The 288,358-nt window shown below is 47.2% G+C and overlaps 4 protein-coding genes, 1 long non-coding RNA gene and 1 other non-coding gene across 11 annotated transcripts in view; 2 read left to right on the forward strand and 4 right to left on the reverse strand.

The window, feature by feature from the left end:
• Nucleotides 1–7,427: 7,427 nt before the first annotated feature.
• On the reverse strand, nucleotides 7,428–16,244 carry LOC128333326 (interferon alpha-inducible protein 27-like protein 2A). Its single transcript, XM_053268729.1, has 4 exons — nucleotides 15,972–16,244; nucleotides 13,446–13,499; nucleotides 11,818–11,979; nucleotides 7,428–8,607 (listed from the first exon to the last, which is right to left on the reverse strand). The coding sequence occupies exons 1-4, from the start codon at nucleotides 15,979–15,981 to the stop codon at nucleotides 8,480–8,482; spliced, it is 354 nt and encodes a 117-aa protein (XP_053124704.1). The 5' UTR covers nucleotides 15,982–16,244; the 3' UTR covers nucleotides 7,428–8,479.
• A 7,570-nt stretch (nucleotides 16,245–23,814) lies between these two features.
• Nucleotides 23,815–49,074, reverse strand: LOC128332479 (uncharacterized). Of its 2 annotated transcripts, XR_008310666.1 has the most exons (3): nucleotides 48,865–49,074; nucleotides 47,642–47,771; nucleotides 46,388–46,886 (listed from the first exon to the last, which is right to left on the reverse strand). It is a non-coding gene; the product is annotated as an uncharacterized LOC128332479 (long non-coding RNA). The 2 variants fall into 2 exon arrangements; XR_008310665.1 differs by lacking the exons at nucleotides 46,388–46,886; nucleotides 47,642–47,771 and adding an exon at nucleotides 23,815–24,863.
• A 19,133-nt stretch (nucleotides 49,075–68,207) lies between these two features.
• Nucleotides 68,208–149,393, reverse strand: KIAA0319L (KIAA0319 like). 2 transcript variants are annotated; one of them, XM_053267195.1, is made up of 21 exons: nucleotides 149,163–149,393; nucleotides 139,684–139,850; nucleotides 118,758–119,452; nucleotides 109,241–109,523; nucleotides 105,201–105,302; nucleotides 104,444–104,541; nucleotides 102,175–102,262; nucleotides 98,735–98,827; nucleotides 97,683–97,815; nucleotides 93,195–93,423; nucleotides 90,834–90,957; nucleotides 88,545–88,677; nucleotides 86,629–86,777; nucleotides 84,761–84,912; nucleotides 83,392–83,530; nucleotides 81,522–81,681; nucleotides 78,884–79,026; nucleotides 75,436–75,558; nucleotides 73,319–73,409; nucleotides 73,093–73,184; nucleotides 68,208–71,265 (listed from the first exon to the last, which is right to left on the reverse strand). In XM_053267195.1, exons 2-21 carry the CDS (start codon nucleotides 139,823–139,825, stop codon nucleotides 71,078–71,080), a joined length of 3,357 nt encoding a protein of 1,118 aa, XP_053123170.1. In that variant the 5' UTR covers nucleotides 139,826–139,850; nucleotides 149,163–149,393; the 3' UTR covers nucleotides 68,208–71,077. The 2 variants fall into 2 exon arrangements, with proteins under 2 accessions (XP_053123170.1, XP_053123169.1); XM_053267194.1 differs by having other exon boundaries at nucleotides 148,940–149,392.
• TRNAA-AGC (transfer RNA alanine (anticodon AGC)) lies at nucleotides 142,161–142,234 on the reverse strand. The gene has a single exon. It is a non-coding gene; the product is annotated as a tRNA-Ala (tRNA).
• A 92-nt stretch (nucleotides 149,394–149,485) lies between the features above and the next one.
• NCDN (neurochondrin) lies at nucleotides 149,486–162,966 on the forward strand. Of its 3 annotated transcripts, none has more exons than XM_053267197.1 (7): nucleotides 149,486–149,643; nucleotides 151,399–151,539; nucleotides 154,079–155,056; nucleotides 155,920–156,161; nucleotides 158,556–158,780; nucleotides 160,351–160,493; nucleotides 161,420–162,966. In XM_053267197.1, exons 2-7 carry the CDS (start codon nucleotides 151,411–151,413, stop codon nucleotides 161,854–161,856), a joined length of 2,154 nt encoding a protein of 717 aa, XP_053123172.1. In that variant the 5' UTR covers nucleotides 149,486–149,643; nucleotides 151,399–151,410; the 3' UTR covers nucleotides 161,857–162,966. The 3 variants fall into 3 exon arrangements, with proteins under 3 accessions (XP_053123172.1, XP_053123174.1, XP_053123171.1); XM_053267199.1 differs by having other exon boundaries at nucleotides 149,508–149,638; XM_053267196.1 differs by having other exon boundaries at nucleotides 149,604–149,880.
• Nucleotides 162,967–195,823: 32,857 nt separating this feature from the next.
• Nucleotides 195,824–288,358, forward strand: part of TFAP2E (transcription factor AP-2 epsilon) — a 109,762-nt gene continuing 17,227 nt past the window's right edge. Inside the window, exons 1-3 of one of the 2 annotated variants that reach the window (XM_053266804.1) lie at nucleotides 195,824–195,957; nucleotides 205,874–206,335; nucleotides 211,215–211,266. In XM_053266804.1, the coding sequence (XP_053122779.1) occupies nucleotides 195,910–195,957; nucleotides 205,874–206,335; nucleotides 211,215–211,266 (562 nt within the window). In that variant the 5' untranslated portion in view covers nucleotides 195,824–195,909. Of the gene's footprint in view, nucleotides 195,958–204,290; nucleotides 204,555–205,873; nucleotides 206,336–211,214; nucleotides 211,267–288,358 lie in introns of those variants that run through there. The other variant, XM_053266805.1, reaches the window with a different exon arrangement.

Here is a 288,358-nt window from a genome sequence, read left to right on the forward strand (position 1 = left end):
CCTTACCACCCCATAACAATTGTGGCATAAAGCAATGAATTGCATATAATTATACTTCTAGATCGCTTATGAACAAATTAAAGAGCACTGGTCCCAGTACCGATCCCTGGGGGGCCCCACTTCCTCCCTCCCTCCATTGTGAAAACTGTCCATTTATTCCCACTCTCTGTTTCCTGTCCTTCAACCAGTTACCGATCCACATATGAACCTGTCCCCATATTCCATGACTGCTAAGTTTACTCAAGAGCCTTGGGTAGGGAACTTTATCAAAAGCTTTTTGGAAGTCTAAATATACGATGTCAACCAGATCCCCTTAATCCACATGCCTGTTGACACTCTCAAAGAACTCCAAAAGGTTAGTGAGGCAAGACTTGCAGAATCCATGCTGGTTCTCCTTCAATAAGTCCTTTTCTTCTATATGCTTAATGATTTTGTCCTTAAGTATGCTTTCCATCAATTTACATCAATTCACTGGTTAAGCTGACTGGCCCGTAACTTCCTAGATCCCCCCTGGATCCCTTTTTGAAAACTGGAGTCACATTGGCTACTTTCCAGCCCTCTGGTACAGAGCCTGATTGTAGGGACAAGTTATATGAAAGAGGAAGCTGGTTTCAGACCAGGTTGATCTACTATTGATCACTGCATTTTACTGCAACATCTTAGTTGAAAAATATGTAATTAATCCCCAAGGATTGCTTTATGCCACAATTGTTTATTTTAAGGTGGTTTTTGACTTGATATCATGTATTTCTCTATGGTCCAAGCTTAGGAAATCGATAATTAATAAACTGCTGCTGCTAATATTCAAAATTTACAAGGGATCTACTTTGAGGGTCAGATGCAATCATTCAGGACTCCTTTCTAATTCAATATCCACCTTCAGAGGTGTCCACCAGGGATGCATACTGGCCTCGACCATGTTTAATACCTATATCTATAATTCTCTTAAACATACCCATCACTAATCCCATGTGTGGCAACTCTTGCGAGAGTTCACGAGTGAGCTGCTGGGGAAAAAGCGAATGGGCAGGCTAATGGATGGTTGAGAGAAAGTGGTGCTGGGGAAAGTGGCCGCTGGGGAGGCGGGAAAGTGGTGGCAGGGGAAAGCAGTGGCAGGGGGAAGTGGGAAAGCGGTGGCCAAAATGGGCTGAGAATGAGGGAAGGGGGCTGAGAAAGGTGGGGGGAGCCAAGAGGGATGGGTGTGTGTGAGAATGAGCAGGGAGGGGGGAGAACTAGAGGCACAGATGCCCTGTGCCCAGGCCAGCTAGTTTATATTAATTTGCTTATTCTTTGACTACAAGATTTAGATCTACATGCTCCTAAACTGGCAGATAGGCAACTTCCAGTCCTCTAATACATAGATGATGCAGTCATCCTATCTCAAACACAGGTAGGTTTGAAGCAAGCTGTTTCGTTTCAACACTGCCAAGAGGAATGCCTGGTGATCCGTTATCAGAAAACCAAGATAATGGTCTTTCCCCATAGACCTAAAGTTTATAAGGAGACAGTAGCAGCCAGTGCGGGCGCCACCGGTGGAGGGGAGGGGCAAGAGGCATCTTTAAGCACAAATTAGAAGGTGCTCACCTCTGCTCCGGCCGCACCTGCAAACTGCTCTGAGCAGCAGCACGCTGCCCAGCACTCCCAGCGGCGGGGGGATCAGCTCCGCCACTTACCTAGCCACCGGTGGGGGATCGGCTCTGCAGAAGCCAGGTGAGTGGCAGAGCCAATCCCTGCTGCAGGGAGTGTTGGGTGGCGCACTGCTGCTTGCAGGTGCAGCTGGAGTGGAGGTCAGCACCTACTAATTTATGCTTCAAGGTGCCTCTCACCCCCCCCCCCAGGCAGCGCCCACACCGGCTGCTACTGTAAATGGACCATTGGTAACCATGAAATTGAACAGGTCAACACCTTTACATGTCTTGGTGGTGTATTCCAGGCCGATGGGAAGAGGGCCACCCATGCCAACGATGTTTCTGACCTTGCCCAAAGGAGTGCGACAGCAGTTGTCTGGTGCCATCATACACAAGGAAATAGCTTTCTGCCTGCCTCTATTAAACTATTTCAGACAAAGCCATTGGCGCAACTTCTATATGGGGTGCTATTGGGCCAATACACCAATTTTGGGCCACTTAAGCATGTACAATCTAGGTTTCTTAGATCCCTCTTTAATACTCCTATGTGTGTTTGTTGGTTTGTTTGTTTGTTTATTTATTTATTTATTTATTGTTGAATTTCTATATCGCCTTTCATTAAAAACAACCCCAAGGCAGTTTACAAAAGTTAAAAACATACAATAAAAATGACAATTAAAATATTAAGCTAAAAATATAAAACAAATCTAATTTAAAAACTATAAAATACAAGCATAAAAACACATAGACACAAGAATAAAAACACATAGAAGCAGCATAGAAATGGTCATGTAAAAGCCTGGGTAAAAAGCCAAGATTTAAGAAGCTTTCTAAAAACTGTGATGGAGTCTAAGGAGTGAATGGCCACTGGGAGAGCATTCCAAAGTCTGGGGGCAACAACAGAGAAGGCCCTGTCCCAAGTGCATGACAGACGAGCCTCCTTCATTGTAGGCACCCAGAGCAGAGCCCCCTCAGATGACCTTGTCAAGCGGGCAGCAACCCTTGGGAGCAGGCGGTCCCTCAGACACCCCAGGCCCAAACCGTTAAGGGCTTTAAAGGTCAAAACCAGCACCTTGAATTGGACCCGGAAACGAACTGGCAGCCAGTGAAGCTCTTTCAGGATGGGTGTGATGTGCTCCCACTGGGCAGCTCTGGACAAAACCCTAGCTGCCAGTTTTGCACTAGCTGCAGTTTCTGAATATTCTTCAAGGGCAGCCCCATGTAGAGTGCGTTACAGTAATCCAGCCATGACATGACTAAGGCATGGGTAACTGTGGCCAGATCTGCCTTCTTGAGAAAGGGATGCAGCTGGCGCACTAGCCGAAGCCGTGCAAAGGCACCTCTGGCCACTGCCTCCACCTGAGCTTCCAAAAGCAGAGCTGGGTCCAGTAGTACCCCCAAGCTGCATACTTGCTCCTTCAAGGGGAGCGCAACCCCATCCAGAACTGGTAAAATCTCCTCATCCCGATTGGCTCTCCTACTGACCAACAGTACCTCCGTCTTGTCTGGATTCAATTTCAGTTTATTAGCCCACATCCAACCCATCACGGCCTCCAGCCCCCGATTCAGGACATCCACCGCCTCCCTGGGATCAGATGACAAGGAGAGATAGAGCTGAGTGTCACCCGCATATTGCTGACAACTCAGTCCAAGTCCCCGGATGACCTCTCCCAGCGGCTTCATGTAGATGTTAAACAGCATGGGGGACAAGACCAAACCCTGCGGGACCCCACAGGCCAGAGGCTACGGAGCTGAGCAGTATTCCCCCAGCACCACCTTCTGGACCCTCCCCCCAAGAAAGGACCGGAACCACTGCAATGCAGTACCTCCGATTCCCATACTCAAGAGGTGGCCCAGAAGGAAAACATGGTCGATGGTATCAAAAGCCGCCAAGAGGTCCAGCAGAACCAACAGGGACGCACTCCCCCTGTCTAGTTCCCGGCGTAGGTCATCCACTAGAGTGACCAAGGCAGTCTCAGTCCTATACCTGGGGTGGAAGCCAGATTGAAAAGGGTCCAGATAATCCATATCATCCAAGACCCTCTGCAGCTGGGACGCCACCACACGCTCTATCACCTTGCCCAAGAAGGGCAGGTTAGAGACCGGTCTATAGTTGTCCAGGTTGGAGGGATCAAGGGAGGGCTTTTTTAGTAGTGGTCTTACCACCACCTCCTTGAGGCACAGTGGCATCCTGCCCTCCCTTAATGAGGCATTAATAGTCACCTCCAACCGTCTACCTGTACCCTCCCTGGCAGCTTTTATTATCCATGAAGGGCAAGGGTCAAGAGCACACGATGTTGGCCGCACACTGCCCAGGATCTTGTCCACATCCTCAGGCCGCACCGACTGAAAAGAATCCAACACAACGGGACCAGATGGTACCAAAGGCACATCTGCCGGAACTGCCAAAACTCTGGAGTCCAACTCGGCACGGATGCGAGCGACTTTATCTGCAAAGTGACAAGCAAACGGATTGCAGCGAGCTGTAGATGGTTCCTCCCCCCTTACCTGGGGGGATGTGTGGAGCGTATGTGTTGCTAATGTGGCATTGTGGCTGGAAGCTGGGCTTGTCAGAGCAGAGACCAGACTATGGATTGCTGCAATCAATTATTGGTACAGACTGAACTGCACTCCTATGGGGCCGGCCCCTCTTACCCTGAGTGAAAATGTTCACTCTAGCTGGCGGAAATGTATCATCCACAAAATACTTACTTGTGGGCTATCTTCGGATATTAAATAGGGAGCATGCTAAATAGGGAGGCCAAAGAATTAATTGCACAATAATTCTTAGATTTAGAGCTCCAGTTTAATTTGAGCTGGATACCCACTTTTTGTGGGACACCAAGTGAGACCAGTGGGAGATCCAGGGCTGCTTAACTTTTCACACTCACATATTCCAATTATCACGGGGCTTTTACAAGAGCACAACTTAATGCCCTCCCTTCAGCACTCCTGGAGGGCACTATCCCCACTATAAAGTGTGTCCTTGTGGTGTGGGAGAAATTGAATCGATAACACATATGCTTTTATATTGTAGATTTCATTTGGATGTGCTATCGTCTGATTTCTCCTTTTTAAAGTTGGAATTTCCGGGTCTTTCTGATGATTTTTTATGTATCATTTCTTTGAGCAGACCATAAGTTTCAGGTTACTTATAATGCTGCCAAGTTGTTTCTCAGTGTCAATGGTCAACCATTTGATTTCAGCTTGGTTTATTAGTTACTGTCAATTGTATTATTTTTCTTCTGCTGGACTCTGGCCTTCATGAAGAAATTCATTCAGCCCTGTCCTACATGGATTTATCTAAGAACCTTTTAAAATTATCTAGATTGGTGGCCATCATCACATCCAGTGGTAGCGAATTCCTTAGTTTAACTACACATTTTGTAAAGAAGTAATTCCTTTCATCTGTCCTGTTCTTCAGTCCCAAATAAAACAAGAATATGTGTTTCTTTTCGGACCTCATTTTTTCCTGACTTCTCTGAATTTGCACCATGAGTCTCATACACTTTAAAGGTCTCATACACTTAAAAAAAAATTAAATGAACGGCCTTGGCTGCTGAATCATTTCCAAGCAAATCACAAAGTTCTGGTTATTGCCTATAAAGCCCTTAACGGCTTGGGTCCAGAGTATTTAAGAGGGCACCTTCCGCCTATTGAGATCTCATGCAGAGGTTTGATTACAGCTGCTGCCAGCTTCTCTGGTGGCGACTTGGGGCCGGGCCTTCTCTATGGCTGCCCCAGGGCTTTGGAATGTGTTCCTTGTCAATATAGGAGCCTCTCCACCTGACTTCAAAAAAATCACTTAAGACACACCTGTTTTCTCAAGCCTTTTGCTAAACTATTTTTAAAAAATGCTTCTGTTAAAACTATTTTTTTAAAATTGATTTTTTAAAATCATTGAAATTTTAAAAAATTGTTTTAAGTGTTTTTACTGATTTTTATTTATTGTTTTAAGTTGTGTATACTGCCTTGAGATTCAGGGTAGTTTATACATGTAATACATATATACATAAAATATCCACATCTGCACTTTTGCACATATTTTTACCTCCACTGAGCATGAGTGCCAATTAAACATATCATTTCCCCAAGCAAAATACAAAGTGCTGGTTATTGCCTATAAAGCCCTTAATGGCCTAGGTCCAGAGTATTTAAGAGAGTGCCTTCTTTGTTGTGTGCTCTGTCGCCCATCAGCTGCCCAATTAAACATACTGGTGTGTTTTTAAAATTAAAAATAAGGACATGGTGGTGCATACTATGTACTATGGGGCTTACTCCCAGGAAAATGTGCACGGGGCTGCAGCCACATGGGGGGTGGGGGCAGTGGAAGGTACTGACAACATTCCCCTCCTGGCGTGGATGGAAAATAGCAGCAGGAGGGTGAAAGATGGCCCATGAGAATTGCTGTGTGTGGACGTTTCTTTACCCTTCCACATGTGGTTCAGTGAGGAAGCCCATGGAAGCAAGTATAACAAAGCCATCCTTCCTTTTTTTGGAAGGCAAACAGAAAGGGAAATTTCTCTTGACCTACATGCAATTCTGTTCACCAGACTACATGCAATCATGGTTTACACAAGGGAAATTACTCCAAGTGGTTTCATTGAAATGAAAGGAACAAGTCAGGCATTTCAGTGGGAATACTTTGAGTAATTTTTGTCATCATGTCAGCCAATTAGTAGTTGTGTATAGTTTTAACCCTTCCTTCCTTCCTTCCTTCCTTCCTTCCTGTTCCCTCTAAGGCATGCATGTGTGTGTGCGTTCACAAGTTTTCTGATGTCCGCTCAGTTAATTTTAGATCCTGCTCAGGTTGAATTAGGAAGGTCCCACTCTGAATGCAGGTGCTCACACAGTGCCTTGATACTGCCTCCCAGAACAAAACTCATTCCAGACAGAGATGAAAAAAATTAGAGGGCCCACTCCTTCCTTCCTTCCTTCCTAATACAGCCATGGAGGCTACAATTTGCGGTACAATATTGCAACAGGGCAGTGGGAAACGGAGGGGTGGCGGGTAGCTGAGGCTTCAATCTTAACCCTTCCTCCTCCAGTAGTTTTTCTGCTTTAAAACATTCTCCAGTTACTTTCCCCCTCTATGCGGGGTGGAGGGAGATATTAATTTATTATGAAGATTTAGATTTCTGTATTAGAGCAGCGGTTCTCAAACTTGGCTCCCTAGATGTTGTTGAAGTGCAGCTCCCATCATCCCCAGCCAAAAGGACATTGCAGCTGGGGATAATGGGAGTTGTAGTCCAACAACATCTGAGGACCCAGGTGTGAGCGCCTCTGCCTGACACGGCTTCCCTGAAAGGTGATGCCTTTAAAGGTGAACCAGCATCTTGCAATTCACAGAGAAATAGACAACCAACCTGCACAGCACAGCGATGGTGGAACTGTGCTCCCCCAGTCGGGCACTGCTTGAAATTTTATTTATTTATTTATTTATTTATTTATTTATTTAACATATTTTCATACTGCCCCAAACTGTACGTCTCTGGGCGGTTGGCAACAAAAACAGAAAAGTTAAAACATTAGTTAAAACAGATAAAAGACAACAAAGAAATTAAAACATTGGTTAAAATAAATGACAGCAAAAAGATAAAACATTGCAACAATTTAAAACAATATTTTAAAATGAAGTTAAAATTATTAAAATGGTATTTAATTAAAAACCTGGGTGAACAAATGTGTCTTCAAAGATTTGTTTAAAATTGTCAGAGATGGGGAAGCTCTTATCTCAGCAAGGAGTGCATTCCAAAGCCATATTGGCTCAAGAGACTTTAAACAAAAAAAAAGAAGATAAACTTTTTAGTTTTGTTTTTATTACCAACATTTTACTGAGCACTTTTGATAAGGAAGCTCAGAAATCTAGTTGTGGCCCGTACGAATACAACAAATGTTTATATACCACTTTTCAACAAAAGTTCCCAAAGCTGTTTACACAGAATTAAATCAATAAGATGGGCTGCCTGTCCCCAAAGAGCTCACAATCTAAAAAAGAAACATAAGACAGCCACCAGCAACAGCCACTGGAGGGATGCTGTGCTGGGGACGGATAGGGCCAGTTGCTTTCCCCCTGCTAAGTATCTATTTATATTTATATAAATCTGCAGATTGCAGTCCATTTGTAACAAAAATTACAAGTAAATTACTAAATTTGGACTAATGGTCTGAATAAACTATACTTCTAAATGTAATATACCATACATGATCAATGTTATGAGCAAAGCAAGTTATACATAATAAATGCTCCTACAGAAACAACGAGACTTTAGAACTGTAAAGGGTGCTTTAAGAATGAATTGCCTATACTTCAATTTCCCCCAACATTTCATTTTCTTCCAAAACAAAAAATGGGATTGTTTTCATACAAATATGACAAATATTGATACACCACTTTTCAGCAAGAAGTTTCCCAAAGTGGTTTACAGAGAAATAAAGTAGATAAATTAAGTGGCTAAAATGGTTCCCTGTCCCCAAAGGGCTCACAATCTAAAAGATACATAAGGCAGACACCAGCAGCAGCCACTGGAGGGATGCTGTGCTGGGGATGGACAGGGCCAGTTGCTCTCCCCCTGCTAAAAAAAAGAGAATCACCACTTTTAAAAGCTGCCTCTTTTACTCAGCAGGAGTAAAATCATGTGGCAATGGGTGGGAATAGTGCTGCTGTATGGAAGAGAGGACAGTTCACCTGGACTGAGACACACGGAAGAGGGAATTTCAGCAAGTGCAGCCTGTTATGCAGGGGGCAGTCATTGATCAGGAGAATGCTAGTCTGTGTAGACAATACTGAGTTAGAGGGACCAATGGAGCTAGATGACTCAGTATAAAGCAGCTTCCCATGTTCCTATGTTTCACTTCTTCACAGGAAGGGGAGGATCTGCTGGGCTTAAGTCCTTCTTGAAAGCACCAATAATTGTCCCTCCACTCGCTGTCATAGCTGTCACCCCAAGTTTGGTGGCCAAGGAGAGGCCTGCAGCCCCTGCAAAGAAAAAGGAGAGGTTTGAGGCCATCACTGTGTGTCCGTTCTCCATCATTTCTCGGAGCAGTGCCACAGACACAGACTTGACTCCTGCCCCGTGGGGTTCACAGACGGTAGAAAGGAAATGGGTACCTGCTGAAACAGACACCATGTGGCACTGGGTGAGGCTAGGGCTGCTGAGTGGAAGAGAGGGCAGGTCACCGGGACCGAGAGGCACGGAAGAGGGAACTTCAGCATGTGCAGCCTGTTATGCAGGGGGCAGAAAGACGGTACCCACTGGAATCCCCTCTTCTGTGCATCTCCTAAGGCAGGGGCACACAACTGGTAGCAAGCATGCATTGTCCCCTTTGCTAAGCAGGGTCTGCCCTGGTTTGCCTTTAGCAATAGCACTTACATTTATATACCACTCTATAGCTGGAAGCTCTCTAAGCGGTTTACAATGATTTAGCATATTGCCCCCAACATTCTGGGTACTCATTTTACCGACCTCGGAAGGATGGAAGGCTGAGTCAACCTTGAGCCCCTGGTCAGGATCGAACTTGTAACCTTCTGGTTACAGGGCGGCAGTTTTACCACTGCGCCACCAGGGGCTTCATTTGAATGGGAGACTTCATGTGTGAGCACTGTAAGAGATTCTTCTGCAGGGATGGGGCTTCTCTGGGAAAGCCACCTACATGCTTGCGTGCAGAAGGTTCCCAGTTCCCTCTCTGGCAGCATCTCCAAGATAGGGCTGAGAGAGACTCCTGCCTGCAGCTCGGGAGAAGCCGCTGCCAGTCTGGGTAGACAACACTGAGCTAGATGGACCGAGGGTCTGACTCGGTAGAAGGCAGCTTCCTATGTTCCTAACGCAAATACCCCGGTGGGCTGGAAGCAACCACCCCACTTGGCGTGCAGGGGCTGAGGTCAGAGTTTAGCACATTAATTGTGACATTAAAATGAATCATTAGGAATATTATTGAAAGTGAGGGGGCAGAGGATTGGAGTCAGCGGAAAAGGCAAGGGGGAAAGAGGATGGTCTCTGTGGGGCCGAGGACTTCAGCAGCATATTGCACTGATCACTGCTCAAGAGCTCTTCCTGGATTCTGCTGCGCTCCTGTTTTGCAATTATGAGAAGTAAGAAGCAAGGCAGGAGGCGGGGAAAGTGATCATGTGCAGGAGGCTCCTGCTGGGCAGGAGGGCTCCCGTCCTACCCAGCAGCTCTGCCCAGCTGCTGAATGGGGGAGGAGGAAAAGCTGACCAACTCAGTGCGCGCCTCGTACACGATCACTTCTCCCCCCGCTCCCACTTTTCTTTTTATTCTCACACCATTGCCAAACAGGCGTGGGGCTGGGCACAGCTCTTGAACTTGGGTAGGGTGCTTGTCCTACCTAAGTAATGATCATGTGAACAGCTGTACCATGTGACATGGGGTGAAAGTAGGGCTACACTATGGAAAAGAGGGCGGGTGTCCTGCAACCTTAAGAGATGCACAGATGAGGGAATTTCAGCAGGTGCAGCTTGTCATGAGGGGAAAGAAAGGCTGAATCTGCTGAAATTTCCTCTTTTGTGCATCTCTTAAAGGTGCAGGACACCTGCCCTATTTTTCCATATAGCAGTCTTAGGCAACGCCCAATGATGTTTCCCTTGACAGCTTTTATTTCCTACGTCTAACTTGCTCCAAAGGGTCAGGGGCTCTAACCACTGTTCCCTCCAACAGGGATTCCCAGATGTTGTTGACTACAACTCCCAGCACCCTCAGCGGCAATGCCTTTGGCTGGGGATTATGGGAGCTGTAGTCAACAGCATCTGGGAATCCCTGTTAGAGGGAACACTGGCTCTAGCCCAGTTCTGTCTTTATTTCTCCCTCCCTGTACAGCAACTGTGTGGGACGAAACTCAGAATGCACCAGCCAACCACACACTCTGTACTAATGTGCTCACTGGCTGTGTTCCAAGTCTCTGAAATCTGGCCCATGCCCACAGAGGGCAGTGTTGAATGCAGGAAAGGTTCCTCCAGATTTTGTCCTGTCCCATCCCATGGCAAGAGTCCACAAGATCCAGAAGGCAAGGCGCGTTTCAGCACCACGGACAGCTCCCTGGGACACATTCCAACACCAATCAGAAATAGACCGAAGTCCTTGGAGTCCTGGTGCCCCCCAGTGGGGCAACTGTCCTATCCCTAGAAGATCCTCCATTGTCCCCCAGGAGCAGAGGCAATGCCATGCCAAGTCCAAGTTCCAGTTGCAGAGTTGGAGTGCTTGTTTGGCTGTTCAGGGCCTTCCTCCCAATAGGTTTACTCGGGAGGCAGGGGAGGCCAGCTCTGGCACTGGTTTTGGATGGGGGCTGGCCTGAGATCCAGGAAGGCAGTGGGACTCCTGGCTAGTATGTAACCCCTCTATTTGGGGCTAGGTTTTGCTGGGTCATCAGCTCCTTCATTGTCTTGGTGGACACATACCACTCTGTAGAATCTATGGCCATTACTGCAGTACTGTTTAGCCACTATAATGAGCATGGGTGGGGGGCAGTTGCCCCTGGACTGAGCCAGTCCCATTCAGTGTTCCCTCTAACAGGGATTCCCAGATGTTGTTGACTACAGCTCCCAGAATCCCGAAGCAAAAGCCATTGCAGCTGGGGATTCTGGGAGTTGTAGTCAACAACATCTGGGAATCCCTGTCAGAGGGAACACTGGTCCCATTGAATGGAACACATGACTTCCAGGTGAGTAAGTAGTCAGTCAATCTTTATTACGGTCCAATAACTTCCAGGCAGGGCCGGTGCTACCATTGGGCCAACTAGGCAGCCACCTAGGGCGCAGACCTCAGAGGGGCGCAGAGTGCAGAACTCAGAGGGGTGCAGAGTGTCAATGTGTTTGCCTAGGGCACAAAATAGTCTGGCTTCCAGGTAAGTAGGTATACGATTCCATTCCCCCGGAAAAGGTCCTGTGGACACCCAGGGCCATAGCCAGCTTAGATGTTTTGGGGTGTCCCCAAAATAGGGAGGGGGCAGCTTATCTGGCCCTCATCAGTCTGAAGTGCAAGCAGCATCCAGTTACTTAAAACTTATTTGTTTAAAAAAAAATTAAGGGAGGGGAGGAAAAGATTTGGCGGGGGGAGGCCTGTCCTAGTCCCTCCTACTACAGGCGCCACTATGTGCCTAGCTTCAGAGACCCAACGGAATTTCAGCCCAGCCTCCAAACAGAAAGGGTTTGGACCTTGCTGTCTTGCAGACTCACCGACCGACTGGAGTGTTGCCACCAGACCGCCGGCGGCAACGCCTCCACCATTGGCAACGGCCGAGGCAGCCATCATCTTGGAACCCAAAGATGCACTTGCGATTCCTCCAGCGGTGAATCCCACGGCTTTAAGCACCACTGGGACCACCAAGCACGTGCCCCCTAAATGAAAGAAGCAGGAAAGACCATAGCTCAGTACCTAAGACCATAAGCTCTGCTGGGTCAGGACCAAGGTCTATCTAGTCCGGCATCCTGTTTCTCACCAGACGCCTCTGAGAAGCCCCCATCAACCCTAAGTGAAGTTCCCTTATTGGGCCTGGGTGAAGCTTCAGCTGAAGCTATGCACAGTCCCCTGGGCACCATGTGGAGATGGCCTTTCCCATTGTGCAGTGCTGCACTTTGCCCAGTGCCCGGGTGTGTGTGTGTGTCCCTTTAAGGGAAACGGAACCCCCTTGAGCCCCTGCACCATCTTGGAAGGCATGCCACAGCATGATGGGAAGTGCAGCCCTTCTCAGCCTTTCCTCCTAGAGCTCTGAAGAGAGGGCTCCGTCTTTCCCAAAGGGCCCTCCCAGCACTGAGAACTGAACTCATTTATTTACGGTCAACGACCAGATAAACACCACAGCAAAGAGCAATACAGTACAATACAATAACGTAAGTAAAAAATTTAAAAACCAGTTTGCAGACACCTTATTTGACATGCCTCCGAGCAAACGCAAGCCATCCTATGAGTAACTCAGCACTGAGGATAGCACACTTCTGTGCAGAGGTCAGCCCAGCTCTCACACTGAAGATTATTAGTATTATTATTATTTCGCCAAAGTGGCCTCCACGCGAAAAAGAGCGAAGATCGCTGGCCTAGCGGGGATGAGAGGAGGGGAGGAGAATCCCAGAACCCTTTTGGACCGTGGAAGCAGAGATACAGCTTCTGTTGAAACTCACAAAGAGCGACTCCACTCCTCTGGGGCAGAACACTCTGCCTTCATTCTTCATGTGTTGTGAGCTGCCCAGAGAACAATGTGTTATAGGCCGGCTCACAAGGAACGTTTAGCATCATCCACGGCAGCTGCCACCGCCCGTTTATCATTTGGGGAGAGAGCCAGGTTGTACTTTAATTAACTAACTAACTAACTAACTAACTAACTAACTAACTTTGTTTCTATACTGTCCAAAACTCGCGTCTCTGGGCGCTTAATTAAAATCATTTAAAACAGTAAATCAATTAACAATTAAAATAATGAAAAAGATTAAACTCATTTAAAACCCAGTGTTAAAATTATTTAAAACTATAGATCTAATTAAAAGCAGCCTGGGTGGATAAGTGTGTCTTCAGTGCCTTTTTAGAAGTTGCCAGAGATGGGGAGGCTCTTATTTCAACAGGGAGCGCGTTCCAAAGTCCAGGGGCAACAATGGAGAAGGCCCATTCCCGATCCTGAGTAGCCACCAGATGAGTTGGTGGCAGCTGCAGGCGAACCTCTCCAGATGATCTTAGCAGGCGGTGCGGCTCATGGCAAAGAAGCCCATTAGAGGGCTGCAACTGGGCATCTGGAAGGCAGCACCACTGAACTCAGCACCACATACCTCCAAGTAAACATTCCAAGGATCGGGCGGCAGCTGCCTCTGCTTACCTAGTCCGAGACCTGCTCCGATTGCAGCTCCTGCTCCCATTTTCATCAGGAGTCCTGGGTGAGGAAAATGGCGAATGCAGTTCAATGTCTGCAAGTGTAAAGTGATGCATATTGGAGTAACCCTCCCCAACTTCTCATCTACACTGATGGGGTCTGATCTATTGATGACTGATCTTGGGGTCACTGTGCTAACTTGGCAAACTTGGCACCTTTTAATGTGGCGATTCTGTTTATTGAGCAGGGGGAGAGTAACTGGCCCTCTCCACCCCCAGCACAGTATCCCTCCAGTGACTGTTGCTGGTGCCTATCTCATGTTTCTTTTTAGATTGTGAGCCCTTTGGGGACAGGGATCCATCTTATTTATTTCTTATTTCTCTGTGTAAACCACCCTGAGCCATTTTTGGAAGGGCGGTATAGAAAATAGATTAAATAAACAAATAAATAAATAATTGTGGACAGTGCATTGAAAGTGTTAGCTCAGAGCACGGCAGCTGTGAAAAAGGCAAATTCCATGCTCGGGATCATTAGGAAGGAGACTGAAAATAAGCATGCTAGTTTTATAATGCCCTTATACAAATCTACGGTGCGGCCACATTTGGAGTACTGCGTACAGTTCTGGACAATGCATCCTAAGAGGGATGTTGTAGAACTGGAAAAATTGCAGAAGAGGGCAACCAAGATAATCAGGGGACAGGAGATCACCTTCCCTATGAAGCAAGGCTACAGCATCTGGGGCTTTTTAGTCTGGAAAAGAGGGCAACTATGGGGAGACGTGATAGAGATGTATGCAATTATGAATGGAGTAGAGCATGGACAGAAAGAAATTTTTCTCCCTCTCTCACAACACTAGAATCGGGGTCATCCCATGATACGGAAGGCCAGGAAATTTAGGACCAACAAAAGGAAATACTTTCCCACACAGCGCATAATTAATATACGGAATTCTCTGCCAACAGCCTGGATGGCTTTAAGAGGGGCTTAGACTAATTCATGGAGGACAGGTCTATCAATGGCTACTAGCCTGGTGGCTGTGGGCCACCTCCAGCCTCAGAGACAAGATGCCTTTCAATACCAGTTGCAGGGGAGCAACAGCAGGAGAGAGGGCATGCCCTCAGCTCTTGCCTGGGGGCTTCTCAGAGGCATCTGGTGGGCCACTGTGGGAAACAGGATGCTGGACTAGATAGGCCTCCTCAGGACTGATCCAGCAGGGCTGTCCTTATGTTCTCGCAGCTCCACTCCTGTGGGCCGGATTCCATAGGAACCTGCCATATACTGAGTCAGACCATTGGTCTATCAAGTTCAGTGTTGTCTTCACAGACTGGCAGCGGCTTCTCCAAGGTTGCAGGTTGGAATCTCTCTCAGCCCTATCTTGGAGATGCTTCCAGGGAGGGAACTTGGAACCTCCTGCTCTTCCCAGAGCAGCTCCCTCTCCTGAGGGGAATATCTTACAGTGCTCACTCTTCTAGTCTCCCATTCAAATGCAATCAGGAAGAACCCTGCTTAGCTAAGGGGACAAGTCATGCTTGCTACCACAAGACCAGCCCTCCTCCAGGGCGCCTTCCAGACTAGCTGCTCATTAGAAGCAAAATGCCTCTGTTCAGGCAAGTTGCATTTGGAACGGAAACAGCAGGGAGAGCAGTCTCGCAGCAACGAACAACCCGACAAAACAGCAACTTCTCTGTGCCGGATGTACAACATCTTAGCTCCATTTTGCAGCGATTAGATTCGAAACAAGGCATTGGAAATGTGAACGGCACCCTGCTCTCCGCGTAGGGACTGCGGTGTCATGACGCAGGAAGTGTGGAAGCACACTTCCGAGATCCGCCGTGACCCCGTTGCAGGGTCTAGTCTGGAAAGCTCCCAGACTAAGTTGTTGTGGTTTAGCAGACTTATGTCATTCATGACTAGCTTTACATCCCACTCATCATTTCTGTCCTTAAGATCTAAGGCAGACCCTGCTTAGCAAAAGGGACGAGTCATGCTCGCTGCTGCAAGACCGGCTCTCCTCCCTGAACGCAACCATCCATCCAGGGCCTATGATAGGGGGGTGTAGGGAGTACATCGTACCCGGGCCTGGGGTCCAAAAGGGGTCCCGGGAGCCAAAGCATTAACTGTAACCTATATTACCGGTTATTGCAACACATCTTTGGCCTGTGTGTTAATGTCAGCTGCCGGGTGCTACAAAAGATTAGCTGGCATAGCCATTTGCAACAAGGTCATCCAAGCTAGAGATGCCACACTGGATGTTGAAGTGGCAAACACACAGAAACTCTCCTCACAGAGCTGACACAACTCCGAAACAACTGGAAATGCATGTGGAATGAAGCCAAATTGGTTGCGTCAAACCTAGAGATAGGGGGAAAATAAAAAATAAAAACACCCCACGAAACTAATGAAGAAGGGAAGAGGGACCCAAGGAAACTTTGTACCCCCTGATACAATCCCTCTCTCAGAGGCCCTGCATCCGCCCACCCGGCGGACTGCTCCAAAATATCCAGTCCAAACGCTCTTCTAAGGGTTACTCACTTCCTCCCATCTTGGCAACGGGCAGAGAACGAGCGATGCGGAGGGAGGCTGCGGGAGGAGAGAGAAGGAGCTGCAAAGCCTGGTGGTGATGATGAAAAGACGCAAAAGAAGGAAACTGGGAAGCCACTCCAGGAAGGGTGGAGGCTGGACTGTACCATTGCAAACGGCAAGGTGGGGAATAGCTGGTGTCAGGCCGGACCCCTCTCTAGGCACACTGTTCTTTTCACACCCCCACCCGACAATCAGCTGTCCGGTGGGTGGGCGGGGCTTCCAGAGACCTCTCTGCCGGCCTCTCTGAAGCTCTCCAGGGAGTGGGGATCTAGCGGGCTACTCCAGAGAAGAGAAGACTCCGAGCACTGAGCACACCCCTGCCCTACCCTCCTGTGCTGAGCCTGAGCCTGCCTCCTTCTTCTCGGAGCCAGCCATGGAAGGAATGGGATTTCCCTTTTGTGGTTATCCCCCCCCCCCCCGCCCCGCAACATGGAGCAGCTTGCTATAGGGCTTTGATATCGGGCACAGGGGTAGGCAGGGTGGGAGGACTCTGCATATTTAATTTGAAGTGGATTGGACAATCTGATTTAATAATTTTTCTGATCCCACCCACCCCTAAAAGCATCCCCAAAAAGGTCTTATACAGGGCTTGTTTTATGGCAGAAAATTACAAACATTTCTGGAACGGAAGTCTCCCCATGGACCATCATTCCCACCCCCATGCGGCGGAATCTGTCCTTTGCCTTCATAAAAAAGGACAAAGCACCCCCCTTTTGCCCCCCACCCTTTAGATCTCCTGGAATGGCTTGACAGAAGTCTTTGATATTGAGCACAGGTGTAGGGCAGGGTCGGGGGCTCTTTTAATATGAAGCAGGCTGGTCCATCCATTGATTTTTAATCATTTTCCTCCACTTCAATAAAGCTGCCAGAAAGAGTTCTCTCTATCCATTGAGTACTTCACACCAAGTGAAAGTGGAGATAATGGTAAACAGCAGAAAAAACAAACATGATGTGTGTGTGTGTGTGTGTGTGTGTGTGTGTGTGTGTGTAAATCAGGGCTGCACAACTCAAATGCCTTGGTGGGCCAGAACCACCCACAACTTAGTGTGCAGGGGCAGAGGTCAATTTTTAGCACATGATTACATTCAGATTATAAATATTATTAGTTACTTGCGGCTCTATTTCCCCTGTCAATGGACCCATAGTTTTTAATAAGGATAGTAGCTAGAGAATAGGTCATGTCCCTGCTCAATCAGTGGGTCCCCTAGAGTGCATGCCGGCCCCAAACAAATGCCAGGTCCTCTCCTCTCCCTAAGTTGTTGTTGCTTTCAGGCTGCAATGCTAGGCATGCTTGCATGGGAGTCAGCCTCACTGGGCAGACCATTCTGAGAAATCATGCACAAGTTGGTGCTATAAGGCAGTTTTCCAGCTCCTGTGTTACTACAGGATACTTGAGGGCCAGCAAAATAGTCACTGTGGGCCAAATCTGGCCCCAGGGTCTTATGTTGTGCAGGCCTGGGTAAATTCACTAGGCTTAAGTTGGTTTGCAATCCAGAAAGTCTGAGTGAGAACTGTGAAGCCAGCAGAATGTGTTGTGCTTTAAATTTTCCGCTTACAAATGCACTATATGTCCAAACTGGTTGGGCATGTCCAAACAAACAAACTCACTCACACTATTTACACGGTATGTCATCAGTTAGTATGATTCTGTAATCATATAAAATGTTAAGGAGGCCCTGTACATTCTGATTCGCACCTCCCTAGGGACAGCCCTGCTGAAAGACTGTTTCTTTAAAGCCCTTCTCCCCTGAGTACTAGTTTTCTCTGTGCAGGGATTTTTATTTTTTATTTTTTTGCAAGAAGGCGGAGGAGAAGGAGACTTCTGCCAGGGGATGGAGTGGAGAGTGGAAGAACACCTGCTTTGAATGCACAACTTACATTCCGGGTTCGCTCCCTGGCAGCATCTCCAAATCAGGCTGAGAGAGACTCCTGCCTGTAAGCTTGGAGAAGCTGCTGCCAGTCTGTGTAGACAAGACTGAGCTGGATGGACCAAGGGTCTGACTCAGCATAAGGCAGCTCCCTATGTCCTAAGCAAGCAAGGAGGGCAGGAACCAACTGTCCGACGTGGTATTGACAGCTTCCTACGTTGCTATAATGTCAGCCCCTACGTTTCTGGTTTGAAGTGGCACAGGTATACTTCCCCCCTCCCCGGGTAAGGATGCACTCAAGGTGGCACAGAGTTGCTACTTCCATCCATTTGGAATTCTTTCTGAGACTGAAAAGGCTCAATTTGGGTTCAAAGCCCAACATTTAAGGCCTCCTTTTGTGCCTTCCCACAACAGCCACATAAACAGCTTCTCTCCGGAAGCCACAGTAGGATGAGGCCTTTATTAGGACCAACAAAAATGCCAGAAAGTCGTGAGAAAGCTTCCAGATGCCGCAGAACTCTTCTTTAGGCTGGAGAGTAAGAGAAACAGTAAAAGGGGGTGGCAGCAGGGGCGGAAAAACTGAGTGTGATGGAAAAGCCTCCCAAGCTTGCAGTTTGTAACTATATGTGGGATTTGGGACCCACCCTTTCCTCCCCAAATACTCCAGCCAGATCTGTTTCTCCTCTCCCCCACCCCGCTTCCTCCACCTCCTCCTCCTTCAGGGTGACCACTGTCCATCTTTCGCATTAGGGCACTGCCAAGCTATATATGGCAAGCAGCTTGAACATTGGCTTCCTGGGAACTACACTGTATGGTAACAGAGGACAAGTATTATTATTACAATTGCTGATTATGTATTAGGACAACAGGCTCAACCCCACTTCCCTTTGTGTCTATATTCATCATAGCGTGCAAAGAAAGAATAATAGAATCACAGAATTTTAGAGTTGGAAGGGACCATGGAGGTCTTCTAGACCACCCCCTACTCCATGCAGGAAACTTCTAGAACACGGCTGGACAACCTCAGACCTCCAGCTGCTTTACAACTCCCATAATCTGCAGCCACAGTGGCCAATAGCCAGGGATTATGGGGGTTGTAGTCCAACATCTGCAGGAGGGCTGACATTGTGCAGTCCGGAGCGAAAGAATCCTTATGCAAAAGCATCACAGAAGAGCAAACTGCTTTGATTTCTGACCTCTCTTTGCTCGGAAGAGCACACTCAGTCCAGCGGGAGGTGCACCAAAGGGGCCACCCGCAAGGAGGTGTGAAAGCTTGCTTCCAATTTTTTCCAAGACGGGACAAATACTGGATGATCTTCTTCTTCTTCTTCTTCTTCTTCTTCTTCTTCTTCTTCTTCTTCTTCTTCTTCTTCTTCTTCTTCTTCTTCTTCTTCTTCTTCTTCTTCCCCCACTACGGATATTTATATGCTGTTCTTCAACCAAAGTTCGCAAAGCGGTTTACATAGAAAAATAAATAATACATCAAGAAGATGGTCCCCTGTCCCCAAAGGGCTCACAATCTACAAGATACATAAGGCAGATACCAGCAACAGCCACTGGAGGGATGCTGTGCTGGGGATGGATAGGGCCAGTTGCTCTCCCCTGCTAAATATAAGAGAATCACCACTTTAAAAAGTGTCTCTTTGCTCAGTTAGCAGGGGTTTTCTGCAGACATGCCCTCTCGAAATCCAGATGGAGCACATTCACTTGAGTTGCAGTTCTGTCCCTGGCATGAAGAAGGTTTCCCAGGTTGTGGGAGCCAGTGAGGAGTTCTCTGGACAGGTTAATGTGCCGTCATGGGGCAGAGAAAGATATTTGCTCTTCAACCTAACATGGATTGGGTGTGGTGGTGGGAAGGGGATGGCATTGGGGAATGTCCCGAACAGGATGTCAATTCCAGATAACATCTATTTACGCACCAAAGCAGGTGCTCTACTGCTGAGCACCATTTACGTGCACTTCTTTTAAAATCAACTTTTTAATTAAATAATTCTAACATAACTAATCATACACAATTTCCCAATAAGCAAAAGAAAAAACAAACAAAAACAAATCCCAAAGCAGGAAAATGCCAAAAAATAAAGATCAATCCAGTTATACATTGACATTACACATGCATTTAGCAAGCAACCGAATTCCTAGGTTAAAAATAAAATCACTGCCTGTAAGTAAATAATAACGAAGATGGGATTTAATTTTATTTCCAGTGTTTCCTAAAAGTGTAAAATGTTGCATATTATCTTCATTTTTATCATTCTAATAAGAAATAAATATACTCCATTGATAAATGAAATTATCTTCTGGCTGACAACCTTCTCTCCAGGAGAGGAGGGATTACTGGCGTTTTTGTTTTAAATATACTAACAGATCTTATACCTTGTAGGATGCTTTGGCTAATGTCAGATTCTTTGAGAACAGTCTGTGTGCTGGGGGTTTACTTCACAGGATTTTAACATTGTTCCCCACTCACATTTTAAAAAGGACCTTTCCTTTATTCTCCCCTTCCCCAATACCATTTTTCAAGGATTGTTTAACTGTTCCCTCATTAGATGGAAGCAAGACCCACTGACTTTATTGGAGTTTACTTCTTTCTAATAGAAGCCACCTAGTGGTGCAGCAGGGAAATGACTTGACTAGCATTATTTCTGATTTCTCTGTATAAACCGCCCTGAGTCATTTTTGGAAGGGCGGTATAGAAATTGAATTCATCATCATCTTCATCATCATCATCATCGGGTTTAATATTGGCTGCAAAAGAACAGGCACTAAGAACAAATGCAATAAGAGCAAAAGTAGACAAATCAACAACAAACAGCAAATGCCACCTTTGTAAAGAAGCAGATGAAACAGTGGACCATCTAATCAGATCACACAGACTGACTACAAACAGGAGGAATGGAAAAACAGAGAACCCATATTTTGCCTAGGATCGATTCTGGTCCTGATTCTTATGTGTGTTTACTCAGAAGTAAGCTCCAGTGGAATCAATGTACTTACTTTCTAGTAATTTATTCCAAGCTTTGCTGAGGACCTCTGCTTCCCCCCTTTGGTGGGGATGAGTGAAAGGGGACAGAGGGAGAAAACAAATGCCCATGAAAGGAAAAGGAAGGGAGGACTGGTTGTTCAACTATACAAGAGCCAGGGTGCTCATAGACTGTCCTTATCAAGTATCTATGTTCAGAACCAGGACGTCACTTACTAGAAATTGCCAGGACTTGCCCCTCCCAACTTTGGCTTCAGAATTCTCAGTGGGCAAACTCAGTTATGTTCTTAGCTAACTTTCCCTTAATTATTTTTCCCGTTATTGTGGGGATTTTGAAAAGTAAGGTAAAGTGTACTGTCAAGTCAGTTTCGACTCCTGGCACCCACAGAGCCCTGTGGTTTTCTTTGGTAGAATACAGGAGGAGTTTCCCATTGCCATCTCCCGCTCAGTATGAGATGATGCCTTTCAGCATCTTCCTATATCGCTGCTGCCCGATATAGTACCAGTGGGGATTTGAACCGGCAGTAATTACTCAAATATCACTAGACTGATGTTTTTCAAACCAGCCAAAGGCACTAGTCCCATATAGACCTGAATGTTTGGGGGATGCTAAAAAGACATAAAACATTTAAATATATATATTATCTGTTGTGGTGAAAAAACATTGCCAACACTTTGAAACCATTTTTTAGGAGTTAAACAACTTAAACTGCTGTATCTCAGCCGTTGTGTGACGGATTAGCACTTAATTTGGAAGAGTGGTGTTTCTTGTCCCCTAGCTGATATATGCATGATTTCAGGTGGTGTTTCTTGGGTGGAGAACCTTTGACTTTCTAAGCAATAGAATGTTCAGGACTGATAATGGCAGAATGTTGACAACACTCATCGTAACTATACTAGCATGACTGTGCCAATATAATATTGGGCCCATTCACACAATCAAAAGCTAGGTAGGAGGATCATCTATCCAGGATCCCAGACCTGTGCCTGCTCCGAGAACTAGTCATGGGTTGGCAAAAATTGAGGTAATCACAGGCTGCCCATTGGAGAAGGGAGAGGGAGCCACACAGCACCACAGCGGCTCATTTGCCTGCCCACCTGTCTTTTCCCTTGTTGCTAGTGGCAACAAAGGACCAGTGCACAGGCTAATGATGCTGTCATTAAACAGCATGCCAGGTGAGAGGAAGACAGGGAGAGAGGCAGGCAGGCTGTGGTGGCTGTGGAGGGAGAGAGAGAGGAGGGCGGGCAGGCAGGCAAGTAGGCGGAATTTAGTGGCGGTGGGATACGCCCAAAAAATCTAGCCAGAGGCCACCACATATATCACTATGCTAGTGATTTGCATGCCTTTTGGGGAGCATGTTTACTACTTTGCATTAGCAGGGAGAAGCAAAAAAAGCTTCACTGAAGCACCATCCTTAGACTATCCAAAAACTGCATTTAACGTCTCCAGGGTGCTTTCCAGATTAGCCGCTCAACAGCAGAAAATACCTCTGTTCAGGCAAATCGCTTTCAAAACGTAAACAGCAGGGGGAGCAGTCTCGCGGAAACTAACAACCCCAAAAAACATGATGTCATAGCACTAAATCGCAGCGATTCAATTCGAAACAAGGCATTGGCAATGTGAACGGCACCCTGCTGTCCCCATAGGCACTGCGTTGTCACAACACAGGAAGTGTGGAAGCACACTTCCGAGATCCGCATTGCAGGGTGTAATCTGGAAAGCACCCAGGTCCTGAAAGCTCATCAGACATCGCCCTCGTGGCACATCTCTTGGCAAGCATGAGGGCTAGAAAGTTATACAGGTGAAACTCGGAAAATTAGAATATCGTGCAAAAGTCCATTAATTTCAGTAATGCAAATTAAAAGGTGAAACTGATATATGAGACAGACGCATTACATGCAAAGCGAGATAAGTCAAGCCTTAATTTGTTATAATTGTGATGATCATGGCATACAGCTCATGAAAACCCCAAATCCACAGTCTCAGAAAATTAGAATATTACATGGAACCAAGAAGACAAGGATTGAAGAATAGAACAATATCGGACCTCTGAAAAGTATAAGCATGCATATGCATTCAGTACTTGGTTTGGGCCCCTTTTGCAGCAATTACTGCCTCAATGCGGCGTGGCATGGATGCTATCAGCCTGTGGCACTGATGAGGTGTTATGGAAGACCAGGATGCTTCATTAGCGGCCTTCAGCAATTCTGCATTGTTTGGTCTCATGTCTCTCATCCTTCTCTCGGCAATGCCCCATAGATTCTCTATGGGATCAGGTCAGGCGAGTTTGCTGGCCAATCAAGCACAGTACACTGTATACTTTTCAGAGGTCCGATATTGTAAGCTACTGCTTACAGCCTCACACTGTGGGCTTCTGAATCAAAATAAATAAATGACTAAATTTCAAGTTCTTTATAATGCATTTTCATTTAAAGGTATTTGTAATGCAAATGAACTTATTGTAAAGGTAAAGTGTGCCGTGGAGTGAGTCGGTGTCGAGTCCTAAGATCAATGTTTTTGTTGGAGTGTTAGTATCTCACTGAGTTTTTGCCAAGTAAAAATAAAGCTGCATCCATTATATATGTTGAAGAGTTTGTGGGTGTGTTTGTCTGACAGAATTCCTGATTATCTACAGATAACAAATTTTGCATACACAATCTTGCCACTGAAATTAGCCAAATGAACTACTTCTGACACTGGAATATGCTGGGGGAAATGTTTAAAAAGGGGTGGTTTTTGTATATTTAAAAGAAGAAATTCTGAATATGATCATCAGATTTTAACTTATTTGTTCTCAACAGATTTTTAACGCTCAATAATCAGATCAATAGTTCAAAAATGACATTATGCCCAAGCAGAAGATCTTTCCAGATTCAAATGTACTGTGATTCAGATTTATCATATATGGTAATTATTCAATAAAACAAATCATGCTTGAAGTTGACATCCTACAAATTTCAAATTGTTCTTTTATTTCCCTTTTGCAAGCACATTAATTTTAAAAAGTCTTACATACTGTATATAAAAATTGTATCTATTCTATATTTTGAAGGGTTTGTTTGTGCAAAATAAAGCCACACTTCCCAATTACTTACAGACACCAAATTTTGCATAGACAATCCTGCTGCTTAAAGTAGCTGAATGCACTACTTTTTACACTGGCATATGCTAAGAGAAAGCTGTAAAAAACTTTTTTAAAAAAACAACCGCAAAATGACTTCCCTTGATCAACGACAGCCCTCACCTACTAGTTATTTCCATTTTCATTGTCCTTCTTGTTAGAATAATTTTGGGGGCTAATGCTATGGGGCCTTTCAGGATTTCAGCAGATAATAATCTGGCCTGGGTTGGGATTTTTCTGCACTTAAGTAATATTTATTGGAGACTTTGTTAAGCCGGACGGATATGCAGACGGCTACATGTGCTACTACAGCTGGTTGAAGGGGACCAAATCCAGTTGCCAGTCGATCTGGTTCCTTTTGACCAGCCCCAGGGGCACAAAAAGCATCCTTTGTCTCCCTTGAAGAGCTGCGGCCCTTTTTATCTCATCAGCTGGAGTAGTTCCTTCTTCTTGAAGCACAGATGGAAGGCCGACGTTTCCATTCCAGGCAGGGATTCCGTCCCAACAATACATACTTCTTAACATTCCATAACGCCGGCCGACTCCATATGGGCATATGAAGAAGTATGTAGGCTCAGGAGGGAAGGAGAAGGCGAGAGGGAGAAAACTGCAGGACCTCGTGCCTTGTGCCGTTCAGTGGAGCCCAAGAAATCGGAGAAGGAAGGCGGTGCTCAGTGGCGGAGCTGCACCAGTCTGGCAAGCTGAAAGGCCCAGGTTCAGTCCCCGGCGTCTCCACCAGCTGGGAAAGACCCGTCTCTGAAATCTGGAGAGCGGCTGCCAGTCAGTGTGTGTGGACGATACTGAGCTAGAGGGACTCAGAGTCTGACTCAGCAGGCGGCAGCTTTGTCCGTCTTTATGTTGAAGATCCCTAGAAAACATAATTTAAAAGCCTGTTAGCAGAGATTAGAGGAACAAAGAGATGAGGGAGTTTAGATTAGAGAACCTCAAAGATAAATGGAAATAGATTTATTAGCAGCAATGGCAAAATGCGGCTTCCATGATCAGAGGCAGTATACCTGTGAATACTATTTATTTATTTTACATTTTATATCCCGCTCTTCTTCCAAGGAGCCCAGAGTGGTACATACTTACGTTTCTCCTCACAACAACCCTGTGAAGTAGGTTAGGCTGAGAGAGAAGTGACTGGCCCAGAGTCACCCAACAAGTATCATGGGTGAATGGGGATTTGAACTCGGGTCTCCCCGGTCCTAGTCCAGCACTCTAACCACTACACCACGCTGGCTCTAAACATTGCAGCAAACAACCACCACCACCAGGATGTGGATGTCATTTTTATAATCTGTTTGTGAACTTCTTTGGAATGATCTGACTCCCTAAAGCGCTGCCTTTATGTATGCATATTATTACTGTTGTTGTTTACACAGTCAGACAGGTGTTGCTGACTGGTTTGTTTTATCCAGACATCAAGACCTTCCCAAGGACCTGGGATGGCTGAATTTTATTATCAGTGTTGTTGCTGTTGTTATTATAGATATCGTCGCAGAATATAGGCTGTCCCCAGTAAAGTTGATTTTTGCAATTGGCTGATGGTGATTTCTGTGGCCCCTATGGTGTTGAGGTGCTCTTCAAGGTCTTTTGGGATTGCACCCAGGGCGCGAATGATCTGGCTCTCTAAAGTGCTGCTTTTATGTACAGTGGTCCCTCGACTTACGTAGTTAATTGTATACTTCTTCTTCTTCTTCTTCTTATTCTTATTCTTATTATTATTTTACATTTTATATCCCGTTCTTCCTCCAAGGAGCCCAGAGCGGTGTACTACATACTTATGTTTCTCTTCACAACAACCCTGTGAAGTAGGTTAGGCTGAGAGAGAAGTGACTGGCCCAGAGTCACCCAGCAAGTATCATGGCTGAATGGGGATTTGAACTCGGGTCTCCCTGATCCTAGTCCAGCATTCTAACCACTACACCACGCTGGCTCTCATGTGCCATCATCTACTACTACCACCACCACCACTACCACCACTACTACCACTATGACGATGACAACAACTACTACTATTACTTATATACCACTCTTTATATACTTTGTATATACCACTCTCAAAGCAGTTTACAAACAAACAAATGGATGGTTCCCTCTCCCCAAAGAACTCATAGTCTAAAAAGAAACAGAAGGCATTTACTTAATTAGATGTAATGGGATTGTTAAGATATTGTAAAAACCAATAAGATTTTAAAAAGCAAAAAAAAATAAATAAAAAGAAACAGAAGGCTTCATAATGCAATAAATAAATAATAAATAAATAAGGTTGAGACTAGCAACAACTGCTGGAGAGATACTCTGCTGGGGTTGGACAGGGCCAGTTGCTCTCCCCCTACTAAATACAAGAGAACCACCACTTTGAAACGTGTCTCTTTGTCTAATTAGCAGGGGACTATTTTATAAGCCCTCCCTTACATTTTCTGTTATCTAAATAATCTATATATATATCATTCTCTAAGTCGTACCCGTGGCTAATCCTATGTGTGGCAGCTTTCGCAAGAGTTTGCAAGCGAGCTGCTGGGAGTGGGAGAGGAAAGCAGCAGCGGTGGCGGGGGGTGGGGGGAAAGTGGTGTGTGTGTGGGAGAAAGTGGTGGCGGGGGGAGAGAAAGCGGGGGGGGAGAGAAAGTGGCAGGCAGCCACAAAAAAAGGTGAATGGGTGGGCGGGCGGTGGGGGCACAAAAAGGAAGCCGGAAAGAGGAAGCAGCAGGCACTAGCAGGCTGGCAGTGGCTGGCCAGGCGACTGGGTGGAGAGAGAAAACAGCAGGCAGCCTGACCATGGTCATCCCTCTCACGAGGAGACTGGCTGAGCAGGCAGCAGCAAGGGCGGTGCAGCCTTCTTCTCCGGGCCCGCCTGCTGGCCAAATGACAGGTCGGCCTGCACTGGGGCTGAATGAGGCCTCTCTGTGAGGCAAAGAGACCAGCTGAGACCATGAGGAGGAACGCGGTGGTGGTGGGGAATGATGAATGGACAAGTGGTGAGTGGGTGGGGGAAAAGAACGGGCAAGCACTGAGCAAGGGGGGGGAGCGCGAATGGGCACAGCTGCCAGGTGAGTGGGCAGGGGACAAACGGGCGAGCTCAGCGAGCGGCAGTGGGGAGGAATAGGCGAGTGGCGAGTAGGTGGGGGGAGGAACAGGTGAGTGTGGGGGGACAGGTAAGCAAAGTCTCTGGAGGGGAGGCCAAAGGCTGAGTGCAGTAGTGCACAGGTGCTCTGTGCGGATTCAGTTAGTTTTATCTAATTAACTATCTCTTGATTTTAAACCATTTGCAACCCACCTAGGACCACATCCAGCTTTTCTTATAGATAAGGCTTTTACATTTCCATGTGGGACTTCAAAGGAATGGCTGGAACATCAGTGTTTTCCTCAGAACCAGCAGAAACTTCCAGAAGACTATCGCTAAGCCACAGGATAACAGGATTTGCCCATTCCCACTTGTGCAGTTACTTCCCTGGAGAGATATACCAGGTCCAACACACACTTTTCTTCTCCAGGCTTTTAACAGATTTATTGTTTCCTTTGCTGGTTTTATAATAGCAGATTGAGGGGCACCCCTTTCATGAGGTGAAATGAGGCAGTCACCTCAGGTGGGAGGCACCGGCAGGGCAACAAGATGTACTCCATTGCTGCCATTGGAGGTGCCTCACTTCACATGCTGCCTCGGGTGGATTTTATGTTGCTTATAATGATTGTAACGCTGCCATCTATATACTGTATATAATTTTCTAAGGTGTACCTATAGCTAATCCCGTGTGTGGCAACTCTTGTGAGAGTTTGCGAACAGAAGCACCTGATTGGGCCGTGGGGATTCCATATGCAGATAGGGAGGAGGAGCCTGTTGCACCATGGTGATTGGGCAGTGGGGATTCCATATGCAGATAGGGAGGAGGAGCCTATGATGGTTAAGGACAGTTGGAACGCAACTGTTACTGGTTGAAATATGTTCTTGATTGTAGAGGAGAGGAATTTATATATATAAAGGATAGTAGGCAGGGGTCTGCAAAGAGAGGGGTCGTGAGGGAGGAAAGAGCCCCTTCAGGAGAAGGAGGATGTCATTGTGTGAATTAGATGAGGAAACAAGATGAACAAGATCTGTTAACTCAGGAAGGGAGAGAGAGAGAGATAAAAAGAAAGAAAGAAAAGAAAGAAAGAAAGAAAGAGTTGAGGAACAAGAAAAAGATGGGAGGGGTTAGGGTTAGGGTACTCCCATAATCGGGCGCTTCCGTAATTGATCCAGTCTTGCAATCCCTAGAGTGCCCGCTACCATGCATTGAGCGTTCCCCTCTTCAGACAAGCCCTGCTGTAAGCATGAGTGGCAGAGCGTGATTGACACAGCATGGTGATTGACACAACAGGGGCAGGACTTCCTCCCCCGGGCCCCCCTGTAACGCCTGTATTAGACTACAGTTTCACCTGGAAGCAGGACCAGGGATGCCCCAGAACCCTGGACAGCTCCCGGGGAAGAGGTCAGGACCACGTTCAGAGCTGAGCAGGAGAATTCAGAGGTGGGCATCACATCCCAAGCGGAAGTTGCTCCAGCAGGGTCTCTTCCTCAACTACTCCTGCTCTCCTCAGGCAGGGTGACTTGGCTCCACCGCTTCCAGGAGCAACCTGTGGTCCTTAAAGGGGCCATGCCTGGATGCATAGGCACCTGCTCTGATAGCGATGGGGAGCTTCCATCATAGCATCTTCCTCCAAACTGGAGCAGATTGGCAGGGCCTTGACCTCAGGGTTTGCTGGGAGTACTGACTGGGCTTCTTCCAGTTCATCTGGTGTGAAAGTCCCCAATAGCAGGAGGCCACCAGGTGCCTAGGTCAGTGGGGCCTCTCAGTCCAGCGCCTCTCCCAGGCTCTCTGCCCCATTCCTTACTCAGGATGTGAAAGGCTCTGGGGTCACGACAGATGGCCAGGACGTCAACCCCCAAACCATGAAGGGGGCCCACAAGGTATTGGCCAAAGCCCTCCACCAACCCGACGCCAAGACCACCAAGGTCCATCTAGTCCAGTCGCCTGTGGTCGCCAGCATGAATTGTCCACTTTTGCGAAGCAGGGCTAGCCTTGGTCTGCATTTGGATGGAGCCCTGTCTGCTGCAAGGCATTCCCTTTAGGGGATGGCGTCATGGCAGAGCACCTGCTTGCATGCAAAAGGCCCCGGTTCATTCCCTGGCAACATCTCCAGGTAGGGCTGGGAAAGAGGCTTCTCCATCTGAAACCCGAGAGAGCTGCTGCCTGTCAGTGTGGCAGTGGAGCTGGGGCCCCCTCAGGAGCTGGGGCCCCCGGGTTCTTTGAACTCTCAACCATGACAGGGGAGGAGAGCTGGTCTTGTGGTAAAGTAAAGTTGTGCCTTCGAGTCGGTGGCGACTCCTGGCGCCCACAAAGCCCTGTGGTTCTCTTTGGTAGAATACAGGAGGGGTTGACCATTGCCTCCTCCTGCGCAGTATGAGATGATGCCTTTCAGCATCTCCCTATATCGCTGCTGCCCGATAGAGGTATTTCCCATAATTCAAGTGTGAATTATCACCTTTGCTAAGCAGGGTCTGCCCTGGTTGCATTTGAATGGGAAACAACATGTGAGCGCTGAAAGATATCCCCCTTAGGGGATGGGGCTGCTCTGGGAAGAGCATCTGTATGCAGAAGGTCCCAGATTCCTTCAGTGGCATCTCCAAGATCAGGCCGAGAAAGACTCCTGCCTGCCTGCAACCTCGGAGAAGTCGCTGCCAGTCTGTGTAGACAATACTGACCTAGATGGACCTATGCTCTGACTCCGTATAAGGCAGCTTCCTATGTCCATATGGTGACACGTGCCTTTGGCCCTGGTGCCGCTGACAGGTGTTATTGACTGGTTTGTTTTATCCAGACATCGAGTCCTTCCCAAGGACCTGGGATGCCAGAATTTTATTGTCAATTGTTATAGATATCGTCACAGAATATAGGCTGTTCCCAGTAAAGCTGCTTTTTGTAATTGGCTGATGGTGATTTCTGTGGCCCCTATGGTGTTGAGGTGCTCTTCAAGGTCTTTTGGAATTGCACTTAGGGAGCCAATTACCACTGGGATTATTTGGGTCTTTTTCTGCCACAGCCTTTCAATTTCAGTTTGTAGATCTTTGTATTTTATTATTTTTTCTATTTCTTTTTCTTCTATTCTTCTATCCCCTGGTATTGCTATGTCGATTATTTTGACTTGTTTTTCTTTCTTCTCAACTACAGTTATATCTGGTGTATTGTTATTATTATTATTTCTTGTTCACACAGTCAGACAGGTGTTATTGACTGGTTTGTTTTATCCAGACATCGAGTCCTTCCCAAGGACCTGGGATGCCAGAATTTTATTGTCAATTGTTATAGATATCGTCTTTATTTATTTATTTACACAGTCAGACAGGTGTTATTGACTGGTTGTTTTATTGTTGTTGTTGTTGTTATTTTACATTTCTATCCTGCTCTTCCTCCAAGGAACCCAGAGTGGTGTACTACATACTTGAGTTTCTCTTCCACAACAACCCTGTGAAGTAGGTGAGGCTGAGAGAGAAGCGACTGGCCCAGAGTCACCCAGCTAGTTTCATGGCTGAATGGGGATTTGAACTCGGGTCTCCCCGGTCCTAGTTCAGCACTCTAACCACTATGCCATGCTGGGTCTCTATGCCTTTGGGAGGGACCCGTTGTCTGCTGTAACCTGACCTACGACCTCCTGCAGAGCTCCAGTAACCGCTTGCTGAGCAGGTGAAGCAGCCGGCCAAGTAGCCAAGGCAAGCATTTCCCACTCATCTGCCTGCCTGCCTGCCTGCCACCTCACCAGTGTCCCCTGTAAGAGGGAATCCCCAATGTGGTTGACTACAACTCCCAGCATTCCCAGCCAAAGGCCACTGCAGCTGAGGATCCTGGGAGTTGTAGTCAACAACATCGGGGATTCCCTCTGACAGGAAACACTGCATCTCACACCCAGACCCCTCCCTGTAAAGCAGCACCCAAAGATTCAGTCCAAGCCATCTTAGGCAGGCAGACCAAGGGCCAAATGCAAGACACTAAAGCTCTTCTCGCGATCAGTGAGAAGAGCTGTAAGGGGGCTCCTCTCCCTGCAGACGATTGGAACGAAGCCCTGGGCAGCTGGATCGTTCGCCCACACGACTGCCGGTCCCGTCATGGAGCTGGTGGGGTCTGCAGGGATCGGGGGCCGAGCAGCCCCTAGAAGTTCCAGGATGCCCCGCGCAAATCCTGGAGAGACCCCTGATCCCGGGAGGCTGCTTGAAGCCTCCCGGTTGGGGGTCTACTCTTGTGTCGCCACGCCCCACGGCGACACATGAGCCCCTCGGCTAAGGGGAGGGGTATTTTGGGCAGCTGTGCAGCTCCTGTTGCAGCAGACGATCACCCAAAAGCGGGCTAGGCTCCCTTAGCCCGCTTTTGGGCGATCCTGAGAATCCCCTCACCCAGTTCCACACAGCCAGATGCTCTCCAGGCCGCTGAGGCAACGTTCCCTTCAGAAAGCAAAGGCATTCTACACACGGCCTCAGAGACAAGGCTTCCCCATTTTGTAAAGAGAGACACAGGAAGTTGCTTTAGAGCTGGTCCGGTGGTAGCAAGCATGAATTGTCCCCTTTGCTAAGCAGGGTCCACCCTGGTTTGCATTTGAATGGGTGACTAGATGTGTGAGCTCTGTACAAGATTCCCCTGAGGGGAGGGGGGCCATATTAGCTCAGTGGAAGACCCTGGCATCTTCAGATAGGACTGGGAAAGACTCCTGCCTGTAACCTCGGAAAGCTGCTGCCAGTCAGTGTAGATAGTACTGAGCTAGATGGACCAAAGGAGTATACTCAGTATAAGGCAGCTTCCTAGGTTCCTATGTACCGAGACAGAGCCTTGACCCATCAAGCTCAGGATTGTCTACTCTGACTGGCAGCAGCTTCTCCAAGGTTCCAGGCAGGAATCTCTCCCAGCCCAACCTGGAGATGCTGCCAGGGACCGAACTTCCTGCATTCACGCAGATGCTCTACCACTGAGGTCCAGCCCCACCCGCTAAGGGGAATAACTTACAGCAGACAGTGCAGTCACCCATCAAAATGCAAAGCCAGGCAACTCCTCCTTAGCAAAGGGAACAACTCATTCTCACTTCTGCAAGACCAGCTCTCCACCTGACGCACTAAAAGTGGAGTAAGGGTGGCCGAGACTAGAGTCAGCCGAAGGCAGCCCCCAAAGGCCCAGTGAAAAAGCTGGGGGCGCTCCTGGTGCCTGCCCTGGACCCCTGGGGAGGATCAGGCCTAGCTAGTAACCAGCAGCTGCTGACTCAGTGGGTCCCCTCCCTTTGCTGTGGCCGACGACATGGGCTTCTTTCCACATTAGCACCGGAAAGATTCACTGAGGCCATTCACACAATCAAAAACTGTGTTCTACCCAGGTTTGGGAGCTGTGTGTGCTGCCAGTTTTTGGTTGCATGGAAGTCAGGGAGGAGGGAAACCTGAGTAGAAGTGATTGTGGGGAAGCAAGGCAGGAGGATACGCTACCCAGCTTTTCCTCCTCCCTTGCTTCCACACAATCACTTCTACCCAGGTTTCCCTCCTCCCTTGCTTCCACGCAACCAAAAACTGGCAGCACACACAGCTCCCAAAACTGGGTAGAACACAACTGTTGATTGTGGGGATTTATTTATTTTACATCATATTTTGAATGATCTCATTGTTTTAAATAGCTAGTTTCACCCCCCCCATCAAACGTCTAAAACTGGGGTCAGCCGCTTTTCAGAAGTGGTGTGTCAAGTATTCATTTATTCACTTGTTTTATAGTGGATCCCCTCATAAACACAAAGAAATCTTATGTAGATTTAGGTAAAGGTAAAGTGTGCCGTCAAGTCGATTTCAAGTCCCGGCGCCCACAGAGCCCTGTGGTTGTCTTTGGCAGAATACAGGAGGGGTTGACCATTGCCTCCTCCCGCGCAGTATGAGATGATGCCTTTCAGCACCTTCCCATAGTGCTGCTGCCCAATATAGGTGTTTCCCATAGTCTGGGAAATATACCAGTGGGGATTCGAACTGGCAACCTCTGGCTTGCTAGTCAAGTCATTTCCCCGCTGCACAACTTAAGGTGGCTTATGTAAATTTAACTAAGTGCTTATTGAGAAACAACTCCATTTTCTTCTTCTCCTTTCCCTCCCTTTCCCTTTCTGACTCCACACCCCACACGCTCAACAGGATCCCCACTGGGACAAACTTCTCAACAACACAATGTAAAAGAATCTGGATAGAATACCACATCACTCTAAGGTTTCGTGTGCAAGAAATACGTTTTAATGTGGGTCTCTCTCCCCCTCCCCCCGCTCTATAATTAAACAGTTGTCCTTGTATCTAAAGTAAATAATTTTCTTAAAATACTTAATAAACTTAATTTAGAATAAATTGAAAAATAAATCTCACCAGTTTAGTGTGATCCAATGTGATTCACTGGTAAGGTTCAGTGGTCTCTCTGTTTTGTATCTAGTGGGAATTTGCAGTTCGGAAATGCAATAAAATTTGTGCCCAGTCTAGGCTTTTGCCCTGGACCAGTAGTGGCATGTCCTAAGGAGCCAGGGGGGTGCAGCAGGAGATGCAGCTGCCTCTGCTTCCTGGCAGCTCAGGCTATTCCCTTCTCTCCTGCCCGACCCATGCTGCCTGCAGGCTGGCCATTCATCAGGTAGAGCTGCATGGTTAACTGTGCAGCTCTACCTGATGAATGGACAGCCTGCAGGCAGTGTGGGAGAGTGCTTCTTGGGTGGGGCAGGAGAGAGAGGAACAACTTTTGGTCGTCCCCCCCCGGCTCATTAGGATGAGCTGCTACTGTCTTGGACAAACAGAATTTCTGAGAAGCTCCCACCAATAATGTATTTTACTAGATACAGACAATGAGAAATTTCAGCATCCCTTTCTGGAAACTGGGGATGATCTACCACAGAAGAACTGGCGTCGGCTAAATTCAGCACTGCAGACTCATTTCAGGAGTCCACGTACGTGCGGTTGAAAATCATTCTGCACATCACTTTTGGCACCCATGCCATAGGTTGCCTATCCCTGGCCGAAAACTTTGTGTGTGGGACAGAACTAAGAAGTAGGGTTGTAGAATTGTCACTGTGCTGAAAAAACCAAAGCGGCAGTGTGTGTGTGTGTGTGACGCAGATTTTGAAGTATGCCCAGAAATGTCCAGTTCCAGCCCTGCTGGATGCACACGACTGCCCAAGCCACGGGCCTGCACCTTCCCAGATGGCTTACAAAGAGACTACAAGCCTTGCCAGGCTGGGCTGGGAAACCAGTTTGTTCCGCGACCTTGCAGAGGCTGGGAAATTCTTGGCAGAGTCACCTCTGCAGAGAACTGGCATCAACAAAGAAACACCAACATTCTGAAAGAATGGAGATGCCCAAAGGGAAATGGCTAGGCCTCTTCCCACAACACACAAACACACACACACCCCTCCAAAACATCATTCCATGTGCAAAATCTAGAACTGGTTGCTGGAAGATGTTTCCTGCAGCATCCGCGTGTTTTTGAGCTGATTAATTTGCCGAGGGCAGGGGTTCTCAAACTCGGGTCCCCCAGATACTGCTGGACTACAACTCCCATCACCCCTTGCCAGAATGGCCTTTTACTCTTGATTGCAACATCATGTGATGATCTACGTGTGCGAATGGACCACTGCAGATAGAAGTCCCTTTGGCAGAAGAGCTCTATCCGTTCCTCTGCGGTAGGCTGGTTCTCACAATTCTAATCAGGATCAGAGGTGCACCCAGCCAGCTAGGAGAGCTGGGTGTGCTCCCGATCAATGGTCATGAAAACCCAAACAGCAAGGTAAGAGCCTAGAGGAGGGAGGAGTGATTGTGTGGGAGGCAGGTGCTGGCAGGAGCTGGGTCCCTATCCAGCCCTTTGGGGACAGAGAGTCGTTTTAGCCATTTTATTTATGTATTTACCTTCTTTCTATGTAAACCGCTTTGGGAAACATTTGTTGAAAAGCGGTATATAAATATTTGTTGTGTCGTATCGTATCGTGTCGTATCGGACAGGCAGGCCCTACCCAGATTCTCTCTCCAGCATTTTGGTCCTGCTAACTGAGCAAAGAGGCACCTTCTAAAGTGGTGGATCTCTTATATCGAGCAGGGGGAGAGGACGCAGGGAGAGCGCCACTCGGCTCTGCTGGCGTATTCATAACAAACAAACAAACAAACAAACCCACCCAAAACAGAGTATCGCAAAGAAGCCATAAGCCTCCAATGCTTCTTTATCCAAGAAGAAAGAAGACCTTGTGGCATTAACCACGTGGGGAAGTGGGGAGCATATTACCCCACATCTGTTGACAGTCACCAAATGTAAGGAAAGGAAGTGATGACCGTGCAAAGGCAGCCCTTCCATGAGGCAAGGCGAGACAGTCACTTCAGGCAGCAGATCATTGGGGTGTCAGCAGAGCAGTAAGATGACCCCGGACACCCCCCTCAGAGCAGTACTTTGGGATCGAGCTGACCTTTGCAGACTTTGCAAGCAGTGCCTCTCCTCACGGTCTTTGCAAAGCCCGCAGAAGCCCAAGGAGAGGAGCTGCTGGCAGCCTTCTCTCCTGTCTCTTCCCCAAGCACTTCCAAAACTTGCAAGGCTTCATTTTGAAAGGGGGCTGCCCCCCCCGCCCGGGTGCACACCCCCATAACCCCCAGGCAAAGGCCATTGCAGCTGAGGATGCTGGGAGTTGTAGTCAACAGCATCTGGGAATCCATGTGACAACAAGCATGGGTGTACATGGTTATGTTTATCCCCCAACAATCCTGTGAGGGAGACGAGGCTGAGAGATAAGTGACTCAGAGAGATAAGGCCCAGAATCACCCAGTACGTTTTATGCATGGATGGGGATTTCAACTCAGGTCTCCCCAGTCCTGGTCTAGCACTCTAACCACTATACCACGCTGGCTCTCTGGGTCCGACAAATTTAGGACCGACAAGAGGAAGTACTTTTTCACACGGCACATAATCTATGGAATTCTTTGCCAGGGGATGTGGTGATGGCCACCAGCTTGGATGGCTTGAAAAGGGGCTTAAACAAATTCATGGAGGACAGGTCTTTCAGTGGCTACTAGTCCGGTGGCTGTGGGCCACCTCCAGCCTCAGAGGCACGATGCCTCTCAATACCAGTTGCAGGGGAACAACAGCAGGAGAGGGGACATGCCTTCACCTCTTGCCTGTGGGCTTTCCGGAAGCATCTGGTGAGGGGCCACTATGTGAAACAGGATGCTGGACTAGATGGGCCTTGGGCTTGATCCAGCAGGTATGTTCCTATGTTCTTATGTCCCCAGATCAGCGTGTGGATGGACACCTCTTGATTTTTTCTGTGCTTGAGAACTGTTACATTTGTACTTGCTTCACACCAATGTTCCCTGTAACAGGGATTCCCAGATGTTGATTACAATGCCCATAATCCATTGCAGCTGGGGATCCTGGGAATTGTAGTCAACAACATCTGGTAATCGCTGCTATAGGGAACACTGCTGTGACGCAGGTCCAAACGTAAACGCAGGTCCAAGAGGTGTCCATCCACACGTGTGTGAACCAGCCCTGTGGCGCCACATTCCAAGGTCTGCACCTTTGAAATGATCTGTTGACTAACTACGGAGCTGGAATGTTTCTGAGCAGAAGAAGGGGTGGATGACACCAGAAATCCTAATATTAATTTGGGAAGATCCTGAGGAAGGAGAGCTTGTTGATTCTGCCCAGCTCAGGATTGAATGCCAGAATACTTGGACTGGGGTTCAGCAGCGTATGGAGCAATCCAGCCAAGTCACAGCACTGATGACGTGTTCCTTGGAGAAACTGCCAAAGGAGGATTGGATAAAGGGAAGCACAAATGCGTACGTACACACACACACACACACACACACACACACACACACACACACACACGCTCCTTTTGCTGCTCGGCATTTGCTATAAAAGGAAGTCTCTCACTGCTTAATCTGCTCGCTTCCAGCTCTGGCCCATGGCTTCTGCAGCCTCTCACTTAACAGAGATGTTCCAGGTTCCACTACTCACTGCCATGGCTTGGCCTCGTTCCCGCTTCTGCCCCCTTCCTCCGCCAGCTCAATCGATCCCATTATAAAGTGACTGCATTAGCCACTTTATCAGATGAACACATTAAAAAAAAAAGAAAAAGAAAAGAAAGAAAGACCAAAAAGAAAAAAGAAAAAAAGAACAGAGTGGCTCCAAGAAAATAAGTCTGGAACTTCTTCAAATCCACACCCTGTTTTACATCAACAAGGTTTGCTGGTTAGGGAGCGGAAACCCTAAACCACTCATCCCCCTGTCTCACCCAAAGCAATTCGAGCTGGAATGTGTACGACTGGTCCAGCAAAAGGGATCACCTTGGCTACTGGAGCAGCCAAGGTGGAAAACACACGACACCAAAATTCAGTCCCCCAGTCAATCGAAATGGCTGGTCTCCCAACTTGGTGGCAGCCACCTTTTGCCCACAAATGACAACGCCGGCTGGGGAAAAAAAATATTTCAAAGATCGAGGAACCTGCATGAAATGTTTAGGAGCCCCAAGCAAGCTGATGCCTTGATTTCACCCCCCAGGGCTGCTATTCAATTTACACTTTCCAAATTAGGGGAGAGAGAATCCTTTAATAGAGGTGGGTGGGCCCACTCTTAGAAAGGCTCTTCCATTCAGATTTCTTTGAGGGGAAAGCTGCCAGTCAAGAGAACAGCAATGCGATAAATTCCCTGGTGATATTTCCATTTTAAAAAAATAAAATATTGATTTTATAGTACAGACGCAAGATATTTCTAGCGGTGAACATCTACATAGGACTGCTCCCCACCACCTCCAGGATTTGAGGCCTAGGGCCCCTGAGAGTAAATCAACGCACCCTTGCCAGCGACTGGAAGCTTCTGCACTTTGGGTGCCCGGGGAGGGTTGAAGTGGGAGAAGGATTGTCATCATGCATCCCCCAACCCCTCTGCATAGGGATCTGTGTGGTTGTGCTCAGAGCTTCAAGCAGGCGCTGATGAATCCTGCTCTTTGAATTGAATCCAAGACCAAGAAGTCCCCCAAAGTTGCAGACCTCAGTGGGACTGGACACTTGATCGGTGCTTCACTTTGCACAAAACTCCCGGGGGCAGAGAAAAAGAAGGTGCAAGCACGAAGCACCTTGCGGCCATCCCTTTCGGAGCCCCCACCCTTGGATGCCACATCCTGCCCATCTCTCCCATCCCTGGCGGTGCCCTTAAGGAGGGGGTCTTCGTCCCGGACCCCCTGGAAAGGAGACCATGGCAGCCCTCAGTCCCACTTGGGAGCCAACCCCTTTGCTCTCAGGAGGAGGAAGACCCCCTGGCCTCCCCAGAGAAGGCCACCCCTTGCAAAGCGGTGAGGCCAGGACCCAAAATGCAGGAGGGGTGTGTGGTGGTGGTGGTGGTGGGGCGTCCCGTTCTCCATGTGCCGGCTGGCCAAAAAGGTGTCTCTAGGGAGAAGGCTGCCTGCCCACCACCAGCACCACCAGCAGCAGCAGCAGTTCTGTACTGGTGAAGGTTAAACACGCCCAACTCTTCTGCAGTGTGCCCAGAGATCCGCCCCCCCCACCTCTTCTGCTCTGCCCCCTCTCCCCACCCCATCACTTACAGTCCTGGAGGCGATCTGCCATCCTCGCGGGGGGGCTCGGGGCCCTGCGGGATGGTGCCCTGCGCCGCCTGCCAGCATCTCTCCCCCGCGCCTCCCAAGCGCTTCTCTGCTGCTGCTCCTCTTGACTTTGCCACAGCAAACTCCCAGCGCATCGCGCCCGCATTCTCTTCCCTGGAAGCCGGCAGCGGCGGCAGCGGCAGTTCAGCTTGAGAAGTTCCTTCCTCGCAACGGAGGAGGGGAGGGATCTCGCCACAGCAGCAGCAGCGGCAGCAGCGGCACGGAAGGCGAGCTGAGCGTTGCAGGGGTTTCCAGGTGCAGAGGAGGTGAGGCGGCTGCCTGCCTGGGCCCCCCCGAGCAGCGACCGAGCGACGCTTCTTGGGGCAGAGTTCGGGGGCTCCCCCCGCCCGCCCGCATCAGATTCTCCAAGCCCCCTCCCCCTTAAGAGACAGCCCCTCCAAATAAGAATGAGTGCCACCCTGGGCAGAGGCGCGTCCATGTGCGTGCACTACACACACATGCGTGCACATGCACGCACACACACACACACACGTGCGTGCACACACAGAGTTTACTTTCCAACTGTCCGGGGATGAGAGTTTGCAGACTTCTGCTCATGAAATCCCTCCTAATATTGCCAGGGGTGTGTGCACATTGCAGAGAAGGCGCCCTTGCCTTCTGCTGTACACGGACCCCCGGCATGTGAATACATCTGGAGTTTGTTTGCCTTCTCTCCTGGGCAGGTCTGTGGAGCCTTCAGAAATGAAATGTTGAACTGGTGTGTGCACAGGTAAACCCGCCCGCCCCCACGAATGCATTGCACACACACATGCAGGTATACGCACACACGTATACACACATATCCACTTTCAGATCGTGTTTAATAATTCCTTTCCTTTCCATTCTTGATAGAACAGAAAAGAAAGTTTAATTTCTACTCTTCGAGTCTTTACAGATCGCAAAGCTCTGGGCGTGGCCCGTGGCAGAGTCAGTCCATGGCCTCAGAGCAGACCCACAGCCAGGGAAACTGGCGAAGGCAGAGGGAATACTTCCAGGTCCATAAAAACAGGGCACTTTCCAGATTACCTGCTCCGACAGTGTCACTACATGTCTGCTGTGTGTGCTTCTGTACTGCCTGTTTTGTGACACCGAAGTCCCTGTGCTGTCAGCCAGGTGCCGTTCACCTTTCCAATGACTCCTTTCGGATTCTACCCTGGCATTTTAGTCCTACGACGTTGCATGCGCGTCGCAGGGGGGAAAAGCAGCTGTATTTCCCCGCAAGCTATTTACGTTTTCAAAACGATCCTGCCACGCTGAAGGATTTTACTGCTGAACAGCGTGTCATCAGGAAAGCGCCCAGGTGGCCAGCTCTGTTTAATTAAACCTGTTTCATTGGGATGACTTCTTCGGGCACAATAATGGGAGTAGAATTCTACCTACAAGCTCCAGGTTTCTGGAGGTCTTCAGCAGGCCCCCTCCTACCTCCCCCCACCCCCGGCAGGTCCGGGACCAGACTATTTTGCATCCTAGGCAAGGCTAAGTACTTGCACCCCACCCCCCAAAAAAGGTTTCAACTTCGATTTTCAAAAGCAGATGTTTTGTAGGGGGGGAAATGAAAAGTACAAAACTTGAGACTGCTAAATTTATTTTATATTGCAAGAATAGGAAATACATCAATTTTTGATTATCTTTCTCAAATACAAAAGATTGAGATATTTTGGCACACAAATTGTTTTGATTGATTTGATACACTCTGCGCCCCTCTGAGGTCTGCGCCCTAGGCGGCTGCCTTGTTTGGCCTAATGGTAGCACTGGCCCTGCCCCCCAGAGAGTTGCTCTGCCTCTCCCCGCTACACACATGAAGGCTGTGTGGGCACACAGGTGGTCTCAGGCATCAACGGTGGCCTTTGCTAGCTGCTCGACTACAGCAGCAGCTGCTGCTGGCCCTGATGCCTACATACTATTCCTTACTGCGGCATAAGTATTCATTAAAAAATTAAAATTAAAATTAACATTCAGTGAGGGAGGCCAAGACTATCCCTCCACCACCTCTTTAAGACTGCCCTTGCCAAATGCTACATACACTGTCTTGGCTTTCACTTGGTCCCAATCTGCCGCTTCCGACTTACTCAGGGTAGAACATAGCAAGATGCATTATACTGAGTCAGGCCATTGGTCCCTCTAGTTCAGTATCGTCTGCACTGACTGGCAGCAGCTTTTCAAGGTTTCAGGCAGGAGTCTTTCCCAGGCGTACCTGGTGATGCTGCCTTGAATTTGGGACCTTCTGCATACAAGCAGACATTTGACCTCTGATCTACGGCCCCATCCCCTAAAGCAGGGGTGTCAAACTGCGGCCCTCTAGCTGTTGTTGGCCTACAACGACCATCATCCCTGGCTACTGGCCACAGTGGCTGGGAATGATGGGAGTTGTAGGCCAGAAACAGATGGAGGGCCGCAGTTTGACACCTCTGCCCTAAAGGGAAGATCTTACAGCAGACAGTGCTCCCATGTAGTCACCCATCCCAATGCAAACCCAAGGGGACCCTGCTTAGCAAAGGGGACAATTTGTGCACACTACTGTCAGATCAGCTCTCCTCCCTGGATCTGGGCCACAAAGAGCATGTCCTCCTGACTGTGCTCCAGGATCATGTGCACCACCCCAGGGCAGGGTTTTTGTTGGCCCTGCAGGAGAACCCTGGTGGGTTTCCCTAATATGGCTGGTTGCCCTGGCCCTGCCCACATGCTCTTAGCTCCTCCCCCTCACTGCCACTGGTCCAGTGGGGGTGGAGGAGGAGCAGCTGCTGTGGAAGGCCCAGAAGGGCAGCCAGGCAAGCAGCTTCCCCCTCCCCTCCCTCCTCTCCCCTTCCTTCCTTTCTTCCTTCCTTCCCACCACAGCCTGATCTCCACTGCACTGCAGCGCCACCCTTATAATGGCCACAGATGGTAGTGCAGTTCTTCACCCCAAGTTCTTGGCCAAAAATAGCACAAAAATGAGAGATACGCAGCACGAGGGGATGAGGGGAGGGGTGGATAGCCATGAGAAACCACCAGCGGCTGCTGCATTGGGGGGGAGGGAGGGAGGGAGGCACCTGACCGCAACTCCTGGGGTGCCAAGGGGCTAGGGAAGGCCGTGCCTGAAACCCTTGAGACAGTGCTGTAGAGTAGGGATTCCCAACCAGTGGTACTCCAGATGTTGATGAACCACAACTCCTGTCATCTCCAGCCACAATTTATTGTAGCAGGGGATGATGAGAGTTGTAGTGCATCAACATCTGGAGTGCAACCAGCGGGGAACCCCTGCTGTAGAGGATCTCTGGGGCATTAATGAGCCATTTGGAAGGGCAGTATACAAATCAAATAAATAAATAGATAAATAAATAAATAAAATAAAATAATGTGCACACTCACATTCCTCTTCACTGACTGCAAATTATGTTTACCTCTCCCCCAAGGAAAATTAGGGGGCCCTTTGAGATCAGATTGTCACTGCCCCCCTCAACAAATGCCAGTACCCGCCAACCCTGGCTTTGGGCAAGATCTCCATGCTCCAAGCCAAGTCGAATCCAGCCCCTGATGGAAGTTGTATTATATTGGGATTACATCCTCCCTCAGAGGAAGCCTGGGCAGCTCCTTTTATCCTCGCAAGAACCCTGTGAGGTAGGTTCAGTGGTGATGCAGCCAACGTCGCTCAGCAAACTGCACGGCTGAGCCAGGATTTCAGCTGCGGTCTCCTTCCAGTTCCAAATCCAAAATCACTGCGCTATGAATTCCCAGCCTGGGTTCCCCAGATGTTGTTGGACTACAACTCCCATCATCCTGAGCCACAACGGCTGAAGGTGATTGTGGCTGGGGATGATGGGAGTTGTAGTCCAACAACATTTAGGGCAGGGGCACCCATTTTGGGGAACCTGTTCAATCAACCAGGCAGACCCATCCTCTAGTGGCATTTCTGGTTTCAGCATGGCTCTGTCGCTATTCCCATGCTGCCTAGATGTTTAAGTGCTATAATTTGTTTGTTTGTTTGTTTGAAACATTTCATATACCGCCCACTCCGAAGACTCTGGGCAGTGTACAAAAACATGCAAAACAAGACAGCATTAAAATTACATTCTAAATAAAACTAAAGTAACTAACAGAGGGGGGGAAATAGATAAACTACAGGGTAAAAGCATGGCGAAAAAGAAAAGTCTTCAATAGGGATTTAAAAATCAACAAAGAAGGAGCTAAACGAATCTGCAGGGGAAGGGAGTTCCAGAGAAGTGGGGCAGCAACTGAGAAGGCCCTTTCACGGGTCCTAGCACACCAAACCTCTCGGAAATCAGGTACCGACAAAAGGGCCATCTGAGCAGATCTGACCGGACGGGATGTAATTGGATGGGAGAGGCGAGTCTGTAGGTAGACAGGTGCCAAACTCCACAAGGCTTTGAAGGTCAAAACCAGGACCTTAAATTGAACTCGGTAACGAATAGGCAACCAGTGCAGTGACTGCAGGAGAGGTGTTACCCTGTCATATTTTCTGGCACCCGTAAGTAAATGAGCCGCTGCATTCTGGACCCGTTGTAGCTTTCCGATCGTCCTCAAAGGTAACCCTAGATAAAGAGCGTTACAATAATCTAGGCGGGAGATGACAATGGCATGGGTCACTGTCATTAATGCTTGCTGATCAAGGTAAGGGCATAATTAATGAATCAGATGGAGCTGGGCAAAGGGACTTCTGGCCGCAGCCTCCACCTGCTGTTCAAGCAGGAGGTGCGAGTCCAAAAGGACCCCCAAGTCATGTACAAGCTCCTTCGGGGACAGCACCACCCCATCTAAAACAAAGTTCACATCCAGCTGTTGGCCAGTACGAGGGCTGAGTAAGAGTAGTTCAGTCTTGGTGGGATTCAGTCTGAGCTTATTTTGATTCATCCAGACCTTAACCAGGGCCGGATTAAGCTAGTGCAGGGCCTGTAGCATATGTTATAAAGGGGCCCTAAATTTTTTAAAAAATCCACATAAATATTAAAACATAAATTATTTACTTGCATAGTAAAGTGATTCATTTTTTTCATTTGCTATATTTTGGAGTATGGGAGACCAAGCCACAAACTCACCCTTACTACAACATCAGTGAACATGTGTATACAGTTTTTCAATTCAAAATTCTCAAAGTGGTTTACATAGAAAAATGAAGAGTGGATCGATGATTCTCTGTCTCCAAAGGGCTCACTCGCTAAAAATAAAAATGTGGAAGGCACCAGCAACAGCCACTGGACAAATGCTGTGTTGGGCCTTCTCTTAAAAGGGACATTTAGCAGAAAAGGGATATTTTATCTAACATGCACCAAATAAAACAGGTAAAGTTTTAACTTTAATTCCCAGTTGGAAGCTGGACGTGTGGGGCCCTCAAAAACGCGGGGCCCGTAGCAAATGCTACTTTTGCTACTATGTTAATCCGCCTCTGACCTTAACAGCTTCCAGGCATCGAGTAAGCACAGAAACAGCATCCCCAGAATGGTCTGGGGTGGCAAAGTGCAGCTGAGTATCATCAGCATATTGATGAAATCTCACCCCAAACTGGGAAATGACCTGACCCAGCAGCCCACTGGATCATGTGGATTAAGGTGGCCAGATCCAAACCCAGAAGACCCCTTGCTCTGAAAGTTTCCTAGAAGAGAGAGATTCTCCTGGTGCTGCTTTTGTCATCACAGAGAGGCAATGAACAGAGAAGCTGCACCGGCTAGAATTCTCCTCTCTGTGCAGCTTCTAAAGGTGCAGGAGCCATTGCGGGGGCTGCAGTTGGCAAGTCGAATGTATATAGCAAGACACAAACCACCCTGTGGTACAACAAGTGTTGTGTACAGTGGTGCTTTTTGGACAGACACACACATGAGCAATATTCAGGGTAAGATTAGGGGCGTCGCTGCCACAGTGCGGGGGAGAGGAATAAAGGAGTCAGCCGTGGCCCTGTGTTAGCTTGCTGCCTCTCTTTCCTGGCTGAGGTCGTGTGTCTTTAGGCTAACAGGCAGAAATGCAACTGGTGTAGCTTTTCTTGGCAGGGAGATGCCACAGTGGGGGGAAAATGTCCCCTGTTCTGTTTGTCATACAGCTGTTATAATACCAGCTCAGGAACCTTTAAAAGGCAGAGCCCCAAATTCCAGTGTGGCTCTTGCGGAGAGGGCTGTCAACTGCCCTGATTGTGTCAAGATCATCTAGAAAAATGGCGCTGGCGTCCTGAATAAAAATAAGTTGCTTTCGGGACAGGAGAACAACTGCCCCACATTTTAAATACACAGACATGAAACCTACAGTGATCAGTCTCTTCCAGAAACATAACACTACTGCACACCCTACTACAGGATTATGCCGTCTTGTTATTTAAGAGCAGCGCATCCTCTTAAAGAAGCAGTTGCTAGATTCAGCAATAGGCATCCGCACAGAGGAGGCCAGCAGCCATTTTGTGGGCCCTACTCGGGAGTAAGGTTGATGACTCAGGCACTGCTTTGGAGCCGGATCCAGGTTTGAGGGGGCCCTCGGTAAAATGACTGAGGTGGGCCTCTTTGCATGGTGGTAGAGAGGGGTTATTTTCATTTTCTATTTTAGGATGACACGTCCACCAGTAGCAACTAGTTGAGAAGGATAACCTCTGAATACCTTCCTTATGGCCAGACCATTTTAGTTTGGAAAAGAGGTGACTACAGGGAGACATGATCAAGGTGCATAAGATTATGCATGCAGTAGAGAGAGAGGGACATTTTTCTCCCCCTCTGACAACACTAGAACCAGGGGTCATCCCATGAAACTGAAGACCAGGAAATTTAGGACTGACAGGAAAAGGACAGAAGGACTGAAAAGGAAGTATTTTTCCCCACGTGGCACATAATTAATCTGTGGAATTCTTTGCCACAGGATGTGGTGATGGCCACTAGCTTGGATTACTTTAAAATAGGGTTCCCATATTCAAGCTTCTCAAATCCATATATTTGGAATATATGGATTTAGGCCATATATGTGGCCTAATATGCAAATTATGCAAATTATGCGGCACCTGATTTGCATTTTATCTATCTATTTGACAGATTTGTATACTTTCCCCTCCTTCTCTGCCCTCCCATGTGATTGGATCCTGAGTAAAATCTGGGCAATCTGGGCAGCGCATTTGAAATCTGTGTAAATCTGGGTGGAATTTAGCAGTTGGGTGGAGGAGCCAAAATCTGGGGGCTACCCTAAATTCTGGGGGACATAGCAAGGCTACTTTAAAAGGGGCTTAGAAAATGGCTCTATCAATGGCTATAGGCCACCACCAGCCTCAGTGGCAAGTTGCCTCTCAATACCAGTTGCAGGGGGGCAACAGCAGGAGAGAGGGCATGGCCTCACCTCTTTCCTGTGGGCTTCTTGGGGGCATCTGGTGGGCCACTGTGGGGTACAGGATGCTGGACAAGATAGGCCTTGGGCCTGATCCAGCCGGGCTGTCCTTATGTCCTTAATACCAGCTACAGGGGAGGAATGGGAGAAGAGGGGCTTGCTGGTGGGCCACTGTGGGAAACACTGAGGCCTGATCCAACAAGGCTCTCCTTATGTTCGTAGGAAGCTGCTGTCTACTGAGTCAGACCTTTGGCCATCTAGCTCAGTACTGTCTACACTGACTGGCAGCAGCTCTGAGTCTCTCCCAGGCCTACCTGGAGATGGACCGCAGATGCTCTTCCATGGACCCATCCCCTAAGGGGAGCGCTGTATCTTATAGGGCTCACACATGTAGTCTGCCATCCAAATGCAAAGCAAGTCAGCTCCTGCTAATCAAAGGGGCAATTCATACCAATGCGACGATGGATATGGCGCATATTTATATACCGCTTTTCAACAAAGGTTCTCAAAGAGGTTTACATAGAAAAATAAACAATACATAAATAAGATGGTCCCCTGCCCCCAAAGGGCTCACAATCTAATTCATGCTTGCTCCCACAAGACCTAGCAAGCTCTAATAATGAAAGTCAAGGAGCACAGTGAAAAAACGGGACTACAGCTAAATGTAAAGAAGACAAAACTAATGACAACGGGTACAGCAACCAGCCTCAGAACTGACAATGAAGACATTGAAGTGGTGGGTAGCCTCTGCCTTTTAGGATCGACCATCAACAGTCAAGGATCCAGCAGTCAAGAAATACGCCGCAGACCAGCACTTGGTAGGGTTGCCATGAAGGCCTTGGAAAGGATATTTAGATGCTGTGACGTGTCTATACCTACAAAGATTAGAATCGTTCGGACAATGGTTTTCCCCGTGACAGTCTATGGATGTGAAAGCTGGACTCTGAAGAAGCAAGATAGAAAAAGCATTGATGTTTTTGAACTTTGGTGCTGGAGAAGACTTTTGAGGAGACCATGGACAGCCAGGAAAGCAAACAAAAGTTCCCAGAACAAATTGAACCAGAATTTTCACTGGAGGCATAAATGACCAGGCTCAAACTATCATACTTTGGACACATTATGCAAGAACCCAGCTCCTTTGAGAAGTCCATTAAGCTGCGGAAAGTTGGAGGAAAGAGAAGAAGAGGACAACCAGCAGCAAGGTGGATGGACTCGATTACGACAGCAATGAACGCACCACTGAGAGACCTTAGAGGCCAAGAGGAAGACAGATCATCCTGGAGAGAATCTATCTATGTGGTTGCTAAGAGTCGACACCGACCTGAAAGCACTTAATCAACCAACCAATCAATCAATCAATCAACCAATCACCACAAGACCAGCTCTCCTCCTCAAGGGTTGTCAAACAACATTCCCACCAGTGGCTACCGCCTGCCATGTTTTATGCCCTATGTAGCATCACTGGCTTGTTGAGAATGAAAGATTCTCAGGTCCACCATTGTAAGGAGGTTTGCACATCAGGCATCAATCACTTGTTGCTGGTTGGGCCCAAGCCACGCCACCCCACGGGTAGGGATGTGCCTGAACCAGTTTGATACCTCCTTAGGGAAGCACCGAACTGTTTAGGGCACTGGCATTTGAACTGGTTTGGCGGGGTGGGGATCAGTTCCTTTTAAAAGCAGTTGAGCGGGACCTTACCTGCTCCTCCCCACTGCTTTTCTGGGCGAGGCGCTTGCTGTTCAAAAGGCTGTGCACAGCTGCAGTGCTGCTCATCGATACACATGTCTGAGCATCAGCAGTTCTGTCTCGGGAGGAAATGAAATACATCCTAGGGACGACAGTTTGTGGAACACTCATTGACCAGTGTCAGAAAGCAGCAGGGATCATTTTTCCCCACAAATGACAGGGGACACTGGTGGGGACAGGCACTTGGTGTGAGGGCCAAACCAGTTAAAGGAGTCCACCAAGCAAGAACCAGTGCCGCCATCTTGGTTCTCCGTCCGGTGTCTAGCCAGGTCAGAGGTCATGGCATAGTCTCTGTGCTGACCAGGTTGGGTGGACACCAAGTAAACACAAACCCCAGAGAGTGCTCTCTGATGCTGCGGAGGACCTGGAGGCATGCCCAGTCTGTAGATCATGTTCCTCTCTGCCCTTCAAAGGCTGCATTTCCATGTCCCCCTGCCAGGGGGGACATGGAAATGCAATGGGATGCTTCTTAGACTGCACTTCCCAGGCACACACACACCCCTGCCCCCCGCCCAACACCAAGCATAACTGAGTCAATCCTGGAGTTATTCACAAAAAGATTCTTCCCACCACATCTCTTACAAAACCACCTGCTCAGTTGAAATTAGCAACTGCTTTCCGGCGTTTTGGCTAAGATCAAGTGTAGCAGGGGTGGTCATACTGTGTGTGTGTGTTTTTTTTTTTCAAAAGGAGAGAGCAGAATTTCTCTGTGCCCCAACCACCAAATCTATGACTTTGTGGTGGTAATAATACTTTTTTTTCCTTTTAAAGAGAGAAGCAGAAGTTTTCCATGCACCAAATCTATGGGTTTTGGGGGGTAATAAATATTGTTTTTCTTTTAAAGAGAGAGCAGACATTTCCCGTGCCCCAAACACCGAATCTATGGCTTTTGGGGGCCTCCCAGTTTTTCTCCCTTTATCGCTTTAAAAAACAACAACAACCCTCACATAAATAGCCAGCTGAGGGCAAAGCCTAGCTAGCCCCCTCTGGGTTCAGACGCTTGAGTGACCTCAGTCAAATCGCTTCTCTCTGAGCCCCAATTTGTAAACCGCAATTGGGACCTCCTCACAGGATCGCTGCAAGCACAAATACGCAAAAGAGGGTGTTTTTTTTAACAAAACAAAAAACCTCTAATACACTCAACGAGGAGGCTATGCCAGAAGTTACATTCCTACCTCTGAGTTTATCGTCTTCGCCACATGTCACGAAAAGAACGCCATCAGAGCTGAAGCTCGCTGTCCTTCCCCATAGTCCAAAATATTAAAATATATAACCCCGATTCAAAGGCCCTGGCAGGACCTTACACCAGGACAGAGGAATACTCTGTTGAAACCGAGCGAGGCTGGGACATCTCTCTGCCCCCCCCCTCCCCACATCGTACAACGTTTGCTTGCTATTTTTGGCCGGAGCCTCAAAACTCCGCTCCGCCTATTAATAAGGAGAGTGAGAAATCCTTTTGGCCTCTGCTATATAAGGAAAGGTAGAAGGTTCCACACAGCTAAATATACTGGGAGCAGGCGAGGGGGGGGCGGGGAGGCAGGGGGGAGTCACACTTTTGGCACAGTGTGTGGAAAAGAGATTGTGTCAGGACAATTCAGAGGAGGCAGGCGCCTTTGCTCACGTACACTGTCTCTGCACGTGTAAGGGGAGAGAGTTCACAGCTCCAGCGTCAACTCAGCACTGCATCATGCGAAGACCTTCGACTGCTCGCCCTGCACAGTTTCCGACAGGGCTGCGTTCCAAAGCCTCCAATCTTTTGCAGAAGAAAAGAGAGAATTTCTTGTGCGTTTGGAAGACCCCCTTTTCTCATGCCATGATCACTATCCGGTTCCTTCCATGTACCCACCAGGACCTCATTCAAGCAATCTTTATTTCGGTCAGTGACCATTACTGAAGGCAGGTCTTGCAGCAGTGAGCATTAATGATAATAAATAATTATTACGAATAAACAACTTTATTTGTTAGCCGCCCCATAACAAATTGTTCTCTGGGCGGCTTACAACACAACATTAAAACACGAGATAAAAACACATAACACATTAAATCATAACAGATTTTAAAAGGGGGGGGGAGAGAAAATATAATATAAAATAATTAAAAAAACATTTTTAAAAAAATCAGTCGCAATCAGATCAAAATTTAAAAAAAATTAAAAGGCCTGAGTGAACACAAAGGTCTTTACCTGGAGTCTAAAAGAACAAAGCGATGAAGTCTGGTGAACCTCGCTGGGGAGGCTATTCCATAAACGGGGTGCCACCACTGAAAAGGCCCTCTCACCTTGTTTGGCAGGGGCACCTCCAAAGAAGATCTTAAAGACCAAGGCACTCCCTCAGGCAACCTGGTCCCAAGCCATTGTGGGCTTTCAAGGTTAAAACCAGCACCTTGAATCGGGCCAGGAAACAGACTGACATGAACTGTCCTCTTTGCTAAGCAGGGTCTGCCCTGGTTTGAATTTGGATGGGCAATGGCATGGGAGCGCTCGCTGCTGTAAGCTATTCCCCTTAGGGCAGAGGCTCCTAGTTGAATCAGTGATACTCCAGATGTTGATGAACTACAGCTTGCATCAATAAATGGTAGTTGGGGGTGATGGGAGTTGTAGTTCAGCAACATCTGGAGTACCACAGATTGGAAACCCCTGCCTTGGGGGATGGGACCATAAGCTCAGTGAAAGGGCATCTGTTAGCATGTAGAAGGGCCCAGGTTCAACCCCTGGCAGCATCTCCAGGTAGGACTAGGAAAGGCTCCTGCCTGAAACCCTGGAGAGCTGCTGCCAGTCAGTGCAGACAGGAGTGAGCTAGACGGAGCAAGGGTCTGACTCGGTAGGCAGCAGCTTCCTATATTCTATGGTGATGATTTCATTTACTCTGCAGCATCCGGCCAGAGCGGATTTGAAAGAACTGTTGGTGTTTGTGGGGTTTCTTGTGTTTTTGTCCTCCTGGTTACAGCAGGGGTTCCCAAACGTGAGATCCCCAGACGTTGCAGGACTACAACTCCCATCACTCACTGCCACGGTGGCTGAAGGCAGGGGATGATGGCAGTTGTAGTCCAACAAACTTCTGGGGGCCCAAGGCTTGGGATGATGACAGTTGTCGCCCAACAGCAGCTGAGAACCCATGTTTGTGAACCCCTAGATACATGTATGCTCACAAAGCATAACTTCCTTTTGAACCTACATGCTGCTGTTGGTTCAAGTGGAACCTTGCCACACCGCAGTGACTGTGCGCCAGAGGGTGCTTTAGTGCTCATGCGCATGTCTTTCTGAGCATGGGCACTACGGACAACGATGCATTCCTCTCCCTCACCAAGTACCCCCATTCAAGAGTCTTGCATTCAGATGAACACACAATGCTTCCTTAATCAGAGGCAAGACCACTGGCTCACCGAGCTCAGTTTTATCCACAAACACTGACTGGCAGCAGCATTCAGACAGAGAAGAGTCTTTTGTAGCCCTACCTGCTGGGGCGTGCCAGGGATTGACCTGGGACCTTTTGCATGCAAAACAGAAGTTCTTCCACTGACTTGTGGCTGCACCGTCTCTTGTATTTAGCAGGAGGAGAGCACTCTCTGGTGTATCCCTTGTGTTTCTTTTCCGATTGAAGCTAGGGATGCCATATTCAAACTCCCCAAATCTAGGTGACCTATTTTGCATATTATGCAAATCATGCAGCCACTGATTTGCATTTTATTTATTTACTTAACAGATTTTTATGCTTCCCCCTCCTCTGCCCTCCCATGTGTTCAGATCCAGAGTAAAATCTGGGCAATCCGGGCAGCACATGTTAAATCTGTGTAAATCTGGGTGAAATTTAGCAGTTGGGTGGAAGAGCCAAAATCCGGGGGCTACCCTAAATTCCGGGGGACATGGCAACCCTAGATTGAACACCCCTTTGGGACAAGGAACCATTTTCTTATACCTCTTGCTATGTAAGGTGCTTTGAGATTTTATTATTTTTATTTTTATTTGGGGGGGATAAAAATTGGTTTATCATAACAATTTTTATGGCAGAGACTGGTACAAAAAGCAAAAATAAAAATAAAAATGAATTCATTCTAATACCCAAGGTAATACGATTCCTCCACCTTCCATCCAGTCTCCTAAAACAAATTATTAATTTTCCTTCAAAGGCATCACTACCTGTTAATGAGCAGGCCATTAACTTCAACAGGATCATTGCAAACCCGTTAGCAACACTGGCTCATTAGGGGCCAAGGATAAAGAAAAGGCACACAGGACACTTGGGAACTTGATTTGCAGAAAGAAAGAAAGTTGGCCTGGGAGGACATTTCCCCAATGAAATGCAAACCAACGTTTCAGGAGGACCAACACAGTTCCGCAGTATTAACAACAATTTCTCTGGTGTGAAGAGACTACGTTTGGGCCTTTAGAGTTTAGAAAGAAGGTGGATAAGGAAAGACATCATGATAGAGGTGTGTAAAATCATGCATGGTGTGGTGGATCAAACGGGGGGAGAGAGATAGAGAGAGATGTTTTTCTTCCTCTCTCATCACATTAGGTCATCCAGCATTGGAGCGAAATGCTGGGAGATTCAGGAGAGACAAAAGGAAGTACTTCTTTACACAACAGCTGGCTAAACTTTGGAACTAGCTGCTCCACTGGATGTGGTGATGATGGCCATCAATTTAAAGTAAAATGTGCCGTTGATTTAGATTCCTGGTGCCCACAGAGCCCTGTGGTTGTCTTGGGTAGAATACAGGAGGGGTTGACCATTGCCATCTCCTGCACAATCTGAGATGTAGATGATGCCTTTCAGCACCTTCCTATATCGCTGCTGCCCAATAAAGGTGTTTCCCATAGTCTGGGAAACATACCAGCGGGGATTTGAACCGACAACCTTCTGCTTGTTAGTCTGCTGCTCCACTTAAGGTGACTGGCCACCAATTTAGGTGGGTTTAATGCTTGACTAACAAGCAGAAGGTTGCCAGTTTGAATCCCCGCTGCTACTATATCAGGCAGCAGCGATATAGGAAGATGCTGAAAGGCATCATTTCATACTGCGTGGGAGGAGGCAATGGTCAACCCCTCCTGTATTCTACCAAAGAAAACCACAGGGCTCTGTGGGCACCAGGAGTTGAAATCAACTTGATGGGACACTTTACGTAAAAGGAGATTAGACAAATTCATGGAGGATAGGGTGGTCAATGGCCACTAGCCTTGGTATATTATATTTCCATCAAGATCAGAGGAGACATATCCCCGAACACCAGGTTCTAGGGAGCCCCATGGGAAGGGTGGATTCCCTCTTTCCCCTATTTGTGGGTTTCCCAAGAGCAAATGGTTGTGTGTGAAGCAGGATGGGGGACTAGATGGACCTTTGGACTGATCCAGCAGGACCTTTCTTATGTTGTTCTTTTACTTATTAATAAACAATATTATTATTGCAACTGGGGCGCTGGGTACCTTGGGAGACCATCTGCTCCCAGCTGACTAGATCGGCCGGGAGGGTTCTGATCCATGTGCGGACACCTGCCTGAGGCCTGTTTGTCAAGCACACGGGATGGGGCCTTCTCAGTGGCTGCACCCAGGATGTGGAACTCACTCGCAGCTGAGATCCACATGGCTGCCTTTTTCCCAGCCTTCAGGAGGAAAATGAAGACTGCATTTTTTTATCCAGGCTTTTGCCGAATGAGCTCTCCCTGGCTCTTTTTAAACTTTTGGCCGAATTTCTTCTGTTTTGATGTGTTTACCAATTAAAAAAAAAAATCTTGTTAACCACCCTGGGGACTTAGGACATACATACATACATACATACATACATACATAAATGAGTAAATGAATGAATGAATGAATGAATGAATGAATAATAGGGGCCACAGAAATCACCATCAGCCAATTACAAAAAGCAACTTTACTGGGAACAGCCTATATTCTGCGACAATATCTATAACAACAGCAACAACACTGACAATAAAATTCAGCCATCCCAGGTCCTTGGGAAGGACTCGATGTCTGGATAAAACAAACCAGTCAATAGCACCTGTCTGACTGTGTAAACAATCATCATCATCATCAGCAGCAGCAGCAGCAGCAGCAGCATCAAGGATATTTTTGCCACATTAAGAAGAGCCCTGCTGGTTCAGGCCCAAGGCCTATCTAGTCCAGCATCCTTTCCCCCCACAGTGGCTGTCTCTGAGAAGCCCACAGCCAAGAGGTGAGGGCATGCCCTCGCTCCTGCTGTTGCTCCCCGGTGACTGGTATTGAGAGGCGTCATGCCTCTGTGGCTGGAGGTGGCCTATAGCCACCAGACTAGTAGCCATTGATAGCCCTGTGCTCCATGAATTTGTCTAAAATTAAAAGGCTCTCCCTTTTAAAGCCATCCAAGCTAGTGGCCATCACCACATCCCGTGGCAGAGAATTCCATAGATTAATTATGAACTGTGTGGGAAAAGTACTTCCTTTTATCAGTCTTCCTAGCCTTCAGTTTCATGGTATGGCCTCTAGTTCTAGTGTTGTATGAGAGGGAGAAAGATTTCTCTGTCCATTCTCTACTCCATGCATAATTTTATACACCTCTATTATGTCTTCCCACAGTCATCTTTTTTTCTAAACTATATAGCCCCAGATGTTGTAGCCTTGCCTCATAAGAAAGGTGCTCTAGGCCCCTAATCATCTTGGTTGTTGCCTTCTTCTGCACCTTTTCCAGTTCTACAGTGTCCTTAACACATGGTGACCAGAACTTCACACTGTACTCCAAATGTGGCTGCACCATAGATTTGTATAAAGGCATTATAACACAAGCATTTTTAATATCAGTCCCCTTCCTAATGACCTCTAATATGGAATTGGCCTTTTCCACAGCTGCTATGCACCGAGTCAACACTTTCAGCAAGCTGTGTCCACCACAACCCCAAATTCCTCTCCTGGAGGTTTTTCACACGGGGCTTTTAAAGCCCTTTAACTCGCATCTCCCCCGAAGTCCATGCAAGTTATCAGGGAGCAGTTCACACACAATTCAGGGTTTTCACTGTGCGTTAGAGTGTAGCCCAGGGTAATTTATATCTGGGGTAAAAAAAATCCACTATTTGTGTCGTTTTGGGGGGACAACTTCGAGTTTGCAGAAAAGCCTCCCAGTAAACTCATGGTAAAGCTTGCTGTGTGTAAAAGTCCCTGGACAGTCACCAACAGCTTAGACCCCATCAGTTATATGTGAAGGGGTTTTTTTGCCCCAATATCTATCATTTTACAATTGCTTACATTGAACTGTATTTGCCATTTTGTCACCCACTCACCCAGTTTGGAGAGATTCTTTTGCAGCTCTTCACAATCTGTTTTGGATTTCACTACTGTAAAGAGGAACATAGAAACATAGGAAGCTGCCATATATTGAGTCAGACCAACTCTAGTTCAGTATTGTCTACACAGATGGGCAGCGACTTCTCCAAGGTTGCAGGCAGGAATCTCTCTCAGCCCAATCTTGGAGATGCTGCCAGGGAGGGAACTTGAAACCTTCTGCTCTTCCCAGAGCGGCTCCATCCCCTCAGGGGAATATCTTACAGTGCTCACACTTCTAGTCTCCCATTCAAATGCAACCAGGGTGGACCCTGCTTAGCTAAGGGGATAAGTCATGATGCTTGCCACCACAAGACCAGCTCTCCTCTCAGTTTGGTGTCATCTGCAAATTTGGCCACTTTGCTGGTTATCCCAACTTCTAGATCATTTATGAACAAGAGCACTGGTCCTAGTACAGAGCCCTGGAAGACCCCACTTTTTACGTCCCTCCCTCCATTGTGAAAATTGTCCATTTATTCCTACCCTCTGTTTTCTGTCACTCAACCAGTTACCAGTCCACACATTAACTTGTCCCCTTATCCCATGACTGCTAAGTTTACTCAAAAGCCTTCGGTGAGAAACTTTGTTAAAAGCTTTTTGGAAGTCCAAGTAAACTAAGTCAACCGGATCACCTTTATCCTCATGCCTGTTGACACTCTCAAAAACTCCAAAAGGTTAGTGAGGCAAGACTTGCCCTTGCAAAAGCCATGCTGGTTCTCTGTTCTTCTATATGCTTAATGATTTTGTCCTTAAGTAGGCTTTGCATCAATTTACCCGGCCCAGAAGTTATCCTGTAGTTCCCCAAATCCCCCTCACCCTGGATTCCTTTTTGAAAATGGGAGTTATATTACCTACTTTCCAGTCCTCTGGTACAGAGCCTGATTGTCGGGGACAAGTGACATATTTTTGCTAGGAGATCAGCAATTTCACATTTGCCTTCCTTCAGAACTCTTGGGTGGATGCCATCTGGCCCTGGTGATTTGTTAATTTTTAGTTTTTCAAGCCAGTTTCGAACATCCTCTCTCATCACCTCAAATTGGTCCAGTTCTTCAGTCTCCAAGTCCGAGAAGCTTTCCTCCAGTGACTGCTGCTGGTGTCTATCTTATGTTTCTTTTTAGATGGTGAGCCCTTTGGGGACAGGGAGCCATCTTATTTGTTTGTTATTTCTCTGTGTAAATTGCCCTGAGCCATTTTTGGAAGGGCGGTATAGAAATGGAATGAATGAATGAATAGTGAAGCTGACAGTGGCCCTGTTTAAGTGCCCTGCTGCAGCACCCCCCACCCCGTACCCTAGCCACGCCCCTGCTGTGTCTGACATAAAATGCAGGGGGGGTGGCCAAATGTGGAACAGGGCCACGCGGCCCCATCCGCACACCGCTTCAGCAGCCAGCACTGCGCTTCCAGCATGCCCAGGAGCACCTTTCCCTACTTGGAAAGGCAGAGAGACGCACTCCTGGCCAGGCTGGGAACCCAGCGCTGGCTGAAGCTTCTCACAAATGGAGCCCTGGCTGATGTCAGGCACAGTGGGCGTGGCTAGGGTACCAGAGGGGCGTGGCGGCCCGGATTCTTCAGATCCGTTCGGTCAATGGTTGCTAAGCCCCCAGCCGTGAAGACAGATGCAAAGGACTCATTCAGCTTCTCTGCAATCTCCTTCTCCTCCTTAATAATCCTTTTCGCACCTTCATCATCTAACCTTTCTCCTGGGCAGGTTTTCAGCTTCTGATATAGAACTTTTTATTATTCCCTTTGACGCTTCTAGCTATATACGACTCAAACTCTCTTTTTACATCCCTTATTGTCTCCTTGCATTTCTTTTGCCAGAGTTTATGTTCCTTTTTCTGTTCTCCTAATTTGGGCAGGGCTTCCATTTTCGGAAGGAAGTCTTCTTCCCTTGTATAGCATCCTCGACTCTACTAGTTCACCACCCTGGCATCCTCAGGGACTTGGTGGTACCTTTTCTCCTTCTTGGTATACATTCCAACTGAGCTTCTATTATTGTGATTTTGAATACGGTCCATGCTTTCTGGAGTGATTTGACCCTTCTGACTTCCCTTTTGAGCTTCCTTTTTATTTTTACATTTATATCCCGCTCTTCCTCCAAGGAGCCCAGAGCGGTGCACTACATACTTGAGTTTCTCTTTCACAACAACCCTGTGAGGTAGGTTAGGCTGAGAGAGAAGTGACTGGCCCAGAGTCACCCAGCTAGTATCATGGCTGAATGGGGATTTGAACTCGGGTCTCCCCGGTCCTAGTCCAGCACTTTAACCACTATACCACACTGGCTCTCCAGCCCCCTTGTTTTTGAGAAGTTTCCTCTTCTGAAACCCAACACATCCATGTTGGACTTCCATCCTTGGCAGTGCTCCACTCGCATATAAGCTGAATGAGATCATCACACTGTGGTCTCCAATGGTTCTTCAGCTCTGACATCTCGCACCAGAAGTGCATCACAGTTCTCATCACTGAGCTCATGGAAGGAGGATCAAGACGTTATGTGGAGCAGGGATTCTCAACGCTGGGTCTCCAGATGTTATTGGACTTCAACTCCCATAATCCCCAACCAAAGCCCACTGGGGCTGGGGATTATGGGAGTTGAAGTTCAATAACATCTAGGGACCCAACGTTGAGAATCTCATCTCAGTTCTGACATACAATGCAACATCCGAGGCTGTGGAGGAAACCTGGGAACCATTGGTTCATCTAGCTCAGTATTGTCTACACCAGGGCTTGTTAAACTTGGCTCCCCATTGTGTTCAGGGATGATGTTGTAGTCCAGAGACATCTGGGACCCAAGGTTGAGAACCCCTGATGTGCACAGTGACTAGCAGTGGCTTCTCCAAGGTTCCAGGAAGGAGTCTTTCCCAGTCCTACCTAGAGATGCTGCCAGGGACGGAACCTGGGACCTTCTGCATGCAATCAAATGCCCTATCACTGACCTACAGCCCCACCCCCCAAGGGGGAACATCTTACAGTAGACAGTGCTCACGTGTAGTCACTCATTCAAATGCAAATCAAGGCAAAACCTGCTTAGCACAGTGGATGATTCATGCCCGCTACTGCAAGACCAGCTCTCATCCCCAATCTTGGGGCCCTTCTTCTGCATCTCCCCAAATGCTGTCAACATAAACCAGAACATTGGGGGCCTCAGCCTTGGGAACCCCTAGGGTACCTTACCCCCCCTTGGCCCTCCACTATACCCCTGGCTGGATTATCTCCCTCGCTGTTGTGTTTTAAAATCACTCTCCCTAGCCCTACTTGCACTTCTGTATCTGCCCACTGCAGTGCTGAAGCGCGTTCACTGAACTGGCAGACTGGGTAGCCGTTCGTTAATTTTCTTCAAGGACTCTGCTAATTAATCAAGGTTCTTTGGCTTCGTTTCGAGGCGGTGACATCCTGCGCTCCGTTGCAGTTTGTTGAAGGTTGATCCCTGAAGCTTCAGCATTTTTTGTTTCCTCCCCCTGAAATCAATAGCTTTCATCTGCATCTCAACTGGCTTTCTGGGCGCAGACCAAGGTAAAAGGGACGCTGCTGCCGGTGCGCCTTCTCAGCCCAATTTCCGCTCAGAGATCTTCGTGGTTTAGGGTGTGGTTTTGGCAGAGAGGATGAGGGCTGAGTTCTTTTCACCAGCCACAAGGAGATAACCGGCTGTGACTTTGGACATGGCTGTACTGTTGCCCTACTCCAGGCACTACCACAGTCTTTTCCAAGATAAGGACCAGGGATGCCCCAGACCTTGGACAGCTCCCAGGATACCAGGTCAGGACCAGTCAGAGCTGAGCAGGTAGCACAGCAAAAGGGAATGTTGCTCCAGCAGTGAGCTGGTCTTGTGGTAGCAAGCAGGACTTGTCCCTTTAGTTAAGCAGGGTTTGCCCTGGCTGCATATGAATGGGATACTAGAAGTCTGAGCACTGTAAGATATTCCCCTTAGAGGATGGAGCCACTCTGGGACGAGCATCTAGGCTCCAAGTTCCCTCTCTGGCTTCTCCAATTAAGATAGGGCTGAGAGAGATTCCTGCCTGCCACCTTGGAGAAGCCGCTGCCAGTCTGTGAGGACAATACTGAGCTAGATAGACCAATGGCCTGACTCTGTATATGGCAGCTTCCCATGTTCCTATGTTCCAGTGTCTCATGGTGAACTGCTGGATTTTGTAGCCTACTACTCAGGCTGGGTGACTGGGCCTTGCCCCTTCTAGGAGCATCCTTTGGCCTTTAAAGGGGCTTTGTCAAATTTTGCATGCACCTGCTCCTGCAGTGAGGGTGGGGTTTCCATCCTGGCCAGAATATTCCTCTACGTTGGAGGACTTTGGCAGGGTTGTGTCTTGGTGGAGGTATCAACTGGGGTTCTTCTGCTTCTGTGTCTGCATTCCTAATGGCAGGGGCTACCAGTTGCCTGCCAGTGCTGCCTCCCAATCTGACTCCTCTCCCATACTCTGCCCCACCCCCTACTCAGGAGGCTCTAGGATTTGGGGTTTTGCCAACTCTGGGACTTGTGAGAATGGGCACATGGATCTTCTGTGCACCCGTACAGCACAATCCATTGCTGCAAGCCATACAGGACCGGAACTGGTCCTCGTGAAATTCACAGGAGAGATCAGGGGACCTGAAGACAGACAGCTTGGGCTGAACATATCTCAGAGCCCATCTCCTTTTTTTGGTCTTATTAAAGTACAAAGGTAAAAAAAGGTGCCATTGAGTCAGTGTCGATGCCTGGCGCCCACAGAGCCCTGCGGTTGTCTTTGGTAGAACACAGGAGGGGTTTCCCATTGCCTCCTCCTGCGCAGTGTGAGATGATGCCTTTCAGCATCTTCCTAGATCGCTGCTGCCCGATATAGGAGTTTCCCATAGTCTGGGAAACATACCAGCAGGGATTCAAACCAGCAAGCTTCTGCTTGTTAGTCAAGCATTTCCCCGCTGCACCACTTAAAGTGGTCTTATTAGAATACTAGTAAATGGGCTTGCAGTTTGCAAACTTTCCTTCAGGTGTGTCTGTGACTGTAGACTTGATGTAGCTCGAGGAGGTCTCATTCCCCATGCTTTCCAATGGGAGAGTTACCCCATATTTTCTGGGAACTTAACACTTCTTTTCCAGGGTTTTCATTTTTTATTTATTTCTTGGTAGTTTGGGTGAGGTCTGGAAACTACCTGCAAAAATGGTATGTTCCTGTCTTTCGTGGTTTGGTCTGGGAGTTGTATGTCAGTGAGTGAGTGAGCGAGTGAGTGAGGCCCGGTTTATGTCAGTGAGTGGTTTATGATGAGTGGGATGAGTGGTTTATGACGTTATGATTATGTTATATTATAATTATGTTATGATTCTGTGATGTGATGTGTTATGTGACGCAATATGTGATGTGATGTTATAATTAAAACGTCCGATTATGATTATGTTATGAACATAGGGATGAGTGGTTTATGATGTTATGAGTGGTTTATGTCATAAGAACAGCCCTGCTGGATCAGGCCCAAAGCCCATCTAGTCCAGCAGCCTGTTTCGCACAGTGGCCCACCAGATGCTGCTGGAAGCCACAGGCAGGAGTTGAGGGCATGCCCTCTCTCCTGCAACTGGTATTCAGAGGCATCCTCCCTTTGTCAGTGAGTGAGTGAGTGAGTGAGGCCCAATCAGCTTTATAATATAGATTTAAAGGATATTGAAGGGCTAGGTGTTACATTGAGCCCACCACGAGCTCAAACTGGCTTATCTTTTCTTCCAAAAATAGCAGTTGCTGGGGCGGGGGGAGGCTCTAGATTGGAACAACTGCAGCAGGGGTAGCTGTATCACACTGCACCCACCACGGTCCCGATTCAGAGTCTGTCTAGAGGTTAAATAGCCATCTGTCAGAGATGCTCTATAGTACACAAGCCAGTAGGGATGGTTGTTGGTACCATCAGGGAGGACAAAAGCTCATTGTGGTTGTTGATATGCCCCTAGAGATGGAGGTGATAACACTGCAGTAGGTTCAGCTGTCATTTTGTTGACCGGCTTTTATGGTCAGTGTCCTGACCAACAGGCTTCAGCGTCCCAGTCTGCAAGGGTGTTTTGAAGGCTTTAACAAGTTTTAAAAACACGAAATGGAAACAGGCAGGGATGTTTTCCGAAGATTACTCCAGGGAGAGAGGATAACAGTCGGTTCACTGTTACCCTGATGACCCTCTGTGCTAAAGTGACTGCAATTTTACCCTAATCATTTGGTGGGCAGGGATAAAAAAAGAGGTGATAATACACAGAGACCCATTCTCCACATTGGGAAATGTGTGTGTGTGCCAAAAATCACTACGAGCATTCATCCCTTAAGATGGTACTGTTGGTCAGAATTTGTGGGCCTGGCTCATGGATGAGTAGCACTTTCCTGCACTGGGTTGGGTGGGGGTGGACTAGAAGGCCTCTAAGGGCCATTCCAACTCTAAAATTCTATAGTGGGATGACCCCGCCCCTCTGTAGCTGCTATTTGACATGGTAGGGGGAGGCTTCTGTTGTGTCCCTGGTGGATCCATCTCTATGTAAAAGCAACATTTTTGATGTCTGCTTCCTCCAATAGAGTCAGTGTGGTGTAGTGGTTAGAGCATTGGACTAGGACTGGAGGAGACCAGAGTTCGAATCCCCATTCAGCCATGAAACTCACTGGGTGACTCTGGGCCAGTCACTTCTCTCTCAACCTAATCTACCTCACAGGGTGGTTGTGAGGAGAAACATAACAATTTATACTCCTCTGGGCTTCATGGAGGAAGAGTGGGATATAAATGTAAAATTTTAAAAATGCATAAATCATGGAGTTTTCTCTTCCTGCAGACTCACTTGGGTACAATCCTGAGCACCTTCTGGAAGTGCTGGAAAGCCTTTCCTCTTGGAAGTTTCCAGGCTCAGAATTTGGGGAAAGGGTGCAGAACAGTGCTCCCTCTAACAGGGATTCCCAGATGTTGTTGACTACAGCTCCCAGAACCCCCAGCTGCAATGCTTGGGGATTATGGGAGTTGTCGCCAACAACATCTGGGAATCTCTGTGAGAGGGAACATTGGTGCAGAAGTCTGTAGGGGGTTTCCTTGCATTTTCCCTCCTGCTGTGAGGGCTGGGGTTTCTGTTTATTAGATGTATTTATTATCTGCCCCATAGAGGGGAGCTAGGAATCTAAACCAATCAGTCGGTCTGCCAGTCAAAGCGATGTGTTGGCTTCCTACACGACACGGTGCCTCTCCTCACCTCTTGTGGGAATGCTCCTGTGCTGCCATTGGCTACGCTATGCAGTAAGCGGAGGAGCACACAGATGGAGAAAGGCAGAGCCCTCACATGAGTTATTAAGGAATTCTGGCAAAACATTTTGTTCACATTAATCACGGAGCTCAGCGAGTTCTGGAACACCCATGGAGTCGGCTTGGTATCCAGCGTCGGTATTATATGCGACAGCAGCAGACACCCCCCATGTCTTTCAACCAGAGGTTGACCCCATGGCACTAGCAGAAAGGGGGCACAAACTGCCCCCTCAATTGCTGGCGCCCTTCTGGAATCATTCACTCAGAATCACAATAAGGCTGCAATCCTAAGCATGCTTCCACAAAAAGCGAATGCCATGAAAAACCCAGTAAGACTTACTCCATATATTCCAGATGGGATTGTTAATGCAAAATATACAGAAATATACGCAGCTTTTCAGAGTTTTTTTTCAGAAACCCAGCATATGAGATAGAGCTCACCCCTCTCGCCGAAATGCATCCTGTTCTTTCTGTGGGCTCAATATTTGTTTCCACTTCTAACCCCAGTCACATATAAAGAAAGGTGGGCATAGAATATGCCTTAGGACCATATGAAGCTATACTGAGTCAGATTATTTAGCTGAGCACTCTTCACACTGACTGGCAGCCGTTCTCCAGGGTTTCAGTGGGGCATTTCCCCATCCTACCCAGGATCGAACCTGGGACCTTCTGCATATAAAGCAGATGCTCTGCCACTGAGCTACAGCCCCACCCCCTTAGAAGTGGCAGTATACTGAGTCAGACCCTTGGCCCATCTAGCTCAGAATTGTCTACACTGACTGGCAGCAGTTCAAAGTTTCAGGCTGCAGTCTTTCCCAGGCCTAGATGGAGTTGCTGCCAGGGAGTAAACCGAGGACCTCCTTCATGCAAAGCAGTTGCTCTGCCATCAAGCTATGAGCCCAGCCTCTAAAACACCCAAACACAAAGCAGCTCTTTATTTTAGAAAGAAGATAACTAAGGGGAGACATGATAGACGCTTATAAAATTCTGCATGGTGTGAACAGAATGCATAGAGAGTAGTTTTTCTCCCTACATAGAACCAGGGGTCATCCCATGAAACTGATTGCCAATAAATTTGGGACTCGTACCAGGAAGTGCTTTTTCACACAGCACAGAATTAACCTATGGAATTCTCTGCCACAGGATGTGGTGATAGCCACCAGCTTGGATGGCTTTAAGTGGGGCTTAGACAAATTCATGGAGGACAGGTCTATCAATGGCTACTTGTCTTGATGGCTATAGAATTAACCTATGGAATTAGGAAGAATTGACCTAGAATTAACCTATGGAATTCTCTGCCACAGGATGTAGTGATAAGCCATCAGCTTGGATGGCTTTAAGCAGGGCTTAGACAAATTCATGGAGAACAGGTCTATCTATGGCTACTAGTCTTGAGGGCTATCGGCTACCAGGCCTCCGGCTACCAGCTGTAGGGGAGCAGTGGTAGGAGAGGGGGCATGCCTCCATCTCCTACTGAGGGCTTTCTAAATGCATCTGGTGGGCTACTGTGGGAAACGGGATGCTGGACTAGATGGGCCTTGGGCCTGATCCAGCAGGGCTCTTCTTATGTTCTTAAAATTTGCCCCAACCCCAATGCATTTTGCCCCTTTTGTGCCTCCCGCGTTTTCTAGCACTGCTCCTGCCTTGCTCATGGAATCAGTCCTATCAGCCCAACACAAAATGACGGACATCTTGTGGAAGGGAAGAGATGGTGCTGCTACTAACGGAGACAGGAAGAGATCGTAGAACCTCCCATCTCTGTAGAACATTAGGATGTGTGGGTGAGTCGGCAATTCCTTGACACCATTGCTTGCTCATAGCTGAAAATCACAATTCTATGGCGCAGTCTAGAAGAGAACAGACCCGAGAGAAAAGACAGGACAAACAACAAAACTTCCCTTGTTTGCACATATTTGAAGAGAGCAGGGAGGGAAGAGATTGTTTTTCTCATTCCCTCTTTGCAAAGCTCTGCAATCCAACACAATTAAGCCAAGAGGTTCAGATTAGTTTGGTGGCCCCAGCAGATACAAGGAAAGGAGAAAGCTCAACATCAACTGTTTAAAATTGAATTGTAACAAAGGGGTCCCCCCACCACCACTTTCTACCTTTTTAATGGTCCTGACACCTTTATTAATACATTTTAAAAACAAGGACTGTGTCTGATTGTTGGGGAGTGGAGTGGGGGTGATCGAGGAGAGAAAACAAGAACATGATTTGGGGTGGAGGATGGCACAGAGTTGACCAAAGCAGAGCTCTCTGGAGTTTTAGCTTCCATGTGTGGGAAATTGTAACTACTGTGTCTCTAATTGGGAAATCATAATGCATAGTCATGCAGAACCATTCTCAAGGTCAACATAGGCTCAGGATGCTTATGTATCAGTGAATAAGGATATCAAATGGTGGATTGTGAGATCTCACACTAGCCTTTTTGGCTAGCAATCAGGGTTTGGTAGTATATTGAGGCTTCTTTTTAAAGTCTTGCAGCACCTTAAAGCTTAGCCCATTTATTGTGGCTTAAAGGGTGAAAAAGTCAGGCGACCTCATCAAGCATCACCTGGAGGTTATTCACACTTGGCTTCAGGCTTCGGGGTAAATGTTGAGTGAAGCCACTTTGAAGGACACTCGTGGCACTGAAGGAAGTAGCTCCTCCCCTCTGCTCTCGGGTTCTGTTTTTGCAAGTACACACGGCAGGTGTCAGTATTTTCCTTCCTAGCCAATGGGAGTGGAGGGTGAGAGAGAGCTCCCTGCAGAGATAGATCTGCATTTCTGAAAAGAGCATGCCTCTTATCATGCTAATGATTCTACGTCAGCACCTCTCCCTGTTTGCAGGGCACTTTCAGAAAAAGTAGCTTAAAATCAGCATTTTTAAAAATCCGGAAATTCCTTGAGATAAGCTAGAATTTGCATCACAAAGCCCGACGTGTGTGTGTGTGGAGTGGGTCCAAGGATCTCGTCAGGAGTTCACGGTAAGTTTGGTGTGTGAACACACACACACTCTCTCCCGAAGGAGATTCGGGGCAGAAGCCCTGTGTGAAAAGCCTCCTGGTGTCACATCTTTTGGCCCTGTGCTGAAAATGTGCGGGGAGGGGGACTTAAGAAGCGGATTTAGAGCGAGTCAGACCATCAGTGCCTCTAGCTCAGTATTGCCTGCACAACTCCCGGACTACGACTCCCAATATTGGAGTACAACTGGACTACAACTCCCATTGACTCTTAGCCACTGTGGCTGGGGAAGATGGAAAGCATAATCGAAAAACAGTGGAAGGGCTGGAGTTGTGTAGCCCTATGCTGACTGGGGGTGGCAGCTCTGCCTGGTGGATTCCTGCCTTTTCACCCCTTATTTTCCACACACCCCATCTCCCTCTGTTCACCTTTCAGTTGTAAGTTCCTTGGGCAGAGGCCTCTTTTTAACTTGAGCAACTCTTGAAATGCTATGTCAATAGCAACCCCGATTTTTTTGGCAATCAGTTTCATGGGATGACATCTGGTTCTAATGTTATGCGAGAGGGAGAAAAATTTCTATCCATTCTCGCCACACCATGCATAATTTTACAGACCTCTATCATGTCACCCCTCAGTTGTCATCTTTCTAAACTTAAGAAGCCTTCATTTAAACTAAGAAGCCGTAGCCTTAGAAGCCCTCTCATGACACAGTGGGAAGTAACTTGCCTAAGGAGCAAGGGGTTGCTGGTTCGAATCCCCGATGGTCTGTTTCCCAGACAATGGGAAACTCCTATATCGGGCAGCAGCAATATAGGAAGGTGCTGAAAGGCATCATCTCATACTGCGTGGGAGAAGGCAAAGGCAAACCCCTCCTGTATACTACCAAAGACAACCACAGGCCTCTGTGGTGGCCAGGAGTCAACATCAACTCGACCACACACTTTTCCTTTACTTTATTTAGCTGCATAAACAAATACTACTAATAAAACTGGGATTCATACCATTTAATACGGTGGTGCTTTCTGAGGGAGGATGCGATGTGATGTGTAATGTGTGGGTTTTTTGTTTTTTTTTAACGAGGGTTTAGCAAATTTTTATTGGGTGGATTTTGTGGTTGCTGGTTTGATAGGATGATTACTCCAAGTCCTGTTCAATATTGGTAGCTACTGCTACACATTCTCTCAAGACCACAGCTCTCAACCTTAGTCTCCATTGGTTGTTGGACTACAACTCCCATCATCCCCCAGCCACAATGGTCAAGGATGGAACGAGAGTTGTAGTCCAACAATATCTGGGGAGCCAAGTTGGACACCCCTTAACTTCAAGGGACAATTCACCATTCATTCACTAGGCCTGAATATAGCAGTGTGTTGTATCCTTTGGGACATGGGTCTGTTTTCCAGCCCTGCTGTCTTTAATGGTGCCCAGCCTTCACAACTTTGAGCACCAGCTATCTGACATGACCATTGTGGCTGCTGGGGATGATGGGAATTGTAGTCCAACTATATCTGGGGACTAGGGATTTGCACGAATTGATTTTTTAAATTCCCTTTGTACCCAAATCAAATCACCCCCAATTTGTTTTGGGTCTGAATCTGGCCAGCTAACACAGGGGCAATTTGTTTTGTCCACAAACCGCCCATAACAGGTAGATTTGGGTACTAATCGTTTTGTCCCCAAATCAATTCGCACATCCCTACTGGGGACCCAAGTTGGAAAACCCCTTTCTTAAAATCTTAGCTACCTGTGGTATTGCTGGTGGGTTTCACACTGTGTTTTGGGAGACTGTGTATGAGCAGATGAGAACATCCACAATGGCAAGTAAGTTCCCCTGTAGGGAACACCTTCCTTAGGGGGCAAGGCTACAACACCTGAGGCTTTTTAGTTTAGAAAGAAAGACAACTGAGGGGAGAGATGATCGAGGCAAGCTGTAAAATCATGCATGGTGTGGAGGGTTGTTAAGAGATTTTTCTTCCTCTCACATAACTCTAGAACCAGGGGTCAGCCCATGAAATGGATTGCAAAGCAATTTAGGACCAATAAAAGTACTTTTTCACAATACACATAATCCACTTGTGGAATTCTATGCCACAAGATGTGGGGACAACCAACAACCTGGATGGCTTTAAGAGGGGTTTGGATAACTTCATGGAGGAGAGGTCTATCAAGGGCTACTAGTCGGAGGGCTATATAGACCACCTCCAGCCTCAAAGGCAGGATGCCTCCGCGTACCAGTTGCAGGGGAGCAACAGCGGGAGAGGGGGCAGGCCCTCAACTTCTGCCTGTGGGCTTCCCAGGGGCATCTGGTGGGCAACTTTGTGAAACAGGATGCTGGACTAGATGGGCCTTGGGCCTGATCCAGCAGTGCTGTTCTTACGTTTCAGGAAGGTGTCTTTCACAGCCCTAGCTGGAGGTGTTGCCATAGATGGAGCCTGGGACCTTCTGCATCCAAAGTGGATGCTCTACCACTGAGCCATGCTCCCCAGCCTCAGCCAGGTGCCATTTGGTGCATCATTTATTTTATATGGTGCCACCACATCTGAAATACTGCATATAGTTCTGATCACCAGAAAGATGGAGGAATGATGGTGCAAAAGGTGTGGGAAAGGGACCTAGAGGTCAGAGCATTCCCTGTACAAGGAAAGGTTAGGAAAAAGGCAACTAAGGTTTATAAAATTATGCATGGCCTGGAGAAAGTGGACAGAGTTAAAAGGTTCTCTTTCCTAAGCTAAACACAGGTTTCCTAGTCAGACATTACATTGTATCTGAGTTCAGGATTCTCCACACATTAGTGTGCTTTTGTGTGACTGATTGTACATTTTAAAAGCAGACTTGGGTCCAGGCCTCCCGAAATGCAAGATCTAGACAGGAATCACATTGCTGTGACCTGCATTCAACATAACATATGAAGAATTTTACTTACATACGATCTGCACCTGTGTACACTATTCACAGACAGCATATGGTATGTTGAATATAACACGTGAAAAGGGCTGGGGTCATCCAAGGAGACTGATTGGTAGTAAATTCAGGACAAACAAAAGGTTCTTCACAAAACATGTGGTTTATTTACCAAACTGAGTGCCACAAGATGATAGCCATGGGCTTAGATGGCTTTAAAAGGGGATTAGATGGACTAGGAAGGATATAGGTCTATCAATGGCTATTCATTAGGAAGGCTATATGGAACCAACTGCTTCTGACCCTCATGGGACATTTCAGGAGGTAGCATGCTTGTTTTTCAAATATTCACTTGTTGGGCAAGAACCCTGTGAGAGAGGCTCAGCTGAGAGGGAAAGAAATGACTGGCCCAGAGTCACCCAGTGAGTCTCATGGCTGAACGGGGATCTGAACTCGGGTCTCCCCGCTCCTAGTCCAACACTCTAACCACTATGCCTTGGCTCTCCCACAGAGTGGACACAGGCTTCCAAGCTGGCCACAGCTTATAGCAGCAGCTGACCAGTGCCCCCGCAGGTCAGGGTGACCCGACACCCAGCCCTGGCTACCAGGTTTCCTTATGGCAGCCTACATATGCAGGACCCATAAGAAAACACAGCAGCTGGGAGGAGGGTGTGGATAGACACAGATATAAACTGCCGAAAAGGTGTGTGGCATAGAGGGCATTTATTAAGGATCCTACATAATACAATCTCCCGGAGGAGACACACCCAAGCTCACCCCAAGCTCCACCATGAGTTGTTCATCCCCGGGGCCATTTTTGACAGCCTTCCCCAGCCCAGCAAGCGGCTCCTCCATTCACCTTGCCCTGGGACATTCACATTCAGAGGCCCCGCCTTTTCTAGCACAAACGCTGGATGCCATGGAGTTAGGAGGTGGGGCTTTTCAAAGGGGTGTGTGTGTGTTTAAAAAAAGCCCCATCCCGATTACAGTCACTGTTATACCACATGATAGCATTCCAGTTCTCACTGAGAAGTACAGTGTACCCCCACCCAAGTGACCCTTAAAATGACGCAATTCCAGGCAAGGAGACAGCTAGATTCCTTCCAGAGAGCCCATGCAGGAAAACCACCTACCCCTACGCTGGGAGCAGGAGGCTCCCTCCCTGGAAACCATTAGCATCCAAGCAATAAGGAGCTGCTGTCTGACATTCAAATGTATGGGGCAGGGGGAGAGAAAGTGAAAGAAGACAACAGCCTTGACTACAATTCAAGGGGGAGAAAGGCCCCCACAAGTAAAGCAGCATATTTAATCTTCATCATCTTCAACACTTCAGTAGTGCAGCAATGTAAACACAACCCAGGAGAATGTGAAAACTTTTTCTTTAAAACCTCAAGCAAAGATGACCAACTTCTGCATTCTCTGGGGCTGCTTTATTTTCCAGACAGTGGTTTTGGGGCAAGTGCATAATGTTCTCGTCCCCAAGACTGCCCCAACTGCATGAATGAAAGGACTAAAACTTCTTTTTTGATATCTCTGGAGGGCCACATGAAATTGCTTCAGGAGCCAGATCTGGCTTGCAGGCCACCCCACTGACTTTGAGAAAATTTGAAAATTCAGGATATTTTCCTATCAACTCCTATCATCCCCATCTGCCAATAAGTTAGGGTTGATGGGAGTTGTAGTCCAACATCTGCAGGCGGGCCCAAGTTGTGCAGCCCCACCTTAGAAGCAGGAAAGTTGCCCTTTGGTGTTAAGGTGGTGGAATTGGGGGGAGTCTGCTGTAGGTGCATTCATCATCTTTGCAGAGAGGCAGAATGCTTGCCAGGTGAGAAGCAGGTGAAGGTGGAAATAAGCAAGTACTGAAAGCAGGGGCATAAGAGAAAGATGAGGGAGCGTGTACACACCCACACCCACCTTCCGATGTCTCCAAAAAAAAGAAAAGAGGGGGACTTGACTTCTACAGTCTGGAAGTACTTCACATTAATCATATGAGGAGCTCAATGAGATTCCTCTAGGTTTGCTTTAGGAAAAGCGAAAGGTTTTCCAGTGACACAGAAAGACCAACGTTTTCGGTGCAAAGTAGGCAATGCACATGTAACAAACAGCAACGAACAGAGAAGTGCAAAGGGGTGTGTGTGTGTGCATTGAGCTATTAGGAATTGAAGGAATCAACCCTCCCTCCTTTACTGTTTTCAACTTGTGCAAAGGTTTTTCTGAGGCAGCATGTCAACAGGTGTCTGTCAACTGGAAGAGGAACTTCCTACCCTACAGTGTTATGGACTTTAAGGACGGGGGCATTGGGTACATTGTGGAAGAAGGGGTCACAGACGTGGCAGCATGCCCTCTGTCCACACCAGTGGCATGACTGACAATAATTTAAAACAAAAAGGGAAAAAAAATAACCCTTCACAACCGTAAAACGTGACTAAAAGGTTGTCTCCAGAGCGAGGTGGGAAACCAACAATGCTCTGGGTTCTGCAAACTTGGCCTCTTTCCCCCCTTTCTGGAAAGAGAGTGACGAAGAGGGGTTTCCAAAGCTGCCTTGCTGCAGCCGAGGGTGCGTTTCCCAGAACACACCGTCAAGTATTTTGGCTTTCGAAAGAGGCGAGTGCTGAGTTGTGAGTCTTGCAGACTAACCACCCCACTCTGCGAGAGAGAGTGTGTGGAAATTTGAGGGTGTATGTTGCAGAGCTGGGGTGGGTGGGTGGGGGGCAGGCTGGCACTCTCCACCATCTCACGGGTGTGGCTTGCAGGCCTGCGGCAATGCCCTTCACAGTCTCGGTTTCACAGCTTCTTTTGCCAGAATTTCCCTTGACGTCCAAATTCAAGTAGAGGGAGCTTTGCTTCCCTTTCTCCCCCCACTTAAAAGATCAGCAGTAAACAAAAGGTGGCCCTCCAAGTCCACGGTAGCAGCGGCATCCTCAGCAACGCAGTGGGGCTCCAGAGGGTCCTTGTATAGGAGTGCTTCATCCTTTTGCATCCTTTGCTGTCCCTTAGCAAAGGCTGGCCGGCGGCTATAGGATCTCCTCTCGTGGGGTCTTCGCTTTGGGGGCCACTTGCCCATTGCGCAGGAAGCCATTCTGGCTACGCAGCAACTTCCCCTTTTCCCGGTCTGGCCACGTAAAGATGGCTTCGTCACTGTCCAGCTCGGATTCGGAGTGCATCAGGCTGGTGTTCTGCACCTGAGCTTTCTGTTTGCTGCCTTTAAGAAAAACAAAAGAATACACCGAAAGGAAGCTGGATGTTAAGAGAGATCTCTGGTAAAGAGTCATGATTCTTAATTTTTCTATACCATATTTAGGAACATAGGAAGCTGCCTTATACAGAGTCAGACCACTGGTCCATCTAACTCGGTATACCCCAGTGATTCTCCAAGGTTACAGCAGAAGTCTCTCGCAGACCAATCTTGGAGATGCTGCCAGAGAGGGAACTTGGAACCTTCTGCATGCAAGCAGGCAGGCGATCTTCCCAGAGCAGCCCCATCCCCTGAGGGGAATCTCGTACACAGTGCTCACAATTCATGCTTGCTAACACAAGAGCAGCTCTCCTTCCCATTTACCTGAACGGAAGGCAACTCAGTGTAAGACGATGCCTTAAAAGACAAGGGTTAAATGCAGGTTATATACCTCTATTTACCCCAAAGGAGGGAGACTCTGAATCTATGACTCCCATATTTAAGAGGCAAGAACTAGGAGAAAACCTCATCTTAGAGTTGGATAAATATAGTACACATAGCTTACACTCTAAACTTCAACAGAGGGAGGCTACAGAGAGAGGAAAGAAGATGGAAGTGTGCGTGTGTGTGTGTGTGTGTGTGTGTGTGTGTGTATGGGGTGGGAGAACGGGAGCCAATGGAGGAAGAAGAGGCATTCAAGTAGACAAACTTCAGGCTTCATATCAATAAGGGATGAGAACTAAGGGGTCAAGCTGAGGCCTTCCCAGAAAAAGGTGGGGCTGCTACAGGATGACTCCGTCAAAGCAACTACAGAAGCCAGCAAAGCTCTCCTGAAAGAGGCTCAATGCTTGGGGCTCAGGAGAGCTTTTCTCAAGGACAGGTGAGCTTTTTTTCTCCAGTATGACCTTCATTTAATGTGCAATTTTATGCTGGTCTCTGACCATAATAAAGCTTGATTCTGATTCTGACAGGTGAGCTTTACAAGCCTCCAAATCCTCCATCCCTGGGGCGGGATTGCCTTGCCCGGCCCTGAAGACTGCTGGCAGCGGTTTCTGAAGCTGGGCTGGATTTGGAGAACACAGCTGCCGGCCACATGACATGACACCCCGCCCCACGCGGCTACCCAAAGCGGCCAGACCAGCCTTGGGCTGCTGGTGCAACAACGGAGGGTGGGCGAAGGATGCCCTTCATGAAATGTAACTCAAGGTAATTTGGCCCCTACTGGATGGAAAGGAGCTTGCTGTGCTTCTAGGGGCATCTCAAGGCACAAAAGCCTCGTCTCCCTCTTGGCAAAAGAGAACATCTAATCCCTCCTGCTGCCAGGCTGGACCAACACCCTGCTCCTGGGGTGGGCAAGCCTCTTTCAAAGGCCCTAGTGGCCAGCCAGATGCCCGCAGGCCACCCACCCTCTGCCACTGCTGTTCAGGGGCAGGCAGGCTGAGCCGGATCCCGGATCACCAGGCAAACCTCTCTCGGGGAGAGGGAAGTGATCCAAAGTGCTGCCGCAGTGCCCTCTAGGGCTGTCATTAAGGGACTGCTCACTTGGCTGGAACATCATTAGATGAGATAAGATGACAATAAGCAATTACTTTCAGTGAGCAAACAAGGATGAAAGGCTCGCTTTTTGTCCTGAGCTGCTGAAATCAACCCTCTCTTTAGAGACCAAGGCGGGTCACTCTGGTCTGGGGAGCGCATGAATCGAGAAGCGATTCAACCGAAGATTCAGCTTCCAAACAAACACCCACATGAGCAGCCAGCTTCGCTGTGCCACACAGCGATTTCAAAACCCTTGTGAAGAGAAACTGGCCCATGGCAGCATTCTGCCAGGGCTAACCTCTTTTTTGCATGACTTACCTGCTTTGGGATTTGGTTTTAACTCCAGGCTCTCTTGGTCTGTGGCGTCCAAGATCTTGTACTTGCTCTTCCTTTTCGGCTTCCCTTTGCGTCTTAAAGGAGGAAGGGGGGGAAAAAAAGGCTGAGGCTTCAATGGGGCTTGAGGAGCATTAGCATCTAGCTACAGAGGAAAGCCAGGGAGTTAGCAAAAAAGAGGAGCATTTAAAGGGCTCGGATTCTTACTCACCTCTTGCAGCAGCAAACCACAGTCCAGGAGAAGATCCCAACGGATACCACAATGACAAACGATGCAATGACGACATACAGCACACTCCATTCTGTAAGAGACATGGAAGTCAGAGACTCTGGCGTTTGGGACCTCACCCAGGGAGCTATCAGGGGCTTTGTGCACTGAGCCCTTTTGACTGCACAGCCCTCTATAGACACAGAGGAAAAGAGTTGTGTGCAACATCAGCTCCTGCAATTGGTTCACAATACAAGGCCCTGGGATTGGCCAAGCCCATATAAACAGCAGGAGCCTGGCCTTCTGCCCTTGCGTTGCCAACAGGCTCATGCCTAATCCCCAAGCACTGCCTGGATGGACTCTTGGGGCAGCCCCCTGTCCACCTTCCCAGGAGTACTGAAAGACCCCTGTGCCCTGAGAGGAAGGCTGGAGAGGAAGTCAGGGCGTTCTTGTCCTCGGCTCCTGAAAAGACCATCAGTGGCCTGAGATAACAATACTTTGCAAATCTTAGGCAATTTGTTCATTTCGAATATTTTGTGTGTGTGTGTTTTTAATTTTATATCCCGCTTTTCCTCCAAGGAGCCCAGAGTGGTGTATTACATACTTAGGTTTCTCCTCACAACAACCCTGTGAAGTAGGTTAGGCTGAGAGAGAAGGGACTGGCCCAGAGTCACCCAGCAAGTCTCACGGCTGAATGGGGATTTCAACTCGGTCTCCCCGGTCCAGCACTCTAACTAGGGTCCAGCACTCTAACCACTACACTACTTTGGGTGCCTTGGTCAAGGCAGAAAGGCAGCATAAAAATGCAACCCCCCCCCCCCAAAAAAAACCAAAAAACAAAAAAACCCACCAACCCAAAACCAAACAACATAATGTGGCTTCAGTTTCAGCCCCCAGAAACTGACCACAGGGACCTTGAGTTGGAGAACACACACTTCAGGTGTGGATTTGAGTATGGCTGCTCATAGTCTGGCCGACACTCCGAATCAGCAGCTTCGTGAGATGTCAGGGAAGACTGGCGAGATGGGAACACAGGAGGCTGGCCAGACCCTTGGTCCATCTAGCTCAAGATTGTCTCCTCTGACTGGCAGCGGCTCTCCAAGGTTTCATGCAGGAGCCTTTCCTAGCAGTGGCTGGAGATGCTGCCAGGGAGTGAGCCTGGGGCCTGCTGCATGCAAAGCAGATGCTCTCCCACTGAGCTGCAGGTCCATCCTAGCGAACTGGAGTGGCATCAACCCATTATGATCATGTGCCACATAGGAGATCTGGAAGTCCTTATTCCCATTACGTTTCATGCCTCGTTAAGAAAACCTGCCAGGAGGGCAGCGGAGGCCGGCGAGCAACCTGTAGCAGGGCGGAGAGGATGCTCGCTGTGCCACGGGAGGACTCCTGCAGGGCAGGGCAGTGGCAGGCCCAGAGGGACTGGGCAAGAGTCTCCTGCACCACCGTACACTGGCCCAGGCAACAGCCAGGCTGGCTTTTAATGCCTGCATGGACTAGAAACAGGGAGACCGCTGGGAACGTTGCATGGTGGCGCTGCTTTTGATGCCTCCACTGGCTCTGATGTGGGACTGAGCCCCACGGAGGCCCTCCCCACTGATCAAAGACAAGGCCAGCAGCTGCTCAGTATTTAAGTGGCTGGGGATCGCTTTGCCATTTATTCCTGATACTTCAGAAGCCAGAAAGATTCCCTGAGAAAAGACTGTTAGCATCCCCACATATGGACACACTTCTCTGGCTCCTTGCCACCACTTTCCACTCAGTGCTCTTCCCCCCTGATGGCTCCTTTAGACAGTGGGGTGGAAACAAGGAGCATAAGTCAGCTGCTGCCTACTGAGTCAGGCCACTGGTCCACCTCGCTCAGCACTGTCGACTGACTGGCAGCAGCTCTCCAGGGATTCAGGCAGGAGTCTTCCCCAGCCCTACCTGGAGGTGCCACCAGGGATTGAACTGGGACCTTCTGCATGCTAAGCCGATGCTCTACCACTGAGCTACAGCCCCATCCCTCAATGGGACATACAACCCTCGAGGAATCTGAACCCTTGTGCCTGGGAGAGAGTGCTCTGCAGCCTCTGTGGCACTCCTTCACAGGGAAGGATGGAGATACATCGCATACGTACCACAGTTGCTCTCGCCGTCACCCATCTGCACTTTGATGAAGTTCTCCATCCAGAAAGGGTCGCAGATGCAGCGCTTGGTGAACGAGTCACAGTGCCCGTGCTCGGAGCAATTCAGCTGGCATGCTGGGGAGAGGACAGACCAGTCAGCACAGACACAGCCACGGTCAGGGTTCAGCCAAGGAGCACACTTTCAACCCCCACTTGGCTTTTTGGTCTCGGGCCCGACTGTAGGTGTCGACACAAGATCCCACCCAGGTCTGCCGTTTCCTAGCTCAACCCACCTGCCCATCACTGCAGGGTACAGAGCTTACTAGAGAAGACCACAAGTCTCTCTTTAATATTTATTTATTTGATTTATTTGATTTATTTGATTTGAACCTTTCCAAAAATGGCTCAGGGCAATTGACATCAAAATAAAAACAAAACAAAGTCAAAACTAAAAAATCATTTAAAACCAACATTAAAAATTTTAAATTTTTAAATTTGCAAGAATCCCAACCCTTCCGGCTGTACCCCTGTGCTTATTTTATTTCATTTTATTTTATATTTTATGTATGTACCATCTGACTCCAAAGGCTCTAGTTGGTTCACAAAAATCAACACAACAGAATAAAACCAACTATTAAACAACAATTAAAAAATCCAAAACGTTCAAAGATTACAGCAATTAAATATTTTTAAACGGCAATTAAAAATTTAAAAACAAGCATCCAGAGATTACTAAAAACCTGGCTTAAAAGTGTGTCTTAAGGGCTCTTTTAAAAGCTGGCAAAGATGTTCAGCCACGGAGGTCTACCGGGAGCGCATTCCACAGCCCAGGAGTGGCTACAGAGAAGGCCCACTCCCAAGTCACCACCAGACCAGCTGGCGGCATACGGAGACAGTCCTCTCTTGATGATCCCAATGTGCGGTGGGGATCATGCAGAAGAAGGCACTCTCCCAGGTAACCCGGTCCTAAACCTGTTGTTGAGAACTGGTATAAATGTGGTGGCTAAGAGAAAACATTCACTAGGTGGCTTTAGGTCAGTGTTTCCCAATGTTTTTAAGATGACTGCACATAAAGCCCCCACATCCCACTCACTGCAGCAGGTTGGAGCCCCAACTGTCCCTGCCCCCCCTCCCCGGCCATGCAGTTTATTTATTTAGGAGCTGGGTAGTTCAGTCATACACCAGGAGGGCCTTGCCCTTCCTGGAGCATTATGGGGGTGAGTCCGCGCCAAAAGTGGGGAGCTTAAATACCCTGCTTCTGAAGCCCATCCACTTCCTTATGCACCAGGACAGGTATGTCCCTCCTGGTGCCTAAGGGAGCAAGCCAGCTCCAAAGCAGAGCTAAGCTGCCTCACTCCAGAACGCACCGGGAAAGGCACAGGAGCGAGTCAGCTCCGAATGCAGGGTGCATCCTCTTTTGGAGCTGAGTTAGCTGGCAGACTGGGGAAAGGCTAATTTAGGCCATCCACCAATCCAAGGATAGGCAACTTTGGCTCTCCAGCCGCTGCTGAACTACGACCCGAGCGACAACTTATGCAAACATCTTGGGTGGATACTGATTCTGATTGGAAGGCATCTGGGAAGGAGAAGTCAGCCTGGAAAGCTTTTGCCAGCAAGCCTTCCAAAAGGGAGAGAGAAACAGATTATTCTGAAGCTTGCTTTGGGGGATCTTATGATTTTTGCTATTGCTACGGCAGTTTGCTTTTTAAAACGGAAAACCTCTAATGAAGTTTTGTACCTTGACATAATGTCAATGCTTTAGTTTTCTATTTTATGTGCAACTTTTTCTTTAAGAAATCTGCCTTGGCCTAGTGGCAATGTTTATTTTGTTTGTTAACAGACAAATTTATTTTATTTAATACATTTATATACCGCCTAAAATTCAAGTTCTCTGGGTGGTTTACAGGACAATAAAAACAGCCAATAAAAGATTAAAACATTTTAACAATTAAAATTAAAAAATTAAAACTATTAACACACCAATTAAAACAGTATCTAATTAAAAGCCTGGGTGAACAAATGCGTCTTGACTGCCCTTTTAAAAGTTGTAAAAGATGGGGAGGCTCTTATTTCAGCAGGAAGAGTGTTCCAAAGCCTCGGGGCAGATGAGCTGGTGGCAACTGCAGATGAACCTCTCCAGATGATCTCAATGGGTGGTGGGGTTCATAATGTCTCAAATAAAGAGACATTAAAGAAAAAACCAATCCCACTTCTTCTTTTTTACTTGCCCGGACTATCCTTGGATTAGCCTAGCCGAGTTTATTGCAGCTGGGGATGATGGGAGTTGTAGTTCAGCAACAACTGGAGTGCCAAGGTTTCCTGCCTCTGCACAACTTCCTCACCCCCCTGCCCTGCTCCTACCTGCAACATGGGAATAATAATACTAGTCTTCCTCACAGGGCTGTTGTCCAGAATGCTTATTGAGATAACCTACCATATTTTTGCAGATATACGCTGCACAAGAGTATAACTAAATCTGATCATGGGTCCTCTTTTTAAAAAAAACCCTCTTTATTGCCAGCACTTGTACATTACCCATGGGTACCTATGCAGAAATACAGTATTGCTATCCTGTTAGTGTCTCTCCCCCCCCCCCCCCCCGCAGCCTCCAGGGAGGGAGCTGATCCAGTTGCAGAGGAAAAGGAGCTGGAGAGGCACTCGGGCAAGCAGCAGGGGACAGCACAGGACGGGGCCAGTGGCTCCCAGAGGACCTGAGGCAGAGGGAAGTGCACCAGCTCTGGCATCTTGGGACTGGGAGGTTGCAGGGGAGAGGCAAGTGGGGAGGGTCATGGTTGCCGTTCTCTGGAGGAAAGGCTGTGAGGCCCAGGAGGGCCAGCCAAGCGCTTCTCCTCCCACGCCAAGGAAAAATAAATGTAAAAATACTTCTGTGTAACCCACACTCTCTTCATCCTCCACCCCCCTCCATGAGAAACAAAAAAGGGTTCTATGCATAAAAACACAGGACACAAAATGCTCTCAAAACACCTGAAATGCCCTGCATAACGTTGGAGGCAGACACTATTATTGAAAGAGAGGCGGCCATCACGGCCTGTTCGGGGTGTGTCGACGCTCGTTTATTTGTTTCACTGCCAGCTTTAGAACAACAGGTGTCTGAAGCACCACAAAAGTGTGCAGAAATGAGATGGCGGCAGCAGGATTATATCGGCGGTGGGTAATGATGCCTCTACAAGATCACCTTCAACTCTCTGGAAAAAATCACCATCTGTTCCCGGCCCAAGTCTTATTGTTAGGATGACTGACAAGCGGGAGGCACATGAGCGCCTCTTCGGAGCTTCTCTAAGGAGAGAAACAGACTCCCCTCCCCACCTTATGGCGCACCTGCAGATGCCATGGGGTTGGGGACAGCTGGGGCAGGGGAGCGGGGGAGAAAAACCTCCGACTGGAAGGAGGCATCAGGTGTAGAGGAACAGGCAGCCATGACCCCAGCTGTTTGACTTACTGACTGTGTTGATCTCCAGCGCTCGGAAGATGAGGAAGTCTGACCGCTGCTTCCGCAGCTCGCTCTTGAGAATCCATGCGACATCGTAGCCTTTGAAGATCTGGTGTGGAGGCTGATTCTGCACATAGAACTCCATTTTTGTACTGCAGTGAAGAAGAAGAAGAAGAAGAAAATTGCAGTTGCAGGGAACGAAAACAGGCAGTGGCTGTCAGAATTACAACTCCTGGGGTGGAGAAAGGGGAAGGAGGATAAGGAAGGAGCTCTCAACCTGGGGTCTGCAGCTGACGCTGGACTGCAACTCCGATCCAGGACTACAGCTCCCATCACCCCCAGCCACAACATCCAGAGACCACCATTTCATTGTGGCTGGGAATGATGGGAGTTGTAATTCAACACCATCTGGGGAACTAAGGTTGAGATCCCCTGAGGGGAGGAGATGTCTGTCATACAAACTCTTCCATGACCTGCAAAGCATCCCTTGTCCCCCAATACTCCAGTATTGTCCTCCAGTTTTTGCCAGGAGATCCAGGTGTTTCCAAGACATTAAATCTTGGAAGCACAATCATGATGCAAACACAGGGAACTGCATGTGTGCACACATCTGCTCTGCCTGTGTGATTTATTTACACTGCAGACTTCAGATTCTTTTGTCCAGAGGGGGAAACACAAAAAGACGCAGAGCTCCACTTATGGGCGGAAGCCCTTGCCCTTGGCCACAGGGACAAGCTTTGCAAAACCCCACCCTGTCCACCTGGCACAGATGAAATTGCTCCTTAAGAAGAAAAAGGGGAAGAAGAAGAAAAAACACTGGAAAGAAAAAGAAGAAGAAGAGGTGGCCATGTTCCATTTACTTAATGCTCTCCTTTGCAGCCAAACACATATTGATCAGAAGCAACCCTCTTCCTCTCCTGCTTGGAAGAAGAATGTTAAGTGACTGCCTCTGAGACAGGGAGAGAGAGAGAGAGAGAGAGAGAGAGCGCATTAGAACAGAACATTCAAAGTTCCTCTTTTCTCAGCTCAAGTCATTAAGGGGGAAAAGTTCATCAAAGTCAAGGAAAGACAAGAACTTCTGCACGCCAAGTTTGGGAAATCCGGCAGGAAGCAGATTTTGGAAGAGATTGGTTATTGCAGCATTAAGCATGAGGGGGCAAACGTGGGAGGGAGCTCCCGTCTCCAGGGCCGGAAGCTCAGGCAAGAGAATCATGCTGCTTTGATTCCCGAACAATGGATTTTGCCCTCCTCCACAATGCAGCTTGTAGTTCCAGGCCTGGGTTTCCCCCACCTGCCACAGAATACATTCCTTATCCTCGTCAAGGGTTTAAGCTTGCATGCAAGGTGAGGCTTACAAACTAGTCTTCTAAAGAAGTCAGCAAAAAAAGAGAAAAGTTTGAGAACTGGTGTGGGCAGTTTTGCCACGGGGAAGTGCTGCTTCCGCTTTGCTCCTCAAAGAACATCTATACCTGGCTCCAACGTTCTCTCTACTTTTTCCAATCTGTCTGCGGAATGAGTTTTGTTCTGGGCGGCAGTATCAAGGCAGTGTGCGCGCACATGCATTCAGAGTGGGGCCTTCCTGATTCAACCTGAGCAGGATCTAAAATGAACTGAGTGGACATCAAAAAGCTTGTGAGCTCACGCACATGCGCATGCCTTAGGGAACGCTGCCTGGCTCCAAATTTAATATGGATTCTTCCCTCCCTACCCCAAGGGATGATATGGGGAGAAAGGACAGCAGCTCAGTAAAAAAGCATGTGTCTTGCATGCAAGAAGGTCTCAGGTTCAATCCCAAGCATCTCTGGGTAGGGCTAGGAAAGAGTCCTCCCTGAAACAGCTGCCAGCACTGCCGTTCTGCCGGCTCCCAGAAGCCTCTCTGCTTACGTCCGGGACAACTGGCTTGCAGTTCCCACTCTTAACATGCTCAGAGTCTCAGGGGATCAGGGGCTGGCCGTTTGTTGGCACATGAGGATGTAACAAAACCATGGAGAGCTGCTCCCAGTCAGTGTTGACAATACTGAGCTAGATGGACCCAGAGTCTGACTCAGGATGAGGCAGCTACACATACTTATATGTAACCAGAGATTCAAGCAGACTCTCTGTTTTGTTTTTAAGGCACATGCCTATTTGTCTGCTCAAATATTTGTTTGGCACTTTCCTTTCCCCCGCACTTAGCAATTTGCTCAAAAGTTGGAGGCGGAGCAGCCTCCTGACTGACACAAGTGCTGACCAATCAGTGCAGTTGAAGCAGCATTTGCACAGCAAATTCGAAAAACAAGCTTCCCTCTGCAAGCTCGATCTTTGGAGAAGACAGCAGATGCAACTCAAACACAGGAAAGGTGCTTTCACAGTGGGCTCCCCCTGTCTTGCACACACCCTGAAAATTTCATTAACCCACAACTCACAAGAGACCTTTTGTCAAACACAGACACGACTGCACTGGGTTCACACGCAGCTGCTCAAATAGTCCATTCTTTTAAAAACAATGCTGTCCTGGCACAGTATCCTGGACGGCACACATGTCAAAGGGGACTCTCACTTTTCCAGCAATGTTTTCAAAACCAGCTGGTCCCTCTTGAGGCACAACTCCATGTTCCTGGTCTCAGAAACTCACTGGAGGGGAAAGATCCTCTCCAGGGCCTCCTACCTCTTCTCAGTGTAAGGCTGGATCTTCTGCACAGTGATGTCTGAATCCAGGACCCCCAGCAGAACAGCTATCTGACGGATGAACATGCCCTTCTGCCGCTCGATCAGCTGACTGACACCCACATCCAGTATCATCTCCACAAGGTTATTCTTCCTTGGATCTGGAAAGAATGCCGAGAAAGGGTTTGGACTGGCGGGAAATGGGGTAACATCGCAACTCTGTATTTTGATTTTCAACTTGGAATTTTAGCTTGCCCCCTTCCGAGGTCTGGGGATGGGCTGCAATTGACAAACACTCCAACCAAAATATCCAAACATACATAAGAACAGCCTTGGTGGATCAGACCCGAGGCCTATCTAGCCCAGTACCTTGTTCCCCACAGTGGCCCACCAGATGCCTTCAGAAGCCACACAAGCAGGAGATGAGAAAATGAAAGTACTGTGAAAATCCTTGCATTGGCTTGGTCCAGACCAAACAGGTAGCGCAGAACCACCAAGAAAGGCTCAAAGCCCGTTCACACAATTACTCACTAGGGTAGGACAAGTGTCATACCCTTTTGTGGAAGCTGTGTGCACTCCAATTCTGTGATCGTGTGCACGGGAAGAAAGCCAGGTCAGAGGGGGAGGAAGGGATCGTCTGGGAGAGAGGAGCTGGGTTGGATGGTGCTGTCCTACTCAGCTCTCATAGCCAGCACTTTACTGAGGTAGGTGCAATTGTCTGACCCAGCTCCAGTCTCTGGCAATCATTTCTTCCCCTCACACAAGATCATAAGACGGCAGCACATGCAACTCCCAAACTAGGGTAAGGACACTCGTCCTACCCTAATAGTAACTGTGTGAATGGGCCTTCAGTGTTTGGAAAATCTCAAAGTTTCAAGCAGTCTGCCAAATCCTCACAAGTCAAAGCTAATAGTCTTTCCTCATAGGGAAGTTGCCCTCCTCGCCCCATCATTTTGGCTACCCTTCTCTGCACTTTTTTTAGCTCTTTAATATCCTTTTAAAGGTGCGTTGACCAGAATTGTGCACAGTATTCCAAGTGCTGTTGCACCACAGATCTATAAAAGGGAATTACTATATTAGCAGTTTTATTTTCAGTCCCTCTCCTTTACAGCTGCCACATAACGGGTTGGCATTTCCAGTGCTCTGTCCACCATGACCCCAAGATCCTTTTCCTCATCATTCACTGCCAGCCCAGACTCCATCAGTGTAGACATGGCTTGGATCTTTTGCCCCAGTGTGCATCATTTTACACTTACTTACACTGAGAGCTGCATTTGCCATTTTAAAACCCATTCACTTAGGCAGGAGAGATCCTTTCGGAGCTCTTTGCAATCCTTTCTGTTTTTACCCCCCTGAATAATTTGGTGTCATCAGCAAACTTGGCCACTTCACTGCTCAGTCACAACTCCAGATAATTTATGAACAGGTTAAAAAGCACTGGTCAATGACTGAAATAAAAATTTATCTATCTATCTATCTATCAAGTTAAAAAGCACTGATCTGAATACAGATCCTGGTGGGTGGGGGAACCCCTCTTCTGAGAATATTGCCCACTTGTTCCTACCTGATACTTTCTGTTCTTTAACCAGTTACCAATCCATAAGAGGACCTGTCCTCTTATCCCATGGCTGCCAAGTTTGTTCAGGAGCCTTTGGCGAGGGACCTTGTCAACACCTTTTTGAAAATCCAAGAATACAGAATCTAACTGTTTTATTGTAGCTATTTTTCAGCAGATTTTGTGAGTTGCCTTGAAAATCCTGTATTGAAAGGAATGCTAAAATATTTTAAACGTAACAACAAGCAGTAATCGGGTTTCTCCAAAAGATAAGCCTCTAGAGAGCTGAGGCAGGGGTGAGGAATGAGCAACTCACCTGGTTTTACTTCCACAGTGGCTCGGTCTGTATTGCTCTCCCCTTTGGCATCAGTCACCTTCAGATGAAATGTATAGGTCCCCTCCACCAAGTTGGAGAGGAAAAGCACTGGGTGGTGGTGCGAATTATTTAATACCTCCTGTATTTAGACAAAATATACAATAGTGATCCACCTTTCGCCCTTATGCAACACAATGGAACATATCAGAAGGGAGACAGGTCAGGTCTAGGGTGACCCCCATTACAGACACATCTCCAGGGCTGCAATTCCTTGGAGCATTTCATGTATGCCCTTGTCTTACAGGTACTGGACTCTTTGGAACAGAGGAGAATTGAAAGCAGACTTGGGCTGCATTCTCACAATCTCAGCAATCCTGGTTAAAGAGTTAACCAGGATTGCTGAATTCTGCAGAGCTGTTTGTGAGAATACAATCTTGGTCAAATCACTGTGGTTAACCTGCATTTAACCAGGATAGATAACCAGGATCAGATCAAATCAGATCCTGGTTATCTATCATGATTTAACCACAGCAGCTTGATCAGAATTGCCCAGGAAATCTGCGTTCTCACAACCAGCTCTGCAAGGCTCAGCAATCCTGGTTAACTCTTTAACCAGGATTGCCATGATGACTAAGGTTGGGATTCTCAAACTGGGGTCCCCAGATGTGGATGGACTACAAATATTGATGGCCAAAGGCCACTGAGGCTGGGGATAATGAGAATTGTAGTCCATCAAGATCTGGGGACCCAGGTTTGAGGACCCGGGGACTAAGGTGTTTTTCCAAGACCAGCCAACAATCTAGAGGCAGGGCTCTAGGAAGCTTTGAAAAGTCTGCTTCTTCTGGGTGCTTTTTTGTAACCAGTGATTTTGGAGGATACCACAGCTCTCATCATACCTCTGTGGCAGACTTCAGCTTCTGATGTGGCAGAATTTGGGTAATTTTCATGCAGAATTCAGATTTTTAAAAAACTTAAGTACAGAGTACAAATAAGTAGTTGCAGCAGGCATGAAACATTTCAAAAGGCCATGAGCAATAAGGAACAGCTTTATGCTCAAAGCAGGTGTATTTCAGAAGCACAGCTGCCTTTATACAAAATATTTGTTTTTGCTGTAACTAAGACTAAATCCTCTCAGGAATTCAACTCCTATTGCAGGTCCCCAAAGAACTCCTCTGTGTCACTGGTCTAAAAAAGATTTTGCCAGGCCCTGAAGGGGGAAAACAGTTCAATACACCAGATTGTCTTTAGCAACTCGAACAGCCAAGTGCAACAGCTCATACGACAGTCCCTGATCTTTGCTGAACTCTGAAAGGTCATTTACTGGCACAAACACGGCAGGAGACAGAGTAGCAACATTCACGCTACTCACCCCAGCTGCAGGGCTGCTCTCGTCCCGAGTCCACAGGAAAGTGACAATGCCCTTGTCGTCTGTGGATCTGGACCCATCGAGCTCTGCTGTGTTGGTAGGAAGTGTGAGGACGACGTTCCCGGCAATCTTCGCAACGGGCGGTTTATTTATCTCTTGAGTACAAAGGAGGATGGAGGTTGGAGGATAAGAATGCAAGGGTTGGGCGGGGGGGGGGGGGGCGGGGAGATAGAATAAGACAACAGATGAGGGCTGCCCTGTTCTGACCATTCTGCTTCTGATTGGCTGAGAGAGGGGAAACCCCTGCCTCGGGGTGTATGCTTCTATGGCATATAGACTAAAACTCTAGACAATGATACAGACTAAGGACAGGGGTTCCCAACCTTAAAAAAAAACCAGATTTTTTTTTTTGCCCAATTCCTTTCAAATAATTCAGGTAGCTCCTTGCCCACCCTAGGAACTACCAGCCACCACACAGCACTCTATGACACCCCTTTCCCCCCCGACGTGAAGCTATACATTTGCTGCAATCCTCATTATTCTCTATGAGGAGTTCAAAAATACTTTAACAATTCACCAATAATCAGAGGAGTGTCAAAATATTTTTCAAAAATTCATAAAAAAGCGTACGAGTGTCCGATTGCTTTGGGGTTTGGGTGACAGGTACCCCTGGGTGCCAGCTTCCATCCTACCAATTTTCAGGTGTCCAAACCGGACCTAAACGAACCACCCCCAGTTCGGTTTGAATCCGAACCAAACCGGGGGTGGTTCGGTTCGGATCCGAACCGGAACCGGTTCAGATCTGAACCACCGAACCGGAACCGGTTCGGATCTGAACCGGTTCGCACATCCCTAGCTACTTACAAGACAGTCACTTCCAGCAACTGAAATTCATTTCACAGCTAAAAAAAAATAACCCTAGACAAACTGAAGAGCTATTCTTTTAGCAAATCTAAACCATTTATTACCGCAAGACAAATTAATTATGGCATGCAGCAATGGCCTGTGACCTAGGCGGGTTTGGAACTGGGAGAGCCAAATTAGAAGTACTGCCCAGCCATGAAGCTTACTGGTGGCCATGAGCATACCATTATTTTATTTATTTATACATGTCAATCCTGCTTTTCCTCCAAGAAGCCCAGAGTGGTGTACATGGTGACTTTTATCTTCACCACAACACAGTGGGGCAGGTTAGGCTGAGACTGCGCTATGGCCCAATCCCCAATGCTCTGCTTCCAGTGAGCTTTGTGATGAGAATGGGGCTATAGGGGCATCTGCTGGGCATGCGGAAGGCCCCCCGTTCAATCCCTGGTGGCATCTCAAGTAGGGCTGGGGAAGACTCCTGCCTGAAACCTTGGAGAGCTGCCACTGGTCAGTGTAGACTGGGGCTGCTCAACTTCGGCCCTCCTGCAGATGCTGGCCTACAATTCCCATGATCCCTGGCTATTGGCCACTGTGGCTGGGGATTATGGGAGTTGTAGTCCAAACACAGCTTGGGGCGGGGACAAAGTTGAGCAGGCCTGGTGTAGACAGCACTGAGCTAGATGGCACAAAGGTCTAACTTGGCATAGGGCAGCTTCCTGTGAGACCAAGCAGGAGTCTGAACCCAGGTCTCTCTCATTCTAGTCCCAGATGCTATCCACGGCACCCTGGCTCTCCAGGAAAGGCATTCCGTTCCTGCTTGAGGGACTGCACTACAGTCGAGTTGCACAAGTTTGGCCCTCCAGCTGCCGTTGGACCACAACTCCCATCATCTCTAGCCATGGTGGCCAATACCCAGGGTTGATGGGAGATGTAGTCCAACATCTACAGTTGTGCACCCCAGTGGGGGCCTTCTGAGCCAAGGGCCACCAGCCTCTCCCGCTGCTCACCTTCCGTGACGACGACGTTGACTGAGCTGCGGCTCTGCAGATTCCTCTCGTCTTTGACGGTCAACGTGAATTCGTACGTCCCGACTTCGAGCCCAGTGACCGTCACGATGCTGCTGTTGGCATTCTCCAGCCTCACGCCATCTGGCCCCCTGCCAAAAGCCCCCCAAAGATTAGCCTGTACTTCACAGAACGCTTTGCACAGAGAAAAAAAGGCAGGGCATGGAGGGAGGGATTCTCCAACATCTCAGCAAGATGCTGGGCTTCCCCAGAGGCATCACGGCAGGGCATCACTCCAGCTGCTCTGTGCCCTGGGCAAGAATTGAGCCCTACTCTTCCCTGCCGCGGGCTGCACATGGGGAGGCCGAGAATCTGCTTTCTCTTTAATGATTTCTCTAACTGCGTTCGTGTACACCGAGACTTTTGCCCCCACGTATGTGTAGGGGGATGCTGGGTGCGATCGGGAAACCTCGGCGGGAACACAATTGTTCCTCCCACACTTCAGAGCAGGTCTAGAGAGCTTTCCTGATAAGCCCAGAGCTCCTGCAATTCTGTCATCTTAGGCGGCCACAGGTATCACCCAATCAAATGAGGACTCTGACTACAAATGTTTACATATCGCTTCTCAAGACAAGTTCCTAAAGTGGCCTACGCAGAAAGAGAAATAGGCTGGTTCTCACCATCAGCAACAGGGCAGGACAAGCGTCCTACCCACGTTCGAGACCTGTGCGTATTACTGTGTTGTAATCATGTGTGAGTAAAATGCGAGAGCAGGCGGGGGGCGGGGAGTGACCGTGTGTAAGGCTCCTGCTGGGTAGGAGGGCTTTCCTTCCTACCTCATCCAGCAGCTGGGTAGGACAGAGCTCTCGTGCCCAGTGAGCGCCTCGTGCACAATCACTTCCCTAGAGTCCTACCTTGCTTTTCACTTGCACACAATCACAAAACGGGAGTGTGCACAGTATTTTATTTGTTTAGCATTTATATACCGCTTTCCAGGCAAACCTCCCACAGTGGTTTACAAAAAACTTGAAAACAGAACAAGAGATCAAGCCACACATTCCCATCTTTGCATGGGCCTAAGTCTCACTTCTCTCTTCCCCTCAGAGCAAGATGGTCCCTGGTCGCTCTGTGGGGCAGCTGGGGGTGGGAGGGGCCACCACGGCTGGAACATGGGAGCTCGATGGGGGCAGCTTCCCAGCCTGTCTTTCTGCTTGGTCTGCCCTATTGCTGGTCATGAGAACCAGCCTATTAATTAAGACGGTTCTCAGTCCCCAAAGGACTCAACTAACTTTAAAAAAAAACTTAAAAGATAGACACCAGCAACAGCCACTGGAAGGATGCTGTGTGGGGCTGGCTAGGCAACTGCTCTCCCCTAACTAAATATAAGAAAATTACCACTTTAAAAAGGTACCTCTTTGCTCAGCTAGCAGGGGAACAAATGGGTGGTACCTGTGGCTACCTATGAGAATAGAATTGCAGGGCTTCTGGGCTTATTAGGAAAATGCACCAGTCCTGGCCTGAAAAATAAGAGTGACTTTATTTATTGTTTTGGTCTATGACCGTAATAAAGTTCTGTTCTGTTTATTTATTGTTCAATTTTTATTTATTGTTAAGTTTATATACCGCCTTTCATTAAAACAATCCCAAGGCGGTTTTAAAACAATCCCAAGGTTTTGTTTTTAAAACAATCCCGACAATCCCTGTCCTCCCCCGGGGTTTTCCAGATTGCACCCTATTTCCCTCACATTCCATACATAAGTGGGGGCAAAAGTCTCTTCTCTGTGTTTCATGTACTCGAATGCAGTTGGAAAAATGTTTTTGAGAAAAGACTATGCACACAACAGTCTGTGCTGGGGGTAGGTGGGGTGTGGTAAAGTTTTGCTTTCTTGCATGCAAGAGCAGGCGTGACAGATACCCACTGTGTTTTTTCCCAAAGGTAAGAGGTTATCTTCTGGTCATCGGAGCTCTTGCTTCCATCTAGAGTGGTGCTGTCCACAGGGAGGGTCAGTTCTTTGTCTGGTCCAGCATCTGCCTTCGGTGGTTTGTTGTTTTCTGGGGAAAGTCACAAAATGAGATGAGAGGGAAGCCATGAGAGGCAGCCAAGATGAGCTATTTACAAAGAGGCGGCTGGTTTAGATGTCATGGAACCTCCTGGCACAGCCCTCCCTAAGCCAGAAGCACACACTCATGTTTGCACAAACCTACATAGGAAGCTGCCTTATATCAAGTCAGACATTTGGTCCATCTAGCTCAGTATTGTCTGCACTGACTGGCAGCAGCTCTCCAAGGTTTCAGGCAGGAGTCTTTCCCAGCCCTACCAGGAAATGCTGCCTGCCAGGGATTGAACCTGGGACCTGCCACTCTTTCACTAAGCTACGGCCCCATCCCCTAAGGGGGATGTCTTACAATGCTCACATGTAGTCACCCATCCAAATGCAAACTAAGGTAGATCCTGTGTAGCAATCAGACGCAATTCATGCTTGCTACTGCAAAACTGGCTTTTCACCCCACTGTTTCTGTTTCTGATTTTGGTTAAAATAAACCAAGGTAGGTTGTGACATCTGAACCAACAAATCTTGGTTTATCCTAACTAACCTGCTTGAAAAAATGTTGTTATCTGAAACTAAGGTTTGAAGCGAGTTTCAGACTGCAGTTTATGCCTAAACAAAGTTGGTTAGAATAAACCAAGATCTGTGGCTGGTTTGGATGTCATGGCCGATCTTGGTTTATTTTAACCTAAATTGGAAGCAGATGCTCATGCGAGCATGGGAAAAGAGTGCACACTCCTGATGTTCAGGATGCCATGCAGAGCCAGGCTTTAATGGAGTTTCCATGTGATATCTGAACCAGGCCTAGCTTTCTGTTGTTCAGAGGTGCTTTTGACTTTTAGCTTTTCCCTGAACAGTTGCTACCTGTTGGTAGCAACATGGCAAGCTGCTTCTAAGACTCAAGGGAGTTTCAAGGGTTAGTTTTGTGATGTAGCAGTGGCTGGTGCTGGGAAACCGTATATGAGCCAGCTGGGGTGGTCAGTACCATCCTGGGGTGGGGGAGACAAATGCTCATGGTGATTTGGAGAAGGTCTACGCTCCTAGAGATGGAGAATAGGTGACAGCATTGCAGCACTTTCAGCTTTCAGTGTGTTCTCATGCTTTTATTGTCCTGATCATCTGGCCTGCAGTGGCCAAATTTACAATGGTGCTTTTAAAACACCACTGTAAATAATGCTGCTTCAGGGCCGATGGTCAGGTTTTAGAAATGCAAATACTACTATAAAATTGTATAAATGTTGTCAGAGGGATGGTAATGAAAATTAGCAGGGCAGTCCACCCAGTGGAGCGTGTACAACCATTTGTTCATTGTTACCATAACCCTGACCGTAACCCTTTGCTCTGTGCAAAAGTGACCACAATTTTAGCCTAATTGCTAGGGGGTACAGATAAAGAAGAGGTGATAAAACAGAGAAACCTGCAAGTGCAACAATGGTATGACCTATTTTCCACCTCTTGTGGGAAATAGGAGACATTGCCAGAAGTTACTATGAGCATTTGTTCCCTGAGATGATACTGACGGCCAAAATGTGTGGGCCTGGCTCATGGACGAAAAGGGGCTAAATGCCAAGTTCAAATCCCCATTCAGCCATGATACCTCCTGGGTGACTCAGGGCCAGTCACTTCTCTCTCACCCTAACCTACTTCACAGGGTTGTTGTGAGGAGAAACTCCAGTATGTAGTACACCACTCTGGGCTCCTTGGAGGAAGAGCAGGATATAAAATGTAAAAATAAAATAAATAAAATAATGAAACAAAACCCCCAAGGGCATGATCCAATAATCAAGTGCTCTCAAGCCCCACTGGTTTCAATGGCAGAGTTAAGCAGCTGCTTGACTCAGCAGAAATCAGCAGGACTTAAATGCGTATGCCTTGGGATGGATCAGGCCATACTCACTTGGCCTAGCTGGAAGCGCATGCTGGATTGTGGCCAGCAAGCCCAACATCCTGTATTGGGACATTTGACTTCAAAAATTCTGGCCACCAGATGTTTATCTAGGATCCAGTGAGGTTCAGCTGTTCTCCAACCCCTTCTACCCCTTGCTTTGGCCCACAGATATTAACCCTGATGAAGGGGGTTTGTGGGATTTAAACAAAGCATTTAGCTTCCTTAGACAAAACTTGAGAGCGTTACACACTAGATTTCCTATGGAAACTTACCAGGCTGCACAATCACTGTGACCTCAGCAGTGGACTGATGGCCGGCAGAATCCGTCACCGTCAGCTGGTAGGTGTAGTCCCCTTCTCGCATCGCAGAGAGCTGCAGAGTTGAAGTCCTCACGCCCTTTAAAAACAACACATTCAGGGAACTTAAGTCTCCAAGTAGCAGAGAGGGAAATGGGGAGGTGCGTTAAGGAGTATTAATGGCTAATCTTATCAAACTTTATGCCAAGGTTTCCTAACCTTGGGTCTCTGGATGTTGTGGGACTTCATTTCCCATCATTCCCAACCACAATGGCCTTTGGCCAAGTCAGCAGGGCCTGATCCAACCCAAGGTCTGCACTTTAAAGTCCCACTGGTTTCTGCTGAGAGTTAACTCTGCCATTGAAACCAGTGGGGCTTGAGAGCACTTGATTTTTGGATCATGGCCTTGGGTTTTTTGTGTGTGGTTAGCTAGCCCCTTTTAGTCCTGCTTCCTGAACAGCAGTTCAAAGGCTAGCTAGAGACAGAGATTTTTATAGAAAGGAAAAGTTGCCCAGAAGAGGCTTTGCTATTGTGTGTGTGTACACGCAAATGTGTGCCCCCTACCCCCTTTGTCCCATCATCTCCAGTTAAACTGGCTTGGCAGGTTTTTGAAACAGTGCAATAGCTTGCCTATCAAAGGCAACACTCTAGATGAGCGTGCATGCCACACAAATGGCCATAAGCTCTCTGAAAGCAATCCTCATCTCTCCCCAGTCTTCAGCTCTCTCTCCAGCATAGCTGTTCTCTAAAGAGAGACTCACTGGGTACCCTGGGATGTTGTTCTTTCCTCAGCTTCCCAGTTGCAAATGGGGAGGTTGACTCGCTTCTCAGCTCTAGAGGAGTGGCCATGTTAGTCTACTGCAGCAAAAGGTGAGAAAGAGTCCGCGGGGACCTCGAAGACAAGCTAATTAAATTGTAGCATGACCTCCCATAAGGGCTCACTTGCATCTGAGCAAGGAAAGCCTTGCGAAAAACAACGCATGCAGCGATAAAGTGGCGGGTCTTTAGGGGTGCCACGGGACTCTCTGGGCCAGATGACACACTGCTTCTAACACATGCTTTGACACTGCATGTCGGGGCAGTCCAAGACATTTGGCTGCCCGAGGCCAAGGATCACTCCAGAGGGAAGGGGAATGCTTGCACACCTCCGGTGCCCCTCCCCATATCCTTTCTAGAGGCAACTGCCTCACCCTGCTTCACGGAAGGGCTGCCTCTGCTGCATGCCTTGCCTGGCTTTCCAAACTGTGCCACCCTTGTGCTAACTGAGCAAAGAGGCCCCTTGCCTATTCTTGCATATGGAGCGGGGGGGGGGAGCAACTGACCCTGCCTAACCCCAGCATTGCAGCCCTCCAGTGGCCATTGCTGGTGTCTACTTTATCTTTCTCTGTTAGACTGTGAGTCTTTGGGGACAGGGAACCATCCTATTCATTCAGTAATTGGTTGTTAATCTGCTTTATTTAAGTAATAATGATTCATTTACTAACTCTAGGCCAGTCACTCATCTCTCAGACTAAACTACCTCACAGAGTTGTTTCGAACATTAACACAAAACCATGTACACCACTCTGGGCTCCTTGGAGGAAGAGCAGGATATAAAGGTAAAGCTAAATAAAATAAATACATTTACTGTACTATTTATTTTTCTATGGAAACTGCTTTGGGAAGTTTTATTGAAGAGGGGGATAGAAATATTTGTAGTAGCTGCTGTAGGAAGGGGCCCAATCCAACTGGGACCACGGAGTGGAACAAGGGTTTTTTTTTTGTTTTTTGTTTTAACCCTTTGCCTCACCAAGGTCCCAATCTGGATTGTTTCCCCTTCCCTGTCTCCACAGCCGCTTTTAGTCCAGGAGGGAAGTTCCTATTGGCACCAATGGGAGATTCCCTTTGGGGGCTATCAGCAGCCGCAGGGTGGAGGTATGCAGATCTAGTCTGAGTTCGAACTGAGGGGATGCAAAGTTAGCACATTCATGGGAGTTTAGATGAATCACAATAGGTGAAAGTGGGCTGGAATGGTTACACGGATAATTCATGACTTAAATGACTTATACAAAGAATATGTACCCAAATGTATACAGTGTGCTTCAGCCAAGCCACCAAACCTTCCAGCTGGGGCACACCCTTAAGAAATTATTAAGATACAAATATATGCTTAAATGCCATGCACTTAAAAAAAACAAATTAGATAAGGAAATATTGAATGGAGTTGGGACAGAAACGTTGACAGGTATTAGGATAACCTTATTTAAACCAGACCTTTATGAGTATATTGGGAATGATTTCTGGAAAGAACTTGGCTCCACTCAGACTGGGCACCACTGGAATGCCCACAGATCTTACCTGCATCTCCACTACCTTCCCTTTGCTGTTGGGGCTGAGAGACCACTCGTAGCTGACAATGCCGTGGTCATCTGTGCTCTGGTTCCCGTAGAGGGTGATGGAGTTTTGGGGCAGAGTGATCACTTGGTTGGGGCCTGCGTTCGCCACAGGCGGGTAGTCCACTGCTTTATTGACAGTCAAGCTGGCAGTGGTGGAGTTGCTGGCCCCATCTGAGTCCACCACAGTCAGGCTAGAGAGGGGGAGAGGATGGAAAAATTTAAAGGCAAGGACAGAGAGGGAAGAGCTCAAGAGGATAGGCTGATTAGATCCCAACTGAGTGACAGAGAATGAGCTGGGATTCTCTAGTGTAGAAGGTCTTATTATGCTATAGCTGGGAAAGGAAAGTCATGGATTAAACTGAATCCGCTGATAAATAAAGTTGACAGAAAACAAGGAGGGGGTATGGGAGGAGAGGATATGCAGAAACACCAAACATGCAATGCCCAAAACAACAGAGTTGCATTCATAATCAAGAAAATAAAGATACAACAGTGCCAGGTATATAGTTGGCTGGTTCTCACAACCCTAATCAGGCTGCCAGGCACACTCCCAATCAGCAGTAGTGTTCTGAGGCGTGTGCACATGTGCACGCTCACAAGTTTTCTGATGTCCGCTCAGTTAATTCTAGATCCCGCTCAGGTTGAATCAGGAAGGCCTTGATACTGCCTTGATACTGCTGCCCAGAACAAAATTCATTCTGCACACAGATTTAAATAAATAAATAAATTAGAGAGAACACTGATCAGCAGTCATGTAAACCCAAAGAACAAGCTTGGAGGCAGGGGCGTAGCTACCGTTGTGCTAACGGGTTCAAAGAACCCGGGCCGCCAATGAAAAGGGCTGCCAAAGCCCTGTGGCTTGGGCTCTCGGTAGCCCGGGTGGGAGGGGGGAATTTGCTCACGCCCATGTGCGTGTGATGTCACACGCACGCATATATCTGGAGGGGGCCGCTGAGTGGGGCCGGACGCAGGCTGCCGTTCAGCTGGCTCCGTGGCTGCTTGGAGGAGTGCAGTGACTGGGTGGGAAGCAGGAACATATTCTCTCCCCAGCACGGATGAAAAGCTACCCAGCTCCTGCCTCCCACACGACCACTTGTCCCTCCTCCCACTTTCTTGTTTGGGTTTACATGACAGCCAAGTTGGAACACACCCAACTCTCCTATTCCAGCTGGCTGCTCCTCCTACCCCGATTGGGGACCTGTGAATAAGCCTAGTCAGTTTCAAAGAGTGAAGAAGTTATTGGGAATAGCCTATTCACACTTTGAAGTTGACCCTATACCTGGCATTAATGATCCATAAACACCAATGACAGAGTTCAGTCCGTGGTGTTGTATCACAGATAGCCCATTCAGCCAGGCAAGTCATCACTTGATGTCGCAGTCAAGGGATAAATGCATATGTGTGAACAAGCCCTCTCATATGAAACAGCAAGCGATGAGGAGGACTAAGTCGGCCCGACAGTCGACCTATCTTAGCATTCTATTTGCCTGCTGGGACCACTCAGATTTTGCCTCTGAAAAGATATATCATGCTTCCAGTCCTCATATAAAAGTAAAACTGCCGCCCTGTAACCAGAAGGTTACAAGTTCGATCCTGACCAGGGGCTCAAGGTTGACTCAGCCTTCCATCCTTCCGAGGTCGGTAAAATGAGTACCCAGAATGTTGGGGGCAATATGCTAAATCATTGTAAACCGCTTAGAGAGCTCCGGCTATAAAGTGGTATATAAATGTAAGTGCTATTGCTATATTCAGTAGCACCCAATGGACTTGTCCATAAATGAACTGACTGGACTGTTACATAAGCACTCCCTGCCCCCACCAAACATTGAATCTGAGCCTCCATTTGGGGCAAGCAATATGGTCACCCAGGCAGAAGCTTGTCCCTTGAGGCTGCCAGCCTGGGAAAGCAGTTAGAGCATGAATACGATGAAATTTATATACCACTTTTCAACCAAAGTTCCCAAAGTGGTTTACATAAAAAATAAGTAAGAGAGGCTGCCTGCCCCAAAGGACTCACAATCTAAAAAAGAAGTGTAAGGCAGATACCAGAAACAGCCACTGGAGGGATGCTGTGCTGGGGATGGATAGGGCCAGTTGCTCTCCCCCTGATCAATAAAGAGAATACTCCCTTTTAAAAGGTGCCTCTTTTGTTCAGCTAACAGGGATCCTGATCCTTCAGTTAGCAAAGCAACTCCAGGTCCTCTGCTTTGTGCCTCACTCATGACCCTTCACTGAGTATATCTGCATACAAACTCCCACCACCCTGCCATCTTTAGTCTCACAGGAAGCCCCTAGGCAGAAGCCTCCCCTGCCTTTGTTTTAACCGCTATGATTATTTAACCCCTGTGATTTAGCAAGCATGCAAAAAGGGAGCATTATGGAGACAGCTTGGCAACTTAATTAAATATGTGGTCCGTGGTTCAGCACAGACTTAACAAGCCCAGGAAATCTTTGCAACCTGAGTTTTGATTGTTATATGGCAAAGCAGAGGATCTGCTTCTCTTAGAAAGAGGTGGTGCAACAGGAGACTTGCAGATGGTTAATTATTTAAAACTGATGGCAGAGGAGTCCAGCAAACACCTCTAACTCTGCAGTTTAACATGGTGACTGGGCGTACAATATACCAAATGGTAATTGGGCATATACCAAAAATGATATTTGGATAGGCTTAGCACTGACACCTCCCTCAGCCAGATGGCTTCCTTTTCAGTCCTTTGAATCTTCCTGCTAGGTGAATGTCAATGCACTCACACCCTAATCCCAGAGGCTCCCCACTTTTTAAATCAAGTTCATCCCTTCTACTGCAAACCTTCAGCTCAATTACACGAGGGGCGGGGGAGGGAGGGGAGAGCAGAGCTGGTCTTGTGGTAGCAAGCATGACTTGTCCCTTTGCTAAGCAGGGTTTGCCCTGGTTGCAGATGAATGGGGGATTTGATGTGTGAGCACTGTAAGATATTCCCTTTAGGGGATGGGGCCACTCTGGGAAGAGCAGAAGGTTCCAAGTTCCCTCCCTGGCAGCATCTCCAAGATAGGGCTGAGAGAGACTCCTGCCTGCAACCTTGGAGAAGCCGCTGCCAGTCTGGGTAGACAATACTGTGCTAGATGGACCCATGGCCTGACTCATTATATGGCAGTTTCCTATATCACAGAGAGAGAGAGAGAGAGAGAGAGAGAGAGAGAGAGAGAAAACAAGAGCACACATAAATCTAAATATAACAGTTATGAGAAAGGCTACTCCAGTCACTGGGCTACATCCACACTAAGTTAGTAATGAGTACTCCCACTGAAATTACTGGGACAAATTTCAGTGTGAGTAAAGGTAAAGTGTGCTGTTGAGTCGGTATCAACGCCTGGCGACCACAGAGCCTGTGGTTGTCCATTGTCTTTGGTAGAATATAGGTACTCCGTGCTAATTTTCTGAAGCCTGTCAGAGTAACTGGCCCTATCCACCCCCAGCACAGTACCTCCAGTGACTGTTGCTGGTGTTTCTTTTAGATTGTGAGCCCTTTGGGGACAGGGATCCATCTTATTTATTTGTTATTTCTCTGTGTAAACCACCCTGAACCATTTTTGGAAGGGCGGTATAGAAATCGAATGAATGAATGAATGAGCAGGTCTTCGCCCTCCTCCCTCCCCTTTTGCAGTGGACATATTGCTGAGGATACACCAGCTTCAAGCTTGTGATCCTCAGATGGGGAACAAATAGCCCGGCTGCAACATGGAGAACTCAGAGTACCTAGGAGTACTAGTACCCCTTGTTGGGAACGCCTGCCTTACCCCATCACTGAATATGAAGAAAACTGAATTGTTATTATGGGATTCAGAAACACTCCTCTTTAGTAGGCACGAACCTTTCATAAAAGAACTCATCCAAAGATATCTTCATTAAATTTCCTCATATCCAGTTTATTGCTTTAGTGTAATAAATTTGCACTGGAACCTTTTATTCCCACCCAGGAAACCCATCTGAGATATCCACAGTGCTGTTTAATGGGTACATTACACCCAATCCTATACTTAAAATATTTCCTGGGGGGAAAACAAGTTGAGCGGGTTGCGGGTGGGGGGAACCAAGTAGGACTGATTTATATTTCATTCTTCCACTCATTTATTCAGCCCACATAAGCAGTCTATTTGTTTAAGGAGCGGAGACAGTGTTTAAATGCAAGAGATGTCAATTTCACCAATTCAGCAGCAGCTTCTGTGATGCGAGGAGATACAAAACGTGGTTAACATGCAGCAAAAGAGAGACTGTTTTGTAAATTGTCAGCCGACATATTACTTGTTCACATGAACAGACCAATCAACTGAGCTAAAAAGGAAAAGAAGGGAAGGCTGAATCAAATAGGTCAGATTTCATTAACTGAGTTGTGCAACCCAGATTAATATAGTGTTCTAGACTTGGAAAATCTAGCAAGCTAGAGGTGCGATTCCAGTCTCTGTGTCTTACCTGAACGTGTAATTTCCGGGCACTAAGTTGGTGAGTTTCAGAATGTCAGTGTCTGCAGAAACCTTCTCTTCCCGAAGAGGCCCCTTCAGTTCTTCCCAGTGGTAGCTAACAATTTTGTCATCGTCCGTGCTTTCTGATTCAATGAAAACAGCCAATTAATTTTTGTTTGTTTGTAAAGAAAGACCACATTCTCAGTAATGCTGATCTGAAATATTATTTATATCTAATTAGCCTGCTTTGGGGCAGAGAGATCTCTCTCTCCGAGACCCTTAAGAGCCACTGCCAGTCAAAGTAGACAGGACTGTGCTAGACAGACGAGTGGCCCGATTCTACACAAGGCTGCTTCATATGTTCAAACGATCCAGCAGATGCAGGGTTTTTGTTTTTACTGGCAGTTTGAAAAAGCTCAAAGAAAGACAACAGTGTTTGGGGCTTTTTAGTTCAGGAAGGAGGTAGGTAAAGGGTGGGGGACATGATAGAGATGAATAAAATTATGCAGAGTGTAGATAAAGTGATACAGAGAAGCTTTCCTCTCTGTCTGGATTCAGGACAGATAAAAGGAAGCACCTCTTTACACAATGTGTAGTTAAATTATGGAATTTGTTGCCACCAGGTGTGGTGATGGCCACCAATCTAGATGGTTTGAAAAGGCGATTAGACAAATTCATGGAGGATAGGGCTATCAACGGCTACTAGCCTTGGTAGCTATATACTTTCATCAGGATCAGAGGGTGCGTGCTCCTGAACACCAGATGCTAGGGAGCACCAAGGGAGGGTTGGTTTCCCTCTTTCCCCCACTTGCAGGCTTCCCAGAAGCACCTGCTTGGCCACTGCATGAGTCAGGATGCTGGATGGGAAGGGCCCTGGCCTGCCGGCTGGGCTTTTCTTAGGGCCAAGACCACTGTGGCAGGGGGTGATGGGAGTTGTAGTCCAACTCTGGGGACCCAAGCTTGAGAAGCCCTCGCATAATAGATGGCCTTTCCTTGCCTCTTCCGGTGACTTTTCTCTACTGCTCACAGGGGTGGGTTACACTGTCTGTGGTAGGTACTTACGGCTGCCATCAATGACTGTGGAAGTGGTTGGCAGTGAGATCTCCAGGAATCGGGGTGACACAATGGCCACAGGGGGCTGATTCACTCGAGGCTCTGCAATGATAATCAGCCACAGTAAAAATTTACCATCCTCTTCAGGCACAGCGTGATGGAGAAGGAAGGGCTATGAGAAGTCACCAGTTCAAATATTACCTCCATCCAGCTCACTAGATGGCCTTAGGCAAGCCACTAGGCCTGTTCACACAACCATTAACATTAGAGTAGGAGCTGGCTCACTCTGTTTTGCATGACTGTGAGGACTTACCCAGCCCAGGTTACTCAATGCAGGGAAACCCAGCTTTTGTACCCTCCTCCTAACCAAGGCAGGAGGTGAGGAGAGCTCTCCTACCTTGCTTTTTTGGTTGTGTGGATCCACTTACCTTTTCAACACAACCACTGGGACCCAGCAGGCATGGAAACAATGGAAAGCTGTGGTTACAGGGGCTGCCATCCATGGATGTGCCACTCTGCCAAGCACACTCTATGATTCTGTAGCTGGGGCCATTTCAGCATAGCTGAGTTTCGCCTCTTGCTTCTTTGTGGCCAATTAGAAGGCAGCTGCTGATGTCAATCGACTGACAGCACAAAGCATGCTAGGAGGGCCTAATAGGCCTTCGGAGGACTTTCCATGCTTGTGGCTCTCAATTTCAGCAAAAGACACCTCGCCTGGCTTAATCATGTGTTTCCAAGGTTTGCTGACCCCAACAGAAATTCTGATCGTTTGCTGCTACTGGGGTAAGAGCTCTCTACTCTTCCAACCCACTCCCAAATGGTCATGTGAACAGGCCTACTCTCAATCCCAGCCTTGACTCCTCATTTGCAATATGGGCATAATACTGCTAAACGCCGCTTATAGGCTTGTTGAAAGGATTACTGAGATTTTGCTTATGTAGCGCTTTGAGTTGCAGGAAGACCAACACTGAATGATTGCTCCTCTTAACACAGCTGTTCCTAGAAAGACCACCAGGTGCTGCAAGTGAGGCTTGGTTTGTGGCAGGGTTCCTCAAGGCCCTGTCTTCGACAAAGAAGGCAGGCAGTGCATGGGGCATTCGCCTCCCTATTACATGGCGTAATCACAGCCACCTCACTCCCACTTGGGTTCAGTGGGTCAGAGGCTCAAGTGTGGGGACGACTTTTCATGGTAGAAGTCAGTCACTGGCTACTACTCAGCACTGGGTACACTCCTTCCCCTTCCTTGGAAGGCTGGCAACAAGATCAGCCAGGCCTGTAATGGCTTTGCTCCCCCACAGGGGCAGTTCCACATCGTACGGGCCCAGTACCCATGACAGGGTTCATCACAACAGGGTTCATGCTCTCACTTTCTTACTGGTCGCTCTTCCCCACAATAATACATCCGCTTCCTCTCCAAGAGATAGGAGCATAAGAAACTGCCATATACCAAGTCAGACCATCTAGCTCAGTATTGTCTACATAGACTGGCAGTGGCTTCTCCAAGGCTGCAGGCAGGAGTCTCTCCCAGCCCCACCTTGGAGATGCTGCTGCCAGGGAGGGAATTTGGAACCTTCTGCAAGCAAGCACGCAGGTGCTCTTCCCAGAGCAGCCCCATCCCCTCAGGGGAATATGTTCCAGTGCTCACAGATGTAGCCTCCCATTCCAGACCCTGCTTAGCAAAGGGGGCAATGCATGCTTGCTACCACAAGACCAGCTCTCCTCTCAAGATGAGAGCAGCTGCTGGGCACTACTAGCCTAAGTTGCCCCGCAATGCCTACGGAAGCAAGGAGAGGTGCCACACTCCCCTGGGCAGTGCCTGCACCAAATGCTGCCTAGTGGTGCTCATTCCCGCCTCCCTCTGCCTGGCAGCATTCCCCCTTCCCTTCCCCTCCTCAACAGCATACTAATGTCGCTGCTGCTCTTTCCCCCATTCCTTGGAGTGAGGCCACCATTCTAGCCCACCACTCCCCGCCCCACTTCCTCTTTTCCTTTTGAAAATCCAGGAAGTGGATTAGGTGAGGGAGCAGCAACCGTGGCGGCTGGCATGACACTGGCACATCCCCAGCTATGGGAGTGGTACTGCGTGGAGGCTGGCTGGTGAGCGTGGGATTCCCAAACTGCCCCTCCCCCTGCCAATCTGCCATCAGTGTTCCCTGTAACAAGGACTCCCAGATGTTCTTGACTACAACTCCCAGAATCCCCAGCTGCAATGGTCTTTGGCTGGGGGTTATGGGATTTGCCAGCCACAACATCTACTGTCTGCCACTTGGGGGTTGTCTGTGGCTGGAGACAACTGCCATTCTTTTCAGAGAGGCGGAAGAGGAGAACATGTAACCAGAACTTTCCCCTTGGCATGCTCATTCATCCCACTACCATCTTGATCCGCCTGTATCGCAGGTTTCTTTACTACTACTACTACTACTACTACTATTTACATCTCTGCCACAGGATGTGGTGGTGGCCACCAGCCTGGATGGCTTTAAGAGGGGCTTCGATAAATTCATGGAGGACAGGTCTATCGCTGGCTACTAGGCTGAGGGCTATAGGCCATCTCCAGCCTCAGAGGCAAGAAAAATGCCTCTCAATGCCAGATGCAGGGGAGCAAGAGCAGCAGGAGAGAGGGCATGCCCTCAGCTTTTGCCTGTGGGCTTCTCAGAGGTATCTGGTGTGCGAAACAGGATGCTGGACTGATGGGCCTTGGGCCTAGATCCAGCAGGGCTGCTCTTACGTTCTTAGCAGGGCTACTCAACTTGGGCCCTCCTGCAGATGTTGGCCTACAACTCCCAGCATCCCAGCCAACAGTTGGGGATGTTGGGAGCTGTAGTCCAAAAACAGCTGGAGGGTCGCAGTTGAATAGCCCTGATTTATATTCTGACTTCCAATGTAGAAGTTCTCCATGCAGTTTACATAGAAAAGGAAGGCAAAGAAGAAGGAAGCTGCTTTCCTGTCCCCCAAAGAGCTCACAGTCTAAAAAGAAACACAAGAAAGACACCAACAATAGCCACTGAGAGGATACTGCGCTGGGACTGAACAGGGCCAGCTGCTTCCCCCCTACTAAATGCAAGAAAATCACCACTTTGAAAGGTGCCTCTTTGTCTTTAGTTAGCAGAGGATTTCTTTTGAACACAATTTTCTTTTGATTCAAAAGCCAAGAAAGCCTGCATGCCCAGTGACAAAAGAAACTGGCAGGGATACCAGAAACAACGAACACGGCTTCTATTGCACAGCCTCCAACCCTTCCACAAAAATACTGACTCTTTCTAACTTTAGTAGTAGCCTAGGTCTTCTTCTGTGCAGTTAAAACGAGGCAACAGAACACGGCATTCTGACATATCTGGAGCAGCAGCGTCGCCCCCTCTCTCTTTGTGGAGACAGGCTATTTTCGAACAAGCCCGGGGAATGGATCACCCACAAACTGAAGGGATGCAGGGCAGAAGTGCTGAGCATACCTGGCTTGACGGTCACATTCACCATTCCTTCTCCATGTGCATTATCACCATCTACGATCACCTTGAATTCGTACAGGCCGAGAGTGAGCTGGTGCAGAAAACAAACAGGAAACATTAGACACAGGCAAGGATGTGGCTGCCTGCCAAAAAGATTAGATTGCCAAGATGATGCTTGGTGCCCAAGGAGGCAACTAAGTTATATGAGTTGGGGAAAAGCAGTCCACCATCTGGAACTTCTGTTGCATCTAATAGTTCACCGATGACTTTACTCTCTGACTAACTCACTTGTTTAAAAATATATATTCTTGAGAGCTGCCTCAAATTGTTGAAGAGGCAGGACAAATATTTAAATACCTAAATATCTAGGGGAAAATGTTTTAAGAATTTTCATTTCCCAATAATTTGGGGGAAACAAGAAATGTTCTATTCCCCGTATTTCTTGAATATTCTCTCCCTTAAGTACACAGGCCAGGAACCAAAGAATCACGTAAATATTCTGCAAGTCCAAGAAGACTTTAGACATTTTTCTGGAACACAAGCTTCCACTGTCACATGGCAACTTATTTTTTAAATGAACGTAGTGGGGGGCGGGAATCAACAGTTCTACTAGGATAGCGAATGCCCCTTCTATGAGGCTAAAAAGCTGTTTGGATCTCAGTTACAGTGATTTGTGGAATTCACAGCTACAAGACGCAGTTTGATAAATAGTATAAACTGGGTATTAAAAAATCACACACACACTCTTGAAAATGCAGAGATCGATGCCTATTAGCCAAAGTGATCAGAGCTTCATCAAAGATTTAGCAGCTAGATATTAACAGTGCAGCAATAAGTTAATTTCATAAAACATTAGGAAAATCCTCCTAATTCTGCCTTCTCATGACTGAACCCACTGCTTCCTGTCCTCTTCTCTACTGCTCTCATTGGAAACAGCTGTTAAAGATGGTTCCTCCTTATCCTCTCTCATAGCCTCTCCAGATATTTGATGTCTATTTCCCCTTTGATCTTTTCAGACATGAGAATCACATGCAGGGGCACTTCCAGCATTGGGAAATTATTCAGACAGGATGAAACCCTCAGACAACAGCAAACACAGCACAGAAGACTTCACGACTGAGTGCTGTTTCAGCAATCACAGAAGCTGTTCAGATTAGGAGATGTTCCTTAGTTACTGTATCATTCTTACAGTACTGAAGGATCACATAAATATTTTAGGACAGATCCTGCAAAGGAACATAGGAAAAACATAGGAAGCTTCTGTATATAGAGTCAGTCCAGTGGTCCATCTAGCTCAATACTGTCTACAATAACTGGCAGTGGCTCTACAAGGTTCCACACAGGAGTCTTTCCTAGCTCTACCTGGAGATGCTGCCAGGGAATGAACCTGGGCCCTTCTGCATGCAAGCAGATGCTCACTGAACCAGGGGGTCATCCTATGAAACTGTAGGACAGGAAATTCAGGACCGGCAATAGGAAGTACTTTTTCACACAGTGTATAATTAATCCATGGAATTGTTTGCCATGGGATGTGGTGATGGCCACTAGCTTGGATAGGCTTTAAAAGGGGCTTAAACAAATTCATGGAGGACAGGTCTATCAGTGGCTACTAGTCTGGTGGCCATAGGCCTCCTCAAGCCTCGAAGGCAGGATGCCTCTCAATACCAGTCACAGGGGAGCAACAGCAGGAGAGAGGGCATGCCCTCACCTCTTGGCTGTGGGCTTCTCAGAGGCATCTGGTGGGCCACTGTGTGCAACAGGAAGCTGGACTGGATAGGCTTTGGGCCTGACCCAGCAGGGCTGTTTTATGTTCTTGTATGTAAGAGCTGTTACTAGTAAAGATCCCAATATGCTATAACGCATATCGGATTAAAGGTCCAATATAAATTAACTTACTTAAATTCTGGATGTTGCCCTCTTTTTTCCACAAATCTGAGGGATGAGGCTCTAGCTCAGTGACAGAGCACCTACTTTGCAAGCAGAAGGTCTCAGATTCAATTCCCGGCATCTCTAGTTAAGGTGGTTTTGAGTAGCAGGGCTAGGAAAGGTCTCTGCCCGAGATCTTGGAGAACTGCTGCCAGACAGAGCAGACAGTACTAAGCTTGACAAAACAACATCAGGACAGTGTAAGGCATGGAGGCATGTTCCTATGATCACCGGTCCTGCATTTGTCTCCTCTAGCCAAAATCTTGCACAACGGTGCTGGCAGCTTAGAGCTCTCTTAGGGCTCTACACAGTTCTGAGAGAAATCCACAGACAGCAAGAGATTCACCTTGGATAATTTGAGGATCTGCGAATGCTTGCCCTCCATCTCCCCGCTATAGTCAGTGGGGTGTGTGATCAGCCTCCAGTCGTAGGAGTAGTCCATTTCTAAATGGAAAATGATCCTCAGAGGTTAGGAGAGCCCATCATTAAAAGAGAGAGAAAGAGAAAGAGGAGAGAGGGAACAGAAGATCAAAACAGCGCAGGAAATGAAGTCTTGTCTTAAAGTCCCACTGTCTCAACCAGGAAAGAATCTTCCCACAATGACTCTCATATGCTTGCATTTCCTTGGCATGTCAAAAATTGCTCAAAGCTGAATTCAGTGCACGGTGGGAGCATAAGGAGAACCCTGATGGAGTACGCCAAGGCCTATTTAGTCCAGCATCCTGTTTCCCACAGTGGCCCACCAGAAGGCTCAGGGAAGCCCGCAGGCAGGGAATGAAGGCATGCCAGCTTCCCTGCCATTGCTCCCCCCAACTGGTATCCTGCCTCTGAACCAGTTATGGAGCCCTGTTCTGTTGGGCAGAGGTCTATCTGGGAAGGAGGTGCATGCACACAACCTGTGCCATTATGGGGGTGACACAGGTCCCTCCCGGGCTCCCCATGCACATGAAATCATGTGACTGCCAAAGCTGGACTGGCGGAGAGTTTATCAGCTGTTTTAAACTGATATTAAAACTGGCCTGTGCATGTCTTGCTCTCTCTCCTAAAGTGACATTTTCAAGGTTTGCTATCACAAACCATGCGGCATTCCCCTTAAGGCCTACCTTTAGATGGCGTAGGGAAGACATATGCATTCAGCTCCACTTCATTCTTCGGCAGAGTTACCTCAACTCCGTCTCCAGCAGAAACAATCAGTTTCTTAATAACTGTGAAAGAATTAAATCAAAAGACTGGATAAAGTTGAGGATAACTCACATGTTACACTTTCAATCCCTATTTCCGGATACTCGTGCAAAGAGCATTGTGGGAAGCGGTTACGTGTGCCCCAGTTAATTCTGCAATTGTAAACCGCCCAGAGACGCAAGTTTTGGGCGATACAGAAATATGTTAAGTAAATAAATATTCCAGAGCATGAGATCTCATAGCAGGAGGACAGCAAGGCTGGAGGAGCCCCTGGGACAAAATCTGGAGATGCCCCTCCCTGCCTGCCTGTGCCACCCGCCCACCTGGATGGCCATGTTCCAGTTGAGCTGGTGCAACCTGATGATGTCACTGAGATGGAGCAATTGCACCAGTTCAGGGAAGCAGGGCTGCCCTGGTGACAGCAATAACAAGCCTCCCTTCAAGTTCTCACTGGGATCAAGGCTGTTCTAACTTACTAGTCCTGGTTCACCGATGTTTGAGAGCAGCAAATACCCCATCGCAGTGTGTGTGTGTGTGTGTGTGTGTGTGTGTGTGTGTGTGTGTGTGTACGTACACGCATGCACACATGCAGAGAAGATGGCAGGCTGGCCCCCAAACACCCGAGGTCACCAGGGACTCACATCTGCCCCCGACTCCCTACTCAATAGTGGCTGCACCCCTGGGCATCAACATACATGATTTTTTCGATGGAGAAGCGAGGCTTGTGTTCTGATATCAGGCATGAGAATGACTTGCAGGAATCATTCCATGTCTCCAGACTGGGCAATGCAAGACAGCCCTTCGATATACAAGGTTGAAAGCAAAAACAAGCGACCAATGGCTTTATGTACCATCTAGTCGTTCTAATGCAGCTGCCTTTCAAGATTTTGACCTCAAAATGGAAACACCACAAACACAGAATTGCTCAGAGACGAGATTGTTCTTCTGGGAGATGAAATGTGCCCCTTGTGCCCTGTACTCAGACAGGTGCAGCAGAGATGAGACGGGTTTAACCAGATAGATTTCAGGAGACAATCTCGCTTCTTTCTCTCTTACAGACAAGAGCCCCTATTTATCCAACTGAAAGCTTAGCCCTTTGTGAACATACCAAGAATTCACAATATTCTGAGCTGGAAACAGAGAACAGGTCAGAGTAAGTATGCAAATCCCATATAACTTAACCCTCTGGTACTTGCTGTACCTTTGCACACTGGACAGTATCAATGGATTTTATCTTTATGGTCTTATTCCAATTTAACACATATTGTTGCTCTTTTGAAACAAGTTCAGCTCTTATTTGCCCCTTCCAACCAACATACAACAAAAGTGAGATGATTTTTTTAAAAAAAGATCCTTTTAAAAAAGGATCACAGGAGAAAAACACACTCTAGAAGCAGTTATAGCAAAGCAGTTAGGAGTAGAAATGTGAAGGCTGGTGGGGGAAGCAAAACTTGGGGGAAATGTCTCCCCCCTCCATTCTACCTCCCCCACTGAAATTTTTTGGGGAACTAAGAAAAACACAACCTCCTCCCCTGGCTGCAATTTCCCCATTAGGCCTTCAAATCTCTAGATAGGAGTATGAGTTGCCCAGCTGAGAAGACAGCAATTCAAATCTCATCTTACGACAAACTCACGAGGTGACCTTAGGCAAGCCACTATTCTCTCAGGCACAGCCCCAAGCCAAATCTACAACAGGAGGAGGAGGAGGAAAATTCTGGCATACCTTACAGGGCTGTTGTAAAGTTTACTGCAAAGCATGTGAAGCTCTTCAGAATCTTGGAATGTGATATACAAATGCTAAACTATTATTGAATTATTATGAGCTCAGAGAAAGTGCACCAGTAGTGTCACTGTGATTTTTAAAATAGATATGATTGTAGAACTCTGCCAATAAATGCATATTTATTGCATATGCATTTATGCCCCTGCTAACTGAGCAAAGTGGTGATTCTCTTTATTTAGCAGGGGGAGAGCAACTGGCCTTATCCATCCCCGGCACAGCATCCCTCCAGTGGCTGTTGCTGGTGTCTGTCTTATGTTTCTTTTTCCCCCTTTTATTTTCAGATTGCGAGCCCTTTGGGGACAGGGAGCCATTTTATTTATTTGTATCTGTGTACTGCTTTGGAAACTTGGGCTGAAAAGCGGTATATAAATATTCGCTGATTTGTATTACATTGTATATTTTAATAGGGTTTTTTGCTGCTGATTGCCAGGAAAGAAATGGGGTGGAAACTTGGGGGGGGGGAGCTCATGTTGGCCACTCAAATGCGTGGAGGCTAGCTGAGTACTGGGGGTAGAGCAACCTCCCTGCGTAATGCCGGGTGGGCCGCCAGCAGTTCCCAGAACCTCCAGGGTAACCAAGGCAGCAAAGAGCACTGGTGGTGTTTTTTAAAAATTAAAAATAAATAAAAGGGAAGCACATGCTGTCCTTGCCACCCACCGCAGAGCAGCCTCACTGGCCAACACTGCGGCCCCTGCTTCAAAAACAGTGAAGATCACGGCTACAGTTGCTTTAAAAAAAAAAAAGTTTCGAATTAAGATTTTAAAGTCTATAGCTGCAAACTGTGTGATTGACTGATTTGATTTTATCCTGGAAAGAACAGGTTTTTCATTTTAGAATGTACAAGTTCTCTTACTGAAATATACCCCAATGTCTTTCGTGTGAACAATTTACATTAGGGTAGGAGAAGCCGTCTATCCAAATCTGGGAGCTGGGCGTTTGGTCATGGAAGTGGGGTGCTTGGTTGGCAGTCAAGCTGCAGCTGGGGAGGACAATTTCCCCACCTACCTCGTTCAGAATCTGGGGAGGGCATGCTCATCCTACTCTGATGGGTCTTGACTGACGGCCAAGCCTTTCCAGGAGGATTAGGAGATCACCTGGCGTTCTGTGTGTGAGTGTGTCCCCTTATCAACCTCCCAATGCCTGGACCAATATGAACCAAATCAGGTACAGTTGTAGGGACATCTCAGTGGTGTAGTTTGTGATTATGTCATCCACCTCAATTCAAGATGGTGGGTGCATAAATGTTTGAGGAGCAAGTGGGCTAACTTGTGGACCGCCTAACCGATTTGAACCAAATTTGCTACAGTAGTAGTAAGTGATACACAAGGACACCTCTGTGGTTTGTGATGATGCCATCCATCCCAGTTCAGGATGGCAGACACGTGAACGTTCGAGGTGCACTTGAGAACTGTTTTGGACCAAATCTGGTACAGTTGTAGGGACACATAGACACCTCAAATGCATGGTTTGTGATGTCATCCACCCCAATTCAAGACGGTGGATGCATGAACATTCTGAGGTGCGGGTGTGCTAACGTCAACTGCCTAACTCATAAGGATCAAATTTAGTCCAGTTGTAGGGATAACAAAAAGGAAGTAGGCAGATTAGTTCTTAATAGAACTTGTTATATAAACACACAACAGAAAACTGTGCGTTATATTTTAAAAAGACATGTTTTTATATAACACATACCCAGCTTCCTGAATTAGGATAGGAGGCTTCTCCCACCCTGATGTCGATTGTGTGAACTGCCCTACTAAATGGTACTTTGATTTTGTTTTGCAATGCACACATTTTTTATTTTGGAATGTATAGGCTCTTTTATTGAAACACTATAATAACCAATGGTTACATGCAATAAACTAAATGAGAGAGGGAGATACATGCCTTTGGTCTGCTTAGGCAAGGGACACATAGAGCATGGCAAAATGGCAGCGGAGGCAAAGGACAGCAGCAGAACGGTCGGTCCCCAGATCTGGTGGTTGCACCAAAGGAGTTAGCTCAACTTCCAAGTGGAGATAACCAGATGCGCTATTTTTAAATAAGTGCTGGAGGAGACCCTTTCTTAATGCTCTGCTGGCAAAGGGATATTCAGATTAGGAGTAGGGACTATGGAGCCTTGCCAGGAGAGCTGAAGAGAGGGGTGGTGGCAGCGTCCTGGCCCGCGGTTGCTCTTACCTGGCGTTGGGGCAGCAGTGCTGGGTAGCACAGCAGGGCTTGTCGGGACTGCGGCGACACTGTTGTTGGTAGGAATGCTTGTTGGAATGGAGGTGACCACCTGCACCTTCACAGCATCCTTCCCCTGAAGACTGCTAGAAGTTGGGACGGCTTCCTCCAAGGGGAAGGGCTGGACAGAAGCATTGGAGGGGCTGGCTTTCTCAGCGGCTGTCAAGCCCAGCACAGCAGGGCTAGAGAACGGAGCTGCCAGCAGGGGTGGCGGCGTGGTGGCTGCTGCAGGGGCCTAGGAAGAAAGAGAGCTCATTGATACAAATTTTAAGGTGGCTTTATTTATTTCATTTCTATCCGACTCTTCTTCCACAGAGCCCAGAGCAGCGTACATGGTTATGTTTAACCCCACTATAACTCTGCGAGGCTGGTTAGGCTGGGAGAGAAGTGGCTGGCCCAGAGCAGTGTTCCCTCTAATTTTTTTTCGCATCTGTGCACACAATGAGTTTTGTTCTGGGCAGCAGTATACCAAGGCAGTGCACGTGCATTCAGAGTGGGGCCTTCCCAATTCAACCTGTGCGGGATCTAAAATTAGCTGAGCGGAAATAAAAAAGTGTGCGTGCGTGCACACATGCGTACGCCTTGCAGGGAACTCTGGCCCCATCACCCAGCACTTTCACTGCTGGATGAGGATTTGAGCCTGGGGCTCCCCAGTCCTAGCACAACACTGGAACCACTACACCACACTAGCTCTCCAGGGGCCCTTAACCATTTTGCACTGACAAACTGCTCCCCCACAGATCCTCATTATTACTCATAGATCCCCACCCCATTTATATATGTTCATAAGGCTCCTGTAGCAACCAGAAGGGGAAAGAGCTGGTCTTGTGGTAGCAAGCAGGACTTGTTCCCTTAGCTAAGTAGGGTCCATCCTGGTTGCATATGAATGGGAGGCAACATGTGTGAGCGCTGTAGGATATTCCTCTCAGGGGATGGGCTGCTCTGGGAAGAGCAGAAGGCTCCAAGTTCCCTCCCTGGCAGCATCTCCAAGAGAGGGCTGAGAGAGATTCCTGCCAGCAACCTTGGAGAAGCTACTGCCAGTCTGTGTGGACAATACTGAGCTAGATGAACCAAGGGTCAGACTCAGTATATAGCAGATTCCTATGAAAAAAGTCCTGCATTTTCACAGTAAGAACCCACATTTAATACTACTTTTTACAAACAGAAGTGGGGCAGGCGGGGAGGGGACTTAAAAGGGTGCCGGCTATTTAAACAAATTTCTCTCCCTGCCACTTCTGTTGCTTTCCCTGCAGCCTTCCACTGCCTCTGTATCCCCCTTCCCCCCCCGCCCCAAGCACCCCATGGAGAGCAGCTGGGTGCGGGCTTTCAAATTTCCTTTTTTCAAGGAACCTTCTGAAGTGTGGGCTCTAGCTAGGTGCAGGTAGGTGCTTTGGGTGGAGACTATGCATGAAAATATGGTACTCAGGATAGCTATTTTCAAGAACTTTATTCTGGTTCAACAGGAAGCAAACTGAAGCATTTTAATCAGTTAGCTCTATTAATTATTTTTAAAGCAAATTTAAAAGAGAGAGAGAGAGAGAGAGAGAGAGAGAGAGAGAGAGAGAGAGAGAGAGAGAGAGAGAGAGAGAGATGGTGGCAAGAAGAGTCATAGTTGGAGCTTCCACAGTAATCAAATTCAAATTCCACAGTAGTTTGAAGCTGACATTTCCCAACCTCGTCCCCCCAGAGCCCACTGCTGCCAGGAAGGGCCAGGAGCCAAAAACTGCCCAATAATTTAGTAGTGGCCAGTCTGAAGCTCTCCAGCTATCGTTGGACTACAACTCCCATTGCAAGTTACAGCAGCTGCAGATGATGGGAGTTGTAGTCCACCAACAGCTGGACAGCCTCAGGCTGGCCACCGCTGCAGTAGCTTGTGCAAGAAGGTTCTCTCTCTCTCTCTCTCTCTCTCTCTCTCTCTGCCCCCAGGAATGAAGCGATCTGGTGCTGCTGGGCCCTTGTTGTAGGAGACCATCCCTTCCATGAGGGCTATTTTCCCTTGTGGCCACTGCGGAGACTTTAGGGCAGCTACAGGAACTATTATTGGTGTTTCTGCTGTTTTTGTTATGGTAGCCAATTACTGTGTTATTGTTTAATTGTTTTCCTACTTTGATAATAAGTTGTCTTGGGCGCTCTTTGAGTGGAAAGGCAGGACAAAAAAATCCTCCAACAGAAGTAGATAAGAGTTATACCAGCATACATTAACAATCTTGAAAGCAGGCCAGAACTGGACTTAAACTGCCATTCGGGAAGGAGCACATCTTGAATGCAAACAAGATTCTTGGCTTTATGGTCAGGAAGTAGTTTTATACTGGTACATTTTAACTGTTTCACTGCTGGTTTTTCCATTTACTCCTTTTGGTTTGTTAGATGTAAGCCACCTAGATTAGGGGGGAAATTGGGGCACACTGAGCCCTGGGAGTGATGGGGTGGGGGTGATGGTAAAGTTGCTGCACAATTTTATAAATTCATTTTTTACCCTCTTGGTGCATTATGGGATGCATCGGTTTGCAGCTGACTTGCTTCATTATGCCTGGAAACGTGGCGCCTCCTCACTTGTGCATTACAGGGCGAGTCAGCTCCACATGCTGAGAGTTGAAATCCCCACTTTTGCAGCGGACTTGCTTCTCTATGCATCAGGAAGGGGGCATCTCCTTCCCAGTGCATTATGGGGTCAGCCAGCTGCAAAGTGGGGGGGGGGAATACCCCACTTTTGCAACCGACTTAAAGCAAGTCAGTGCAGCATGCCAGCAGATGTCCCAGGATGGATGTACCAACGGGCAGGCCCCAGCAATCACCACCTCTGCCACAGGCCACCTGCCTGCCCTGCCATTCACTGCCCGGGGCCTCTGCCACTCTCCCTCCCATCTGTCTCCCGCTGGCCTCTGTGGCCCTGCTAACCACTGCTACAGCCAGTTGCTGCCCTTCGCGGCATGATATGATGTCAATACCTGGTGCCAGGTGGTGACATCATCATACTGTGCTGTGGTCAGCAAAGGGCAGAATCCGGCTGTGGTGGTTAGTGGGAATGTGGAGGCTGGCAGTGGCTGGTAGAAAACTTGGACACAAATCACCGCTGCTGTTGCTAGGCCACTGAAGTGTGACATGGCACCCTGATTGGGCAATACTGAAATAAACTGCTGGGTGTGTGTGTGTGAGAGAGAGAGAACACAAGAGAGAGAGAACAAACTCCTTTGAAAAGTGTTTCCTTTATAGTACCACAAAGAACTGAACAGGAGAAAACAGTTTCCTTCCTTTAATCAGGAAATGCCTTCACTCGACTCCCCCCATTCCGGTGGATAGCCTGGAGCAGCATGAACAGGACATTTCGGCTTTTACTGGGCTTATCTATAGATGAAGCATATTTTCTTGACCTGATCTCTTTTGTACAGGATTGGCTGAACATTTTAAAACTGCGGCACTCAGATATATTAACAACCAGCACTGGATTTTTATAACCAAAAAATGTAGGACGTGTTATTGTGGTAGAGTCCATGGAGAAACTTGGAGAGAAGTACTTCTTTCTCTCCCAATACACTAGAACCAGGGGCCATCCCATAAAATTGATTGCTAGGAAACTTAGGATCAGCAAATGAAAATATTTTTTCACACACCGCAGAATGAATCCACAGAGTTCTCTGTCCTGGGATGTGGTGATAGCCACCAGCTTGGATTACTTTGACAAATTCATGAACTCCTGATGGCTAGAGGCTCAAGGTTCAGAGACAGGATGCCTCCGAATACCAGTTGCAGAGGAGGAGCAGTAGGAGAGGAAGCATGTCTTAGTCTCCTGGTTGTGTGGCTTCCCAAGGCATCTGGTGGACCACTGTGTAAAACAGGTTGCTGGACTAGATAGGCCTTATGTCTGATCCAGCAAGGCTCTTCTTTACTCTGGTATCACAATGTGTAATTTTAAAAGGGGATTCTGGGCTCATCAAAGATCTAAAAAATCTTTCTTTGTAGATATATTTTTGGAGAGGTGATTCAATTTCCAAGTGGCTGCTCCAATGAGGTAGGTATGGGGCAGATGAAACCAAACTATATTTCCCAGGGAGCAATAAAATAATGTGCATTGGCACAGCACCTTTGGTAAACTGGTAGCAATACTACATGCAAGCTAGAACAGAACTCTCAGAAAACAAGAACAGAACAACCCTGCTGGATCAGGCCCCAGGCCCTTCTAGTCCAGCATCCTGCTTCCCACAGTGACCCACCAGATGCCTCTGAGAAGCCCACAGGCAAGAGGTGAGGGCCTCAGTTTCATGGGATGACCCCTGGTTCTAGTGTGTGAGAAAGATGGACCAAGGGTCTGACTCGGTACAGGAGCAGCTTCGTATGTTCCTAAGCATTTCTGTTGCAGGGAAATGGCATCTTTCTAGCTCTCAAGATGGTTTGTTACTGGCAAAACTGATTTCTGTCCCTGTTTTACATAGGAACACAGGAAGGTGACTTATACTGTGTCAGACCATTGGTCAACCTAGCTCAGAATTGTCTACACTGACTGGCAGCGACTTCTCCAAGGATTAAGGCAGGAATCTTCCTCAGCTCTTCCTGGGGGTGCCAGAGATTAAACCTGGGATCTTCTGCATGCAAAGCAGATGCTCACTGAGCTACGGCCCCATCCCCTAAGGCAGTAGTTCCCAATCTGAGGACCTCCAGATGTTGCTGAACAAAAGCTCCCATCAGCCCCAGATACAATTTATTGTGGCTGGGGCTGATGGGAGTTGTAGTTCAGAAACATCTGGAGCCCCCCCAGATGTTGCCCTAAGGGAAAGATCCACTGCCCCAAGGGAAAGATCTTATAGCAGGCAGTACTTACATGTAGTCACCCATCCAAATGCAAATCAAGGCAAACCCTGCTTAGCTAAGTGGACAATTCATGCTTGCTACTGCAAGACCAGCTCTTCACGATTTCTCAGCGTAGCTATCTGATGAGTGAAGAAATGCATCCAGATTTCACTCCTCCCACCCTGACAGCATCATAATTTTAATCATAAAATGTCATTTGAAATGCTGGGGCACAAGTCTCATCTGAGTTCTGAAGGCACTCTGCTCTTGATCTCTGGTCACCGTACAGAACTTACAGGACTTTAAATCCCAAATTTAGTGCAAATCGTCATATTATGAGGCAGGCAAGCATTTGCCAAGCATAAGGGTACTTCTTCTACCACATCACAATGGAGGTGAAAGTCCAGAAACTTTGCTGCACTTTATAGTGGTAAGTGATGGATGCCAAGTTTATTTCCCTTGGCTCTGTTGCATTTTAGAAGCCACAGCATTTCTAGGAGTTGCATCTGCAGCAGTACTGCAGTGATGCAGCAGCCAGCCAACTTAATCAGCAATGCTGCACTTTAGCACTACTGTTGACTGGCTGCAATTCACAGCACTGCTGTTGGGGTGTGTGTTTAACAACAGCAAATGTTTCAGCAGAAGGTTGGCAGCCAGAGAATGTCACTCATTTTAATGAACACACACTAATTTATAGAAACAGAAGAAGCTGCCTCCTACTGAGTCCAACTCCTGGTCCACCTAGCTCGCCACTGTCTACCCTGACTGGCAGTAGGGTTTCAGGCTGGAGTCCTTCCCAGCCCTACCTGGAGATGCTGCCAGGGAGTGAACCTGGGACCTTTTGCATGCAAAGCAGATGCTCTCCCACTAAGCTATACCCCATCCCAGTTGGGGATCTTTCCAGATTGTCTGGAAAGGTCCATAATTGTCATATTGTGGATCTTGCCAAACAATCTTTTTTTATGTGCAATCTATGCAGAGATAGCTTCCCATTAAGAAGTATTGCAGGGAAATGGTTTCCCCCCAGCCTTCACAATGCAATTCCCTCCCCAAACCCAGACCCTCAGTCCATACTGCAGCAGTTTGGATGATGGTTCTACAAATGCCACACGGGCAGCTATAAGCTAGTGCCTGCGATGTCAATGGCAATCAACAACAGCTGCTGCCCTCCCACGTCTGCACCATTTGCACAAAGCAAGCTTGCCCTCTATTCCCCCCACTTTATCATGTGCGGAAAGGATCTTGTTACTGGTACAGATCTGGTTTAGCACTAACAAAAACATGTGGTTTCTTTTTCTGCTTGCAACATCCGTAGAACAGCAGTAGGGGCACAGAGGACTCTAGTTAACATCTTCTCCTCTCATTTCCCCTCCAAACATTATTTGATCTTTCAGCATATGCTCATTAGAGTCAACGTTTGGCAAGCCAGCCGGGGTGCTGACAGCAGAAACAGCATTACTATATGCAACAAAACAAGCAGCAAACTAGCCAGCTCACAACAAACCGTTAACAGGCATGACTACAGGCAAATCTTGCATGTGAACAGGACTTCCTCCAACACCCTACCCTCTTAGAAGCCTGTAAAACAAGCTGCTTTATTTCCTTATAAATATTTTTACCTCTAAGTACCTTCAGCAGTGCAAACCCCAGCATTTCTCAACCTAGGAAGGCAAGAGGTGCCAGTTCGCCATGGGAAGTGGCCAAGTAGTTTTCAGGGGCACTCTTGGAACGTGGCCTGGAAGGACAGACCCGTCAGAACCAGGAGGATAGGTTCATCCGAAGCCCTAGTTTTACATTCTCTGCACAGCAGGGAGAGGACCTGGCAGCTCAGCACCCAGCACTGGGCTGATTTAAGGGATTTATATCCCACTTTTCCAGCAAAAAGAAAAAAAGCAAGCTCAAAACCAAGAGCATAATTTAACCAAACACACACACAAAATTAGAGACAGCAGAAAACCAAAGCAATCAAAACAAAATCCCTGAAAGCCAGCTACGAAAGCAACACACATTTCACAGCAAAGGTTCTCAACTTCTGTCCCCCAATTGTTTTTGGACCACAACTCCTAGCACCCCCAGGGACAGTGGCCTCTGGATGACATCTGGGAAACCAAAATTGAGAAGGCAAAAGCAGAGCTGGTCTTGGGGCAGTGGGCATGGATTGCCCCCTCAGCTAAGCAGGGTCTCCCTTTAGGGGATGGGGCCGTAGCTCAGTGGTAGAGCATCAAGGTCTCAGGTTCAATCCCTGGCAGCATCTCCAGGTAGGGCTGGGAGAGACTCCTGCCTGGAACCTTGGGGAGTTGCTGCCAGTCAGTGTAGACAACATGGAGCTAGATGGACCAAAGGTCTGACTCGGTAAAAGGCAGCTTCCTGTGTTCCTAATCTCTGCTTTGCAGTCTGAATAGGCAGGGAGATGAGGTACAAGCAACTGTTTCTCACTCGGGGCAGACTAGAAAGCATCTTCCCCGTGGGAGTGGGACTGTAGCACAGCCTCTGCCACACGAACATTTCGTGAGCGACAACGTGAGGTAGAAGGCCAGATGGTCACACTTTTAGGGGAGTGTCATTTTCACTATATTGCTGAGACAGAGAAACCAAATAGCAGCTCCTGAGTGACTTGTCAGGAATCACTAGCAGAGGGAGAGCTGAGTCAGCAGAGGCAAAGTTGAGCCACATGGTCGCTTTTCATTAAAAAAACTAGGCCAGCCCCAAGTTTCCAAGCAGCATCTTTGGCCCTGGGCCATCTTTTGTTCCACCAGGCTGGCAATTCTTGCTTCACAGGCACAGTGTGACCGAGCACTGCGGAATCTGAAGATACATGGGAATCTTGTCTTCCAAGAGCCACAACCAACAGACACCTTTTTTTTACAAGTGCATCCCTTGTGTCACAAACCTTTAGCTTGGGTGCCCCATAGAGATTTTTAGTGTGCGTGCACGCGTATATGCTAGCACAAATGTAAATGTTACGGATATGAGACAGGCTTACATTCAGCCACTGGCTTACATTCAGATTAAGTTACACATAATCAGTTTTATTGAAATTAAACATGTCCTATTAATTTCAATAAGTCTGCCAATGTAATAAATAAACAGCACTATTTGCCCAGCAAGTTGCCATTGTGGTTTTTATTTTCCCTACAAAAATACTCTATGTTCAGCAAATTTGTGAGCGATCCAAGGAGCTGTGCATTTGAACTGCAAAGCAAGGCAGGGGCATTGTGTTGTGGTTTTTATTTTTGCACTTGGTGTGAGTGTGGATGGTTCAGAAGATGTGTGGTGTAAATTCCACCCCGCTAAAAATGCTTTTTTCTAAACATGCCCTGCCCCTGAGACCCCCCCTCTGACTTATGTCCCATATTCAGACAACAGAATGTTGGCAACCCTACCAGTGCTTTCTCCTGAGAGTGAGGGCTCTCTCTCTCTCTCTCTCTTACACTTACACACACACACACACACACACACACACACACACACGGTCCTCCCAGCACTGAGAAAAGAGCAGTACTGTGTGGAGGTCAGCACCATGGGAAATGGTTCTCGCCTTGAAAGGCTTTTGCCAAAGTGGACTCTGCTTGAAAAACAGTGAAGATCACAGCACTCGCTCATTGCCCAATTCTCCCGTGCCTCTTTCTTCTCCTGGTTCAAAGTATACAAAACATGTACAATCCCTGCCACACAAAAAATACCTAGCTGGGAGGGGCTGGCATCTTCCTTAGCGAGTTCCTGCCCACCTTCGCTAGGCAGTATGAACCACAGCACCATAATTAGAAAGAATTATCCACCCCATTGCAGAATCTATGTGTACTGTTCCCCGAGATTCTTAGCCACATGCTTGAATGTTTTCTGCTGTCAAAAGTCACATGTGCTTGATGTGTCATAATGCGTGACTAAACAAGTGCTCGGGAACAAGGCCTTGAACTTTTCTATGAATCAGCTTCCACGTAAGAAAGCTTGAAGCAAGGCCTCTTTAAGAGTCCAGGTAAGAATATCCGATACAAAAGCAGATAAGAAGGAAGCAGAATGTCCAAGAAATCCTAGCAAGAGACTCCTATTAACGAAGAGCCTTGAAGTCACAGTGCTTCAAGCTGAGAAAGGGCAGAACAACAGGTCTGATTCACGGTGGGGTCTTTGGACACACTGCTCTCTTTTATAGGTTTCCCTGTATTCACTGATCCTGGATGTCTGTTGCCTGCTACAGCAAGGAGCAACACTCCAGCCAGAGGCAGGCAGCGGACATTCTGGCGACTGGTCTTCCCCATGTACACTCTCTCTCCTCTCCAGCAACTAACTTCTGCACTTTGTCTGCTCCCAAAATGGAGCAGACAAAGCTCAAACGTTTGCAGAAGGCAAGAGGCAGATTAGCTGGTAATGCTTAATGCTGGTTGGAGAACAGCTCTGAGCGCTCCTGGGAAGTAGGGAGACAGTGATCATCACAGGGCTTCCAGCCCAGCAGTGAGTCTGGGGGCATGGCCAGTGATGTGGGAGGGGCAGCATCATGGCTTGGTTGACACGGGTTGTGGGGTGGGGCGCTAGCAAAGCTGGGGTGCCATCCTTGCTTTGACGGCAACCCTCCTTGAGCTGTCCTTGAAGACCTGGCACACTGCTTCTGAAAGGTTGCCCACCCCTGCAACAGAATATGCATTGGTTGCAACATTTGCAATGCGGCCATTTCAAAACACACACTTACCCCTAACGGGCCACTTCCAGCAAGGTCACTTGGCCTGTTCGCGTTACCATTCATAGGAAGAGAAGTGCCTTTGGATTCGGACCCCCTCGAATCTTCACTACTTGGCTGCAGGGTTTTCTCTGGATTAACACGGCCTGTGGGAAGGTTGGCTTCTTGTCCTAAAGTCTGAGGCTCTGCCAGATCCTTACGGACAGATTTACTATCCAAGGGCTGAGAGGCTGTCGGATGGCTAGCAGGACTTTTACTGCTGGAGCTTGTGTCCCTCTTTAGAGGATGCTTCTGGGTGTGTGCCAAGTGTGCTTTCTGGGCCAGAAAGCTTTCTTGGAAGGACCTTCGCAACCTTGCTTTGCTTTGATGGTTCTCCCGCCAGTCCAGCCACTTAGGAAGCTGAGCTTTCCTCTCCACTGCAGACTGGGAGTCCAACATGTGCTCAGACTTTACGTACATCAGGATGGAACCAGCAGAGTCCGTACGGAAGGTCCAGCACTGGTGAAGCTTGGTGCAGTTCACCTGGATGCACGTCTTTCCCGTCAGCCAAAAGGCATCACAGGCAGAGCTCCGACAGCAAGCGGCTCGACAAGACTGGACTGAGTGAAATCCTTCCAGCAGCTGGAGATGGACACCAGCCAATGACCTCAAGTGACCCCCCGACAGAGGCCTCCCCGGCTGGCACACACTTCTGCTCCAACCTGCATCTGGGCAAAGGGAAGGAAAACCATAACCAGGTTGGGGCGGAAAAAAACATTGATTTGCTGTTCCGACAGAACAGAGGCGGTGCGCCCTTCCCCAGAGATAAACATATATTTGGTCATGTACTAAATCAGTGTTTTTCACTGGAAGGCCTGGGAGCCAGGGGCAGCCCCTGTTGACCCCAAGTACAGCTCCCCAATTAATTGTTTATTGGGTCTGTGTGAAGCTTTAGCTAAAGTCAGATCCCCTGCTCAGCTCTGCTACAACTCCCTGTGACAGGAATTCCCAGATGTTGATGACTACAACTCCCACTATCTCCAGCTGCAGTGGTCTCTGGCTGGGGATTCTGGGAGTTGTAGTCAACAACATTGAGAAGAACATTGAGGAGAATCCCTGTTACAGACAACACTGCTCCCCTGGCACTGCTGAATGCTATGCTTTCCCCAGCACTGATGGGGCTCCTTTAATGGAAACTGAGCCCTCTTGAGCTCCAGCACTGTCTTGGGAGATAGACATGGAACACTGGGATGTGCAGTCCTTCCCAGCGTCTTCCCCACTGAGCTCTAGGGGGAAAGCTTTGGGAAAGACTACACTTCCCAGCAGTCCATGTGCACCTTCTAAGATGGCACTGGGGTTTGGCACCCATGCCCACACTGGAGGAAACACAGTACAGCACAGCGGGAAACGGCTCCCTCACTGAAATTTTTTTTGCCAATGAACAAAATCACGGACTATTTGCTGTATTTTTATAGTATTCTATTGGTCACCTGACTTAGGTCAACTCACCCAGCCTAATAAGAGGGACAGCCCTAAAACAGACTTGGCTGGATCCCCATTAGAAAACCAAGCCAAAGAAAGAACGTAGGACAAGGAGGAGAGCTGGTCTTGTGGAAGCAAGCATGACTTGTCCCCTTAGCTAAGCAGGGTCCGCCCTGGTTGCATATGAATGGGAGACTTGATGTGTGAGCACTGTGTGAGATATTCCCCTCAGGGGATGGAGCCGCTTTAGGAAGAGCCTCTAGGCTCCAAGTTCCCTCCCTGGCATCTCCAAGATAGGGCTGAGAGAGATTCCTGCCTGCAGCCTTGGAGAAGCCGCTGCCGGTCTATGAAGACAATACTGAACTAGATAGACCAATGGTCTGACTCAGTATATGGCAGCTTCCCATGTTCAAGGTTCCAGGGATTTGATCCTTCTCTGTTACTGAGCCTGGGAGGAGAGCTGGTCTTGTGATAGCAAGCATGACGTGTCCCCTTTGCTAAGCAGGGTCCACCCTGGTTGCATATGAATGGGAGACTACATATGTGAGCACTAGGAGATATTCCCCTTGGGGATGGGGCTGCTCAGGGAAGAGCAGAAGGTTCAAGGTTCCCTTACTGGCATCTCCAAGATAGAGCTGAGAGAGAGACTCTTGCCTGCAGCGTTGGAAAAGCCACTACCAGTCTGGGTAGACAATACTAAGCTAGATGGACCAGTGGTCTGACTCGGCACATGGCAGATTCCACAAGCATTTGTGAAACAGCACTAGCAGCTGTTTTTGTTCTGCTCATGTTCCCTGGAACCAACCCCTGTGAAAATACTTTCAACGAGAACCAAAAACGATATTCCGCACTGCTACAATCTCTGCTTCCATATGTACAGCAGTATCCCAAAGAAGAGAAATGCCAGTTATTGAGGGGTGAGGAGAGTGGAGTTCTAAAACTCAAATCTATTTAAACTGGGAAGTGGTTCTCTTCAAACCTTTATAACTGTTTTGCAAATTGTCTTGCCAAGGACTGAAAGATCATTTTGTCCCTGGTCAGGAGTGCAGGCATAGAGGTATTGGCAAAGGTCCCATTCATACATAACAATGGACAGAATTCTTACTGCATTGTTATAATCTGGGTGGGCCTGTTTGCCCCAGTAATCAACAACGTGCAGTTAACAGTGTACACAGCTTTGGACTGCAGGGTTACCTCATGTAGTTACAAAGTGTGGAAGGACAATTTATCAGAAACTTAGTTAAAACACTGGTTTTCCAGGTCCTGAACATGGAACATTCTGTGCAATGAAACATGGGCAGTACAGACCAGTAACGGCTTCTGCTAATGAGCCTGGGGAGCAGCAAACAAGGCAGTTTGGGTGGTTCCTCTCTCTCCCACACTGCCTGCAGGCTGGCTCTTTGTCAGGGAGAGCTGCGTGGTTACACAGTTTGTGTTCTGCTACTAAGCTGCAGTAAGCGGGGTGGGGAGAACTACATTATGGGAGAAGAGCTGGTCTTGTGGTAGCAAGCAAGGATTGTTACCTTTGCTAAGCAGGATCCACCCTGGCTTGCATTTGAATGAGAGACTACATGTGTGAGCACTGTAAAGTATTCCCCTTAGGGGATGGGGCCACTCTGGGAAGAGTATCTAGGTTCCAGGTTCCCTCCCTGGCAGCATCTTCAAGATAGGGCTGAGAGAGATTCCTGCCTGCAGCCTTGGAGAAGCCGCTGCCAGTCTGGGTAGACAATACTGAGCTAGATGGACCAAGGGTCTGACTCAGTATAAGGCAGCTTCCTATGTACCTACATGTTAACAATCCAGATCATCAAATAAACCTCTTACATATCAATAGGCCAGAGTGGGTCATGTGGGTTACATGGTAAGTAAGGCCCGACTCTAATCAGAGTTTCCAGGTCGGTTTGTTCTCTGTTCAGGACAACAAGAGGGTTCTGCTGCTGCTTTCTGGCAATAGACCTGCCTTGTTGCTTCTTTGCCTCTGCCCCACTGGACACAGCCTTGGCTCAGTCCCTGGACCTCGCCCCCTTAACTTGGCAGGAGCTGGGTTTGGCACAGCTACCGAGGGCCATTTCTGCCTGTGCTTTAACAGCTCCCAAGTCAGATGAGGCTCTCCCACAAGAACATACAGCAGAAAAACGACAATTTCTAATAGAGCCACCACCCGTTGTACAGGCTACTCAAGATCTCCACACTCCCCTGGACCAAACATTTTGGCTTGTTGGGTAGCTGGGGGGAAATGACTAGTAGGAAAACACACCTGCTTTGCAAGCCTGCCAATCGAATTTCAGCCTGGAGCATATTTGAAATGACTACATTGTCAAGGAGGCGGCTTTGAATGGTAACACTGCAGAGCTAACATCCAACACTGCTGGTAATGATGTGGTTGTCACAGATTCCATCTGTTGAGAACTGAAGGCCTGAAACTGTACAATAGCATCCAAGGGCAATTATGAAACTACTGTACATACGGTGCTCTTCCCTCCCTCGATACTGGGGGAGATTATTAGCTGAGATTCATTCCTATCTCTTAGCCGCACACAAAGAAAGCCAGCAATGTGTACCTTTTTTTTTTTTTTTAAGGAAGAAACAGGGTGCCTGCCCCATCCCCAAAGTACTCTTTAAGAACCCGAGCTGCTCATTCTTTAAATCCAAAGCTAACTGTATTTATATTATTTAAAACAGTTTTCACCAATAGGTCTCAAAGTGGTTCACAACAATTTAAAACAAGATAAGTTGGGATAAAAATACAATTTAACACAAACAACACACACAGTGCTACTAACAAAAGTGCCTGAAACAGCATCTTACTACGATGCTAGCTGGCCAAATCCAGAACAATATCTAAATAAGCTTGAAAAACCCATTTCCACAAGGGCCGAGGTATGCATGTGTCCAGTTTCTCCTTCCAGCCAAGCCTGATGCAGCTCATGAAATATCATTCCGGAGGGCCCTGGGGGAACCTTTGGAGGCAATTTTGAGAAGAGCATGTGAGGCTGCCACTGGAAAAAGAGACTAAAAATCTCCCATGTGCATGTAATATACCGAGGTGGCCAATCTGAGGCTTTTCAGCTGCTGTTGGACTACAGCTCCCATCATTCCCAGCTGCAATAAATTGTGGCTGGGGATGATGGGAGCCGGAGTCCAAGAAGAGCTGGTGAGTCTTTAGTTGGCCACCCCGATGATATACAGCGTGCAGCCCTATGGATTGTGGAAATGGAGAGTGTGTCACAATTAGCAGCTATTTTACAGCTAGGATTAATAAATGTATAGATGTATAAGCATTTTTGAGCAAGAATTACCACGTTTCCCACAAAGGGATACAACAGAAGCTCCTCTGTACATTTATTTTGGTATTCTTGCGTCCACCACAGTCATGTTATCTATACACACTCATATGGAACTACAGAGAAACCTTGATTTTCCAGACTAATTGGAGGGAAGCAGTATTCCCTATAAGGTGCATGTGTGTGCATGCATGCTCACACGGTTTTTTTTAATGTCCACTCAGTTAATTTTAGACCCTGTTCAGGTTGAATCAGGAAGGCCCCACTCTGAATGCACATGTGCACACACTGCCACCCCGAACAAAACTCATTCCGCATACAGATGAAAAAATTAGGAGAGAACACTGGAGGGAAGGTAAATCCAGATTAGGTGACTGTCTGGATTGGCAAATTGCATCAGAAAGCATGTGGTCACAAAAGCTGCTATACTAAGTTTTCACAGCACAAAACATGCAGTTTTGGGAACATGGGAGGTGATAGACAACAAAAAAATAATAAGTGAACACTATCGCAAAAAGCAAAAAGCACTCTTTGGGACATGGAAAGGGATTTTCCTGCATGAGGTCACACAGCATGTGCCCAGCACAGCCGTTGAAGAAAAAAGATGCCTGAACTTCCAGTTCCTCAAACACTGTTAGGAAGTTCTGGAGTATTGGGGTCCAGGGAACTGAGGTTTCTCTGTATTTCATTCCACACATGAACTCCAAACAAAGAGGCTTATAAAACAATAATTATTCTCCTCTCTCAAACAATGCTCGATTTTGAGTCATCCAATGAAACCAATTGGTGGCAGACAAAGGATGCACTTCTTCATTCAATGCATAAAAGCCTATGGAATTCACTCTCACAAAACATAGTCATGGCCACTAGCTCAGATGGCTTTGGAATGAAGACAAGACAAATTCAGGAGAAGCTAAAATTAAAAAATTAATTAAAATTAACTAAAATAACTAAAACCAAAAGTTCCACACTTGGAAGTGGTATACCTCTAATTTTTGGATGTGAAAAGCAAACAGCAGGGGATCTTTCTCTCTACCTTGTGAGCTTTCCGGGACAATTAGACTGGCCTTTGTTGAAGACATATAGCCACCTAATGGCTTAGCGGGGAGGTAACTTGCCTAGGGAGCAAGAGGCTGCCGGTTCAAATCCTGACTGGTATATTTCCTAGACTATGGGAAAGGCCTGTATCAGGCAGCAGCAATATAGGAAGGTGCTGAAAGGCATCATCTCATACTGTGTGGGGAGAAGCAATGGTAAACTCTTCCTGTATTCTACCAAAGAAAACCACAGGGCTCTGTGGTCGCCAGGAGTAGACACCGACTCGACGGGACAACTTTACCTTTTTGTTGAAGACAGAATACTGGACCTGATCCAGCAAGGCAATGCTGAGACAAGCTGCAAGTTGATAAAGATCAAGTGAGTTTATCCTCAACCCAAAGCACAACTCTTTGTTCTGCATAGTGCAAACCAATGCTTTGAAACTTGCAGGAGTTTTTTTAAAAGGAAAAGATGGGCCAGGGAACGGCCTTTTACAACCCCTTGCCAAAGGAGTTCATCCTAACACTATCACCACCAGCCTTTGCTGCTCCAATAGATTAGATCCCTATTTTCAGTGTTCCAAGGATTAAGGGCACTCTAAAATAGACAGCCAACTCCTACAGCAGGGGCAGGAATTGGGTAGCTCATCAGCTACTGATAGCTCTCACTTGGGCTCACTTCTCCCTCCCTTCCAGCCAATACTGAAAGTCTGATTGCCTGGTTGAGTGGGGGCTGTGCCATTTTTAATCTCTCTCTCTCTCTCTCTCTCAGTGATCAGGGTTGCTTTTACTTTCTTGCCTGTTAATTTCTCTCCAGCTGCTTCTCCCACAAGGCAGCCTCTCTTGCTCCTCTCCTGCTCTGCAGCAAAAGTCTCCCAGAGATCATGGAGTTTTGTACAAGCTGCCATTCTGTGACTGGCTCCACCTCCCAAAAGCTGCAGGGATGTGCACAAATAGTTTCAGGCAGTCATGGGCAGCGGCGAGAGCAGTAGCTTTAAGAATGAGGCACGCAACACTGCCCCACCACTGTTTCAGACACGGTGCTGACCTTCCCAAAGGGGCATGTGTGGTGGCAGCGCTAGGCACATGCAACTTTTGGGAAGGACAGTGGCACGACCGGAACAGTGGCAGGAGCAGGAGGTAAGGACCGCGTGCCTTATTCTTAAAGCTGCCGTTCGCTCCCCACCGATACATTTCGGATGCAGCCGCCTGAATCGGTTTGGCACCTCGCTAATGAGGTGCTGAAATGATTCGGACACATCCCTACAAAACTGCCATTTAGTGACCGACTCTGTGCCCCCCAAGCCACTAATTCATGCCAGTAGCTCCCAAGCTTCTGGCAAAGGAAGTCTTAAAAGCTTGCTGTGCTGGGGTCTCGGAGCATGAAGTAGAGGCACATGATACAGCCACCGTGCTGGAGCTAAGCAGGTCTTGGTGTAATCAGTTCATGGATGTGAGACCCATGTATGCCACCTCTATGGGGATACAACCACAGCTCAGTGGTAGAACACTTAATTTGCAGGCAGAAGGTCCCAGGTTCAATCCCTGGCAGCTCCAGGTAGGGCTGGGAAAGACTCCAGCCTGAAACCAAGGAGAAGCCACTGCCAGCCAAGTGTTGACAATACTGAGCTAGATGGACCAATGGTTGGCTCGGTATAAGGCAACTTCTTATGTTCCTGTGAATAGAAGCCACTTGGCAGATTAATTCGTAAACCAGGAATATTGCAACAAACCAGGTCAGAACATCTTTAGAGCAAGCTGTTTTGCAAATAACTAATACAAATAAAAATCTATTGATCTATTGATCTATCTATCTAGAACAGGCTGCCCAGTTGGCTCAGGATATTTTCTGCTGCTACTGAGACATTAAGAGAAAGATCATTAGTTCACTTACAAACAGTGTTCCCTGTAACAAGGATTCCCAGATGTTGCTGACTACAACTCCCAGCATCCTTAGCTGCAACAGCCTTTGGCTAGGGATTATGGGAGTTGTAGTCAGCAACAATGAGGAATCCCTGTTACAGGAAACACTGCTTACAAATGGTGCAATTTCATTTTTTAAAGGGGGGCGGGGAAGGATAGAGAAGGGAAGCTTAGATCTACAACAGAGCACCTGCATGCAAAACATTCCCAGTCCAACCCATGGCATTTTCCCTGCTAATTTGGCAAAGTCCCCTGCTAACTTGGCAAAGAGGCACCTTTTAAAGTGGTGATTCTCTTTATTTAGCAGGGGGAGAGTAACTGGCCCTGTCCACCCCCAGCACAGCATCCCTCCAGTGACTGTTGCTGGTGTCTATCTTGTGTTTCTTTTTAGATTGTGAGCCCCTTGGGGACAGGGATCCATCTTATTTATTTGTTATTTCTCTATGTAAACTGCTCTGAGCCACTTTTCAAAGGGCAGTATGGAAATCGAATGAATGAATAAATGAATGAATTTCCAGGTAGGGTTAGGAAAAGCCCTGTTTGAAATTCTGCAAAGCCCCACCCATCAGTGCAGACAATGCTGACCAATGTGGACCAAGGGCTGGACTCCATGTCAGACAGCTTCAAACATATATTCATATGGCTAGAAAAAGCTATCACAGCAATTACGGAGTTAATGCAATGTAGTCTAAAAGAACTGCTTTTCTCCCCTAACCCCTGTGTGCCACAACACTTTCACTTGGGGCTCTTCTCTCTCAGTCTGCAATTCCTACTAGGATTTCTTTTGGGATGCTCACACTCACTGGCCTTGCCAGCTGGGGAGCTGGGGAAGCCCTTTGGGCGTTGTTCTTCTTGGCGCTTCCAAGTTTCAACCTTCCCGACTTTCGCCTTATTTGAAATGTAACCAAAGACAGTGTTTCGAGCCAAACAAACCTATCAGTCTAATGAAGTCTCTAGAAAAATTCCTGGCTGAGAGCATCTACTTGCCCCTTTCTCTGCTTTCAATTACAGTTCTCATCTTTCTCACTGTACAGGGGGCTGAGGAGAGAGGCTGACAAACTGAGCTCCATTCAGGCCTGGATCCAATTTCTTTTGATCTAGGAGCCAGCCCAAAAATTTGGGAGCCAGACAATGGACACTTGACAAAATTGCTGAACTTAGTGACCGACATTATGGGGCAGGGGCAAGACAGAGCAGACAGCCTTCTCTTTATCCCCTACAAGAAAAGAGAAACAAGGCTGCCTGGGATAAGTAACAAATTAATAACTCTACCTCTGAATCTCAGTCTGGTTGAAACTTGGAAGCACCAAGAGGAACAACGCCCAAAGGGCTTAGTCTGGTGCCACAGGTACATTTCTAGACACAATGGCTCCCTGGCGCCTGGGATTTGTTAAGCCTTGGTTTAATTTAGGAACATATTAAACTGCTTTATACCGAGTCTGACTGCTGGTCCATCTAGCCCAGTATTGTCTACATTGACTGCAGTGGTTCTCCGAGGTTTCAGGCAGGAGTCTCTTCCAGCCTAACCTGGAGATGCCAGGGAGTGAACCTAGGACCTTCTGCATGCAAGTATGCAGATATTCTTCCACTGAGCTATGGCCCCATTCCCTACAGGGGAATATCTTGCAGTGCTCACATGTCTACCCATCTAAATGCAAACCAAGACAGATCCTGCTTAACAAAGACTCCATTCATGCTTGCTATCACAAGATCAACTACCCTTACAAGGCTAAACAGCCTAGTGAAGGGGTTCCCAAGCTTGGGTCTCCAGATGCTGGACTACAACTTGCATCAGCCACCACAGCCTCTGTGGCTGGGGATGATGGGAGTTGTAGTTCAATGTCTGGAGACCCAAGCTTGAGAGTCCCTGGTCAGCGTCAGCCCCAGCACTCAGTCCTGAAATATATGGGGAAACTAAGAGAGAAACACAAACAATGTACTGAGTACCTTTCCCATGCAGTGAACCACTACAACCAGTGTCCACACATCTAGACCTTGGAGTAAAGGACTGACAGGCTGGCAGAAGTGGGAAAGCAGGCAGGATTTTGAGGCAGGCTTGAACTCCAGCACATCCCACCACAGAAAGCATGCCCTGGGTAGAAACAGGTGACGGCTTCCAAGGTGAAGCCTTCTCAGGACAGTCTAGCCACCTTGCCAAGGTCTTTATCAGCACAAAGCCCTTTGCTCCAAGACGTAACAAGCACGTGGCCTTAACAGCTGGGAGGGAGTGCTCAGATGATGAGCACATGGCAGAGACAGTGACCTGAAGTACTGCTTTCTCGAGACACCAGAGTTGTTCTCCGCACATTTTTGTTTCAAAAGGTAGTACAGATAAGGAGAGGTAGATAATCTGAAACATATCCTGTATTACCCAGATGTGCTGCATATTCCTATATTCTTGTATATACTTGCTTTCTTTTTGCAGCCTGAGCTGGTATACAGGCAGAGATAATGGGGAGGTCAACCAGTTCTAATCTCACCTTGGTCAATTCACTAAGGTAGCCTTATAACCCCTTAATTTAGGCCCATTAGGTCTAGTCCTGTCCTCTGGGGCAGCAGAGAACAAATTTTTACACTCTTACATGACAGACTGCCCTTTAGATATCTGAAGATGGCTACTGGGTCCCCCTCAGTCTTCTCCAGCCGTTCTTCATAGGACTTGCTTTCCATCCCCTGAAGTTGCCCTCCTCTGAACACACTCCAATTCATCTGTATCACTGCGTAAAGTGACCAGTTTGCTAACAAAAATGTTACAGGGAACTTCATCAAATGCTTTGAAGAAATCAAGATAAATTATACAGGTTGAGTAACCCTTATCTGGACACCCGAAATCCAGAATGCTCCGAAATCTGGACACGACGCTGTAACAAAACAAACAACAAAAAAACCACCCCCAAAATGCCTCAGCTCACTTAAAAATTTTGAGTCAAGCTGCCTTCCCCAGGGTCAGAGTCATCCTGCCACTGCCTCCCTCAGGGCCGGGCCATCCTGCTGCTGCCCTTCCACCCGTCCCCACCACCTCCGGCCTCCTCCGTTTGCCTCTTCAGCCGTCCACCTCCTCGCCACCATTATTGCTTGCAGCTGGAACTCTTGCGCACTCTTGCGAGAGTTCCACTCGTACCCTGTATAGTACTGTAAATAGAAGACTCCAAAACCCGGAAAAGTCGGAAATCCGGAACACTGCTGGTCCCAAGCAGTCCGGATAAGGGGTACTCAACCTGTATCCACAAAATTCCCACAATCCACTCAGTCAGTAACCAGATCAAAAAAAGAGATAAGTTTAGGCTGGCAGGATTTATTCTCAACAAATCCATGCTGCAGCATCATCTTCAAGATGCTTGCAGATGGATTGTTTTATAATCTCTTCTGGTATCTTCCCCAGCACTGAAGTTGGACTGACCAAACAGTCTGTACTTCTCTGGAACCTCCTTTTCCCTCTTTTTGAAGCTTTTGCAATTCAAATGCTTGATACTATGAGCACAATTGGCGCAGTGAACTTTTATAGAAATGAATCCTGCAGATGCCACTAAGTTTTGGGCAATGGGCATGCATTTTTTTTTTAAGGGGAAAAAAAAAAACACCTGTGTTCCTCATTACATCCTGCAGTGCAAAATCTTGTGTTTCACACTCCATGTCTGAGTCATAACAGCATCTCATTCTGGAGCAAAGAGGCTGTCAGGTACAAGTGTTCATTACATGGGTTGAGGATGGGCAGGTGTCATAACATCTAAGGTAAGATATCTGTAAAGTCAAGGTTTCCATGATACTTGCAATTTGTTATGGAAAATTGTACTGACAGCTTTAAAGAAAAATTATATGTTGCTGTCTCTTACAAGGTGTGGGTTTAACTGTTCAGCCTTTCCCCAAAGTTCACCTAAAAGAAAACAACAAAGGAGTTCTCGAATGAGAGGGGCTGAGGGCCAACTTTCAAGGGGGTTATTCAACAAATCCCTGAAGATGTCTTAGACTAGTCCTCCAGCACGTGTTAAAAAATAAATTTGAAGCAAAGCACAGTTTAGATTATTGCAAAATTTGGATATACCCTGTTGAATGATTAATTTGCAGAGCACCATAAAAATTCATCACAGCATAATTAAGACAGACAATGCAGTATTCTTGCCAGAGTGGGGCGGAGTGGGGGGGGGGAGGGAAATGGGAAGCACACTTGGCCCCTGAACACAGTTGGGCAAAGCAGAACATCTGAAACAATTTTGTCTTGCCACTTGGCTTCCACTAAGCATTTAAGACTGCAAGTTTTATATTTGCATTTGTATCCATAACTCAGTGGTAGAGCATCTGCCTTCACGCACAAGGTTCCAGGTTTAATCCACAACATCTCCAGGTAGGACTGAGAAAGACTCCTGCCTGAAAGCTTGGAGAAGTCACTGCCAGTCTGTGTAGACAATACTGAGCTAGAGGGACGAATGGTCTGATCAAGCAGCTTCCTGAGTTCCTATGTTTATGTTCCCAACGCACACAGTAAATTAAAATAAACCCTCTATATGCTTAACTCAAATCACTAAACCCCAGTCACTAAACAGAAATCGAACACAGCTTCCGAAAGATGTTCAGGCTTTGGTGAACCTCCAGGGGAAAAGGTGCTATAAAACATACAGCAGAAATGAAATCCCTCAAGGGCTTTGTTCATACTTGCTGCACAGGTGGCATTGTGAAGCTTTTGAGAGAGCTTGGGATTTTATGCGACACTGGTGAGTACTGAGTAGGTAGCCTCCAAGTTCTCTGAGAGGGAATCAAGTGACCTTTGGGGCTTAAAACTAGGAACGTCATAGTTTGTGGCCACAGTTATCTCTGCAGCTAATTTCCCCTGCTCTTCCTCCTCCAAACACATGGGGAACATTAGCTGCTATGAGGAGAAAGGGAGGCAAAAGGATAGAGAACGATAGACAACAAACCTTCCCTTGGCACAAGAGAGAGAAAGAGATTTCTACTGCTTCAGTTTTATTTGCCTTGGGAACCTTGAAAATTCCCAATGGGCAGAGCCCCAGGAAGTGGGGCTACTCCCACATAGCGAGTATGATGTGTAGCTTAAGCGACCACACAGCTGTGATGCTAAATCACAGTTTTGAGCTCTGACAACCAGAGGGCTGGTTCAGATGAACATCCTCCTGTACAGGCAACGAGGATGGAGCCGTGGTGAGAACATGCTCACCCCTGGCAAAACCCTTGCAGCCTGTTTAGAGAGGTGATTCAGATGACCACCACTCAAATGCAATCAAAGGATGTGCCAAGATCACACCCGCATATCCTTTAGTGACACTGGGGAAGGTGCATTCTCTCAAATGTAGAGGAGGATGTTCTCATGAACTGGCCCTAAGGGGAAGACAAGTGGAATGAATAGAAAAAATCCCAGGGCCTAGCTGTGCCTAGAACCCATTCCAGGGCCTCAAAGACCTGCAGAGCAGATTCCTTCTGGGCTTTCTCAAAAATCTGAGGCCTATGGCCAAGACAAACAATTAAACAGTCATTATGTCACCTGACCACTTTCCCAACCTTCCACTGAATGGCTGTGAAGTGCTCTTTTCTTATCCAAACAAACCTGATGGCACCAACGAAAGGCTTTCAAATCCCCTCCAAGTGGTTCAAGCAGGTTTCACAGGCATTGTGGCCACAGAACAGCCAGCTGAACTGCTTAAATAGTTACTGAGAGGAAGCCAGTGTACTCCACCAATGACTCGCTTCATAGCCTTCACGCAGAATCTCGATGCTTACTCGATGCCTGGAAGCTGTTAAGGTCTGGATGAATCAAAATAAGCTCAGACTGAATCCCACCAAGACTGAACTACTCTTACTCAGCCCTCGTACTGGCCAACAGCTGGATGTGAACCTTGTTTTAGATGGGGTGGTGCTGCCCCCCAAAGGAGCTTGTACGTGACTTGGGGGTCCTTTTGGACTCACACCTCCTGCTTGAACAGCAGGTGGAGGCTGTGGCCAGAAGTGCCTTTGCCCAGCTCTATCTGATTCGTCAATTATACCCTTACCTTGATCGGCAAGCATTAACGACAGTGACCCATGCCATTGTCATCTCCCGCCTAGATTATTGTAACGCTCTCTATCTAGGGTTACCTTTGAGGACGATCGGAAAGCTACAACGGGTCCAGAATGCAGCGGCTCATTTACTTATGGGTGCCAGAAAATATGACAGGGTAACACCTCTCCTGCAGTCATTGCACTGGTTGCCTATTCGTTACCGAGTTCAATTTAAGGTCCTGGTTTTGACCTTCAAAGCCTTGTGGAGTTTGGCACCTGTCTACCTACAGACTCGCCTCTCCCATCCAATTACATCCCGTCCGGTCAGATCTGCTCAGATGGCCCTTTTGTCGGTCCCCAAATTCCGAGAGGTTCAGGGCGCTAGGACCTGTGAAAGGGCCTTCTCGGTTGCTGCCCCACTTCTCTGGAACTCCCTTCCTCTGCAGACTCGTTTAGTTCCTTCTTTGTTGATTTTTAAATCAAAGACTTTTCTTTTTCGCCAGGCTTTTACCCTGTAGTTTACCTATCGGTTGTTTTATGTTATCTGTTGCATATGTCTGTATGTTTAGGCAGCAATTTGGTTTTAAAATTATTTAAGCCATGGGGGGCCAAGAGTTGTCAGAAAATGCAGGTCAAATACAAACTTTAAAATGAGACAATTTCTAATGAGATTAATAACCATTAGATAAATTAATGACCATCAGAACCACCTATGAAGGATGGGTAGCAGATGAACATTCACCTCAGAAGATCACTTGTGCGAACACTATTATACTCGCACTTCTTTGGATGCAACCCATTGTATATGCACTAAAATATGGAACTGGAACTTTTGCCATATCTGTCAATTAAAAAGGGAAGGTAGGCAGGCAGGCAATCCAAGAAGAGTGGTTGTGGAGTCACAGAAATGTGGCAAGAACCTTGATCTCAGTTAACCTTAATGAGTTTAAACTTAGAGTGTTTTCTTAAGATTAAATATTGATTTGATCCTCTCCCATTTAAAAAAGTCTGCATAACCTTCCTGGGCACTATTGTTAAATAATAATTTATTTATATTATTTTATAATCTGCCTTTCTTCCATGGTAGACCTCAAAGAGGCATACAAAGGGTTCCCAGGTGGTCTCTGATCCAGGCATGACCAGATCCACCCATGTTTTGCTTTAACAAAGCAGTTGCATCATGTGCTCCAAGACCACACACCTACTACTGCTACTATTTATATACCACTTTTGAACAAAAAGTTCACAAAGCAGTGTACATAGAAGAGGAAGGTTCTCTGTCCCCAAATGGCTGAGAGCCACTGTTCCCTCTAAGGCATGCACACGGTCACAAGTTTTTGGATGTCCGCTCAGTTCAATTTAGATCTTGCTCAGGTTGAATCAGGAAGGCCCCACTCTGAATGCAGGTGGGCACACACTGCCTTGATACTGCTGCCCAGAACAAAACTCATTCTGCACAAAGATGAAAAAAGTTAGAAGGACCACTGTTCAGAGCATCCCTCCAGTGGCTGTTGCAGGTGTCTACCTTGTCTAAAAAGGAACACAAGGTAGACACCAGCAACAGCCACTGGATGGATGCTGTGTCAGGGCTGGATAGAAGCCTGTTGCTCATAGTGCAAAGCCACTACTTTGAAAGATGCCTCTTTGCCTAGTTAGCAGGGATAAGTGTCATGTGCAGATCTTCTGGAATGGTACAAAGTCTTTTTGGGAAGAAACACTAGAAATTGTCAAGAGCAATATGGTTTGGATATTCTTCATAATCCAAGAGTGGGATATCTGGGGATATCTGAAGGATTTGGTTTTAGTTAAGGATCTGGATCCAGCAAGAAGTTTGCTAACAGAATTAAGACTTAACACAGCAGCTCAGCGAAAAAGCTTCAAGAGCTTCTTTTGCCTTTGACTGGTATAAAAAGATTTGGCCAACAGCTCTGATGTCCAAGCTTACTTATTATAAAATAGGGCAAACAATAGATGGATTTATTTATTTATTTATCATATTTTTACACCGCCCAAAACTTATGTCTCTGGGCGTTTTACAACAAGATTAAAAGCAAAACATTAATTAAAAAACAAAAAATTTAAAAGCAAGAAATTTAAAACAATTTAAAATTCTAAAACAATATTCTAAAAACAACATTAAAACAATCAAAACAATGTCAGTTAAAAGTCTGGGTGAAGAAATGCGTCTTTAGGGACTTTTTAAAGGATGTCAGAGATGGGGAGGCTCTTATTTCACTAGGGAGCACATTCCAAAGCCTTGGGGCAGCAACAGAGAAGGCCTGTCCCTGAGTAGCCACCAGACGAACCGGTGGCGAATGCAGACGGACCTCTCCTGATGATCTCAATGGGCGGTGGGGTTCATAACAAAGAAGACGTTCTCTTAAAAACCCAGGGCCCAAGCTGTTTAGGGCTTTATAGGTTTTCAAGAAACTGTTCTTATTTGACAGCTGTTGGATCTCAATGTTTTATGAAGAAATTTATCCTGGCTTTGCTTGCCTGTTTATAAGCTCCACATATATCTTTTCCTTTGAGTGTGTATTTTTCTTCACACTTTCAGGACAGTAATAGTAATGCATGAATTCACCCACATTCATGAATTCCTTCCTCACAAGAGGCCCCTCCAATTGTAACTAACTTCGGGGGGGGGGAATACTTATTTAACTGAAACCATTTGTTGTTGTTTGGAAACAATTGGGTCTTTTAAAACGGCATCTAGACAACACCTACTTGTTCACATACCACGAGTGAGCAGAAAACCGTTCCTGGCAAGAAAGAATTCATTACTTGAGAAATGTGAATCTTTGTTGTTGGGTTTCTTTGGGGGCGGGGGGAGTCTTACAAAAAAAAAATACCATGCCAATCTAGCATGCTGGAGTGATCCTTCAAAACACGCTCATTTCACGCTCATAAGAATGATCCCAAATCATCCTACCAGGAAACCTTGGGGATTCATTTTGTAATATGCACAAAACTGGCAATTTGGCACTTTCAAGCAGAAGTTTCACCAAGCAGAAGTAGATTTTGAAATGACTATTTAAAAAGGCCATGATCCTGCCAATGCTTTATGTCACAGAAACCTCAATGTATGGGCAGCAGGGGTGGGGTGAGAAAAACGTCTTTGCTCAATAAAAACTTTGAAACCTCTAAGTACAAATAATGGGCTGGATACAAAGAAAGTTAATCCTGACGAAGTTTCATCAAAATTAATGGGACTTAATTTAATCAAGACTAACATCTTCACTGATTTCAATGGTACAGGAAGCCCTTGAATACTGAGGGCAGGGTGGAGAAAGTTACACAGAAATGCCATGAAAGTTAAAAACACAATATTCAAAACTTTAAAACTAACCTGGAAAATGGGGTTAGGCTCCTGGAAGTTTCTGAAAAGAAGTGGCAGGCTTTAACTTCTAAGTTCCCAACCTCTTCACAGCTGAGAAGAGGTGCAGGCTGTTCATTCATGAGTTTGGGGATTTAAAATTTAAATCAAATAGCAGCCCACCACCACTTCTCAGCTGAGAAGCTGGAATAACCCCTTTAACTTTTAAATCCCCCACCCCTTCTCAAGCCATGCAGGCGGCTCATTTCCCCTTTAATGTTTACGTCCCAACCGGAAAATGCCTCCAAAAACCGAAACTACCCTGCACTAACTAAATTTTTATACCCGGAAGTTGGCTGCAAAAGGTCAAGACTGCTGAAGGTAACCCTGAGACATCTGCGGGTGTTCTGTACTTCATCAAGATTCACTTTCTTTGGAATCAATTCCCCTGTGTACATCAGGGGAGGCTCGTCTGTGGCTACCTACATGTCACCTGGTGGCCACCCAGGGACGGGCCTTCTCTGTTGTCGCCCCGAGACTTTGGAACGCACTTCCTGTGGGAATAAGAGTCGCCCCGTCTCTAGCGGCTTTTAAAAAGTGTCTGAAGACTCATCTTTTTACCCAGGCTTTTTAACTTTTTAAATTGTATATGGTTTATTGATTTGTTTTAAATTGTTCTTAGCATTTAATTTATTTTAATGTTTTGTTTAGCTAGGGCGGTATACAAAAATATTAGATAGACAGACAGACAGACAGACAGACAGACAGACAGACAGACAGACAGACAAAGTTTCTGTGCATGCATTCCTCCTATTGTGGCTCATATCTGTGTTTGGAGTACTCCTGAAAACGCTGCTGCTATGATTAAACTGAACAAAAAAGCCAGTAGTTTCTCAAACACAACTTTGATAAGCCCAAGAAACAGGAAACTAACCTCAGGGAAGTGAAACAGGCCAGCAGATAAATTCTAACTAAACAAAAAATTATTACAACCCAACCCCGCAAAATAAACCCAGGATCTTTAATCAACTCTCTGTGTGCATGCCAAGCTGGAGATTAATGACTCATTTACTGCACATCAGTTTAATCAAATTTCCCACTTGCTAAACAGAGACAACAGCAGCCTGGAGCCACTACATGGGAGACAAGGGGGTTAGAAGAAGAGTTTCACAAGCTACTAACCCACTGAGATCAAATGCAACGATCTCCATATAAGTGATCCTGCTGTGCTTTCTAACAAACAAACAAACATGAAAATAAGAACAGCCCTGCTGGATCAGGCCCAAGAATGCCCATCTAGACCAGCATCCTGTTTCACACAGTGGCCCATCAGATGCCGCTGGAAGCCACAGGCATGTGTTGACCCCTACTAACTTGGCAAAGAGGCACCTTTTAATGTGGTGATTCTCTTTATTTAGCAGGGGGAGAGTAACTATCCACCCCCAGCACAGTACTTCCAGTGACTGTTGCTGGTGTCTATCTTATATTTCTTTTTAGATTGTGAGTCCTTTGGGGACAGGGTTCCATCTTATTTATTTGCAATTTCTCTGTGTAAACCGCCCTGAGCCATTTTTGGAAGTGCAGTATAGAAATCGAATGAATGAATGAATGAATGGAGGGCATGCCCTCTCTCCTGCTGTTACTTCATTGCAAAGGCATCCTGCCTTTGAGGCTGGAGGTGGCCTTTAGCCCTCCAACTAGTAGCCAATGATAGACCTCTCCTCCATGAAGTTATCCAAACCCCTCTTAAAGTCATCCAGATTGTTGGCTGTCACCACATCTTGTGGCAGAGAATTCCACAAGTTGATTATGCGTTGTGTGAAGAAGTACTTCCGTTTGTTGGTCCTAGATTTCCTGGCAATCAATTTCATGGGATGACCCCTGGTTCTAGTCTTACGTGAGAGGGAGAAGAATTTCTCTCTATCCACTTTCTCCACACCATGCATGATTTTATAGACCTCTATCATGTCTCCCTGCAGTTGTCTTTTTTCTAAACTAAATAGCCCCAGGTGCTGTAGCCTTGCCTCATAAGGAAGGTGCTCTAGGCCCCTGATCGTCTTGGTTGCCCTCTTCTGCACCTTTTCCAGTTCAACAATGCCCTTTTTTAGATGTGGTGACCAGAATTGTACACAGTACTCCAGGTGTGGCAGCACCATCATTTTGCATAAGGGCATTATAACATTAGCGGTTTTATTTTCAACCCCCTTCCTAATGATCCCTAGCATAGAATTGGCCTTTTTCACAGCTGCCGCACATTGAGTTGACACTTTCAACTAGCTGTCCACCACAACCCCAAGATCCCTCTCCTGGTTAGTCACCGACAGCTCAGATCCTATCAGCGTATACTTGAAGTTGGGGTTTTTCGTCCCAATGTGCATCACTTTACACTTGCCAACATTGAACTGCATTTGCCACTTTGTCGTCCACTCCCCCAGTTTGGAGAGATCCTTTTGGAGCTCCTCACAATCCGTTTTGTGAAAGAGTTTGGTATCATCTGCAAATCTGGCCACCTCGCTGCTTACCCCTACTTCTAGATCATTTATGAATAAACAAACATACCAACACCAAAGACCTTGATAGTTCAAGTTTACCAACTGGATATCTTATTTTAAAACCATGTTTCAAATTATTTATTCCTCACATTTTTATACTGCCAAATCAAAAAGACTGAAGGTGGCTTACAACAAAGATTAAAAATTATAAAACAGCAAGAAGCATTCTAAACAATCTAGCAAAACTAAAATTATCAAGAACAAGGGAGGAATAAAGAATATGGGAAGAGAGCTGGTCTTGTGGCAGCAAGCACGACTTGTCCCCTTTGCCAAGCAGGGTCTGCCATCAGAGACTACATGCATGAGCACTATAAGATATCCCCCTCAGGGGATGGACCTGCTCTGGGAAGAACAGAAAGTTCCAAGTTCCCTCCCTGGCAGCATCTCCAAGATAGGGCTGAGAGAGATTCCTGCCTGCAACCTTGGAGAAGCCGCTGCCAGTCTGAACTGAGCTAGATGGACCAATGGTCTGACTCGGCATATGGCAACTTCCTATGTTCCTAATTCACTGAGAAAATTCTGTGCAACTATTTACTGTTTGAAGATACTTAATAAACTACTCTGCTACCTTTTCTGCTTTCAAACGAGTGTCAAGTATTCTTAATCTGAATAATTTAATTATGTTTTTTTATTTGAATCAGAAATGGAATTAAACTGCAAGTACTAATTTGAATACTTTTATACCACCATTTTGAACCAAGTTCAAAAATAAATAAATAAATAAAGAGGGTTCCCTGTCCCAAAAGGGTCAACAATCTAAAAGAAGATTCACCCCGCCTTGAAATCTGGCAATGATGAACCAATTGAGTGAGGGCAGGGGTGTTTTTCATACTTATTTTTTGCACCTGGGTATGTATGCCCAGACACCTTAAGTGGCGCAGCGGGAAAATGTGTGAGGTCTCCACGTGAAACAGGATGAGGCCAAGTGAAAGAACAAAGTGTAAGGCGGGGCTGTGCAATTTCGGGCTGCCAGCAGTTTTTGGACTACAACTTCCATTATCCCCAGGCACACTCCAGGATGATGGGAGTTGTAGTCCAACATCTGCAGGAAGGCTGCTGTTATGCAGCCCTGGTGTAAGGAAACCACTGATGCTACCTTGTACATCAGTAAGTGTCTGCTGTGTCGGGTCTTGCTCTGTTGCTTCCCAGCCATCTCCCCTGGGCCCTTTGATGTCAAAGTCCCCCACAGGAGTGGGGGGGGGGGATAAGAGGTCACATCTATGCTGCTCAGCTCACTCTTGCCCAGACCTTGAGACTGGGACTATTTCAAACTATTAGAAGCAAGTTCAGATTTGAGGCATTCAGTTAGAAACAACAACATTATTGCAGTTTTACTATTAAAACAACGGCTCAGGAAAGAGAACTGTGAATAGTCACCTGTAGAAGAACAGAGGGCATTGAGGCAGGCACACATGTAGAGCAGGTGAAGACGGCCCAGGCACTTGGCAGCTTTACCAAGGAAGTCTCCTAATAGGTTCAGAGGGCTGATGCTGAAATGGTCCTCCAGCCTCTTCTCCATGGCCTTTGTGGACACACCCAGAACTCTACAAATACACAAGAGACAGTTCACCTTCCAAGGAAAATGGAGGAGAGGGTAAGACTCTTCAACTGAGACCACCTTCCACAAGACAATTACAAGTATCACTTAGGAATGTTAAAGAAAATGGAGAGAGCAGAAAAATCTTGTTTTCATTGTTTACCATTAAACCGCAAGGTCTGCCCCTTCCTTTACCTTTGGAGGACTCTCCAAATCAGGGGTTCTTAAACTTGGGTCCCCAGATGCTGTTAGACTAAACTCTCATCATCCGCTTTGGCCATTGTGGCTGGGGGGATGGGAAGTGTATTCCAACACCAGCTGGGGACCCAAGTTTGAGAAGCCCTGTGCTGAATTGTATCTTGATCTGACAGTAGTTTGGTCCAAAGCAGGGGCCCTCTCAGGAGGACTGGAGGAAACGATAAGATCAGTCTTTAAACCTGTGAGCATCTACACTAAGCGATGTAAATGAACCTTTCTCATTCTGTTGCAGCAGCCACCCACACAAACCTAGAAGGGTGCTTGTTTCCTGATGGGCAGCTGCTTTTGTGCAGTCACCCGGAAACAAGCCCACGTTTGGTAACAGCAGCATCTGAAAACACTGCAGGCAATTCCAAGCAAACAGTGCTGATCTCATCCAGCAGAGTTTGAACAAGTGAGTCTTTGAGACACTCTGTTTGAGAACTCTGATGCAGAGGTGGCAGACAGCCAGATTGTTCTACCTGGATCTGCCAGACTCCGGCAAATCCAGCCCATCCGCTAAGCAGGTGGAACTAAATGGCAGTGCTTGCTTCTTTGCTCTGTTTGGCGCCAGCCAGAAAACAAGAGACAAACGGGAGCTGAGCAGACTGACCAGGCAAACATCTTACGAGAAGCTTCTAGTAGCTATCCACTATCTCTGAAAGACGCATATCAGGGCATTATCAGTCAAGCAAGCTGTGAGCTTCCCAACGATGCTAGGAGAAAGAAAACAGGTGTTCAGCTAGAAAACAAAATACTTACAACCTGCCATCTTATGCATGCTTCCCAGGAAGGAAGAAGCCTAACTGAACACAGTGGCGCTTATTTCCCAGTAAACATGCCTAGGATTTGGGTTACTAAGGGCCCAACCTTATGCATGTTTACTCCCAAACAAGCCCCAATAAAGACAAACTAGGTTTACTCACAAGCAAACATGGACAGGAGTGCAGCTTTATAAGTTCCACTAGTACATGAGTCAGCTGGGGGTGGTGGTAGTGGTGGTGGTTGGTACCATCAGAGGGTGTTGCAATTATGATTTTTGATAAGGTCTACACCACTAGAGATGGATACGATTGTAAGACTTTCGGTTTTCAGTGTGTTATCATGCTTTTATTGTCTGGACTATCGGGCCTGCAATGCCCAAATTTCAAATGACGTTTTAAAAGCTCTAAAAAGTGATGTAAAATAAAAGTGATGTAAAATATTATCAATGCTGTGAGAGAAATGGAAATGAAAATTGGCAGAAATGTCCACCAAAGATTATTCCATGGAGAGAGTACAATTTGTTCATTGTTACCCTAACCCTTTCATCTATACAAAAATGACTGCAATTTTACCCTAATAATTTGAGGGTAAGGATAAAGAAAGAGTGACAACACAGAGAAAGCTGCAAGTGCAACAGTATTATCACCTATTTTCCATCTCGGGGGGGGGGCGGGGAGGGGGCGGCAGACATTGCATTTGTCCCCCAAGATGGTTCCGATGACCAAAATGTGTGGGTCTGGCTCACTGACTAAACTAACTTCAGCCAGACGGCCATTGAGATGGAGCTGAAAAAGGGCCAGTTCTTGTTCGCTCCCATCATCCCCAGTCACAATGGCCTTTCCATCTGGGGACCCAAGACTGGGAAACCAATCTTGTAACCAATAGGGCAAAAGAAACCGAGGGACAGAGCCCTGAACTTCAGGGATCAAAATGAAAGCCACATTTGGGTGGCAGAACCAAGAGCAAGAGTGGAGAGTTGCTCTACATGATGTGTTTGATACCAGAAGTGCCAAATGGCATGGAGACCTCTTAATGTAACCTGACTCTTTAGCCATTTCCAAAACTACCTGAAATTTCAGGCCATTCCAGGCTGCCTCCAGGTAGTATTCTCCTATGCTGCTGGTTGCTAGAATTAGCACTAAAGAGGAAGGTTGGGAGGTGATATATGGACAACCGAGGTACAAAATTAATGGAACATAGGAAGCTGCCTTCTACCGAGTAAGACCATTGGTTTATCTAGCTCAGTGTTGGCTACACAGATTGGCAGCAGCTCTCCAAAGTTTCAAGCTCTAGCTGGTGATTCCCAACTCTGCCTAGAGATGTTGCCAGGGATCGAACCTGGGCCCTCCTGCATGCTAAGCAGATGCTCTACCACTAAGCTACAGTCTCATATCTTTCAGCAGACAGTGGTCACACAATCACCCATCCAAAGGCAAACCAAGGCAAACTGTGCCGAACTGCCACCTCAAGACCAGTGTTCCCTCTTACAGGGATTCCCAGATGTTGCTGACTACAACTCCCAGCATCCTCAGCTGCAATGGCCTTTGGCTAGGGATTCTGAGAGTTGTAGTCAACATCATCTGGGAATCTTTTAGAGGGAACACTGTGCAAGACCTGGCTCTCCACTCCAAAGAAGGGGTCCCTAGCATTTCAAAAGCAACCACTCCTTTGGTCAGTGCCACCAATAATGCTTCCACTAGTCCCAGGATTTAGTCTTCAAGCTAGCATGGGTCAGTTTGTACAGTCCCCAAGTAGCTTCCAGGCCTTGGTGTGTTGAACTGGCATGCTTGAAGTCTGAAATACCACAAGATGCTTGCTCCTCTGTTCAATAGCACAACTGCTCCATGATGACCAGGGCTGACTCTAGTTTATTACAATTCTATTCCAGATAAGGTGGGGGGGGGGAGTGTCCCCAAATGATCCAAGAGTGTGCCCCATATTCTCCATCAGATAAAATTCTGGGCACATTCTCAGCTTGCACAAAGGGCTGGTCATGCAGGAAGCCTTGCAGCTCCGACAGTGCTCAAAATAACCAGAATATAAGAACATAGGAAGCTGCCTTATACGAAGTCAGACCATTGGTCCACAGAGTTCAGTACTGTGTTATTGTATATATGGCAGTGGCTCTCCAAGGTTTCAGGCAGGAGTCTCTCCCAGGCCCATATTTTGGAGGTGCTGCCAGGGAGTGAACCATATCTTACAGCACCCACATGTAGTTACCCAACCAAAGGCAAGCCAAGAAAGAGCCTCCTTAGCAAAGGGGACAATTCATGATCGCTACCCAAGACCAGCTCTCCTCCCCAAAGAGGAAGAGAAAGGTAAGGGGACTCTTAATAAGATATACAAGCACTTCCTAATTCCCCCAGTTTTAACCAAACCATTACCTCTCCCTTCATAGCCTTTCAAAAGAAGCAGCTAAGGGGTCTGTCACAACACATGAGGTGGCAGTGGCATCTGGTCCCCTTGCAATTCAAGCACTTACCCTGTAACCTATGAAGAGAAGATGCACCTCAGAAACCTCTGCCACACTGCAGTGGGAGGTTTGCCGTGGGAGCTGGCTATATGGGACTCAGCATGACAGCCTGGACTCTTGGGTTGCTCTTTGAACTGTGCTTGCCCTGTGAAGAGCCTAGGCACAACATCTGAAGCAATGTTTTGTCCTGAACGCATATACCAGAGGAGAAAGAAACAAGGTTTCTGACGCTGCACAAGTCTTCTTTAAAACCATCTGAGGCCACAGGACTGGATCAAAGTTCAGTTCTGTCAGCTACATACGAAGTATGTTTACCCAGTGCTGTTTGATTAAGAGCTTAAGAGTTGTGAAATAAGATATTCAGCTGCAACAACAAAGAGCAAATGCATTCAGGTGGAGCAAAATGGACCAAATTAGTTGCAAATTGTGGATATATATCCAGAGGCCTTTAGGTACAAGCAGTGTTCCCTCTAAGGTGTGCACACATGTGCACGTGCTCACAAGTTTTTTGATGTCCACTCAGTTAACTTTAGATCGCGCTCAGGTTGAATCAAGAAAGCCCCATTCTGAATACACATACGCACCCACTGCCTTGATGCTGCTGCCCAGAACAAAACTCATTCCGCAAACATATGAAAAAAAGGGAGAACTCTGGGAACAACAACAAAAAATATTTATATACTGCGTTTCAACAAATGTTTCCAAAGTGGTTTACATAGAGAAACAACAAATAAATAAATAAGATGAATCCCTGTCCCCAAAGGGCTCACAATCTAAAAAGAAACACAAGATAGATACCAGCAACAGTCACTGGAGGTATTATGCTAGGGATGGATAGGGGCAGTTACTCTCCCCCTGCTAAAATAAAGAGAATCTGAGTACCCAGAATGTTGGGGGCAATATGCTAAATCATTGTAAACCGCTTAGAGAGCTCCGGCTATAGAGCGGTATATAAATGTAAGTGCTATTGCTAATCACCACATCTTTGCCCAGTTAGCAGGGGTCATTAGCAGGGGTACAAGTTTAAACACCAGCGAGCTGTTCCTCCCTCCATTTGCAGACTTTTGTTATTACTTACAACACCCCCACATTGAGGAGGTGGTCTGGGGAGGAAAGCTGGTCTTGCGGTAGCAAGCATGAATTGCCCCCTTTGCTAAGCAGGATCTGGTTTGCATTTGGATGAGTGACTACATGCGAATGCTGTCTGCCATAAAGTATTCCCACAGGAAAGGGGTCATAGCTTAGTGTTAGAGTACCTGCTTGCAAGCAGAAAGTCCCAGGTTCAATCCCTGGCATCTCCAAGATAGGTCAGGGAGAGCAGCTGCTAGTCAGTGCAGACAATACTGGGCTAGATGGACCAATGGTCTGACTTGGTATAGGGCAGCTTTCTATGTTCCTAGGTTTGTTTATTAAAAGGAAAATGTTTGGTCCTTCTACCAATGAAGGAAAAGTAGAACCATAATGGCAATTTGTGTCACAAACCAGGGCGAGAAAGGTATGAAACATTCATCGACATGTTACATGTTCTTGTTGAACACCCATCAGCAGGAAAATGTAACTTGGTCTGAGGCATTTTATTGCACATTGTTCCTAGTGGCCTGGCCTCTCCTCAGCTGTGCTAATGACACACTGTGGGGTCATTCACACTACCTACTGGGCGGGGGGGGGGAGGCTTCCCAAACCTTCCCTTCCCCCCCCAGACGATCCTTGTAAACTCAGCGGGAGTGTGCTCCGTGCTCCCACACCATCAGCCCTGCTCTGTGCAGCATAGATTGATCTGAGGCCAGGACTCAACATGGCCTCCGTGAATCCCACAATGCAATGTGTGACACGTGAGCTGCATTTGGGGATTTCCCCAAGAGACGGGCACTCTAGGCACTCGTGTCTGTGTGTGGCCAGGCTGGAAGCAGCCTATGCTCACACAGGAGCAAGTAGCCGGGGATAAGGTAGCATTCGCTCCCTTAACCTTGGCTAACAGTTGGGCTAGGCGACACTGGCCTGCTGGGATCGGGCCCAATCCCGGCAGTTCTCACGTGCAGCCTGGGCATCTCTCGCCTGGGTTAGGCTGCCTGTGAGCACAGCCTCAGTAATTAGTTGCCTCTAAAGCGCAAATTAAACCTAGCCTTCCATAACACAGTGTGCTCCCAATATTATCTTTGGCACCAAATTAATGGACTCATTGAGGGGCAGCTCACAAAATTTATTGATATGGCATTATTCTCAGTCAGCTTTCAAAACATAATGTGCTCATATAGTACTTGCAGCTTATTATTTACTGGTATTCACTTCATATTCAAGATAACACACTTTAAGGCACCTTAACATAAATGAATCCAGTTTAGAGCTCATGGATTAAGAGAGCTTTCTACTTCATGTATTTTTTTAAAAATTGTATGCAGTTCTGGGACAGTTCTGGCCTCTGGGGCAAGTTCAAAATTCACACACAATGTGTTCCCCACTTCACTCAATCTGGGTGCATTTTCCCCTTATCACTGTGGCTGAACATCCTATTTCACAACCAAGCTCTTGATATGATTAACAATAACATAGTGGTTACAGCTACAAAAAGAAAAGACACCAACATTCTTCGGCATCAAGAGCTTTAGAAGAAACATCCCGTGTGACCAGGTGTTCAACTGTGCAAGCAAGGTGTTCACTGAAAAGGTTCCTCGAGCTGCTCCCAATACCTCCTAAGCCAGTGGCCCCCATCAACCCTAAGTGAGGCTCCCTGGCTAATTGATTACTGGACCTGCGTAAAGCTTGGGCCAAAGCTGAATACTCTGCACAGTCCCCTGGCACCACATGGAGATAACCATTCCCACTATGCAATGCTGCACTTTGCCCAGCGCTGGTGGAGGGTATTCCTTTAAGAAACGGAGCCCTCTTAAGCTCCTGCACCATCTTGGAAGGTGGGTACGGAGTGCTGGGACGTGTAGCTCTTCTCGGTGCTTTCTCCCCAGAGCTCTGAAGAGAGGGCTCAGTCACTCTTAAAGGTCACTCCCAGCACTGAGAAAATCACAGTACTGTACAGAGGTCAGCACAATGGGAAATGGCTCTTACATTGAAGGTTGGTTTTTGCCAAAGTGGCTCCCGCTTGAAAAGCAGTGAAGATTACTGTCCCAAGCAGTTGACAACTGAAGACGTAAAGGCTAGGCCACTATTTCCCAAATATCTGACAGCTGAGGTACATATGTTTTCTAAACTGAAGTCATACTTTTACACCCAAAAGGTTTCTTCTCAGAGATACAGCAAAAAAAAATTTACTTATTGGACCTCCTTTGCCTCTTTGTGTCACTGTTCTAGGTGTACTGACTGCTCTAGCCAAGGCAGAGCACTTACTCAGGCAGAGCCATGCCAGGCAGCCTCCTCTGAAGGTGAATAATTCTGCTGCATCTCTACATTAGGAGTGGATGAATTATACAGCCACCCCCAACGAAAAGACAGGGCATAACTACCTACCTCCAACAGGGGCAGGGCCAGAGCCACTGTAAGTCATACAGAGGCCGAGCTGGCAGCCATCTTAATCAGTGGGTGCTTTGGGCTCACAGGAGTCCTGGCACTCTGGATGGAAATCAGCAACTTAAGAGAAAAAGTAAATTCAAAGCAGATACCACTTTCACTCTGCACATAATAGATATTATTATTATTATTATTATTATTATTACATTTATAGCCCGCTCTTCCTCCAAGGAGTCCAGAGCGGTGTACTACATACTTGAGTTTCTCTTTCACAACAGCCCTGTGAAGTAGGCTAGGCTGAGAGAGAAGTGACTGGCCGAGTCACCCAGCTAGTCTCATGGCTGAATGGGGATTTGAACTCGGGTCTCCCCGGTCCTAGTCCAGCACTCTAACCACTACACCACGCGTACCTCTTTTTAACTAAATGTTCTCAGAGCAATTTACACAGAAAAAAATATAAGATGGATCCCTGTTCCCAAAGGGCTCACAATAATAAAAAAAAGAAACAACAGAAACACCAGCAACAGCCACTGGAGGGATGTTGTGCTGGGGCTGAATGGAGACAGTTGCTCTCTTCCTGATAAATACAAGAGAACAACCACTTTGAAAGGCACCTCTTTGCTCAGATAGCAGGGCACTGTTGGAAGATTCTCTGACAAGCATCTGGCTTCCAAACTAGCACAGCTGGTCCTCCTCCATTCAGAACTCTTTACATTCATGGGACTAATCTATATTTCTCTTAGGCGTGCCCGTCACTAATCCCAAAGTCTCTTGCGAGAGTTCGTGAGCAGCTGCTGGACTAGCGAGGGGGAGAAAATAGGGACAAGGAGGCGACAGTGGGCCGGGCCGGCCGCTGGGAATTGGCAGGCGGGAAGAGGGGGCGGGCCGGCTTTCTGGGCCAGCTAGGAACCAAGGGTGGGGGAAAGAAGTGGGCTGCTCCCGCCAGCGGGCAGCCAGCTGCCAGGAGCAGCGGGACGGCTCGGCCGCCAGGAGCGGGTTGCGGCGTGCCAGCCTTGTCCCCAGGAATTGGTGGGCAGGTGAGAGGAGATGGCGGAAACTGTGCGGGGAGGGGGAAGCAGGCCGGGTGGGCCGGCAGAGGCGCAGATACTCTACGCCCGGCCCAGCTAGTAATATCTATTTCTCAACATTTCTAAAGCCTTCCAAAGGAGAACTAAGAGGTATGCCTTCCTCCTGATCTACAGGTTAATCCAAGTTTTAAGTAAACAAGAACTAAACCCAAGCAGGATTGACTGGAAACATACATGTCCTGATTGCTAGAGCAGGAATACAATATATAAGCAAGCATCAAGATGACAATTATTTACTTTATAATTGAACAATTGAACCACCACAATCCTTATATAAATTCACAAATGTAACAAAGTCTCTCTTGCTTCAGCTGTTAATTTAAGATTGTTGGGGGTGGGGTGGAGTAGAAGGTGTGTGTGTTAAACAGTCATTCTCAGGTCAAAGACAACCTCCTTAAACGACCCAATACATACTTGTGAAGACCAGACTACAAGAGCCTATCAGAGCACAACTGTTATAGGGCAGCTAATAAATCAAGTTATTATTGCTATTAATACACACACACCCCAAACGAAGTCCTGCAACAACCCAAGATATATATCAGTATTATTTTGTCAACCCGCTCAGACCCCAAGAGCTCAAAGCTTTTGACATGAGCACATGTTTTGTATGGAGAGCAATTGTTATGGGGCAGCCAATAAATCAAGTCACCATTACTCAATATTATTGTGCAAACGCTTCCGCCAAAGGCTCTCAGGTAGCAGGGCTAGGAGAGACCCCTGCTTAGGACCATGGAAAGCGGCTGCCTGTCAGAGCAGACAGAGCTGGGCTAGGTGGGCCAGGGGTGGCACTCAGGAGGCAGCTTCTTATACGCTCGTTCTTTTTTTCTTTTTCTTTCCCCCAGTGTGGTTGAGAACTTTTTATTGGAAAGGGGCACAAGACCCCGCTCTCCCCCTCAGGGAGCCAGGACCCACTTGCCAGCCTGCTTCTTCTCGCACTTGTCCCATGCGAGGGCTTTCAGCGAGGTTTGGGGAGGTGGCAGAAAGGAGGAGCGGCCCCAATACCTCGTCCCCCATTAGAGGTGATGGAGCGACAGCTCGCCCCGCAAAACAGCACGTATACCCGCCACTTACCAGGGGCGCATGGCGAAGGAAGCACCACCGGGGGGAAGGGGAACGGGGCAGGGGAACCAGAGTCCACAGCTGTGGGGGAGGAGTGGGGGAAGACAGCGGCTGCCCTGCGGGGTGAGGGAAAGCGGGGAGCGTCACCCTCGCCACATCCCGCTCAGGGCCAGAGCCCGAGCGGAGGGCCTCCCCATCGTCATGGCAACCGCGTAGGCCGCAGGGTCCTGCCCACCACAGTGTGAAGCTCGGCTTCGGGCGACGACTCTGCCGCAGCTGCCCGAGGAACCCACGGAGACACGCCGAGTCAAGCGCCTCACGCGGCTCTGCTTCGCTCAGTTCCGCCCCCTCCCCCCAGCCCGGAAACGCAGAGCTAGGCCTGGACCTCCCGCAGCGGCGGCCCACCAATCAGAGCTCAGGCTGGCGGAAGCGGAAAAGAGCCTCGCGCCGTTGCTAAGGTGGCGCCAGCAACGCCTCTCCTTCGCAATCCTCGACAGCAGAAACTGTGTCGATGTCCGAATGAAGGGTGGAGGGGGAAGGGGGAGGGAGAAGTAAGGGGATTGCCCTCATCAAAAATGGCGGCAGCGGCTTCCTGCGGACGTTCGAGCAACTCGAAGCGCTATTGGCCGGCGAGCGAGCAAGGGGCGTGCCAATTGGCTGAGAAGGGCTGTGTGGGCTGCGGAGAGCGGTGAGCGTGAACGCTGGCAGGAGGTGAGGTAAGGGAGCAGCGAAGGTAGGTGCTGCCTGGGGAAAGGCGGAGGGGCGGCTTCTGGAAGTGCCAGCAGCAGAATCAAGAGGGTTGTTTGTGGAGGACCAGGGGGCTTTCTCGGTCTTGGCGTTGCGGGGAGCGACTTTCTTACAGAAGCTGATTGAGTGGGTGACCAGTTCCTCTCTCCTCCACGATAGACTGCACCTGTCCCTGGAGACTCGTCGGTGACCGAGTGGGAATCGTGGTAAGGCAGAGGCCAAAGAAACTGGAAGCTCAGTGTTGAAACAGCGGCTTCGTATGCAGAAGGTCCCGGGTTCAGAACCTGGCACCTCCAGGAGGTCTAGGGGGGAAGACTTCTGTCTAAAACCCTGCAGAGTTGCTGCCAGTCAGAATAGACAGTGCTGAGCCAGAGGAGCCAAGGGTCTGACTCAGTAGGAGGCAGCAGCCCCGGCGTTCCTAAGTTTCTGCTGGATGGGAGGGGCAGAGGGTGGAGAGCGAGCTCTAGCGCAGTGGAAGAGCATCTGCTTTGCACGCAGAAAGTCTCTGGTTTAATTCCTGGCATCCCCGGGGAGATCTTAAAAAGACTCCTGCCTGAAAGCTAGAGCTGGAAAAGACCCCAGTCAGTGCAGAGGATACTGACCTAGATGGACTAATGGGCTGGCTCCATATAAGGCAGTTCCTGTGTTCAAATCCCACCCTGGTTTCCATTTTGTTTAGCATCTCCATCAGGCTCATAGTGGTAACAGTGCAACATGTCTGCATGCAGGTTCATTGGATCATCATAGGTCAAAGCCCTCTATATGCATCCTCTCAGTGATCCTTAAAACTCCCTAGAGAGCTTGGTAGTGATATTGTCTCTGTAACGCAGATGAGCTGAGACTGTGAGAGCGTGGCTTGCTAAGGGCACCCACTGAGTTTATGTTTGAGAATGCATTTAAAGCGAGGGCTTTCTAGTTTGCAGCTTGGTCTGTTAGCAGCTATCTTACTGTTACCTCCCTGGAATGTCTGGAATTGGGAGGACTAGATCTATTGATCTATTTTTGAAAGACTAGGGCTAATACCTTTATATTTTTCTTCAAAATCCAAGAACCCAAGATCTATCTTCAGCTTACAAAAGGTAAAAGTGTGCCATAAGCTGATATTGACTCCTGGTGACCACAGAGCCCTGTGGTTGTCTTTGGTAGAATACAGGAGGGGTTGACCGTTGCCATCTCCCGTGCAGTATGAGATGATGCCCATTAGGTGGCTTGTGAAATACAAAAGAAGCCCTATAATTGTAGATGCTGGCATTCGTTTTCGTCCTACCAGCTCAGTACAGGCTGAATCAGGTCTTGGCAGATTTTCTTAGGAACTAGAGCCAGCTCAAAAATTTAGCAGCCAAACAATAGTCACTTGATAAAATTATTGGACTTGGGGATGGATGTCCTATATAGGGAGGGTAAATTGGCTTCTCTTTATCCCTTTTACAGTTAGCATCCTTGGAACAGAAACAGCTTCCTAGGACAAAGATTTTATTTAAAAAAACTCTGCCTCCTGAAAAGTCTAGTCTAGGTGCTACAATTAGGCTTCTAAACCTTCTGCTGTGGGTCCTGGTGCTTGGAATTTGTCAGATCCTGGGCTAGAAAAATAGCTCTGACCATTCAGTTGTGTGTTTCCCTCCCTGCATCTTACTATAATTATACATAAAAATGACTCTTGTGCTATTTGGACCAGAAAATGCCTCTGCCCTGTTATATGATAATCATGGTGATCTTCCTTACAGATACTCGGCAAAATGGCTTCAAGTGCAGGAATCGCTGCTGCTGCTGATGTTCTGAGCAGCAAGAATCTCGCTCTGGAGAGGTGTCTTGATGTGCTGAAAGATGCAAGTAATGACAGTGAACAGTTTGCTGCTTTGCTTCTGGTAAGGATTTGATTCTGCATTGGCTGGGGAGCTAAATGCAACAATACAGATAATCTTTTCCCCCAATCCAGATATTCCAGGAAGAAAGGTGTCCAGCTGCCTTTGTTTCCCAGCCACAAAACGGCAGTAATCACTACAAATAAACAATGCTTGGCATCTATATAGCATTTTTTGAGTATTTTTACATTTATATCCACTCCTCCTCCAAGGAGCCCAGAGCAGCATGGATGGTTATGCTTATCCTTGCAACAACCCTTTGAGGTAAGCTAGGCTAACTCCTGCTAAGTGGTCAGAGGGGCACCTTTCAGAGTGGTGAGTCTCTTTATATTTAGCACAGGGAGAGCAACTGGCCCTTTTCAGTCCTAGCACAGCATCCCTCCAGTGGCTGATCCTGGTGTCTGCCTTGTGATTGTGAGCACTTTGGAGACAGAAAGCCATCTTTTTCTTTTTCTTTTGAAACATTTTAGTTGAAAAGCAGTATGTAAATAATTATGCACGTATAAGTGACAGACCCAGAGTCACCCAGTGAATTTCATGGCAGAATGGGGATTTGAATCCTGGATTCCAGTTATAGTCCAACACTCTAGCTTGTAACTACCCTGGTTCTTTTCAAAGTATTTAAGTTGTTTGCACCTCCCCTGATAGAATTAAAGGGAATTGAGGGGTAGTGTTTCCTGTAACAAGAATCCCTAGATGTTGATGATTGAGTGACTGGTTGATTGGTAAAGTGCCATCAAGTCAGTGTTGACCCAGTGACCACGTAGATGGATTCTCTCCGGGATGATCTGTCTTCAGCTTGGCCTCCAAGGTCTCTCAGTGGTGCATTCATTGTTGTAATCGAGTCCATCCACCTTGCTGCTGGTTGTCCTCTTCTTTCCTTCAACTTTTCCCAGTGTTATGGACTTCCACTGGGGATTAAAGGCCATTGCCACTGGGGATTATGGGAGTTGTAGTCAACAACATCTGAGAATTGTTACCAGCTGAGCTTATTCCACTCGCTCCCAGAAGCCTCTCTGCTTACAACTGCATCTCCAGGCTTGGAGATTGCACTTTTGCTATGCTCAGGAGCTGGACTGCAATTTGAGCTTCCAGTCTATGTTATATTGGGGACAAGTTGCTTAGCTGGCAGTGGACTGGTTGCCCCTAGAGTTGGCTGCAAGCCCCACAAATTGGAAAGGGGATTAGCTTCACACTCTCTATGAGGGGTGCCCAGCTAAGCAGGCTCCCAGGACTAGCTACTGCAAGTGTCTGGCATCTAAGATCATTCCAGCCTTGGAATGAAATCTAAACTTCCCTCTTCCTCTCACAAAGAGAGACAATACCTGGCCATCAGGCCAGGGAGAAAAGACAGATAAGACAAGTTTTTTGTCTGCAGCCTCCATTACAAAAGGGATGAGTGAGTGATGCAATTTTGGAAGTGTGCCTATTGAAACTGTTGATAGAATTTTGGGGAGAGTCACTCCCAGCACAGGAGATTCTTTAAACGCACCTGCACACTCCAATTGTCCTCACAATCAGCCTTGAATACCATAGGCGAGTCACACATCTTCCTATCCAGGAAGGACTATCAAGACATAACGCATTCCAAAAAAAGGTTGCCTGGGCTCCCCTGTTCAGCAGAGCAGGACAAAAGACAAGTGCCCTCAAGGCACGTTCTGGGATATAAGTATCCCTAATTTCATGACCCAGTGTGCTTCCTTGTATAATTACACCTGGGACTCCCACTGGGAAACATCTCAGTGTTCCCTTGTGCCTCTCACTCTGGACCCCAGCAGACTGCAACAAGAGACTCCAGCAGACCACCTTGGTGTTCCCCTCTCCAGGACAGGTGATATAGCCTCTTGCCCATCTTCTTCAGGGCTGAACCTATCCCTTTCTCTTATTTCTGGGAATTTACACATAATTTGGCACTTTAAGCTAAATGTGCCTTACAATAGTCTGTTTCTTAGCATATTTGTAGTGCTTTTAAACCAGGGCCACATAGTAATTTAGTTTGATTTTATTTTTAATAAACTCCTTTTTTATTTAATTAAAACCTTTTTCTGAAGCCGATTTCTTGAGTTTGTACGCTTGCACAAATTAAGGCGGATTGGAACTGTCTCCCGTTTTGAGCTAAATTCCCCACATCCACCCAAACTAGGAGGTGCAGGCCAATCAACCTCAAGGCAGTTTCATTAAAAGAATCCTTGTTTCAGGGAACACTGGTGAGGAGTCAAGTTACAGCATCTGCTCATGTTATGTGGGCCAGGGATAGAAAGAACAATGTAAAAGGGAGAAAACAAAGCATACTGGATCTATCGCATACTTGAGAAGCACCCCCCCAAAAAAATGAGGGGGAGCAATTCCCCCCCTCTTCACTCCATCGGTCATCCTAACAAGTGAGCATTCTCACATCTGCAGGGAAGAGAGGGCTAGTCCAGTTGAGCTGTACTAGAACCTTGCAAACTTCTGATCTGTCCAGTTGAGCAGTTTAAATCTTGCCAACTTCTGATCTTTTGGAACCTCGCAAAACACTGATGCATGCTGGCTTATTTTGCAGGTCACCAAAGCAGCCAAAGCTGGAGAAATTGACTCCAGTACCCGCCGGAGGATCTTCGATGCAGTCGGCTTCACGTTCCCAAATCGCCTTTTGGCCACCAAAGAACCCCCGGAGGGCTGCCCCCAGCACACCTTTCAAGCCCTCGGCCTCACGCTGCTGGCCTGTTTCTGCACCGACCCAGATCTGGCGCGACATTCCCAGATCCTAAACAAAATCCCGACTTTCAGCGATGTGATTCTAGCTACCAAGCCAGGAGACAGTTCTTGTAGCTCCATGATCGATGATGCCTACCAGTGCCTCGGTGCGATCTTGGCCACTCCCAAGGGGCCCAGGGAGCTGGTGAACAGGGGAGCCCTCTCGGCACTGTGTGAAGCCTACGTCAACCATGGCTACGGCTACGACCAGGCTCTTCAGCTGCTCGTGGGGCTTTTGACGATTGTGGAAGCTAAGTGTTGGCAGAGAGCCACTTCTGACCTCCTGGGTGTACTGAATGCACTCGGTACCGAGTTCCAGAAGGCGGAAGACGTGACCAAATTCCAGCTGTGCGAAGTCCTGCCCCACTTTGTCCCTCCCCGCCTCCCGGTGGACTCCGCCTGCCTGCCGTCCCTCTATCGAGGCCTCTCCAGCATTCTGACCAGCAAGCTGAGTGCGTCCCAGCGGGACCCTGCCCTGATGCTGGCGGCCTGCCTGGCTCAGGCCTGTGGGTCCAAGTGGGTTCCAGCCGGGAGCTCTGGCGGCAAGTTCTTTGCCTTGCTGGCCAACTTGGCGTGTGTGGAAGTCCGCCTGTCTCTGGAGGAGCTGGACCTGGCCGAGGTGGACAAGAAGCAGGAGCTGGTGGCCGCTTGCTACTCCCTGATGGAGCTCGCCATTCTGGAGTGCACGAAGGAGGAGGGCTCTCTGCTGCGAGAGACACAGAAAGTGCAGCTGGTGGGGATCCTGGAGGAGGCTTTTGGGGCTGTCATTCACTACCTGAGACAGGTAAAGTGAGATTCCTCCTGGAATTTTCCAGCCTGCTTTGTTAATGATCCCTCTGGGTGTGGGCCTGAGGCTGTCAGCTGGGCCAGGCTGGTAGCATTCATCCTGGCATCCGAAGTGAAGCGCTCGCAAGGTCAGCATCCAGGGAAGCAGGCCGTAGCACAGGGCAAGGAGCGGAAAAGGGAGCGGGCAGAGGCAGAGGTGGTGTTCCTGGGCTGAAAGGAAGTTCTGGATTTCTGCCCTTAGGGGAAGGGGCAGTTGTTCCCAAAGTGGGGCTGCAGGAATTCAAGTTTATATTGGGCTTCGGGCTGGGCAGGCTGCACTGGGAGCCATTCGAGGCTGAGAAATTCTTCAAGGAAGTGTAGGAAGATTCTCCAGCTGCTACTAGTCGGAGGGCTATAGGCCACCTCCAGCCTCAGAGGCAGGAAGCCTCTGAGTATCAGTTGCAGGGGAGTAACAGCAGGAGAGAAGGCATGCTCGCAGCTCTTGCCTGTGGGCTTCTCGGAGGCATCTGGTGGGCCACTGTGCGAAACAGGATGCTGGACTAGATGGGCCTTGGGCCTGATCCAGCAGGGCTGTTCTTATGCTCAGACTTCTCGTGCTGGTTGAGCAGCTGAAGCATCACCCTTTGAATCCAAAGGAAACCTTTGGTCCCGCAGGGGCTGATGGTAAACAGCATTGAGACAGTAGTTATTGGTTTCATGTTAATCCCCTCTTCCTCTTAGGAGCCCCAGACAGCATACAGAGTTCTTCCCATCTGGTAGAGAGTTGAGCTGTTCATTTTCCATTGGCTCATTGTGTGTCTGGTCCCAGCCCTTCTGCTCCTCAATGCATGTCTGTTCTGATGGTTCTGTCCGTCCCAACAGGTAGGGCGGGAGAAGCAAACGGACCCTTTCATCTTCGCCTCTGTCCGAATCCTTGGGGTCTGGCTGGCCGAAGAAACGTCCTCCCTCAAGCAGGAGATCTGTGACCTCCTCCCTTTTCTCATGCATTATGCCAAGACCCTGTTCGAAGAGGAGAGGAAGGTCAAAAGCGGTTTGCAGCATGAGATGGAGCAGGCTGGGCAAAGCTGCACCCAGAAGCCAATGTTGCGAAGGGATGCTCTCAGGTAAATCACTTTGACCAGGAGTTCTTGGGGTGGGATACTAGTACTCCTAGGGGTACTTAAAGGGCTCCCTGGGGTCCTCAGAGCCAGCCTGCTTCCCCACAGTTCAAGTACGCTATTTGTTCCCCATCTGTGGACCACCAGCTTGAAGCTGACATGTCCCTTAACAAGGTGTCTGCTGCAGAAGAGGAAGGAAGCTCAGTATGCCCCTCCCTTCCGCCTGATTGACAGGCTTCAGAAAATTAGCACTCCGTACTCTCAGTGGAATTAATGGGAAAAGTAAACTTATAGCTAACTTATTGTGGACGTGAGCCAGGGACTGTAGCAGCCAATCTTTCTTCTACTACAAATATTTATATACCCCTCTTCAACCAAAGTTCAGAAAGTAGTTTACATAGAAAAATAAATAATACACAAATAAGGTGGTCCCCTGACCCCAAAGGGCTCACAGTCTACAAAGAAACTTAAGGTAGACACCAGCAACAACCACTGGAAGGATGCTGTGCTGGGGTTGGATAGGGCCAATTGCTCTCCCCCTGCTGAATATAACAGAATCACCACTTTTAAAAGGTGCCTCTTTGCTCGGTTAGCAGGGATGTTTCTAACTGTAACACTTTAAATGTGTGCTTCTGCGTATGTATGTGTAAACACGCCCCCCCCTCCAAGTAACTGTAACAATTTCCCTTACAAGACGGAGTACTCCATTCACTGGCTTACCACAGCCAGTCTTGTGGGATTAATTTCAATGAGAGTATTTATGAGTAACTTAGTCTGGATGTAGGCCAGTGTCTGGAGTAGCCTTTCTCAGAACAGTAACTTGTGTGTGTGTGTGCGCACGCGCGCTCACAAACACACACACCTACCCCTACCCCTTTTTGGAGTTCCTGAGCTGAAGGTTTGCAACAGAAGTGGTACACTTGTTAAAAGAGGTTAGGGGGTCCTTACTTAGTTGGCTGAAACGCAGTTGCTTTGCGACTTGAAGTAATTCCCGCATTCTAATTTCCTGTGTGGAGCTTGGAGCTGTCTTGTTCAGCTTGAATTTGGTGTGTTGAAGCAGAACAAATCCAGAAGTGCAAGGGTTTTTGGACGTGGGTCCCCTGAGGATGTTGAACTAGAACTCCCATCATCCCCAACCACAATGGCCATGGTGGCTGGGGATGATGGGAGTTGTAGGCCAATATCATCTGGGTACACAAGTCTGAGATCTCCCTGCAGCCATGCCAGAAAGAGCCTGGTTCAGGTTTCTTCTTAGGCGTGAAGTCACTGTTGGCCTTAGGCAAGACACTAGGCTAGCTCACATGATCCTCAAGTTCTAGTATGAACTAATTGCCCACTTTCCTTTCACTATCCCTACAACTGAACTAAATTTGGTCCAAATTGATTAGGCAGTTCACAACTTAGCCCACTTGGTGCCTCAAATGTTCATGTGTCCACCATCTTGAATTGGGGTGGATGACATCACAAACCATGCATTTGAGGTGTCCCTACAACTGTACCAAATCTGATCCAAATCGGTTCCCACTTGCACCTCAAATGTTTACTTGAACCTTGAATTGGGGTGGAAGACATCACAATCTACACCTTTTTTGAGATCACCCTGTGTGTCCCTATAACTATCGGATTTGGTTTATATTGGTCCAGGAGTTGCAAATTTGATGGGGATGGAGACACTCAGATGGACATACACAGACAGAATGCCAGGTATTCTCATAAGCCTACTGGAAAGTAGGCAAAAAAATTGGGGACGACAGCAAGCTGTGCGTGCTCCTGTTTTCTGATCTTGTGTGAGTAACCGATAAGGTAGGAGGCCTGGATAGTGATAATCTGAGAGGCTCATGCCAGGTAGGAGGGCTCTTCTGCCTACCTTATTAAATAGCTGGGTCGGACACATTTATTTATTTAGTACATTTGTATACCACTCCATACAAAAATGCCCCTGGGAGGTTCACAGTCTATCTATTTGTGAATCACACAAGGACATGATCACTACTCATCCCTCCTACACTGTTAATCGCACATGATCAGAAAATGGGAGCAAACTCAGCTCCCAAACTGAGGTAGGACTCTTTTCCTTCCCAGTTTTCAATCCTGTGAATGAGTGTAGTGTCTCTCAGCTTCCGCCTGCCTCCGCTGTGAGCCCTGGTAAGAACAACAACTTGGACAAAACTGTGCTTCTGCATTTTAGAAACTCCCCCCCCCCCCCCCAAACTCTGAAGAATTCCCTGGTAGCTGCCATTGCCCTGAAGTATGAATGCGAAGCTTCTCCTTCTCATTTTAACTCTATTGTGATGGCCTTGGGTGTGGTTTTGTTCTTTCCCTTTCAGGATAATCCCCAGAGGTTATCAGGCAAATGCTGTGTGGTATTCTTCTTTCTAACACTTTGCCTTCCCCTTCCAGGTTTCTGTTACCTGGACTAAGCCATCTGACTGCAGAGGATCGACCCCGTGAGATCCTCATTTCAGAAGGGGCGCCTGTTCTCCTGTGCCAGTATTTCCTGCACCAGTGGGAGGTGTTTGCTTCAGATTCTAATACCCCTTTTCGCTCGGAAGTCGTCAAAACCAGTCTTCAGACGGCTTGTGAAATTTTCCTGAATTTGGTTGTGACTGCTCCTTATTTAATCAGGTAATAGGCCCAGGAGGGTTGCAGTTGGGTTGATGCCTTCAGGATTTGGAAGCCCCACTAAGGAATGTATTTATTTTTATATGTATATCCTGCTTTTCCTCCAAGGAGCCCAGAGCAGTGTACATGGTTCTGTTTATCCTCGCAGCAACTCCCTGAGTTAGGTAAGGCTGAGAGAGAAGTGACTGGCCAGAACCACCCAGTTGAACGCCCCACTTGGGGAAATAGCTTTTTGCTTACTGCTGATGGAGAGAGTGGTGTTCTGGTTTCCACACGTGGATTCACACATGCACGTTTGTGACCGGATGGTTTTTACGTGCAGAAAGCCACCCTAGTTCCAACACCAGATGCAAAATTTTCATCTCGCTGCACAACTCAATGGGCAACATCCAGATTAAGTCCCATTGAAGTTAATGGGACTTAAGTTACTCATGATTTGTCTCATTGATTCAGTAGTGCTTAGTCATGACTGACTAGTCAGGGTGTTGCCCAGTGCATTTTACTGGAGTCAGTTTGCACACTTAATAGCTGCTCATCCTAATGGCAAGGAGAAATCAAACTCTGCACTGGCATGTGAACCAGCCCTTACTTTATACGTTCATAGAAGCATATGCACATGTAATCAAAAGCCATAAGCCGACTGAAAAGGTATCTCCTTCTCTCCCACCCCCAGTTTTCCATGGCATTTTCTGCCCATTTTCTATCCCCTCTGCACCATCAGCATCCCTAACCTTCAAGCAGCCACTCCTTCCTGGTCTCTCCCTGATCTGCATCTTCAGTTCTTCTTGCCATAAAAGTGCTCTTTCATATTAGCTAACCTAAGAGTGCTTATTAGCTGGCAGGGGGTCAGCTTGTGGGAAAAGGGTAGGAAGGGGGTTCCTTGGAGTGAGTGAAGGAGATGATGGGGTTATAGCTCAGTGTTGGAGCATCTGCATTGCATGCAGAACGTCCAAGGTTCAGTCCTTGGCGATATATCCAAGTAGGGCTGGGAGGGACTCTTGCTCTCAGACCTTAGAGAACTGATGCCAGTCAGGGTGGACAATACTGAGCTAGATGAGGCAATGATCTGACTCAGTATGAGGCAAATTCCTATTTGCCTTATACTGCAAATTCTTTACAACTCCTATGAGTTCTAAAGATTCATAGAAATTGAATATCTGGTCTCTCCTGTTCTGAACTAACCAGCTTCCATTAGGTGATTTGTGGTTGACTTCTTGTATTTGGTGCTCTTCCAGATTTCATTTTGCTGAAACGAGTTGTACTCATGACTGATTTTACGACTTGTGGCTCCTGCAGTGTCTTTGCACCCTTCTCTTGGGAGGGCCATCTTGGTGCTTTAATCCGGGGGTTCTCCACTCTGGGTCCCTAGATGTTGGACTACAACTCCCATCATCTCCTTTGGCCATTGTAGCTGGAGATTATGAGTGTTTTAGTCCAACAACAACTTGGGGATCTAAGGTTGAGAACCCCCAGCTTAGAGAATACCAGTTCCTTGGAAAGAAGGTGGGATACCAATGTGGTTGGTAATACGAACTCAGAAGGCATTTCCTGCTTTCTTCTCTCCCATCTGTAGCCGAGAAGAGAGTTTTGTGGCATTGATGGACGTGTTGCTGAAGTCGCTTCCTTCCCTCTGTGGCAGTCCTGAGCACCTTAGCCTGATGGCCAACATGTCAACCTTGGGGCTCATGATGGCCAGGAGGCTGTCCGCTCACCCAGGCAAGTAGTAGCAGCCCAGGCAATGGGAGCCGACTGCACTAAGAAAGGTCAGATAAGGAGCTCGGTAAGGGCAGGTGGCCCAGCCTCCACTGAGTTGGTAAACCTGTGTGTGGGCTCCGTTACTTCAGACTGCTTGCATGACTCAGTGTTTACCACATGACACAGGCTTGCATGACTCAGTGTTTGCTCACTCAGTAATTTATTTATTTTTTTTAAAAAAGGTTCCCTGCACATGTAATGGAGGAGGATCCTAGCCTAATCTTCCAGGCAGGGCATTTTATTTTTGTATACAGGAGCATTCCAGTATATGAGCGCTCCCGCCCCCCCGGCAGTGTTCCCTCTAACAGGGATTCCCAGATGTTGTTGACTACCAACTCTCAGAATGCCCAAGCAAAAGCCACTGCAGCTGGGGATTCTGGGAGTTGTAGTCATCAACCTCTGGCCATCTATCCACTATGGCACACTGTGGCTTCTCTCACACAGTCGTTTGAATCTAGGTTTAATGTGGGCTAACTGACATTGGTGTGATTATGTGAAGCTTTGCCAAGGCGGTTTATGGCCTGAGGTGAATTTGGGATTCCCACCTTGGCGGGGAGTTCACACAATCGCATTAATGTTGGTAACCCACACTAAACCCAGATTCGAACACTTGTGTGAAGCAGGCCTCTGGGGCCAGGTGGGCATGCCACTTCCTGCCCCATCCAAGGCAAAAACTGGCCTAGGAAAAGGAAGGGAAGAGCCTCGGCCATTCCTCGAACTGACCTGCCTTGTGCAAATTGAGGAATGTGTTGTTTGTCTATCAAGTCAAAGATACGTGGGGTTTCAGCCGGCGACAGTGGTAGGGGGATGTTCCTTCCCAGTCCTGAAGCAAGCAGACCCCCTTGGCATGGGCCCATCATGTGTGACTTCCCCCTTTTTACTTTCAGTTCTCCAGGGGACCCCGGAAGCCGAGGGCTTCTTTGCTGCCGCCATCCGATTCCTGGCAGGAGCCTACGTGGCCCAGACCGCTCCTGCTGGCGAGAGTGTGGTCTTGAGCGTTTCCCCAGCCTACGAGGCAGCCTGGCCGGCCATCCGCGAGTTGTGGTTCCTGGGGATGCAGGCCTTTGCCAGCTGCGTCCCGCTCTTCCTGTGGCTGCCGCAGGACGTCCTGCGCTCCGGTTGGCTTCAGGAGCTCCTGGTGTTGCTGGGTTGTGTGGTGCCAAAGTCGGTGGATCTGGAGCTTGTCACTGCCTTCCAAGGGGTCTTGGTGGAGTTGGCCCGAGCCAGTCAGCCCTGTTTGGAGGTGATCCAGCAGCACCGGGGGCTGGAGCTGGCCAATCTGTATGGCATGGCGGCCTTGGAGCAATGTGTCTGTGAGCAGTGAGCACGCTTTCGAAAGCGTGGTGTGTTGCATTGTGTTTCCTTCATCCCACTGTGTGCATTTGTCGGACAGATGCTCTGTGATCGGTAGGACATGATGTCTTGGGCCTTGCTTCCCAGATGGCTGCGATTTGTGTTGCCAAAGTGTTATCCAACCGATTGTGATCTCGAATCAAGTGCCGTTTCCTTGCTCTCTGTAGTACCGTTGAGCAACGCGAAAGAAAACAGGCCTGCCCGCCCATGATGGGTCAAGAAAGAGTTTATGCCGATGCATGTTGGTGCTGTATGACACTGTGAAGTGCTGTAATGCATGTAATGAAGTGCTGTGATCCAGAACCTACAGGTTATGTTTGTGTGTTTATGTATTTAAAGGATTTAAAGCCCACTTCTTGACCGAATGGTCCTCAAGGCAGCTTACAACGGATTGCAGTAATAGATTTAAAAACGAACAAAAATGCACGCATGTACAGCTTTGTAGTTGTTAGCTCTCTGGCCCATGGCAGAGACTGCTTCCCTCTTCTTCTGCCATCCCCTGAACGCTGGATGTGGAACAAAGAAATGCTAAAGAAACTCTGGTAGTCTAGGGAGGAAGAGGAGGAATGTCTTGCAGTATATAGCTACAGAAAGCTCATTGTACCTAAGGTGCCCTTTCAGTAACCTCAACTGGAGTCCTGGGTAGGCATAAGCCATGTTTTTGGGGGTCATAATGGGTAGATTTCAGACGATCTCATTGGTGGTTGTCTCAGGACTCTGGCGTTGTTGGAGCGGTTTTCTTGAGAGAAGGTGAATTTCTCGTGGGTTGGGCAACAAAGTCAAAGCAACTTCTCTGTTCAAAAAATGGATCGCTTTTTTGAATCGACCGTAGTTGATCGGAGAGGGGCCTCCCAGGCCACGTGTGAACTTAAATGGGACCTTCTGAATGTAAGCCAGACCCTCCGAACCGTCACGCTTGCTTGTTTTGGCCTTTTTGTATCGTTCAGAAGCTGGGCTCCTGGATGCAGCCAATCTGTATCGTGTTGTTGAGTGGCGGGTTGGAGCAACCCATGATGCTTTTGCCTTGGCTCACTTTCTCCTGGCATTGCCAGCACAATCAATAAAGTGGTTTGGCTTATAAGAGCTGCCTGGTTGTTGTTGATGTGGGGGAAGAGGAGTCCTGTTCACCAGACGGGCAGGCACTTGGAGCAAGCGTTCTGTGCCCCGGCGTCTGCTCATACTTGCAAGGAGGCTACATTAGCCAGCCCAGACTCAAGGCAGAAGGATGGAAGGTCCTGCTGGATCCAGCCAAAGCTCCATCTAGCCTGCTGTGACAGGTGGAAGCTCCCAGTGCTTTTAAAATATACTACCCCATTGTCCACAGTGCCCAGTTCAGCAGTGTGCATATAAAAGAGCAGTTCACACCATTGGCGTCAGAGCAGGAGAAGCCGCCTACCCTGGTGCAGCAGTTGTGTGGATCATGTGCCAGTTAAAAACAAATGTGGGAGTGGGGAGCTTGACTGTCAGTCAAGCCCCAGCTGGGTAGGATGGATAGATAAAGTTTATTATGGTCTCTGACCAGCACAGAAACATGAAGGAAGGAACATAATGTCTCACCCATGCAACAATATAGCAGGGTAATAAGGGTTAGGATCAGTGTGTGTGCAGAATTAGTTTTGTGTGCAGAATTAGTTTCTGTGTGCAGAATTAGTTTTGTTCTGGGTGACAGAATCAAGGCAATGTGTGCACATGTGTATTGTGTGGGGCCTTCCTGATTCGGTCTGAGCAGGATCTTAAAATTAACTGTGCGGACATTTAAAAAAAAAAGAAAAGTGAGCACTCAGCACGCGCATGTGCTCACGCCTAGGGGGAACAGCGGTTAGGATGGTTTCCCTGCCTACCTCATTCTGAAGCTGGGGAAAGAATCTGACCCATCTGGGGCTTAGCTCATAACCTTGTCTTTTAACCGATGTGCCCAGCAAATCGGAGCCTGCCCAGCTCCTGAATCGCGTTAGAAGGCTTCTCCTACCCTAACGTCAGTTGTGTTAACTGCCATAAAATGGAGTCTGTAGCACCAGAGTCAACCAGAGTGCTTATGGGGCAAGCCTCCTGCTCCTCGTGGTGGCTCTGTCCCCTGCTGGTCTTCTGACAAAACCCCAAAGTGCCAATCATTCAGTCCTCCTCCTTCCTCCCCCACCTGTTCTCAACTGCCCTGCTCCCAGAATTTCACACCCCTTGGCAACGGCTGCCTTGCACCCATTGCCTGGACACTCGCCATGATGTCAGCTACACCTGCCATTTTGTTTCCAAAAGTGGGCAGCTAAAGGCCTTATGGTTTGGGGTTCCCAGCTTTTGGGCCCCGGATGTGGTTGGACTGCAACTCCCACCATCCCCAGCCACAATAGCCTTTGGATGGTAGGAGTTGCTGTCCATCAACATCTGGGGCCCCCAGGTAGGGAGCCTCTGCCTTATGGACAGTTAAGTAGAAACAAAGACAACATCCAGAAGCCTCTTGCTTCCTTGTATAGAGGTCCTATTTGGCTAATAGCCATAGACAGCCCTATCCTCCACAGTTCTTTAAAAAATATCTCAAAATTCCAAGCTGCAACTTCCAAATCTCCCATAGATGACCATGAGTGACTTATTTAGTCTATTTTGAATTGATGTTTTGCCGGTCTTGTGGTAGCAAGCATGACTTGTCCCCCTAGCTAAGCAGGGTCCACCCTGGTTGCATTTGAATGGGAGACCACATGTGAGCACGCTAAGATATTCCCCTCGGGATGGAGCCGCTCTGGGAAGAGCAGAAGGTTCCAAGTTCCCTCCCTGGCAGCATCTCCAAGATAGGGCTGAGAGAGATTTCTGCCTGCAACCTTGGAGAAGTCTGTAGACCAGGGATTCTCAACGTTGGGTCCCCAGATGTTATTGGACTTCAACTCCCATAATCCCCAGCCAAAGGCCACTGGAGCTGGGGGTTATGGCAGTTGAAGTCCAATAACATCTGGGGCCCGAACGTTGAGAAATCCCTGGTGTAGACAACACTGAGCTAGATAGACCAATGGTCCGACTCAGTATATGGCAGCTTCCTATATTCCTACTGTCAGGAATTCTCTTCTGCTTGTTTCTAGATCAGGGATGTACAACTTTGTCCCTCCTGTGGATGTTGGACTACAACTCCTGTCATGATGGGAGTTGTAGTCCAAAAACAGCTGGAGGCCCATCTGAGCTTCTGAGTGAATGTATGACTATAGATCAGCACAGGGTGTGGGGCTCAGCTGTTCTTCTGGGCCTATCTGTGCTATGTTGCCGTAGGCCACTGCCAGTGAGCATAATAAAAAGGTAGCTGGCCTTATTGGACATATGAGCTGTTCTTCCCTGATATATGAACAAAGACTGGGTTTGTCAGAATTCAGACCACATCCATTTAAACAGTGTCTAATGTGGTTACTAAAAAATGGAATTGCAGTGGCATCATGAACCCCCACCCTGCCCACTAAGAGAAGAACCCAAGGTGATGTACAACTATACCATTGGATCATCTGACCTTGTGCATTTTGGGCTATAAGCTCTTCTTCACAGGCAAAACTGAATTATCATGAGGGTTATTACGAACAAAATGATTTATTCCTACCCAACACAGTGTTACATATGCACAAGTGTTTCTAAAAGTTAGGTCGGATTGGGAAGAGGATGCATTTCGCCTCTAGTGCAGATGCACGTGAATTAATACTATGGCCATGTGGGGTGCAGCCTGCATTTCCTGCACACTGAGGTCTGTTTAGCCTAGATCGGGGATTTTCACACTTGGGTCCCTAGATGTTGTTGGGCTACAGCTCCCATAGCTCCCTGCCACAATGGCTGAAGATGATGGGAGTTGTAGTTCAACAAGATCTGGGAGCCCAGGGTTGGGAGCTCCTGCCCTAATCTGGAATCCTTTTACCTCCCACCCCACCCCCGTATTTCTGTTCTTGTTCATCTTCTCCGCTGTGCCCACCCCCAGTTTACCCACACCCTTTGATCACAGAGCTCTTCAGAGAACTGACTGTTAAGGAGGGCATGAGCATAGGAGGCAGAATAGTCTGACTTCAACAACATGCAGGACTGCCCAGAAGCTGGGGCAACAGGCAAACCCACTTGGCCCCCACAAAGCCATGGGGCCCTGCCTCAACTCAGTCCTTGCCACAGGAATGAGCATGGAAAGCCCATTTGTTCCCTGGGCAAGGAAGAGCTAGATGTGAGAGTTCTCACATGTAGACCATCCATTTAAAAATTCTTGCATATGGTTCCCTAACATGGGGATTATCAACATTGGGTTCTCAGATGTATTGGACTACAACTCCCATAATCCCCAGCCCCAGTGGTCTTTGGTTGGGGATTATGGGAGTTGAAGTCCAACAACGTCTGATGACTGAAGGTTAAGAACCCCTGCCCTAACACATGTGCCTGACTCCTCTTAGAGGCCTGGGCCCCCCAATATCACATCTGTCCCAAGTCTTGTAAGTCCTCTGGGCTCCCCTGGCAACATGTGGCATTGTGGGTAGGCAGGCAGATAGGGCAGTGATCCTTACAATACAAGCAGGAGGGGTTATAAACACACTCACATCTGAGAAATTCTGGAAGGTTTGTTCCTTAGCAGGTAAGCTCAAGAATTTCTACGAGTCCAACCCACTATTTGTTTTTTTAATTGTATCTTGCTTTATAGCCCCAAGGGACTCTCAAAGCACCTTTCACAAGATTCTCACAATAAAATTCCATTAAAGACTGTTTCTAGTATTCATGTGATTTCCAGGCAGGGCCAGGCCCTCCGTTTCCTGCCCTCATCTTCCTTCGTTGTGCCCTTCAGCAATTGCTTTCCAACAACTTAAGGCAAGGGTTCTCAAACATGGAGCCCCAGACTCTGTTGGGCTACAATTCCCGCCATCCGCGGCGACAATGGCCAAAGTAATCCAGGGACCCAAGTTTGAGGCACCTGGCTTAAGGACTTCCTCGCCCTTGGTGGAGGAGACGAATGTTCCCTCGCTGGCAGCTCTCTACATTCTGGGAACAGTCTGGCGAAACTAAGAAGGTGGCCTCCATCCAGTCCTCTGAATGGGAAAATAACTCTCCTTTGGCTTTGTGAAAGAGTGGTGCCTATTGTTGAGGCCAAACTTCAGCTTTATGGAAAGGAAGGTATTTAAAAAGCGGGCGCGATGTTCTCAAGTTCCCGGTCACAGAACTTTCCTCTGTAATTTGTGTCCCAGTGGGGTGAAGTGGGACAAAGGGGTCATTGACACAGTTCTGGGCTCACCCGGATGAGGCACAGCTTCTCTGCTGGTGAGGAAGGCAGCCCTCCCTCCTCCAAGCCCGTAAAACCTTTAATAGCTCCTTTTGCTCGCATCATCCTCGCCCCTAATCACAGGCCTGTATGGACAGGTGAATGCGGGAAGCACTGGCCTCACTTGCAAGCCTGCCAATCGAAGGAAGTTCAAGCAAGGGCCTTTATTTGCCTGGCCAAATGTTCCATGAAAAAAAAACAAATTCAGGGTGGGGCGAAAAGGTCTATAATGAACGGGCTATTGAGCATTTTCAAACTGGGGTCTCTAGATTGCATTGGACCCATCATCCCCAGCCATAGTGGCTGGAAGTCTATCAATGATGGGATTTGTAGTCCAACATCTGGGGATCCATTTGTCAACCCCTAGGCCAGGCCTGCTCAACTTTGGCCCTCCTGCAGATGTTGGCCTGCAATTCCCATAATCCCTGGCTATTGGCCACTGACTGGGGATAATACAATACAATACTACACAGAATATTTATATACCGCTTTTCAACAGAAGCTCCCAAAGCGGTTCACATAGATATAAATAAATAAGAAAAATGGTTCCCTGTCCCCAAATGGCCCACAATCTAAAAAAGAAACATAAGAGACATGCCAGTGGCAGTCACTGGTGGGATGCTGTGCTGGGGATGGATGGGGCCAGTTGCTCTCCATGCTCAATCACCACTTTCAAAAGGTGCCCCTCTGCCCAGTAAGCAGGGGACTAAGTTATGGGAGTTGTCCAGATACAGCTGGCAGGTGGTGGTTGCAAAGGTGGGCAGCCTTGTCCTGGGCAATATGGATGCTCCAGATGGAGGCATGCCTTTAAAGCAGGGTCCCCCAGAACATGGTGGATTGCAACTCCCCTCATGCCCGTGGTGGTGGGAGTTGTAGTCCAGCAACATCTGGGGTAGGCCACCTTGGCTTTCCAGCTGTTGCTGAACGGCAACTCCCATCATCTCCGGCCACAACAATCAGTTGTGGCAGGGGAAGATGGGAGCTGTAGTTCAATAACAGCTGGAGAGCCAAGGTGGCCGACACCTACCCCAACATCTTGGGCCTGAATCTTTGATGAGATCAATAAGGGCTGGTAAGTTCTGATTTCAGCAACGGAGGTCTGTGAAGGCACTGGAGGGTGTGGTGACGTCTTGCCCACACAGTTATTTGCAGGGCGATGCAGAAAGGAGCTTCTTGGATGGGGCTAGCCTCAACATCCTTCCCCTCCACCATGGTCTCTCTCCAGCTTCCACCCACCTCACCATCATCGCTTTGTATTGCAATGGTAGATCTATTGTTAGTCCAATGGGGCAGGGTGTGTGTGTCATTTTAGATCAAGGATGTCAAACTGTGACCTTCCAGCTGTTGTTGGCCTCAGGTAAAAGGTAAAGTGTGCTGTTAAGTCGATTTTGACTCCTCGCGCCCACAGAGCCCTGTGGTTTTCTTTAGCAGAATACCAAATAGGGGTTTGCCATTGCCTGTTCCCGTGCAATATGAACAGATGCCTTTCAGCAACTTCCTATATCGCTGCTGCCTCATATAGTAGCAGTGGGGATTTGAACTGGCAACCTTCTGCTTGTTAGTCAAGCATTTCCCCGCTGCGCCACTTAAGGTGGCTTTGTTGTTGGCCTACAACTCCCATAATCCCTCACTACTGGCCACTGTGAGTTGTAGGCCAACAACTGGAGGGTTTTACCGGTATTTTAGCGACCTAGGTAGGCTTGCTCTATAGAAAGGTCTGTGGGAGGAGAGCTGCTCTTGTGGTGGCAAGCATGAATTGCCCTCTTTGCTAAGCAGGGTCTGCCCTGGTTTGCATTTGAATGGGAGACAACATGTGAGCCCTGTAAGATATTCCTCTTAGGGGACAGGTCCGCTTTGGTGGGAAGAGCACCTACATGCTTGCATGAGAAGGTTCCAAGTTCCCTCTCTGGCATCTCCAGATAGGGCTGGGAGAGGGACCCCTGCCTGCAGCCTTGGAGAAGCCACTGCCAGTCTAGGTAGACAACACTATGCTAGATGGACCAAGGGTCTGACTCAGTATAAGGCAGCTCCCTGTGTTTCTCTGTTCCTCCTCTTCCCTTGGGAAAGGCCTGCTATCTAGGGGGCTGGTGCTCACAAGTCAAATCAGGGTAGGAGGAGTGTCCCGCCAGCCTCCAAGCCCCATATGCACGCCTGAGAAACCACTGTGTGTCTGCAAACATTGAGGGAGGAGAAGGAGGGAGTGATCAACTGCTAGCCACGGTCAGAGTCGGAGAGTGGCAATCAGCCCACATTGTGTGAAGGTAAGGTGTGCCTTCAGGTCAGTGTCAACTCCTGGCGCCCACAGAGCCCTGTGGCTGTCTTGGGTAGAATACAGGAGCGGTTGACCATTGCCATCTTACGCACAGTCTGAGATGATGCCTTTCAGCACGTTCCTATATCGCTGCTGCCCAATATAGGGGTTTCCCATAGTCTGGGAAACATACCAGCGGGGATTCGAATCGGCAACCTCTGGCTTGCTAGTCAAGCCATTTCCCCACTGTACCTAGCATTTTATCGAGGGTGAGGGCAAAACACACCCTGCACCATCCTATCCAGACTACGATGAGCACACAATCGCATCCTCCCCGCCGCCCCCGCTTCTACCTTGGAGTTTGCTTACACCCTACCATTTCTTGGAAGCGTGCACGACTCTGAAAGCCTGGCTGGCTGCTTCTCCTACCCATCTGCCGGTCATGAGAACAAGCCCACGCTTTTTAGAAGGCTATGTGGGCCTTATGATTTGGCTAAAAATGAAGGGAGGTGTTTTGCTCAGGCTGGCTGAAGCGATTCCTGCAGATCTTTATTGCTTCCAGTCATGACCTGGAGATTGATGCTCATTCCTGGAGACACCAGGCCAGCCCTGGAGGGTTCCCTAGACGGGATGCAAGAGGAAGGGCTTGTAGGAATATGAAGATGACGTATATTTATATACCGCTTTTCAACAAAAGTTCCCAAAGCGGTTTATATAGATATAAATAAATGAATAAAGTTGGCTCCCTGTCCCCAAGGGCTCACAATCTGAAAAGGAAACATGAGATAGACACCAGCAACAGCCACTGGAGGGATGCTGTGCTGGGGATGGATAGGGCCAGTTGCTCTCCCCCTGCTAAACAGAATCAGCACTTTTTAAAAAGGTGCCTCTTTGCTCAGTTAGCAGGGGAAACAATGTAGATCTCATTATGCACCCCCTCTGACTTTCTCCTCCGTAAGTCAAGCACTGCCTACGATGCAGCCTAAAGAGGAACCCTTGAAAGCCCTTTCTCTGGAGGAAAGCCACTGGCTGTTTTGAGTGAAACTGTCAAAAAGCTATCAAACCCATTTTTTTTTAATTAACTGTACTTCAAGGGGCTGTAACTCAGCCATTTCCCTTCTTTTTCATGTGAAATTTCACATGGATAATCTTACAATGGACCTTCCTAACTGTGGGAAGTTTCAAGCCAACTGGATCCTTCCTGCAATAACTATAAGCAAAGCCCCCCACTCCTGCATCCTATTTATAATGGTAGGATGCAATCTGCATCACACACCCTTAAAAAGGAAGTGCCAGCCGGTACACCATAATAATAGATTACGGACGTAACATGATGGTTAAATGATAAAAGTACGTAAGTCCACAACAATACCAAGACCAATCTACAATGTGGTTGGATCTATATAGTAAAGCAGTTTGTAGCAAATGGTTCTTAAAAGCAAATCATTCAAACAATTTGTATAAATGTATTTTAATGAAAGCAATTTCTATCAATAAAGGTATTTATAGATCCCAGTCGTCATCTGTGCAGTCTCCCTCCTCATGTTTCCTTCTGTCCTCGATGAACTGCAATTATCGGAATTAAGAATATAAAGATACGAGGATCGTTTTGCCGGATCAAATGAAGGTCTATGTCAGGGATTCTCAAACTTGGGTCTCCAGATGTTTCTGGACTACAATTCCCATTGGCCATTGTGGCGAAGGATGATGGGAGTTGTAGACCAACAATATCTGGAGACCCAAGCACTGTTTCTTGTAACAAGGATTCCCAGACGTTGTTGACTACAACTGCCATAAACCCTAGCCAAAGGCCACTGCAGCTGGGGATGCTGGGAGTTGTAGTTAGCAGCATCTGGGAATCCCTGTTACGGGCAGCACCAGACCCAAGGTTGGGAAACCTTGTTCCACACCATATAGTTTGATGGTTGATCAAGCTCATTCTTAGGGCAGGTTCAGATGACCACCAAAAGTCCAGTTCCTGGGGGAGTGTGTTCCCAGGTCCCTGGGGATGGAGTGTTGTCCAAACCTGCCAACCTTTGGATCCCAAGCCACTCAACATTCAATACTACTACTACTACTACTAAAAACAAAGAGTAATAATTTTAAACTGCCCAGAGACACAAGTTTTGGGTGGTATAAAAATATGTTAAATGAATAAATGAGAACAACAACAACAACACATTATCTTAACCCACATAGAGCATCTGCACGCTAGTCCTTGATTGCAACACCCCTGTCTCAGCCCCCTCACCTCCGAGATCTCTCCACCCTCACCTGAGCCGCACTCCTCCTCCTCCTCTTCCTCCTCCTCCATGCCGTTGTTCCATCCCCCTCACCCCTCTTGGTTGTGGCTGTGGCATTGCCAGCACCAGTCGGCCAAGCTGCAGCCCCCTAACTCCAGAGACCTCCCCACCCTCACCCTTCTGTTGAAAAGCGGCTGCACTTAAAGGCAGGGAGAGCCATTCCGGCCACGCTGCCAATGCAGCACAGGCCAATCTCTCTCCTAAACGGGGGGCCATGTGGCCCCATTTGGGCGGGAGATCAATTGGCCCTACTGCGTTGGCAGCGGGACCAGGAGTGGCTCTCCCTGCCTTTCAGGCAGGGAGGATCACTTGAGCCGCTCTGCCAATTTCAGCTCCAAAATAACCCCTCTGTGTCTGGGGCCCTGCTTGCAGCCCCTGATTGGGTGTGGCCCAGGTTCTTTGAACCCATTCACCCAATGGTGGCTCCGCCCATGGCCTAGAGAAAGAAGGCTTCTGAGAAACAGGTTTTTGGATTTAGGAAGAAGCAGGGATAGGGAGAGGCCCAGAGAGGCACAGGGGGTTATTAGATTACCTCACTCCTTATGGCTTCAATGCAACCAAAGGACTTCTTTCCTCTGGACTGGACTCAGGAGGCAGCAGCGGAGAACTGTTCGGGGGTTAGGCAGTAGGGGTAAACCAAAAAAGGGATCTGATCTTGTGTAGCCAGCTTCTTCTTCTTTCTTTTTTTTTGCAAATTAAATTTTTATTGATTTTGACAATATTCTTATTAACATTCACAACAAATAAAGAAATAGGGACTTCCCACTCAGACGTGAATCATCAACTATCAAATTTACCTTTGCTATAATAATAATTCAAAACATAGATTTAAACCTTACAAACACAATTTTAATCTACCCAACCTGCTATTATTACTAAATTTCAAACCCTGCTGTAAAGTCCATAGTAGGAAAATAGTTCTTTAGATACAACAAGAATTGTTTCCAATCTTCTTTAAAGCATTCTAAATTTTGATCTCTTATCAATACTGTAAGTTTTGCCATCTCCGCGTATTCCAAAATTTTTATCAACCAGTCTTCTTTTGTGTAGCCAGCTTCTTGTAGCAGCGAGGCATGCTGGTCCGATCAGACTAGTAAGGAAGGCTGATCTGGAGGCGGAGAGCAGGAATGGCACGACGAACAAGACACAACGAGATGTTATGGCGGGTGTGGGGTCAATCACCCAAATGGCGGGTGACTCCAAGGTGTGGAAACCCAATGAAGCACACTGGTTCATGAAACCAGGTCCTGTGTGCCCTGAGGCAAAATGCTGATTCCTCCTCCTTTCTGAGGCGAGGAATTCCTGTGGATCTCAAAATAATCTATTGTCTTTGTTGGGTGTGCTAGCACAAGCATATTTGAAAAGGTCAAGAACAACCTGTATGAAGATGGATTGAATGGACACGCAAGGACTTATCTGTCAGGTCGGAAGGACCCAAAACCAATCAGTATTTTTAATGAGCACATCTATGTTCCTATGGCTTATCTCATCCTCTTTTGTTGAGGAGGGGAGCAGCATTCACGGCGCCTTATCTGCTTTCCTGCGGAGATGATGAGCTTAGCTTGTTTGAGACAACCAAGGAAAGGAGGTAACAGGGTCAGTCTCTGGACAGAGAGACCTTGAAGTTAACTTGGACGCTAACTCAGGTCTGCTTAGACATTCCCAATAGAGGGAAAGGTGTGAGGCTAATCCCTTTTCAATTCGCTTGAAAACTGGTGAACCTGGGGGCGATTGTCCAACTGCCTGCTAAGTGACCTGTCCTCATGTGGTGATCCCATGATCCCGTGAGGCTCGGAGCATGTTAAGAGTGGGAATTACAAGCCTGTAGTCCCAGACATGAGCAGAGAGGCTTCTGGGAGCCCACAGAACAGCAGTGCCCAACCTGTGGTACTTCAGATATTGCTAAACTACAATTCCTACCATCCCCAGCCACAATAAATTGTAGCTGGGGATGATGGGAGTTGTAGTTCAACAATATGTGGAGTACCACAGGTTGGGAAGCCCTGATGGAGGCCAACAGCAGCTGGAGGTCCGCAGCTTGACACCCCTACCTTAGGGGATGAGGCCATCACTCAATGGTGGAGCATCTGCCTTGCATACAGAAGGTGGTCCCAGGTTCAATCCTTGGCATCTCCAGGTGGGGCCAGGAGAAGCTACTTCCTGAAACCTTGGAGAGCTACTTCCAGTCAGTGGAGACAATACTGAACTAGATGGACCAGTGGTCTGACTCGGTATAAGGTCGCTTCCTAAGTTCCTATGTAGGTTGATGAGTTCGGACACGTACCCTCCAGGTGTGCACATTCCCCAGGAACTGGACATCCATTGGGCTGGTTGAACTTGCCCTTACTTTTCTATTGTTGGCGGCTTCATACTCATCCAGTGGTTCATTTCCAGTAATAAACCAAGTCTGTATTGATCAGGAGTGGCTCCATACCCCACATGCAATTCTTTGGGTTTTCACGTCTCTGTTGGAAAGGGGAGCCTGATCACTCCAAAATGCGTGTAAGTGTATTAGCAAAAAGACCCTGAGATTCAAGCAGTGATCTTGTTCTCCTGTTCTTCTTACCAACACTTTTGACCTGGCAAATGGCCATGGGTCAGGTTCCTCTCGCCATCGGTGCCTCTGCTCACAAGCTCAGCGTTGCTTTTACTTTTAGTAAGTAGTAGGGACGTGCAAATCCATTCAAATTTGAATTGATTCAACTTGAATCCAGTTGATTTGAGTGGTTTGAATGCAAATAGAATCACCCCTTGAAAGGGCAATTCAATTCAAATTTGATTTGAGAGCCATTTGGCACTTTCTTAAACCATTCAGGCCCCCTGATTGCTTTTAAAAGGCTCCAAAACAAGGTCAAATTTATTCAAATTTGAATTGAATTTTTGGATCTGATTCAAATTTGATTTGAATTCAAAATGAATTTTCCAAATTTTATTTGAATTCAAGACGAATAGAAGATTCGTTTCATGAACATCTCTAGTAAATAGAACTCTAGTTCATCAACACAGGCCCCTTTAAGGTGAGGCTATCACCTCCAGTGAAAGATTGTAAAGGTGGCAGTAGGGCACAAGATGCCCCCCACCACCAGAGAAGCTTTTTGGAACAGCTCAGATCCTTGCAAACGTTTGAACAAGTGCCTTCTCCTCACCCCCCATACAAAGCTTACATGACGCACGAGGAGAGGAGGAGGCGGCAATCTTCTCGCCTCTCTACTTTCCCATGCACTTACAAAACTTGTTTTGAAAGGGCAGAGGCGTATCTAGGGAAAATAGCACCTAGGGCAAGCACTGAAATTGCGCCCCCTGTCCAAACATCTGACACCCATCTTTCAGATAACTTTACCATAATATCAGCTGAAAAATACAAGTCAAGCTCGTTAATCTTTTAATATTTCAAAAACTATTTAGCAGTGGACGTAGCCAGACCAAAAAATGCTGGGAAACTACAAATTTCAGTATGTTGGGTCTCATGAAATACCCAAATACTATGTGGAAAGTATACTTGGAAAACTAAACTGAAGTGCCTGTCTGATTCTCTACTCTGCATTGTAGCATCACTATTACATAAGTTTTAAAAATAAATGGAGAATTTGACTTTTCCCAGATACTCTGAAAATAATTAAAGGATATGCAGAGTAAACTGTTTCACCACTTGGAATATATTCTAGTATTTCAGAAAGACAGTTAAAATGAGAGAAAGAGAGCAAGAAACTCCCAGTGGGCCTTATACTAAGGATTTCACACTGATTCAAAGACAAACTCACTATTCCCCCTCCCCCCGCTGGCTTTTTAATTCACTGCCACAGCCCGTCCCGGGCTGATTTTTGGGCCTGTTTGGGCCTGCAAAGATCGGCTTGGTGGCCATTTTGGAAGCTGCAATGCATGCTCAAATGGCCTCTGTGAAGCTTGGCAGGGTCTAGGGCCTCACAGGGACCATTTGAGCAAATGCAGTGGCCATTTAAAAATTTTTTAATGGCCTCAGAAAACAAAATGGCCACTGCACATGCTCAAATGGCCTCTGCAAGGCCTGGCATGGCCTAGGGCCTCTTAGAAGCCATTTGAGCATGCATGGTGGCCATTTTGGTTTTGGTGGCCATTTTTTTTATTTTAAGAAATGGCGCCCCCCTTCAAGTGGCGCCCGGGGCATGTGCCCTGCCTGCCCCACCCTAGATACGCCCATGCGAAAGGGGGCTAACCCCTACCACAGGGGGAATGGGGGAAGGAACATACCACTTCCAGTGCTTTGGACCACCCTTGCGTCATCAATATGGCTTCTTCCTAGTTATGCATTTATTTATTCATGAAAACTTTATACCACCTAACCAATGTGCCCTGTAACAGGGATTCCCAGAGCTTGCTGACTACAACTCCCATCATCTGCAGCTGCAGCGGCCAAAGGTAGGGAACACTACACTGCACTGATGACTGGAGGCCAGGGGTGGGCAAACCTGGCCCTCCAGCTGTGTTTGAGCTACAACTCCCTACATCTCCAGCCAATAGTGAGGGGTGATGGAGTTGCAGTTCATAGTTCATAGATAACTTGCCCATCCCTGCTCTAGGCAGTTCACAAGACTAAAAACAAATAGAATCACTGCCCAGAGCCATTTCGATGGGGCAGTATAGAACTGTAATAGATAATAATAAATAAAACAAATTACCCATTAGAATGATTAAAAATTAAAAGAATGTTAAACCATTTGAATAACTGAAGATCAGGCTAAAAAAAATGTGTCTTTAGGGCTCTTTTAAAGGCTGCTAAAGATCTTAAGCCTCGGATATCTATAGGGAGCAAATTCCCCACTACAGAGAGGCCCGAAACTGAATCGCTGCCAGGCAAGTTGGCAGCAGCAAGAGATGGACCTCTCTCGATGGCCTTAATGTGCAGTGGGGATCATGCCAAAGAAGGTGCTTGTGCCATTCCTTGGTCCAGGCCAGCTTTTGAATGGGACTTTAGTTACTAGTATTCCAGTCCTGGAGTAGAGGCAGGGCTAACAAACAGCCAGCAGCAAAAGCACTGAAGGCAGACTGCATTTGCCTCTGGTTAATCCATTCCGTGATCCAGGCCAGCTTTTGAATGGGTCTTGAGTTACTTGTATTTCAGTCCTGGAGTAGAGGCAGGGCTAACAAACAGCCAGCAGCAAGAGCACGGAAAAGAAGTCTGCACTTGCTTTTCTGTGCATAATATCTATTTAATTAAGCTATTAATATTCCTGATTCCACTCCACTGCCTTGTCCTTGCACACCACATTTCTTTCCCTTGGTTTCTACAGCGCTCTCCCAGATAACCTGGTCCTAAGCCATTTAGGGCTTTAAAGGTAATTATCAGCATTTTGAATTTTGTCCAGATATCATATCAGCAGCCAGTGCAGCTGTTTTAAAGCAGGCATATAATGTGGTCTCTCCGAGAACCCCCTGAGACCAATCTGGCTGCCGCAGTTTGAACTAACGGAAGTTTCTGTGCTGCATACAAAGGCAGCCCCATGTAGAGTGTGTTGCAGTAGTCAGGCCTAGAGGTTACCATCAGTGAGTGCACCACAGTTTTGAGATCATTATCTTCAAGGAGCAGATGCAGCTGTTGTATCAAACAAAGTTGATAGAAAGCATTCTTGGCTGCAGCCTCATTCTGAGAAACCAGGGTGGGGCTTGGGTGCAATATCTTGTACACATTGATTCAACAAGCTGGCCAGCAGATCTCAAATGGCCGGTAATGTTTGCCCAGGACGACTTTGTAAATCCCAAAGAAGAACCTGACTAATTCTTACAATCCTTGTCAAACTGAGCAAAGAGTCATCTTCTAAAGTGTTGATTCTCTTATATTTAGCAGGTGGGGAGCAACTGGCCCTGTCCAAGTCCAGCACAGCATCCTTCCAGTGGCTGTTGCTGGTGTCTGTCTCCTTCTCCTTGGAGACCTTGGAGAAGCTGCTGCCCGTCTGTGAAGACAATACCGAGCTAGATAGACCAATGGTCTGACTCAATATGTGGCAGCTTCCTATGTTCCTATGCTATGTGTGTGAGATAAATATATCCTAGAAATGAGGGGGAAAGACAGGCCATTTTCCCAAGGCACTTCTCAGAATTTGCCACTAGGTGTCACTCTCGTTACATAAAGGCTTTCCTGCTGTTTGGGGTGGGGGGAGGAATTTCCTCACAAAACCCACAGGAATTGTTTTGTTCTAGGGCAGACAAGCGCCTCTTCACATTTTAGGCTTTTAAAATGTGGACATGGTCATGTCTATTCTCACAAGAATCCCATGAAGTAGGTGAGGCTGAGAGAAAGTGACTGAGTTACCCAGTGAGTTTCATGGGTTAACAGGGATTTGAACTCGGGTCTCCCTGGTCCTTGTCTAACACTCTAACTACTATATCATACTGGATTGTTTATTATTATTATTATTATTGTTGTTGTTGTTAATAATAATATTTTTATTTTATTTTATTTGTTATTATAGGCTTCACATTTCAAGGTGTGCACGCTCATGAATTTCAGTCATGTGTAAAAATCAAGGTTGGAGGCACGGAGCACGATCATCTGCTAAGCCCCAGCTCAGCTGGGTAGGATGACCGTGCCCTCCCCAGTTTCTGAATGAGGTAGGAGGAAAAGCCGTCCTACCCTTGAGGCTTAGCAGATTATCATGCTCTCTGCATCCTACCTTGATTTTTACTGGCACACGATCGAAAATCAGGAGGGTACACAGTTTCCAAAGCTGGGTAGGACGCTTGTCCTACCCACTTCATGGTTGTGTGAACAAGCCTATTACATTTTCCCCCTACTCAGGTATATACAGGCATAGATGGGGAAAGATCTCTAAACATGCGCACATCTTGAAACATGCACAAACATCTTTTGCAAACATGCAAAAGCTCTATGAACATGCAAAAGCTCTATAAACATGCACAAAACCTGCCAGACACCAGTTAATTGCCCCACGTTTGATTAATTTTCTGGGTCGTGGAGATGATTTTTATTTAAACTATTTGCTTACTAACCTTAACCCGGATGTTATCCATATTGTGGCCAAATATTGCTATATAATATGCCAAATGCGTATTAATGTAGTCTGATTTTACATGATTATCTTATTCTTTTTATTTGATTTATTATTTGGTCTACAACCAAAATAAAGTTTTTACTTCACTTAGAAAACCAGTGATATTTTGTCTCTGGTTTAGGAGTTCTTTCTGAGGCCTGGGGAAGATGACAGAGCACATATAAGGTCCCGGGTTCAAGACCCGGCATCACCAGTTAAAGGGGCAGCAGGCCTTGAATAGACCTTTCCCTGAGGCCCTGGAGAGCCATTGCTGGTTAAATCACTGCGCTGCAGGGACCAGCAATTTGATTCTGTGTAAAGCCACTTGAGCACCATAGATTCATGTGCATCCAGGCCGCACGGCATCGTAAAAACCTGCACCATGTTTACACACGACCCTGTGCTAGTCTTCCTCCCTTCCGACTGCTACACTTCCTTCCTTACTACACACACGGACACCCATCGGTGTTCATGTCATGTAGGAAGCCGTAGTGTAAAGCTGCTCAACTTTGGCCCTCCTGCAGATGTTGGCCTACAATTCCCATAATCCCTGGCTATTGGCCAATGTGGCTGGGGATTATGGGAGTTGTAGTTCATAAACAGCTGGCGGGGGGGGGTAGGTTGAGCAGGCCTGCAATAGTGCTTTCAGTAGTGGCTTGTCCTCATAAGCCTGGGGACGGGGGTGCCAAAGGAGCCCAGCTGCCTCTGCTTCATGTTTGCCCCTCTCTCTCCGGCCCCACCCGAGAGCTGCGATGCCTGCAGGCTGGCTATTCATCAGGTAGAGTTGTGCGGTTAATCAGGCTGGCCATTTGTCAGGTAAAGGCTGCACGGTAAACCTGCAGGCCGCAAGAACCCCAAATAGAGTCTAAATCCTCAAGTACAAATCCTCATTTAATCCAGCATATAACATATATTATAAAACCCTAACCCTCTCATGTCAGATATCTCATACTCTAGTAAAACCTGCAAAAAATGATAAAAGCCACTATAAACTATAGTGGGGGGGGGGGCGGCGGCTCAGGAGCTGGGGGGGGGCAATTCTTTGAACCCATCTGCTCCATTATAGCTACACCCCTGGCTGCAAGAGATACAGGCACAGGATGTATGGGGATGCATCTACAGCAAGCCTGCTCAACTTAGCCCCTCCGCCACAGCTGTTTTTGGACTACAACTCCCATAATCCCCAGCCAGCTGCAGTGTCCAAGAGCCAGGGGTTATGGGAGTTGTAGGCCAACATCTGCAGGAGGGCTAGGGTTGCCAACGTTTCATTGCCAGAATGAGGGACACAAGTTTGTGGGGGGGCTGGCTGGCTGGAGGGGCGGGCGGGCTGGGAGGTGTATGCAGTGATAATCAGGAGCCTGGGTATCACTGACGTATATGTAATTTATTTATTTATTTATTTATTTATTTATTTACATTTATATCCCGCTCTTCCTCCAAGGAGCCCAGAGCGGTGTACTACATACTTGAGTTTCTTTCACAACAACCCTGTGAAGTAGGTTAGGCTGAGAGAGGAGTTACTGGCCCAGAGTCACCCAGCTAGTTTCATGGCTGAATGGGGATTTGAACTCGGGTCTCCCCGGTCCTAGTCCGGCACTCTAGCCACTACACCACGCTGGCTCATGCTGCTGAATAAATGAGGGACAAATGCTGTCCCTATAGGGACCAACATTTCATCCCTGAAATGAGGGACATCCTGTGTAATGAGGGACAGTGGGCAACCCTAAGGGAGGGCCCAAGTTGAGCAGCCCTGATCTACAGGAACACTAAGTCTAGCCCCTTTTGGCTCTGATTTCTTCTGCACCGATTGACTCCACTTCTGTTCTCGCAAGGCTCCGAGTTGGTGGTGCGAACTGATGTCCTCTTGGGACTGTGAGCCCTGTTTATAGTCTGGAATTGGCTCTGCATAGGAGGTGAAGCATCTACACCATCCATACATCACCATTGTTATTATTCTACCACTTTTCAACCAAAAGAAAAGTTCTCAAAGTTCTTTGCATTGCCTGCAGCCGAATGAAGGTGGTTAGATATAACGGCTGAGCGCTGGGTTAAGAATCCATTGTTTTCTTATCCTGCGTTATCGGGTGTGTGTGTGTGTGTGTGTGTGTGTGTGTGTGTGTGTGTGTGAGTTTCTGTGCTTGTTGGTTGTTTTCACTATGTACTTTGCTTTATTATTATTAATATTATTATTAATAATAATAATAATAATAATATAATTAATAATTAATAAGGTCTGTGGACTAAAACAAGCTATTTGATTGAAAAATTGAAAAAGTTGAAGAAAATGGATGCAAAAATATTATGGGACTTCCGACTACAAACAGACAAACATCTGCCACACAATACACCAGATATAACTGTAGCTGAGAAGAAAGAAAAACAAGTCAAAATAATCGACATAGCCATACCAGGGGATAGCAGAATAGAAGAAAAAGAAATAGGAAAAAATCACCAAATACAAAGATCTACAAATTGAAATTGAAAGGCTGTGGCAGAAGAAGACCAAAATAATCCCAGTGGTCATTGGCGCCCTGGGTGCAGTTCCAAAAGACCTTGAAGAGCACCTCAACACCATAGGGGCCACAGAAATCACCATCAGCCAATTACAAAAAGCAGCTTTACTGGGAACAGCCTATATTCTGCGACGATATCTATAACGATTGACAATAAAATTCTGGCATCCCAGGTCCTTGGGAAGGACTCGATGTCTGGATAAAACAAACCAGTCAATAACACCTGCCTGACTGTGTAAACAAGAAATAAATAATAAATAAAAAGGTCTGTGAACTAAAACAAGCTATTTGATATTTGGTCTGCATAGCAAAACAAACAAGAAAATGGATCCCCATCCCAAAGGGGCTCACAACCAGTGTTCCCTGTAAGAGAGATTCCCAGATGTTGTTGACTACAACTCCCATAATCCCCAGCTACAATGGCCTTTGGCTAGGGATTATGGGAGTTGTAGTCAACAACACCTGGGAATCCCTCTTACAGGGAGCACTGCTCACAGCCCAAAATAGAACACAAGGTAGATACCAGCAACAGCCCCTGGAGGGGTGCTGCATGCGGATTGAACAGGGACCATTGCTTTCTATATGATACTATATAGAGATAAAGGTAAAGTGTGCTGTCGAGTCGGTGTCAACTCCTGGCGCCCAGAGAACCCTGTGGTTGTCTTTGGTAGAATACAGGAGGGGTTGACCATTGCCTCCTCCCGCACAGTATGAGATGATGCCTTTGAGCATCTTCATATATTACTGGTGCCCAAGATAGGTGGAAACACACCAGCAGGGATTCGAACCAGCAACCTCTAGTTTGGTGCACTCTAGCCTGGACCTAAAGGCCTTTGGCGCCCCCACTCCTGCTGCAAGTGAAGCATCTTCCCCCTACACACAAACACACATGGACATGAACACGTGGGGTCTATTTATGCAAACATGCATTAGCAGAGACGTTTCAACAGGCAACTTGACATATTCCCATCCCACATTTTTTCTCTCCCCACTCCCACCTCTGCCTCTAAAGCATGTCACAGGTCACAATCACACTCAGCTGCCCTGGTGCAGTGAAAGGCCTGCATTGACCACACCACACCGGGGACCATCTAAAGAGGATTTGGGGGCCCCCAGGGTGTGTGGAGGCCCTGGACTTTGGCCTCAAAGTCCAGGGGTAAGAGCGCCATTGATACTCTACTCTATACTCCACTCCACTCGACTACTAATATTTATATCCCGCTTTTCAACAACAGTTTGCAAAGTGGCTTACATTGAAAAATAAATGCATAAATACATAAATCAGATGATGCCCTGTCCCCAAAGGGCTCACAATCTAAAAAGAAACAGAAGGTAAACACCAACAACAGCCACTGGAGGGATGCTGTGCTGGGGATGGATAGGGCTAGTTGCTCTCCCCCTGCTAAATATAAGAGAATCGCCACTTTGAAAGGTGTCTCTTTGCTCAGTTAGCACGGGTGACCTGTAAGACAGCAGCCCCATTAAAGGGTGTATCCTTCCCCCATTAGCAGTGGCGCACTGTTCTTTATGAAAGCTTCACACACACTTCACGGTGTCCTCCACACACTAAGACATGTCCTAGCTTGGTCCGCTCAAGAAACACAGGCAAAAACCCGGCTGCAAAAGGGCAGGGCAGTGCTGCTGGTCTCCCAAATTGCTTCCTCTGCTTTCTTAGGAAGGCAAACTCCCTTTCTGGGAACAGTGAGCGGACTGTCAACATCCTCCCTTTTGCAAGCCAGCCTAGGAGTGGAGTTGCGCATTCTGCGAAGATCTCATGGTAAAGGCCCTCGAGGTTGCTGGTTCGAATCCCCGCTGGTATGTTTCCCAGACTATGGGAAATACCGATATTGGGCAGCAATGATACAGGAAGATGCTGAAAGGCATCATCTCATACTGTGAGGGAGGCGGCAATGGTCAACCCCTCCTCTATTCTACCAAAGAAAACAACAGGGCTCTGTGGTCGCCAGGAGTCGACACCGACTCGCCGGCACACTTTACCTTTACTTTAGTAATAGTACTACTACTAGTAAATAAATAAATTGAATAAACAATCCAGTGTGGTATAGTGGTTAGAGTGTTGGGTTTAAGCCAAGGGGATCCAAGTTCAAATCCCCATTCAGCCACTAAGCTCACTGGGTGACTGCGGGCCAGTCACTTAACTCTCCGACTAACCCACCTCACAGGATTGTTGTGAGAGTAGACATAACCCTGTACACCTTGGGCTCCTTGGAGGAAGATTGGGATATAAACCAATCACACTTTACCTTTAAAGGCCTCCGATACAGCAAGGAGGTAAATCTCATTTTCCCCTGAAAAAACACTAAGGGATGGGGCCTCAAAGGTAGAGCATAAGCTTTGCATGCTAAAGGGTCCAGGTCCTATCTATCTATCTATCTATCTATCTATCTATCTATCTATCTATCTATCTATCTATCTAACACATTTAATAAAATATGTTCCCTGGCAGCATCTCCAAGTTGGGCTGGGAAAGACCCCTGGCTGAAACCTTGGAGAGCTGCTGCCAGTCAGTGCAGACGATAGTAGGCTAGAAGGACCAATGATGTTCCAATGTTCCATGCTTCCTAGATTTAAGGCGGGGGGAAATAGCACTTTTGCAGGTAGAAAGCTAGTGCATCATGGAGAGAGTAAAGGTAGGTTTTTTCCTGCTAGTTTTCTACAGTCAGGAAGATTTTGGTGCTGCAGGGCACTGAAAAATTAAATCTTCAGCTTGCAGTCAAGTGGTACAGACCTGAAAAGTGACTTTACCCTAAATCAAGGGGAAAGTGGGGGGAATGGAAGGGTGTGGTTTTGGGGTTTTTTTAGCCTTAGCAATTACAACTGGGAAGTGATCTCAAAGATCACTTTACTTACCCAAATGGCTGGTCCCAAATCATGCGTTATCACCTTGCTGTGGGCACGTTGTTGAAAAGAGAGGAGTTGTACATGAATAAAGTGGGGATCCTAACCAGGATTCGGGCTGATGGGTTACTTGACAGAGAGTGTCAGGAGAGTACAAGGGATAAACCGAACGCGGTGACAGCAAACCTGGGCGTATAACTGAAGCTGCTGCAGAATCCAGAGTGTCCTGCTTCCTTTTAATTTGGGTTCTGGTTTCTAGCTAGTTTTTAGCCCTGTTTTTTTAAATACCGCTTTGCTGCTTGTGTATGTATCTATTATGATTTCGAGTTATTTTATTGTGATGATCCTTGGGACTCACCCCAGTGTATTTACTTATTTTTACATTTATATCCCACTTTCCCTCCAGGGAGCACAGCGCAGTGGACATGGTTATGTTTATCTTCACAATAACCCCCTGAGATAGGTTAGACAGACAGAGAAGTGACTGACTCAGAGTAGACAACAGTCGGCTGGAGGGGGGAGGGAAAGGGGGAAAACAGGGGGAAAGGGGGAGTCCCCCCCTCCAGTTCTCCCCACCCCAAGACTTCACATTTCTAACTCACTTACCCAGGGAGTTTCATGGCTAAATGGGGATTTGAACTCGGATCTCCCCGCTGCTAGTCCAACACTGACAACCATACCATGCTGGCTCCAAGCAGCATCTGTGGTGGACAGGTGAGATAAAAATATTTTAAATAAATAAATGACATGAACGCCCCCCACCCCAAGCCATCTCTTTTAGCTGTTTTTGTCCTGGTGGGGTTTAAAAACCAGAAGCAACCCCTCCCCCCCGCTGAACAAACTGAGGTTTAAAATGATTTGGGGGAGTGGGGCAGTGCAAGTGTGGAGGGTTTTTTTTTTTAGCTTCAGACCTGTTGATGTCATGTCTCGGTACACCCTAAGATGTAGCAACTCGCTTGCCGGGAAAAGCATGCTAATTCTCAGCCTAGGAAGGAAGATGGTCAAAAGAACGAGGATCTGAGAGAGGAAGAGGAACAGCATAGGCCCATCTCAAAGATGTATCTTTTAAAAGTAGTTAGTCACCACATTCAGACAACCATATATACCTGGGTATAGCCTCTGACCTGGGTATGCATGGTTGTGTGAATGGGCATGTATGTACATGTTCGGGAGTTCCCAGCTTGTCTCTGGAGGAGTGCAGAGAGTGCCTAGAAAAGTCCTCACCCTGAGTCCAAGAACTCATTTTAATTCCCCCTCCCTCTTCTTGCTGGAGAATCTCTTCAGACTGAAAGGCCCACCGGTTCACCAGGTAAGCCAGGTAAGTTGAGGCTGTGCCAGGTTCTTGCCCTGCACCCGGTCTGAACTATAACTCCTAGGCTCCCTTTTGGTGCTTCGAAGAGCTGGGCTTCCAAAAAGTTGCTGCAGAACTTCCTGATATCTGTGGCTGCCATCTGCAAGACAGAAGTTAGGGCATATGTCCAGGGTGGGGTGGTCATCACTGAATGCAATGGAAGAGTCACGCTAAGCCACAACCTTGAGTTTATCTGGCTGGGCAAGCCCCTCTTCACTCTCATCTTATTTATCTATTATTTATGTATTGATTTAACACATGGGGTAGTGGTTAGAGTGTTGAACTAAGACCAGGGCAACCAGAGTTCGAATCCCCATTCAGCCATGACACTCACTGGGTGACTCTGGGCCAGTCACTTCTCTCTCAGCCTAACCTACCTCACAGGGTTGTTGTGAGGATAAACATAACCATGTACACCACTCTGGGCTCTTTGGAGGAAGAGTGGGATAGAAATGGAAAAATAAATGAATAAAATTATCTGTTATTTATCTTTCTATGTAAATTGCTTTGAGAACCTTTATTGATGGGGGGGGGATAACAAGGGAGGGTGCCTTGTAAGGCCATTAGGAAATTGCCTAGCTGCCCCTCTGTGCCCTGCCCTATTTTTTACATGTCTGGAAATGACAAACCACAAGCTGGCCCAGCATCATCTCCTGTTCTTGGGAGGGTAGGGCTGGGGGCTGCCGATCTTGTGGCAGCCGGCATGAATTCTCCCCTTTGTATACTGCTCCTGTCCATGGAGGTTCCTCAAATTTTGCTCGGAACTTGGTGACAAGTTGCTCAAATTTTGTGACAAATCAGGATGAGCTCCGGCTGGCTTCTTCTTCTCCTTCTTCTTCTTCTTCTTCTTCTTCTTCTTCTTCTTCTTCTTCTTCTTATTATTATTATTATTATTATTATTATTATTATTATTATATTTTATTATTTTATTTATCGAATGTACATACCACCTAGTATAAGAAATCTCGAGGCGGTGTACAGAATTAAAACATAAAATAGAACACCTTTAAAATCCATAAGATAAAAATGAGATTTAAACATGTTAAAAACACATTAAAATTTAAAGACCGAGTCTCAGTTGAAGGCCTGGGGAAACAAGTACGTCTTCAGGGTCTTCCTAAAAGCAAACAGAGAAGGAGATGCTCTTGTTTCAGCAGGCAGCATGTTCCAAAGTCTTGGGGGCAGCCACAGAAAAGGCCCGGTCCTGAGTTGCCATCAAACGGGTTTGCGGCACCCGTAGTTGGACCTTTCCAGATTATCTTAATAGGCCACAGGGTTCATGACAGAGAAGGCGCTCTCTTAAATACCTGGGACCATATTAGCTCCTGCTGCCTCTCCAGATGTTTCTGAACTACAACTCCCATCATCCTCAGCCACAATTGATTGTGGGGAGCTGTCATTCAGCAATTACAACTGAGTTGCAGTCCAACAACATGACTGGAGTTGTAGTTCAGCGACGTCTGGAAGACATCTGGAGGAGAGCTGGTCTTGTGGTAGCAAGCATGACTTGTCCCCATAGCTAAGCAGGGTCTGCCCTGGTTGCATCTGAATGGGAGACTTGATGTGTGAGCACTGCCAGATATTCCCCTCAGGGGATGAAGCCGCTCTGGGAAGAGCAGCAGGTTTCAAGTCCCCTCCCTGGCAGCATCTCCAAGAGAGGGCTGAGAGAGATTCCTGCCTGCAACCTTGGAGAAGCCGCTGCCAGTCTGTGAAGACAATACTGAGCTAGATGGACCCATGGTCTGACTCAGTATATGGCAGCTTGCTATGTTCCTATGTTCCTATGACCCCAGGTTGGGAACTCCTCTCTGCAGTTCACCTCTCCCTCTTCAAAGAGAACTGGTCACAAGCCCCACCCCACCCCACCCCACCCCACCACCCACCATTGTCTTTTCTGCCACTAGCTTTTTGCATGCTTCCAACTCTTTCCCAGTGAACAGCTCATCGGGATTAGGAAGACTAGACAGGCAATGGGCAGAATGAGGTGGAAAATCCCTGCAAAATGCAGCATGTCTGATCCAATTTTTGCGAATGAAACAGATATGGTGGGAAATAAATACAATTCCACAGAACTTCCAGCCCTCACATCCTCGAAACGTCCATGGGGTTGTCTTTGTTTAAAAAAGGCGAAGGGACCACAGAGGTGGGGGGAGCAGAAGCCAATGGAGGAGGCCCTCTTGTGCACATATACCTGTGCCCCACTTCTCCCCTCCCATTTCATTGTTCCCTTTAATGCCACATTTAATAGAAATAAATTAGAATAAACAGCCAGCCCTCGACGTTTAAAGACAGGTGGCAGAGCAATATTAAAAGAAAGGAATAAAAATCCATTTAATGAGCATTGTTAATTAAACCTGGAAATCAAAGAGGCCTGAGTTGTGGGAATTCAGGGGAAAAATGAAAATGAAGGGAACAATGGCTTGGGGGCAGGAAGAGTGGAATGAAATTAAATTTAATGTGGGATTCTGTTTGTTAATGTCTATCACACATCACAGCATATTACAGTTTAGGCTAAAGTGTTTACTCCGCACCCCCATGGCTGCAATGCTCTCCCCCCACCAATACTCTCTCAAACGGGGAGATTTCTGCAGTGCATTGGGCATCTTAAGACAAAGAATTCTTGACAAAGAAGGCAGGAAGGCCTCTGCGAGCTCTAAGAGAGACCCTGGGCCCCACCCGGCCAATCTTTATAGGCTCAGCAATGTCAGCGTGCCAGTTTGCCCTTGGTGGTGTGGCAGGGGTGCCATTTTGGGGAGGGCACCTGAGACTTTGTGGAGGACAATATGGAGGGCACCCCCCCCCCATATTTCAGACCACACATAATTATTCCTCAGGGGCGCCAACATTCTACGTACTGAGCGGCTATTGTGGGGAACAATGAGATGGGCCAGCGAGAGACGGGGGTGCCTGCCCAAGGCCGAAATCTCTTCCTGCCCTTGAAAGACAATGGCTATGAGAAAAGGGTGACTGGGTGACCTTTTTGCCACCTCTTGTGGCATACAGTTTGGGAATCACCCCTGCTAACTGGGCATAGAGGCGCCAGTGGTTGTTGCTGGTATTTTTGGCTTTGCGTGAGACTCTGAGTTCCTTTGGGAAAGGAAACGACCTTCTCTTCCCTTTTGCTCTATAAACTGCTCCGGGAGCTTTTATTTATTTATTTTATTTTATTTTATTTTATTTTATTTTATTTTATTTTATTTTATTTAGTCGACAAGTGGTATATACATATTTTTGATAAGCATATTTTTATTTATTTCTACATGTATATCCCACTTTTTCTCCCCAAAAGAGTGGGATATAAATGAAAGCCCAGAGTGGTCCTCACAACAACCCTGCGAGGTACATTAGGCTGAGAGATAAATGACTGACCCACAGGCACCCATGAAGTTCATGGCTGAATGGAGATTTGGATTTGGGTTCCCGCAGGCCTAGTCCAACACACTAGCCACTATACCATACTGGCTTTCTGTCATCAACATGAATGATGTTGGTGCAAAGGGTTGCATTGAACCACTGACCATATTTTACCAGTGGCTTTTTAACTCTCTGGAGCCTGTTCGGTTTGAACTTTCTGCCTTTCTCTCATCTGGAATAACCAGGAGCTGCTCCAAAGTGGTATTTTACATGAACGAAGATATTATTCCAGTAGGTGTTTATTTGACATTAACTAGAGCAGGAGTTTCAACTGGTGGTACTCCAGATGTTGCTGAACTACAAATCCCATCATTCCCAGCCACAATAAATTGTAGGGCTGTGCAAAAAAATTGATCAAATTGATATGAATTTGAATCGGTTCAACTTGAAACTGCTTGCACATAATGGGATTCATTGAAATTGATTCAGATTTTCCTGAATTTGAATCAAATGCACATTGAATTCAAGCAAATCTGATTTGAGTTCAGGCAAATTCGAATCAATTCAAATGAATCCCATTCTGTGCAAGCAGTTTTGAGTCGAATCGATTCAAATTCTATTGGAATTCGAATCGATTCAGTTGAATATTTTGCACATCCCTAATAAATCGTGGCTAGGAGTGATGGGAGTTGTAGTTCCGCAATATCTGTAGTTCACAGGTTGTGAATACCTGACTAGAGAGAAAATAGCATTTGAAAATGCCTGCCAGGGCCAATACTCCTTATTTCAGGAGTTAGAGGCCAAAAGCCCACCCACTGTAACTTTTAAACAGTGAGGGATGGATGAGGGGAATAGGTATTGTTTTATTTTATTTTTGTTGAACAATTAGTTTTAAAAAAACAGGCACAAGGTGGGTGTGCAAAACCTAAGTCCTCTGGGAGGTACTCTCAATTTGGATTCCCTGTATTTGTGCCCCCACTAAGAGTTCCACAAAAAGTGAGAGCCCTCTCTATGCTGGAGGACTGAAGACTGGGAGGCATACATTATCTCTCACTGAGCATCCAGGAAGGTCAGAGACAGAAGGCTCATTCACACAACCGCCAGCAGGCCCGGAGGTGTACCCTACCTGGTAGGAGAGCTGAGTGTGCTCTCAATGTCCTGTTGTGTGCTTGCAAACATTGTGGTAGGAGGCAGGGAGTATAACTGTGTGTGAAGAAGCTTCTGGGTAGGGCGAGTGTGCACCACCCAGATTCTAAAGGTAAGGTAAATTGTGCCGGCAAGTCGATTTCGACTCCTGGAGCCCACAGAGCCCTGTGGTTGTCTTTGGTAGAATACAGGAGGGGTGTACCATTGCCTCCTCCCGCACAGTATGAGATGATGCCTTTCAGCATCTTCCTAGATTGCTGCTGCCTGATATAGTACCAGCGGGGATTCAAACTGGCAACTTTCTGCTTGTTAGTCAAGCATTTCTCCGCTGCACCATTAGGTGGCCTCACCCAGATTCTACCCCCAGCATTTTACCAAGGTAGGAGGATAAGCCGTCCTATCCAGCTGCCACTTTGCACACGATCACTCTCCCTGCCTCCCACCCTAATGTTTGCAAATACACGGCTGCCAATTGGGAGCACACCCAACTCTCACACCCAGGCTGGGCCCTCCTCCAACCTTGCCAACAGTTGTATGAATGAGTCTTTAGACTCTCCTTGTCTCTGACTTCATCACTGCATCACAAGAATGGCTGTGCTCCTGGAGATTTGCTGGCTTCTGGGTTTAATCAAATGCCCCCTCTTGTCAATATCCCACCCCGGTCTCAGTCAAGGCAAGGCAAGATCTGCAGGACCTTGGAGAGCTCCAAGGGAGCAAAGTGATCTGACAGAGTCCCAACTCCAACTGAGCCCTTTATGTCTCTTGGTCCTGACTTTCTCCCTCAGGCCCCACCTTTCTGCTGCAGAGGGTGGATCCTTAAAGAGGCAGCCCGCAGGCCTGGAGCTGAGCACTCCACCATCTCTCAGCCCCTCTCACCTGATGCACTCCTTACACTGGCAAACAGACACTGATGGGCCAGCAGTTTCTGAGGCATTGGGAACTGACCCCTTGGGTATGTTTAGCTCAAGGGGAACCATCACTGGGGTCCTGGGTGTGAGTTCCTGGGACTCTTCACTGCTGGGTTCAACCTCATTGCCAGCGCCTGCAGCCTACACTTCAGCAGCTGGTGTTGGTGCCAGAGTTTTGTCTTATTCTTCCATCTCAAGATCTGAGTCCTGGCTGATCTCTTGAGGTTGGGGCTATGACAATTGACTGCCAGCATTGGCCATGATGCCTATTCTGATCAGAGAGGTGTGAAAGAAGGGTGGACTCGGGGAAAGCTGTTGTTGTTCAGTCCGCTGGGCAGAGACCAAAGGCCCACAACCACAGTTCAAATCTCACAGAGATGCTTATATTTTTGAGAAATATCCTGTGGGTTTCTGCCCTGTTGTCAGAATCAGGGAGGATCTCCTCCTCCTCCTCCTCCTCCTCCTCCTCCTACTACTACTACTACTACTACTACTCCTCCATCATCATCATCTGCCTTGACTAGTGATGGAAGATTGGGTGGCAAGGAGCAGCACCCACTCCGTCTCTCCTTCCCCCATGTCCACAGGATAGGTTTCCCAGGAGCTTTCCCAGGTAAGTGGCTTTATGTTAGTGCCTGACATTAGTGCCTGACATTAAGCCAGTCTGAGCACTGCACTGACGTTCTACTTTTTAAGGATGCACATAACACACAGTCACTGCAAACCATCAGGAGCAAAGCTGAATAATACCATTGGCTTCATGAATGCCACCTCGTGTCGCTGTCCCAACCACTGTTCCCTCTAACCCGGAATTCCAGGTGTTGTTCACTACAACTCCCAGCATCCCCAGCTGCAGAGGCCTTTGGCTGGGCATTATGGGAGTTGTAGTCATCAACCTCTGGGAACCCCTATTAGAACACTGGTCCTAACTTTTCTGTTAATTTTTCCATTGTATGAACTCCTCACCCCCACCCCAGCCTAAGTGTAGCGAAGCTGTTTTCAGTCGCAGTTTGGAAAATCTGGTGCTAGGGAACCCATCGACAGCCACATTTGGGCTCAGAAAAGAATATGACCTAAGATCTAATTGGCTAATGATGCCAGGATAGAGGGATTTGCTCCAGAGATAACTTGGCTCTCTGCCATGAGTAATCTGCACTGGGCTTCTTCACAGGTTCCTTGTGATGGTGAACTTTAGTCACTACTTATGGTCTATTGTCATAGAGATTTTATAGAATTATAGCTGAGAGGTGCTATTAGGAACAGACTGAGTCTGACAATGGGTCCATCTAGCTCAGTATTGTTTTACACTGACTGGCAGCAGCAGAGTTTCAGAACAGGGGTCTTCCCCAGCCTTTCCTGGAGGTGCAAGGGATTGAACTTGGGACCTTCTGCATGCAAAGCAGATGCTCTGTTACTGAGCGATCGCCCCATATTGGCTGGACTGTCCTACATAAATACAGAAGACAAACAAGCTGTTCTAGTATGAACTATTCTGTCTCCTTTCCTTTCACTATCCCTATAACTGGACTAAATTGGTCCAAATTACGTATGCAGTTCACAAGTTAGTCCATTTGCTCCTCAACAGCTCATGCCATCTTGAATCAGGGTGGATGACATCATTACAAACTACTCCCTTGAGCCATCCCTTTGTGTCCGTACACTTGTACCACATTTGGTTCAAATCGGTTAGGCAGTTCACAAGTTGGCTCAATTGTGCCTCAGATGTTCACACATCCACCATCTTGAATTAGGGTGGATGACATCATCGCAAACCACGCCGTTGAGGTGTCTCTGTGTGTCACTCACTACAACTGCACCAAATTTGGTTCAAATCAGTTAGACCATCCACAGATTAGCCCATTTGTGCCTGAAATGTTTATACCATCTTGGATTGGGATGGATGATATCACTAATTATGCCACTGAGGTGTCCCTATGTGTCCCTATAGCTGTAGCAAATTTGGTTCAAATCGGTTAGGCAGTTCGCATCACAAGTTAGCCCACTTGCACCTCACACGTTTATGTGTCCACCATCTTTAGAGAGCCAGCATAATGTAGTGGTTAGAGTGCTGGAGTAGGACCGGGGAGACCTGAGTTGAAATCCCCATTCAGCCATGAGACTTGCTGGGTGACTCTGGGCCAGTCACTTCTCTCTCAGCCTAGCCTACTTCACAGGGTTGTTGTGAGGAGAAACCTAAATATGTAGTACACCGCTCTGGGATCCTTGGAGGAAGAGTGGGATATAAAATGTAAAATAATAAAAATAAAATAAATAATTGGGGTGGATGACATCATTGCAAACCATGCAGCTGAGGTGTCCCTGTGTTTCACTCACTACAACTGTGCCAAATTCGGTTCAAAACGGTCAGACGATCCACAAGTTAGTCCACTTCAAATGTTTAAGCATCTGCCATCTTGAATTGAGGTGGATGACATCATCACAAACTATGCCATTGAGGTGCCCCTATGAGTCCCTACAGCTGTTCAAATTGGTTAGGCGGTCCACAAGTTAGCCTATTTCACTTCAAACATTTATGCATCCGCCCTCTTGAATTGGAGTGGATGACATAATTGCAAAACATGCTATATACAGTGTGTGTGTGTGTGTGTGTGTGTATATATATATATATATATATATATATATATATATATATATATACATACACACACACACACACACACACACACACAACCTGATATGTACATCTCTAGGTGGTGTACAAAATTGAAAATATTTAAAAGTTACAAATTAAAATACATGACAATGAAAACTACAGAATAAAATAGATATTAAAACAAGGTTAAAATATTAGAAATCTAATAATTGTCATTGAATTATTGCTGCTGTTGAAGTGTCCCTGTGTGTCACTCACTGTAACTGTACCAAATTTAGTTCAAATTGGTCCAGGCATTGCGAAGTTGATGTGGCGGGCTGGGTGGGGAGACACACACAAGGACATACGGACAGACACACAGAATGCTGGGTGATCTCCTAAGAATCCTGGAGTAGGCGAAAAAGCACAGACTGTAGGGGAAATTGCAGCTTCTAGAGAATCTCAGCTTTCTTTCCAATAACCACAAGTTTCCATCCCTAATGGCTGCAAAGATCTACTTGGAAGACAATGCTGGATAGGAAATCTCCGAAGGCACAGAAGTTGTCCACAGATCTGTGGCGGTCAGAGGTGACTTGTATGGCTCTTTGCCTCTTTGCCTCTTTGCCCACGTAGCCGGGATAAAATGGGGCACACATCTCAAGTCCCCCTGGTGGGCCAGAACCAACCATGACTCGCTGTGCAGGGCCGAGGTCAAATTGATGAATGTTAATTACGACATGAAAATTAATTATTTAAAATATTAATAAAAGTGAGGGGGCAGGTTGTAGTCTGGGGGGAAAGAGGGGCGGTGTCAGTAGGCTCTAGGCCAGGGGCGGAGGACATGTGGTCTCCAGTGGCCAACTGCATTGAGCTGCTGCCACTCATCATTCGGACAGGCCAAGAGCTCTTTGTGGCTCCTGCTGTTGCTGCAGGATATTCCTACCTGGGGGCCAGCAAAAAAAAAGTCCCCGTGGGCTGGATCTGCCCCTGCTCGCCGGGCCTTATGTTGTGCAGGCCTGACATGGACAGAGAGACTGATCCCAGCTAACTAGGCAAAGAGGCACCTTTGACAGTGATGATTCTCTTTATCATGATTCTCTTTATCATCACAGGGGGAGAGCGGCTGGCCCTATCCAGCCCCAGCACAACATCCTTCCAGTGACTGTTGCTGGTGTCTCCCTAGTGTTTCTTCTTAGAGGGCGAGCCTTTAGAGGACAGGACATGGAACCCAGGGCATAAGAAGGTTGGAGTGGGCCCAGGGACAAAACATGAAGATGGGTCCCTGTGCCCCAGCTAGCTTCTTCTTCTCAGAGGCGTAAGGGGGTGGGTGGGAGCAAAGAGGAAGCTGTCACCCAGCTGGTGGGGCCCCCTCCCTCAGGGGCCTGGAGGACATTTGTCCCCCCCCCCTTGTTCAATTGCAGCTAGGTCCCTGCAGGGAACCTTCTTCTTCTGAGGTCTTGCTGTGTGAACCACTTTGAGAACTTTTTGGGGGGTTGAAAAGCCATATATAAATAGTAGTTGCAGCAGCAGCCGTAAAGACAGACTGATATCCTAATAAATCTGTGGACCTGAAGAGTGCTGTTCTATTCTTTATTGCTTTTGCGTCACTGACCCAGCCTGCTTCTTTCTGCGATAACTTCTGGAAGACATAACAGTGCCTCTGAGCATAAGCAGAGTATACGCCTGTGGGCACTGGCTATAACCTCGGCCAGGTCCCACCTCTCTGGGCTTGGTGGGCAGTGCTAACCAGATGGGGTGGGGGTGGGGAGCGGCTTCCAGGCTAACTTGTGCCACATGGCTGTTTCTGGAGCCAACCCAATTCGCCCCCCCCCCCCCGCCCCAAGCGGTCGCTCTGGGGCGATCCTTTGAAACTAGAAACTTTTCCAAGTCGGAAAGCGACCTCCCAGCTCCCGCAAGAAAAGGAAGGAGCCGCGATTGCATGTGCCAAGCTCCCAAGGAGCAGCCGGATCCGAGGAGGAGGTGCCGGTGTAGGAAATCCTGGCCTGACCGGTCCCAAAGCGGAGCGAGAGAGACCCTTTGCAGTCGCCGCCACCGGGACACTCCATCAAGCCGCCTTGCTCCGAATTGGGGAGCGGGGCTGAAATGGCAGCCCCCCCGCAGCACCGGGGAGGAGGGCTCGGGAGGAGGCCTCCGGCGTGCCAGAGCAGCTGCTGATCCCTCCGGGCTGAGCCAGCCTCCCTGGTTTTGAGGCTGGACGTGGTGGCGGCGGCGGAGTCTGCTGGGCGGGCTACTCCGAATCGCGTGCCACTGGCCACGCTCCCCCCCCCCCCACCGCCGCCCCACTAAACACACCGGCGCGCGCGCTTTGAGTCTGGCTCTTCCGAGCGCGGGGAGACTCCGAGCAGGAGCAGGGCGGCGGAAGGAGGCGAGTTTCGCTCCTCTTCCCCCAAAGCCAGCGCCGGGTCTGCGGCGATTTCCCTCGGCGCCGCTTTCCTGGCACGCCGGCAGGATGCACTGGAAGACAGGCAACATCAAAGAGGAGCGCTACTACCTGCAGGTAAGGAAGCCTCTCCCTTGCTCCTCCCCTGCAGCCGGGATCGGGGCTGGGGAGGCGATCCTCCGGGGCTCGGAAGGCAAGCCGGACCGGTGCGTGTCTGCTGCCGGTCCTGAAGTCGGCAATGGTATACTCGCTTGCTCGGGGTGGGAAGTGGGTTGCATCATGCAATCCAAGCGGCGGATCGGGATCCGGGCTGCGAAGCGCTTGGCCTCGGCCGCGTGGCATCGAGGAAGTTCCGCGTCAAAAGAAGTGGGTCCTCCCGGCTGATTCGTGTTTTACTTGGGAAGATTGAAGTTCGTGGATTTCCAGATTAAAGCCTCATTTCTGGGGAAGGCCGTTTAGCTGAACTCGAGATTTATTTCTGAGTAAAGGTTCAGGGGGAAAAGGTTGTCCCAGAAGCTTTGGGGATGCTTGCTGAATCCTTTGAGTTCAATGGGCCTCCCTTACTCCTAAGTAAGTGTGCATAGTCTGCAGCCTGCTTCCCGATCCAAACAAATACTTCCTTGGGAATCAATGGAGTTTAGATCCATGCAGCACGGCGAAATCTGTTGCAGTGGGATGTTAGACCGTGAATTTATTTATTGTTATTTGTTTGTTAAATGTGTATACCGCCTTTCTTTAAAACAATCGCAAGGCGGAATTGCCAGACTAGGAGTTTTACTACTAGTAGTAATCCTGTATTTATTTATTACTGGATTAAAAAGAGTGTAATCTCCAGTGCAGAGTGGAGCTAAGTGTCTGAGCTGCAAGTCCCTGGTTCGAATGTCATCTCGGTTTCCTTAGGCAGCCTCAGCCTCAGTTTCCATCTGTAAAATGTATCTTACAAGTCTACCTTGCAGGGTTGTTATAAAGATGACAGAGCTGGCCTCTGAGTTTTTCAGCACTTTGAGCTAGAATTCAGTGGAAGGGATTCACTTCCCACCAGTTTTCTTGTTGCAAAAACCCGTTGGCTTTGGTTGTCCTTTTACTCTAGAGGAATCCCATTACAGTCAACGGGGAGGGAGTCAAAGCTGCAAACAACATAGGAACATAGGAAACTGCCTTATATCGAGTTATTTTTTTACATTTTTATTTTATTTTTTACATTTTATATCCCTCTCTTACTCCAAGAAGCCCAGAGCGGTGTCCTATATACGTAGGTTTCTCCTCACAACAACCCTGTGAAGTAGATTAGGCTAAGAGAGAAGGGACTGGCCCAGAGTCACCCAGCAAGTCTCATGGCTGAATGGGGATTTGAACTCGGGTCTCCCCGGTCCTACTCCAGCACTCTAGCCACTACACCACGCTGGAGTTAGACCATTGGGCCATCTAGCTCATTATTGTCTACACAGTCTGGCAGCGGCTTCTCCAAGGTTGCAGACAGGAGTCGCTCCCAGCCCTATCTGGAGATGCCAGGGAGATAATTTGGAACCTTCTGCATGCAAACATGCAGATGCTCTTCTCAGAGCGGCCTCATCCCCTGAGGGGAATATCTTAGATTACTCACATGTACTCTCCCATCCAAATGCAAACCAGGGCAGGCCCTGCTTAGCAGAGGGGACAATGCATGCTTGCTACCACAAGACCAGCTCTCTTCTCATCCCAAAAAGATGCTGGTTTGTTGAGAGACCCTCTTCTTTTTCCTTCTGCACACTCACCTGTTCCCAAAAGGAACAGATTTCTTCTAGAGCGGCAGGGTCCGGATCGCCAGCGCCCCCCTGGAATTTCCCCAACCGATGTCAGTCTGCTTTGGCCGCAGGGTGGCCTTCAGACAGCTGCGACTTAAGGGTGAGGGTCTGACGGGAGTTTGGCTGCTCTGCAAATCACTATCGATTATTGATTATTCTTTGTGGTTGCTAAGAACATCTTGGTTATGAGATACCAGTAGACCAATAGTAGATAACATTTTTTTTAAAAAGCGCGTTCTACTTGAAAATGCGATCGAAATGAGAAAACAATGCGTTTGTATCTTTCAGAATGCATGATTTAAACTCCCCTTCCACCATTCACCCACCTCAGGCTAAGGCAGGATTTGCACGTGAACAAATTTCATTATTAATCATCGTGTGTGTTATTGCTGGCTTTCCAAGACAAACGATGAAGAAAGATCCAGCCAAAGCGAAACTTTTTGCGCAATCCGATCCTATGCTGCTTTACGTAGAAGTCCTGCTTAGTTCAGAAGGATTTCCTAGGAAAGTGTGCATAACATCGTAGCTACACGTCCCAGTGATTTTATTTTATTTTATTTTATTTTATTTTATTTTATTTTATTGTTGCTTCGGGGCGGGGAGGCACAGTGATTTTTTAAAAAAATTATTTTATTTTATTACTTTATTTTATTTGTACTTTAGAGGTCGAGCGGAAAGGAATAAGTCCCAGTGAATTTAAGCAGATGTTTAACTCTTTCCTGCTAAAATCAGGGAGCCCTACAGCCCGATCCCAGTCATGTCTACTCAAGAGAAAATCCCACGGATGCATACTCCTTCTGAGTACGTTTTTTTTAGGGCTACATCCTTAGTTAAGCGTTTAAAAGGCCTGAATCGCGCGGCTAATTGCCATTTTATTGCCATTTTGTTTTATTTTATTTTACGCTCTCCGTTCTCCTAATGCTTTGTAGGGTCTGTAGGGGTCCCCGCCCCCGCCCCGCCGCCACCCCATCGCAGTCTCCCTGCACCTGGCCCCTTCTCCCCCTCCCTCCCGCCCCCGCCCCTAAAAGGAACCAGCTGGAAGAAACGCCACGCGACCATGTCCTAAGGCTTCGCAATGATTTATTGAAACGGTCTAAGCGACTCAAAAGGCCCATCAAATGAATGGAGACCGCTTGAAGTGGCGGGAGGGCAGGAGAGCGGCAGGGAAGTATTGGGGGGGGGCGGAAGATGTCCCTGCTGCTGGCGGGTCTGTTGGTGCAGAGGACACGATCCCACGGGCACGATCCCAACCCACAGAAGTGTGTGCGAGGAACCCGCTGTCCATGGCTGCTAAGGAGTCCTTTTTTGTTTAACTAGGAGCCTGCGGGACCCCAGGGATCTGTCACGCGTCTTTATGAAAAAGAAAAAGAATAGAGGAGGAGGGGGAGGCAACTCCCGCCGAAATGAATAGGAATGGTCGTTGTAAAACAGAGGTTCTCAAACTTGGTTCCCCGGAGGTTGCTGAACTACAGCTCCCATCACCGACTCTCACGACGATCTCTGTGGATGATGGGAGTTGTTGTCCAACAACCTCTGGGGAGCCAAGTTTAAGAACTCCCAGTGTTAATATATGTCTATATAACGCTTTGCAACAACAAGTTCTCCAAGTAGTCGGCATAGTAAAGAAAAGAGGAGAAAAGGGTCCGCAGCTCCTGAAAGCCTAGACCTCATACGCACGTCTGCAAACGCCGTGACTTGGGAATCGGTCCCGTAGAATTCAGTGGGACTGACTTCCGAGTAGACGCACCTGAACTCCCGCTGTCGGTCCTCTCTCTAGATGGAGAATTTTCGCGATTCTCTCTCCCACTGAAAATTTTGCCTTGATTTCAATTTGGTTCAGATCGTGGGATCGTGTCCTTCGGGTTTCTTGTTTTTGTGGGGACGAGGGAAACAGGCGACCCTTCAGAAGGCGTGGGTGAGGAAGAAAGAGGTTAAGACCCCCATAGATTGTTCACAGTTGTGGAGAAATAATATTTATATAATTTGATCCCAATGCTATTCTTTCCAACTTGTCTCCTGCAGATCTCTCTCTCTCTCTCTGTGTATATGTATATGTATATGTATATGTATATGTATATGTATATGTATATGTATATGTATATGTATATGTGTATACACACACACATAGACACACACACACCACTGAAGACCTTTCTTAAAAGGGAATTGTTTCTCTTGCAAACCCGTGACACTTTTAGTGCAAGACAAATTGCCTTGATCCCCCTTCCAGCCTGCCGCTTAACTGCCATCTTTAAACTTTGTTTCGACACTGCCTGGAATTCTTCCAGTTCTTAGATGTCTTGGCTCTCTGATCTTCCTATGGCCAGGCGTTGTGGGAGAGAAAGGCGTACTACAGATTTTTTAAAGTTTGTGTTGTTGTACTCCTTAAATTCTGGGGCTCCTGCAGCCCCGTCTTAAAAAAAAAAAGCGGGGGGGGGGCAGTTTTAGAGAACTGAAGAAAACGCAGGAAAGGACGACCCAAAATTATCAGGGGGCTGAAGCTGGGGCTCCTTCCCTAGGAAATAAGGCTAAAGGGTTTGTGGCTTTCCAGGAAAGAGAGGGCTGGTAGGCTAGCGAGGTACGATAGAGGCGTATCAAATGAGTGGCTTAGAGGGGATGTTTTCCACTCACTCCAAATATTAGGACTCGGCCGGGCCAATCAATTCAATTGACTAGCCGTAGATTCAGGGCTAGTAAAAGAAAGCACTCCTGCATACCAAGGCGCCATTAATGTCTGTAACTCACTTCCACAAATGTGGGGACGGCCACAAGCTTAGATGGACTTTGGGGGGGGGGTTGTTTTTAGCTCTATCCGCAGCCGTTGGGGGTGATCAATCTGCAGGCACAGAGGCTGGAGAGAAAGTCCTGAGGGGAAGCGGCCGCCTTCATGGCCGTCCTGTGAGCTTCCCAGAAAGATCGCGCCCACGGCCCCCACCCCACCCTCACCCCCCAAGCCCCTCGACTGGACGGAACATTCACTGCTGTCTCCTGCAAGGCCGCTCTGGGGAGAAGGCGAACAGCGCGAGAGCGTCGCCCGTGCCATTTCACTCCCGGGGCTGCCTGTGTGCGTGTGCATCTGGAGATTGGGTGTCGTTAATCTAGGTGGCTGAATGTACTCGCTGGATGGTTTGCAGGGAAAGGGGAACAGGTAGAATGGCGGTCTATGGCGCTGGGCGGAGGGAGACGAGCTCTAGGTGGATGAGGGGGAAACTGAGGCAGAGGGGAGGCGTTGGAGCTGCGAGCCTGTGACGAAGTTTTTGTGTGGGGGTCGCTGGAGAGAGCGCGCGAGAGAGAAAGAGGGGGCGCGCCAGGGGTCCTGGATATATTCTTAAATCACTTTTCTCACTCCATAATATATGCTCCTTTTTATTGTAAACCACCGGCTCGAAAGCTGGGGAACTAAATATCTATTTTAAAAGCCGCATGCATCGTTTATGCGTTCACACACACACGGTGCACGTGTAATCCTTCATATATATATGACGCGTTTCTCCGTATTGACGAGGATTGTCTATAGATGAGATGTACTGTAGTTTGAGTTTATTAATTAATTTATTTATTTGGAGAAAAGGCCCACTGTGTTCAGTGGCTTACTTCCAGATACTGGCCTTTGTAGCTTTCTTACCCTGTAGGTATAAGAACAAACATGGATACACATGGTTAGAGTAGGACCTGTATATGCCAGGGGTTAATCCATGTATTGTGTGTGCATAGATGCATGCACACTCTGTGTGTGTGTGTGTGTGTGTGTTTACCTGCGGACCTATGCAAAACACCTTTGTGTGTGTGTCACTGGAGCCTCACAGATTCTTTGGGCATTCAGAAGGCCCCAGGTGCACTCCCTGCCCTGGCATCTCTGGAAAAGACTCCTATCTGAAACCTTGGGGAGTTGCTGCCAGTCAGAGCAGACAATACTAAGTAGATCACCTGACTCGATAAAACAGCAGCTTCCTATGTTGCTAAGGTGTGCCAAGACGTTGGATCGGGCAATTCTTACGTTTTGTAACAGTGATTTTCCGGCAGTCCCTCCTCCTCCCTCTTTTCAACCCTTCGGGGGAAAAACTCTTTCGTCTGTCTGTGTCTGAGCAGGCTTCTTTCGTCCTGAATCTTAACACGAACCAGCCAATCAAGGCACCTGCAAAGTAAGGGGGCCGCACCAGCAACGCCCTCCCCCGCCCCATCCGTTTTGGGTTTTCTTGTTTTTGTTTTTAAATCCAGGACCCTCAAACACACACACACCCCAATCCAGGCTTCGACTCTCCGGCGACTTGCTGATCTTGTTCAACAGGAGCCGGAGGACCCTCCTAGTTTTAACCTGGTTTTCTTTCTAGGCTTCTGATGAGACTGAAAACGCAACAATCAGGCCAAGAACTATGGCTTATTTTTTTTTGTTCCTGTTGCAGTGAGAAATGTTAATAGCTATTTTGGAACTGTTAAGAAGCGGGTCTTTTTAAAAGAAAACGTCTCAAATTTTCGATAAATGTTTTTCTTTTCCGAATCTTGAGATCCATGCAAAAGACAGCACTTTTTAAACTCTGCCACTTTGTGTAGGGTGACTCAATAGTAATCCTATAAGGAGTGCATAAGAGTAGAGGTACAGGTCCCTTTGATTTCAACGAGAGAGAGGCCCATTACTCGGAAGTAATACTCAATATTCAATGCGATTGACTCCCAGACAAGTGTGTTGTGCATAAAACTGCAACCTTAAACACGTCTTAACTCCAACTGAAATCAAAGGGATTTAAAAGGGCTTCAATTTGCTTGGAGCGTGCCCTCAGCTGTTTCCTGTAGTCCGCCTTATGACATCATAGAGAGATCTTACAGATAACTTGTCTTCCGTTGCATGGCTGATCTCCACCCACAACGTTAGGGAGAAAATTTGGTATTAACCTTAATTTCGTAAAGAGGAAAATAAGTATACAGAGATGCAGATCCGTAGGGTTGGAAGCAAAAATAATATTACAAAAATGGTGTGTGGTTTTTTTTTTTTTTTTAAACCAACTATGTGGGCTTTCACGGGTATCTGTGAAATAGTGCCTTTGGGGTTTCCTTTCGAATAAATTTCCATAGGCGCTGGTTTGCTCATGCTGGTTTGCTCAGAAGTAAGGCCCACTAAATTCAGTGAGGATTATTGTCCTGTCGGTGTGCAAAGAATTGGCCAGATTTTTTTCAAACTTTCAGTTTATAAAACTGGCCATCTTATTTCAAACTTTTACACACACAACCAGGAAAGATCGTTGCCATTAAGAAAAACAGCTTCAGGTCAGGGATCAGACGCGAACCCCGATTTCCTGGTGTCATCTGGGCTCTTTGCCTGACGCGCCGCTGTCAGTTTCTAAAAGGACTCTTTCTCAACTGGAACTTAAACGCGAGGATTTTTCTTTGTCAATTTCACCAGCCGCGGAAGTCGCGTTTGGGAGCTGTTTTCTTTTGCATGGAAATTATACTCCAAGCTGGGCGGATCAATGGTTTTCCACAGTGGCCGGGGGTTCCTCCCCCCTCCCTTTTTTCTTGATACGGAAAAAGAAATGGGGTGGTGGGGGTGGAGAGAGATTTTAACACCTTGCTGGGGCTAATAGAATTAAGCTTCAGAGAGATTCGAGAAGGCTGCCTTCAGTCGCCCCCTCCCCACTGCCCGCCCCTCCCCACAGATGGGATTCGCTCCCACCAGGCGCCCTTCTCAGATACTAACCCACTCCAGACACAGCAGATATGAGTGGGGCGTGTGTGTGTGTGTGTGTGTGTGTGTGTGTGTGTGTGTGTGTGTGAAAAGTTAAAATGTCTCCTAAGGAAAATCGGTCATTTATGAAAAAGGCCACATGTTGGCATTCAGATATTTGTTATATATTTTGGGGCTGGGGGCGGGAGGCACTTCGGGCTGGAGTGGGGGAGAGAAGGTACATGTCCCCTCCTGTTAAATATGAGGAAGGAAGTGTGTTGTTGGAGGTTGGATGAAACGCCGAGGACCATTATAAAACTGGATTTTGAACTGGTCGTAGATGGTTGCATTCCAGTCCCCGAGAGGGTCTGGTTGAATGGGCAGGTTGATAAAGTCACTACAATCGTTCTGACTAGAGAACGGGGTAAATGGAGGCCGCAATCCTCAATGGAATGAAGATGCAGGCCGACACTGAGTATGTTTACTCGAGAGTAAGTGCCACGGAGTCCAGAGGGGTTTACTTCGAGGGGACTGTGTTTAGGAATGCAGTCTTGAGACTCGATGCCCTGCACTTAAAACCCCCCAAACAAAACAGAACAAAACTCAGAATTCAGACCCATGAAGTTCAAAGAAGGGGCGACTCCCAAGGAAGCGTGGATAGGATCGCAGCCCTACAGCCCGATCCTATCTCACGCCCATTCGGAAGTAAATCCTCACTAGGTTCCTTTGAGATCAAAGAGCATATGATCTAAGCCCCATTGAACTCAATGGGGTTTGTTTCTGAATCGAGGTATAAAAAGATCAGGCTGTTGGGTGTTGAGGACCCTCATCTGGCCCCGCACCAGTTAACTTTCGCATTCGCGCCCCTGGGCGCAGTGTCGACCCCTGAAACACCAAGGCGACCTCGGTGCGCTATGTCTCTTTAACGCGCGCCCCCGGCGCTTTGTGCGCGCTCCCGCCTCTATAACTGGAGTCCATGGAGTTGCATTGGGCTCAGAGGGAGCACGGACTAGGAGGTAGGCGCAGGCGTTTTAAAGTGAAAGATCTGAATTTCAAGAAGGAACCAGCGTCCCCTTCCCTGAAGCCATCGCTTGCCATGGAAGAAGAGACTGCCACTAGATTATAACGGATTCCTTTGCTGGGGGCTAGGGGGGTGTCTTTTGTTGCTGTTATCGTCATCCCCCCCGTTTGGGGCACTTTCAGAGAATTTTTGTTGCTGGTTGTTTATTGCTGCCGCTACCCAGATGTTAGTTCACACGTATTCCGCCATGGTAAGTTGGAATTGGGCGGGGGGGGGGTTTGCGCGGGGGCAGAGATGTCTTCCTCTCCCTATAGGGCTCATTCGAAGAGAAAGTTAATTAAAGCAACCCTATACCTCCAAATTAAGCGAGATTTCATCCTTTAATGTTGGCCAGATGTCAGGGCTCCGCCGCGTCCCTAGTTGATGGTTTAATTCCTTTTTCCTATGGAGGATTGGGGAGGGGGAGGCCGCAGAGCCAGTTACAAAAGGAACGGGGGAGGCTGCGGGGAGAAGGGCAGGAGTCGAAAGAGACCTGGCCAAGGTGGACCTTTGCTACCCGAGAGAAATCGGCCGAGGAAGGAGAGCGATTTCTTCCTTCCTTCCTATTTTAGCGGCTGCCTAGTTTTTCCTCTGTTTTGTGGTTGTTGTTTGGCGGGGGTGGTATCTCCTGCTCGGATTTCGTTGTGTGTCTCCCTGGAGAAGAAAGCAAAATAAGGCGGGGGCAGGAAGGGTCCTCCTAGTAGTTTAGCACGGGGCGGGGCGGGGGGGCAGGTAGTAAACAAAGAAGAAAACAGATTGAGGGGCTGTCTGGGGGGCCCCAACCGACGGGAGAGGAACGAGGCGCTGCTCTTTGGCCTCGCCCGAGAACGCACTCTTTCACTCTCGCTCTGCCCCCCCCCCGCCACCAACAACCACCTAAGATGATTCTCAACATTGTATGCCTTGACTGGCTTTTCTCCGCACCATTTTAAAAAAAAGTTGCCCTTTCCCCCTCTCAGCAGCAAAGCGAGAAAATCGGGAAAGGCTGGTCGGGAGGTTTCTGGAGCGCTTTTGGAGAGGGCAGCGGCTCGGCTGCGTTTGGGGCACGGCGCGCTCTCCGGGTGGCCCTCGGGGAAGGCGAGGGACTGGGCTCGGCTGACCGGAGACGGCCTCGCCTGTAGGCTCAGGTGTTCCAAGCCCGGCGCCCTCCGGGAGCCGCGCTTGGCAGCCTCGGCGGCGACCCGCCCTCCCCTGGTGGCACGCGATGATGCCCGGCTCCGTGCGCCAGCAGGGCTGCGATGGCGACTGCTGCGCCCGGAGCGCTTGCGGCTCCCTGGTGATCGGGGGTGTCGCTAGCAAGATGTCCCCGGCCCACCACGAGGGAGCCCCGCCGCCACGGGCTGGGAAAGGGTCCCCTCTTTCTCTTTGCTTTCTCCTTTGGCCCCCGCTGCGCACCGCCGGCCAGCTCCTGGCTCCTCACCAGCGGCTGGCCCATGTGGGGAATTATTTGCTGGGGGGAGCAGGACGGGGGGGGGGGTTGCTCTGGCTGTGCGGGTGAGTGACCTTCTCCCGCCCCTCTCCGGCCTGCAGGACCGCTCCGACGGGCTGAACGGGAGCTCCACCGGCGGGCGCCTCTCGCAGCTGTCCTCGCTCAACCAGGCGGCGGCGTACTCCTCGGCTCCCCCTCTGTGCCACACGCCGGCCTCGGACTTCCAGCCGCCCTACTTCCCGCCGCCCTACCCGCAGCCCCCGCTGCCCTACTCGCAGAGCCAAGAGGCCGGCTACCCGCACCTGGGCGACCCCTACGCCGGCATCAGTCCCATCCACCAGCACCAGCAGGGCGGCTGGCACTCGCAGCGGGCGCGCCAGGAAGAAGCCGCCGCCGCCGCCGGCCTCCTCTCGCAGACACACCGCGCGCTGGGCCTGGATCCGCGCAGGGACTACGCCGGCGTGCCGCGGTTGCTGCACGGCCTAGCCGACGGGGCGCACGCACTGGGCGACGGGCCGCTGGGACTCCACGCCCTGGGCCACCACAGCCTCGAAGACATCCAGGTACTGCTGCTGGGCTCCCGGAGGAGGAGGAGGAGGAGGGTTTGGGGACAGGCAGGGATTGGTTGGGGCCAAGGCGGAGGCTGGAAAGGGGCTCTTTGGCCCCTCTCTGGGCAGCCTGCAGCCTCTGCCTGGGGCGCATCCCGTCTGGCGAGGCGGAATCGACGGATGGGCAGGTGGGCTTCCTGAAGGTGGTGTCGATGTCTTGCCGGATCCTCCTTAAAAGGCAGCAATGGCATCTCTAGAACAGCCCTCCGCTTCGCTGCTTTTTGACCCGCAAAAGTAGTCCCACAGACTGACATCCGGACTCAGTGACTCTTGAGTAGTCCTATTGAAATTGCCAGTCCTCGAGCGTGAGTCCTGAGTCCGGCGCTCTTGCGTCACCTCGTCTGGATGTCAGCCAGTGCTTAGAACGGCAGCTCTTTCCCCGCCACGTTTCCTTCAGAAGTCAGTCCCCCTGGTTTCCAGAGCTTGGGAGTGAGCACAGCAGGGCCACCTAAATATCCCTGGCAGATGGGGATGTGTCTAGTTCCAGCCGTTCTACACCTTCCAGAAGGGCTGCAGCGAAAACAAGCGTCTTCTAACCCCTTCGAGCAGGACGGACAATTGTATGTGTCAGCATCAGTTTTCGCCCTGAGGGTCTCCAGATTATGTCGGACTACAACTCCCATCACCCCTAGCCACAAGGCCATTATGGCCGGGGATGATGGGAGTTGTAGTCCAATGACATCTGGGAAACCCAAGGTTGGAAACCCCAAGAGTCAGCTTGAAAAGTCTTCTGCAATTAGCTGCTATAATCTATCCTCAGTTGGCCATGGACTCATGTAGATGGAGAAGGGTGGGGGCGGGGAATGTAAAAATGGGGGATGTGGGTCAAAAGATCATGAGATGGAAGGGGTATCGCTGGAGTACGCACCTGATTAGGTCAACTAAAAATGTGAGAACACTGTGGCCATCAGCAAAGGGAAAAGGAGATAAAGAGTTTCTGACTATGCTAAGTGAATTGCCTGAAAACACTGAGACAGGAAGAAAGGTTTGCTCTGAGAACGTGGGGGTACTGAGATCGTGGGGGGTGGGTGGGATCAGACTGCCAACAAGGGGGCCAAAAGGGAGAGCTACGGCGGGTGATTATTCTTTTGTGTACGCCTGAGAGAGGAGGACAGTGATCAGTTACCCCCCGCCCGAACAGGTGAGAAATACAGTCTTCCTGGCTGAAGTGTAGTATGTCGTGAGATAAGAAGCCTTTGTCTTTGTTTAAGCCAAAACGAATCGAATCAAAGCTCTTGATGCAACCTAGTTCCGGGGTCTCCTCTGGAGTCTCGCTGTGTCTTTCTTTTTATCGTCGGAGGGTGACTCTCAGGTCAGCAGCAGGAGCGTCCTACGAGAGGGAAATTATCTCTAATCGGCTTCTGGGAATGTTGCAATTTTTTAAAAAAATAAATAAATGCCAGGTTTGTTATTTTTGCAAGACAGGGGCCTTATTCCCTGCTGCACTCCCACGGCTCCTCCTTCCGAGTCGACATGCGCAAATGTTCAGCCCAACCCGATTTACTCAGGAGTAAGTCCCACTGTTGCAACCGAGCTTACTCCGGGGTAAGTGTGCGTAGGTTTGCAGTCCGAGACTATCCGTCTCGTCTTCTCGGAAGGCGAGAAAATGGGGTCGCACACAGAGCAAGTTAAGCTTCCTTTCCCTTTAGGATCTCGACCCTCTTTGTATACTCACTAGGCAGCCGAAGCCGATCTTTATAAGTGAATTCGGCGAAATGGACTTTCGAGTAAACTCGGAAGGGCTGGAAAAGTCTCGGCGGAGCAGTCAAGTCCAAATGCTCTGGCCGTGTGGCGCCTCTCTGCTGCTTAAACCGAATTAATCTCAGCGTCTTGGTGGGGAGATTCTCTCTCCCACTGCCCTCCAAAGAGAATGTGGTCGATCCTACTACTATCCCCTACCTTGCGGCCTCTGCCCCTCCGAACCCGATCTTTTACAGTCTTAAAAAAAGACAAGACCTCGATTTCTGCGAAATTGACTGTTAAAGGGCGATGCAATTTGTCGCATCCTTCTCAACCTCTGATGGATTCATTAAAAAAAAACGACAGATCGTGTTTTATTTCAGATGCGATTTTTAAAAATGATACTTTTAAAAAATCAGGATAAAGGTTAATGACCCTTTGTTGTGGGGTGGGGAAAGAAAGAAAGAAAGAAAGAAAGAAAGAAAGAAAGAAAAGGTTTGGCTTTCTCCCCAACCACATGCCTATTGCGGAATAAGCCTGACTGCAATCAGTGGGACTTACTCCAGAGTAATTATATAGTTAGGATTCCGCTCACAGCTGCTGGGCAACTTGGATCTATCTTTCCTGATTTCCCAAACTCCCTCCTCCTTTCTATTTTTAATTTTTTTGCTTCATCGACTCGTTTAGTTGCCCTTAAATCAAATCCAGACCCTTCTCGCCACTGCCCGGTCCCAATCCTTCTGCTCACTCCTGAATTATCCTTTCCACAAATCCTTCCTCGATCTAGCATCATCTCCTCCTGCCTTCTAACTTTTCCCGGCGGGTCGACGCCGCCGCCTCCTTCTTATTTCGTATCTCAGTCTCTCTCTCTCCGCGAAAAGAGGCGGAGAATCGGGCAGAAGTTTACAAAATGGCTTTGAACCGGATTCCAACAGAACAAGGCGCAACAAAAGCAGAGTCGAAAAAGTCAAACCGAATCTGAGAAGGGTAGACGGGGCAGAGTCGCACCTTCGGGTCATTTCCAAGAGCGTCGGGTGGTTGTTGTTTTTTAAGCCCATCCATATTTTGCCCTCCTATCCACGTGTTTACTCCGAAGTAATCTCCACGTGTAAACCCTCGTCCTCTTTCTGCACGCAGCCAAGGCCACGATTCGGCCAAAGCGAATAACTTTTCAGCCCCATTAATTTCGCAGAAATTAGTGACTGAAGGATCTGCTTTACTCTCTCCCATTGAAGCCAGTGGGATTTAAACACGCTTAAATTTGACCGGATCGTGCCCCGACATCTTTTGAGTGCAGTCCTAACTAAGCGCATGGAACGTGTCCCTTGAAGCCGCTTTATTTCTGAGAAAACACTCATCGGCTCGGCTCTCAATTCTGCTTTTCAGCTCGGGAACTTTCTAAAAGTCGAGACGCCGAGAGCTCTTTTTAAACCCCTTGAGCCATTTCCGAATTTGTAGCTTGTAAAGGGAGTCGTCGCCTCTTTTTCTGGACGACAGGCAGTTTCTCTGCTGCAATCCAGAAAGAAGCAAATTGAATTCTTTCACAAAAACACAAAACAATACAGCGAAAATTCAGGATCTATGTATCTACAGGATCTATGTAGATATATATGCATGTATGTGTGTATATGAGTATGCATGAGAGTCTATCTTCATTTTCATTTTCTTTTTTAAAAGCACACCGGCACAGAATTATGCTGGATTATTGACTGGGTGGGATCGGGTTTTTTTAAATAGTCGGTTTTCTTTTTTTAAAATAAATTTTGAAAATGCCCAGGGGAATTCAAGGAAAAAACAGATATGAAAGAGGTTTTAAAAAAGGATCATGTTTTCTTTGTAAATCTGTAAATTTCCTTGTAAATTTTGGGTTCCAACCTAATCAAAATCAAGTACTTATTGTCCAATACTATGCATGTTTACCCAGAGCTAAACCACACTTTATTCAGTAGGGTTTACCAGGGCTGCCTCTAGCTTCTAGGGGGCCCAGGGCAAAAATAGTTTGCAGGGGCCCCTATGCTGGAATCAACGTGTTATGATTATTGTTAGTTTTAGCTTATGCCAGCCAATCTTAACAATGTTGGGGATGGGGATGGGGCCACTCTGGGAAGAGCACCTGCATATTTGCATGCCAGGTTCCCTCCCTGGCATCTCCATGATAGGCTGAGAGAGACTCCTGCCTGCAACCTTGGAGAAGCCGCTGCCAGTCTGGGTCGACAACTCTACACTAGCTGGACCAATGGTCTGACTGACTCAGTTTGGCAGCTTCCTATGTTTCTAATGTGTAGCTAGAGCTGTCTCTAGCATGATTATGAATAGCTATTTTCCCAACTCTGCTACTAGAAAGGTTTCTGTTGGGCAGCAGCATTGGTGCCCCTGTGAGGGTGGGGTCTGGGCAGCTGTGGGACTGACAGATTTCAGCCTTCTGTCCCAATGGTTTGAACGATAGTTAAGCAGGTCTTTAAATCTCTCCCAGCGGGAGCTTAACAGGGACTCAGTGAAGCTGAAACATGCTTGCCTTTATCTGAATTATACTGTATGTATTTAAAGAGAAATTTGAATTCTCTTGAGGGATCCCCCCTACCAATAAGAAATTCCCTTTTTTAAAATTTTGTTTTGAATACTAACTAGAAAGGGCCATTTTGGGTCTTTTCTTCTTTTTCTAGAAATGAAAAATTATATATTAAAAAACCCTTTCCTGATGTTTAGCCATACATATATATTAAAATAACAACATCCCGTTTTAACTCCACTTTTGAAACGGGATGTTTGTAAAAAGAAAATTTTATTTCCTCTAAGATAGGGGTTCCTTACCTGTGGTCCTCCCGATGTTACTGAAATACAACTCCCATCATCCCTAGCCACAATGTGGCTGGGTATGATGGGAGGTGTAGTTCAGCTGCATCTGGAGAACTACAGGTTGAGAGTCCTTTGCTCTAAGGACATAAAGTACCACTCTGAATCTCTCTATGGAATCCCCAGACTTGGCTAAAACGAAAATTCATTTGGATAAAAGGAGTCCTTGTCCTCCAACAAAATAACCAACCTGGTAGTGCTTTCTAAGGGCACAAAGCACTTCACTTAGATTATTTCAAGAATTCTTGAAACCAACTGCATTTGGTAAGCCAATTTAATTCGTTGCTTGTCGCTCTTTCAGGCAGTGGATGAAACGGGCATGAGTCTCTTGGACCAGTCTGTGATCAAAAAAGGTAAGGGAGAGCAGCTTATTGGGCAATTAATTTGCAGTTGTTCGTCATCATCATCATCATTATCATTTTAAAATGTCAACCTTGAAAATAGGGATTAGCATGCAAAATGGGGCAGAGTGCTTAGATTATTTATACAGAGATTGATTTTATTATTTATTTACATCTAGGTAAACCGCTTTGGGGACTTTTGTTGAAAAGCGGTATATAAGGATTCATCATATTGGTATTCCTAAGTGTACCAACGAATATCTGTGGTTTTTGTCTGTGTGTTTGAATGATAGATTGAAACTATCCCTGTCCACCTCCAGCACAGTATCTCCAGTGACTGTTGCTGGTGTCTATCTTATGTTTCTTTTTAGATTGTAAGCCCTTTGGGGACAGGGATCAGTCTTATTTATTTGTTATTTCTCTGTGTAAACCGTCTTGAGACATTTTTGGAAGGGCGGTATAGAAATTGAAATAACAATAACAATAACAACAACAACAACAATAATAACAATAACAATAATAAAATGATAAATAACAGCAACTACATTGATAATAAAATCCAGCCATCCCAGGTCCTTGGGAAGGACTCGATGTCTGGATAAAACAAACCAGTCAATATCACCTGTCTGACTGTGTAAACAACAACAATAATAAATAATAGATAAACCAAACTGTTGAGCCCATTCCCATTGCCTCTGGTCTCCTCTGTCTGCTCCCTCTCTGCTCCTAAGCCTGCCTGCCTCCATTCCCAGATCTATGTTGGTTAGCCCACTCCTTTTGCAATGTATAGAGAGTGACCCCCCCACCCCGCATTTGCTTTCCTTAACAAAAGTCATTACTTGGGGGCTCCCTGGCCTGCATTCCGAAACATTCTCTTACCTTTTAGAGAGGACTGAGGGAAAATAAAAGAGCATTATTGTGGTGGAGGTGTCAGAAGAAATAAAAGCAAGAAAAATGCAGGGGTTGGGAACAGAAGAAGAGAATGTTTGTGCCTGTAGAATCTCCTAATCCATCCTCCCCCATGTTCCCAGTTGTGCCACACAGATGCCAGCTAGGCACTGGGAATGGGGGATGCAAGTTCTCAGACTTGGGGGTCCTCCAGAGGGGATCAGAACCTGAGAAGTATTGATTTACCCCTCTCTGCTGCTGTGTCGGAGATAAGGGCCCTGTGGTGACTATGGCAGAGTTTAAGGCTGGGGTTTGTGTGCGTCTTTCCCCCTCAAGGCAATCTGGCCTGCCTCTGTTGCTTTCTCTTTAATGCACCCCTCGCCATCAGATCTAACCGTGTCCCAGTTCCAGCCAGAGCGAAGCCATTTGCAGGGAGGGAGTTGAGTAAACAGAAAGCTTTCCAGTTTTCCCATCTGGGCTTCATGAGTCTTCCAAGCGCCTTCTTGAATGGACCCTCTATTATTCACCAAGCAGTTCTTAGAACTGCAGATGCAGAGTGCAGCACTGGCTTCAAACTGGACTGGTTTTGATGGCGTGCAGGAAGGAGGGGAGGGCAGAGCTTGGGGCCCGTGTCTTTAAAGCTATTTCTGTCATTTTTTGTTTAACCCAATAATTCATACAAAACAGCAGTCATTTAATCTTCCATTCACAGAACTGGATGGTTAGAGTAAATCTAGGCTTTTTATTCAGGCTTGAACTCTTCTTAAACTTTAGCCCTTTTAAAACTTTTAGCTGCATTTCTTATGTTTTTATTGCATTGGTTTTATCTTGTTAACTGCCCTGGGGTCTTAGGATGAAGGGCAGTGTATAAATATGAATGTAATATAAATGTAATAGCCCAATCAATGAAAAGAAAAGTACTTAAATTGCAGTGTGATCCTATGCATGTCTACTTAGATGTAAGTCCCATTGGATTCAATGGGGCTTACTCCCAGGTAAGTTGTGGCTCTAGAATTGCAATAATTTGGGTCCAGTTATTTCCGTGGTTCTACTCTAAACCTTGAGTACAACCTGTTGTGTTTTGATTTCTATTTACATGCCTTTTCTGCCTAATTGTCCCTCTCACCCGTGCCACCCAGCCACGGGGGGGGGAGGGGGGAGATCTGCAATGGCTTTTTGCACATCTCCTTGTGTGTGATGGTCCAAAAGTTGGTGTGGCCCAGTATCGACTTCTGTGATCTCATAGGGCTGGGTGGGCATCTTGTGCCTGTTAACTTGAAACCTGGTGTGCACCTTAACCTGGCAGCAAGTTTCACAGTAAGCTTAATATTTGGCCTTATTTCTGAGCACAGATTCAGCAAGCAGTAGTAGTAAGTTTATTACGGTCCTTAGACCAGCTTAACAGATTCAGCAGCAAAGAGGGGTAACACTTAAGGCCTAGCAGGAAGGAAACCCAAGCACAAGAAGTGCTATGAGAAACAAAACTCTTTGGCGACATTCTCGGATGCCTTCTGCTCACAGCTGACAAAGTGCATTGAATCTCTAGTGCTTTGCACACCTTTCAATTTTTGCTGCCTTGTATTGTACCTGTGCTTAGCTTGACACATGTATAGTTAATCATACCTTTACGTGTTATCTTATACATTTTATATTAAACATTCCCTAAGTGGGGTGTTTCCCAGCACTGATTGTGTCTGGGTTTCTTACTTGTGAGTCAGCCTGCATAAGGCCAGGCTGCAGAAGAGGTAAAAGAAGACGGCGGGAGGAGGGGGGAGAATCCGTGGCTGACACCTGGACTAAGCCATTCATGAGTAATCACATTGAAATTAGTGGGGAGGAGTCATGACTAACTTCTGTTAATTTCCGTGGGGCTGCTCAAGCAATTTACTCCATCCACCTGTAAATATAGCCGCCTAATGGCACAATGGGGAAGTAACTTGCCTAGGGAGCAAGAGGTTGCTGGTTCAAATCCCCACTGGTGTCTTTCCCAGAAACACCGATATCGAGCAGCAGTGATATAGGAAGATGCTGAAAGGCATCATCTCATACTGTGCGGGAGGAGGCAATGGTCAACCCCTCCTGTATTCTACCAAAGAAAAACCACAGGGCTCTGTGGGCGCCAGGAGTCGACTTACCTGTAAATATGAGTAATTTGGGAAGGGGGTATAAACTTGAATGCTTGTGAACAGCCAATGGATCAGTTCATTTGCTTGGCGTTCCTTAGAAAAACTTGAGCTAAGTAATCAAGTGTCCCCTCCTGTTTAATTGTTAAGGGCAAAAGGGCAGGCGTCCCGAGGAGGATCCCTTTTGTCATACAAGCTGGGATATTAAATTTCCTAGCAGAGGCCTGTTAAAAAGCCACAATTGCGTTGTAAGGAAGGCCTGTTGCTGGCATGTTGCTTCGAGGGTGCTTAGCCTCACCTGCCTGGAACAGTGGTGTAGAAAACAGAGGGAGGGAGATCAGTTAACACTTCCATTGACATCTCATCAAAACAGACCTGGCTAGATAAAGATCTCTGAGCAAATCTCCAGTAATGCAGAGAGGTGACAGAGCCAGTAGGAAGGTGGAATTCGCCCTGTTATTTTTGCATCTCCCGCTCATCATGAATAACCACAGTTCTGGCCGCTTCCCTTTAATCTTGCTATCATGGGCTTGTTTTAAGGCCGGCTCCTTATTTGTATCCCTTTCTGCCCTTCAGCCTGCTGAAAGGCCCTCGAGGTGCCTGTCCAATGAAATCAGCAGTGCCAAACAGAATGTGGAGAGCCCAGAGCAACAAGCAAAAACGGCAGTTTTCCAGCACCTGGAAGAACAGGCCACATTGCTAAAGGGTTTCTGCACCCCACTCTTCCAAATTAAGTCAGCCTTTGCCGGTTTTGCACAGGGACTGAAGGGATTGTGTCTGGCAGGAAGAGGCCACCCCCAAGAAGGCCCTGATATCAGCCTACCCTTCCTATATGATGGCATAGATGGTGGTGGTGTATCATGGTTAAAAGGAGCTGTCCTCTGACTTTGTCCCTTGCAGGTTTTTGCAGGTTTGCAGGGTGCAGGTTTTGCTTGTAATTCTTACTGATTTTATTGTGTTTATCGATTGTGTTAAGCTTCCTTGAATTTTCCCCTGAAAAGGGGACACAGATTTGAAATACTAGTAATGGATCCCATTTGAGAGAGCCAGCGTGGTATAGTGGTTAGAGTGCTGGACTAGGACTGGGGAGACCCGAGTTCAAATCCCCATTCAGCCATGATACTTGCTGGGTTGACTCTGGGCCAGTCACTTCTCTCTCAGCCTAACCTACTTCACTGGGTTGTTGTGATGAGAAACTCAAGTATGTAGTACACCACTCTGGGCTCCTTGGAGGAAAAGCAGGATATAAATGTTGTTAATAATAATAATAATAATAATAATTATTATTATTATTATTAATAATAATAATAAATAATTTGTGCCACAGACTCCTGGGCGACTTTAGCCAATCCACCCCTTGTAATATTGGAATAACTATATTGATCTGCTGGGACCAATCTGAGGGTGTGCATAGAGTTCCAGAGTGGAACAGCATAGGTCTGGGCTTGAATTCATCTTAAGCTGTTCACTGGGTGACTTCAGGGATGGGGTCGTGACTCCAGGCTCACCCCCTGGGGAATACTGAGCTAGATGTAGGGAGGACAACTGGTCTTGTGGTAGCAAGCATGAACTGTTCCCGCTGCTAAGCAGGATCTGCTCAGGTTTGCATTTGAATGGGAGACCACATGTGAGCACTATCCGATATTCCCCTTTGGGACTGGGGCCGCTCTGGGAAGAGCATCTGCCTGCCAAGGTTCCAAGTTCCTTCTCTGGCATCTCCAGGGAGGAGGGAGAGACTCCTGCCTCCTGCGACCTTGGAGAACCTCTGCCATCAGAGCAGAAAATACTGCGCTAGCTGGACCAAGGGTTTGACTTGGTATTGCAGCTTCCCATGTTCCTAGGCGGAGTAGCCCAACTCACAATGTTAGTGTGAAAAATAATAATATTAATGGGGGATCTGTCCACATATGTAGCCCTCAAGTCCTTGGAGGAAGGATAGGATACAAACATGATGAAATACTCTCTACATATAGAATACCTAGGAAAAGTGCTATATAATTCCATTCATGTAAGACATAAGAACAGCCCTGCTGGCTCAGGCCCAAGGAAGCCCATCTAGTCCAGCATCCTGTTTCTCACAGTGGCCCACCAGATGCCTCTGGGAAGCCCACAGGCAAGAGCTGAAGGCATGCCCTCTCTCCTACTGCTACTCCCCTGCAACTGGTATTGAGCCTCTGAGGCTGGAGGTGCCTATAATCACCAGACAAGTAGCCATTGATAGCCCCATAATATATAATGATGAGTAAGAGCAAAATTCACAAATACAGCATCAGTTATGATGCTGGTGTATTATGTGACTCCTTCTACAAGACATGAAAGCAGGGATTGTGCATTCTTAAAGAGGAAAGGCAATGTTTGAACTGATATGATCGGCCTGTACTTGGTTATCTAAATATCTCCTCCCAAGTTTAAAGGAAGGCCAGTCCCTGAGTCTAGTCGAGGGCTATTTGTTTGCATATGTGAGTGTCAATGTTGCACGGAAGGTGGAAGAGAAATATTTTAAAACTGCATTTAAATTTTAGCCACTGTTGCCTTTGCATTTGAATTTCAAATGTGGGAAATAAAGCAACAACAAACCACCACGAATGCTAACATAAATTAAACAACATATTTAATGGATTGACTTGGCCTCACTCAGTTTTAATAGGTGGGCCTAAGAGTTGTTTTTGTTTCTGGTGTGCTATTATAAGAGGGAATAATAATATTATTTCTTGTTTACACAGTCAGACAGGTGTTATTGACTGGTTTGTTTTATCCAGACATCGAGTCCTTCCCAAGGACCTGGGATGGCTGAATTTTATTATCAGTATTGTTGTTGTTGTTATTATAGATATTGTTGCAGAATATAGGCTGTTCCCAGTAAAATTGCTTTTTGTAATTGGCTGATGGTGATTTCTGTAGCCCCTATGGTGCTGAGGTGCTCTTCAAGGTATTTTGGAATTGCACCTAGGGCATCAATTACTACTGGGATTATTTTGTAATTGGCGCCCTAGGTGCAATTCCAAAACACCTTGAAGAGCACATCAACACCATAGGGCCACAGAAATTGTTGTTGTTGTTGTTGTTAATAATATACACCATAGGGGCCACAGAAATCACCACCAGCCAATTACAAAAAGCAGCTTTACTGGGAACAGCCTATATTCTGTGATGATATCTATAACAACAACATCAGCAATATTGATAATAGAATTCAGCCATCCCAGGTCCTTGGGAAGGACTCAATATCTGGATAAAACAAACCAGTCAATATACCTGTCTGTGTAAACAAGAAATAATAATAATAATAATAATAATAATAATAATAATAATAATAATAGTCAGAAAAATCCTCAAGTCCAAACTCAATGGCGGGAACATCATACAAGCCATAAACACCTGGGCTAGACCTGTTATTAGATACACTGCAGGAATAATAGACTGGACCCAGGCAGAGCTAGAGACGCTAGATCGTAAGACCAGGAAAATCATGACCATCAATCGTGCTCTGCACCCCCGCAGTGATGTAGATAGGCTCTACCTCCCTCGCAGCTCAAGTGGAAGAGGAATGCTGCAAGTCCATCAAACAGTAGAGGAGGAGAAAAGAGACCTTGAAGAATATATAAGGGACAGTGAAGAAGATGCACTTCAAATGGTCAAGAACGCGAAACTATTCAACACCAATGAAACAAAACAGGCCTACAAGAAAGAACAAGTCAAGAACCGAGCAGAAAAATGGAGAAATAAGCCCCTGCATGGTCAATATTTGCACAATATAAGTGGAAAATCAGACATCAGCAAGACCTGGCAATGGCTTAAGAATGGCAACTTGAAGAAAGAAACAGAGGGTTTAATACTGGCTGCACAAGAACAGGCACTAAGAACAAATGCAATAAGAGCCAAAGTCGAAAAATCCACAACAAACAGCAAGTGCCGCCTTTGTAAAGAAGCAGATGAAACAGTGGACCACCTGATCAGCTGTTGTAAGAAGATCGCACAGACTGACTACAAACAAAGGCATGACAAGGTAGCAGGGATGATACACTGGAACATCTGCAAAAAATACAAGCTACCTGTAGCCAAGAATTGGTGGGACCATAAAATTGAAAGAGTTGAAGAAAAAGAAGATGTAAAAATATTATGGGACTTCCGACTACAAACAGACAAACATCTGCCACACAATACACCAGATATAACTGTAGTTGAGAAGAAAGAAAAACAAGTCAAAATAATCGACATAGCAATACCAGGGGATAGCAGAATAGAAGAAAAAGAAATAGAAAATATCACCAAATACAAAGATCTACAAATTGAACTTGAAAGGCTGTGGCAGAAGAAGACCAAAATATTCCCAGTGGTAATTGGCGCCCTGGGTGCAGTTCCAAAAGACCTTGAAGAGCACCTCAACACCATAGGGGCCACAGAAATCACCATCAGCCAATTACAAAAAGCAGCTTTACTGGGAACAGCCTATATTCTGCGACGATATCTATAACAATTGACAATAAAATTCTGGCATCCCAGGTCCTTGGGAAGGACTCGATGTCTGGATAAAACAAACCAGTCAATAACACCTGTCTGACTGTGTAAACAAGAGATAATAATGACTATAAAATTGACCTTTTCTTCTAAACAGGAGTGGTAGTTAAAGGGTAAAATGATCTCTCACATATTTAGGATTTGGTAATATGGACAATTTTAGTCAGTCTGTTAAAATGCTGGTGAATAATTACTTAATTGGTGAATATTTATTTATTTAGTTGGTCAGTTTATATAGCGCCCTTCCTAAAATGGCTCAGGGCAGTTTACATTAAAATAAAACACACACACATAATAAAACAATAAAAATAAATAAATATATATTAAAACTCATTAAAAAGCACACAAACAAACCTAGATCTCATTGAAAGCCCGGCTAAAAAGATGGGTCTCTAAGTCTTTTCTGAAGGCCTCCAAGGAAGATAATCCTCTCCTATCCACCGGGAATGCATTCCACAACCCAGGGGTGACAACTGAGAAGGCCTGATCCCAAGTTGTCACCAGATGAATTGGTGGCACCTGAAGACAGACCCTTCCTGATGATCTTAATGGAGCCATTGGGATCTTGCAGAGAAGTGCTTTTAAAAGTAAAATCGCCCTAAATTTAGTGTTGTGTCCTCTTGATTGACTCTGTTGTCTGCTCTGTGCCCATGAGTGTCTGCAGGACTTTCCCCAGGTGGGTGGTGGCAACACCAGAAATCCTGTACCTCCCTCCCTGGAGTTTGCCCTATTAAATCAACTGGTGGCTGGCTCAATCCAAGGGGCCAAATGCTCCCCTCTTGCCCCTCCTCTGGATGCCCATGCCATCTTGTAGAGGGGGGCTCTTGGATGTTACACCATCAGTGGAGGCTCCTTTTGTGGCCATGCAAGAGCGATCCTTCTCTGTGGTGGCCCCCTTCCTTTGGAACTCCCTCTCACAAGAGATCCACTCAGTGTCCTCCCTGTTCAGTTTCTAGCAAGCAGCGAAGACCCATTTTGTCCCCGCAACCTTCCCTCAATAAGTGTGAGTTTCTGCTGCAGTTGTGTCTGTTTTTTCTCTTCTGCTCATCTGGTGTTCTGCTGCTGTTAAGATGCAATTCTGAAATGTTTTCAATATGTTCGTATTTCATCTGTTGTTGGCCTTTCTCAAGTCAGTTCTTGAGAAAGGCAGATTCTTTAAAAAAAAAAATCAATTACTTTTTAAAGTGTGAAAAGGCCTCTACAGACTTTAGAACTCCTAATGGGACATAATTATGTCATAATGGGACAGAATGAGCCACCGTGGTGTAGTGGTTAGAGTGCTGGACTAGGACCGGGGAGACCTGAGTTCAAATCCCCATTCAGCCATGAAACTAGCTGGGTGACTCTGGGCCAGTCACTTCTTTCTCAGCCTAACCTACTTCACAGGGTTGTTGTGGGGAGAAATTTAAGTATGTAGTACACCACTCTGGGCTCCTTGGAGGAAGAGCGGGATATAAATATAATAATAATAATAATAATAATAAGGAAAAGTCTATGTAGGTGTTTAGTTTTTAATGTGTGTGCAAGCATCTGTGTCTTAAAATGAAGCTTGCTATAGGGAAATGAAAGAAGACTCCCTTAATAGATCAGTTGAAACTGTGCTTAATCAATCAGTTGATTGTGCTTAATTGTTGGGATCAGAATTTCCAGGATAACACACACCCATATAATCTATTTCCCCCTATTATAATGGTGGATTTTTTTCACTATTATAATAATGTACCTTTTTGTACTTACTTTTAGTCTGTATTGTACTGCTTCATACTGGAAACTGTACTTTAAAAAAGTCTATATGGAGCCCAAATAGTTCAAAATTATAAAGCACACATAATTAAACTTGCTTCCTCTTCCTGCCTCCCAACAGTACCTGCTTTCTAAATCCTCATATCAAACTTTCAATCTAAACCAGAAATAGCACCATGTAGACGCCCCCATGGCCCAGTTAAATCCTGGCAGGGCCTAGTATCCTAGAACTGCAGCACCCAGCCAGCCAGCTGGGGGACCTCTTGGTGGATGGGTTGGATGAGCTTGAGGTGGTTGATCAATTGATTGCACACCTTCAAATTACAAACATAAAGCTCTGAAGCGGCACTGAGCAAAAGTGCAATAGTTTTGAATAGCTATGAACACAAGTTACCCCCAAACGACAGAAAGTATGCAGGCTTTGTAGCAGCCAGTATCACTTTAGCATTCCCTCCTGGGTGAGAGATGAGAGGTAATGACTTTACAGTTTTTGCAAGTATTACATATACAGCCACCTAATGGTGCAGTGGGGAAATGACTTGATTAGCAAACCAAAGGCTGCCGGTTCAAATCCCCACTGGTATGTTTCCCAGACTATGGGAAACATCTATATCGGGCAGCAGTGATATAGGAAGATGCTGAAAGGCATCATCTCATTCTGCGCGGCAGGGGGCAATGGTCAACCCCTCCTGTATTCTACCAAAGACAACCACAGGGCTCTGTGGGTGCCAAGAGTCAAAATTGACTAGATGGCACTTTTCACCTTTATTCTACCAAAGAAAAACCGCAGGGCTCTCTGGTCACCAGGAGTCCACACCAACTCGAAGGCACACTTTACCGTGTGTGGGGTGGGTGTGGGGTGTGTGGGATTCGAACCAGCAACCTTCTGCTTGTTAGTTAAGCATTTCCCTGCTGCTTGGTGGTGGTGCATCTAAAGCAATATTATAAGGAAAAAAAGGTCCTCCCCCAAGGAACTTACCATCTAAGGGCAGAATCCAGCCTGATAAGCCCTGTTTTTAACGTCTTTAGATTGTCCTGCTGAAATGAATAGGACTTAAAGTTTGGCTAGATTGTGCCCTGGATTTTAAATTAAATTAATTAATATTTAATTTAAATTAAAATAAAAAATAAATCTGGATTTTAACTGGATCGTGCCCTGGATTTTTGGCTGGATTTTAATGTTTGGCTGAGAGAGAGAGAGGTATTGCTGATCATCCAATCGCCCACTAAGAATCTTCTGTTCTTTCTCTCCCACCTCCCAATTTTATGCAAAATGAAATGGAAAGATTTGTTGTGCGGGGGGGGGGGGGGGGCGCGGTGATCAAAACATAGTTTGATCGTTTGTTCTTTGCTTTTAACCTCCACCTCGTTTCCGCAAAAGTTTGCCCTCTCGCCAGCCAGTGAGGCAGGGCCAGGTGTTTGCTACGTTTTTGTAGCCCAGGGGGAGATCAGATTTTAAAAAATAATCAGAGGTGACAGCATACCATTTAAACATCTCGGCACTGACTCCGGGAGAAGGGAAAAGGGGAAAAACACACCGCCCCAGCCAACCCCAAACTCTGCTTTTCCAAGGTTCGTCTCTCCACGTTTGACTTCCAAAAGTGCCTTCCCGCAGATATACCGGGCTTATAACCCCCCTGGGTTAAATGGGGCGTGGAAAGGGGGAGGCATCTTTCGGAGATTTCGTGCGCACGATTCTTCTGGACTGTGTGTGAAAAGCTGGGACTTTGCAGAAGAAGTCGCGGATTGGGGAGAGATCCCTTTTTTAAAACGGTATAAATCCCCCCTCCCTAAATTATTAGAACGCGCAACTTTTTAAACGGAGAGTAAAAGAGAAGCGTACAAGGAAAAGCTGCGAAAAGAGTGTATTTCTGTACTTACAATATTTGTATTCCACCCCTCCAGTGCAATAGTGCTCCAGGCGGATCACAACAATGCAGTTTTGAACCATCAGAGTTTGGGGAACACTCGTACATTCAGACCAGCATTAGAGGTCTGGGTAAATTTCATTTTTTCACTTTGTGAGCTGCCCAGAGAACAATTGTTATGTGACATCCAATCAATGAAGTTATTTTATTTTATTTTTTTACCCGGGAAAACCACTGGTAAGGCGTTCCACAATGTGGAACTTTTCAGAAATGATGGCGGATGGTCATCATTTATGGGAAGAGAGCTGGTCTTGTGGTAGCAAGCATGACTTGTCCCCTTAAGCTAAGCAGGATCGTCCTGGTTGCATACGAAAGGAACACTAGAAGTGTGAGCTCTGTAAGATATTCCCCTTAGGGGATGGAGCTCCTCTTGGAAGAGCATCTAGGCTCCCAGTTCCCTCCCTGGCAGCTTCTCCAAGATAGGGCTGAGAGAGATTCCTGCCTGCAACCTTGGAGAAGCCGCTGCCAGTCTGTGTAGACAATACTGAGTGAGATGGACCTATAGTCTGACTCAGTATATGGCAGCTTCCTATGTTCCTATGGCCAAAAATTCAAAATTGTATCTAGCACAAAGAAAGTGTGAACTAATTTTTTTTGCAGCACAGCCAGATTTATTTCTGAAAGCCAAGTGGCATTCCTGGCCCGAAGCAGCTTTTATCAGCGGTGGCTAACACACCAGCTGCACCCATCTTTGGAGGAATAGGGCTTTGGTTATATCATGCATGCAGAGATACTGTGTTTTGCTCGGTCTTGTTGTTTGCATTTTGTTTTACATTGTGGTGGTATGAGACCTTGTTAGCCACCTAATAGCGCAGCGGGGAAGTAACTTGCTCAGGGAACAAAAGGTTGCCGGTTCAAATCCCCGCTGGTGTTATGTTTCTTTCCCAGACGATGGGAAACACCTCTATCGGGCAGCAGCGATATAGGAAGATGCTGAAAGGCATAATCTCATACTGCGTGGGAGGAGGTAATGGTCAACCCCTCCTGTATTCTACCAGGTCACCAGAAGTTGACACGGACTCCACAGGCACAACTTTACTTTATGTTACCTTGTTAGAATTTGGGTAAGCTGTCTGCCTTGTCTCTTCTCTGCCGAGGAAAGCAGGGTACACATTTTAATACAAATTATTACAAATAAAGTTCTACTTTCGCTACTGTATTTACTCTGAATCCAAGAGTAGGGTTTCCCCAAGTTTTTTAAAAAATATATATATTAGAAATCAGGAGGTCATCTTAAATGCAGAGTCCTGTTCCTTTTGAGTCAATGCAGGTATAACTTGCAGGTATACGATGACTCTACTTTTTAAGGGGGTAATTCAGAGTCATCTTCGATTCGGGTAAATATGGTACTAAATTTCTCCCCAGGGAGGGAGGGAGGAGGAAGAGATTGCTTCATTTCCACGGTGAAATTGACTGCTTACCGCCAGCCCTCGGATCCTTTTGTACGTTCACCTGGGAGTGAGTTCCACAGATTTTGGTGGAGCTTCTTCCCGGCTGAAGTTGTCTAAGGCTGCAGTCTCAGAATCACTCCCCACCACCCTGGCTATGGATTTGGGTCCCTTAAGGGAATCCTACAGACCAGAAGAAATAATAATAATCCCGTGGACGGGAGCAACAAGGGAGCATTAGAGACACTCCGCGCGACGTGAGCAAAGCGTGCACGAAACTCACTCGCAAAGTTGCGCTCCATCTTTAGAGGTTCTGCGGGGTCTCTTGGATGAGTCCGTGGAGAACGGGCAGGACAGGAGGCATCTGAGCAGAGGGCGGAACTAGGGCTGCCTTGCTTGTATGTGAGGTGGGAGGAGGGGACGGGAAAGACCCCGAGCCCATTTGCTCAACAGACCTTCCTAAAAAGGGTTCCTTTGACTAAATCCCACAAATGGGCTTTGCTTGCAAGTCAGCAATTGATTGCAACGGTTTCTTTCGACTTCCTCATCACACGTTTGCTTTTTATAATCGGGGTTCTCCAACGTGAGTCTCCAGATCACAGGAACATAGGAAACTGCCGTATACTGAGTCAGCCCATCAGCCCATCTGGCTCAGTATTGTCTACACAGACTGGCTGCAGCTTCTCCAAGGTGGCAGACAGGAATCTCTCTCAGCCCTATATACTTCATAACCTTGTGGGTTTCCAAATCCTTGTGTGTAAATCTTTGTAGATATATCATGTACAAACAACCACTTTGTATATAATTGTGCTTTGGCAACGTACTGTATGCTTTGTTGGTTCAATAAAAAAAATCTTGTCCTATAAAAATAAAAAATCTTCTCCTATCTTGGAGATGCTGCCAGGGAGGGGACCTGGAACCTAGATGCTCTTCCCAGAGGGGCTCCATCCCCTGAGGGGAACATCTTACAGGGCCCACACATCAAGTCTCCCACTCATATGCAACCAGGGCAGACCCTGCTTAGCTATGGGGACAAGTCATGCTTGCTGCCACAAGACCAGCTCTCCTATCTTGTTGGACTACAGGTGACAGGGGATGATAGGAGTTGTAGTGCAATGTCTGGGGGCCGGGGCCCACCTTTGGGAACCTGAAAAAGTCTAGTGGGCAGGCCAGGGGTGTAGCTTGGGGTCAGGGGAGTAGCTAGGGGAGAGGGGGCCGTGTTCACCTCTCTCCCTAGCAGCCCCTTGGAGTGAGGGAGATGATGAAGAAAATAGGGAGGGGTGGGGCTGGGGGGACCGCAGGAGTTGGGGGGCTGCTTGAACCCCTCTGCTCAATTATAGCTACCCCTGGTGCGGGCTATCTCTCTTCCTCCTCGATTTACGGGTCCCAATCCAGAGAAACATTGTCATGTTTTCCAGACAAATGTTGTCACGTTTAAGCATTCACAAGCCATTTGATCCTGCCTGTTTGTTTTGCTTTTTGTTTAACTGCTCAGATTCTGCACGAAAGAAGAGACAGAGACAAACTATCCCTTCTGTCTTGTAGAATCTGAGCAGTTAAAAATCATGGAAGGAAAAAAAAAATCAAGGAAGGAAGAAACCCTAAGTACTTTTACATAAGCATAGTTTATAACATGTTTACTCGAGAGCAAGTCTCAGCGTGTGGCAGCCCAGAAGTGTCTGCTTAAGGCTACAGCCCTAAACACACTTCTCTGAAAGAAACTCCTCTTGGAATCAAGGGGACTTACTTCCGAGTAAAATGGTTCAGATACGATTATAATGCTCTATGGGTCCAGAGCTTACTGGGGGTCTACTTCTGAGTATATGTGTACAGGATCAGGCTAAACAGCCCGACTAACTTTATCTGGATCGGGGCCCCTGTCACTGTCAAGCCCATCTCCACCCTTGACTAAATATATGTTTATTTTGTAGACCTAACCATTACTCTTTGGTTTCCTGCTTCCTTTCCAAGTTCAGCATCCCTCACCTACACAAGGTTCATTTTTAAAACGACTCAAATCATGTTTCAAGTGGATTTATTTCTTCTCTTTAAAACAACAACAACAACAATAACGTCAAGCCTATCACAGTCTGTCCCCTTTCCCAATCTGGGGCAGCATTAAACGAGTTTTTTTTTTTAAAGTCAAGAAATATCTGTACTTTTCCCCCTGAGGAGCGGGTGGGGTAAGAAAAATGACACTTCCAGAGACCTTCCTTGTTGCTGAGATCCTATTTAATGGATGGTGTTAGATGCCTTGGAAATTCTGGTTCTTAAGAGAGAGAGAAATATGTTTAAATAAAAGACATTTCCAAATGGTTTGTGGCTAATCTTGTTAGTTTTAAAGGGACAGACTACTGTTCTCCCATGTGATTGAAATCCCTTAGAGGGGAATGATTGATTGAAATTGGTCTGCTGGCTGAAAGGGATGCACCCACAAATGGTGAAATAACCACAAGAGTCTCATATTCAGCCATTTTTTGTGCAGCTGTCGGAGTTGGTTGACTCTTGGAAAGAAGCTGTGTGTGTGTGTGTGTGTGTGTGTGTGTGTGTAGACCAGGGCTTCTCAATCTTGGGTCCCCAGATGTTGTGGGACTACAACTCCCATCATCCCCAGCCACAAGGGCCAAGTTGGGTCCACCAACATTAGGGAACCCTCAGTGCAGCAGGTGGGAGCCTGCATTTGCGATATCATGCTCCCAAGTACCATTTTTGTTTTTAAACTGGACATAAGCAATATTTATCATGCTTTTAAAAGCAACGCTGCTCGCAAGCGGTGTTTGCTTGTTTGGAATTTGCTTTGTGAATTCACCCATACATTGGCCAAGATGTACAGTGTTGCCAATATAAAGTGCCTCCCTTCTCCATCTTCTGCCCTGTCTGCATTCACGTATGCGTAGGATACACTCAAAGGAGTGCTGCTTGTGGCACGTATGAACATGAATGCCTGATATAGTATATGACCAGCTGGGCTGGTTCTTGTGGTTTTTGACAAGGTCTGCTCCGTTAATGGCGCAGTGGAGAAGCAACCTGCCTAGAGAGCAGGAGGCTGTTGGTTCGAATCCCCGCTGGTGTGTTTCCCAGAATATGGGAGACTCCTATATCAGGCAGCAGTGATATAGGAAGGTGCTGAAAGGCATCATCTCATACTGAGCGGGAGGAGGCAATGGTCGACCCCTCCTGCATTCTACCAAGAAAACCATATAGCTCTGTGGGCGCCAGGAGTCCACACCGACATGACAGCACAACCCTTTCCTTTCCCACACCCCTAGAGATGGAAAATAGGTGATAGTATTGCAATACCCCCAGCTTCCAGTGTATTATCATGCTTTTATGGTCCTGACCATCAGGCCTGCAGCTGCAATGATGTTTAAAAGCTTTAAAAGCCCAAAAATACAATACCATTTTTTTTCCAGTGTCAGAGGAATAGAAATGAGAATTAGCAGGAATGTTATCCAAAGAGTACAACAACTTGTTCATTAACTCTGACCCTAACCTTTTCCTGGGTGCAAAGTCACTGCAATTTTACTCTAAACATTTGAGGGTAGGGATTAAAAAAAAGGGTTAGGGTCATAACACAAAGAGCTGTAAGTGCAATAGTGCTATTTTCAGTCTCGGGGGTGGGGCGGGCAGATCTATCTCTCTATCTCTCTATCTATTAAAATTTTCCTATTTTAATTAATATTTTTATTATTTATTTATTTTCTTACTGCCTCCTCCAAAGACTCTAGGTGGTGAACAACAAGACCAAAAACAATTAATTTAATAATAATAATTTGAAAATAATATTTATAATAATATTATAAACATTTGTGAATACTTAGAATATTTATAATAATATTATAAACGTTTGCGAATATTATTCACAAGTGCCTGGCGAAACAGGTGGGTCTTAAGAAGGGCCTTTAAGGCAGCCAGGGAGGGGGCTGAACAAATCTGGGGGGGAGGGTGTCCCAAAGAAAAGGGGTGGCCACAGAGAAGGCCCTCCTATGGGCCCAGGCACTGCGCACGACACCAGGGCCTGGGACACTAAGGAGAGCCAGGAAGCAGCAGGTTTAAGTAAAAAAAAATTAAGTACATATACATTAGTAAGTTGTATAATTAATCAGTGGAACTCCTTGCTACTGGGATGGCTGTGAGCATAAATTGCTCTTTGAAAGGACTGGTGGCTATTAAGATGTGGGATTAGATTTACCATTAACTGCAGTTAGGCATGAATGAAAAAGTCATCTTTGTAGCTGTACACAGAATGCAGATGCTTTACCTCTGAGAATGACTCTCTTTTAAAGGCAAGATGATTGCTTTGCTTGCATTTTCTGTTTGTGCCGCTTAAACCCTGAACACATGCAGTTTCCATTTTGGGTCCCCCCACTTGATTTCCTAGGAGTATAAAGTGCATCTCTATTAATAATGGTCAAGATCTTGAATAGATCTTGGTGGTGATGTTACATGAGCAGATTTTCTTTGGATAGGGTTTCATTTGCCATCTCCCAGTCAGGATGATGGATTTTGTCTGAAAGAGTTTTCCTTGTGCAAACAGCTGTTTTCTATTAGTTACGTTAAGCGAATATAACTTTCCGTCAGCCAGTCTGTGTGTGTTTGTGTGTGTGTGTGAGTGACCATCAGCCAGTCTCTCTCTGTGTGTGATGTGGACATAGCCCTATAGCAGGCTTGCCCAACTTCCTGCTGATTGTAAAAACCAGCCCAACAGGTTGATGCTGCTATGTTTTGGATGTCGCCCAGTGAGTTCCATGGCTGAATTGGGATTTGAACTCAGTTCTTCCCACTCCTAGTCCAACAGTCTAACCACTACACCATGCTGACTGTTGACCAAGCACCCCTCCCCAAATGAATCTTGCAATTCAGGAACACAGGAAGCTGCCAAATACTGAGTCAGACCATTGGTCTATCTAGCTCAGTATTGTCTTCACAGACTGGCAGCAGCTTCTCCAAGGTTGCAGGCAGGAATCTCTCCCAGCCCTATCTTGGAGATGCTGCCAGGGAGGGAACTTGGAACCTTATGCTTTTCCCAGAGTGGCTCCATCCCCTGAGGGGAATCTCTTCCAGTGCTCACACATCAAGTCTCCCATTCATATGCAGCCAGCATGGACCCTGCTTAGCTAAGGAGACAAGTCATGCTTGCTACCACAAGACCAGTTCTCCTCTCCTAATTTCAGAGGGGTATTCTGCCATGAGAATGGCAGGCATCTTGATGTCTTCTGCCTCCTTGGGCAGGGGAAGGTGTGGGTGCAGGAGGTCAGCAAGCCAGTCTTCATTACCTGGGGCACCAAAAATCCTTGGTCTCTGGACCTGAGGGGGTGACATTTTCCTAGGCCTGACCATTCCTTTTCAGGCTCCAGGTGGGAGATACCCTCCATGTTCAGATGCTCCCCGCACAGGGCAGAAACCTTTTCCTGTATCTAGGAAGAGGTCAGGGCCAGTGTTCGCTCTTAACAGGGATTCCCAGATGTTGTTGACTACAGCTCCCATCATCCCAACTGCAAGGGTCTTTGGCTGGGAGGTGATGGGAGTTGTAGTCAGCTTGCTGGGAATCCTTGTTGGAACACTGGTCAGTCAGGGCTAAGAGTTCTAACCTATAGAAAACTATGCTAGTTTTCCATATTCAAAGCATTTGGTCTGTAGCAGAGACCCTATTCATAGCCTGAAGAGGAGATAGAGGAGAGCTGGTCTTGTGGTAGCAAGCATGCCTTGCCCTCTTAGCTAAGCAGGGTCCACTCTGGTTGCATTTGAATGGGAGACTTGATGTGTAAACACTGTTAAGATATTCCTCTTAGGGGATGGGGCCGCTCTGAGAAGAGCATCTAGGTTCCAACTTCCCTCCCCGGTAGCATCTCCAAGATAGGGCTCCTGTCTGCAATCTTGGAGAAGCCGCTGCCAGTCTGTGTAGACAATACTGAGCACGATGGACCTATGGTCTGACTCAGTATATGGCAGCTTCCTATATTCCTATGAAGAGCTGCAGTGAGTTCAGGAGAAGAGTCACCTGATCCCTACGTTGACACAATTAGGACACAAGAGTCCTATCCTCAGTTGCAACCTATGCAAATAACTGCTCACGGTGGTGTTTTATCTGTAATTACGCTTAATACTACCTTCATGTTTGATGTATATTGAAAGCCTCCCTGGTTTCAAAGGGAAGGATGAGATGCATATATCCCGAATGAATGAATATGCAAGTAAATGATTTTGTCCAGTATAAGAAGCACGTCATCATAAACACACATGGTGTGACTAAGTACATTGTGATGATTTTGGAGTTGCATATCATTTTGGGGGGTGGGCGAGAATATTTGAATCCCTCCCCCAAATGAGTCTCTGGAACTTCAGATGGGAAATCTGATTCAAGGGTATTGTACATCTGGCCTGACATTTGGCTTCAGTGAACTCCAAGGTAGAATTTGAGTCCAGGTTTCCTTTTAACAAGACGTCAAAGATTTAGTGGGCACCAGAGATGTAGTCATGGGCATCTGGGTGGGTGGGGGGAATGGTGTAGTTGCCCCACCCAGATTGATCCAGTCTCCTTTGAATTCAATGGGGGCATATTCAGAGGGAGGGGGATGTTAGATAACTGACTTTGCCCCCATCCTGGAAAAGGTTCTGCAGTTGCCCATGAATGTAGCAAGGATGGAGGGGGCCCTAGGAGAAGAAGATAAGAAAACGCTGAATGTTTGAAAAACACAGTGAGGACATTCACACAATCAAAAACTATGTTCTACCTCGGTTTGGGAGTTGTGTGTGCTCCCAATTTTTGGTTGTGTGGAAGCAAGGTAGGAAGAAAACCTGGGTAGAAATGATTGTGCAGAAGCAAGGAAAAGCTACCCAGGTTTTCCTTCTCCCTTGCTTCCACACAACCAAAAAATGGGAGCACACAGAACTCCCAAACCCGGGTAGAACACAGTTTTTGATTGTGTGAATAACCTTTCAGTTTGTGTGTGGTTTTTAAAAAAATCATTATTATTGTTTACACAGTCAGACAGGTGTTATTGACTGGTTTGCTTTATCCAGACATTGAGTCCTTCCCAAAGACCTGGGGTGGCTGAATGTTATTATCAATGCTGTTGCTGCTGTTGTTGTTAGGGAAATGTCTACAATGGTTACTTTCAACCCAAACATTTAAACAGCAGAAGATTCAGTATAGTTTTAGGTTATGCTCTCAGTGTGGGGTCCACTCACTGCGACCCTCCTTTAGCTTATTTGCGGAGCAAGCCGTACCTACTTGTCCCAGCCTGGGTATTTTCAGGCCACAGAACACAGGATGGGCATCTGGGATGCCATTGTATCTCCGGAGTTCCTACTGTCTCTGCTCCCTGCCTGTTATGTCACCAGCCACTCAAGCTGCACCATGCCCTGTCATTGAAACAGCTCAGCTCTGGGTAAAATATTTTCCCAATCAAAAGCTTTATCAGTGTATTGGTCGGAGGGTGAAGGCAGACAACCGATTTCGGCAGTGGCATGATGGCAGGCATGAAATGTTCAAGCCCTGCCTGGGTCTCCCTTTGTGGGTTTGAAGATAGCAGTGGAGGCGTCTGCACAGAGCCGGGGGAGGTTGCTCCTGGCTCTGCTGCATCCGCCTTCATAGGGGCTGAATTCTAATATTAGAGTAGAGTTGCTATGCCCCCCAGAATTTCAAGTTTCACCCGGATTATTATTCTTATTATTCTTATTATTACATTTATATCCCGCTCTTCTGCCAGGGAGCCCAGAGTACTACATACTTAAGTTTCTCTTTCACAACAACCCTGTGAAGTAGGCTAGGCTGAGAGAGAAGTGACTGGCCCAGAGTCACCCAGCAAGTCTCATGGCTGAATGAGGATTTGAACTCGGGTCTCCCCGGTCCTAGTCCGGCACTCTAACCACGACACCACGCTGGCTCTCATCTCACCCAGATTGCTTAGCCCATCCAGATTCGTTCGGATTTCAGTTTTCATTTTAAAATAAAGCTCAGCTCTAACCCTTGCAGAAGTGGCATTATGGAGAAAAACGTGCAGTCACTATTCTGCTCAAAAACCATTTTCAAGCCAATTTACATAATGGGCAAATTAGACACCCGGATTTGTAAAGCCAGAATATGGCAATCCTTTATTAGAGGCTTTTAAAAACATACATAATTATTCTTGGTTGGGGGGGTGGGGGGTGGGGAAGTATGATTACATTTAATTATCAAAAGATAATTATCTTTTAAGTACCTAGCAACACCTGTCTAGATTATCGAATTAATAATAATAATAATAAATAAATAATAGATCTTTATTTCGAACCATGGGAGTGAGGTGGGTGGGATGGAGGTATACATTGTTGTGAAACCATTTCCCCTGGAAACGGTGTCCTGTGGATCATCTCGTGTCACTGCAGGGTACCGATTTTGTACACTTGATGTGTTTGTTGCATGTATGCAACATGGATGCATGTCTGCAGCATGTGTAACCCGGGGAGCACTGCAAATGCAATGTGTGAAAGGGAAGCACATGGGATGTGGGCAGGGGGAGACTCTGGGGGAGCCCTGATTAGCGGCAACCCACCAATCTGTTTGCCTTAGGATGTGGAACATTACAGTTTACATTAGGATTTGAGGATGAGGTCACTGCTCAGTATTGAAAGCAGAGGGAGAGCGGGTCTTGTGGTAGCAAGCATGACTTGTCCCCTTAGCTAAGCAGGGTCTGCCCTGGTTGCATATGAATGGGAGACTAGAAGTGTGAGCACTGGAAGATGTTCCCCTTAGGAGATGGGGCTGTAGTTTGGTGGCAGAGAACCTGCTTTTCATGTTGAAGGTCCCTGGTTCAGCCCCTGGCATCTCCAGGTAGGGCTGGGAGTAGAGTTTCCATGCCCCCTGGAATTCCGGGTCTCACCCGGATTTCAAGCATCTCACCCAAATTGCTTAGCCCACCCGGATTTGCCCATATTTCTGCTTGCTTGCTTGCTTGCTTGCTTGCTTCCTTCCTTCCTTTTAAAGCTAAGCTCTAGCCTTTGTAGAGGCAGAGTTATGGAGCAAAACATCAAAATTCTGCTCAACCATTGGACTTGGATAAAGAGAGGGAAAGCACAGGATGCTAGCTGGGAGGGTTTCCCTTTCACAAGTACAGTAATCCCCTGAGGAATGTTGCTTTGTTTGTTATCAGCAGGGGATCTCTTTCAGGCAGTTGAGAGGATAGCTTGCTTTTGATGTGAATCACTACCAGGCTGTGTACTGTAATGTTTAGGGACTGTCTTGGCTTTACGTTCAATGCATGGCTACTTAGAAATAAGCATCGTTGGTTTCAATCAGATCTTCTCTCAAATAAGTGTGTACAGAATTGCTGCCTTAATTAAAAAGCTGTGCTTTTTTGTTTTTGTTCTATTGCTGCTGTTAATATGTCAAGGAAAATGGTCAGGCAAGGATACCTACCCCAACTATTGATGGTAGATATCCAGAGCAACTACAAATCAATTGGAAAGTGCCGCTGCTAATTTGCACATGCAAAATTATTTTCAAGCCAATCTACATAATATGCAAACTAGGCACCGGGATTTGGAAAGCCAGAATATGGCAACCCTACTGGGAGAAACTCCTACCCGAAACCTTGGAGAAGCCGCTGCCAGTCACTGGAGACCGTAGTGAGCTAGACAGGCCAATGGTTGTGTCAAGGCAGGCATTAAACAGCAAACTGAAGATATGAAACATCAACCTGACATGAATCTCATCCCTAGATATTATAAACTAGAAATAATTAATTGTTGTTTTAAACCAGCAGAACATCTTCCGAGTCACCAAAAGGGCATTTACTATAGCCCAATGTAACACCTTACCCTTGGCCTTATTATCTGGGAAATATCTAAAATACCTTGGTGGTATCTGGTGGGCCACTGTGTGAAACAGGATGCTGGACTCGATGGGCCTTGGGCCTGATCCAGCAGGGCTGTTCTTATGTTCTTATTTTGCAAACAGAGTAAATTTCCATGATGTCTTTCATTTTGTAATCTTCTGCATTTTTTGCACATTTGGAATAATTTATTCCAGTGTTCCCTCTAACAGGGAATTCCAGATGTTGTTGACGGCAACTCCCAGCATTCCCAGCTGTGATGGCCTTTGTCTGGGAATTATGGGAGTTGTAGTCAACAACATCTGGAATTCCCTGTTAGAGGGAACACTGCAGGCTGCAGCTAGCAGTTTACCCCCTAAACACAGGACCATCTTGTAATTTAAACCCCCACTCAGTGTCCTGAGATCCCCAGTGGATACAGTAAATGATAGCTTTCCTTCTTCCTTCTGACATGCTTTTAAATATTTCAAAACCATCAACATGCCCCCACTTCCACCATAATCTCTCCCCACCCCCAGCTCCTCTCGGCTGAACAGACTGAATTCCTTTAGCCTGTCCTCCAAGGACATGCCTTCCAGACCTTTTAATCATCCTTGAAGTTTCCCTCTGAGTTCTTCCCAATTTGTTAAGACTGTTCTTAAGATGTGGCAGCCCCCAAGCAAAGACATAGTCTCATACACAGCCTTGCTGAAGCTGAGGAAAAGGCTGTTGCTCTTTCCAAAATTTGGTCTTGATGGTTCATGCAGAGTCCCAAAGGGACTCTGCCTAGGTAAAACCCTAAGCAGGGTCTTTTCGATCACCACACTCATGTATACAGAGTCTTGTGGGTGTCCAAAGTGTTAATCACCCCAGCAGAGCTATGACATGGTGTTTGGGCACCCTAGGCAAAGTTTGACACTTAGGCTCCCAAGGAAAATATGAAGTACACACTTTCCCCACTCAAAACCAGTCCCCATGCTGGTTCTCAGCTCCCACCTAATGACATTTGAAGTTGGGAAGAGAATCTCTGGGGGAAGTTGGTAACTGCCAGAGGAACCAGGGGTTGGTGGGTTCATGTCCACCGGGAGTGTATGCTCCCTGGGAACCTCTGATTCCCATCTTGCTTATTTTTGGGTGGTCATGTGAACCAGCCCTATATATAAAATAGGGCCCTGCTATCCCTTCCTGCCATAAACAGCAAGGTTGTTCACACAACCAATTCTGCTGGGGAGGGCTGGAGGAAAGGCCGGAGGAAACAGCCTACCTACCTTTCCGACATGACCGTTGCTTCTTTGGGATGCCTCTGCTCTCACGCCCACATGACTGGTGCTGTGGTGGTTGCCCAGTGTGGGATCCTACCTCACTTTAGGAACATAGGAAGCTGCCACATACTGAGTCAGACCCTTGGTCCATCTAGCTCAGGATTGTCTTCACAGACTGGCAGCGGCTTCTCCAAGGTTGCAGGCAGGCACCTCTCTCAGCCCTACCTTGGAGATGCTGCCAGGGAGGGAACTTGGAACCTAGATGCTCTTCCCAGAGTGGCCCCATTATCCCCTAAGGGGAATATCTTCCAGTGCTCACACTTCTAGTCTCCCTTTCATATGCAGCCAGGGTGGATCCTGCTTAGCTTAAGGGGACAAGTCGTGCTTGCTACCACTAGACCAGCTCTCTTCCCACTTTCCCCCTGGTTAGCGGATCTGGGCTACCAAGGGCTTCTGTAGCTGCTGGGGTGGGAGACCTCCCAGTCTCCCAAACAACATGGGCAGCTTGGGTGGGAGGGGTTTCACCCAAGCAGCCCGTGTCATGTGAATGACCTTAATATATTTTTAGCTTTCTTGAGAATCAGTTGGATCGCGCTGATCCGATCTGGAGAATCAGTTGGATGGTTCAACTGATTAGTGAATTACTGTTGAAAGGGGGTGAGATTCTTGTTTTGCACTGTAGCTGTGTCCGTCAATCTTTTGTGATGGTTCTGGTAATTCCTTCCTCCCCCACACCGCATATCACCAGATATCCTTGCGATACTGTCCACCAGTTTCCCCTCTCCCTTTTTTTGTTAATTTGTGTGTGGAATGAGTTTTGTTCAGGGCCAGGCGCGAAAGAAGGCCAGTGGCAGCCTGGTTTCTGCCATGGCCCCTTAGCCCCACCCCCTGCATCTGACATCAGACGCAGGGAACATTTAGCCACTCCCCCTGCATCAGACGTGGGCGTGTGGTTTAGCTCCCAAATGGGCCCGGGCGGCCCCGTTTGGAAGTTAGATTAGCAAGTGCTGTGTTTGCAGATACCTGAAGTCTGATGTGGGAGGATTGTCTGGGGTGCAGAGCATGGCCCCTGAGGGGCAGCGTCCCGGGTTCTTTGAACCCGCCCGCTCAGTGGTGGCTCCGCCCCTGTTCTGGGTGGCAGTATCAAGGTAGCATCAATGCAGTATCACATGCATTCAGAGTAAGGCCTTCCTGATTCTTCCTGAGCAGGAGCTAAAATTAACTGAGCGGATATAAAAAAACTTGTGAGTGCGTGCACGTGTGCCCACCTTAAAGGGAACACTGCTATCCACTGAAAGGCTCTGAGTAACTATTCTGAGTAACTGTTTTAACTAGGATCCTTGTGATTGTGTGAATTCAACCATCATAAAATACACATCCAAACAGAGATGGAAACGTCAAGAAGCTGTACACAGTAGCAGCTCAAGATCTCTGTGTACCTGAGACAGGGCACCAAAGACCCCCCCACTCCTGTGCATGTATTCTCTGCCCCCCCTTTCCCCATTTTAAAAGGAGGGCATCGTGCCCTTTGCAACATATTCTGCCTCCTGAGGCAACTGCCTCACCTCGCCTCATGGAAGGGCCGCCCCTGGCTGCCCAGAAAATGAAGCAACCTCCTTTGTGCATGCCAATTCAAATAATGAAATCAGTTCCAACCATGAAATACCACTTTGGATCATAACACATGAAATACTTAATGGGGAAGAGAATACTAACAGGACATCAAATGTGCTCGTCCCATTTTTGCAGTCCACTGCAGTCTTAGTAATAACCAGCGGGCAGGTGGGGGGGAAGGAGATGGGCAGGTGCTGGCAGACAAAAAAGCAGCGGTGGGGGTGGCGGCGGCAAACTAGGAGATCTTGGAGAGGAGAGCTGGTCTTGTGGTAGCAAGCATGACTTGTCCCCTTAGCTAAGCAGGGTCTGCCCTGGTTGCATATTAATGGAAGACTAGAAGTGTGAGCACTGCAAGATATTCCCCTGAGGGGATGGAGCCACTCTGGGAAGAGCAGAAGGTTCCAAGTTCCCTCCCTGGCAGCATCTCCAAGATTGGGCTGAGAGAGATTCCTGCCTGCAACCTTGGAGAAGCCGCTGCCAGTCTGTGAAGACAATACCAAGCAAGATAGACCAATGGTCTGACTCAGTATATGGCAGCTTCCTAGGTTCCTATGTAGGGGTGCAGATGCTCTGCGCCAGATCAGCTAGTCTGATTAAATGGGACAATATATTCTTTCTGGGGTCAGCATCCAGCCTACATTGCAACAGACAGCCCCATTTCCACAAATGCATGTGTGGAATATTGGGGGATATTGTAAGATTCCACCCCATCAAGGAATGCTGACGGCATAGCGAAGAGATAAGGTGGCATTGTGGCTCTGAAGAGGGCTCGGAGTTCCACGTGCACGAAACAGTCCCTGGTTCTTTTCCAAGTTATGCCCCACTCGAGAGGGATGGGAGCTGGTCTTGTGGTCGTGAGCATGAATTGTCCCCTTTGCTAAGCCGGGAGGAGAGTCTCACCATTGGGCAAAAGTGGGCGAAGGGAGCCTAGCCCGATTTTGCCTGATTGTCTGCTGCCATGGGAGCTGTGTGGCTCCCGGCGGCAAGCCCTCCTAATTCCCCCTCCCCTTAGACGAGGCTAGCGGAGCGAGCTCCCCGCGAACCCCTTCTTTTCAATTGTGTTTTGCCGCTCTGTGCCATGGCAGCTCATGTGGAGACCCCCGCCGGGAGGCTGAAACAAGCCTCCTGGCCCTGGGGGTCTCTCCAGGATGGAGCTGGAACTTCCAGGGGCCACGTGGCCCCCAATCCCTGCAGCCCCTGCCGGCTCCATGACAGGGCCGGCAGTCTTGCGGGCAGCCAATCTGGCCACCTAGGGCTGCATTCCTGCTCGTCTGCGGGGAGAGTGGGCTAAGCCCGCTCTCCCCGCAAACCCCTTCCTGATGAGTCTCACTGCTCGTGAGACTCGCCTCAGGGTCTGCCCTGGTCTGAATCTTGGCTGTGAGATCTTTCCCTTAGGAGATGGGGCTGTAGCTCAGTGGAAGAGCATCTCTTGGCATGCAGAAGGTCCCAGGTTCACAACAGCATCTCCAGATAGGGTTGGGAGAGATTCCTGCCTATAACCTTGGAGAGCCCCTGCCAGTCAGTGAAGGCGTTACTTAGCTAGATAGACCAATGGTCTGGCTCAGTCAAAGGCAGCTTCCTAGGTTCCTAATCTCAGGCTCTGAGATTCCTGGTACAAATCCCAGAATCCCTTATGGGGGAGCCAGTAATAAGTGAGCTTGTATGGAGTCGAAGGGGGGAAAGGCACAGGGGCAGACAAGGCGACAGAGTTTTTAAAAGAAGGATGAGAAGTTCCCAGCAAATGTGGAGAACATGGTGGCGCCAAAGACATTGCAGGTTCTGTGATCTTTGCAAAGGGAGAGAAAGATGAGTTTAATATTTGGGATGTCCCTCCAGGCAAGTTGAATAAAGGAGGCCATACGTTACATGCTCATGCAAGAGTGACAGCCCAGAATATATTTTTTTTCCTTGAGATCTGGGGAAAGATAGGCAGCAGTTCACCACTTTGTGCGTTGGAGGAGACATTTATAGGATCCAGGTTCCCTTCCCAGCCCAGCCAAACCATGGACTGCCTTCTGGCTGACCTTGAAACAACAAAAGGGAAAATAATAGAATGAGACACACAGGAATAATGCAGTTAGGAACATAGGAAGCTGCCATGTACTGAGTCAGACCATTGGTCTATCTAGCTCAGGATTGTCTTCACAGACTGGCAGCGGCTTCTCCCAGGTTGCAGGCAGGGATCTCTCTCAGCCCTATCTTGGAGATGCCGCCAGGGAGGGAACTGGGAACCCTCTGCTCTTCCCAGAAACTGGAACCTTCAGCTCTTCCCAGAGTGGCTCCATTCACCAAGGGGAATATCTTAGCCAAAGGTTATGGTAGGAGAGCTGGTCTTGAGGTAGCAAGCCCTTGCTAAGCAGGGTCCACCCTGGTTTTCATTTGAATGTGTGAGCACTGTAAGATATTCCCCGTAGGGGATGGGGCCACTCTGGGAAAAGCAGCTGCTGCATGTAGAAGGTTTCAAGTTCCCTCCCTGGCAGCATCTCCAAGGTAGGGCTGAGAGAGACTCCTGCCTGGATCCTTAGAGAAGCCGCTGCCAGTCTGGGTAGACAACACTGAGCTAGATGGACCAATTGACTGACTCAGTATAAAGCAGCTTCCTCCCATGTCATTGCAGCTGGGGATTATGGGAGTTGTAGTCAACAACAGCTGGGAATCCCTGTTAAAAGGAACACTGGGATAGAGACCCATTTTCACCTTTGTGGCAGGGCTCACTGCAAATGTGCTACACCCCAGGATGCAATTTTTCTTTGTTACACAAAAAGACAAGTCACATGGTGACCTCTTTCTGCAGGAAAATTGGCATTATTGCAGATTAAGAATGTCATTTCATTTAAACAAAAAAGGAAAGCAAAACCCTGAGCCAAGCACTAACAACTGTAATGATTTTCGCTTTAATTAGAACATAACAAGCTTTTCATTACATACCACTGAATAAGAAATGATTTACCAGCCGGGAACACAGTGTGTGTTTTGTGCATTCATTACATGCAACCATGTGCTTTTTTGTGTGTGAGTGCCAAGAGAGGAAAAGATAATACATAGAAAATACGCTTCAGCACAAACATATAAAAATAATTTTAAAACAAAATTTACGAGACTGGAACATTTGGTTGTAATTACAATGTTGGGGTTTGTTGTTTGGTTCAATTCCTTGTCAAAACTCATGATTATGCAGAAAATCAACCCTCCCCACCCGTGAAAGGGTTATGGAGTGTTATCACGTCTCAAAAGATTTTTCAGCATCTTTGTTTAAAGAAACATATGTTAAAAGTTGAAATGTGCCAATTTCACTCGTCTGACATTGTGTGGCCTCTTTTCAGCCAATTTTCTCGGTGTGTGTGTGTGTGCGCGCGCACACACACATACACACCCTCCTCTTTGGAATTTTAAGATGAGCAATCTTTCTTAAGTCTCAATGAGGGTTTTCAGGGGAAACTCACATTTTGCTTCTGCACAGTCTTTGGTGGTAGCATTACTTAAAACAAGAGTTCTCTCAGACTTGGGTTCCCAGATGTTTTTGGACTACAACTCCCATCATCCCCATCAAAGGCCACTGTGGCTGGGGATGATGGGAGCTGTAGTCCAGCACTATCAAGGAAACAAATTTGAGAACCTTGGACTTAACAGATACATTCATGGAGGGAAAAGGCTATTTGGCTAAAAGAAACTTCCTTGTTCAGTGGCAGTATATCTCTGAGTATCTGAGGAGGGGGACAAGCAGTGACAAATGGCTATTACTAATTGTCTTGGCCACTGCTATCAACAGGATGCAGAGGATTTTGGGGGAAGTTGCAAGATGGCTGTCCTTTTAAGGCACGGGTTCTTGGACTTGGATCCCCAAAGGTTGTGGGACTACAACTCCCATCACCCTCAGCTATTGTGGCTGGGGATGATGGGAGCTGTAGTCCCCACAACATCTGGGAACCCAAGTTTGAGAACCCCTGCTATAATGCAGAGAATGTAATTCCACTGATTTTTCGGGGGGGGGGAGTGCTCCCCCCGCTCCCCGTGTTTCCCCAAATGGCCAGTTGCTTCAAGCTTCAAGAAACAGGAACAAAAAGAGAGAGGGAAACTCCCCCAATTTTCTGAATATTTTCGCTTCACTTTCTTTCCCTGCCCCTCACATCTATAGCAGGAAATCCTGGACTGGGCAGCTTCTTTTTCCTCCGTGGGCTGTGGCCTCCCTCCTTCCCAGCAGCCCCCGAGCCAGATGGCAAGTGGTGGACGCAGCAGGAGTCACCCTGGCCAGTGGGGAGAGCGGGGTGGGAGCGAGGGGCATCGGGCGGCAAAGGTGCCAGCAGCTGCCATGGCGGGTGGGGGAAGGAGGGGGAGCAGCAAGGGAGCCCTGTGCAGGGTTGCCATGTTCAAGCTTCCCAAATCGGGGCGGCCCAATTTGCATATCATGCAAATTATGTGGCACCTCATTGGCACATTTATTTATTTGACAGATTTGTATGCTTTCCCCTCCTTCTCTGCCCTCCCATGTGATCGGATCCAGAGTAAAATCCGGGCAATCCGGGTGGAGCATTTGAAATCTGTGAAAATCCAGGTGGAATTTAGCAGCCAGGTGGAATTTAGCAGCCGGGGGGAGGAGCCCAAATCCAGGGGCTACCCTAAATTCCGGGGGACATGGCAACCCTAGCCCTGGGGGGCCTTCGGCAGCCCACCCCTTGCAGCCTGTGTTCAAGGAACACGGGCAAACACCAGCAGCTCTGCCCCTGGCTATTGCCATACCTTTACTGAGGAAATACTTGCCCTCTCCCTGGCCCCCAAATCTAGGAGGCTCTCTGCTCCCTTCTGAAGAAGGGCTGAAGCAGCATTTCTTGTCGTACTTCCAGGGCTCTCCGAAAATTTGACAGGAACCAAAGATGGCGCCTAGCCCTGAACCGGCACTGTGCAGAATCAAATCCCTTGCAGCCATATTTATGTTGGCATCTGACTGCATCATTCTTTCGTTGCTTGTCTCCACCTACACATTGCAACTGCCGTTTCCAGGAGCTGCAGCAGCAGCCTAGCCCAAAGAGACGGGAGAAGCCACCCTTGCAGGCAAAAAAAAAAAGAGAAGTAACAAACAGAGGAGCCATTAATTAGGTGTGATCCGAGTCCAACAGGATGCTGCCTGTTGAGCCCAATGTTGTGTCATCAGCTGGAAAGCCGATTGCCCGGGCTGAAAGGGTCACGTTAAGCCTTACTACTGAGCTGGAATTGTGTTTTCTGCTGGCTCACCGAAAGTCAGGTGGCAAAAGCAAATGGGAAGGGCACGCTTTTAAGCTCTCGTGATTCGAAGGCAAACTCGAGATGTAAGCACCTACTGTTTTGTGCATGTAAATCCAATGCATGGGATGGAACTGGGAGGAAAGCAGAGTCACAGCATGGACAAGGAAGCACAGGTGCGGGAGAAGACCTCCTTTTCCTGCTCGGGCTATCGGCAGCATCCTAGAATGCCATCAGGGGAAAAGGACGCTCCAGAGGGGGTCCATTTATTTATATATTTATTTGCTCATTGAACATATTTCTGTACCTCCCAAAGCTTGCATCTCTGGGCGGTTTAGAATTAAAATCATGTCGCCATGAAAACCAATTAGCCAATTAAGACCATTTAAACATTAAAATCATTAACATTAAAAAAAATCAGTTAAAACCCAACATTAAAAGTATTCAAACTATTAAAAGTATTCAAACTATAACTCTCATTAAAAAGATTCATGAGAAGAATAGGGAGCAGGTCGGGCTTAGGAGTGAAGGCCCACGGATGGCCCACGGTATGGCGTTGTCGGAGGGGATCTGGCGGATCCTGCCTTGTCCCCTGGCCCGGCTGGGGGCCCAGCCCCCTTTCAAAACCAACTATGGCGAGCTTTGAAAGCAGCCCGGGTCTGAGACGAGGGAGGTGGGCAGGTTGCCACTAGTCTCCTCTTCTCTCGTCATGCTTCTTGCAAGCATCACAAGTTGTGTGAGGAAAGCTGCTCCCGGCAGAGCTTGCAAGGCTCCGCCTGGAGCAGGATGGTGGCAGTAGGGGCCATTTTGCCACCTGGCTGGTGCCTCGGTAATCTGGCACCTGAAGCCATGGCCTCCTCTCGCTTCACGAAAGGGCCGCCCACCACCCCCGGGCGAAAGCCTGCTGAAAAACAAACTTATCATAAACAGGTAGTTCTAAGCAGTACTTCACGGAGGACGGGTCTACCAATGGCTACTAGTCTGGTGGCTATAGGCCACCTCCAGCCTAAGAGGCAAGATGCCTCTGAGTACCAGTTGCAGGGGAGGAACAGCAGGAGAGGGGGTGTGTGTGCCCTCAGCTCTTGCTTCTGGGTTTCTCAGAGGCCACTGTGGGAAACAGGGTGCTGGGCTGGGCCTGGTTCAGCAGGCTTGTTCTTATATATGCTCTTATGTAGAACTGATGGTACCTACTTTCTGCTTCTTTTAACAGGGTGACTCTTAGCTAGCCTCCACACCGTGTGCTATACATTTGGTTTGTATCCAGCCATCAGCACATGAGTTACAAATGGGGCATTGCCTATACTTGGAATGGCCGCCATTTTGAAACAAGATGGTGGATTGGCAATGGCATTGGCACCCTCCCCAAACAAACAAACAAACAAAACCCCTCAAAACCCTGTTGTGGTTCTCTAGTCTGCCCTCCCATGTTCTGTGAATTTGGTTTATATCTGGCTACAACTGCAAAAGTTTCTAGAACAGGGCACATGTGCGCACGCACACAACACACACACACACACACACAACACACACAGAGATCTCAGAAGCCTTCCTCACTTTGGAAAACAGGCTAAAAGATATCAGGGTGTGCCTAAAAATGGATATATACTTTTAAAAAGTTATGCCTTGGACAAGTACCCCAATATCCACAATTACTGGTGCTGCTTTCAATGAGGCAAGAAATACAAGAATAAGGCTGGGGAAAGCTGTGTTAGACAAATCCATCCAGTTTATATTGTCAAGCCATAAAAGTTATGAGGTGAGGAGATTTATAGGAGAGGGTATTTCTCAGTCAATTTCTCCAAACAAGACACACAGGTAGAGGAACAAAGATGTTTAAATGAACCAACCTTAGCAGTAAATTGCTTCTTAATCCTAAATAATATGCCAGACAAGTAAAATCAAGAATTTATTCTCCAAGCATTCTGTCTGTACCTGGAATAAATCTGATGTATTTATGCACCTGGTATCCATTTGGTCTGCCAAGTTAAAAAAAAAACCCAACACTAATTAAGACTGGCAACTGAGTAAAGAATGTTTAGCTGATTGATCATCTGCTTGTTAGTGGATCAGTTAATGAATTGGATTTAAAGAATGTTGCATGTTTTAAAGTCCTTTTTTTAGATACTGAAAAAGGTATAAAAGCATTCAAGAAAGAGAAAGAAAGAAAGAAAGAAAGAAAGAAAGAAAGAAAGAAAGAAAGAAAGAAAGAAAAACTTGCTGGAAAAAAGGTTCCATGTGCTAGAGCAAAGGTTTCCATTCTTGGGACCTTAGATGTTGGTTGGACTACAAATACCATAATCCCAAGCCACAATGGGCAAATCAGACCATTGGTCCCTCTAGCTCAGTATTCTGGCAGTAGCTCACAGCTCTCCAGGAGGTATCGGGACAGGGGCGGATCAACGCATAGGCAAGTTAGTCACTTGCCTATGGGGGCAAATTATGAGAAGCCGGGGCGGCAAATCTTTTTTCCTATAGGTGGCAAAAAGATTAATCCGCCCCTGATCAGGGATTGAACCTTGAACCTTCTCCATGCAAAGCAGATGCTCTGCCAGTGAATTTCGGCCACATCCGCTTTGTCCTCAATGGTGTTTTGCAGGTAACACCTAGACTGCGATGCTTGTGCTTGATAGGAGATAATGCAGGACAGAAGGCAAAAGAGTCATTTTTATCCTATTTTCCAGTAGGCTTATGAGATCACCCGACATTCTCTGTGTGTGTGATTTCCCCCTGCCCCCCGCTATCAACTTCGCAATGCCTGAATCAATATGAACCAAATTTGCTACAGATGTAGGGACACACAGGGACACTTCAATGGTATAGTTAGTGAGGATGTCATCTACCCAGATCCAAGATGGTGGATGTGTGAGTGTTTGAGGTGTAAGGGTGCTAACTTTTGGGCCACCTAAGCCATTTGAATCAAATTTGGTGCAGTTGTAGTGAGTGAAACACAGCGACACATCAACGGCATCATTTGTGAGGATGTCATCCACCCCAAATCAAGATGGCAGACATGTGAACATTTGAGGCACAATTGGGCTAATCTGTGAACTGCCTAACTAGTTTGAACCAAGCTTGCTACAGGTGTAGGGACACATAGGGATGGCTCAAGGACGTAATTAGTAATGTTGTCATCCACTCTGATTCAAGATGGCGGACTCATTTAGGTGCAAGTCAGAACCAATTTGGACCAAATTTGGTACAGTTGTAGGATAGTGAAAGGAAAGTAGGCAGATTGGTTCTTCCTAGAACTTCTTATAAAAATGCAGTGTATATTCTAGCTTAATTCCAGACTTTCTTCCTAGAAACTCTGGCATCAGAGGCTCCTCAGTAATGTCAGGAATTCCCAACCTTGATTCCCCAGATCTTATTGGACTACAGCTCTAACCATCTTCAGGCTTTGGCCATTATGTCTGGGGATGATGGGAGTTGTAGCTGAGCATAAAATAGTTGGCCTGCCCCTGCCATTACTGATCTGCCCTGTGTACATTTGGGAAGCAGCCACTCCGTTTGCAGAGGATATCAGCCTGTGTTCCAGGATCCTCAGCAACTTGCAGGGCGATTTTGCGCCTGACACACAGGGCCATGTTGGCAGACAAATTAATATGAAGAAGGTTCCCTGCAGGTAGTAAGAGGTCTGCAACCCACTGGTCTAGGCAACGATGAAGTCTCAACATTCTAATTGCTGATGTGGGGAATGTACAAACTGATTTAATTTTGCTTGTGAAAACAGCCCGTCTTTCCTGTGTAGCCACAGCATCAACCTTTTCTGTGCCGACTGCTGACTTTTGCAATATCCCTTCCCACCCATTCCTGCCTGTCAGACAAGCTTAACGGAGAACTTTTATTTTGAAGCGGGGTGGGGGTGGATGGGGATAAATATCCATCAGGGATTATATATTTATCCTTAATTAATTTTTCTTTCTGCATAAGGGAGGCGATTCTACAAAAGCATCCCACTCCAAGCAGGGTTACGAAGGCAGAAAAGGAGTGTGCTGGAAAGGGATCTATATACCAGTTAGTAGCCATTTCTTGATTTTTAAGCCAGTCTTTTTTTTTAAAAAAGAATTAATATTTTATTGGTTCTCTAGTATTTAACAATTGCAAATAATCATGCTGATAGTCAATAATACACATCAGTCTTAACTGTATGGTACATGAAAGCTTTTGAGCAGCTACAGAGGTAATTTGGGGGGGAAAGGAAGTGGAAGGAAGAGAAGGGAAAAAAGGGAATCCATCCACTGATTTACTTTTTTCTGTTCTTGCTTACCAAGTGTGTGTGTGTGTGTGTGTGTGTGTGTGTATCAATCATGAGAGATCTAAGTGATCCTTTTATCTTTCCAGATATTATATGAATGGCTGCGAGCGTAATAATAATAATAATAATAATAATAATAATAATAATAATATTGATTGTGTTTAAGTCAGTCAGCCTTGCGATTAGGAATAGCTGATTCTGGATTCTTGAGGCTGCCACAGCTGCAGCCGATAGTCTCTTCCAGGAACTAATGTATCTGACAGACGCCTGTCTTTCCAGCCAGGGAGGCATTTAATTTGGGTAAAAGCAAAGTGAAGCTAGAAGGAAAGGGAACTCACCATCGGTGACCTCTGAACAAGCTTGTAAACAAGAAGATCTGCCTGCATGAGAGTCCCCAGGGTACATTATTCCCCGTCTCTTTAGTACAGCACGGTAATTATAGATCTAGTTGGAGTGAATCCATACTCCCATTGCACAAATTGATACTTACACTGAGTCAGTGAGTATTTAACACAATCTGTTTAGCAATGGAGTAATTGAACTGCGAGGCAGCAGCAGAAGGCTACGGAGCTTGGGGTTGGGAGGGAACAACTTGCTTCGAGGCTTGACAGCAGAAAAGGTGGCTCCAGGTCTCGACAGGATTTGCAACAAATCACGGCCACAGCGGTCCCCGTTTAATAGGCGGGGAGCCTCTCAGGGGGGCCCACTAGGCCGTCCTAGGCAGCCGTCCAGGGCTGTACTAAACTCTGGTATGTGTGTGTGCACGTGCATGCATGCATAAACAATGCCAGAACATAGCACTGACACTTATTCATTCTCTTCCTCTTGTATTGCACCCTGAAGGAATATAGGAGCATAGGAAGCTGCCATATACTGAGTCAGACCATTGCTCTACCTAGCTCAGTATTGTCTACGCAGACTGGCAGCGGCTTCTCCAAGGTTCCAGGCAGGAATCTCTCCCAGCCCTATCTTGGAGATGCTGCCAGGAAGAGAACTTGGAACTTTCTGCTCTTCCCAGAGCGGCTCCATCCCCTAAGGGGAATATCTGACAGTGCTCACACATCATGTCTCCCATTCATATGCAACCAGGGTGGACCCTGCTTAGCTAAGGGGGCAAGTCATGCTTGCTACCACCAGACCAGCTCTCCTGCACCTTGCACCCTGCTCCCCAAAGGGCCTGCACATTTTGTACCCCCCAAAAGTCTTCTTTGCTCCTTGCCCCTCAGCCCCCAAGAAACAGCTAGTCCCATCAGCTGCACTCCCTCTCTTGAAGATGAATTGCCTGCCTCTGCATTCCTTTCCAGAAAGAAATGGTCTCAGACTGGATTTCCAGATTAACAGCTGCATCTTTTCATTTCTGAAGTGCTTCAATTTTGCCCCCCATTACAGACTGGGGAACTCTCGTCTACTAGATCCTCAAACCAGCACAGGCTGGTCATTTATTCAAGCCCATAGATAAGCAGCATGCATGGCTCAAGTTAAAGTTGGGGCCAATGGCAGAGCCAGCCAAAAGGTGGCCCATGTCCCACCCAGCTGGTGGCCCCGCCAGTGATGCCCCATGCGTGTGATGTCACGCGCATGTGGGCATGCCCAGGCTCTGGAAAGCCCTGAGCGAGCTCTCCTGAACTCATTTCCAGCCAGCACTTGCTGGCTGGCAGTGTTTATTTCTCTTCCTCTCCCTCTAGCGAGGGAGAGGAAAGGAAACACATGCATTCAGGTAGCAAACGCTGCCTGGAAATAAGATTGGGAGGACTGGGGCGGGCCCTCTTGCAATTGGGCCACGCCCCCTTTGTATGTGACATCACACACAACAGGGGCTCTGGTGGCCCTTTTCATTGGCGGTCCGGGTTCTTTGAACCCATTCGCTCAATGGTGGCTCCAACCCTGGTCGGGGCTCTGCGCTTCTCAGTTGGGGGTGCCAAAGCCAAACTTCGCCTAAGTTTGCCAAAAACCCGGGGGCCAGTCCTGGACTCTCCGGTCTCGGATTATACTAGTTGTTGGTGTATATTGCCTTTTTGTGCAGTTATGGAGCACATTGTGCTGCAATAATATCTGCTGGTGCTACTATAAGATCCAGTTTGGAAGAAGTCTGGGTCAGGCCATACGCTTGTTATAGTTTGGTGTGAGTTCCCACGTGGGTTTCACATGCACTGTAGCACAACAGCCCTGCAGGCTATATTATGATTTCCCCCACTTTGCAGCAGAGGGAACTGAGGCTAAAGAACTTGCCAGTGAACATGGAACTGAACCTGAGTCTCCCAAATCCACTGCACCATCTACTCACAAAGCCACTGCACCGTCAAATAGGGATGTGCAAATTGATTTGGATTTGAATCTATTTGACTTGAATCTAGGTAATTCAAGTGATTCAAATTCAAACTGGATCACTCCTTAAAAGGGCAATTCGATTTGAATTCTAATCAATTTTTTGGAATTCGATTCAAATTTGATTTGAGAGTTGTTTGGCACCTTTTAAAAACCATTTAGGCACCCTAATTGGTTAAAAAGGGACCAAAACAGGTTCAAATCGATTCAAATTCAATTTAAATTCAAATCAAATTTTTGGACCAGATTAGAATTTGATTCAAATTTGAAATGAATTTTCAGAATTTGATTTGAATTCAAAATGAATTGAAAAAGTTCTTTTGTGCACATCTCTACCATCAAATGACTGATGGGCAGACCCACTCAAGCCTACTGCTGAGAGCCGAATGTTCTTTCTGAATACTGAATTGAATATAGACCAGAACTTCAGCAACTGCTAAATCCAGGGGCGTCAGGCTCTTTTATGGCAATCCGAAGAGATCTTCTGCCAGTCTCATTTCACACATTGTGCAATTTATTCAGGGTTTGATACTGTCAATGCTGTAGTGCATGTTTGCCAGAGTGGAGTCTCTTGGACCATTGCAGAATTACTTTGGACCAAATCAGGGTGGTCTGGCATCTTTGGGGAAGGCAGCTGGCCTTGTGGTAGCAAGCATGAATGGTCCTTTTTGTTAAGCAGAGTCCACCCTGGTTTGCATTTGCATGGGAGACCACATGTGAGCACTGTAAGATATTCCCTTCAAGGGACTGAACCACTCTGGGAAGAACAGAAGGTTCCAAGTTCCCTCTCTGGCTTCTCCAAGATTGGGCGGAGAGAGACTCCTGCCTGAAACCTTGGAGAAGCTGCTGCCAGTCTGTGTCGGCAATACTGAGCTAGATGGACCAAGGGACACAGTATATGGCAGCTTCCCATGTTCCTATATCTGTGAGCATTGTAAGATATTCCCCTAAGGGGACGGGGTTGCTCTGGGAAGAGCATCTGTGTGCCTGCTTGCATGCAGAAGGTTCCAAGTTTTATACATGGAACCCTGGCATCTCCAGATAGGGCTGGGAGATACTCCTGTCTGCCACCTTGGAGTAGCCGCTGCCAGTCTGTGTAGACAATACTGAGCCAGATGGACCAAGGGTCTGACTCGGTAGAAGGCATTTCCCTATTTTCCTGACCCAGAATGGCAGTTCCGCTCTCTCCCATTTCTGAGACCTCCCTATCTATCTTTGTCCACTGTGACTGAAGCTTCTCCTGGAGATTCCCTCCCCGCAGGGGCATACCTATCATAGGGCAAGGGGAGACAGTTGTCTGGGGGCCCACTGCCTTGAGAGACCCCCAGAGGCAAATCACATGATTGACTCCCCCAGCCGCACACCCGCCCAGGCTTCCTTCAGTTGTAGTCATCCTCCGAAATTGATGTGAGCGTTAAGACCTGGAGCTACCAGAACAGCATGTCTTTCTCTAGTACCATTAAATGTTTTGCATCGTCCACAATTTACAAAGCAGCCTAATTTGAGCTGAGCTTCAGTGAGGGGGGGGGGCATTTTAAAATCTTGTCTCTGGGCCCACTCCAACCTTGCTACACCCCTGCCTCCCCCACACTTTTGCCCATTATCAAATAATTAAAAATCTCCTGGATTGCTTTCAATCGTCCTCTGGAGAGGGATGCCAGTTCCTGGAAACACCAGGCGAGTCCTGGAGGGATGACAACCCAAGCCCCAGCTCTATAAATGACCTCATGTTCTTTTGCATGTAGGTATTTATGTGGGGACCCCAATATTCAAGCCTGTGGGGAGTGTCCTTCTCTTACCTTTAACCACAACCAGTCCCCACAAATACGTATTTAAGCACGAGGGCTTTGTGGACAGAAGGTGTGACTCTTTGAGTCTCTGTGCCTCTTGTTTTAGACATTTGTCAGTCATTTTGTCCATATGAATCTAAATCAGTCATCCAAAAATCTTCAGTTTAAGCTGAGAGTAAAGATGCTTTACATTTTCACTCATGCTCTAAAAAGCATGGAAATCCAAAGTTAGGGGCCATATAAGCTATAATTCTTTGTAAGGTCTGGTATATTATGTTGGCTTCAGAAACGAGGCGCCATGCACTCATACTTTGCCTTGATCGTTCAGCTGGACAGTAGGCTGGGGAAGGATGCAACCAGGCAGACATTCAACAGGTGTAACTTCCTCAATCACTTCCTAGAGATGCCCCTGATGAATTTCTGCCTGATGCATCTCTACAAGGCACAGTACTTCCCTAAAATGTCACTGAAATTCATTCCATATGAATCTAAATGGACACCAAGAGTTTTCCACAGAAGCCTGCTCTCTGGTCCACATCCAACTCACAGGGCTTTTTCTGTAGTGGTGCCACAGTTCTTAAATGCTCACACTGGGGGATATCTGCCTAGCCCCCTCCTTTGCTGTACTGAAAAAGGCTATAAAAACTCTCCACTGTTGTAAAGCTTTGTTGAAGCTTTTAGTCGATTTCTCTTGCTGCAGCTGTGATTGACCCAGTGGGCTTAATTTTGCCACTTCTTTCTATGCTTTTTAAAAATTTGCCTATCTGATTCTTTCAGCACTTTATTATTTTAATGCTGTTATTTTTTATTTAAACTTGTAAACCATTACACAACCCTTTGTGCAAAAAGAAAAAAGAAAAAAGAAAAAAGAAAAAAGAAAAAAGAAAAAAGGAGGGGATATTAAATAGATGTGAAAAATATGAGTATTACAACATCTCCAAATCCCAATGTGTTTCAATGTGTGTATTTTATTTTTAAAAGCAAGAAGCATCTTTTGAATCTCTGTTATTTCTTGATTATTTTCCTATGATGAAGAGCACATAGCTTGAAACTCGCTGGGATTTTGGGATTTTATAATACACACGTATTTTTCTGCATCCATCTACTATTCTTTTCTTAGCTCTGTTTTGGGTGTTCCCCCTTCCCTCCCACAGTTTTTCCTAAGTACAATTTGAAACAAACTTTTGACAGGAAATGGGTTATGTTCAAATTTACAGTGCTCAACGGCCTGGCTAAATTTCTTGACAGAAGTCCCACTTAAATAAATAGGACAATTTAGTCAGGACTAACTAATGGGAACTTCTGCCAACTAATTTAGTCAGGATATCATCCAGAGACATACTGAGAAAAATTACTCGAAGTAGTCACGTTGAAATTGAAGGGACCAGTTTTTAATTTCTATAGGACTACTTTGAATAATTTCCCTGAGTACATCAGCCATTTAATAATTTTACATATTTAGCCAACAAGTGTGTTATCATATGTATATTAATGTTTCTTTATTCTTTCCATTTTGGTTTATTGTTATTACTTATTATGCTGAGTATTCTAGCAATACAATTGCATCTATTATAGCTACTATTTAAATGATGAAAATAGCTGCCCTTGTGAAATCTGTGCCTGAAAGGCGGGATACTGGTGTTTTAAATAAATGAAGGAATTTAAACACTTCCTGAGGTCATTCAGCTTCAAGCAGGTTTCCCTCCTACCTTGCTTCCACACAACCGAAAATTGGGAGCAAACATAGCTCCCAAACCTGGTAGAACACAGTTTTTGAGTGTGTGAGTGACCTCCCTATCAAACTCCCACTGAGGCGCTTCACACAATTGGTGTCAAGCGCCCTTAGGGTTCGTGCAGGGAGAGTGGGCTTAGCCTGTTCTGTGTTCTCCCCGCACATGCGCAGGGAGCTGTCCCTGGACGGCCGGATCGGCCACCCACATGATTGCCGGCTTTGTCACGGAGCTGACAAAGCAGGGGCGGCAAAAATGGTTTTGTTTTAATTGCAAACCGCCTGGAGCCATTTTGGAAGGGCAGTATACAAACCGGATACATAAAATCAATAAAATAAATATTGTCTACACTGACTGGCAGCCGCTCTCCAAGGTTTCAGGCAGGAGGCTCTCCGAGCCCTACCTGGAGATGCTGCCAGGGATGGAACTTGGGATTTTCTTCATGCAAAGCCGATCCTCTCTCACTGAACTACAGCCCCATCCCCTAAGGGAACAGGGTACTTGCATGTAGCCACCCATCCAAATGCAAACCAGGGCAGACTCTGCTTAGCAAAGGGGACAATTCATGCTTGCGACCGCAAGTTGAGCTCCACTCCCTTTTAAAGGGGTTGATTGTGACTGAACAACTTGATTGTGAGTTGCCCGGTCTTCTTTGAACATGCAGTATTTTTCAAATGCAATAGAACAGTCTCCTTCTCCTACATAACTTCCCTGCTGCCGCCCTGTATAAAATTACCTAATCAGCAAAACAAAGGAAACTTAAAAGAGAGCTTACCCCCTCAGGTGAAGCCCAAATAGCAGCCCCTTCTTTAATATGATATTTATAATGTCTAATTAAGGAGAATACAGAATCAAGGGGTGTGTGGGTGTGTGTGTGCGCAAGAGAAAATGCTCAAGAGAAAATGCTCCAGGCACCATGGAAGGCCGCGGGTTTCTCCTCAGCCCTCACCGCGCCTGCGAGGCACCGGTTATCTTGAAGCTCCACATACCTTGTTATAACTTGTCTAATTAGAAGTCTGCAGAGTGTGTGTGTTAACAAAGTTTGGGGGTTTTTTGGCTTCAGGTATGACAGTCTTGTTTTAAAAACTCAGATTTTTTGGCATGGCTTCTCATTTCCATGGCTTTCATGTGTGTAAACCCTCCCCCCAAAAAACAACAACAACAACAACAACAAAAACCAGCCACCAACAACCATAAAATACACCATACCATAATCTGTCCTGCAAGAGGACAGGGCCTTTAGCTTAACACATTTTCAGAACACATTTTCTTGTGAAGGGCAAACATTCCCACAGTTTGGTCCAGTGTATTTTGCTGGTGAACCTTTTTCAGGGGTGGACGGTAAACTTTGGACTAAATATTGTGGATGGCAGCAATCCCATCTATTCTTACTGAAATTATCTTTTTTTTGGACAAAAAAATTATTGATGGATGGATGGATTGATTGTTAAATTTATATACCGCCTTTCATTAAAAACAATCCCAAGGCTGTTTACAAAAGTTAAAAAACATACAATAAATGTTCTCAAAGTTTGTTTATATAGCAAAAGAAATCTGCTTTCTACCAAGTCAGACCACTTTCCCATCTAGCTCAGTATTGTCTACCCAGACTGGTAGCGGCTTCTCCAAGGTTGCAGGCAGGGGTCTCTAGTCTCAGCCCTATCTGGCGATGCTGCCAGGGAGGGAACCTGGTACCTTCCCTACTCTGCTTAGCAAAGGGGACAATTCATGCTCCCTGAAAGTTAAACAGCCTGTTCCTGGACTGTACAACTTCAGCTCTCCCACAGACATTGGACTACAACTCCCACCGTGCCTGACTCTTGCCCACTGTGCCTGGGGATTATGGGAGTCAGGGGTGTTGCTGTGTATTTAAAAGGTCTGGTGCACACAGACACCCTTTTGATAATTAAACTTTCTTTCTTTCTTTCTTTCTTTCTTTCTTTCTTTCTTTCTTTCTTTCTTTCTTTCTTTCTTTCTTTCTACAATCACATTTGTACACCGCCCCAAACTTTCATCTCTGGGCGGTTAACAATAGCATTAAACCAGTTAAAAACATATACAAAAACTTAAAACAATTTAACAATTTAAAAATAAACCAGAGATCAAAACCTAATTTATTTATTTTTTAGGAAGCTGAGAAAGCTTGGGCGAAAAGATGGATTTTCAGATGTTTTTTGAAAACTGCCAGAGATGGGGAGGATTGTATCTCAGCGGGGATCCAGTCTGGTGGATAGGGGAGTGGGAAATATTTGGGGGAGCACCCCTTGGAGTAATCCCTGTGTAAGGACCTGTAATGTTATGTAGTGTATCCATTTGCCAGTCGGGACCATGCTTGTCAGACGGTAGTCTTGTTTGGAATTTGGGGGTCAGAATTATCCATTCTCCACGGTTGCCCCGAGTCTCTAGAACTCAGCATCTACCTCCAGGTGATTTGAATGCAGACCTGGAGATCTGAATGGCTTGAAATTAAGAAAAACATATGAGAAATAAATCTCGAGGAAAGCTTCAATCAGATTTGGCAACCCTAGTGGGAGACCCGGAATGCCATCGAAACAAGCTTTGCCTGGGCTAGCAAAGGCCTTGGAGGTCATTATATTGAACCATATTGTAGACCTTGTTGCCAGTCTGTTTCCAGGTACAATTTGGGGGTGCTGGCTATTACCTTTAAAGCCCTAATCAAATTGGGCCCCAGGTGCCAGGAGTATATCAAGGTTGGAATGGGCCCTGGGACAAAAAGTTAAGATTTTTACCCTGGGATTTTGGAACACGCTCCCTAACAAAACCAGAGCCTCCCCTTCTCTGGATGTCTTTAAGAAAAATCTGAAAACATATCTGTTTAATCAGACTTTTCATTTATAGTTTTAAAATCTTAGGATCTATCTATCTATCTATCTATCTATCTATCTATCTATCTATCTATCTATCTATCTATTTATTTATTTGATTTATATACCACCTTTCCAAATTGGCTCATGGCAGTTTACAACACGATAAAAACAATTGAAACAAGTTAATGGTTAAAATCAAACTATAAAAACAGAATAAAACCAATTAAACAATTCAAACAGCTAAAAAAAACACCCTGGAAACCAGGGCAGCAATTTAAAACAATTTAAAACAGTTTGTCAAATCATTTAAAAACCCTGGAAGGCCAGGCCAAACAGCTAGATCTTAAGGGCTCTCCTGAAGGACAGTAATGATCTCAGATTACTAATTTCTGCCAGGAATGCGTTCTATAGCCCAATTTTTATCTATATTTTAAATTGTTTTAACTGTATTAGTGTTTTAATTATTGTTGTGCTTTAAATTGTAAACCGCCTGGAGATTTTTTTTTTTATAAGGGACAGCATAGAAATGTGCCAAATAGATACATAAATAAAGATGCCCCTCTATTCTCACCGTCTTCTTCCTCAGGTAGGTGTGAGGCAGTGAGCAAAGAGAAAGTTGTAACCCAGCCAGTGGGGGGCCCCTCCCTCAGAGGCCCAGGGACACTTATCCCCCTCCCATTCCATTATAGCTTTGCCCCACCAGGTACCTTAAGAACTGTCTGCTCCCAGCTGACAAGGCTATCTGGAAGGGCTCCACATGCCAGGCCCTGCTGAGGCTTGTTTGTTGAGCACATGGAACAGGGCCTTCTTGGTGATTGCCCCGAGGCTGCAGAATTTGCTCTCATTTGAGGCCCGCATAGCTCTCTTTATCCCAGTATTTCAGAAGAGCCTGAAGACAGTCTTTATTATTCAGGACACGGGCCAATGAGTAGTCCTCTGATTTCTTTTTAGTTGGTTGTAGCTGAGTTTGCTTATTGTGAGGTGTTTTTTTTTTAATGGTATTTGTTTATTGTTTTATTAGTTTTGTTATTTTTAAATTTTTTATTTACTGGCCTGGAGTCACAGGATTAAAAATAATCTCTTCCACTAGCAATAAGGTTGCCACCTGTCCCCGTGTCTTTCCAGATACTACTTACATTGAACAAGTAACTCACATGTGAACACACCAAGTCAACTTATTCTGGGTGCTGGCATTCCAAAATGCCCTTTCCTTTCCTTTAAAAAATAAAAATAAAACATTTGGGCAGTTCCCAGGGTAACGGAATCAGGCATGTTACCACTTTCTCCAAATGACTGTAGCCATAAGCAAATCCCCAAGTTAATACTATAAATACTCACTGGCAAAAGAATATCTCCTACTATAAGACTGTATTTTTTTTTTACAAAATCCTTAAATATTATAGATAGTGCCTGAACTGTGCAAAATTTCAGAATTATGAAAATTCAGAAATACAGAATTCGGTAACGGAATCAGAAACAATGTCCAAAAATTCTGAATCCGTTACCAACATCGCTAGCCTCTGCCTGCCTGCCTCCCTCCCACTACAGCTGCCCAACCACCTTTCTCTCTCCCCATTGCCACCGACGGCAAAGAGGCATGGGTGAATGATGTCCCTGCCTGGTGTGTGTTGCTGGGTGGTGACATCATTAGCCAGTGTGCCAGCTCTTTGCCACTCGTGGTGATGGGGAGAGATGCAGGTGGTGTGTGGCAATCCGGGCTCTGGCCCCACCTAGCATGAATATGTACATCTAATCCCTTTTTTAAGCCATCCAAACTTCCAAACTAGCTGCACTGTCATAATCACTGCCGGAGGTATGACCAGGTCCTGGCCGCTGATTCTGTTCTGAGGAATGAGGTTCACCCAGAAGCAAACTTTATCCCGAGAAACTCCCTACAGCTACTGGAAACCACCAAGCAGATGCCTTTGACACACCGGTTTGCTTTGGTGTCAGGCTGTCTGAACTACTGCCCTGACCGCTGCTGATATCTCTATTTACCATCTTTAATTTGCCAAGGCTGTGCAACTCTGTATGCATTTGGCTCCTGACAACCCCAATGACTCCAACTTCATAGACACAGAACTGAGAGTAAGTAACCTGCCCAGGGCCAGACAGTGAGTCTCGGTCGCAGAGCTTGGCATTCTTTGTAGTCTTCCAGATCCAAATCCGGCCCTGTAGCCTTTGGGTAAGAAAGTTTTGGGCACATGACCTTGTTGAAATTCCCCTTGTTGAACTGAGGACTTTATTAAATCATCAAATCATTGTAAAGGAGCATCAAGAGTCACTTAGCTCTATGAACTGCAGACCCTCTCTTTGAGGGTCCACTTGCTCAAAAGAATGGCTTTCCCTCATATTTTATCCCTAGCACTTGGTACTCAGAGTTATAATGCCACTGATCACGGAAGTTAAATTGACTTCCATGGCAATTCCATGTAGCTATCATGGTTCCTGATTTGCTTCTGCTAGAAAAAGCAAATTGCACATGCAAAATGCTCTTTAGTTTAGACCAGGACTACACAACCTGGGCCTTCGAGCAGTGGTTGGAATACAGCTCCCATCATCCCCAGCGGCCAGGGGATGATGGGAGTTGTAGTTCATCAGCAGCTAGAGGGTCAAAGTTGCGCATGAATGATACTCACATACCGTTGCGCAGTTCTGAGTTTTCCTTTTAAAAGAAAGCCCTGATGCAGCTGCTGCTCTCATTCATGTCTGCACATTACCCACAATGCCTGGTGAATATACACAATGGCCAGTCTTTACGCTGATGCGCCATTCAGCTCACGTCAACCCAGGGGCGGAACTAACACTGGGCCACCATGCCCAGTGAAGGCGGACCACCCAACCGGGCCAGGGCTACTGACCCCCAGCAAAGAGCCAGCACATATGAGGCCAGGGCTGGGGGAACTGCCCACCTTCCGCTTGCCAAGTCACCCTCCAGCTGCCCACTCCTCACTCGCTCACCTGCTCACCTGGCTCTCACCTTCCCCCCTCGTGCACAGGCTAGGGACATCGCCACCTGGTGACATGCGCCAGATGGTGACATCATAAGCCCATGCAGGAGCGTGAGAGGCAGGCAGGTCAGGGCTGGGGGACAATGTCCGACCGGTGGCTCCCCTGCCCCCTGGGTGTTCCTGTGACAACTCCGGCAAGGGTTTCCTTTCCCCCCGGGGCGGAGCCACCGTTGGGCGAACAGGTTCATAGACGCAGGGGGTGTCATTCCGCTCCCAAGTGGGCTGCGTGACCCCGTTTGGGCCCGAAATCGGCCCACGCTGCGTTTGCCGCACAGCCAGAGTGGCGCCTCCCTGCCAATGCAGTGGGGCTGGTCTCCCTACCCAATGGGGCCGTGTGGCCCCATGTGGGAGGGAAACTGGCCCATGCTGCGTTGGCAGCCGGGCTGGAGTGGCTCTCCTTGCCTTTAAAGGCAGGGAGGGTCGCTCAGGCCTGCACTATCCAATGTATCCTGGGCTGATCTCCCTTCCAAACGGGGCCGCGTGGCCCTGTTTGGGAGAGAGACCACGCCCCCGCGCCTGGCATCAGATGTGGGGGCGTGGCTAGCCAACCCCCTGCCTTTGATGTCAGAGGTGGGGGGCAGGGCCAGGGGCCCACGGTGGTCACTGAAGACGGGCTGCCAGCAGCCTCCCCCTGCGCCTGGTTTCCCCTGTCAGTGGCTGGTGGAATCACTGAAAGGCAGCTCCTTTTCCTCCCTTTCAGTGATTCCGCCAACTGCGGAAAGGGGAAACAAAACTCAGCCGGGGCTGTGACAGCCCGTTCTCCGCAATGGCCCCGCCCCCTGCATCTGACATCAGACACAGGGGAGGGGTCAATGCCTGGCGTGTGCCGAGTAATGAGCCGGTGGGGGGCACCAAAGGAGGCCATAGCAGCTGCCTCTGCTTCTTGGCAGCCGCTCCTCCCGCCCTGCCCGAGAGCAGCGTTTCCTGCAGGTTGGCCATTCATCAGGTACAGTTGTTTGGGTGGCTCCTCTCTCTCCTGCCCAGCCTGAAAGCTGCATTGCCTGCAGGCTGGACATTCATCAGGTAGAGCTGTAGGGTTAAGCGGGCTGACCATTTGTCAGGTTAACCATGCAGCTCTACCTGACAGATGGCCAGCCTGCAGGCAGTGCAGCTGGTGAGAGAGGAGCCACCTGACCTGCTGCCGGGAAGCAGAGGCACCTGCGCCTCCCCACCGGCTTGTTAGGACGAGCCACTGCTGGGCACAACCCTGAAAGAAGAATGAAAGATTGCAATCCAAATGTTTTTGCAGCTTTTAGTTGGGGGTCTATGTCCGGTGGCATGGCACCAATATATTTTGCCTGGACTCGTTTATTTATTTATTTAAAACATTTCTACATCGCCAAAACCTGCGTCTCTGGGCAGTTTACAATTAAAATAATTTAAAATAGCAAGTCAATTAACAATTAAAATCTTTTAAAACATTAAAAACATTAAAAACCCAATATTAAAAATATTAAAACTATAAATCTAATTAAAAGCCTGGGTGAATAAAATGTGTCTTCAGTGCCTTTTTAAAAGTTGCCAGAGATGGGGAGGCTCTTATTTCAACAGGGAACACATTCCAAAGCCCAGGGACAGCAAAGGAGAAGGCCCGTTTCCAAGTAGCCACCAGACAGGTGGGGGCAACCGCAGATGAACCTCTCCAGATGATCTTAACAGGCGGTGGGTCTCATGGTGAAGAAGACGTTCTCTTAAATACCCAGGGCCTGGGATTTCAGCCCAGAAATCCCACAAAAGGGACATTTACATTCTGCAATTGATTTATTCTTCTGTGATTGATTTACATATTTACAAGGGCAAATTAAAAAGGCATACTTACATTCAGCGACTGGCAGCTTTACTACCATCATATCAGTGGTCTTGTGAATCAACAGCTAACTCTGTGCATGGGAAAGTACGGGGATAATTATTGTGACCCGCCAAGCGTTCTCTTTGCTGAAGAGACCGTTTGGTGCTTGAGAACCAAAATGCATTGGAACAAACTGAGAGCAAGGCTTGCACAAGATATGGAGCCTGCTCCCAAAGACTGTGGGCTTTTCTTCCCTGCTTTCTGTCTTCATGTACACCAAAGCCCCCTCCTACCTTGGTTGCACAGCAGGGAAATGACTTGACTAGCAAGCCAGAGGTTGCTGGTTCGAATCTCCGCTGGTATGTTTCCCAGACTATGGGAAACCCCTATATTGGGCAGCAGCGATATAGGAAGATGCTGAAAGGCATCATCTCATACTGCACGGGAGATGGCAATGGTCAACCCCTCCTCTCTTCTACCAAAGACAACCACAGGGCTCTGTGGTTGCCAGAAGTCGACACCGACTCGACGGCACACTTTCTCTTTACTTTACATCCAAAGCCAAGCAAATCCAGGCCTTTCAGCAGAGAGTACAGTAAAGCCGTCTCTAGTGCATTATTTGTAAAATGGATTATGCTGCTGGAAAAACCACAAAAAGACTCCCACCACCTCATATGCCTTGCCAAGATGTAACCTGAGTTCTTCTAGTGCTGAATGAACCACCCGCTGAAAGCTCCAGGAAAGAAAGTTTACCCGTCTCTAGAAATTTTGTGGTGGTGGTGGTGGGGGGCGGGGGCATTATAAACCTATGCAGAATAAGAAATTCCCATACACAAGTTGCCTGATGGGTTTATGTATTTATTTTGGTATTTATTGTATTTAGCACATTTTAATGCCGCCCCATATACAAATCTTTGGTCGCTTACAATGTTAAACCACGAACAACAGTTAAAAACATCAATCAAAACAGTTTAGTATGGAGAAAAATAACTTGAAAACTTTAAAATTATATAAACTAAAAGCCTGATGATGTTTTCAGACATTTCTTTAAAAACAACCAGAGATGGGAGGCTCTAATGTTGTTTGGGGTTTCAGTTTCAGTTTCTTTTAAACTTTAATGGCTGACTTGAGGAGAATTCTGTAAAATATCTTAAATATTTTGTTAACAAATACAAAAAACAAATATTAATGTTTTTAATATTCGAAGTTAATGTTTGTAATGTTAGTTGTTTGATAGACTTGTAATGTTTTTAAATATATTGTGAACCACCTTGGGGTTATTTTTAATGTAAGTTGGTACATAAATCTAACAATAAATATAAAAAATATTTTTTAAAAAACAACAACCTCAAAGTCATTCTATTAAAATCAAAAGGACAAGTTAGGTATTGCTGGTTAAATGTCCATGTGGCAAACTTAGGTTTGCTCTGTGTGAACCATGGAATGGCTCACCTTCATCACTCTTACTATCTCCCCACCACCACCGCCTCTAAAGCTGAGACTAAAGGGCAGGATCCAGGCTAATAATAATCCCAAAAGAATCCAATAACTCTATATAAATAAAAATATTATTTTAAAAGCCATGAAACTTCCAAAAGAACATACAGTAGTGTAGAATCCAAGGGAAAGCACTGTGGTATGCAAGGGCAAGGCAGTGGAGTGGAGTCAGGAATATTAATAGTTCAATGAAATAGATATGATGCACAGAGAGGCAAGTGCAGACAGCTTTTTAGTGCTCTTGCTGCTGACTGTTCCTTAACCCCGCCTCTACTTCAGGACTGGAATACAAGTAACTAAAGCCCCGTTTAAAAAGCTGGCCTGGATCGAGGAATGGATTGACCAAAAACACCACAAATAGCACAGTAATGAGCTGGATGAGGGACAACAATTTAAAAAAATATCTTTATTATGGTCTCAGACCAGCATAAAGTATAGGAATAATTACATGGTAAAAGCAAGATTAGATAGAAGAGATGCTTGCATATAAAATAATATGTAATACATATAACAGTACTAAAAATACTGAGCCAGTGTTAAAATATAAGAGTGATTATGCATTAAAATGAGGTTAGAGAAAAAAAGGATTACATATAAAGATTGAAAATTAAAAATTAAGAAAATAAGGACAACAACACAACATCAGGGCCCTCAGTGCTCTTCTGATGCCAGTGGGGGTCCAGGATGGCTGTATCATCCGCATATAACAGGATGGCATTGTGTCTCCCCGCGAGCTTAGGAGGGTGGAAATCTGGATTGCTGAGCTGGCCCACCATAGAGTTGATGTAGAAATTGAATAGGAGTAGGGCCAGAATGCATCCTTGTTTGACGCCCTTCTGAGTTGATACAGCTCTTGTAAGGTGGCCTTGCGGGCTACATCTCACCTTGAGTGAAGTGTCCAGATGCACGGTGTGAAGAAGATATAGCAGATGCCGGTCAATGGAGGAGGCCTCCAGCTTCTCCCATATTTTGACACGTGAGATGGAATCAAATGCTGCCTTGAGATCAATGAAGGCGGCATAAAGTGAGGTCACCCTGCAGGAGGAGTATTTCCCAATGAGATGCTTTAGAACTAGGCATTGATCAATAGCAGAGCGCCCTTCCCTGAAGCCTGCTTGTTCCTCAACAGGGAGATGGGACAAGAAATTGAAGCTGAATCCAAGCAAGATAGAAGTGCTCATTGTGGGGGAGCGGAATTTGAGGGATGAGATAGATCTCCCTGTCATAGATGGGGTTACATTCCCCCAGAAGGAACAGGTATGCAGTCTGGGAGTGCTCTTGGATCCAGGCCTTACCCTGGTATCCCAGGTGGAGACTAATGGCCAGGAGTGCTTTCCATCAGGTTTGGCTGATTCACCAGCTGCGTCCATTCCTTGAAGAGAACGACCTCAAAACAGTGGTGCATCAACTGGTAACCTCCAGACTTGACTATTGCAATGCGCTCTACGTGGGGCTGCCTTTGTACATAGTTCGGAAACTTCAGTTAGTTCAAAATGCAACAGCCAGACTCATCTCTGGGGTAACCCAGAGAGACCATATTATGCCTGTTCTCAAACAGTTGCATTGGCTGCCAGTATGTTTCCGGGCAAAATACAAGGTGCCGGTTATTATCTTTAAAGCCCTAAATGGCTTAGGTCCGGGTTACCAAAGAGCGTCTTCTTCTGTATGATCCCCATCGCATGTTGAGGTCATTCAGAGAGGTCCATCTCCAGTTACCACTGGTGCATCTGGTGGCGACTTGGAGCCGGGCCTTATCTGTAACTGCTCCGGGCCTATGGAATGCGCTCCCGGGAGATATCTGCAGTCTGGGCTCATTGTTGGCCTTCAAGAGAGCCCTAAAGATTGACTTGTTTGGCCTGGCCTTCCAAGGTTTTTAAGTAGTTTTATTTGGTTTTAAATGGCTCTGAACTGTTTTAGATTTGTTTTAATACTGTTTTAACCCTTTTGTTTTAAATGCTGTTTGTTGTAGTATTTTACCTGTTGTGCACCACCCAGAGCCTTTGGATGGGGTGATATAGAAGTGCAGTAAACACATACAAACATACATACATACATACGTACATAAAATTTAATATAGATCATGTAAACACTATTATTTAAAATCATAAAATGTACACCATTACTCACTAAAAATCTGATAAAACTATATTAATTTCAATTTCATCAGATTTTTAGTGAGTAATAGTGTATAAATTCTACAAATTTTACAAAATTCCTGTGTTGTACAAATGCAAGTATGTACAACTTGCATCCAAGGTCCATACTAGCATGTGTACAACACAGGAATAGTGTACACTATGGTTTTAAATAATAGTGTTCGCATGATCTATATGAAATGTGTTGCACTATATATATTTTGGAAGTTGGACGATTTTTAAAATTTTTATATCTATATCTATAGATAGATCTAGATCTAGATCTATAGTCATAACTGGGATTGTTAGTGTTGTTTGTGAATTCAAAGAATATTGTCTTTGTGCAATCAGGATCCAGGCTCAGTCTGACATGTCTGTCCTGTTGAAATTAACAGGACTTCATTCATAGACAAACTCCTCTCATTTATTCAATGGTTTTTCGTTACAACTAAATAGTCTGGATCCTGTCCATTATGTGGACAGGAGACAAGACCAGGCAAGATTCCAGAAGCTCTGCTCCAATCCTGAAAGAGATTTCAAGCCTAAAGGGAGCAGAGATTTTCCGAAGTTTTATCGTTTAACTGAAGGGTTCTCCAACGTGGACTCCGAATGTTGCATCAAGGAAGGTTGGTGGCATCCCTCAGCTTCCTTGCCTCCCCCACCACTGCTGTCACTTACCTCTGGCCTGGGGGAGGGTGATGATGATCCATGTTTGAATGCCGGCCATGGTCCTTGTGCTAGCATCAGAAGCATGTCGGTGCAGGGGGTGTGTCTGGCATTGGAGCATGGCCGCCTTCTCCTAGCTAGCAAGTAATCCCTTCACCGGCTGCAGGGTTCTTCTTTTCTCTCCCTGGCTGCAAGGCAGGGAGCGAAAGGAGCACTCACCTGGCAAACAAGAAGCTCACCAACTGGGAGAGGGGCAGGTGATAGGTGGCATGTGTATGCCTCCATGCCAGTTACGCCCCCTGCATCGATGCGCTTCTGATGCTGGCGCAAGGAGCGTGGCCAGCTTTGAAACACAGTAGCGCCATCTGCTATGCTCCCCACTAGCGAGCAGCTCATTTGCCAGCTGGGTGCTTGCGAGGTGGCTAAGGGCTTCCCGGGGTGCCCTGGGCAGTCCCCAGACATCGGTGGCCTTGGGACATTTGTCCCTCCAGTTCAAGGGTGGCTATATAGCCGTTGTGGCTGGAGACGATGGGAGTTGCAGTCCAACAACAACTGGGAACCGCTGGCGTAGAATATTGCCGGCACCTTGGTCCTTTAGGGCCTTGTCAGATGCGATCCGGAGCCACAGAAGCTACCGAAAAGAAGAGGATAATCCCCTCTGCAGATGACCCAAGAGCAGCATGGTTTGTTTTGCTGCTGGCTGGCTTCTTTGGCCCCTCCATCCACCATTCGCCCAATCCACGGCTGTTTCTTGGCTGCTTTGGGGCTTGAGTTCAAGTTCAGATTGACTTCCTGATCAAAGCACCATCTCCTTCCAGATTAATATATTCAGTTGTAGAGGCCCAAGAGCTTTAACCGATGCACCTCTGGGACTCTTTAAGGGTCAATCACCCTTAATCATCCTAGTGTCAAGTTTGATAGATAGAGAGAAAATAAATAAATAAATAGTTTTATAATATTTATAATAATACATTTCCCTTCCAGTTTTCCAATAGATTTACATCTTATTTAGTGAACAGAATCAAATAAGAACAAATATAGCTATAGAGCCAGAAGATGCACCATTAATTATCAGCCTCCCCACGATTCTCCCATGCTTTTAATAATTACATCAGACAGGACATAGCCTTAAGATACATGTTGCATGGTGTAGCTAAGCAGGCCCAGGTCTGGTTGCAGCCTCAGGGAGACCACTTAGAACCTGCCAGCATAGAACAATGAAATAAAGAGCCAGTAAGGTGTATGGCAACTTTGGCTCTCCAGCTGCTGTTGGACTACAAATCCCATTATCCCCAGCCACAGTGGCCAATAGTCAGGGATGTTGGGAGTTGTAGTTCAACAACATTTGGAGGGCTGAAGCTGTGCATCCATGGTGGCGTGGTTGACATACTAACTATGAGAACCACACCACTATGAGAAGCCTATGGCCTTCACACCCAAGCTGTAGACTTCATGGAGCCACTGTAGGAAGCAAGATGAACTTTTGGTCTGATCCAAGAAGGCTCTTCTTATGTTTGATTATTAAATCGCTTTATCTCTATCAGTAAAAAGACGAAGGTACAGTTCAGATGCAACCAGTGTTCCCTCTAACAGGGATTCCCAGATGTTGTTGACTACAACTCCCAGAATCCCCAGCTGCAATGGCTTTTGCTTGGGGATTCTGGGAGCTGTAGTCCACAACATCTGGGAATCCCAGTTAGAGGGAACACTGGATGCAACGCAGAAGCTCAGTTGAATTAGAACATTCTCTGTTGGCTCGTCCATCCGAATGCGCCTCCCTAATTCAACCGTGGTTCAGTTTTGAAACCAAGGTGTGTAGTTGCCTTGTTTGTTTTAAGAGCAGCTAGGTTTGTCATTGAGTTGTGTCTGAACTGACCCTCAGGCTTTATTCTCAGCTTGTTGCAAGAAGCATTCATCCAAATTGCCCCTCTACACACACCACAAAACACATAGGGTTGGCATGTCCTTTAGTGATGTCGAGGCGGGTGTATCTCACTGCGGCTCCATCCTCACATGTAGAGGAGGGTGTTCATCTGAACTTACCCCATGAGTTTAAAAATAATACATATTCTTTTCTCAGGAACATAAAAAGCTGCCTTATACTGAGTCAAAACATTGGTCCATCTAGCTCAGTGTTGTCTACACAGACTGGTAGCGGCTTCTCCAAGGTTACAGGCAGGAATCTCTCCCAGCCCTATTTTGGAGATACTGCCAGGGAGGGAACTGGGAACCTTCTGCATGCAAGTATGCAGATGCTCTTCCCAGAGTGGCCCCATCCCATAAGGGGAATATCTTACAGTGCTCACACATCAAGTCTCCCATTCAAATGTGAACCAGGGCAGATCCTGCTTATCAAAGGGGACAATTCATGTTTGCTGTCACAAGATCAGCTCTCCTTCCGTTAACTCATGGCATTCACTTATAGATTTTATTGCAAGCAACAGGTTTGATATTATTCTGCATGAAATGTATCTAAACTGCTTCAAGGCATCTGTATTTGGTTACCAAGACACTTACAGTACTTAGTGTCTGAACTAGAACGAGAGGGTTAAAAAATACAGATTAACCTGAACAAGAATGGAACTCAGATTGAATGAATGAATCTTTATTTCGGTCATCAACCCGAATAAGCATTGCAGTTTACCAACAATCAATTGATTACAACCAATTATACAATTAATTAGCAACAACCATTCGATCTAAACACAGGAAAAATTACCCAAAAAATTTTTTTAAAAACCCTATACCTGCTTAAATACATAAAACTAACACCCATAATGTTGCTAGTCAAATTGAAACAACCATCTTGTGGCTCACTTTATTTGCCATTAGACAGAACTGAGCCCCTGGTGGCGCAGTGGTAAAACTGCCGCCCTGTAACCAGAAGGTTACAAGTTTGATCCTGACCAGGGGCTCAAGGTTGACTCAGCCTTCCATTCTTCCGAGGTCGGTAAAATGAGTACCCAGAATGTTGGGGGCAATATGCTAAAATCATTGTACACCGCTTAGAGAGCTCCGGCTATAGAGCGGTATATAAATGTAAGTGCTATTGCTATTGCTAACTTAGCAACATTTAACAATATCAGCTCATTTACATCAGATAAAAGAAGGTTCACATAAAAATTGCCCCACTGTCCTGGGTAACCTTTTAAAAAAAGGAACTCAGATTATCAATGGTTCAACTCCCTGAGTTTTATATGGGGAAAATGAGATCAACACTGAAACTTAAGGCTTAACTTAAGGTTTTGCAAAAACATCAGAATGCAAAAACGAAACCTGATCACACAGCTGTTAGCCTATCTTGAGACCAATTCATGGAAGAAAGGCAATTTAGAGTAATCAGATAAATTAAAAACCAAGTTGACCTTAGGGGAAATTCCTTCTTGGCCCCAAATAGGGTGATCTGTTAGCCCCTATGCATGGAGGCCAAACCTGTTCTTCAAGGGAAGAGAAATATTCTCTGCTGTTTTACACAAGTCTGTCTGCCCCATCTGGTAACTCTATATTCACTTGCAATGGCTGGTGGTGTTGAAAAAAGATCACAAGAGAACACAGAGCTTAGCAGGACGGGGGCTCCTACAACCTGCATCAGTCTGGGGTCAGTAGCCTTGCCATGTCCCCCGGAATTTAGGGTAGCCCCCAGATTTTGGCTCCTGCTAAATTCCACCCGGATTTACATGGATTTAAAATGCACTGCCCAGATTGCCTGGATTTTACTATGGATCCGATCACATGGGAGGGCAGAGAAGGAGAGGAAAGTATACAAATCTGTCAAATAAATAAATAGATGTAAATCAGTCGCCACATAATTTGCATAATATGTAAATTAGGCCACCCGGAAGCTTGAATATGGCTACCCTAGGGGCCAGCCATTTTGCTGCTGCTTTTCTTTTTTAGAAAAGAATGTATCTTATATTAAAAAATACTTAAGTCACAAGGAAAAAAAAAGGGATCTCATACATCTTTAGAAGAAAATGGGGTGGGGGGACCCCAAACAATGTAAGCCATGAAGAACAGCATGTAAGAGTGATTCAGAACGTTAAAGTCATTATTCCAGTAACTGATAAACAGAACCCACTTATTTACAAATTTATATACGGTATCATCATTGGCATTTTAATAAGATGATTCAATTGAAAACACGAGTTTCTTTCTATTTAGTATTAAAGGCCGTAACTCTATAATAAAAAGACATAAAATTTCACATTTATTTGCTTTTTTACTGTCCTTGGTTCCCCCTCCAAGAAGGTCTCAGAATTCCTCAACAGAACAAAAACAACCCTTGAGGAAAACATATTAAAGTTTGTCAACCGCCCAGGGCCTTTTTTGGTACGGGGCAGTATATAAATGTACTAAATAAAATAAAATAAATAAATAAATAAATAAATAAATAAATAAATAAATCAAACCTACAATCACACGGGCATCACGCCCCAAGAGAAGGTCTAAAGCAGGGCTTCTCATCCTTGGGTCCCCAGATGCTTCTGGACCACAGCTCCCATCATCCCCAGTCCCAAGGGCTGAAGGGAGTTAGGACCATGGGAACTGTTGTCCAACAGTGTCTGAGGAGCCATTTCATATATTGGTTTGTTTTCACATGTCTATCCCATGCTTCCTCCAAGGAGCCCAGTACATGGTTAGGTTTATCTTCACAAGAACTCTGTGAGGTAGGTTAGGCTGAGTAGTAATTTAACTCAATGCAGTAAATTAACTCAATTTGGTTAATTTTATTACTTTTACTGTATATTGTGTCTATTTTATTGTGAGCCGCCCCGAGCAGTAGTGTACTGGAGGGGCGGGGTATAAGTATTTTAAAATAATAATAAATAAATAAGGTGACACCCAGCATGACCCAGTGAGTTTCATGGGTGAACAAGGATCTGAACTTTGGTCTCCCCCAGTACTAGTCCAACACTCTAACTACTACGCCGTGCTGATGATGATGACGCCACTTTGCTGAAGCTAAGCAGGTCAGAGTCTGGGATTAAAAATGGAGACAGAGGAGAATCTCAGGCTTGCTTCCTCCCACCCCCCGAACCCCATCCTCTCCTTCCTTTTAACACTTGTGAGGCTTGTGGTACTCTGGCCGTGCGAAGAGGAGAGAGAACAGGAAGGCTGGGGAAGGCTATATTTCCCAGGGGCCACCAAGGGAAATATAGTCCTCATGGAAGAAGCATGCAGGGGAGGAGAGGGAGGGAAAGATCTCTTCTTGTGGTCAGAGTGCTGGTAAGTGCTAAAAGGAAGGGGGTTTAGGGAATCAGGATGTGGGGGTTAAGTGTGTGCAATGGAATTTGGATCAGCTTGCAAAAACACAGCAAGCGACCCCCCTTTTAATAACAGGGGGGGCATTTGCCTATTTGTAGGCAAAACCTGCTCTCTACCCCCCAAATGTGAGTGGTCTTCACAGGCCTTCTCAGAGTGGGATCTTAAATGTGGAAGCAAAGTGTCTCTGTGCGCGCAAGGCAGATGGCACCTCCTCAGAGTCCTTGCAAAGATACAGGTCCTCTCTCCAGACAGAACGTTTTCATTGGCCAAAACTCCATTTTGAATCCCCCCACCACACCATTTTGAATCCCCCATTTTGAATCCCCCCACCACACCAAAGCCAATAGACTGGGGAGGAGTCAACACATCACATTCTTTATTTATGGAATATCCTGCCTCTTTTCTATGATGGAACTCAAGGTAGCTTCCACAGAGCGTCCAGGTGACCTCTCACCAGGGGTGGCCATAGAACAACTCCTATAACCCCTGGCTATTGGCCACTGTGGTTGGTGATTATGGGAGTTGTAGTCAAAGTTGAACAGCAAGCCTGGTCTACCTAGACTGGCAGTGCTGGCTTCTCCAGGGTTGCTGGCAGGAGTCTCTCTCCTCCCTATCTTGGAGATGCTGCCAGGGAGGGAATGTACAGTCCTGTTGTATTGTAAAAGCTTCAGTCTGTGGGATGGGGGGAATGAAAGTGGGAGCAGGAAATGTTTTGGGCGTAGCCCCTGCCCTTTTGGAGTCCTGAGGCCTCTCTTCCGAGCAACGACTGAAACCAATCTCCTTAACTCACCAAGGTGGTTGCGTCCATGCCCTGAGAATTATGTAGAGCACATGGGCATACATTTATATTTAGGAGCAGACTTCCGAAAACAGCCCGGGGCGCCTCCATATGGGGCCAATCACAATACCCCGGCATTTGTACACATATGACTTAGAGACCTATTGAGCCACTGCAGGTTATGACTGCCCGGTTTGGAGCAGATTAATTCGTACGCAGAAGCACTTGCGGCAGTGGAATGTCGTAGCAGATCCCCAGAGTGGCCTGTAACCCACTTCCTTCTGAGCTGGGTAACTTCTGCTCTGTATTTTGTGCTCCCCCCGCCCCGCACACTCCATTTGTCATTCACCTGCATGACTCAGGGAATTTGGGAAATGCTAAGAGATTCTGGAAGATCTGGAGGCATCCCCTCCATTTCAGAAGGGGAGGCTTGTGGGAGAAAGAGGCGGGGGTGGGTGGGGAGATCTTGGACACAAAGGCTGTGCTCAGGTTGCACATCTGAGATAAGAGAATACCTGAATCATCCCCTCTGGGGGAGAAGAAGCTAATGACAGAGGGCAAGCTTGACATATTGCTGAGGGCTGCGACCTCCTCTGAGTGCCTAGCCATAAATACCTTCCCTGCTGGATTGCTGGCAAGATGGAACAATCTGAATTTTGGATTGAAAAGAGGGGCTTGAGGAGTTAGGGGAGGGGAAGATGCCCTGCGGGGAAACTGGGCCTTCTGAAGCACCCCCTGAATGTCCAAGCTAGGCTTCCCGACCCTCTTCCCTTGGTAGCAGGCACCGCAAAGGAGACCTCTCTGCAGGCTGAGTTTTTTTTTCTGGAGGAGAGACCATTTAGTTAGAGCAGGGGTGGGCAAACTTGGCCCACCACCTGTCGTTCGACTACAGCTCCCATCATCCCCCCTGGGGATGGCTGGGGAAGATGGGGGTTGTAGTTCGACAACAGGTGGAAGGGCAAGTTTGCCCACCCCTGAGTTAGGGGTCACATATATTGGTAAGAGAATCCCTCTGTGTTTCTAAGCAGAGGCCCAGACTGCCAGTTTCCCAGGGACAGTCCCTGAGTCTGTTCTCGCAACCATAGATACCTGGGCAGGAGGGGGTTAAGCCAGGAACCTGTGGTCATCTGGGGCAGCAGGACTCCTCCTGGACCCAGCAGTTCCGAACCTGGGTAGCTCAGATCCACTAAACTTGTACTGTCGAATCGGTGTCGACTCCTGGTGACCACAGAGCCATGTGGTTGTCTTGGGTAGAATACAGGAGGGGTTGACCATTGCCTCCTCCTGCACAGTATGAGATGATGCCTTTCAGCATCTTCCTATATCGCTGCTGCCCGATAGAGGTGTTTCCCCTATTCTGGGAAATATACCAGCGGGGATTTGAACTGGCAACCTCTTGCTCCCTAGGCAAGTTATTTCCCCTCTGCGCCATTAGATGGCCCCAGATCTGCGACCCGGGTTAAAAATGAGGTAGGACAAGAAGAGAGCTGTCCTACCGTTTCCTTTCGGTTGTCTACAGCACTGGCACAGTTTTAAGTGTTCTCAGGGAGCAGGTTGAGCATAGAGTCCTGTGGCTTGCAGGGCCAGGCAGAGCAGAGCTGCAGGGCTGCCTCTCCACCACTTTCTCAATGCATTGTGGGATAGCTGGAGGCCCCAGGTCCCGATTTCGGCTCTGGAGAATGTTGCTGCGGCGTCTGTGTGGGCACATGAGCTGTAGAGCCCAACTGGCAGCAGGAGAGTAGGATCCTCTACCCCCTCCAGCCCAGCTCCATTGAGTTGTGAGAACAGCCACCCTATTTTCTAGTATCTGTCCCCGGTAAATTGCTGGCCCTGTTTTGTCCCTAGTTTTGCCTCTTGTGGATGCTTTGTTCCAGTCCCCCACCCCCCACCCCCCCTGCGATTCAGGAACAGCTCTACCACTGAGTGGCTGTGTTCTCTGCACCCAAGCCATTGGGGCTTCCTCCGGTGGGTGGGGGCAGCACTGCGGGAGATGCTGCAGAAACAGGGGCTTCCCATCTTGTTTCTGCCTGGGCAAAATCACCCCTTCCCCATTGATATTTTTTTGGGAGAGGAGAGCTGGTCTGATGGCAGCAAGCAGGACTTGCCCCCTTAGCTAAGCAGGGTCCACCCTGGTTGCACATGGATGGGAGACTTGATGTGTGAGATATTGTAAGATATTCCTCTCAGGGGATGGAGCCGCTCTGGGAAGACCATCCAGGTCCCAAGTTCCCTCTCTGGCTTCTCCAAGATAGGGCTGAGAGAGACTCCTGCCTGCAACCTTGGAGAAGTCACTGCCAGTCTGTGTAGACCACACTGAGCTAGATGGACCAGTGGTCTGATTTGGTATACGATCTTACTCAAGAACAAGTCTTTATTTCAGAAACTACTACAATTCAAGCTGAAAGCCACAGGAACAGTATCTCAAACCTGAGGGATCAAAAACACTCCTCAGCGGAGATCTCTGAAGGACCCCGTACCATCCAATACACAATTATTTTTATAATTTTAATGATGATAGTTGCTTACTGCTTTCCGATTGGCTCCTCACATGTTTATGCACATTACATGACCAGCCCCACAATAATGCATGTACCATGTCAATGCATCAGATGCTTGCAGTGACTTGTTTACTGCCTTTTGCCTCCATGTTGAAAGATTCCATTGCCCAAAGCAAAACATTTCCAGGAACAGAAAAAACATGGCCTACCATCTTAAAAGTACTAGACCAGGCTTGTGCAAAAGTTTAGACAAGCTAGAAACTCTATTTATCAATAGCTATTGCCAAAATGCTTTCTAATAATCAGAAGTTACGCACTGACACTCCAACACCCTCCTGGGCATCTCCAAGATAGGGCTGAGAGAGACTCCTGCCTGCAGCCTTGGAGAAACTGCTGCCAGTCTGGGTAGACAATACTGAACTAGATGGACCAATGGTCTGACTCAGTATATGGCAGCTTCCTATGTTCCATCCCTGCATTTGGATCTGGATACCTTTGTCTTCATATTGACCTGATTCTGTTTGTCTTAAGGCAAATCTAGGCATGACATTAAAGATAATAATAATGTTGTTGTTACTGTTATTTAGAATATATCTATATAAACATAAGTACATAGAAAGCTGCCATATAATGAGTCAGACCATTGGTCTATCTAGTTCAGTATTGTCTACACCAGGTTTTTTTTAACCTTGGGCCCCCACATGTTGTTGGACTACAACTCCCAGAATCTTCAGCTGCAATGGCTTTTGCTTGGGGATTATGGGAGTTGTAGTCCAACAACATCTGGGGGCCCAAGGTTAAGAAACCCTGGTCTACACTAACTGGCAGCGGCTTCTCCAAAGTTGTAAGCAGGAGTCTCTCTTGGCCCAATCTTGGAGATGCCACGGAAGGAATCTAGGACATTCTGCATGCAGATGCTCTTCCCAGAGCGGCTTCATCCCCTGAGGGGAATATCTTACAGTGCACACACATGTAGTCTCCCATTCATATGCAACCAGGGCAGACCCTGCTTAGCTAAGGGGACAAGTCATGCTTGCTCCCACATGACCAGCTCTCCTAAAGCTGCTTGGGCCTCACTCAGTGCCTCATATGAAACTCCCGGACCAAACCACGAACTATAGAAACATGCCGTTTTACAGGTAGATTCCAGATCTTGTTCAGACTACCTGAAAAATGGAAAATCCTGGAAAAATTGATTCATTTGCCAAAAAAGCTGGAAAACTCTTCCACTGGAAAAGCATGGGGAATGAATTGCCAGAGTTTCTGACAAACTTTGTCAGTTTTCCTGGGTACTATTCGAGACAGAAAGTTCAGACATCCACTGAATTATGAAGCAGTGGACAAGCTATAATGTATCTTTTCAGTCCACTGCATTTCGATCTGTGTCAGATTTGCATGATCACTGAAGAAATAGAAGAACAGAAAGCTTAAGTGCTGGAGATAGAAATGCATTTTTCTAAACATTGCAGTGTGAAATCCTTAGTATTAAGGCCCACTGGGAGTTTCTTGCTCTCTTTCTCTCATTTTAACTGTCTTTCTGAAATACGAGAATATATTCCAATCAGTGACTCAGTTTACTCTGCATATCCTTTAATTATTTTCAGAATATCTGGGAAAAGTCAGATTCTCCATTTATTTTTAAAACTTATGTAATAGTGATGCTACAATGCATAGAAGAGAATTAGACAGGCACTTCTGTTTAGTTTTCCAAGTACACCTCCACATAGTATTTATGTATTTCATGAGCCCCAGCATACTTAAATTTGTCATTTTCCAGCATGTTTTGGTCTGGCTACGTCCACTGCTAAATAGTTTTTGAAATATTAAAAGATTAACGAGCTTGACTTGTATTTTTCAGCTGATACTATAGTAAAATTATCTGAAAGATGGGTGTCAGATGTTTGGGCAGAGGGCGCAATTTCAGTGCTTGCCCTAGACGCTATTTTCCCTAGATACGCCTCCGGGAAAGAGCATCTGCAGGCTTGCATGTGGAAGGTTCTAGTTTTTCTCCCTGGCATCTCCATGATTAAGGCTGAGGGAGACTCCTGCCTGCAACCTTGGAGAAGCCGCTGCCAGTTTGTGAAAACAATACTGAGCTAGATGGACCAAGGGTCTGACTCAGCATAAGGCAGCTTCCTATGTTCCTATGGGAATAGAATAGGAAAGAATAGAAAAGAAAAGAAAATAAAAGTGAAAAGAAAAGAAGAAGCCTTTATTACGGTCATTGACTAGCCACTGGAAAGAATGGTACAAGAATGACAAGGTTTGCTGCCACCCCCACTTGGAAGGTTGGGGTGTCGGGCCCACCACCCACATACCAGTCATTGCCAGGGACCCTCCTGTAAGACCCACAGCTGACCCAGGTTTTCACATCAGCCGTTCATTTTTAAGCTCCATCTCAACTACATTAAAACAACCACCCAGCTCGCTTCCCTTTAGCCTTTTCAGACCCAGGTCAAAGCCATCATCCCAACCTGCAAAATGATGGGCCCACATTTAATTACAGCCTTCCTCTCCCTCTTCATCAGTCTTCCCAACCCCACCCCACCCTGCCTGTCTCCTTTCCCCCTCCTCTATTTTGTCTACTAGAAATCCTAATTTTTAAAAAATTAAACAGTGGGGGGTGCTTCTGGTGCAGCTCACCTGAAGTTAGAGCTCAGACTAATTGTGGGCCCCAGGCCACCCATCAAAGACCCAACGCCTCGCTTAATGGCTATTCTGCATTTATTACTGCATAAATGAATCCCCTTTATCTCACAAGTTATTGGGGTTTCTTCTGGTAAGCTGTTTGACCTTCAGTTTGGAGGAAAGCAGGGGTAAAGCTTTGCAAGAAGTGAAAATAATTTATTTTCTGTCCCCCATCCCGCCCCCCGCCACTTCTAGTCACATGTAATGTGTCAGTTTTGCGGTTAGGGTCACAACCCACTGCTTGCATGGAAATTCTGTCTGCTAGAAATTTTTGTTCACATCCGACCTGCAAAGACAGAGAGGCTATTCTTACGATGGAGGGAAACTGGGCTAAGGGAGCCCAGCCCGCTTTCCCTCTATCAGAGGGAGAGCCAGCGTGGTGTAGTGGTTAGAGTGCTGGACTAGGACCGAGGAGAGCTGAGTTCAAATCCCCATTCAGCCATGAGACTTGCTGGGTGACTCTGGGCCAGTCACTTCTCTCTCAGCCTAACCTACTTCACTGGGTTGTTGTGAAAGAGAAACTTAAGTATGTAGTACACCGCTCTGGGCCCCTTGGAGGAAGAGTGGGATATAAATGTAACAATAATAATAATAATAATAATAATAATAATAATAAAAATATCATGAGAACCATTGGGTGAGCCTGGTGGTTCAACAGTGGCTAGCCTGCCTAAGAACCCCTCCCCTAGAATGAGGTTAGCAGAGCGCTTGCTCCGCTGTTTTACTGATCATGTGCCGACGTGACATGGCTCCACAGCGCGGCGACAAATGAGTAGACCCCTGACTTAATTAAAGAAATTAATTAAATCTGGAGTAGACCCCCGACTTAATTAAAGGTTGCAGCAAGCCTCCCGGCCTTGGGGTCTCCCCATGATGCCCAACGCAAGAAGTCCTGGGCCTTCTGGGGGCTGGGCGGCCCACTATCCACAGAGCCAGTCATCCTGTGGGCAGCCCTCTGCTCGTTTGTGGGGAGAGCCCAATTAGGTGCCACATGTTGATCATCTGTTGAGCCTCCGAGGTTGGGTTTAAAAAACAACACACCCCAAAATATGTCCTAAGGCCGTGATTCCCAAACTGTGGTTTATGTATCCCCAGAGGTACTTGGGGGCTTTCCTGGGGGTACCTTGTAGGCAGGGGCAGCTGGTGGAGGCTCAGGTGGAAGGTGGGGGCAGAGCAGAAGGCAGAGGCTAACTGTAATGCTGGGAGAACAGGCCTGCTCAACTTAGGCCCCCCCCCAGCTGTTTTTGGATGACGACTCCCAAAATCCCCAGCCAGAGTGACCAGGAGCCAGGGATGATGGGTCAGCATCTGCAGAAGGGTTGAAGTTGAGCAGCCCTGTGGCAGAAGCTCTCACTACCACCCAGCATCCCACGCAGGCAACCACATGTGCCCTGCCCTGCTGCTCCGCTGGCTGATGCATTCCTAAAAAGCAGGAAGCTGCCTGCTACTAAGTCAGAGCATTGGTTCATCTCGCTCGCTGACTGGCAGCGGCTTCTCCAAGGTTGCAGGCAGAGGGCCTCTGACCCTTGGATTTGCGGGCTGAAATCTAGGGCCTCCACAGCCCCTGGGAGGCCCCAAATCCTCTTTAGTTGGTTCTGGGTGGGGTGATCACCTGGCAGAGCATAATTATGCTTAATTTTCAGGGGAGGGGGTCCTCCAAAGGCCTTTAGGTCCAGGCTCCAAAATGACCTAGGGGCGCCTCTGGTTGCTGGCAGGAGTCTCCCTCAACCCTATCTTGGAGATGCCAGGGAGGGAACTTGGAACCCTCTTCATGCAGATGGTTCATGCAGCGGCCCCATCCCCTGAGGAGATTATCTTACAATGCTCACACATGTAGTCTCCCATTCAAATGCAAATCAGGGTGGGCCTTGCTTAGCAAAGTGGGGATTCATGCTTGCTTCCACAAGACCAGCTCTCCTCCCCAACAGGTGCTCTTCCCAGAGCGGCCCCATCCCTTAAAGGGAATATCTTACAGTGCTCACACATGTGCTCGCATGTCTCCCATTCAAATGCAAACCAGGGTGGACCCTGCTTTGCTAAGGGGATGATTCATGCTTGCTACCACAAGACCAGCTCTCCTCCTGCACATGTGTGGCAGCCATTTGAGGGGGTCAGTAGAGCAAGTTTAATACTTTCACCAGGAGCATTTCCGGACAGCAAGCTTTCCCATGAGTTTACTGCGAGTTTGAAGTTGCCCCAACAAACTGACATAAAGAGTGGATTTTTTTTTTTTACCCCAGGTATAAATCAGGCTGCACTCTAATGTAGAATGAAAAACTCGAATTGTGTGTGAAGTGCTCTCCAGTAGCTCACGGGGACTTTGGGGGTAAATCTGGCCGATAGATGAACGCACATCTCAGTTCCGGAGGAGATGTGAGCTAAAAGCCCTGTGTGCATTAAAATTTATTCTCAGCCCCAGCCTCCACCAACCACCACTGCTTGTTGGCCCGCCTCTCTCTTTTCCAGGGCTCCATTGCTTAACTGTTGGGGTTAAACATTAGTTGCTCCTGTGGGTATCCAACAGAAATTGCACTGCTCTTCCCATTAGATTTAGTGGCTCACAGACCAAAAGGAGATGAGCCAAGCCTGGACCCTCCACCATGCCGCACATAGAATTGGTGGCCAGCAAAGACTGCTGCCCTTGCCCCCACCCCCCACGAGATTGTTTCCATGAAATACGGATGGTTCCTGGAGAAGGCAGCAGTGCAGAACGAGGGGAAAGCCTGAAGAGGAACTTCTGAGTTAAAATTTGGGTGTGGGGAGAGGAAAGACATTTGGCAAGTGGGGAGAAAAATATCTTTTGGAGACTGAGGATATAGGTTATATTAGGTTTGGTGGGGGGTGGTTTCAGTAAAATGAGAGGAAACTCCTCAAATGCTTACAGGAGAATGTGTCCCCCCGAAGCACTAGTGGTGGCTTGTCCTAAACCAAAGGAGGCGCAGCTGCTGCTTCACAGAAGCACGGATCGCTTCGTTCTTTCCCACCCCACCTGGGACCTGTGCTGCCTGCAGGCTGGCCATTCCTCAGGTAGAGCTATGTGGTCAACCACACAGCTCTCCCTGATGAATGGCTGCCTCTTTTGGTGCCTCCATGACTCGTTAGAGTGCACTGTTACTGCCCTGAAGGAGAGAGAGGCCGCATTCGCACATAACATGAAACCGGAGGGGAAGGGACCGGTTTCCATTTGTGTGCATCCAAATGCGGGCAACTGCAGCTACAACAAAAAATGGCCCCACATTCCCCTCCCCCTCCAGACTCTGGTTTGTACCTTAGGTTTGTAGTGAGGTTCCCCACCTGAACCTCCAGTTCTGTAGTGCCAGCATTACATCCGAACATGTCACTGCAGTGTTCCAACCAGAGGTGAGGGAGGACGCTCCTCCCATGCTCCGGCTGCTATTGGCTGCCGGGGCTATCCTTCAGTAAAGAAGGAAACCCCAGAAGGCAGTCCCTCGTCCTCTCTGATAACTGCAGAGAGGGAGCTCTCCGTGCCTCCGAATTCATACAGGAGAGTGGGGGGGGGGGAGGGGAGGGGAACCGCGGGTCCATTGGACCTGCAGTTCCACGTTACATGTGAATTTGGCCTGTGGAAGCCTCTCTACCACTCCTGTGTAATATAGTTTTAGCCCTGAGCACCAAACTTGCCATGAGCCAGCTGAGATCTGTGTCACTGAAAGGTGTATTCTCTGCTTATCCCTCAGGGCCTGCAGGTCAGGTCATGACCAAAAAAAAGTAAAAAAGCTAGTTCATGCATCCATTTGCTCTACTGGATTTTTCCTCTGCTGGCATACTTCATGACTTGCATGCAGGCAGACTTAGGAACTGACTCCACTGGAAAGAACTGTATTGGGGGAAATCTGCGAGTTCTGACCATGGTTTTAGATCTGTGATGGCCCATCCACAAATGCAAATCACCACCAGATCTTGCAGGCATTGAGCTGTGTGTGTGTGTGTGTGTGTGTGTGTGTGTGTGTGTGTGTGTGTGTACCAGTCCTTGGTGACCAGCAGCAAAATAGTAGGGATGTGCACTGGACTGGTACACACACACACACATACACACACACTGCTCAATGCCTGCAAGATCTGGTGGTGATTTGCATTTGTGGATGGGCCATCACAGATCTAAAACCATGGACAGAATTCTCAACTTTCCCCCAATACAGTTCTTTCCAGTGGAGTCAGTTCCTAAGTCTGCCTGCATGCAAGTCATGAAGTATGCCGGCAGAGGAAAAATCCAGTAGAGCAAATGGATGCATGAACTAGCTTTTTGACTTTTTTTTGGTCATGACCTGACCTGCAGGCCCTGAGGGATAAGCAGAGAATACACCTTTCAGTGACACAGATCTCAGCTGGCTCATGGCAAGTTTGGTGCTCAGGGCTAAAACTATATTACACAGGAGTGGTAGAGAGGCTTCCACGGGCCAAATTCACATGTAACGTGGAACTGCAGGTCCAATGGACCTGCGGTTCCCCTCCCCTTCCCCCCCCCACTCTCCTGTATGAATTCGGAGGCACGGAGAGCTCCCACTCTGCAGTTATAAGGATTGCAGAGAGGACGAGGGACTGCCTGCTGGGGTTTCCTTCTTTACTGAAGGTAGGTGGCCAGTTTGGCGGTGCTTGTGGGTTACCTTTAAGGAGCAGGGAGGATCCTCTTACCCCCTCCACCGTGTTCCCCCTGCTGGTGCCGTGCTCAAAATCATGGGCACACGCACCGGCTGCTTCCGGTCTGACGCTGACCGGGGCAGCAAAAGGGTATGCTGTTATCCCATGCCAGCAATTTTGAGCAAATGGGCAGTAGAGTGGCACCCTCCCTCCTCCTTAAAGGTAACTGCCCCGCTGCTGAGCTGGCTGGACCGCTGGACCGGTCCGGAGGTGTGGAAAATGGCCTCCAAACTGATTTGTGCACATCTCTACAAAATAGGATGATTCTCATGATGGTAACCTGGGTAGGACACAAGAGTCCTCTCCGGCTTTGGGAGCTGGGCATGCCCCCAATTTTTGGTTGTCTCTCAGCAAAAACCTAGGTAGGAGGAGGGGGAAGTTATCATGTGGGAGGTGGATGCAGGCTCCAGGGGTGCTCTGCTACCCAGCAATTTTAACCAACAAACTGTATTTACCCGAATAGAAGACAACTCTAAACTTAAGACCCCCTTAAAAATACAGGTTAAAATACAGGTTATACTGTATCTACCTAAAAAGGGGGGACTGAATTTAAGAAGACTCCCTGATTTCTTTTTTGCATTTAAAATTTTTTATTGGTTTTTACAACATCTTAACAGTGAAATTACATTTAATTAAATAAATATTTTATTTATTTTATTTTTATTTTTATTTGACTTCCCGCTCACCAATCTGCGCCGTTCGTATTAGCTTTACAAATCTACCATTGCTATAATAATTCAAAACACACATAGTCCACATTGCAAACTCGATTTTACCCTACCTGTTTTCCCTGATTTCTAACATCCAGGAACTTGGAAAAAACCTAATCTTGGATTCCGGTAAATACAGTATTATCAAGGGTGGAGGAAACCCCAGTGGAGCCTATGCTGGCCTTCCACACCATCATACATCCCTCCCACTACCTGGGCTTTTGCTGACAGATGCCCAAACACCAGCTCTTGAAGCTGTTCAGAAACAGCCGAACGTGTGGCAGATTTCACTGTAAAGCATTCTGTTCAAAGTGTTCTGAAAGCTCTGTCTGTAGTGCTATATCTGGGACAGGCATTTCACATGTGCAAGTGGACCCTGGATGGGTCCCAGAACATGGCACAAGATAGAGCCACCTTGATGGAGCTAAGCAGGTCTTGGTGTGGTCAGTGCCTGGATGGGAAACCCCGATATGCCGCCTCTGGGGATGGGACCGTAGCTTAGTGGTAGAGCATCTGCTTTGCATGCAGAAGGTCCCAGGTTCAATCCTAGGCATATTCAGATAGGGCTGGGGAAATCACCTGCCCGAAACCTGAGAGTCAGCACAGATCATGTTGGGCTAAGAGAGACCAATGGTCTGACTCAGTATAAGGCGGCTTCCCATGTTCCTACCCTGCAGTAAGTGGATTTGTGAATGTGCCCAGAATAGCACCATCTTCCAGTTGACTTGAAAGGGCTGGGTACTGCTATCAAGTCAAATCCATGCCTGCTGCTATGCGTCGCTCACTACGACTAATATAATAATTCATGATAGAAAACAAATGGGAACTGGCGTTGTGCGGGTGGAGTTCTGGCAGAATTCTTGATTCATAAATCACTACCCATTAGGTGCTCATGGATTCACAATTGACTATGTTGATGGCTGGAATTTGGCCACACGGGTTAGTCATGAATGCATCGTTCGCAAGTCCCTGTCCATGAACTCCCGGGTTATGTAAGTTGTTTTCATAACAGCTGATTGGATATCTGGGCGTCACATGGAACCACAGTAGAAGAAGGAGGAGCTTTCCTTGCTGTCTGAAGTTGTCAAAGCAAATTAAGGGAAATCTAAGTTCAGGAAGGATTCTCTTGTCTCCTAGGAAAGGGATGCAACATTGGAGGATTCTTTTTGCCAAGGGAATTGTGCAGAAACAAGGATACCCGAGAACAATCTGACTCATGTCGTCTCAAACGAGAAACAGGTTTTTTACAATAATATGTCTAGATTGTTCAAGGCTCGCACTGTGAGAACCCTCGAGCAGTAAACGTTGGGGACTCAGAGCAGGAACCTCACAACCTGAGGCTGGGATGGGGATACGGTTCTACAGTGTGTGAGCACTGTAAGAGATTCCTCTCAGGGGATGGGGAGACGGTTCCAAGTTCCCTCCCTGGCAGCATCTCCAAGATGGGGCTGAGAGAGACTCCTGCCTACCACCTTGGAGAAGCTGCTGCCAGTCTGTGAAGACAACACAGAGCTAGATAGACCAATGGTCTGACTCAGTATATGGCAGCTTCCTGTGTTCTTTTGTTCCTATCAGCACATCGCCTCAGACACCACAACACCTTGGACCACCTCTATCTTTAATATAGCTATGCTCCCCCGCTTACATATCTTTTACATAGGCACAGCAGGCTGGTACGCCTAGTGGTACCAGTTTGCCTTTGGACCCTTGAAGTCCAAAAGGAAACCTGCACCTCGCTCTACCAGCCACTCTGCCCTTTCGTGGGGTCTCACGCTGAGAGCAAGTTGCCTGGGCTTCAGCGGATTTGCATTCATCTCTTGGCCTTGGAAGCATTACATGTTTTTATGTAACATGTGCTCGCTTTTTATAGCCCTGCTAACAAGTTGGGGGAGCTGTCGGCTCACAATGTACCGATTGTCAGGGCCCTCTTAATGGGTTCCCTCTGCTCGGTCCTTTCTGATTGAGTTTCGCGGCTGCTTGCCCCATTTGGGCATGTCGCTTTCCTTTATACAACGCGGTGATGTGTTGATCCAGCCATATGTGTCATTGGAGCATGGGCTCCGAAGCAGTCATTACTCAGCACGCCAAGGCGGACCTGAACTGGGGCGGTGGCATTTCTCGCTAGCTTGGGTGCCTTCCTGACTCTGAGTTCAAAGGGGGCCTTGTTTGCAATCCGAGCTGGGCATAAATGCTAACTAAGCAGAGACACCTTTTTGTGGTAGCAAGCACGACTTGTCCCCTTAGCTAAGCAAGGTCTGCCCTGGTTGCAGATGAAAGGGAGACTAGAAGTGTGAGCACTATAAGATATTCCCCTTAGAGGATGGAGCCGCTCTGGGAAGAGCAGAAAGTTCCAAGTTCCCTCCCTGGCTGCATCTCCAAGATAGGACAAGATTTTTTTTATTGAACCAACAAACTACCAAAGCATACAGTACGTTGCCAAAGCACAATTATATACAAAGTGGTTGTTTGTACATGATATATCTACAAAGATTTACACACAAGGATTTGGAAACCCACAAGGTTATGATGAAGTTTATGCAGGTAGTACTGTAACTCAGGGGTGGGGGATTACAAGGCACATCAGGTAATCGGGGGGGGGGGGTTACGTCCAACGTCCATTTCCACAATTTGTCCCATTGCTGTTTAGAAGAGATACTCTTGTCTTTTTGCACATAACCATACAAACTTTTCCAGAAGAGATTTACTGTCTCATCTGTGTGAACCTCTTGGTCGCGTCTTCCCTCCCTATTCCTATGCAGGAGCATTGCATAAATGACATACAGGTTTACTAACCTGATTACGAGAAGGGGAATGTTCCAATTCCCTAGTATGAGGGCACCCATTCCGTCCCATTTCCTTGAAGGTTTCGATCTGGGACCTCGAAAAGAGGTTCTATCGCTTAAACCCGAGGTTAGTTCTTCCCAAGTCTGTTTTTCCAAATCAGTCCACTCCAACAGCTTGCTTACTCCCTGCCACACTCTTTTGGCTAACACACTCTTCTAAGAAATGTGAGTGGGTTTCCCTGAATGTTTTACCTAGCTCACTAGCTTTCTGTTTGCAGGTGATTTTAGGGCACTTTTGCTGGTCCTCTGGGAGCCATGGCTTAGCCGCATTAAGTGGTAGTACTTGATGGTACAAGCGCCACCTTGTTTCCCATAAATGGAAAGGGACTTTTTTCTCCTTAAAGAGTGCGATAGGGTGATCGGGTTGCAACAAGTACTGTGAAGTGCATTGTTTGTAGCGTTTACGTTCTAAATCAGGTTTTAAGAAACCCACTTCTAGAATCTCTCCATAAATTGTTTTCCTTAGCTGCTTAACTGAGGAGGATCCTTTAAATAGATCCAGTTCAACCTTCCATTTTTTAAGTGTGAATAACAAATCTCTCAAGTAGTCCGGGTGTTCTCTTTTTAATACTTGTGTGATATTACCATTGAAAGATCCTTCCCCCACCATGCTATGCCCCATGCTGACCTGCGCCAATGCAGAGCGAAAAGCGAGACCCAGGTTTTTTGCAGGAGGTTGGACATATTATGGACATTCACGAAAATCCAGTTTCCAAAATTGTAGGACATGAATTCAGTTACAAAATAGGGTTGCAGGGCAGGTATGGCTAGGCCTCCCCGCTCAACCTCCTTAAATGCTACCGCACGGGCCAAAGGGAAGGACGCTGTGTGCCATACTAGATGGAAGATCTGGCTTTCAACTCTCTGAAGGAGATCGAGCGGGGGAGGATAGACTACTGCCAGGTTATGCACCGGGGGTATCAGGTAAGTCCGGATGTAAACCGCTTTCTGGTACATGGCAAGGCTCCATTTTTTCCACATGGTGATTTTAAGCATTACCTTTTCTTCCCAATCTGTTCAATTTCCCCCCCAGACTTTTTCCTTAATCCCATATTCAGTCCCCAAAATGTTTACTGTATCTACCCACTTCAGTTTGGACTCTGGGGCCCCTTCGCTTTTACATTCAGAGATGGGTAGGCACGAGAGTTGCTGGCATCCGGGGTCCATTTTAACAAATATACTTTTGTCAGCATTTAATTCTGAGCCCGAGATCTTGCCATATTCCCAGAAGAGGTCTAGTATTACAGAGATTTCATTTTCATTCGATAACAGTAATGTAACATCATCGGCATGAGCTACAAATTTTACCCTAAACTCAGTATGCGGTTCTGAGTGGACAGGTGGTTTGGCTATCCCCTCACTCTCCCTCCTCCTCCCTCCCAGGAAGATCTCGCAGGGCGGAGGGATAGAGACCGAGAGACCTTGCAGATGGGGTTCTCTCTGAATCCTGATCAGGATGAGATCCAGGGCAAAAACATAAAGTAATGGGCTCAGTGGGCATCTTTGGAGGACACCCAAATGCAAAATAATCGGGTCGCCCCGCCATCCATTAATCTGTGGTGTCACCTTTGCATTCGTATAGAGCAGCTGTATCCAAGTCACGAATAGGGATGGTATACCTTTAGCTTTCAACAATGTCCACAGATAGTTGTGGTTCACTTTGTCAAAGGCCTTAACTTGATCCAATAAGAGGAGGTGACCTTTCCAACTTTCATTCTGTATAGAGTAAAAAAGTTCTCTCAGCAGACACAATGAGTCTGTCATCTTTCTTCCCGAGATAGCGCTCGTCTGCAAGCTGTGGACCAATTTCGGGGCCACTTTCTCCAATCTATTCTTTAGGATTTGGGGCTGAGAGAGACTCCTGCCTGCAACCTTGGAGAAGCCACTGCCAGTTTGTGAAGACAATACTGAGCTAAATAGACCAATGGTCTGACTCAGTATATGGCTGCTTCCTATGTTCCTAAGGTGGTGATTCTCTTATATTTAGCAAGAGGAGAGCAACTGGCCCTATCCAACCCCAGCACAGCATCCCTCCAGTGGCTATTGCTAGTATCTGCCTTATGTTTCTTTTTAGATTGTGGGCCCTTTGGGGACAGGGGACCATCTTCTTGATGTATTATTTATTTTTCTATGAGAACTTTGGTTGAAGAGCGGTATATAAATATTTGTAGTAGTAGTAGTAGTAGTTTGTAGTAGTAGTAGTAGTAAAGCTTTCACACTGTTTGTAAACAATACTTCTCAGTTGTGACTGAAAAGACTTTTCTCTGGGGGTTTTACCAAAAGGATAGAAGGAAATCAGCTAGTTACTGTCAGTGGCCACCGCCACTCGCTACTCACTTATCTTGCACCCACCAACCGCTCTCCCACCTGCCTCTCTTTGCATCTAATGATGTCCCTGCATTGGTGCGAGCTGGTAGCAGAACATTATTGGACTGTATTGTGGCTGGCAAATGGAGGTTGGCCCGCTCTGGGGGTATATGGCCAACCAGATGGCCAGCAGAGGCAACAAAGCCAGATGGGCCTTGTGGTGTTTTTGGTTAATCCATTCCTTGATCCAGGCCAGCTTTTGAATGGGGCTTTGGTTACTTGTATTCCAGTCCTGGAGTAAAGGTGGGGCTAACAAACAGCCAGCAGCAAGCACACTGAAAAGAGGTGGGGCTGACGGAACAGAGGCAGAGCTAGCAAAACAGAGGCGGGGCTAACAAACAGCCAGCAGCAAGAGCATAGAAAAGCAGCCTGTGTTTGCCTCTCTGTACATAATAGCTTTTTCATTAAACTATTAATATTCCCAATTCCACTCCACTGCCTTGTCCTTGCATACCACAAGGTACATCCTTGCATACCTTGAATACTACAGGCCCCATGCCTGGGGGCAGCGGAAGCAGCTTGGCTTGGCAACAATGGGTGCCCCTGCTCTGTATCCAAGTGCCCCAAAGTGGCAGAACATGGGGGGCGAGGAGGATGGATGGCCCTGGATACTGGCAGCCCAGGGACAAATTTGTCCCTGAATGCCAGGGAGCTCAGAGAAAGTTTAAAGGTAAAGTTGTGCCATCAAGTTGGTGTCGAGTCGACTCCTGGCGCCCACAGAGCACTGTGGTTGTCTTTGGTAGAATGCAGGAGGGGTTGACCATTGCATCCTCCCATGCAGTATGAAATGAGATGCCTTTCAGCATCTTCCTATATCACCGCTGGCCAATATAGGTGTTTCCCATAGTCTGTGAAATATACCAGGAGGGATCTGAACCAGCAATCTCTTGTTCCCTAGGCAAGTTAAACCTCTTTGAGTTGGGTAGCTTTCCCTCCTACCTTGCTTCCACACAACTGAAAATTGGGAGAACACACAGCTTTAGGGGCGTAGCAAGGTTGGAGTGGGCCCAGAGACAAGATTTTAAAATGCCCCCCGCCCCGAAGCTCAGCTCATGAAGTAAAGAAATCTTAAATCAGGCTGAATAGTGGTAACAAAAAGCAGTTTTGTAAATTGTGGATGATGCAAGTCATTTAATGGAGAAAGACCTGCTGTTCTGGTAGCTCCAGGTCGTAACACTCACATAAATTTTGGAGGATGGCTACAACGGAAGGAAGCCCGGGCGGGTGCGTGGCTGGGGGGAGTCAGTCATGTGACTTGCCTCTGGGGGGCCCCCCAGACAACTGTCTCCCCTTGCCCTATTATAGTTATGCCCCTGCACAGCTTCCAAACCTGAGCAGAACACAATTTTTGATTGTGTGAATGACTTCACTGTGTTCTATTTTTTATAAAGGGGGAACGGAGTTTTTCCTCACTCTTGCCTTTCATGGCTTTTGTTTACATGTGTTGTTGTTTTTTTAAGCTATATATCTGTACTTGCTGACTGAAGAGACCACTCCTGCATTTGACAAAGTGGGTTCTTCCAGGGCACTGCCTTCCCCGCTCAATTATACATACGCGCCTGGTTACTGGGTGTGCAATGCAGAATTTCCAAATCTTGCAATTTCATGGCAAGCCTTGCCCTGTGATTGTGGGGGCTTCTCAAAAGTGAAAACTGCAAGGCGAGTGGCAACCTCACCATCAGCTGTCCAGGGTTGCTCCCAATGGCTGGAGTCTTGGATGTGAACGAGGGAAACTGCATTCAGATTTTCACTCTGTTTCTCTCTTTCCTCCACTTGTAAAATGTCAGAACAGTCAACCTTATAAGGTGGTAGTTAGGATGAATGTGAGACAATGTTATAAAGGAAAAATTTAAAAGGCATATAAATTAATATGAATCACCAAAAAGAATCAAGTATCTGGTCCTCTTGGTTGTGATTCCATGCAGAGGCACTCTTACCCCTGGACTTTGGGGCCAAAGACCAGGGCCTCCACACTCCCTGCCCCCCCCCCAAATCCTCTTAAGTCTGACCTGGGTGGGGTGGTTACCGCTGGCCTGCACTGCACCCGGCAGCCAAGTGTGATTGTGACCTGTGATGGATGCTTTAGAGACAGAGGGGGGAGTGGGGAAAGAAATATATGGGATGGGAATATATTAAGTTGCATGTCAAAATGTTCCTGCTAATGCATATTTGCATAAATATACCTGTTTATATTCTTGCATTATTGTGAGTTCAGTTGCTCTTGGTGTCCTCAAGAACCCATGTGTTAAAAATATTCTGTGTGTGTGTGTGTGTGTGTGTGTGTGTGTGTGTGTGTGTGTGTGTGTAGGGAGATGATACTTAATTTGCAGCAGGGAGGGGGGCCTCCAGCCAGGGAGTGGGGGTGCTCCAAAGGCCTTTAAGTCCAGGCTCCAAAATTACCTAGGTGCACCTCCAATTCCATGTCTCGGGGCTCATTCACACAGGGGTGCTCCAATGCCTGAGGGACGGCACCAAATTCTGCCTTGCCTTATAATCCTGGTGAGGGACAAAAGTGGCACAGGACTTAGGGAGGAGGGAAGGTTGCTGGCGGTGTTCTCTGTAACAGGGATCCCCAGATGTGGTTGACTATAACTCCCAGAATCCCCAGCCAAAGACCTTTATCCTTCCTATCTATCTATCTATCTATCTATCTATCTATCTATCTATCTATCTATCTATCTATCATATTTGTATACAGCCAAAACGCAAGTCTCTGGGTGGTTTACAACAAAACAATAAAAACAAGTAAAAAGGTTAAAACATTACAACCATTTCAGACTTAAAACAGCGTTAAA

The sequence above is a fragment of the Hemicordylus capensis genome, chromosome 7, assembly GCF_027244095.1.
Source record: "Hemicordylus capensis ecotype Gifberg chromosome 7, rHemCap1.1.pri, whole genome shotgun sequence".
NCBI classification, from domain to species: Eukaryota; Metazoa; Chordata; class Lepidosauria; order Squamata; family Cordylidae; genus Hemicordylus; species Hemicordylus capensis.

What these genes read in the sequence shown, in the direction of transcription:
- LOC128333326 (XM_053268729.1), bottom strand. An exon ending in CGGAGCAGGTCTCGGACTAG is followed by an intron (nt 11,980 to 13,445) that starts GTAAGCAGAGGC and finishes TCTTTCATTTAG; the next exon opens with GGGGCACGTGCTTGGTGGTC. An exon ending in GGCAACACTCCAGTCGGTCG is followed by an intron (nt 8,608 to 11,817) that starts GTGAGTCTGCAA and finishes TTTTCTTTGCAG; the next exon opens with GGGCTGCAGGCCTCTCCTTG.
- KIAA0319L (XM_053267195.1), bottom strand. Translation starts at nt 139,825, where the DNA reads ATGGAGAAGAGGCTGGAGGACCATTTCAGCATCAGCCCTCTGAACCTA. An exon ending in TACCTTTGGGAAAAAACACA is followed by an intron (nt 86,778 to 88,544) that starts GTGGGTATCTGT and finishes GGCTTTTGGCAG; the next exon opens with GGGGCCAGATGGCGTGAGGC. An exon ending in CACTGTGGAAGTAAAACCAG is followed by an intron (nt 81,682 to 83,391) that starts GTGAGTTGCTCA and finishes CATTCTTTCCAG; the next exon opens with ATCCAAGGAAGAATAACCTT.
- NCDN (XM_053267197.1), top strand. Translation starts at nt 151,411, where the DNA reads ATGGCTTCAAGTGCAGGAATCGCTGCTGCTGCTGATGTTCTGAGCAGC. An exon ending in AGTTTGCTGCTTTGCTTCTG is followed by an intron (nt 151,540 to 154,078) that starts GTAAGGATTTGA and finishes CTTATTTTGCAG; the next exon opens with GTCACCAAAGCAGCCAAAGC. An exon ending in TCATTCACTACCTGAGACAG is followed by an intron (nt 155,057 to 155,919) that starts GTAAAGTGAGAT and finishes CCGTCCCAACAG; the next exon opens with GTAGGGCGGGAGAAGCAAAC.